The sequence below is a fragment of the Orcinus orca genome, chromosome X (genome assembly GCF_937001465.1).
Source record: "Orcinus orca chromosome X, mOrcOrc1.1, whole genome shotgun sequence".
NCBI classification, from domain to species: Eukaryota; Metazoa; Chordata; class Mammalia; order Artiodactyla; family Delphinidae; genus Orcinus; species Orcinus orca.
Window position 1 is genome coordinate 53918987 of NC_064580.1, and position 288358 is coordinate 54207344.

The 288358-nt window shown below is 39.9% G+C and overlaps 1 protein-coding gene across 7 annotated transcripts; it reads right to left on the reverse strand.

The window, feature by feature from the left end:
• Positions 1 to 1984: 1984 nt before the first annotated feature.
• ARHGEF9 (Cdc42 guanine nucleotide exchange factor 9) lies at positions 1985 to 230506 on the reverse strand. Of its 7 annotated transcripts, XR_007474746.1 has the most exons (11): positions 230100 to 230506; positions 176051 to 176230; positions 109667 to 109858; positions 94392 to 94571; positions 75534 to 75766; positions 70280 to 70409; positions 54509 to 54640; positions 36769 to 37012; positions 30359 to 30427; positions 29428 to 29533; positions 12562 to 12803 (listed from the first exon to the last, which is right to left on the reverse strand). XR_007474746.1 is itself a non-coding variant. In XM_049704605.1 (10 exons), the coding sequence occupies exons 1-10, from the start codon at positions 230127 to 230129 to the stop codon at positions 2734 to 2736; spliced, it is 1455 nt and encodes a 484-aa protein (XP_049560562.1). In that variant the 5' UTR covers positions 230130 to 230506; the 3' UTR covers positions 1985 to 2733. The 7 variants fall into 7 exon arrangements, 6 of the variants coding, with proteins under 6 accessions (XP_049560562.1, XP_033270659.1, XP_033270663.1 ...); XM_049704605.1 differs by lacking the exons at positions 12562 to 12803; positions 29428 to 29533 and adding an exon at positions 1985 to 2798; XM_033414768.2 differs by lacking the exon at positions 29428 to 29533 and having other exon boundaries at positions 9501 to 12803.
• Between the last annotated feature and the right edge of the window lie 57852 nt (positions 230507 to 288358).

The following is a 288358-nucleotide window of genomic DNA, read 5'->3' on the forward strand; positions in this document are numbered from 1 at the left end:
GATTTGTTCCAATAGAAAAAACAATGTGGCTAGTTCCCGTTCTGAGCCATTTTCAGGAAAACAACAACAACAACAACAAAAAAAACAAAAAACCTGAGAGCAGATACAAATGGAGAAGGTTATAGGAGAAAGCCACTTCCCTTCATAAAAATCAACTCAGAATCTTTAATTGCAGGACTTGGCAGGGAAATGGCTGCTTATGAAGTGGCCCAAATCTACCCACCCGTTTTACTTTACTTCCAGGGCATGTTTATTTCAATTTCCATTGTCATCACCATACCTGACCCCAGGGTGACATTGATTCTCCTTGGACACTCTGATCCAAGTGTAGACAAATTCCTATGCCTTGGTTTCCTCAGTAAGTAGTAGTATCAATAGCAATAACAGTAATTATAACAACAGTTTCTCTTCTTTACCTTTCTTATATGCCAGGTACTGTGCTAGGAACTTGAGATGAATTTTCTAATTACTTCCTCTTAGTTATCCTGGAAGGTGGCTAAGATTATTATCTCCATTTTGATGAAACTAAGGTACCATGAGGTTAAGTAGCCTACTCAGGTAGCAACTCGCACAGCCAGAGTTAGAACCCAGGTCTCTGTGAGCCCAGAGTCACAAACTTAATCATTTTGCTAAACTGAATATTAAAATATCCCAGCTCACCTGTATGTAAATATATTACCATTAGCTCCTGGATTCCCACTTGACGGGCTGACATCCTCCCCAGTGACTGAGGCCAGCCAAAGCCTCTACCTCCAGGAATAGAGGATCTGTGACTCTAAGAGAAATAGTGGAAAGACCCCATTTGCCAAATGGATTCAACTCAAATACTAGACATACCTGATAAAAATGTATCAGCCTAAAAAATATAGACATGATGTGGGACTTTGTGGATGACAATCCTCTATTTTACATTCAATCAGCAGATTTATATTCTTCATTATTCTTAAAAGTCCATCTTTTGCTTCCAAACAAGTAAAAAGCATATTAAAGAAACCCAAAGTTCACAGGTTACTAACTCAGCACTCAATCTGTTGTGTTCACTGTTTTGTAAATTAACCATGACACTAAAATCTCTCTATGCACTGGTTGAATCACTTTTAATTAATATGACAGCAGTAAGTTCTTCAGAAAAACAATACCTTCACTTATCAAAATGTGGTATTCTTCCAAAGGAAGTGAATATCATGTTCAAGGCATCTGTTCTCTTCACAAAACAAAACATTTTGAGGGAGCTGTTTTTCCCATAGTGACAACATGAAGATTTGAATAACTTCATCAGAGCAGGACTTCTCCTGATCAGCTAACCTAAAACCACTCAGAGAAGGCCGTGATGAATTTTCACAATGGATCCACTTTTCCAGATATTTGAGTTTGCTTTGTGTGAACAATCAGAGCCTCTGAGGTGAATGCATAGATCACATGAACCAGTAAACGGACTTTGCAACGTGAATGCTATTCCCACACTGAAAAACTTAGCAATTTTTGTTTTTGTTTTTTTCTTGTGGAGTTTTGGTAGGAAATGAGATGAAGTAACTATAATAGGAAAAAATTCATGATATATAACTGCCATATTTTTTGACAGAAATCTGCCCAATATTCTTTACCTTAAAAGGACACTATAAAATGCCATAATCATTTTTTAAATTGATTTAATTAGAAAAGACCAAATGTATATACAAAGGATAATGCATGGATCCATCAATTTGTTTTCTGATGCCTGCTGGCAAGGAAGACAACAGAGGGTTGATGGAGAGAAGGCTGGAAGCCAGGCAGAGGAAAGAGGAAGGTCACTGTCATTTATTTGAGAAAATTCTTTCATATAGGCATGGGGTTGGGGGCAGTGGAACAAGGGTTTCTCCTTGAGGCAAATTTGGAGAGCTGTGTTGTGGAATTCTTCAATAGCATAGGAGGAGGAAAGTGTTGCATTAAGGCCACCTTCTTTTTATCTGTAACAGCTTTATTGTGATATAATTCACATAACATAAATTTCAAACTTTAAAAAGTATACAATTCAGTGCTTTTAGTATATTCACAGAATTATGTAATCACTAACACAATCAATTTTAGATAATTTTTATTACCCCAAAGGAAATCCATTAGCAGTCACTCCCATCTACTTCCCAGCCCTTGGCAACCAGTAATTCACTTTCTGTCTCTATGGATTTGCTTATTTTTGATATTTCATATAAATGGAACCATAAAAAAGCCTTTTGAGTTTGGCTTCTTTCACATAGCATAATGTTTCATCCATTGTAGTATCAGTATCATATCAGTATTTCATTTCTTTTTATGGTTGAATAATATTCTGTTATAGAGATATAACACATTTTATCTATCCATCACTTGATGGACATTTGGTTATTTCCACCTTTGGCAATTATGAATAAAGCTTCTATGAACATTTATGTACAAGGTTTTGTGTAGACAAGTTTTCATTTCTTTTGGGTATATCGCTAGGAATGGAATTGATGTTGATATGGTAACTGCATGTCAAACTTTTTGAGAAACTGTAAGGCCCCACTTTTAACAATTTGAGTGTTTACTATGTCTTAGGCATTGTGGTATTTTCCATGTTAGCTGTAAACTGATTTACTCCTTATAACACTTGTGCAAAGTAATTACTAACTACTCTTATTCCCATATGACAGGTGAGGAAAATGAGGCTCAGAGAGGGGATGCCATCTGTTTATGATCCCACAGCTAGGAAGTGGATGATGGAGCTGGGATTCGAACTCAGGCAGTTTGGCTCCAGAGTTTTTGGAGGAGGACATGGCCAGACAGAAATAAAAATTCTTGCTCTGAAAAAAAATGATGATTTCAGATTAGCATATTTGTTTTATAGCAGAGGTTTGGAATTTGGCTTTCACTGACTAATCTTTTTAGTTTAACCAAGTGGTTAAAAGTGCAAACCCTACAGCCAGATGGCTTGGGCTTGAGTCCAAACTCTGTCACTCACTACTTGTATGACTTTGGACAATTTACTTAACCAATATGTGCCTCAGTTACCTCATATGCAAAATAGTTAAATAATGGTATTTTTCTTATAGGGCTACTGTGAGGATTAAATTGATTTAATACATGTAATGCACTTAGAATAGGGCTTGTGTATATGGTAAGTGCTCAGTAAATATTAATGAAATATGGACAAGCATTTCCAAACTTTTTTGATGCTGTACCCCATCAGTAAAACATTTCTGAGCACAACTTCCCAATATAGGTGTATTTATTATAAGCATGTGCTACTGACAGTCCATTTTAATTATTGGGACAGATTAAGTTCCTTCTGATTTTTTAAATAATAGAGAAGTTTTAATATTTTCTTCTGTATTCCTCATGGATGATCTTGTGTCCTTTACTCTGACCATGTACCCTGTCCCAGATGGAGTACCCAGGTCTGGAGTGAGAGAAGAACTGACTTATCCCAGGTTTTTAAATATTGCTATGATACAGGGTTTCTGGACCTGTGTCTCTACGTATGTGGGTAGGGGAAGGGATAGGAGCAAGCAAGATGAAGAAGGAACTTCTAAGGGTTACAAGAATGAGCTCTTTCTATTAGGGGTTTCCTCTGGGGGAAGGGGAGTGTCTGGTTACCTATAAAACAATGAGAGGTTTCCATTTTATAGACAAGTACACCCTACCAGGTAAACGGAATGACCTCAATCTCTCTCTGGGCAGGTATAAAATTCAGGTGAGTACTTGCTGTGTTGGGCTCCTTTTAGTCCTCAGAACTGAGGACAGCAGAAGAGGCCAGTAAAGACTCCCTGTCTCAGCTATGTTGGGCTTCTGGTCTCAGTGAGCACAGAGGACATGCTGAACCCAGAAAGAACAGAGTGAAACTTTCAAGATTCCTCTAGACCATTCTGCCTCTCCTTTCAGGGAAAAGGGAGCTGGACAGGGATTTAGCAGAATTTGAGTCACCCCCCTCCTTCAGTTTAGAGAAAAGGAAACTATGATCCTGGAAAACCTCCTTCACTCTTTCCCTTCTCTGAACCTCACAGTGATTTAGTGTAATAATAATAATAATAATAACAGCCTTCATTTTACTGAGCTACTACTGTTGTAGTTGCTTTACATGTATTAACTTATTTTATCATCATAACAAATTCCTATGAGCAACAGACATGCTTTTGGCCTCAAGTGAAATCAAACTTATCTAAGTGTAATCTAATTCAATTGGCGTTTCTTTTCTTCACATAATAATCCAGAGGTAGGTGGTTGCTGAATATTTCTGTAATTTACTAATGTCATCAGGGACCCAGTCTCTTATCTTTTTTTGCTACCATCCTTAGTATGTATAGATCTTTAGCCTCATGCTTGTTACTTCATGGTCACAGATGGCCACCCTATCTCAAGGTATCACATCTGCATTCAAAATAGGGAAAAGAAAAGAGGTGTTGGTGCCAGCTCTATTTCATCCCTTTATCAGGAGACAAAAGATTTATCAGAAACCAGCCCCCTATGAGCAGACTTTCGCTAACATTTCCTTAGTTAGGTGTTGGTCACATGGTTACCTTTTGCTGCAGGAGAGGCTGGAAAAATATTTAACTGAGCACATTGTTGCCTCAAAATTGGGGTTTGAGTTGCAAGTAAGAAAGGATAAATGGATACTAGAAAGGCAATCAACAATTTTCAGTAATATATAAGTACTATTAGAATCCCTATTTTACAGATAGGGAAACTAAGGCATGGAGTAGTTAAGTAACTACCCAAGGTCACACAGCCAATTAACAGTAGAGCTATGATTTGAACCCAGGCAGTCTGGCTCCATACCAGTGTTTCTGGAACATTCTTTGTGACAACCTACCTTTAATATTGACAAGCTACCTTTAATATTTAATACCTTTAATATTGCATCCCAGTATACATACCTTTCAAATTCAAAACACTACATACATTTTCTATCTACAATATTCTATTCTATTTTCTATTCTATTCTATTCTATTCTATTCTATTCTATTCTATTCTATTCCATTCTATTATTTCATTTTTTAAAATGCTGGTCATGTTCAACTAAACTGATTTCTTGACCTGCAATTTGAAAATAATTTTACTGCATTGCTCTTCCAAAACCACCATTTCCCTAATGGGATTTCTGGGGTACCAAGAAAAACTTCCTGGTGCTATGTCACTCTCTCAAGTCCTGCCTGAAATGCCACCATTTCTTTTTTCCCCTAGATATTTGCCTCTTATTGAGTCTGATCCAAGAAGGGGATGTTTTGAGGGTTCCTGTTTTATACAGCCAGACACAATTCCGAAATCATAAAATCACCAATGCTTCAGTGAGAATGGTAGCACTTCACATGATACACAGTGAGCACTAATTCATGTGTATTAGCTGAATCTCCCCAAGAAGCATATCCCCTGATACAAGGGGATTAGGGAAGTGATGCAGGGAGGTGAAAGCAGGAAATATGGGGTGTGTTATTAAACCAGCTGCTACAGTGGGCAACTGAAGCTTAATCCCTGGGGAAACTCTGGGGAAAAGTGTCAAATAAAATTTTCAATTATCATCCCTGAGGAGCAAGGGAACCAGGACATTTATACCCTTCCCCCATCAGTCATTGGTTAAGGGCTATTCCCAGGGCAGGGGAGACAGTAATTCCCAGGTACTTCTGGCCTGCTATATTCTGGACAAAGTGGGTTCTATCAGCCTGAGGGACGCCTTCCAACAAAGACACAGGTTCTGGATATTGAAAGTTAGGTTGGTGTGTTAAGGAAATGGTAAGGGAGATAGATGGAACAGCAACAGCATCTGCTACAACATGTTAGCTTGCATCCTTATCAATATTATCCTCAGTTCTCATATATATTCAACAGTTCTTGAGTGTTTGGTCTATTGCCATGTTGCTGCAGTAATGGATGACACAGTGTTGTAAGAACCTCAGGTGGGGCAAGTCTGAGTTTTAAGCCCAGCTCATGTGCTGTGACCCTGATCAGTAAAATAGGGAAAATATTTATACCTACCCCTTAGGATTATGGTGAGAACCTATCACAAAGCTTAGCATATTAGCAAGTGCTCCATAAGTGCTAGCTAGTATTTATTAATAATAAAAAGGATTTTCAGTTGATCATGTTGTTTAACCTATGAAATGGGGACAGTACATATACCTATAGGTATGGGGCTGGAAATAAATGTGGACTGCCTTAGCTAAGGCTGAACAGGAGACAGAGGGTATGGAATCTGGTGACCAGGAAGCTGGACAGCTAGGAGGTGTCTCGTTGAAGCTATACTTGTGGTTGGTTTGCTACCAGAGCTTGGAAGTTCCCATCTCTCTCCCCAGGAATACACACTTACAAAGGAATTTGTACTTATGATTTACCACTCCATAAGCACCATGCAGATAGGAATACTATCTAATTTGTTCACCTCAAGCATGCAAGTAAATATTTGTTGGATTAATAAACAAATGGGGCTTCCCTGGTGGCGCAGTGGTTGAGAGTCCGCCTGCCGATGCAGGGGACATGGGTTCGTGCCCTGGTCCGCGAAGATCCCACATGCCGCGGAGCGGCTGGGCCCGTGAGCCATGGCGGCTGAGCCTGCTCGTCCGGAGCCTGTGCTCCGCAACGGGAGAGGCCACAACCGTGAGAGGCCCACGTACCGCAAAATAAATAAATAAATTAAAAAATAAACAAATGAATACAAAGTCATATACAGAGACTCTGACCTTATCTACCAGGATTTTAGTTGTGCTATTCCCTCCACTTTGGCATACCCTCGATTCCTCTTCCCAGTCCCTGCCCCGTGCCTTTTCCACATGTGTGTAGTAAAAACTTTATCCTAGCCCAAAGACAGGTCTGACCTTTGCCCTCAGCTTCTGGGAAGTAATCTCTTAGCCCTTGAAATGTCATGTCTGATAGGAGTATTTTTGTTTGCCTGGGGGCCTTGGGTCAACTGATAGTCTAACAATGTTATTTAGGATGGGGTTTTGGGCCACATCAACAATGTGATTTAGGGTGGGGGCTCTGAGTTACCTGGTATCAGCTCATCTTCTGAGAAGACTGGAGATGGGGATCAGCCAGAGGGGCAGTGATGGAGCCCCAACAAAATCTTTAGAAGCTTGGTTGTGCTTTCCTGGTTGGCAATACTCCATGAATATTGTCACATATTTATGCTGAAAAGTAACATTGTCCTGACTCCACAGGGATAGGAAAACTGAAGCTCCCTGTTTGGTACTTTCTTATACTCTGCTCTGTGAGCCTTTCTGGTGGATTATCAAAGCTAAGGGTGTTATTTGGGACTCCTGGACTTTCAGTTGGTGTCAGAAGGGAGGGTTGTCTTGTGTGAACTGTTTCCCTTAACTTCACAGTTGCTCAAACGTTAACATGGTAGAAATTTCCCTGTCTTCTGAGACTTAGTTCAAACATTTCCTTCTTTGGTAGAGATTTCTAATGTTCATCCATATCTAGTTCTCCTGCCCTTCTGAGTTCATAGGACTTTTAGTTTTCTGTTCCCTTGAAGTTGGATGAAGCCATGTGATCAGTTCTGGCTAGAGAATTTACCTGTAAGTGAGAAACAATCTAGGGCTCTCTTTCCAGCTGTGATGATTATGGAAATATGTCTTGAGATGGAGTTGTAGTAAGGCAGAAGCAGCCCAGATTGTGTACTATCACATAGGTGATAGCTGCCCCAGAGAGTCACCTGGACTCACAGCAGGATTTGTATGAGCAAGAAATAAGTTCTTGTATGTTAAAGCCATTAAGATTTGGGGAAAAATCTGTTACTGCAGCACAACTAAACTTATCCTGATTGCAAAGATCTTCCTCAATCACAATTAACCACTCCATTTTTTGAGTGCTTCCAGGCCCACATCCATCCTTGTTATGGTCCATGCTTATATGTTCTCACTAAATTCTGAGTGACTGTAGATATTTTATTTTAGTCATCTTGGTATTTCTTGTGTACCTGGCCCAGATTACATATTCAGGATATGCAAGTTGAATCTAATTCAGCTGGTTGGCAGCATGGCTGTTGTGGAGATGGACATAAACCTGCCTAAACAATCTGCCTTAAATGATGTACTGGTGAGCTAAACAGAAGTAATAGAGGCTTCTGAAGAACACAGGAACACTCTATGGCCATGTACCATTCCTTTCTTCCTCTTCCCCAACTATATGAGAAAACAGTGTCCATGTGACACTCATGGCCTACTGGAGAAGGAAGTCACAGTTCAAGAGAGAAATGGGAGAGATGGAATCAGAATAGAGTGCTTCCAGGGAACATGAATTTTACCTCCCAACACCCCCTCTAACTGTGTTGCAAACCCAGATGGTCTAATCTACCTATGGTCAGGCTGAACCGTTGCCCTGCAGGTGGTTGGACTTGGTGGAATGCTGAGGTCTCATTTTGTTATCTTGGGCCTGGTAGGTAAAGGCCTGGGCAAGCAAGATTTACCTCACCAGTCCCGTATCCTATTCAGGACAGAAGTCTCTGGGAGCCAGGGGTAAGAAGGTCATCATAAATAAGGAAATCCCAAAAGGTCTAAAAGTTAAGTGGGTCAAGCAGCAGAGTGGTGGTCTCTGTGACTGAAACACTGAAGTAAGCCAAAGCCCACAGCAGAGACCTTAGGCCTCCTCCCCCTTGCTCTTGGTACTAGAGACAAAAGGACCTATGGCTGTAGTCACCTGTTGGAAGCCTAGGTTAGAAAACTTAAGATACAGGGCTCTCAAGGAGATTATAGAGAGTGATACATTCATGTGCTAGTATCAACCTATTCCATATTCTTGCTTCCAACCCCCCTCAACCCATGCTGCACCCAGGAACTCTCTGATAGAAGGCAACTCTGAGATCAATTTGAAGGGGGTTGGGAGATGGGTGAAGAATAAGTATTTTATTAAGGTCAGTGTTTATTTCTTCTGGAGAAAGGCAGGTTAAGTAGTATCAGAACATACAAACTATTGTGTCTCTAATGGGCAGCATAAGATACCACATGGGAGCCTTGTGGGCAGCAAGGAGCATGTATGTGCAGGAGACACCATGATGAAAGAAACAGTAAGGTCACTCCATCCACTTTGGGGGATGGATAAAGAATATGTCTACCTCTGAGGAGACAGGACTGGAAGCATTAGGAAAGAACTGGAGGTGGGGGATTCCTAAGTGATATGGATTCTGGTTAGGTCCCAAAAGCAGCTTTTAAGCTCATGTGAGAGTACACAGGGCAGGTGCTGGACTTACAGCTGCAAGGAAAAGGAGCAAGGTCAGGAATGGGCCTTCAAGTCTTGTGAAAGAGCCAAGTGACATGAAGGATAGTCCCACCCATGAAGACATTTGAAGCACCCCTGGTTACAGGATCAAACTTGATTCTTGTGGCCCACTCTTCCAGAAAAGACATGGAAGGCCACAGACAGACCATGGAAAGCCTGGCAATAGAACAGCAGGGCTTGCAGGCCAAGACTAGGCTGGTGTAAGCTGTCCCTGCCAGGCAAATTCCCTTTATTTCACAATTGGTAAAACACACACACAAACACACACACAAAATGGCATGAGAGCTATGCCTGGAGGTGTCTTTTTACTTCTTTTATTGAACTCCATAAATATTTTCATAAGGCTTTGTGTCATTACAACATCATATTTTTGTTAAACATTTTTTTTTAAACACACAACTTTGACACTTGTTTGACAGGGTCAAACAGTCAGATAGAAGAAATGAAATAATAAACTGGCAAGTGCAGAGCAGCAGGGGTAATCAAAATCACTGTTGCCCATCCATCCACCCCAGCCCACCCCATCCCCAAAACACTAAAAATCACTATTTGGCTTCACACTAGAATTGTTAGAACTCTCTTGTTGCTGTCCTTATAAATCCTTTAGAGATATACACATAGAAGGGACAAGAGGGAGAGAGAGAAAGAGGAGGTGGATTTCTGGGTTAGGACCATCCCACAAGAGGGCCCATAGAATATATTAGCAAAGCCTTTTTGAGCAAATCCAGGTCTCATTGAGTTGAGGAAAGGGGATCTCTGGGCCATGCAGAAACAGAGATTTACAGAGTTCTTGTGGATAGCATCGCTATGGGAACACAGAATAGGCTTGGATCCTAAGCCCAGGTAATGGGGTTCCCCTTGGGGCTGTTGGCCACCGGTCTGCTTTTCTGCCATAGACTGGGGGAATATTCCAAGCAATGGTGAACAGATTTCTTGTTGTTTTCATAAATTATTGGCATCTGATGAGGCCAGTGGGTTGGGTGGATGAGAGGTGGGTGGAAAGAGGTGATAATCCCTGATTCTGGAGCTCTGGGCACAGCCCCAGGGGAGCAGGAAGTGGGAGTGTGAGTGAGCTTGGCCAAGAGAAGTTGTAGGTCCAGGGACCTGTCCATGCATCCCCACTTGGTGTGCCCCCAGGCCCTGGAGAAACAAGTCAAGGCCAAGCCTAGTGAGAAGGAATTGAAAGTAGGAAAATAATGTACACTCAAGGGAGGCCTACACAGCCAGACATTCTGTTTGCCAGGGAAGCCACTTTAGCTTAGGCACTGGGTACCAGGCTCCTTGTCAAGTGGGCTTAAGTAGCTGGGTCAGGTGCTGAGCAGTTGTGGCCAGTCCCGAGCCCTGGCCTTCTGCCCAGCTCACACTTATCCTTGGCTAACTCCTCAAGTCTCATTTGGGTGTGGTGGAATGGGAGCTTAAACAGCTTGTAATTTGATTCCCATAGAAGAAAAATTCCCAGGCTGGGCAGGGCCTGGTCTGGGTCAGGAGGCGTAAGAGCAGCAATCAAGCCAGCTATGCTGTGTCCCATGCAGCCATGAGTCCTTTCATGATTAAGTCTTCTCCCACAGGGTCCAGGATAGACTCAAAATCTCCAGATTCCTCACTAGAATGGCTCTCCATAGTAGGGCCCATTCTTACTCCTTTGTACTCCATTCTCCTTGCTGTTCAAGGTCTATCTATCTGAGGGGCTATGTGGAGAGGAGGAATAGGGAGTACTCATAGGGAGTCTGTCTCTTTGTGTGGAAAGTTAGTTTTTCCTAAGTGTAAAGCCTACCAAAAATGAGCCTGAGGGTAGCATCTCTGCCTCAGATCCTTTCTCCACAGGGAAAAGTCCCCTAGGCTCCTCGCTTGCTTACTTCAAATGTTGTGGGATGGGAGAATGTTGGAAACAGGGCAGTCTTTGAGTGCTAGAAGTGCTTTAACTATGCCCATACCAGCAACCCTCCTGTGCAGGGGAGAGCAGGAGAAAGAAGGAAGACAGGAAGAGGGGAAGGAAGGAGCCATGGAAGATTATCCATGCAATCGGCTAACAATGGGGGAAGTTTCACATAAGTTAGGAACTGTAAGTACATATCTTGGGCTGAGGTTGTCTCTTTCATGCCCATCTTTGTTCTTTCTTATAAGAGGTTACTATCAGCCTTTGATTCTGTCCAGGTCAATAATTTGAATACAGTTGATGATCTTGGTGAGGTGGGCTCTGTCTTGACCTCTCACAGATTCCAGCAATGCTGCCTAAACAATCTGCCAATGGGGAGCAGGTACAACCAGGTCCCCGATTGCAGTGGGGAGTCCTACTCTAAACCTGCTTGGTACTGGAGGCAGTTGAATCCCTCCTCCAGGAGGCAGAGTCTCAGCCTCTTTACTTCTAGTTCAGATTTTTTAGTTTAGGGGAGGGACAAGCCTAGAAGAAACACCATAACCAAAGTGGCATGAAGAAGAGAAAAACTGACCCAAAAACCCCAGATACAAAACTGGCATGACCCAGCAGTGCTGCAACATGGGAATCCCCAGTGCTAGCAGAAGAAATAGCCCAAATGCAGAATGCTCCCTGAACAGAAGTCTTCTCCAGCATCATTACTCTGACATTCCCTTGCTTCTGTTTAGTTTCGATCCCTCTACAACACCTAAAACACAGTGAAAGCAATAGAAATATTGAGCACTTATGTCACAGGGCACAACAGAGCATGTCCAGACTGGCATGACTGAGGACAGAAGATGCAGGGAAAAGGCTATTTGGGGCAACTGCAGGGCTGCAGAAATAATTCGCAGATGATCAGTTGAGGGAGTGGAGGAAGGGGATCCTCCCTTTACCCAGTGAAAAGGAAAAGGAAAAAAAGAAATTCAAAACTCCCAAACTCCACCACATCAAATTAAATTCAAAAGTCATCAGCATCAGTATCATCAGGTAACTAAAAAACAATACAAACACATCTATGTTAATAATGACAAGTCAATGAATCACTCACAGGAGAGCAAAAAGATTACCTCAACAAGAAAAGGAACAAATAGAAATGTCATTTTCTGAAAGTAAAGGGGAGGGGGACAGGGTAAGAATGGAAAACATTTTAAGAAGGGATCATGTGTTTGGAATTCATTGGTACTTCTTCCTACCAACTACAGATTTTACTTCCCCAAAACAACAGAAAACATTTTTGGTCCTTCTGCGTGTGTGTGTGTGTGTGTGTGTGTGTGTGTATGTGTGTGTGTGTGTGTACACTCAAGGTCCTGTGTGCGTCTGTGTATGCGTGTGTGTGTATGTGTGTGTGTGTGTGTGTGTGTGTGTGTGTGTGTGTGTGTGTGTGTGTGTGTATATATATATATATATATATAAATTTCAACAGTGCTTCTCCGAAAAAAGGTCCATCTATAAATATAATTTTATTTACTTTATTTTAAAATTATCTGCCTCCCTGTTGGTATTATTTTTTGAAGGGGGTTAACCTGCTGAAGTTTTGCCAGAATGGTGACTGGCTGCGCTTGGGTTCGGTGAACTCAAAGACCTGCGACTGAGCGATGCCATCAGGGACCAGGTACTGGCCCTGGTTTAACGGGTCCTGCGGTGGTGGGTAGGAAGGAGGAACTGAGCGAGCAGAGGTGACACCTAGAGTAGACGGGAGATCAAAGGGAAATGGTATAAATTAGGTAGTAAGGGGATTCTCAAAGCACCTAGTGCCCACTTTTAATCCTTATCTCTATTCAGAACAGAATAGGCTGAGGAACACAGCATATGATTCAGAATGCAAGGGTGATCTCTCTGCTGCTCCCAAATACCTTTCTCATCTGCTGGTCAGTGTCTGAAATTTCAACATTATAGTTTCTCTGTTTGCCTTTGTTTGATGACTTGATCCCATTACCCTGGAAGTAGTATCATATTAAGCCATCATATAACATATTAAGACATTCACACTTCAGTGGGAAGGAACCACTTCTTTTCTAAAAGCCAGTATTTTGTTGTTTTGTTTTTGTTCTTGTTATTGTTTTCCAGCTTTATTGAGATGTAACTGACATACAATGTTGTGTAAGTTTAAGGTATGCAATGTGATAATTCATTATACATATATATTGTGAAATAATTACCACAATAAGGTTAGTTAGCACATCCATCACCTCACACAATTACCTTAAGTATACAATAGCGTATTGTTAACTACATTAACCATACTGTACATTATATCTCCAAAACTAATTCATCATATAACTAGAAGCTTGTGCCCTTTGACCAACATCACCCCACTTTCCCCAAACCCAACCCCTGGCAACCTACTTTCTGTTTCTATAATTTTGCCTTTTTCAGATTGCTTATATAAATGACATATTGTATTTGTATTTTTCTGTCTGACATTTCACACAGCATAACTCCCTAAAGATCATCCATATTTCCATAAATGGCAGGATTTCCTTCTTTTTATGGTTGAATAGTATTCCACAGTGTGTATGTGTGTGTGTGCGTGTGCGTGTGTCTTTTTTGGGTGTATGGTTTATAAAAAAGTTTCTCCCATTGCATAGGTAGCCTTTTCATTTTGTTGATTGTCTTTTGCTATGCAGAAGCTTTCTAGTTTGATGTAGTCCCACTTGCTCATTTTTGATTTAGGTGTCATATTCAAAAACTCATTGCCAAGATCAATGTTGAGGAGTACAGGGAAAACAGGGAAAACCCTGTTTTCTTCTAGGAATTTTATAGATGTGGGTCTTACACTTAAGTCTTTAATCAGTTTTGAGTTAATTTTTGTGAGTGGTGTTATATAGGAGTCCAATACAGTCCTTTGCATGTAAACATTCAATTTTCCCAATACCATTAATAAAAGAGACTATCTTTCCCCCACTAAATATTCTTGGCCTCCTGACAAATATTAGTTGACCATAAGTGTGGGTTTATAATTGGGCTCTTGATTCTGTTCCATTGATCTATATGCTGTTTTTTATGCTAGTACCATACTTTTTTGATTATTATAGCTTTGTAATATAGTTTGAAATTGGGATGCATGATTGCCCCAGCTTTGTTCTTCTTTAACAGAACTGCTTTGGTAAATTGGGGTCTTTTGTGGTTCCATATGAATTTTAGGAGTGTTTTGTCTCCTTCTATGAAAAATGCCATGGAATTTGAGATAAGGATTACAGCAAGTATACAGATGGCTTTATATAGTAAGGACATTTTCACAATATTAATTCTTATCATCCATGAATATGGAATATCTTTCCATTTATTTGTGTCTTCTTCAATTTCTTTCATAAATGTCTACTAGATTTCAATGTGCAGATCTTTAACCTTCTTGGTTAAACCTATTCCTAAGTACTTTACTATTTTGTGCTATTGCAAAGGGGATCATGTCCTTAATTTCTCCTTTGGATGTTTGTTGTTAGTGAAACACAACTGATTTCTGTACACTGATTTTGTATCCTGAAACATTACTGAATTCCTTTATTATTCTAATATTATTATTTCTTGGGATAGTCTTTAGAGTTTTCTATGTATGAAATCATATCATCTGTAAACAGAGACAATTTGACTTCTCACTTTCTGACTTTAATTGCTTTTTATTGCCTGACTGCTCTGGCTAGGACTTCAAGAGCTATGCTGAATAGGAGTGGTGAGGTTTGGAATCCTTGTCTTATTCCTGAACTTAGAGGAAAAGCTTTCAAACTTTCACCTCTGAGTATTGTTATTAGCGGTGAGCTTGTCATAAAAGGCATTGATTATATTGAGATATGTTCTTTGTATACCCAATTTATTGAGAATTTTTATCACGAAAGATGTTGAATTTTGTAAAATGCTTTTTCTGCATCTATTGAGGTGATCATGTGATTTTTATCTTTCATTCTATAAATGTGGTGTGTCACATTTATTGATTTGCATATGTAGACCATGCCTGCATCCTAGAGATGAATCCCACTTGATGATGATGCATGATCCTTTTATGTGCTGTTGAATTTGGTTTGCTAGTATTTTGTTGAGAATTTTTACATCTATATTCATCAAGGATATCTAGTAATATCTTTATCCAGCTTTGGTATTGGGGAAATGCTAGCTTCATAAAATGAGTTTGAGAGTGTTCCTTTTAGGTTTTTGACTAGTTTGAGAAGGACTGTTGTTAATTCTTTTTAAAATGTTTCATGTAATTCACCAGTGAAACCATCTATCTGTTCCTGGGCTTTCCTTTGTTGGGAGGTTTGACTACTGATTCAACCTTCTCACTTGTTATTTGTCTGCTCAGATTTTGTATTTTTCCCTAATTTGAGACAATAATAGACATATTACATTGTATAAGATTAAGGTGTACAACATAATGATTTGATATATGTATATACTGCAAAAAGATAAGCACATTAAGGTCACTTAACATCCATCACTTCACATAGTTACACGTTTTTTCTTTTGATGAGAACTTTTACAATCTACTCTCTTAGCAACTTTCAAATATACAATACAGTTTTGCTAACTTTAGTCTTCATGCCGTATGTTACTTCCTCAACCTCATTTATTTTATAACTGAAACTCTACCTTTTGACCACATTCACCTATTTCCCCAACCCAAAACCCCTTGCATGTGGCAAACATCAATCTCTTCTCTGTTTCTACAAATTCAGTTTTATTAGATTCCCCATATGAGTGATATCATACAGTATTTGTCTTTCTTTGTCTGAATTATTTCATTTAGCATAACACCTTCCAGGTTAGTCCACAATGTGGAAAAGACAAGATTTCCCTCTTTCTACAGCTGAATAATATTCCATTGTGTGTGTTTGTATATATTTATTTTATCTATTTATCTGTCAAAGGACACTTAGGTTGTTTCTATGTCTTGGCTATTATGAATAATGCAGTAACAAATATGGGGTACAGATAGCTCTTCAAGATAGTTATTTCTTTTCTTTAGATATATACCCAGAACTGGAATTGAATTATACGGTAGCTCTATTTTTAATTTTTTAATGAACCTCCATACTGTTTTCCATAGCAGCTGTACCAACTTACACTCCCACCAACAGTATAAAAGGGTCTCCTTTCTCTACATCCTTCCCAGCACTTGTCTTTTGATAACAGCCTTTCTGAAAGGTGTGAGGTAATATCTCATAGTGGTTTTGATTTGCATTTCCTGATGATGAATGATGCTGAGGTACTTTTCGTGTACCTGTTGGCTGTTGGAATATTTTCTTTGAAAAATGTCTACTTAGGTCTTTGGCTTATTTTTTTTTTTTTACATCTTTATTGGAGTATAATCGCTTTACAATGGTGTGTTAGTTTCTGCTTTAATAACAAAGTGAATCAGTTATACATACACATATGTTCCCATATCTCTTCCCTCTTGTGTCTCCCTCCCTCCCATCCTCCCTATCCCACCCCTCTAGGTGGTCACAAAGCACCAAGCTGATCTCCCTGTGCTATGCGGCTGCTTCCCACTAGCTATTTTACATTTGGTAGTGTATATATGTACATGCCACTCTCTCACTTTGTCACAGCTTACCCTTCCCCCTCCCCATATCCTCAAGTCCATTCTCTAGTAGGTCTGTGTCTTTATTCCTGTCTTACCCCTAGGTTCTTCACATTTTTTTTTCCTTAAATTCCATATATATGTGTTAGCATACGGTATTTGTCTTTCTCTTTCTGACTTACTTCACTTTTATTGGAATATAGTTGATTTACAATATTGTGTTAGTTTCTGTTGTATAGCAAAGTGAATCAGTTAGACATATACATATATCTGCTCTTTTTTAGATTCTTTTCCCATAAAGGTCATTACAGAGTATTGAGCAGAGTTCCCTGTACTATACAGTAGGTTCTTATTAGTTATTTATTTTATATATAGTAGTGTGTATATGTCAGTCCCAATCTCCCAATTTATCTCTCTCTCCCTTTCCACTTTGGTAACCATAAGTTTGTTTTCTATATCTGTGACTCTATTTTTGTTTTGTAAATAAGTTCATTTGTACCATTTTTTAGATTACACATATAATCAATACCATATGATATATGACTTACTCTGTCTGACTTACTTCACTCAGTATGACAATCACTAGGTCCATCCATGTAGCTTCAAATAGCATTATTTTGTTCTTTTTTATGGCTGAGTAATATCCCATTGTATATATGTACCACATCTTTATCCATTCATCCATTGATGAACATTTAGGTTCCTTCCATGTCCTGGCTATTGTAAATAGCACTGCGATGAACATTGGGGTGAATGTTTCTTTTTTATTTTTTTAACATATTTATTGGAGTATAATTACTTTACAATGGTGTGTTAATTTCAGCTTTATAACAAAGTGAATCAGCTATACGTAAACATATATTCCCATCTCTCCTCCCTCTTGCATCTCCCCCCCACCTCTCTACTAACAAATGTAAAATAGATAGCTAGTGGGAAGCAGCTGAATAGCACAGGGAGATCAGCTCGGTGCTTCATGTATCTTTTTGATTTATGGTTTTCTCTGGATATATGCCTAGGAGAAGGATTGCTGGATCATATGGTAGCTCTATTTTTAGTTTTTTAAAGAACTTCCATACTGTTCTCCATAGTGGCTGTACCAATTTACATTCCCACCAACAGTGTGGGAGGGTTCCCTTTACTCCACACCCTCTCCAGCATTTGTTTGCAGACTTTATGATGATGGCCATTCTGACCGGTCTGTGGTAATACCTCATTGTAGTTTTGATTTGCATTTCTCTAATAATTAGCAATGTTGAGCATCTTTTCATGTGATTTTGGCCATCTATATGTCTTCTTTGGAGGGATGTCTATTAGATCTTCTGCCCACTTTTTGATTGGGTTGTTTGTTTGTTTATTTTTTTTGATAGTGAGCTGCATGAGCTGTTTGTATATTTGGAGTTTATTCCCTTGTCAGTTGCTTCATTTGCAAATATTTTCTACCATTCTGTGGGTTGTCTTTTTTTTTTATGGTTTTCCTTGCTGTGCAAAAGCTTGTAAGTTTAATTAGGTCCCATTTGTTTATTTTTGTTTTTATTTTCAGTACTCTAGGAGGTGGATCCAAAAAGATATTGCTGAAACTTATGTCAAAGAATGTTGTGCCTATGTTTTCCTCAAAGAGTTTTATAGTATCTGGTCTTACATTTAGGTCATTAATCCACTTTGAGTTTATTTTTGTGTGTGGTGTTAGAGAATGTTCTAGTTTTATTCTTGTACATGTAGCTGTCCAGTTTCCCCAGCACCATTCATTGAAGAGACTGTCTTTTGTCCACTGTATTTCCTTGCCTCCTTTGTCGTAGATTAATTGACCATAGGTGCATGGGTTTATTTCTGGGCTTTCTATTCTGTTCCACTGATCTATATTTCTGTTTTTGTGCCACTACCATACATTTTTGGAAATGATTTTTTAAATTTTTGTTTTATATCGGAGTTGATTAACAATTTTGTGTTAGTTTCCGGTGTACAGCAGAGTGATTCAGTTATACACACAGATGTATCTATCCTTTTGCAGATTCATTTCCCATTTAGATTATTACAGAGTATTGATCAGATTTCCCTGAGCTATACAGTAGGTCTTTTTGATAACTTTAGTTTTGTAGTATAGTCTGAAGTCAGGGAGCCTGATACCTCCAGCTCCATTTTTCTTTCTCAGGATTACTTTGGCTATACAGAGCCTTTTGTTTCCATATAAATTAAAAAAAATTGTTCTAGTTCTGTGAAAAATGTTATTGGTAAATTAATAGGGATTGCATTGAATCTGTAGATTGCCTTGGGTAGTATAGTCATTTTGACAATATTGATTCTTCCAAACCAAGAACATGGTATATCTTTCCATCTGTGTCACCTTCAATTTCTTTCATCAGAGTCTTATAGTTTTCAGAGTACAGGTCTTTTGTCTCGTTAGGTAGGTTTATTCCTAGGTATTTTATTCTTTTTGATGAGATGGTAAATGGGATTGTTTCCTTATTTTCTTTCTGATTTTTGCTGTTAGTGTACACAAATACAAGTGATTTCTGAGTGTTAATTTTGTATCCTGCAACTTTATTAAATTCATTGATATGCTCTAGTAGTTTTCTGGTAATGTCTTCAGAATCATCAATGTATAGTACCACGTCATCTGAAAACAGTGACAGTTTTACTTCTTTTCCAGTTTAGATCCTGCTCATTTCTTTTTCTTCTCTGGTTGCTGTGGCTAGGACTCCCAGAACTTGAATAAAAGTGGTGAGAGTGGACATCCTTTTCTTGTTCCTGATCTTAGAGGAAATGCTTTCAGCTTTTACCATTGAGTGTGATGTTAGCTGTGGGTTTGTTGTATATGGCCTTTATTATGTTGAGGTAGGTTCCATTTATGACCACTTTCTGGACAGCTTTTATCATAAATGGGTGTTGGAATTGTAAAAAGCCTTTCTGCATCTATTGAGATAATCATATTTTTTTATACTTTTTAATTTGTTAATGTGGTATATCACAGTGACTAATTTGGGGATAACGAAAAATCCTTGTATCCCTGGGATAAATCCCACTTGATTGTAGTGGTTGATCCTTTTAACATATTGTTGGATTTGTTTTGCTAGTATTTTGTTGAGGATTTTTCCATCTATGTTCTTCAGTGATATTGGCCTATAATTTTATTTTTTTGTGGTATCTGCATCTGGTTTTGGTATTAGGGTGATGGTGGCCTCGTAGAATGAGTTAGGGAGTGTCCCCCCTTGCTATATTTTGGAAGAGTTTGAGAAGGATAGGTGTTAACTCTTCTCTAAATGTTTGACAGAATTTGCCTGTGAAGCCATCTGATGTTGGACTTTTGTGTGAAGTTTTTTTTTTTTTTTTCAGTACGCGGGCCTCTCACTGTTGTGGCCTCTCCTGTTGCAGCGCACAGGCTCCAGATGCACAGGCTCCAGACCCAGCCGCTCCGCAGCATGTGGGATCCTCCCGGACCAGGGCACGAACTCGTTTCCCTGCATTGGCAGGCGGACTCTCAACCACTGTGCCACCAGGGAAGCCCTGAATTTTTAAAAATAAGTTTCAATTTCAGTACTTGTGATTGCTCTATTCATATTTTCTATTTCTTCCTGGTTCAGTCTTGGGAGGTTTTACCTTTCTAAGGATTTGTCCATTTCTTCTAGGTTGTCCATTTTATTGGCATATAGTTGCCTGTAGTAGTCTCTTATGATCCTTTGTATTTCTGTGTTGTCCAAAGTAACTTCTTTTTCATATCTAATTTTAGTGATCTGAGCCCTATCCCTTTTTTTCTTGATGGGGCTGGCTTAAAGTTTATCAATGTTGTTTATCTTTTCAAAGAACCAGCTTTTAGTTTCACTGTCTTTTCTCTTGTTTTCATCATCTCTATTGCATTTGTTTCTGTTCTGATGTTTATGATTTCTTTCCTTGTACTAACTTTGGGTTTTGTTTGTTCTTATTTCTCTAGTTGCTTACGGTGTAAATTTTTGTTGTTTATTTGTGATTTTTCTTGGTTCCTAAGGTAAGACTGCATTGCTACAAACTTCACTCTTAGAACTGCTTTTGCTGCATCCCATACATTTTGGATCATCGTGTTTTCATTTTCGTCTGTCTCTAGGTAGTTTTGAATTTCCTCTTTGATTTCTTCAGTGATCCATTTGTTGTTCAGTAACATATAGTTAGCCTCCACATGTTTCTGCTTTTTGCAGTTTTTTTTTCATGTAGTTGATTCCTAATCTCAACATTGCAGTTGGAGTGCTGGCTTGATATAATTTCAATTTTCTTAAATATAATGAGGCTTACTGTATGGTACACCATGTTATCTGTCCTGGAAAATGTTCTATGTGCACTTGAGAAGAATGTGCATCTTCTCCTTTTAAATGGAATATTCTATAAATATCAATTAAGTCCATTTGTCTAATGTGTCATTTAAGCTTTTGTTTCCTTATTGATTTTCTGTCTGAATGATCTGTCCATTGATGAAAATGGGGTGTTAAATTGCCCCGATATTATTGTGTTACTGTCAATTTCTCATTTTATGGCTGTAAGAATTTGCCTTATATATTGAGGTGCTCCTATGTTGGGTGCATAAATATTTACAATTGTTATATCTTCTTCTTGGATTGATGCTTTGCTCATTATGTGGTATCCTTTTTGTCTCTTGTAACAGTCTTTATTTTAAAGTCTATTTTGTCTGATATGAGTATCACTACTCCAGCTTTCTTTTGATTTCCATTTGCATGGAATACCTTTTTCTATCCCCTCATTTTCAGTCTGTATGTGTCTCTAGATTTCATGTGGGTCTCTTGTAGACAGCATATATGTGTCTTTTTTTTTTTAATTTGGATATAGTTGTTTTACAATGTCATGTTAGTTTATACTGCACAGCGAAGTGGAGTTCCCTTTGTTATACAACAGGTTCTTGATAGTTTTCTATTTTATACATATTAGTGTATATATGTCAATCCCATTCTCCCAATTCATGCAACCCCCATTCCCCCTTGGTGTCCACACATTTGTTCTCTACATCTGTGTCTCTATTTCTGCCTTGCAAACTGGTTCATCTGTACTATTTTTCTAGATTCCACATATATGTGTTAATATATGATATTTGTTTTTCTCTTTCTGACATACTTCACTCTGTATGACAGTCTCTAGGTCCATCCATGTCTCTACAAATGACCCAATTTTGTTCCTTTTTACGGCTGAGTAATATTCCATTGCATATATATACCACGTCTTCTTTTTCTTTTTTAAATCAATTATGCCAGTCTATGGCTTTTTGTTTGAGGATTTAATCCATTTACATTTAAGATAATTACTGATCTGTATGTTCTTATTGCTATTTTGTTAATTGTTTTGGATTAGTTTCTGTAGTCCTTTTTTCTTCCCTTCCCTTTTTGTTCTCTTCTCTTGTGATTTGATGACTATGTTTATTGTTGTGTTTGGATTGCTTTTTCTTTTTTTGTGTGTTTGTATCTGTTCTAGATTTTTGCTTTCCGCTTACCATGAGGTTTTGATATAGCAGACTACATATATACAAGGTTTTTTAAAGTTGCTGGTCTCTTAATTTTAAATGGATTTCCAATATCCTGCATTTGTATGCTCCTCTTCTCACTATTGCTGTTTTTGTTATCATATTTTGTGTGGATGCTTGCCTACCTTTACTGTATGTTTGCCTTTACTGTTGCACTTTCCCATTCATAATTTTCTTGTTTCTAGTTGTGGTCTTTTCTTTTCCATCTAGAGAATTCCCCTTAGCATTTGTTGTACAGCTGGTTTGGTGGTGGTGAATTTTCTTAGCTTTTTTTTGTAAAGCATTTGTTTTACCATGGAATCTGTATGAGAGCTTTGCTTGGTAGAGTATTCTTTGTTGTGTTTTTTCCCTTTCATGGCTTTAGATATATCGTGCCACTCCCTTTGGGGCTGCAGAGCTATTGTTGAACAATCAGCTGATAACTTTACGGAAATTCCCTTGTGTGTTATTTGTTGCTTTTCCTTTGTTGCTTTTAATATTTTCTCTGCCTTTTTTGTCAATTTTATTAATATGTGCCTCAGTATGTCCCTCCTTTATCCTGTATGGGACTCTCTGCACTTCCTGGTCTTGAGTGGGTGTTTCCTTTCCCATGTAAGGGAAGTTTTTGGCTATTATCTCTTTAAATATTTTCTCAGGACCTTTCTCTCTCTCTTCTCCTTCTGGGACCCCTATAATGCAAATGTTTTTGCATTTAATGTTGTCCCAGATGTCTCTGAGTCTGTCCTCATTTCTTTTCATTCTTTTTTTCTTTATTCTGTTTTGCAGCAGCAATTTCCCCCAATCTGTCTTCCAGCTCACTTATTTGTTCTTCTGCCTCACTTTTTCTATTGATTCCTTCTAGTGCATTTTTCATTGCAGTTATTGTATTGTTTAATCTTTGTTCTTTTAAGCTTCTAGCGCTTTATTAAACATTTCTTGTATCCTATTGGTCTGTGCTCCATTTTTTTTTTCTGACATCTTGAATCATCTTTACTCTCATTACTCTGGATTCTTTTCCAGATAGGTTGCCTATCTCCACTTCACTTAGCTGTTCTTCTGGGGTTTTATCTTGTTCTTTCCTCTGGAACATATTTCTCTGCCATCTCATTTTGTTTAGATTTCTGTCTTTGTGGTCTCCGTTCCTCACACTGCAGGATTGTAGCTTTTCTTGCTTCTGGTGTCTGCACCTTGCTGGGTGAGGTGGGACCAGTGGCTTATACAGGCTTCCTGGTGGGAGAGACTGGTGTCTGCCCACTGGTGGGTGGAGCTAGATCTTGTCCCTCTGGGGGTAAGGCCATGGCAAATGGTGTGTTTATAGGTGGTTGTTGGCTCAGGACAACTTTAGGCAGCCTGTCTGCTGATGGGTGGGGCTGTGTTCTCACCATGTTCATTGTTTGGTCTGAGGCATTCAAGTGCTGGATCCTACAGGCTGTTGTCCAGGTCTTGGTGTCAATATGATGACCTCTGGGAGAGCTCATGATGATCAATATTCCTTGGAGACCCCACCACCAGTGTCCTTGTCCCCACAGTGACCCACAGCCGACCCCTGCCTCCCTAGGATACTCTCCAAGGCCCGCAGGTAGGTCTGACCCAGGATCCTATGGAGTCACTGCTTTGCCCTGGGTACCAGTGCATGTGAAACCTTGTGTGCTCCCTCCAAGGGTGTAGTCTGTTTCCACCAGTCCTGTGGAACTCCTAGACTCAAGCCCACTGGCCTTCAAAGCCAAATGTTTTGTGTGCTCCTCTTCCCATTGCCAGACCCCCAGGCTGGGGAGACTGATGTGGGGCTCAGAACTCTCACTCCTGTAGGAGAACCTCTGTGATATATTAATTTTCCAGTTTGTGGGTTGCCCAGTTGGTGGGTATAGGATTTGATTATATTGCAGAAGCACCCCTCCTACCATCTCGTTGTGGCTTCCTCTTTGTCTTTGGGTGTAGAGTGCATATTTTGGTAGGTTGGGGTCTTTTTTGTCGATGGTTATTCAGCAGTTAATTTTGATTTTGTTGTTTTTGTGAGAGGAGATAAGCTCAAGTCATTCTACTCTGCCATCTTGTCTCCTGCCCCTGTCATATTTTCTTCTTCACGTTTTCGTGTTACTAATTAGCATACTTTCATTTCAGCTTGAAGAACCTTCAGCATTTATTGTAAGACAAATCTAGTGGTGATTAACTCTTTCAGCTTTTTTTTTTTTTTTTTTTTTTTTGGTCTGGAAAATTCTTTTTCTCTCCTTTATTTCTGAAGACAACTTTTCTGGGTACAGCATTCTTGGTTGGGTGTTATTTTCTTTCAGTACTTTGAATATATCATTCCACTCTCTCCTTGCCTGCTAGGTTTCTGTTGAGAAATCTGCTGATAGCCTTATGCAGGTTCCCATGCATATGAGATTCGCTTTTTTCTCTTGCTGCTCTTAACCTTCTCTTTTTGTCTTTGATTTTAGACAGCTTTATTATAATGTATCTTAGAGAAGACCATTTTGGGTTGAATTGTTTGGAGACCAGTGAGCCACATGAACTTAGATATTCAAATATCTACCCAGAATTGGGAAGTCCTAGTCATTATTTATTTAAATGATCTTTCTTCCCCTTTCTCCCTCTCTTCTTCTGGGACTCCAATATTTTGTAGATTGTTAATCTTAATTTTATCCTATAAGTCACACAGGCATACTTCACTCTTTTAGATTCTTTTTTTTTTTCCTACTCTGACTAGTCAATTTCAAATGATCTTTCTTTGACTTCACAGATACTTTCTGCTGGCTCATCAGGTCTGCTATTGATGCTGTCTACTGTATTTTTCATTTCATACATTGTATTCTTCAGCTCTATAACTTGTTTGGTTCTTTTTATGATTTCTACTCTGTTAAATTTCTTATTTTGTTCATGATGTTTTCCTGATGTTGTTGAATTGTTTCTATTGTAGCTCATTGAGCTTCCTTAAAACAACGATTTTGAATTGTTTATCATGCAAATCACAGATCTCCTGGTCTTTGTGTGTCAGCTTCTGGAAATTATTGCATTCCATTGATGATGTCTTGTTTCCTTGATTTTTCATATTCCTTCTAGTCTTGTGTTGCTGTCACCTCCTCCAGTTTTTATTGACTGGCCTCATCTATACATCCAATCATAGATTATTTGGTCTGGAACTTCTCCACTGGACTCCCAGACTTTTACAAAAAAACTCTCATCTGTTGGTGAAAATCTGTGTTCTTTAGGGAGATGACAGTAGAAAACTATTTTGTCATTTTGAGGATGTTGTCAGTTTTCAAAGGTGGTAAGTGTCAAAAATACAAGTGTTCCAGAGGCCAAACAATTATATGTAGATATTAGGGAGGGAATTTGGGGAGTGCTCATTTTATTTTTTAAATTAAGCTTTTTATTTTGAGATCATTGTAGATTCACATGCAGTTGTAAGAGAAAATATAGAGATATACCTTGCACCCTTTACTCAATTTCTCCAATGATAGCATTTTGCAAAACTATATTACAATATTACAGCTAGGATATTAACATTGTTACAGGATACAGTCAAGAGTCATAACATTTCTATCATCACAAGGATTACTCGTGTTATTCTTTTATAACCACACTCACTTCTTTCCTTTCCCTACTCCCTCCTTAACCCCTGGCAAGCACTAATATGTTCCCTATTTCCAAATTATATCATCTGAAGAATGTTATATAAATGGAGTTATACCATATGTAACCTTTGGATGTTGGCTTTTCTCAATCAGCATGAATCCTTAGAAATTCTCCCAAGTTGGTTTATGTACCAATAGTTGGCTCCTTTTTATTGATGTGTTATATTCCATGGTATAGATGTACCAGAATCTGCTTAATTACACCCATTGAAAGACATCTACGTTGTTTCTAGTTTGGGCTATTATGAAAAAGCTGCTATGGGTATTTGTTTAGAAGTTTTTAAGTGACAATAAGTTTTTGTTTCTCTGGGATAAATGCCCAGATGTGTCATTGCTGGGTCATTTGGTAGTTGTATGTTTTATGTCTTAAGAAACTACCAAACTATTACATAAAATAGTGGCTGTACTGTTTTACATTCTCACAAGCAAGGTATGAATGATTCTGTTTCCATGCACCCTTGCCAACATTTGGTGTTTTCACAATTTTTTTCTATTTTAGCCTTTGTAATAGATATGTAATGACATCTCATTGTGGTTTTAATTTACATATTTCCAATGATTAATAATGTTGAACATTTTTTCAGTGAATTATCTGTCTTGCCCAGTTTCTAATTGAAGTGTGTAGTTTTGTTTGTTTGTTTTTACTATTGAGTTTTTAAAATTTTATTTATTTATTTATGGCTGTGTTGGGTCTTAGTTTCTGTGCAAGGGCTTTCTCTAGTTGCGGCGAGTGGGGGCCACTCTTCATCATGGTGCATGGGCCTCTCACTGTCGTGGCCTCTCTTGTGGAGCACAAGCTCCAGATGCACAGGATCAGTAGTTGTGGCTCATGGGCCTAGTTGCTCCGCGACATGTGGGATCTTCCCAGACCAGGGCTCAAACCCGTGTCCCTTGTATTGGCATGCAGATTCTCAACGACTGTGCCACCAGGGAAGCCCTTACTATTGAGGTTTGAGAGTTCTTTATATATTCTAGATACCAATGTTTTGTCAGATACGTGGTTCGCAAATATATTCCCTAGCCTGTAGCTTGTTTTTTCATCCTCTTTACATGGTCTTTCATGGGGCAAAATTTTCTATTTTGATGAGGTTAATTTTATCAATTTTTTATTTTATAGTTCAAGCTTTTGGTGTCAGTTCTAAGAACTTCTTTGCCTAGACCTAAATCCTGATGATCTTCTACTGTTTTCTAAAAGTTTTGTAGCTTTAAATTTAAGTTCATTATCTATTTTGAGTTAATTTTTATAGGGTGTGAAATTAGGTTGAGACTATTTTTACTTTCGGCCTGTGGAAGCCCAATTGCTTCAGTGCCATTTGTTTAAAAGGCATCCTTCCTCCACTGAATTGCTTTTGTACCTTTGTGAAAAATCAGTTGGGCATATTTGTGTAGGTCTGTTTTTGGTTTCTCTATTCTGTTCCATTGATCTAACATGTCTATCCCTCTACGAACACCAAACTGTCTTGGTTATTGTAGCTATATAATTAGTTTTCAAATCAGGGTAGACTTATTATTCAAACTTTATTCTATTTCAAGTTTATTTTAGTTATTCTGGGGTACTCATTTGACTTTGAGCTGGCCCTAAAGCCTCTGGAGATTGGGACTGTACTCATGGCCCTAGGGAGCTCCATGATGACAAACTGAAATGGGTTGATGAACCAGGAATTAGCAACCAACTCTCAAGAAGTTATATATCAATTCTTAAAAACAATGCAGTGTAAAAAGGCAAATGTAAAGTGAAAAGGCCTCCCTTGGAGCTAGGCTCTGTCCTCTCTGCTTTTCTTCCAGCCAGGCTTCCCCTTCTCTAGAAGAGTAGACTGAGTTAATAAGGTCCCATGGCATTACAGATTGTGTTGGAATCTGTATTAAATCTGAACTAGAGAAATCCTAACAACAATGCTCCCCATCACTTCCAGGAAGGAGTTATTGGCAGGATTAAGAAAGCTGGCTTTCTCAGGTATCTGAGAGAACTCCCTTCTTGCTCTTCCTATGTATATGATAAAACTATTGTACTACTAAGCTGTACAATCACTTCTACATGTGTAGTGCCCTTGAGTCTCAAAATATATCAGTTACCACAGCCCTGGACTAGGAGAGCCTTGAAAACTCGAAATAGAAATAAGGGAATCAATTTTTAGGAATTCTGTGAAGTTTGAGACTAGATAAGTTTCTTTGAAGACTTCAGGATTGCTATTAAACATGGAAAGCTGTTTAGGTGAACCATTGTTTAAATATTGGGAGACAAGAGAAGACATGCAAGGGATAGCCTTGAGACAAGGCAGAGAAGGAACCTGACACAAAGGTTTGGTATGAGCGAGTAGGATTGTTTTCTAGTTCGTTGCTTTGTGCATGTTCCTCTGCTTTATGGTTTCTCAGTGAAAAGATAAGCCAGTCTCAGATAGACTTGAGGGAACTTGGGCTGAAGTAAAGGAACACCATCCCATCATGAAGGTTAGTGTGGTAGAGACAGTGGAGGAATTCAGAGTGAGAGAAGCTCAGGAGGTGAGAGCCTCCAGGAGACAGAGGTGGGCCAGTAGGACAGTAACCACTTTGTAACCTGAGGACTGTCCAGGTGGCTGGGGCTCATATCTCTAAGGAAGAAGCACATTCTCTCAAAGGATTCTACTATTCATACAGATCATAGACTTACTGTTATGAACTCCAGATTACTTTCTAAATTATCATGTTTTCACGCCTAAGAAGTTAGAAGTGGTTGCCTTTAATTCCCTATCTAAAGTGAATCATATTTCCATGATGAGGGAAAGTGCCAGTGAGGGCCTCCCAAGAGTAAGAAGCAACAAACAGTTGGAAGGAAGGCCATGTCTAGCCAGAGGCCCAAGCCAGGTGCACTCCTCAACTGGAAATCAGATCTTCACAGGCACTCAGCCTCCTCAATGAAAAGGAACCTCATTAGGAATAATTAAGGGTGCTTTATGTGGCTGCTAGAATTTCAGGCAACTTGAATCTGATCATTTTATATGGTGACTCATTCTGAACCAAACAGCCCTTTAAAAGAGCACAAGGGAGGACCTAGGGAAAGTGAAGTCTCATTAAGAGTCATGTACCAAAATGTTCATTGCAGCTCTATTTACAATAGCCCAGAGATGGAAACAACCTAAGTGCCCATCACCAGATTAATGGATAAAGAAGATGTGGCACATATATACAATGGAATATTACTCAGCCATAAAAAGAAATGAAATTGAGCTATTTGTAATGAGGTGCATAGACCTAGAGTCTGTCATACAGAGTGAAGTAAGTCAGAAAGAGAAAGACAAATACCATATGCTAACACATATATATGGAATTTAAGAAAAAAAATGTCATGAAGAACCTAGGGGTAAGACAGGAATAAAGACACAGACTTACTGGAGAACGGACTTGAGGATATGGGGAGGGGGAAGGGTGAGCTGTGACAAAGCGAGAAAGAGGCATGGACATATATACACTACCAAACGTAAGGTAGATAGCTAGTGGGAAGCAGCCACATAGCACAGGGAGATCAGCTCGGTGCTTTGTGACCATCTGGAGGGATAGGGAGGGTGGGAGGGAGGGAGGTGCAAGAGGGAAGAGATATGGGAACATATGTATATGTATAACTGATTCACTTTGTTATAAAGCAGAAACTAACACACCATTGTAAAGCAATTATACCCCAATAAAGATGTTAAAAAAAAAAAGATTGCCTACCCTGGGGACAATGATAGTGGCTGTCAGTAATAGAAAGAGCTGTCAGTAATTGAGGCAAGACAAAAAAGTGAGCTGTGCTTTCCCATCATGGAGGATCATCAGAACCCTGAGATGGAGAGGAGAGATCAGAGGACTTGGAGTCAAGCTGACTTAAGTTCAGAGTCACTTTATCCCAAAGATCCTCAGTTTCTTCATCTGGAAAATGGGGCTAATAATGCCTGCCTTTTCAGGGGTACCATAAAAATGAAATGAAGGAACTTATATAGAATGACTGGTACTGAATAGGTTCTCGAAAAAAAGAAGGGATAGTTCCTAGCTTTTGTTTAATTAAGCATTTTAATTTTTTCTAGTTCAGGAAAATGAGAAAATAAAGCTTCATTTCATATTCAGATTGATCCCCAAGGTATTTTTCTTTTTTAAATACTTTATGGTTCAAAAAGAGAATAACTATCTGAATCTTCTGTCTAGGTTCAGTTTGAAGTTGTCCATTCTGATTTGGGGTTCCTGATTTCACAAATGCTCCCAAACCAATGAAATAATTGTTATGCACATAACCCTAATATATTTATACATATTAATAAATTCTACAAATTTACTATTGTCCAACTGTTTCAAAATTGTTAGTAAAGTTTAGTTTCTCTCTTTTATTTAAGTGAAAATAAAGGAAACAGAGGTTCTATTTTTACCTGTACCCAATGCACTATCTTTGGACATGACTGCCTTAAATTATTCACTCCTAAACCTTAAGTCTTTTAAGACCATTTGCCAACTGTCATCAGGGACACCTGGGTATCTGGTCATTTCCCACCACCCCAAGTGAACTTTAGCATGGAAACAAGCCTAGGAATATGCAAGCACATAGCCTATGGCTTCTCAGTCTCACAACGAGAGTGGGTGAAGTCAGGGAGTTTGTAGTTAAAGGCAGTTTTACCTTTTTGTTTCGGGACTTTTCTCACAGTCATTGCAGCCTGCCTCTTCTGATTTTCAGAAATTTCAAAGCCTATAACATAAAAAATACATGACTTTGTTATGAGAAACATAGACCTTTCTTAAATGTATAAATTAGTACAAATTTTCTGGAAGAGTAATTTTGCCAAGATATATCAAAAGTTTTGAAAAGCAAAAAAAGGAAAGTGGTCAGAAACTTGGACAAAGACTTACAACAATGCATTTCAATGTATAGAGGGGCAAAAAAGTGAGATCATGAGTTAAGAGGCTGTTAAATGGAGAATGGTTGAATAAAATATAGTATAAAGTGGAAAGATATTTCACAACCAAAAGCAAAAACACAAAGAAAAGAAAAAAAATGAGTCAAAGATAAGTGATTACAACAGAAAATGTATATAGACTTAACGAAACTTTCAGAAGAAAAAAAAATTGAATGGCAAAAAGTAAGTAATTAATGAAATAACCAAGATGTCTGTGCAAGTTCTTTGTGAATTTTTTAATTGAGTTACTTGGTTTTTGGCTAATTGAGTTGTAGGAGATCCTTATATATTTTGGAAATTATCAGATATATGGTTTGCAAATATTTTCTCCCATTTAATAGGTTGTCTTTTTGTTCTGTTGTTTCTTTCCTTTGCTGTGCATAAGCTTTTTCGTTGTATGTAGTCCCACTTGTCTATTTTTGCTTTGCTGTCCATGTTTTTGGTGTCATATTCAAGAAATCATTGCCAAAGAACAATGTCAAGAAGTATTTCTCCAATGTTTTCTTCTAGTATTTTTACAGTCTCCAATCATATGTTTAAGCCTTCAGTTCACTTTGAACTGATTTTCATGTATGGTATAAGGTAGGAGTTCAATTTCATTCTTTTGCATGTGGATATCCAGTTTTCACAACACCATTCATTGAAAAACTATCCTTTCCCAATTGTGTATTCTTGGGACCCTTGTTGAAGATATGTTGAATATATACATGTAGGTTTATTTCTGAGCTCCCTATCCTATTCCATTAGTCTATATGTCTGTCTTTATGCCAGCACCATACTGTTTTAATTACTGTAGCTTTGTAATATATTTAGAATCAGGAATTGTGATGCCTCCAGCTTTGTCCTTCTCTCTCATGGGTGTATTGTGGATCCTCGTGAATTTTAGGATTGTCCTTTTTTTCAATTTCTGTAAAAAATGTCATTGGAGTTTTAATAGGATCATATTGAGTCTACAGATGGCTTTCAGTAAAATGGATATTTTATCAACATTGTCTTCTGTTCCATGAACACAGAATGCCTATTTATTTGTGTCTTCTTTAATTTCTTTCAGCAATATTTTGTAGTTTTCCATGTACCAGTCTTTTACCTCCTTGGTTAAGTTTATTCCTAAGTATTATATTCTTTCTGATGCAACTGTAAATGGGATTGTTTGCTTAATTTCTTTTTCAGAGAGGTTGTTGTTAGTGTATAGAAACACAACTTCTTTTTTGTGTTGACTTTGTATCCTACTAATTTACTGAATTCATTTATTAGATGTAAGAGCTTTTGGTGGAGTCTTTAGGGTTTTCTATACATGAGATGATGTTATCTGGAAACAGGAATAATTTTACTTCTTCCTTCCTGATTTGGAGGCATTAATTAATTAATTAAGCCTAATTGCTCTAGCTAGGACTTCCACTACTATTTTGACTAGAAGTGTTGAAAGTGGGCATCCTTCTTGTACCTGATCTTAGAGAAAAAGCTTTCAGCTTCTCCCCATTAACTATGATGTTAGCTGTGAGCCTTCCATACATGGCCTTTATTATGTTGAGGTAATTTCCTTCTATACCTTGATAGTTTTTATCATAAAAGGGTGTTGAATTGTGTCAAATGATTTTTCTGCCTCTATAAAGATGATCGTGTGATTTTTTTCCTTCATTTTGTTAGTGTGGTGTATCACATTAATTGATTTATATATATTGAACAATCCTTGTATCCCAGGGATAAATCCCACTTGGTCATGGTGTATGATCCTTTTATTGTACTGTTGAATTTTGTTTACTAGTGTTTTATTGAGGATTTTCCCATGTATTTTGTTAGGGATATTGGTCTGCAGTTTACTTTTCTTGTAGTGGAAGGCTTAATGTTGTTAAATGCCCATTCACACCCAAAGTCATCTACAGATTCAATGCAATCCAATCAAAACCCCAATGGCATTTTTTAAAGAAACAAAAAAATCAATCCTAGAATTCATGTGGAAACACAAAAGACCCATAATAGCTAAAGCAATCTTGAGGGAGAAGAACAAAGCTGGAGGCATCACAATTCCTGTTTCAAAATATACTATGAAGCTACAGTAATTAAAACAGTATGGTGCTGGCATAAAGACAGACATATAGACCAATTGAACATGAGGGAGAGCCCAGAAGAAACCCACACATATACAGTCAACATATCTTTGACAAGGCTGCCAAGAGTACACAATGAGGAAAATATAGTTTACTCAACAAATGGTTCTGTGAAAAGTGGATATCCACATGAAAAGGAACGAAATTGAACTTCTACCTTACACCATACATGAAAATCAATGCAAAGTGCACTGAAGACTTAAATGTATGACTTGAAACTGTAAAACTCCTAGAAGAAAAGAGGGAAAAATCTTGACAATGATGTCTTGGATATGATACCAAAAGCATAGGCAACAAAGCAAAAGTAGAAAAATAGGACTACATCAAACTAAAATGTTTCAGCACAGCAAAGGAAAGAAACAACAGATTAAAAATGCAATCTATGCAATGGGAGAAAATATTTGCAAACTATATATCCGATAAGGGGTTAATTTCCAAAATATATAAGATACTTCTATACTCAATAGCAAAAAAACAAATAACTTGATTAAAAATAATGGGCAAAGGACTTGCATAGACATGTACTCAAATAAGTCATATAAATGGCCAACAGGTATATAAAAAAGGACATCACTAATCATCAGGGAAATGCAAATCTAAACCATAATAAAATATCACCTCACTCCTGTTTAGAGAGCTATTATCAAAGAAACAAAAGATAATAAGTATTGGCAGGAATGTGGAGAAACTGGAACCACAGTAAACTGTCGGGAATTAAAATGATTTAGTCATTATGGAAAACATTATGGAGGTTCCTCATAAAATTAAAAATAGAACTAACATATGATCCAGTAACCCACTTCTTGGTATATATCCAAAATAACTGAAATCAGGATCTTGAAGAGATATCAGTACTCTTAGCTTCATTGCAGCATTATTCCCAATAGCCATGATATGGAAACAATCTAAATGTCTGAGGATGGATAAAGGGATAAAGAAAATGTGGTATGTATTTTTGTACACACACACACACACACACACACACACACACACACACACATACAGGAATATTATTCAGCCCTAAAAAGGAAGGGAATTCTGCCATATGTGACAACATGGATGAATCTGGAGGACATTTGCTAATTAAAATAATGCCGTCACAGAAGGACAACTCCTGTATTTGTATGAATATGAAGCATCTAAACTAGTCAAACTCATAGATACAGAGAGCAGAATGGTGATTCTAGAGGCTGGAAGGAGGGGAAAATGGGAAGCTGCTTTTCTATAGCTATAAAGTTCCATTTACACAAGATATGAATAAGTCCTAGAGACTTGTTGTACAACAATGAGCCTATGGCTAACATTACTATATTGTGCCCTTAAAAATTTGTGAAAAGTATAGAGCTCATGGTAAGTGTTTTTGCCACTTAAAAAAAAAAAAAAACAAGAAAGGCTGAGGTCTCCCCCAAGAGAAGAAATTTTGCCACACAGCTTCAGACTTACAAGCCCTATAGATGACAGCTTTGGCCTATGCTCATGAGTTCAAGCCTGCCCATGATCTTTGACTCCTGACTGCCTGGAGTTGCTTAGCCAGGCTTCACAATCACATAAGGCAATTCCTTATAATAAATCTCTTAATAATAATATATCTCCTATTGGTTATGCTTCTCTTGTTGAACCCTGACTGATACAATGAGTTATATTAGATTCTGTATTCTTCAACTGGAGAGTTACTTATGATAAATTATGTTTGAAAAAGCAAGTTACAGAGTAATATGTATAAAGAAAAAGCAAGTTGAAAAAGCAAGTTAAAGAAAAAGCAAGTTACAGAGTAATATGTATAATATAATGTATAGTATAATATAATTTTTCTAAATAAAAATAAAGTCTTATGTGTATATATGTTTATATGAGCTTAAGATTAGTACAGAAAGAGGCACACCTAATTAATACTGATTATCTCACACAGCTTAGGAGCAACAGAGAAGGAAAAAGAGTGCTAAACTTTATTACATTTCCATATGTGTTTAAACATTTATTATGACCATGTATTTATTTTATAATTAAAAAATAAAAAACATAAAAAATTATGGTAAATCCATATGACAACCATAAAACATAATAATTAAAATAGTAAATGATTTAGAGAAATGATAATGATATAATTTTTAGTGAAAAATAAGGACATAAAATTATATCTATCCATCAAGAAGTGGCAGAAGTTGAAGGAGACAGATATAAAGATTCAGCCACCCTAGTTTTTTTTTGTTGTTGTTGTTTTTAGACACATAGAAAAAAAAAGATGGGAAGGAAATATATCAAAATGTTTACAAAAGTTATCTCTGGGTAGTATGTTCATGTGTGATTTTTAGTTTTTTTCTTGTATTTTTTGTGTTTCTTTCCCCAAAATTGCTTACAATGAAAATGATTTACTGTTATAATCAGACCAAAAACCTTAATATTTTTAAAAAGATGAACATAAGCTGTCAGGAAGTAATTTCTGGAAGCTTTTATATTGTGTGGGAACCAGAGGGAATGGTATGAATCTTCAAATTGATCTAGGGTTTGCAAAAAGCACACTAAGGCAATTCCTCTAATAGCACTAACAACCTAGACAGGGTCAGAAGTTGCTGGCGCCTGCTATTGGGAGAAGCAGCCAGTAGCATTTCTGTAATGATTCCACATTATGTCCCAAAGCAGTGCCCATAGACTGAAAGCAAATTGACTCCAATGGGACTTAAAGTGAATTATCAATATGCACTCTACCCTAAACCTGAGAAGACTAGGATAAGACTAAGCAGTGTCTTTCTGATTATCCTTCCTTGCCTCTGGACCATTTCAATCGTTAACACTTCAGATAGGAGAATACATTTGCACCAGGGCTCAAATGGTAGGCCCATTTTTCTAGAGGCAGTTTCTACCAACTTGAACATACAGGTGTTTTAAGGTATAATTCTCCTCCCTTATAAGTGAGTCAAAACCAGAAATTCTAGTGTCTTCTCATGAACTTTCAATGCCTGGCTGTTTGGTATTTTTATGCCAGAAAGGCAGGACCATGAGTAAGAGACCAGATAGTACTTTGTAAACCACAAAGCTAAAGCCTAAATCCCACAGTTGGAAAGCAGCATAAAAAGTATCTCTACCAGCTATATTCCCTTTGGAAAGGAAAACAACTTATTTCAAGCCAAAGAGTATAGTTTAGTATGATTCTAAATCGTGCAAGTGGTCATGGTTTTAGACCCTGTTATATTTTCTATAATTTACTTTAAAAGACTTTCATAAAGAGTGCATGATATACACATGCACATTAATTTTAATCTATACTCTAGGGGCATTTAGTTAACATCTAAAATGCCCTAATCTGGAATATACACTCAAGAGGAGCAGTTCAGTCACCTTAATGCAGGAGGCCTAATTAGCCTAATACATGTTAAAAATGAATTTTCACTGATAAAAAAAGAATGCTGTGCAAGATGTGCCCTGGCCACAAAAGTCTTACAGGCACTTTAGCCCTCACAAGAACTAGATATAAGAATTCAGTGAACCCTACAGCCTATACATACACTTCAGAAGGAAGCCTGAAGTTTAAGATTGAAAATGGGTACTATATTTTGGCCCTTGTCAGAGGATTTTGTCACTAGACTCTGACTAGGAACTTAGCTGAATCCTATATGTTACCAAATCTGCCTTGACTAACCTAACCTTTTTACAGAAGATGCTGTTTGTTATGTATCTAAGGACAGAGTTGGGACTTCACTGAAAATACAGAACAGGCTCTATGACTGCTTTTGTGTTTGTTTGCTAATAAATTTTTGTATGTTTGGGAGAATAGAGCCTGAGGTTTTATTTCAGTGTAATAATCTTATCTAGTAATGAGAATGTAGGGGAGACCAACCTCTATCACTTAACCTTGACTAATAGAAACTATTGGTATCTACCAAAAATAACCTAATAATAGGGGACCACCAAAGTGGATTAGGTTAGTTTGCAACAAAAATCTTCTCTGCCTCTGAAAAAATGAAAACTAATTTAACTCACTATGTTCTTCATAGCCATATTCTTCTTTCTCCTCTCAGGTCACTTACCGATTTTTTCATCTTCCTGCACCATTTTCCTCTCTTCTCTGAAAGCCCTGAGCCAGCGTATCTTCTCCTCCAACTTCTTGGCAAAGAATAGGTGAATCTCCTCAGTTTCCTTGTTATGAAGCTTGAAGGCATTTTTCATGCTGACATTGAAGTCATCATCTCTGCCATCTTCAATGTCAACTACCTCATATTTATCCATATCAATGCGGCCTTTGTAGTACAGGATGTCTCTCCGGATCAGGTCCTAGGTAGGAAGAAAGAGAAGGCTTTTTGTTGAAGGTATGTGGAGAGTGGGTACCAGGAGACTCGGCACATGGGTGTAGCAGGATGCTAACGTTGCCATTGTTCTGGAGTATCAATGAGGGGTGGTTTGGTCTAAATTTGGGCAGGTTAGCTTAGTGTATGACACTAATAGTTGGTTAACTAGATGCTCTTAGAGAAAGCCTCTGGCTTACATCCATAGGGTTTGTCTCAGACCTCAGCCTCAATCCATGTATGTGTTTGCAAGACTGCTGATGGGAAGTAGGAAGCAGTAAGTCACACAAGCACAGTTAGCAAGGGCTTTTCCTCTTTCACAATATTTGCAAGCCTTCCAGAAGTATGAAATGAATTGGTTGGTTGCGTGCAGTATACTCAGGAATCCAAGCAAGCCAATGAGACTTACATATCAGAGGGGAGATGAGTGATAATAGTAGCTAGGTGGCCACAGGCTGCTGGCCAGGAAAGATTACTTAGGGAAGGTTGAACGTTTAGCACTCTGGGGAGTTTTGGAGAAGGCCTAGTCTAGCAGGAGAAATGGGGGGAAAGTGAATATAAAGCTTCATATATTGGCATGGATGAATCTCACAAATCTTATTCTGTGAGAAAAATAAAAGTTGTAGTTGGATACAAATAGTATATTTCCTGTTATGATTTTTGTTTTGTTCTTGGGTACGCAGAAGTGAATCCCAATTCTCAGTCCATGAGACACTCATCATTACTCAATGCATAGTGCTCTGATTTCTCTATTTATTTACTTACTTACTTACTTTTAATGATGTATTAACTTTTGGTGAACCCACTGCTCATTCCAAAAGCTACGACGCCAAGGCAACCTCCATATTGAATCACATGCTCATCATTCCCCTGGTTTCTTTTCTATATAGCTTTATCTCATCTATATCTATTCCATTTATATAAGGTTTAAAAACATACAAAACAATGCCATCTAATGTTTAGGCATACATACATATGTACAATAATTATGTAAAAATATACAACAATGATACATGCCAAATTCAAGAGAGTGCAGAGAGGAGAATGGGGACAAGTGAGAAAGAAGGAAAAGGAAGGGAAGAAAAGAGGGAGAGGATAAAGACTGTATTTGTAATGATTTATTTCTTAAGTTGGATAGTAAGTGCTCATTATATTGTTTTTATATCTTTTTGAATATCAAGAATTTCATAAGTTAAAAAAAGAAAAACAGAGAGGTGGATGAAATGACCTGTGGGTCTGTGGAATGTAAGGTCTGATAAGTAACTGTCTCACAATGGTCTTTCAGCCCCTCCTCCTCTCAGCACTGCCCTCAGCTTCCCTTGAAAACACACCTACTGTTGCATGTGATGTGGCTGAGTCTGTCCAAGGAGGGCCCCAGTGAGCCCTGCTCTGACAGATGTCTTCTACTAGTAGCAGGGGCCCTTTCTGGCCAACTCTCCCTCCTCTCTGCTTATATTTGGCCTTCTAGACTATCTGATAGAGTCAGAAATGTTCATTAATTTTTATTACCATTACATGGTCTGGTTAAACTATTCCCATTTTACTGAATTGTCTGACATGCCTCACAGTCCGCAGCTGCAGGTTACCTGCAAAGAATTTGCCTTTGGCCACTCACATTCCCAGTCCTAACTCTTCACACTGCATGGTAAACTCCACTTTTCTGTAGGGCTGGGGAAGGCTGTCTTTAAGGATTCCCAGCATAGCTCTATCAATCTCAAAGCCCCAGGCTGGGAAATACAGGTGTTGATAAATTGCTTTGCAAAAAATAACAATCATGGTGTTCTTCTTCCTTTCATAGTGATTATGCATATAAATAGGCTTTTGAGTACAGATGGGTTCTGATCTGTTGGGTAACCTTGGCATCAAGTTTATAGGAGAGAGAGGTCTGCTGTATGGAGTGGGACAATGTAGCTCCAAGCTTGTTTCAGAGCCTGGATTCCTTTCACCATGCTCAAAGTGGACAAGCTCAGTCCTGCCAAAAGGATGTGGTGGCGCCCATGCGCTGACTTCCATAATCCCCAGGAACACTTTGTGAAACATATGCATAAAAAGTAGGCCCTGTCAGGCTAATATAACTACAAAAGCAGAACAAGCTGAGGAGAATGGATCAATGTAAACTACTTTGATCTTGTAAAGTCTTGAAACCTGCCTTACAATACATAATACAAATACACACAGACCTGGACCACACAGCTAATAGGTGGGTGTCCACCTGGCTAGAACATGGGCAGGCTCAACCTCCCTCTATTCCTAACTTCAGCCTGCAGCTTCCTTTCCCTCTGAGTTGGAACGTCATAATCATTGTTAGCCTTAAAAATCTTTACTAGTTTCCAAAAATGGAAAGAATGTATACGATCTTGGAGGTAAATTTAAAGCATCAACTGAACCTCCTATTGTTTCTTTAGGTATTTAACGATAATAAGGAAAGAGAAAGAATTCAATGTTTGTGGCACGGGAGCAGGGCTAGAGGGATGTGTCATTAAAATTCTCCCTTTGCCTGCCCTTTCTGGCTCCCCAGCGTTGAATGTGAGTTTTCAGGCATCAGATTAGTCATAAAGCCAAGTGTAGAAATGTGATAGGAATGATTAAGAATGATCCACTGTTCAGAAAATCCAACCAGAAAGGGTAGCTAAGGCCACCAAGCAGCATGGAATGGTGGAAATAACATGAGTTAGAGCCTGAAGTTCTGAGTTTGAATCCTAGCTGCTTAACCAACTAGCTGTGTTGTACTGGGCAAATGAATTAACCTCACTGAGCCTCGATTTCCTCAACTATAAAACTAGGAGAGTCATTCTCACCTTGTAAAATTGTAAAGCTCAAATCTAAACATTCAGTTTCCAGGTCATGAGGCCAGCCTTGTCTGATAAACATGGTGCTGAGCTTTCTTTCTTCTAGATCAGTGTTTCATAGCTCTTTAAAACTCCTTTTGATAAATCTAAAAATCCCACTGCCTCCTTTAATTCATTTAAACTTTCAAAATAAGTTAAATATTGTGACTGAAAAAAAAACAGCAAAAGTAATTCTGAATATTTTAAAATTTACATAGCTACCCCACTGTCTCTGGAAATTCCATATACCCTTTCAGTGTAGGGGTGGTGGTAGTGGTGGATGGCAAATACTGTTTGCCACTCACTCACCAAAATCACAGATCTATACTTAGGTTCACACTAACATCCCCTCTCTGCCCCCAAAGAAGCCTCCTATTTCAATCCTTCCAGCCTTCAAGATCAAAGTCATACATTCTTCTTCCTCAAAGCAGCCTTCCCTGATTGCACCATCCAGCTCAAGTTACTATGGTTTTCCTTTTTTGAATGCTAGTACTGACTATGAAGACCCTTATACAATTGGCACTCAGTTACCACACTAGTGAATTTGCATTAGTTCTGTTTTACAGCTTTTAATTTTGTCTGTCCATTCAGGCTGTGCCCAGCACTGAGCCTTCCTTGGTCTTTCCTCACTTAGGAGTTATCCAGGGAAGGACAGCTGATAAAGTTTCAGAGGTTTTTCTGCTCAGCTTCTACACATAACAAGGGGGCAAAGCCCTCCTGAGCCCTAGTTACCTGTGGTACTACTGGGACCAGAATGCCCAAATGCCAATTGTTAATTGTGGCCTGAGTGCTTTCAAAGGGACATGGTGAATAGGTGCTCACCACAGATGCTATTTGGGTCATCACAAGTTATCTGCCTAAATGGGATTGTTTCTAATAGGATGGCAGCCTTCCTCCATTTCCTTTCCACTCATCCAAGTTTGGAGGAGATTAAGGGAGCTAGTGCTTCTCTAGTAGGGCCCTGGCAGTCTGCAGCCAAAGCACTCTGGCCCTGGCCCTGGCCCTAGCCATAGCCCCAACAAGGAGCCCACCCCTGTCCCTCACATTACATGACTGAAACAGCTGGGAGCTGTTTGAATTTGGCCTCACTGGGTATTCATGGGGTTTAATAAAACACTGCAGGACATTTTATACAAATGACAGATGCTACAATCTGGAGAATGCAACTCTTCAGGACTGCAGACTGCCTCACTTGCTTGTCAGTAAGGTTCTCCCTAGCTCTTTAGAGGGGGCCCTGGCTACTCACCCCTAGCCTGACAACCTGGTTTTATCTCAGATACTAGGGAAGGCACATGGTGCTGGGACTGGATTTGTCTTTATCATTATTGTATTCCAGCATCTACAGTACATACTTAATAATAACAAAATAATAACAACAACAATGGCAACAGTGAACACTTAACCAACATATATTATGTGCCAGACATTATTCTAAATGCTTTGCATTTCCCCCCAGGTTTACTGAGGTATAATTGACAAAACTGTATATATTTAAGGAGTAATATGTGATGTTTTGATATATGTATGCATTATGAAATGATCACCACAATCAAGCTAATTAACATATCCATCATCTCACATAGTTACCTTTTTTTTTGTGATGAGAACACTTCAGATCTATTTTCTTAGCAAATTTCAATTATACAATACAGTGTTGCTAACTATAGTCACCATTTGTACATTAGCTCTCCAGAAGTTATTTGTCCTACATAACCGAAAGTTTTTACCCTTTTTACCCAACATATCCCCATTTCTGCCACCCCCATGAGTCCATGGCAACCACCATTCTACTCTCTACCTTTATGAGTTGGCCTGTTTCAGATTCCATATATAAGTGAGATAATACGGTATTTGTCTTTCTCTGTCTTATTTTATTTAGCATAGTGTCCTCCAGGTTCATCCATGTTGTTGGATATGGCAGACTTTCCTTAGTTTTTAATGCTGAATAATATTACATTGTGTGTGTGTGTGTGTGTGTGTGTGTGTGTGTGTGTATGACGTTTTCTTTATGTGTTCATCCACTGGCAGCTACACTTTGCATTTATTAACTTAAATCATTCTCACAACAATCCTACAAGTTAGGTTCTGGTATAACCCGATTTTATGCGGAACTGTGGACATAGAGCAGTTAAGAAACCTGCTGAGGAATAAAAGCTACCATTTATGGCACTGCTGGGCTTTGAGACTAGGCTATCTGGCTCTAAAAATCTGTGCTTGTTTTAACCATTGTGTATACTGCCTCCCGATAAAAATGTGCTGAATGAATGATTAGTAACACTGCATATACAGTAATCAATGGCTAATATTTATTAAGTTTACTGTGTGCCAGGCACTGCAACTGTACTGTCTCATTTACCCCTCACAACCTCCCTTCCATGTAGATACTATTATGGTTCCCATTTTGCAAATGAGGGGATAATAAAAGGCACAGAGAATTTGTCCAAGGTCACACAACTGATGGGAAAAAGGAAATTGGTGGCCTCTTGTCTGGCCCTAGAACCCATGCTCTTGACATTATACTTTACTACTTCCCAATACTTCAGGTGATTCTCCTCAAAGCCTCCTGAGATGAATTCTGTCATCAGCCTGATTTGACACTGATAAAAATAAGGAGTTAAAGAACTGGCCCAAAGTTAGACAAATTAGTAAGAGACAAAGTCTAGGACTCAGGTGTCCTGGTTTTACAACCCCTGGTTTTAAAGCAGAAATCTTCTTTCTGCTCTATTCCGTCACTGATGCTACTGTTGCATTCCTGAGTTGTCCTGAATGGCTCATTCTCCAAGTCTGGCCCTTTAGTGCACAAAGAAATGGTCCAAATGCAGAAAGTTCCATGAATAGAAGAAATCCTCTCTCCAGCATCTTTATACTCTGTTTAGTTCTGATTCTCCCAGTATATGGTGAAAGTGACATAAATACTGAGCAGCTATGACACAGGGGACAACAGAGCATGTCCAGACTGGCACAATTGATGATAAATGGGGAAAAGGCTGTTAGAGGTAACTGCAGTGTTGTAGGAATATTGGCGGATGATTGATTGAAGAGAGGTAAAAGGGGCTCTCCTCTCTTCCTCAGTAAAAAGTGAAAGGGAAGAAATGAAAAAAGAGATAAATTCCCCAAAGCAACAAAGTAATGTTCAATATAATCATCTCAGGAGGAAAATAACAAAATACATTATTAACCAAAATAGCAGGGCAATAAGATTCAGGGGAGCAGAGACATTAAGGACACCATAAAGGACAAGAAGAAAGAGAAAAAAGAGTCTTATCAGGTTTTACAAAAGAAAAGTGACAAACAAAGAGGGAAGCGGCAAAAATTAAAGAAAGGATCACATACTTAGAAGCCACTGGTGTCATTTCACACCTACTATAATGGTCACTTAAAAAGTATCTTCATATATATATTCACACACATACATGCACACTCTGAAACAAGCTACAATTTCTTCAAGCTGTTCTAAGTGGTACATGCAATCCCAACTTCCAATGTGCAAAATGGGGAAGTTTTGGCTTAATTTATTGGGAATTAAGAGAATCTTAAGACTGGATGAGAATTTAGTAACTGGGCCAAATGATCTCAGGGATCAGATGGGTCTATCAATCTCTCATACTATTTCTGGCAGGAAATCATCTAGCACATTTGGGGTTACATCTAGTGACAGAGACCTCACTATCTTACAAGGCTGCTTAGTTATTTATTGGGGTGGGAGAAGACTAAGATTAACAAGTACCCACTAGGTGTCAGGCCCTCTATCAGGCATTTTACATGCATTGACTTCATTTAATCTTCACAACAATCCTGTAGAGTAGTTATTATCTTCATTTTACAGATGATAAAGTGAAGGTGTAGAAAGTGAAGTCATTTGCTTGAAGTCATGTAGTTAGTGAGCACTGGAACTAATGAGCCCAAAATTGTCTGAACATAAATTTTATGCTTTTCTACCACTCCACATTGCTTCTATCTGCAAGGAAACTGAAGAAAATCTGAAGTGCCAGGGTGAAATCCTGATATCTTCTGTCTAGTGCAACCCTCTCATCAACTAGTCTAGTTACTGGCAAGATAGAAACTGGATTTTATGTGACATGACCTGCTCTTAGGAAACCAATGGAGAGTCCCTGTCACTGTACCTCCTTTTAAATGTTCACAACTCTTTAATAATCTATTATAGGAGGGACTGTAAAGATGGCAGAGGAGTAAGATGTGGAGATCACCTTCCTTCCCACAAATACATCAAAAATACATCTACATTGTGGAACAACTCCTACAGAACACCAACTGAATGCTGGCAAAAGACCTCAGACTTCCCAAAAGGCAAGGAACTCCCAAGGTACCTGGGTAGGGCAAAAGAAAAAGCAGATACAAAAGAATAGGGATGGGACCTGCACCTCTGTGAAGGAGCTTGAAGGAGGAACAGTTTCCACACACTAGGAAGTCCCTTCACTAGCTGAGATGGGAGGTGGGTGGGGGGGAAGCTTCAGAGCCATGGAGGAGAACACAGCAACAGGGGTGCGGAGGGCAAGGCAGAGAGAGTCCCACACAGAGGATCGGTGCCGACCAGCACTCACCAGCCTGAGAGGCTTGTCTGCTCACCAGCCAGGGTGGGTGGGGCTGGGAGCTGAGGCTTGGGCTTTGGACATCAGAACCCAGAGAGAGAACTGGGGTTGGCTGCGTGAACACAGCGTGAAGGGGGCTGGTGCTCCACAACTAGCCAGGAGGGTGTCTGGGAAAAAGTCTGGAACTGCCTAAGATGCAAGGGAACATTGTTTCAGGATGAGCAAGGAGAAGGGATTCAGAGCACCACCTAAACCAGCTCCAGAGATTGGCGCAAGCCACGGCTATCAGCTCGGACACCAGAGATGGGCATGAAATGCTAAGGCTGCTGCTGTAGCCACCAAGAAACCTATGTGCAAGCACAGGTCACTATCCACACTTCCCCTCAGGGAGCCTGGGCAGCCTGCCACTGCCAGGGTTCTGGGATCCAGAGAAAACTTCCCTGGGGGAACACACAGCATGCATCAGGCTGTTGCCATGTCCCACAAGCCTCTGATGCCACAGGCTTGTGCTGCATTCCGTACCCCTCCCTCCCTTGGCCTGAGTGAGCCAGAGCTCCCTAATAAGCTGCTACTTTAACCCCATCCTGGCTGGGTGGGGAACAGACACCCTCAGGTAACCTATGCGCAGAGGCGGGGCCAAATACAAAGCTGAACCGCAGGAGCTGTGCAAACAAAGAAGAGAAAGGGAAATCTCTCCCAGCAGCCTCAGGAGCAGCAGATTAAATCTCCACAATCACCCTCATGTACCCTGCATCTGTGGAACACCTGAATAGACAACAAATCATCCAAAAATTGAGGTGGTGGACTTTGGGAGCAACTGTAGACTTGGGGTTTGCTTTCTGCATCTAATTTGTTTCTGGTTTTATGTTTATTTTAGGTTAGTATTTAGAGCTAATTATCATTGGTAGATTTGTTTATTGATTTGGTTGTTCTCTTCATTTTTTTGCATATATATTTTTTCCTTTTTCTCTTTTTGTGACTATGTATGTGCATGCTTCATTGTGTGATTTTGTCTGTATAGACTTGCTTTTACCATTTGTCCTAGGGTTCTGTCTGTTGGGATATTTTCTTTTTTTGCATAAATTTTAGCACTTGTTATCATTGATGGATTTGTTTTTTGGTTTGCTTGTTCTCTTCTTTCTTTCTTCTTTTATATTACTTTTTTAAAATAATATTTTTTTATTTTAATAACAATATTTTTTTTTCTTTCTTCCTTTTTCTCCCTTTCCTTCTGAGCCAAGTGGCTGACAGGGTCTTGGTGCTCGGGCTGGGTGTCAGGCCTGAGCCTCTGAGGTGGGAGAGCTGAGTTCAGCACACTGGCCCACCAGAGAACTTCCAGCCCCACGTAATATAAAAAAGCGAAAGTTTTCACAGAGATCTCCATCTCAACACTAAGACCCAGATCCACTCAACAACCAGCAAGTTACAGTGCTGGACACTCTATGCCAAACAACTAGTAAGACAGGAACACAACCCCACTCACTAGCAGAGAGGCTGCCTAAAATCATAGTAAGGTCACAGACACCAAAAATCACACCATTGGACGTGGTCTTGCCCACCAGAAAGACAAGATACAGTCTCACCCACCACAAGACACACACCAGTCCCCTACACCAGGAATCCTACACAACCCACTCAAGCAAACTTACTCACTGAGGGCAGACACCAAAAACAACAGGAACTACGAAACTGCAGCATGCAAAAAAGAGACCCCAAACACACTAAGTTAAGCAAAATGAGAAGACAGAGAAATACACAGCAGATGAAGGAGCAAAGTAAAACCTCACCAGACCAAAAAATGAAGAGGAAATAGGCAGTCTACCTGAAAAAGAATTCAGAGTAATGATAGTAAAGATGATCCAAAAGCTTGAAAATAAAATGGAAAAAATACAAGAAATGTTTACCAAGGACCTAGAAGAACTAAAGAGCTAACAAACAATGATGAACAACACAATAAATGAAATTAAAAATCCTCTAGAAGGAATGAATAGCAGAATAATTGAGGTAGAAGAATGGATAAGTGACCTGGAAGATAAAATAGTGGAAATAACTACTGCAGAGCAGAATAAAGAAAAAAGAATGAAAAGAATTGAGGACAGGGAACATATGTATATGTATAGCTGATTCACTTTGTTATAAAGCTGAAACTAACACACCACCACTGTAAAGCAAATATACTCCAATAAAGATGTAAAAAAAAAAAGAATTGAGGACAGTCTCAGAGACCTCTGAGACAACATTATCACACCAACTTTTGTATTACAGGGGTCTCAGAAGAAGAGAAAAAGAACGGGACTGAGAAAATATGTGAAGAGATTATAGTTGAAAACTTCCCTAATATGGAAAAGGAAATAGTCAGTCAAGTCCAGGAAATGCATAGAGTCCCATACAGGGTAAATTCAAGAAGAAACACAGCAAGACACATATTAATCAAACTAATGAAAATTAAATACAAAGAAAATATATTAAGATCAGCAAGGGAAAAACAACAAATAACATACAAGGAAACCCCCATAACGTTAACAGCTGATCATTCAGCAGAAACTCTGCAAGCCAGAAGGGAGTTGCAGGACATATTTAATAAATTGATGAAAGAGAAAAACCTACAATCAAGATTACTCTACCCACCAAGGATCTCATTCAGATTCAATGGAGAAATTAAAAACTTTACAGAGAGGCAAAAGTGAAGAGAATTCTTCACTAAACCAGCTTTACAAAAATGCTAAAGGAACTTCTCTAGGCAGGAAACACAAAAGAAGGAAAACACCTACAATAACAAAGCCAAAACAATTAAGAAAATGGTAATAGGAGGATACATATAGATAACTACCTTAAATGTACAAGGATTAAATGCTCCAAGGAAAAGACATAGAGTGGATGAATGGATACAAAAACAAGACCTGTATATATGCTGGCTACAAGACACCCACTTCAGATGTAGGGACACATACACACTGAAAGTGAGGGGATGGAAAAAGATATTCCATGCAAATGCAAATCAAAACAAAGCTGAAGTAGCAATTCTCATATAAGACAAAATAGACTTTAAAATAAAGACTATTACAAGAAACAAGGACACTACATAATGATCAAGGTATTAATCCAAGAAGAAGATATAGCAATTGTAAATACATATGCAGCAAATATAGGAGCACCTCAATACATAAGGCAAATGCTAACAGCCTTAAAAATGGAAACCGACAGTAACACAGTTATAGTGGGGGACTTTAACACCCCACTTTCACCAATGGTCAGATCATGCAAAATGAAAATAAATAAGGAAACACAGCTTTAAATGATACATTAAACAAGATGGACTTAAATTATATTTATAGGACATTCCATCCAAAAACAACAAAACACACTTTCTTCTCAAGTGCTCGTAGAATATTCTCCAGGATAGATCATACCGTGGGTCACAAATCAAGCCTTGATAAATTTCAGAATATTGAAACCGTATCAAGTATCTTTTCCAACCACAATGCTATGAGACTAGATATTAATTACAGGAAAAAATCTGTAAAAAATATAAACACATGGAGGCTAAACAATACACTACTAAATAACCAAGAGATCACTGAAGAAATCAAAGAGGAAATCAAAAAATACTTAGAAAAAAATGACAATGAAAACATGATGACCCAAAACCTTTGGGATGCAGCAAAAGCAGTCTGAAGAGAGAAGTTTATAGCAATATAATCCTACCTCAAGAAACAAGAAAAAAATCCTCAACAAAACACAAGCAAACAGAATCCAAGAGCACATTAAAGGGACCATACACCATGATCAATGGGGTTCATCTCAGGAATGCAAGGATTCTTCAATATATGCAGATCAATCAATGTGATACACAATATTAAAGAACTGAAGGATAAAAACCATATGATCATCTCAATACATGCAGAAAAAGCTTTTCAGAAATTTCAACACCATTTATGATAAAAACACTCCAGAAAGTAGGCATAAAGGGAACTTACCTCAACATATAAAGGCCATATATGAAAAACCTACAGCCAGCATCGTTCTCAATGGTAAAAAACTGAAACCATTTCCACTAAGATCGGGAACAAGACAAGGTTGCCCACTCTCACCACTATTATGCAACACAGTATTGGAAGTTTTAGCCACAGCAATCAGTGAAAAAAAAGAAATAAAAGGAATCCAAATCGGAAAAAGAAGAACTAAAACTGTCACTGTTTGCACATGACATGATACTATACATAGAGAATCCTAAAGATGCTACCAGAAAACTACTAGAGCTAGTCAATGAATTTAGTAAAGTAGCAGGATACAATATATATGCACAGTAATCACTTGCATTCCTAGACACTAATGATGAAAAATCTGAAAGAGAAAATAAGGAAACACTCTCATTTCCCACTGCAACAAAACGAATAAAATACCTAGGAATAAGCCTAACTAAGGAGACAAAAGACATGTATGAAGAAAACTATAAGACACTGATGAAATAAATTAAAGATGATACAAACAGATGGAGAGATATACCGTGTTCTTGGATTGGAAGAATCAAAATTGTGAAAACGACTATACTACCCAAAGCAATCTACAGATTCAATGCAATCCCTATCAAACGACCTATGGCATTTTTCACAGAACTGGAACAAAAAATTTCTCAATTTGTATGGAAACACAAAAGACCCCGAATAGCCAAAGCAATCTTGAGAAAGAAAAACAGTGCTGGAAGAATCAGGCTCCCTGGCTTCAGACTATACTACAAAACTACAGTAATCAAGACAGTATGGTACTGGCACAAAAACAGAAAGATAGATCAATGAAACAGGATAGAAATCCCAGAGATAAACCCACGCACATATGGTCACCTCACATTTGATAAAGGAGGCAAGAATATACAATGGAGAAAAGACAGCCTCTTCAATAAGTCGTGCTGGGAAAACTGGACAGCTACATATAAAATAATGAAATTCGAACACTCCCTAACACCATGCACAAAAATAAACACTAAATGGATTAAAGACCTAAATGTAAGAGCAGACACTATAAAACACTTAGAGGAAAACATAGGCAGAACACTCTATGACATAAATCACAGCAACATCCTTTTTGACCCACCTCCTTGAGAAATAGAAATAAAAATAAACAAATGGGACCTAATGAATCTTAAAAGCTTTGCACAGCAAAGGAAACCATAAACAACATGAAAAGACAACCCTCAGAATGGGAGAAAATATTTGCAAATGAAGCAACTGACAAAGGATTAACCTCCAAAATATACAAGCTACTCATGCATCTCAATATCAAAAAACAACCCAATCCAAAAATGGGCAGAAGACCTAACTAGACATTTCTCCAAAGAAGATATACAGATTGCCAACAAACATATGAAAGGATGCTCAACATCACTAATCGTTAGAGAAATGCAAATCAAAAGTACAGTGAGATATCACCTCACACCCGTCAGAATGGCCATCATCAAAAAATCTACAAACAATAAATGCTAGAGAGGGTGTGGAGAAAAGGCAACCCTCTTGCACTGTTTGTGGCAATGTAAATTGATACAACCACTATGGAGAACAGTATGGAGGTTCCTTAAAAAACTGAAAATATTACTACCATATGACCCAGCTATCCCACTACTGGGCATATACTCTGAGAAAACCATAATTCAAAAAGGGTCATGTAGTACAATTCTCATTGCCGCACTATTTACAATAGCCCGGACATGGAAGCAACGTAAGTGTCCATCGACAGATGAATGGATAAAGAAGATGTGGCACATATATACAATGGCATATTACTCAGCAATAGAAAGAAACAAAATTGAGTTATTTGCGGTGAGGTGGATGGACTTAGAGACTGTCATACAGAGTGAAGTAAGTCAGAAAGAGGCAAACAAATACCGTAGGCTAACACATATATGTGGAATAAAAAAAAATTCGGTTCTGAAGAACTTAGGGGCAGGACAGGAATAAAGACGCAGACATAGAGAATGGAATTAAGGACATGGGGAGTGGGAAAGGTAAGTTGGGACGAAGTGAGGGAGTAGCATTGACATATATACATTACCAAATGTAAAATAGATAGCTAGTGGGAAGCAGCTGCATTGCACAGGGAGATCAGCTTGGTGTTTTGTGTCCCCCTAGAAGGGTGGGATAGGGAGGGTGGGAGGCAGACACAAGAGGGAGGGCATATGGGGATATATGTATACATATAGCTGATTCACTTTGTTATACAGCAGAAACTGACACACCATTGTAAAGCATTTATACTCCAATAAAGATGTTAAAAAGTATCTATTATAGAATTCTGACAAGCTCAATGACAATAATGACATAGAGGTTACTAATGAAGAATTTGGAGTCAGCTTGCCTGGATGCAATTCCTGGCTCCATTGCTCACTAGACATAATATCACCTTGGGCAAATTATATAACTTCTCTGTACCTCACTTTACATATATTTAAAATGGGAAAAATAATAGTACCTACGTCATGGGTTTGTTGTAAGGATTAAATTGAGTTAATGAATGTAAAGGCCTTAGAACAGAATCATAGAGGTGCACAGTAAATGTTGATTCATTATTATTTTATTGTCAATCTGTATTTCCTAGAATCTTTTATATTTTGAAAACTGGTACATTTTCCCATCTATAGTGTTGTCATAGATCTCCTGTAACTCATTACTCCGTTGAGTTTACCTACAGCAATTCTGCTGAGGACATCTGAGTATTATTTCATTGCCCAGTGATGTATGTATTTTTAAATTACATTACACTTAAATTCCATTAGTCTACAAGCTCTAAGAAGGCAGAGCTGACTGGCACAGAGCAGGGGTTCAATAATTATAGCATGAAAGAATGAATTCAGAGCACTGAAGTGCTTTCTTACAACCTCAGATACCTTAGGTTTAAATTCCCCCTCAACAGGTTTATGCTCTTTTTCCCTTGACAGAGGTTTTAAGTTCCTGTGTTAATAGTAAATTATTTGTCCCTAGAAGGGAGTTGCCAGACTACAGTCTCTTTTTCCCTTGACAGAGAGGTTTTAAGTTCCTGTGTTAATAGTAAATTATTTGTCCCTTGAAGAGAGTTGCCAGACTACAGACTATCACTTCTTTTTTCTTCTTTTTTTTGAAAAGATCTTTTTAAATCATTGATATTGTCTTAGAATCTTTAAAAACTAACTTTGACTCATTGTAAGATTCATGAAACTAATCTTTGTCACTCCTATTAAATATCCTATACATATAAAATATTACATATGAATATCCACTTGCTACAGGCCCATGTTTTGTCCTCCTTTTTATATATGAACTCATCAGAAAGCTTTATGCAGCCACATTTGATTACGTAGCTTTCTTGTCCCCTTTCTTCCCTGTAAAAAGGATTACTGTGCTTTGGAGCCTCCTTTTTAACTCTGTGCCTGAGGTGAGTGTCTTACTCGCCCAGCTCTAGTCCTGGCCCTTTTCCTCTGTAGATTTCCTTTGCCAAAGGATTCTTCATATCCAGGAAGATTTACCCATTTCTTCCAGCTCTACCTCAAGAGGAAAGGCTTTTATAGCAATGGCAAGAGGTCCCTCAACCATCCAGCAGACCAAAGACCTTGTCTCTTTCTATACCTTATTTTGGTGCCATGGTCATTTCTCAAACGTTTACTCCCAGGGCTTCCCTGGTGGTTGAGAGTCCACCTGTCGATGCAGGGGACACGGGTTCATGCCCCGGTCCAGGAAAATCCCACATGCCGCGGAGCGGCTAGGACCGTGAGCAATGGCCGCTGAGCCTGCGCGTCCAGAGCCTGTGCTCCGCAACGGGAGAGGTCACAACAGTGGGAGGCCCGCGTACCGAAAAAAAAAAAATTTACTCCCTATTGCTGAATAGAAAGGCCTATTGCAGGTACCAAATAGAAATCCTCAACCATAGCCTCAACACAAACATCAGATTTAGTTTTAATAGGCTTTGAAAAATCAAACTGTAGCTTCTCATGCTCTGAGAAACCAGAGTCAAGAAGGCCCAGGTATATGGATAGCTTTTTTCTGGAAGGGGAGGCCATGGTTCTTGCTAGAACAAGAAGGCTCCCATTGGAAGAAAGCTATGCTAGCTTCAAGGTTTCTCTTGTTTTTGTCATCCTTTTTGCCTGCTACACCCTGCCCGCTTGGCTGGCTTGGCTTCTGGTTTCTCCTTAATCACTGGCTTCTACTAGCTGGCCTGGAGCTGACTCTCATTCCATTTTAGTTTTCTGCTGTCCCCTGGCTCCTAAAATTAGCTCACTGTCCATGTTGTTTCTTCCCTTTATTTCTAGCCTTTGCCTCACTATTTTGTGTTCTGGCTCCTGGCCGTGTCTCCTATAGCTACTACTTTGCAGAGCTGAGTTTCACATTTTCCTTAAAGTAATCTCAGCCTTGGCTGACAGATGCTTAAATTAACAGGGTGTGAGTGGTGGGCAACGCTAAAATAAACCAGCTTCCTAATCTCTTTTCTGTGTCTCTCTACAACTGGTTGTTCTGAGTGTAAGCATGGCTCAGTGGGAAGAATGAGCACATGCCTATTGGTGACATAACTGATATGCTGAGAATTTCCTTGGCTACATAAGTTAACCCTCAAAAATCCTGCCTCCTGATTTGATGGACGTCTAAGGAAGAGTTGGGGGTAGATAATAAGAAGGCTGGGTGTTTGGCCAATTTCCAGATTCATAAAAGTTCTCACTTCCAGGGCCAGGGCCAGACCAAGGCAGTAATTTTCTCCATTAACTAGTGAGCTATCAGTTCTAGAGCTGGCACTTAAAGCTTATTCTCAAATATTGAGGCATTTTGACTTGAAACTCAATTTGTTCCCTCAATCCACTGTCAAAGGCAAATAGCCAGAGATTTAATGCAAGATGTGGTATACACAGAGAACAGGGGGCTTAAAAACAAATGTGTGGTTCCTGTTCCATGCTGGAAAAGATGACAGTGTTTAACCTGGTGCTTCATGATTTAGTATTCCCTTTCAGAGGTATTTGCTACTTGGTGAGGAAGAGAACAAAGGGAATGGCTTATGGAGAAAGAGCCAAGGGTAGGATGGTGAATTTAAAAAGTCACTTTAGGGCTTCCCTGGTGGCGCAGTGGTTGGGAGTCCGCCTGCAGATGCGGGGACGCGCATTCGTGCCCTGGTCCGGGAAGATCCCACATGCTGCGGAGCGGCTGGGCCTGTGATCCATGGCCGCTGAGCCTGCGCGTCCGGAGCCTGTGCTCCGCAACAGGAGAGGCCACGACAGTGAGAGGCCCGCATACCGCAAAATAAATAAATAAATAAAAAGTCACTTTAAGCATTCTTTGGTTTTCCCCTCCTCTTTTACTTTCCCTGGTCCCAAATTCTCCCCAGCCAGTCCCTGGAACTAAAAGTGATCTGAACTCCCTATCCTAAGGGAGGAGGTGGAGGAAACAGTATCCCATCAGGAGGAATCAGGCTGAGAACATATGCCATCCTCCTGCCTGCCAAGGAGAAGATACCAAGAAACAAACACTCATGCTGAGTTAATCACAAGAGCAAGACCTTTTCTCAAATGGATTACAGAGAAGGGAGGGTAAAGAAGAGCACAGCTGAGAGTTATAGGGATGTGACACAACTTGTATAGGAAATGGGTAGGGGAACAGGGAAAATTCCTGTATCACAAAGGTAAGGCACCTTACCTGTAAGAGTAAAGTAGGAGGTCCCTTGTTGGTTCCTAGGGCAGTAAGGGGCCAGATGGTCAAAGCCATTAGAGTAGAAATGAGGGGAGGTGCTCAGTGAAGCCACTTATTCACCAACTGGGATAGAAATATTTCAATATTTTTCACAACTGGTGCAAATCAGCAGGCTATCAGCTCTGGGTCGAAAAGAGTGAGAAAGATCGCCATGAAGGGCAGGAGGGAAAAGTGTATAAAAGATACCAACACAAACTTTACCAATTTCAGAATTTCACTGCCCATAAGCCAGCCCTGCTTGTGATATTCATGCCAGACCAGTGATCCTGATATGGAATTGCTGCCAATATATTGTCTTGTTTTTGCCCAGCAGGGTTAGCCCACTTTGTTGGGAACTGGGGATGATGGAGAAGAAGGGTGTGGTGCCCCCTGGGGTGCCCATATCCCTCAGGGAAGAAAGGGGTGGGGTTACCTTCTTGCAGAGGACCATCTGGTGGTCAAACAGGAAGAAAACCCGTTGCTGGTTGCGGCCGTAGGGCTGGTAGATCCACGCCATCTCCCCAGTGTAGATCAGCTCCGAGCTCCTGTCTAGGATGTCCTCGCCCTGGGAAGGACATGTGATAGTGAGAGGCAGCCAGGCAGGAGGGATGGCCCCTTCACTTGCCTGGAGGCACCTAGAGCTCGGCATAGGCTGGGACAGGAGGAGGACAGAAAGGGCCCGGTGAGGAAGAAAGGATGGAGGGAGGGACCTCTGGGAATCTCTGAAAGGCTCCATGAGCTATAAAGACCCATACTCTTGTTTACCCTGAGGCCAAATGAGCCCCACTACCCAGGACTGCTATAGTCCTTCTTTGCCAGTTGCTCTCTGGCCCTAGAGGCACCAGCTGCCATGAGGTGTCTGTCTATCTGTCTCTCTCTCTCTTATTCTCCCTCTCTCTTTTTCTCTAAATCTCTCTTTCTGCCCCAATCTTTCATCCTAGTTCTAGACTTTTAGTCTCTTTCTTGTACCTGAAGAGTAAAGCCTGAGCAGGTGCTAGAAGTCTCTCTGCTTCCCAGACAAGTAAAACAAGACAGGGAAGGACAAGAAGGAGATGATGTTTGAAGGAGAGAAAGAGAATCCATTCACCCTCTCAAAATTGTTTTTCCTTCCTTTCTCAGTTCATTAAAATCACTGATTAAACAGGAAATTTCATCACCTTGGTCTGTTATCCAGAAAGCCTGAATAACTTGCTTATATTTCTTGCTATGTAGAATCAGACACACACACCAAAAACACCGAACATCTAGCTAATTCTATTCTACAGAGTTTCCAAGGGCCTCTTATTTATGGGAACTCTGATATGTGGGGGTCTATGTCAGATGCCAAGCCAGACTTGGCCCTGTTATCGAGGAGCTTACATGTCAGCAAAGGAGTCTAATATAGGTATGCTCAGAACTCATGGAATGCAAGGCAAACCATGGGGACAAAAAGAAGTGGCCCCCTGACTCAGGAGAATTAATACTTATTGAGCACCTACAGGGATCAGACATTGTGCTACATACTTTCACTCTGTCTCTTCTGAGCATCACAGTAGCCCTGGGAGGTAGATAGTCTTGCTGTCATCTTTATAGTCTGAGGTACAAAGAAGTCAAGTGATCAGCCACAGTCACCCAGCTAGTTAGCCAAAGATCCACAATCCAACCACAAGTATGCAGCTCCAGAGAGTGTGCTCACTTTTGCCACTATGTTATACTGTCTCTAGGCCAAAAAGTCACTGGAGAGTCAGTCCCTTCCTCTCTCTGGGTCTCAGTTTTCCAGCTGTTAAATGAGGTATGTGAGGATGATCTCTAAGGTCTTAGCACTGATACTCTAATGCTAAGGTCTCAGCCTTGTACTGAAAAGCTTCAAGTCAACTTTAGAGATGGGGGTTCCCGCATCTCCCCAGAAACAATCAGAGGTAAACAGTCTAGGCAGGGCAATGGCCCAAAGAGAAGGGTATCAGGAAATTGTATTCTTGAGCATATCACTTTTTTTTCAGTCTAAGGGATGGAAAGAAAAAGGGGAGCTCAATGGAAATATTTTCTAATAATACAACCTCAAAAAGAAAGCTCAACTTGAGGACACAGGGAGGGGGAAGGGTAAGCTGGGATGAAGTGAGAGAGTGGCATGGACATATATACTCTACCAAATGTAAAATAGCTAGTGGGAAGCAGTCACATAGCACAGGGAGATCAGCTTGGTGCTTTATGACCACCTAGAGGGGTGGGATAGGGAGGGTGGGAGGGAGATGCAAGAGGGAGGAGATATGGGGACATATGTATATGTATAGCTGATTCACTTTGTTATAAAGCAGAAACTAACACACCACTGTAAAGCAATTATACTCCAATAAAGATGTTAAAAAAAAAAAAAAAGAAAGTTCAGAGATACTAGTGTGACTCCAGACTACACCTCAGGGGTTCCCTGGAACTTTGGTAAACACTCCTCCTTGAGGGGCCCACATACTAGCACAGAACTTCTGGAGGCCCAGTGCTAGGAGAAGAATCCCTCAGAGTGTGGGGGTCATGCAAGGTTTTCCTGTTGGAGGGATGGGAAGCTGAACATGGTACCAGTCGGCCATGCCCCACCTTGAGGCAGGCCAGGAAGATGTACTATAGTCCATTTTGAATATGTATGAAGTGAAAGAATGCTATAAAAGGGGCCAATGCTATACAAAGATGGCCAGTATGACTTTTAAAGGCACAACTTGCTAAGCTGAGAATGATCAGACCAGGAGGACTACTCAGTGGCATCTGGTCTACACACTGCACCAGCTAGGAGCAACCCAATTCTATCAATTCTGTTTTAAGTACTTGCCATAAAATGCCACTTGATGCCACTCTACCAAGAAAAAAAAAAAACTTGAAAAAATACACCTCTATGCTCACCAAGGTGATTGTTGTCAGTTAACTCATCTTCTCTGTTCCTCAGTTTCCTCATCTTTAAAATGATGATAACATTACCAACCTCATTTGGCTGTGGTAAGGATTATATAAGTTAACATATATAAAGTGTTTACAAAAGTACACATCACACTGTAAGCTCCATATAGTGATAGTTATTACCTTGATTATTACTGTGTACCCTAAATCCTGTGCCACATATTCCTATTAATACTCACAACCCAATAAGGGATGTAGTGCTATTTGTCCCCAAACCAGTGTCAGAGAAATTGGAAGTAATATGCCAAAAGTGGCAGAATCCAAGAGAGAGTCGCTCAAAAGTCCATGCTCTAAACCATCAAACCACAGCAAAATAATGATCCCTTAATGGAAAAAGCAGCTGCTTTGGAAATTTCTAAGGTAAGAACCTCAAAGACTTCAGTTCTGGGCCCAGTGCTGCCGTCAACTCATTTCCTTCAGAAGTAGCTTAATCACAATCTGTTTCCTCATTTAGACAATGGGGCTAATTCAAAGGTTCCTGTTTGACTCAAATCACATGGCTGCTTGAGAACATGAAATAAGCTCATGTAAGGTAGAGGGACCTCTCAGAGTTTAGAGCAATCAGACTTTGCCCTCTCTGCCCCACTGCACTACACAGTTCTTTGCCTTGACCCCTCAAGTGCAATCTCTTCCCACCTCCCACTCCTCCACATGCCTTCTGTTCTCTTCCATTCTTCCAGAATTTTGCTCACACTGTTTTCTCTGCCTGGAACATACTTGCCCTCACTGGATAGTCAAGGCTACATCTCATTCATTTCAATATCCCAATGCCCAGCACCTCATTCTAATTATAGGCTGATTATCTGATGTAGGGTTGTGCCCTGAGCACATCAAGGGAGAGGACAAAGGAAATGCTACCCTTCTCAGAGTTTATATTCAATTCTGCCTGCTAGGAGGAAAGCAGGGAAATAACAAATCTATCCCTCCACATTTGATCTCCTGGTCCAAAGAGTATGCCTCATCAAGCCATTTAGCTTTAAAAAGATGTTTTTGCTGCTGTCATCACGTTGGGCTTTTGTGTTTTCTCCAACTTCTTTGGATTTAAACGTCCAATGGTAAACTGGAACATGCTATTGAGTATTATACAACCAGGCTATGGGGGAAGGGTGCTATGAGGAGGAAATCACAACAACACACAATCAAGTTCTCAAATATGAGCTGCAAACTTGGGATCCTGGTAAAAATCTCCAGAAAAAAAAAGATATAAAAGAAGCTGTCAGGGTTACAGCTACATGTAAAAGAATGAAATTAGAACACTTCCTAACACCATACACAACAATAAACTCAAAATGGATTAAAGACCTAAATGTAAGGCCAGACACTATCAAACTCTTAGAGGAAAACATAGGCAAAACACTCTATGACATAAATCACAGCAAGATCCTTTTTGAACCACCTCCTACAGAAATGGAAATAAAAATAAACAAATGGGACCTAATGAAACTTAAAAGCTTTTGCACATCAAAGGATACCATAAACAAGAGGAAAAGACAACCCTCAGAATGGGAGAAAATATTTGCAAATGAAGCAACTGACAAAGGATCACTCTCCAAAACTTACAAGCAGCTCATGTAACTCAATAACAAAAAAACAAACAACCCAATTCAAAAATGGGCAGAAGACCTAAAGAGACATTTCTCCAAAGAAGATATACAGATTGCCAACAAACACATGAAAGAATACTCAACATCACTAATCATTACAGAAATGCAAATCAAAACTACAATAAGGTATCACCTCACACCAGTCAGAATGGCCATCATCAAAATATCTACAAACAATAAATGCTGGAGAGGGTGTGGAGAAAAGGGAACCCTCTTGCACTGTTGGTGGGAATGTAAATTGATATAGCCACTATGGAGAACAGTATGCTGGTTCCTTATAAAACTAAAAATAGAACTACCATATGACACAGCAATCCCCCTACTGGGCATATACCCTGAGAAAACCATAATTCCAAAAGAGTCATGTACCACAATGTTCATTGCAGCAATATTTACAATAGCCAAGAAATGGAAGCAACCTAAGTGTCCATCAACAGATGAAGAATGGATGAAGAAGATGTGGCACATATATACAATGCAATATTACTCAGCTATAAGAAGAAATGAAATTGAATTATTTGTAGTGAGGTGGATGGACCTAGAGTCTGTCATACAGAGTGAAGTAAGTCAGAAAGAGAAAAATAAATTCCATATGCTAACACATATATATGGAATCTAAAAAAACCCAAAATGGTTCTGATGAACCTACGGGCAGGACAGGAATACAGAAGCAGATGTAGAGAATGGACTTGAGGACATAGGGAGGGGGAAGAGTAAGCTGGGACAAAGTGAGACAGTAGCACTAACATATATACACTCCCAAATGTAAAATAGATAGCTAGTGGAAAGCAGCTGCATCGTACAGGGAGATCAGCTCGGTGCTTTGTGACCACCTTGAAGCGAGGGATAGAGAGGGCGGTAGGGAGGCAAAAGAGGGTGGGGATATGTGGATATACGTATTCATAGAGCTGATTCACTTTGTTATACACAGAAACTAACACACCATTGTAAAGCAATTATACTCCAATAAATTTGTTTTAAAAAATCTTGCAAAAATAAAAAATAAAGAACAATTAAAGAATGGAAAAAAACAAAATAAGCTGTCAGGGATATGTTCCTTCCCCTTACCTTCAAGTGGATCTAATGCATGTGAAGGGTAGCAATGTGAGAGCATAAACAAACATCAGCATCAGAGAAATTAGAAATTTCCTAGAAACTGCAATTCGTGAGAACATGTTCTTCTTCCTGATGCTCCCCTAAGCTGATTGAAGGTACTTATTATTATTTAGAGGTATAGGTGGTACTTTCACTCATCCACTGATTTTTTAGAAGCCCTAGGGGGTAGGGCAGAGCATGGGGGACTCCATGAACTCTAGTACACATAGGCTGGCAGGGAGCAAGGATGGAAACTGGAGGTGGGCAAATAAATCCAAAATGTTCATTGAATAAGCTGAGGGCCAGTAACGTGTGGTTACAGTACAAGGTCTCCTGCTCTCTAGCAAAATGCTCTGATTTACTGAGCAGGCACCAATTGCCGGTGTGGTACTAACTCTCCACCCTCTTTCGTAATTCCTTTTCAAGGGAGATTAAGTTGTGAAGGTTTCTTCTATGATTCTTGTTTTTTCTTTAAATTAATTTATGTTTTTAAACATCTTTATTGGAGTATAATTCCTTTACAATGGTGTGTTAGTTTCTGCTGTATAACAAAGTGAATTAGCAATACATATATATATATATATATATATATATATATATCCCCATATCTCCTCCCTCTTGCGTCTGGCTCCCACTCTCCCTATCCGACCCCTCTAGGTGGTCACAAAGCACCGAGCTGATCTCCCTGTGCCATGTGGCCACTTCCCACTAACAATCTACTTTATATTTGGTAGTGTACATATGTAAATGCCACTCTCTCACTTCGTCCCAGCTTACCCATCCCCCTTCCCGTGTCCTCAGTCCATTTTCTACATCTGCGTCTTTATTCCTGACCTGTCCCTAGGTTCGTCAGAACAACTTTTCTTCTTATTTTTGGTTTCCATACATATGTGCTAGCATACAGTATTTGTTTTTCTCTTTCTGAGTTACTTCACTCTGTATGACAGACTCTAGGTCCATCCACCTCACTACAAATAACTCAATTTCATTTCTTTTTATGGCTGAGTAATATTCCATTGTATATATGTACCACATCTTCTTTATCCATTCATCTGTTGATGGACACTTAGGTTGCTTCCATGTCCTGGCTATTGTAAATAGAGCTGCAATGAACATTGTGGTACATGACTCTTTTGGAATTATGGTTTTCTTAGGGTACATGCCCAGTAGTGGGATTGCTGTATCATAAGGCAGTTCTCTTCTTAGTTTTTTAAGGAACCTCCATACTGTTATCCATAGTGGCTGTATCAATTTACATTCCCACCAACAGTGCAAGAGGGTTCCCTTTTCTCCACACCCTCTCCAGCATTTATTGTTTGTAGATTTTTTGATGATGGCCATTCTGACTGGTGTGAGGTGATACCTCATTGTAGTTTTGATTTGCATTTCTGTAATGATTAGTGATGTTGAGCATTCTTTCATATGTTTGTTGGCAATCTGTATATCTTCTTTGCAGAAATGTCTATTTAGGTCTTCTGCCTATTCTTGGATAGGGTTGTTTGTTTTTTTGATGTTGAGCTGCATGTGCTGCTTGTAAATTTTGGAGGTTAATTCTTTGTCAGTTGCTTCATTTGCAAATATTTTCTCCCATTCTGAGGGTTGTCTTTTCCTCTTGTTTATGGTATCCTTTGATGTGCAAAAGCTTTTAAGTTTCACTAGGTCCCATTTGTTTATTTATTTTTTTATTTCCATTTCTGTAGGAGGTGGCTCAAAAAGGATCTTGCTGTGATTTATGTCATAGAGTGTTCTGCCTATGTTTTCCTCTAAGAATTTTATAGTGTCTGCTCTTATATTTAGGTCTTTAATCCATTTTGAGTTTATTTTTGTGTATGGTGTTAGGGAGTGCTGTAATTTCATTCTTTTACATGTAGCTGTCCAGTTTTCCCAGCACCACTATTGAAGAGGCTGTCTTTTCTCCATTGTATATTCCTGCCTCCTTTATCAAAAATAAGGTGACCATAGGTGCATGGGTTTACCTCTGGCTTTCTATCCTGTTCTATTGAACTATATTTCTGTTTCTGTGCCAGTATTGTGCTGTCTTGATTAGTGTACCTTTGTAGTATTGTCTGAAGTCAAGGAGCCTGATTCCTCCAGCTTCGTTTTTCTTTCTCAAGATTGCTTTGGCTATTCAGGGTCTTTTGTGTTTCCATACAAAGTGAGATTTTTTTTGTCCTACTTCTGTGAAAAGTGCCGCTGGTAGTTTCATAGGGATTGCATTGAATCTGTAGATTGCTTTGGGTAGTAGTCATTTTCACAGTATTGATTCTTCCAATCCAAGAACATTGTACATCTCTCCAACTGTTTGTATCATCTTTAATTTCTTTCATCAGTGTCTTATAGTTTTCTGCATACATGTCTTCTGTCTCCTTAGGTAGGTTTATTCCCAGGTATTTATTATTTTTGGTACTATGGTAAGTGGGAGTGTTTCCTCAATTTATATTTCAGATTTTTCATCATAGTGTATAGGAATGCAAGAGATTTCTGTGCATTAATTTTGTATCCTGCTACTTTACCAAGTTCATTGATTAGCTCTAGTAGTTTTCTGGTAGCATCTTTAGGATTCTCTATGTATAGTATCATGTCATCTGCAAACAGTGACAGTTTTACTTCTTCTTTTCCGATTTGAATTCCTTTTATTTGTTTTTCTTCTGATTGCTGTGGCTAAAACTTCCAAAACTATGTTGAATAACAGTGGTGAGAGTGGAAAACTTTCTCTTGTTCCTGATCTTACAGGAAATGGTTTCAGTGTTTCACCATTGAGAACTGTGGGTTTGTCATATATGGCCTTTATTATGTTGAGGTAACTTCCCTATATGCCTACTTTCTGGAAGGTTTTTTATCATAAATGGGTGTTGAATTTTGTGAAAAGCTTTTTCTGCATCTATTGAGATGATCATATGGTTTTTCTCCTTCAAATTGTTAATACAGTTTGTCACATTGATTGATTTGTGTATATTGAAGAATCCTTGCATTCCTGGGATAATGCCCACTTGATCATGGTGTATGAACTTTTTAATGTGCTGTTGGATTCTGCTTGCTAGTATTTTGTTGAGAATTTTTGCATATATATTCATCAGTGATATTGGCCTGAATTTTTATTCTTTGTGACATCTTTGTCTGGTTTTGGTATCAGGGTGACTTTGGGAGTGTTCCTCCATCTTCTATACTTTGGAAGAATTTGAAAAGGATAGGTTTTAGCTGTTCTCTAAATGTTTGATCAAATTTGCCTGTGAAGCCATCTGTTCCTGGGCTTTTGTTTGTTGGAAGATTTTTATTCACCATCTCAATTTTAGTGCTCGTGATTGGTCTGCTTATATTTTCAATTTCTTCCTGGTTCAGCCTCAGAAGGTTGCACTTGTCTAAGGAATTTTCCATATCTTCCTGGTTGTCCATTTTATTGGCATTTAGTGGCCTGCAGTAATCTCTTATGATCCTTTGCATTTCTGCAATGCCAGCTGTTACTTCTCCTTTTTCATTTGTAATTCTGTTGATTTGAGTCTTCTACCTTTTCTTCTTGATGAGTCTGGCTAATTGATTATCAATTTTGTTTATCTTCTGAAAGAACAAGCTTTTAGTTTTACTGATATTTGCTATCATTTCCTTCATTTCTTCTTCATTTATTTCTGACCTAATCTTTATGATTTCTTTACTTCTGCTATCTTTGGGTTATTTTTTTGTTTTTCTTTCTCTAATTGCTTTTTGTGTAAGGTTAGGTTGTTTATTTGAGATGATTCTTGTTTCTTGAGGTAGGATTGTATTGCTATAAACTTCCCTCTTAGAACTGCTTTTGCTGCATCCCAAGAGTTTTGGGTCATTGTGTTTTCATTGTCATCTGTTTCTAGGTATTTTTTGATATTGTCTTTGATTTCTTCAGTGATCTCTTGGTTATTTAGTAGTGTATTGTTTAGCCTCCATGTGTTTGTAGTTTTTATAGGTTTTTTTCCCTGTAATTGATATCTAATCTCATAGCATTGTGGTTGGAAAAGATACTTGATGCAATTTCAATTTTCTTAACTTATCAAGGGTTGATTTGTGACCCAAGATATGATCTATCCTGGAGAATGTTCCATGAGCTCTTGATAAGAAACTGTATTCTGTTGTTTTTCATTGGAATGTCCTATAAATATCAGTTAAGTCCGTCTTGTTTAGAATATCATTTAAAGTTTGTGTTTCCCTATTAATTTTCATTTTGGATGATATGTCCGTTGGTGAAAGTGGGGTGTTAAAGTCCCCTACTATGATTGTGTTACTGTCGATTTCCGGTTTTATGGCTGTTAGCATTTGCCTTATGTATTGAGGTGCTCTTATGTTCTTTTTGGAATGATCCAATGATCATTATGTAGTGTCCTTCTTTGTCTCTTGTAATAGTCTTTATTTTAAAGTCTATTTTGTCTGATATGAGAATTACTACTCCAGCTTTCTTTTGATTTCCATTTACATGGAATATTTTTTTCCATCCCCTCACTTATTGTCTGTATGAGTCCCTAGGTCTGATGTGGGTCTCTTGTAGACAGCGTATATACGGGTCTTATTTTTGTATCCATTCAGCCAGTCTATGTGTTGTGTTTGGAACATTTAATGCATTTACATTTAAGGTAGTTATCGATATGTATGTTCCTAATAACATTTTCCTAATTGTTTGGGGTTCGTTATTGTATATTTTTCCCTTCTCCTGTGTTTCCTGCATAGAGAATTTCCTTCAGCATTTGTTGTAAATCCAGTTTGCTGGTTCTGAATTCTCTTAAGTTTTGCTTGTCTGTAAAGTTTTTAATTTCTCCTTCAAATCTGAGTGATATCCTTGCTGTGTAATCTTGGTTGTAGGTTTTTCCCTTTCATCACTTTAAATATGTCCTGCCACTCCCTTCTGGCTTGCAGAGTTTCTGCTGAAAGATCAGCTGTTAACTTTATGGGGATTCCCTTGTATGTTATTTGTTGCTTTTGCCTTGCTGCTTTTAATATTTTTCCCTGTATTTAATTTTTGATAGTTTGATTAATATGTGTGTTGGCATGTTTTTCCTTGAATTTATCCTGTATTGGACTCTATGTGCTTCCTGGACTTGATTGACTATTTCCTTTCCCATATTAGGGAAGTTTTCAACTATAATCTCTTCAAAAATTTTCTTAGTCCTGTTCTTTTTCTCTTCTTCTTCTGTGACCCCTATAATTTGAATGTTGGTGCGGTAATGTTGTCCCAGAGGTCTCTGAGACTGTCCTCAGTTCTTTTCATTCTTTTTTCTTTATTCTGCTCTGCAGTAGTTATTTCCACTCTTTCACCTTCCACGTCATTTATCCATTCTTCTGCCTCAGTTATTCTGCTACTGATTCCTTCTAGAGAATATTTTTATTTCGTTTATTGTGTTTCTCATCATTGTTTGCTCTTCAGTTCTTCTAGGTTCTTGTTAAATGTTTCTTGTATTTTCTCCATTCCTTTTTCAAGATTTTGGATCATCTTTACTATCATTATGATGAATTCTTTTTCAGCTAGGTTGCCTATTTCCTCTTCATTTGTTTGGTGTGGTGGGTTTTTACCTTGCTCCTTTGTCTGCTGTGTTTTTCCCTGTGTTTTCATTTTGCTTAACTTACTGTGTTTGTGGTCTCCTTTTTGCAGGCTGGAGGTTCGTAGTTCCCACTGTTTTTGTTGTCTGTGCCCAGTGGTTAAGGTTGGTTCAGTGGGTTGTTTCGGCTTCCTGGTAAGGGTCTGGCCCCTGTGTTCTGGTGGATGAGACTGGATCTTGTCTTTTGGTGGGCGGGACCATGTCCAGTGGTGGGTTTTGCGGTGTTTTGACATTTGCATGATATTAGGCAGCCTCTTTGCTATTGGGTGGGGTTGTGTTCCTGTCTTGCTAGTTTTTTGGCATAGGTTGTCCAGCACTGTAGCTTGCTGGTCATTGAGTGGAGCTGGGTCTTAGCATTGAGGTGGAGATCTATGGGAGAGCTTTTGCTGTTTGATATTATGTGGAGCTAGGAGGTCTCTGGTGGACCAATGTCCTAAACTCAGCTCTCTCTACTCGGAGGTACAGGACTGACATGTGGCTGGAGTACCTAGACTCTTTCAGCCACACATCTAGAAGAAAAGGTAGAGAGGAAGAAAGAAAGAAAGAGAAAGAAAGAAAGAAAGAAAGAAAGAAAGAAAGAAAGAAAGAAAGAAAGAAAGAAAGAAAGAAAGAAAGAAAAGAAAGAAAGGAAGGAAGGAAGGAAGGAAGGAAGGAAGGAAAGAAGAAGGAAATAAAAAAGAAAAAAGGGAAAAATAAAATAAAGTTACTAAAATAAAAAATTTAAAAATTATAAAAATTTAAAAATTATTAAAATTAAAATAATATAAAAATTATTTAAAAAATGGAGAGACCAAATCCTGGGGAAAATGGTAAAAGCAAAGCTATACACACAAAATCACACAAAGAAGCATACACATACACACTCAGAAAAGGAGAAAAAGAAAAAAAATATAGATATTTATATATATATAAAAAGAAGAGAGAAACCAAATCAATAAATGAATCTACCACTGATAATAAACTTTTAATACTAAACTAAGATAAACGTAAAACCAGACACAAATTAGATGTAGAAAGTGAACCCCAAGTTTGCAGTTGCTCCCAAAGTCCGGCACTTCAATTTCGGGCTGATTCGTTGTCTATTCAGGTATTCCGTGTATGCAGGGTACATTAAGATGATTGTCGAGATTTAATCCACTGCTCCTGAGGCCGCTGGGAGAAAATTCTCTTTCTCTTCTTTGTTTGCACAGCTCCTGGGGTTCAGCTTTTAATTTGGCCCTGCCTCTGCGTGTATGTCGCCTGAGGGCATCTGTTCTTCGCTCAGACAGGAAGGGGCTAAAGTAGCAGTTGATTAGAAGGCTCTGGCTCACTCAGCCCAGCGGGAGAGGGAGGGGTATGAAATGCAGCGCGAGTCTGCAGCGGCAGAGGCTGGTGTGACATTGCAACAGCCTGAGGCATGCCATGTTTTCTCCCGTGGATGTTGTCCCTGGATCACGGGACCCTGGCAGTGGTGGGCTGCACAGTCTCCTGGGAGGGATTGTGTGGATAGTGACTGGTGCTTGCACACAGGCTTCTTGGTGGCTGCATCAGCAGCCTTAGCATTTCATGCTCATCTCTGGTGTCCATGCTGATAGGCGTGGCTCGCACGCAGCGCTGGAGTTTGTTTAGGCAGTGCTCTGAATCCTCTCTCCTCGTGCACCCTGAAACAATGGTCTCTAGCCTCTTAGGCAGTTCCAGACATTTTCCTGGACTCCCTCCTGGCTAGCTGTGCCGCACTAGCCCCCTTCAGGCTGTGTTCATGCAGCCAACACCAGTCCTCTCCCTGGGATCCGACCTCCGAATCCATAGCCTCAGCTCCCAGCCCCCACCCGCCCTGGCTGGTGAGCAGACAAGCCTCTCAGGCTGGTGCGTGCTGGTTGGCACTGATCCTCTGTGTGGGAATCTCTCCACTTTGCTCTCTGCACCCTTGCTGCTGTGCTCTCCTCCATGGCTCCAAAGCTTCCCCCGCCACACCCCGTCTCCACCAGTAAAGGAGTTTCCTAGTATGTGAAAACTTTTCCTCCTTCACTCCTCCCTCCCAGAGGTGTCGGTCCCATCCCTATTCTTTTGTCTCTGTTTTTTTCTGTTTTCTTCTGCCCTACCCAGGTACGTGGGGAATTTCTTCACTTTTGGGAAGTCTGAGGTCTTCTGCTAACATTCAGTAGGAGTTGTTTCACATGTAGATGTATTTCAAATGTATTTGTGGGGAGGAAGGTGATCTCCATGTCTTACTCCTCCGCCATCTTGAAGGTCTCCTGACTCTTCTTTTTCATTTGACAAATCAAACTGAAATTATTATTTAGATGCTTTTGATACCCACCCTGTTTATTCAAACATGTGGAGGAGGCAAGTGAGTGGCAGAGAGAGCAAAGCACTGCTTCATTTTCTTGATTTGCAAGGCTTGTCCACAGCTGCACCCACCAAGCTGGCAGGACTTCTTTCTGAATGTCCAACTGCTTGGGTAGGTGGAACATAGAAAAAACCTATACCAGGGAATCAGTGAGGTTGAGCCACCCAAGCCAATAGCCAACCAGCCATGGAATGGACATATCCTATTGCTTTCTGTGGGAGGCTCCCCAGCACTCATCTACCTTTAGCCTTACCGGGAGTTGGACTTCCCCCCAAGGCAGTCTTACTCTCTTGCTTAGATATGGACACTTTACTGCAGAAACAAGTCCCTGCAATATCATAAAGGGAAGCAACTGGGCTGTAGGAAGCAGAAGGCTGGAAGAGTATGTGGTGCAGCAGTGTAAAGAACACCCCCCAGGGAATCTGGAGACTAGATTCAAGTTTTAGTTTTGTCATTGACTTGCTGTTTGGCCTCAGTCAGGAATAAGCTTCTCAGACTTCCACCATCATTACAAGGTTTGCATGTGTGCACGTGTGTGTGCGCACACACATGTGCATAAACATGGCCAGAGATGTTCTTTGGGGAGTTCCCTAAAAGACCTACTGACTCTGACATTTTAGAAATATTTAAGACTAGATATGGCACACTTGATCGAAACTTTGGTCCTGGCCTCTGAAATGTACCCATCAGGCCTTGCTAAAGAAAATGCTTCATAGAGGGCAAACCTTCTGAAGCTGGTCAGTTGCACAGTGACCTCAGAGTCTGAAAAGTTAACCACAAGGAATTTTTCTTCTTACTAACTTAAATAAAGAAGGACTTTGTCAAGCAGGGTTGTGTGGGCTTGGATGAGATTAGAGGACCAGTCAATCATGCTAACAAAGGAGGCAGAAAGTAACTGCCTCCTATTCGAAAGACTTTCCTTTGTTTCCCAACCCCCAACTATAGACAAACACAAATAAAATTCCTTCTGAGATGCTGAGTCTTTAAATCATAGTTCAGTGCTTTCATGTTAGGTGTTAGTGAAGCTCCCTGAACAGGCCAAAGAATTTTAAGCTATTCTTGGTCTCCCATGGCCCCAGCTGCAGGGACTGGAGGCCAAGAGCCCATGGAGGAATTAGAAGGTCTTCCAGGTATTGGGAAGGGGAAAATTGTTTCAGGGAATAGAAAGACAACTGCTGCTGGGAACATCCTATTACAGAGAATCCCCACAGGGGTAGAGAAAAAGAGGCCTGCTAATCAGCCACAGTTTCAGAGTGCCTGAGAATTAGCGATCTTTCTAGAGGTCATTTGATCCAGCCCTCTTATCAGGAAACTATCCAAAGCAAACCAGACACAGGGGAAGGAGAATCCATGATTTCCTAATAAGTCTGTGCCAGTGCTGTTTTCTTCTTATGAGCAAGAAGATCTCTTTATATAGATTCCTTCCTCTCCTTGCATCTCAAAGAATCACTGCTGTTTTCTACTCTGTATGGGGACATTATCCTTCAAATAAGACTCAAAAATATGCCAGCTGCTCAGAACTGTAGACATTTCCAGCCATGTACATTAAAGAGGAACAGAAGTAGCAGAATAAAGGAAAGATGACTTTTTCTGGACATTGGTTAAGTAACTGTAAGGCTGTTTCATTCCCTTGGAATGTGCTAAACTATATGACAAGTTAGAGAGCTACTAGCTCTCAAATTACAAGAAATTATACCTGTGTGGAGGCCAGAGGAATGGGGAGCTGACTCAACTTCTACACTATGATCATGAAGCTTAAGATTGCCACCTCCTCCCTGGTAGCATGTCCTGCCTCTCCTATCTTGGTTATATTAGCTGTGGACTGTCAGATTTCATAACTTGGGTCTGAGAGATAAATGTGAAATGTCATTACTCCTGGTTCTCTTGATGGGCACAAGAGAGAAACAATAAATAGTGTACTTAACACACAGGTACCTGTGAGGCCTTAAAGTTCACAGCTCTTTTTTCTGTTTAACAGACACCTCAGGAACTTCAACAGAGCAGTGGCATAAGAGGCAAAAGCTCCATTTATTTGTTAGGCTGTGTATATCCTCTGAAAGTTAGCATCTCAGAAGACAATGCTTTAGTGAAGGCTTTCTGAGTTCAGAGAAGTCGTGGCCAATTCCAATAGAATGGAAGGCTCAGGGATTATTTTTATAAGCAGATAATTAAAAAATAGAATTTGGCCTGTCAGTTGGGCAGGGATGATGGTTGTGGCCTGAAGTGTGCAGGCTTGGATAGAACTAGTAGATATGTCAGGGTGAGGTGATCTCACCAAGAGGAAAAGAAGAAGTATGTTGGCTGGCCTGCATCAGAGAACCAACCTTGCACTCTGTGTCTGGGAGTGAATTAGTACCTATTACTCCTCATCCAAGTGTTCATCTGGTGGTGATAAAATTCCAGGACTTGAAAGAGCTTTGAAAGGCTACTGAGTCAACCCAATTATTTCTTAGAAACACCCAAATAGATGAATCTTTCCTTTCCTAATGAAATATTGCAACCGAGATTTCTCCAACCTTCTTAGAAAGCTATTCAAGTACACAACACCTCTTATTAGCAGGAAGTTTTGCCTTGGCTCTAATCTAAATCCTTTCTGATGCTCTTCAAATATAATTACTCTTTGCTCATCTTTGGCTAAGATGTGAGGTTCTGGCTAAGGTATTCAGACTCTCCAATGTCCCTGTTAGTAAGGGTCCTACCTCCCAGTCTAGGACAGAGGCCTGCCACTGGGCAATCTTGTCAATATTCTCCAAGCGCCGCTTGCGTTCATTGATCTGCTGAGTCACATTTCTCATGACAGCCAGAGCAGCTGCCACATACCTGTAGTCACTGTGAAGACACAAAATTACAAGTTGGATGAGTCAATGTGCCATTGAACCAATGTGCTGGGTGCCAACACTAACATCCATTCTCCTCTTCCTACTTAGCAAGAGAGCCCGGATTTTAGATAGAATCCATGCCACATGGTACAAAAGACTACATTTTCTATCCTTCTTTACAGTAAGAGGTGACTTATATGATCAAGTTCTGTCCAGTGATATGTAAATAGAAATGTTGGGTAGAACTTTTGAAAAACTACCTTTAAGGAAAACAGCATGCCCTTCTTTGGTCCTTACTTAAACCTGACGCTTAAGAATATTTAGATGTGATGGCTGAAGTTCTAGCAACCATCTTAGACCATAAGGACAAGGTCCATACTCCTAAGGATAGGATAAGAGAAAACTGGAAGGAGTCTCTGATAATCATGGAGCCAGCAAGGCAGCCATAAACTGCCTACCTGCAGGCGTTTTCTCTATGAAAGAGAAACAGACTCATCTTTGCTATGCCATTATTTTTGTACCTATCTGATACAACCAGCCAAGGATGAGGAAGGGAGCCTCACACATGGCATGGTCCAGAGAACTTTACCATCTGTTCTAGCACCTATTTCTAGGGAATTCTGCCCAAAGTCACTGTAAAATAACATCCAAACCTTTCCTCCTATACAATATAGAGATAGGATGTAGCATTGTGGTTAAGAACAGAGACTGGAGCCAGACTCCTTGAACACAAACCCTAGTTTAGTCACTGACTAGTGGTGTGGCCTTTGACAAGTCTCATTCTCCTTCTCAGTGACTCAGTTTCCTCATCTGTAAAATGGGGAGAATTACAGTAGAATTTGCTGAAGTTTTAATAATCCATGAAAACTGTTTTACTCTTGGCTCACAGCAAATGTCTGCAGTATTATTAATATAAAACAAACATTTCTCTAGTATAGACATTATATGGGTTGTCTCTCAAAACCTCTAACTCCAGAAGTACAATCCTAGGCCCCATTTTCCTGGGACTTTGGATGGCCCACTTGTTGAAGGTTATACCATCCTGCCCAGTTTTCTCTGTTTGTCTGATCTAATTTCCAGTCAAATGGCTCCTGTGAAAAGAAGATTGAAAGTTAGATCCCAGACATTTGGTGGAATAATTAGTTGAGAAGGCAGGAGGATGAGTTACAGTTCAGTCTTAACAAACTTTTCCTTAGAGAAGCTGAACATGCTTTGTGGTCACTAACATGCTCACTGTCCCTGCACCAATTTGAAAGAAGAGAAGAGAAAAAGAAGAGCAGGGCAACTGTCTTTTTCTTCCCTAATACATTGAGGTGTGGGGTGGTGGACCAATCATAGGAACAGAAGAAAGGGAGTTCTAACTGCTAGGGCAGATGAGACACAGCACCTCCTCTTAGCTGGCCTCCCTGGCTCCAGTCTGTTCTCTGCACACCTGCCAGACCATAGTCTTCAAACGTTACTACATTTTATCACCTACAGTGACAGGATACTCAGTACAAATCCTAACCAGTCTATTCTGTCTCAAGACAACTCTGTTAACACACACACACATACACACACACACACACACACACACACACACCAAAACCTCTTTGCCTGAGCCTTAATGAATGTTAGCTGTTACCAGTTTTTCTTGTGGATCTCACTTCTGACTCATACTGAACTTATGATCAACCAATACTTCTTAAATTTCTTTAAAATATGCTGTCTAGAAGCTGTATGTCTCTCAGTCTGTCCTTGAATTGTTGATTTCTTAGACCAAACTACAGAATATTACATTTGTTTCTGTTACATTTCATTCTTTTACAGTTACTTGCTCCAACCTGTGGGGGAGTTACTGTGCTCTGTAAAACTGTCAAAGTTTTTCCCTGGCAAGACTATCTGAGCTTGCCATTTAGAAGCAAGGTAGGGTAATGACAGAAGGGGTGGTTGCAGTGCAGAAGTTGCTGACGTAAATAAGCACCCCTGTTCTTTAGGTCCTTTTTCTGTCTCCCATGCTATTCCTCCCTGATTTGAGAGCATCAGGAAAATGCCTTAAGCCACCTTCTAGGAGGTAAAGCATAGAGTTACACTGTCAAATATGGTATCCACTAGCCACATTTAATTAGAATTAAATAAAAATTTAGTTCTTTAGTTGCATCAGCTACATTTCTCAGTACTCAATAGCCATATGTGGCCAGTGTCTACTATATTAAACCACAGAGATATGGAACATTTACATCACTGTACAAAGTCCTATTGGACAGTGCTGGCATGAGAATGCTTATTACCTCTGCCTGACCCCATGTACTACTTAGCCATGAATTTATCACTGCCACTGTGCCATACTGTCAGTCAACCTTTGCCATTTTTAGCTGGCTGCCTTTCTCATGATGGTTAGAGGGGGGTATGTCACCATCTCTAACCTTCCCCACTAGCTTTAGGAGTGGGTGAGAGAAAAAAGTAAATAGCTGTGGTCTAGCCTGAACCCTGCTCAGAGCCCTCAGGCTTCCAGATGAGGTCTGAGCCCAGCACCCTAGTGAGGAGACTGACTGAACCAAGATTGTCTTGTTCCAGGCAGGTCAGCTAACCTCCCTCTCGTAGTCTTTCTTCTTAGCAGCTTAAGCAAGGTTGGGTGGGGGGGTGGGGACATGTCACCCTTCTGTAAACAATGGTAGTATTATTCTCCATTTACCACTCTCTATCCACCTAATCTTCTCCCTCAGGGACTACTCTGCCTGCTTGCATTTCAGACCTACCTATCTGAACACCTATCAACCTAAGTCTTCAACCTGGCATTAGCCTCTAATTGCCTTCAAACCCAAGCTACTTTGGCATGCATCACAGGAGCTATCAGCTTGATAAAGCTTTCTGAGGCCTGCAAGAAGGAGTGGCCCATGGCCTGGGGATAGTGCTAGGCCCAATGGGTCACCCCAAATGAGGACAGGGATTGATGTAGCCTGCGACTGCCTGAGCCATTCTCTCAGCACCCCTGAGCCTAGGGGTGGAAGGAGAGGGGACCAGAGACCCAGAGGATAAGAAGGCCTTGATGCAGGGGTTCCACTCACAAGGTGAAGGTGCACAGGAATGGGAAATCCCAGGGAGATATGCTATCTTGTTGGCTCCCACTAAACCCAAAAGGCCCTGGGGTTGCTTTGGTCTAAAAGACAAACATAATTTTTGGTTGTGCTTTAAAATTGGTCCTTGGGGGGCTCTTAAAAACATTTATGTAAATACATAATTTACCTAGTTAATATCATCAGTCCACAAGTATAATTTTTAGAGCAGACACTCAGGAGTAGGTGGGAGATGAGCTGTGATATAAAAACATTTGAGAATCACTCTTTAAATATACTGGTTTTAAAACCACTGGTCTGAAAGCAGCTCCACTGAGATTTAGGTGCAATAGTGGCTGCTTCTGGTCACTTAGCACCTTGAAGTATTCCTGTGGAGGTCATTTAGATTCATTACAACATGGGATGGCAGAACTAGAAAAGGCCTTCCAGACTGGCTAGTACAATGGCTCACAAATCTTCCTTGGCATGAAAATCACCTGGAGCGCTCTTTAAAAAGTTAGGTTCCCAGACCACTGTCCATACTTTGTGTCCCTGCTTTGCCACAGACTTGCTCTTTGTCATTTTCCCTTTCTGGGACTCGGTCTGTCTAGCCATAGAATGAATAAGTCTGACTAGAAGACCTTCCTCTAAGGCCCTTTCCATTTTAGGTGCCATAAATGTTTTCCATTTTTATTTTTAAAATATTAAGATATTTTAGTTGGGGTTCTTTAACATCCTATTAGCTCTCACAAGTTTTCTCCTTAGAAAACTTGGGACTCAGTTTTGGCAATGGGCTGTATTAAATATTTTAAGTGAGATTTAGTCACCTCCAAATTTCATGTCTAATTAGTACTCCCACTATTCCCCAGCTAGTAAACAGACTCAGGGAGAAGGGAACAGAGTCCTCCTTTGCAAGGTCCTTCTACACCTGCCTCGCTCACAGCCAACAGAACAAGGAAGGCAGAGTTACCACTGGTGGTGTTACTCATACAAAGGGAGAGTCCACTGCTACTACATTTGGTTTCAAATCTGAAATCTGTCCAGGGCTTCAGACCACTGAAGCACATAACCCATGATATGCTAAAGAACAACATCAACTTAAAAATGAACCTAGGGATTGGCCTAGAAGCTTGACATAAAAAAAACCAACCGACGCATACCGATGGCCTTATGCAACTAGGTCTGGAAGTCAGATCCAAGGAAACCAGGCAGTGGAGCCAAATGAAAGTACGAAGCAGGCCTGATGAGAAGCAAGCAGAAACTAAGGGAAATTGAGCAAAGGCCTTCTTTATTCTTATAGTGATCAATCAGGAAGAGAGCTGAGAGCTGGGGCAATAAACCTAAGGTCACGGATTTAATACCAATTAAAAGCAGGCTATAAATAGGCTGGGGGCTCTAGGTTATGAAGCAAAGCACATGAAAAAATAGGGGATGGTTCACTGTAGACCATTCCCATTGTTGGAGATGACTCCCAGCATATACCTTACTAATAGAGGGTTAGGAGTGTCATTTCCATTCAGAGAAAGATAAGCTCCTTCATCCTTTTTGGGTTGGTTTTCTTGAAAATACTGAAAAACTTTGAGAAAACTTCAGGGGAAGTCTCAAGTCTATTTTCCCCCAGTCATGCTGTGTGTCTAAGGGGAAGGTACAGTTGGGATGAGGCAGAGGAGGGTGTAAAAGACTAAAGAAGACCAGGGGTGTAGCCTTTCAGAAGAAATCTAAGGTCAGTACAAGTAGGGCAGTCTGTTACCAGGATATTTGACTCTATTGAGCAGAGTAGAATAAACAGTTGATTCACTTGGCTGAACTCAGGACTAAGGACCAGGCTATAAGCTCCCTGAAGGTAGTGTCTAAGTGGTACAATAATGATGAACACTGATTTTGTGTATATATTGATTTATAAGTTTATAAGCAACTGATAAGCATTGTCTCACTTTATATACACAACAGTCTTCAGAGGTAAGCAAGAATATGTCATCATCCCATTGTGTATATAAGCTAACAGAAATTCAGAAAAGGCAAGAGGACATACATTCTCAATAAGGATTAACATGTAGAGGAGGCTCTCTCCTTCACTCCTGCCTCCCTCAATCCCTTACCTATGGTCCTGGGCGGTATACTTGAGGAGCTCAGCCAACTGTAAGGGATACTTGCAGATCTTCTGCACTGGCGTCAAAAGGAAACCATCAATAGCAATGTCAATCATCTGCTGCAAGAGGCGACAGGCCTCAAAAAAGTGCTGGTAGCGGCTGTCCTTCATCAGTTTGGAGAGCTCCATACAGGCGTCCAGGTGGTTGTTACAGTACTCAGAGTATATCCAGAATCCATCTTGCTGTGAGCAGAGGAAAGATAGAGAGAAAGGGAAAGGCTACTGAGAACTCCAAAAGAAGTTCTGGAGAAATGGGAAAACAGACCCTCTACTTATGTAGAAATATAAAAATGATAATGTCAATCTTTCCTACATTGATTCATAATTTAATAATAAAGAAATTATTTGGGAATTAGACAACCTGTAAAAATTCATATATAAAAATAAATAAAAGAGACCTTCAAGATGGTGGAGGAGTGAGACATGGAGATCACCTTCCTCCACACAAATACATCAAAAATACATCTACATGTGAAACAACTCCTACAGAACACCTACTGAATGCTGGCAGAAGAGCTCAGACTTCCCAAAATGCAAAAAATTCCCCATGTTCTTGGGCAGGGCAAAAGAAAAAAGAAAAAACAGAGACAAAAGAATAGGGATGGGACCTGCACCACTGGGAGGGAGCTGTGAATGAGGAAAAGTTTGCACACACTAGGAAGCCCCTTCACTGGTGGGAACAGGTGGGGGAAAAGCTTCAGAGCCATGGAGGAGAGTGCAGAAACAGGGGTGCAGAAGGGAAAGTGGAGAGATTCCCGCACAGAGGATCAGTGCCAACCAGCACTCACCAGCCTAAGATGCTTGTCTGCTCACTCATCGGGGTGGGTGGGAGCTGAGAGCTGAGGTTCAGGCTTCGGAGGTCAGACCTCAGGGAAAGGACTGGGGTTGGCTGTGTGAAGACAGCCTGAAGTGGACTAGTGTACCACAGCTAGCCAGGAAGGAGTCTGGGAAAATGTCTGGATCAGATGGAGAGGCAAGAGACCACTGTTTTGGGGTGTGCGAGGAGAGGGGATTCCTGCTCCTTGTGCCCACAGAGGGCAGAGCACCACCTAAATGAGCTCCAGAGACAGGAGTGAGCCATAGCTATCAGATTGGACCACAGAGATGGGCATGGACCGTTAACACTGCCACCACTGCCACCAAGAATCCTTTGTGTAAGTGCAGGTCACTACCCACACTTCCATGGATACCCATGCAGCAAACCATGGCCAGGGTCCCATGATCCAGGGACAACTTCCCTGGTAGAACACATGGTGCACCACAGGCTGTTGCAATGTCATGTCAGCCTCTGGTGCTGCAGGCTCACCCCCACATTCTAATTCTGACTACCATACTTTTCCCTCTCCCTGGCTAGAGCGAGCAACAGAGCCCTAATCAGCTGCTGCTTGAACTCACTCCTGTCTGGGTGGGGAACAGACACCTGAGGGTGGCCTACATGCAGAGGCAGGGCCAAAACCAAAGCTGAATCCCAGGAGCTGTGCGAACAAAGAAGAGAAAGGGAAATTTCTCCATGCATCCTCAGGAGCAGTGGATTATATCCCCACAATCAACTTGATAAAACCCTGCATCTGTGGAGTAGCTGAATAGACAACAAATGTTCCCAAAATTGAGGTGGTAGACTTTGGGAGAAACTGTAGACTTGGGGTTTGCTTTCTAAGTCTGATTTGTTTTTGGTTTTATGTTTCTCTTAGTTTAGTTTTAAGTGCTTGTTATCACTGGTGGATTTGTTTATTGGTTTGGTTGTTACCTTCCTTTATTTTAAATTTTTAAAATATTTTTATTTTTAATTTTTCCCCCTTTTTCTCTTTTTGTAAATGCATGTATGTATGTATCTTTGTATGATTTGGTCTCTTTAGGTTTGATATCATTTGTCCTAGGGTTCTGTCTGGTAGTTTTGTTTTGTTTTCTTTTTCTGCTCTTGTTGTTTTTGGTTGTTTGTCTGTTTTTTATGAGTGTGTGTGTGTGTGTGTGTGTGTGTGTGTGTGTGTGTGTTGCGTGCACACGTGGGTATGTTTCTTTGTCTGATTTTGTCTGTTTAGTTTTGTTTTTACCATTTGGTTTGGGGTTCTATCTGTTCGTTCTTTTTTTTCCTTCCTTTACTTCCAAGCTGTGTGGCTGGCACGATTTTGGTGCTCCAGCTGGATGACGGGCATGAGCCTCTGAGGTGGGAGAGCCAAGTCCAGGATATTGGACCACCAGAGACCTCCCAGCCCCATGTAATATCAATAAGCAAGAGCTCTCCCAGAGACTTCATCAACACTAAGACCCATTCCACCCAATGGCCAGCAAGCTCTGTTGCTGGATGCCCCACAGCAAACAACTTGCAAGACAGGAACAAAAACCCACCAATTAGCAGAGAGGCTGCCTAAAGTCATGCTAAGTTGACAGACACCACAAAACACCACACCGGATGTGGCCCTGCACACCAGAGAAACAAGATCCATCTCCACCAACCAGAAGAAATGCACCAGTCCCATCCACCAGGAAGCCTACATAAGCAAATAAACCAATCTCACCCACTGGGGGCAAAACAAAAATAATGGGAACTACAAAGCTGAGGAAAAGGAGAGCCAAAACACACTAAGTTAAACAAAATGAGAAGACAGAGAAATATGAAGCAGATGAAGCAGCAAGGCAAAAACCCAGCAGAACAAACAAATGAAGAGGAAATAGGCAGTCTACCTGAAAAACAATTAAGAGTAATGATAGTAAAGATGATCCAAAATCTCAGAAATAGAATAGAGAAAATACAAGAAGTGTTTAACAAGGACCTAGAAGAACTCAAGAGCAAACAAACAGTGATGAAGAACACAAACAAAGAAAGGAAAAATACTCTAGAAGGAATCAATAGCAGAATAACTGAGGCAGAAGAATGGATAGGTGAGCTGGAAGATAGAATACTGCAAATACCTGTGGCAGAGCAGAATAAAGAAAAAAGAATGAATAGACACTTCTGGGGCAACATTAAATGCAACAAAATTCAAATTATAGGGGTCCCAGAAGAAGAACACAAAAAGAAAGTGTCTGAGAAAATATCTGAAGAGACTATAGTCGAAAACTTCCCTAACATGGGAAAGGAAATAGTCAATCAAGTCCTGGAAGAGCAGAGAGTCCCATACAGGATAAATCCAAGAAACATGGCAAGACACATATTAAGGAAACAATCAAAAATTAAATACAAACCAAAAATATTAAAAGCAGCAAGGGAAAAGCAAAAAATAACATACAAGGGAATCCCCATAAGCTTAACAACTGATCTTTCAGCAGAAATTCTGCAAGCCAGAAGGGAGTGGCAGGACATATTAAAAGTGATGAAAGGGAAAAACCTACAAACAAGATTATTCTACCCAGTAAGGATCTCATTCAGATTTGATGGCAAAATTAAAACTTTTACAGACTAGCAAAACTTAAGAGAATTCAGCACAATCAAACCAGCTGTACAAAAAATGCTAAAGCAACTTCTCTAGGCAGGAAACACAAGAGAAGGAAAAGACTTACAAAAAAATAATTAAGAAAATGGTAATAGGAACATATATATCGATAATTACCTTAAATGTAAGTGGATTAAATTCTCCAACCAAAGGACACAAAATGGCTGAATGGATACAAGAACAAGACATGTGTAAATGCTGTCTACAAGCAACCCACTTCAGACCTAGGGACACATACAGACTGAAGGTGATGGGATGGAAAAAGATATTCCATGCAAATAGAAATCAAAGGAAATCTGGCATACCAATACTCATAACAGACAAAATAGACTTTAAAATAAAGACTATTACAAGAGACAAAAAAGGACACTACATAATGATCAAGAGATCAATCCAAGAGAAGATATAACAAGTGTAAATATTTATGCACCCAACATAGGAGCACCTCAATAAATAAGGCAAATGCTAACAGCCATAAAAGGGGAAACTGAAAGTAACACAATCATACTGGGGACTTTAACACCCCACTTTCACAAATGGACAGATAATCCAAACTGAAAATAAATAAGGAAACACAAGCTTTAAATGATACACTTAACAAGATGGAATTAATTGATATTTATAGAACATTCCACCCCAAAACAACAGAATACACTTTCTTTTCAAGTGCTCATGGAACATTCTCCAGGATAGATCATATCTTGGGACACAAATCAAGCCTTGGTAAATTTCAGAAAATTGAAATCGTATCAAGTATCTTTTCCAACCACAGTGCTATGAGACTAGATATCAATTACAGTGAAAACACTGTAAAAAATACAAACACAGGAAGGCTAAACAATACACTACTAAATAACCAAGAGATCACAGAAGAAATCAAAGAGGAAATCAAAAAATACCTAGAAACAAGTGACAATGAAAACACATTGACCCAAAACCTATGGGATGCCACAAAAGCAGTTTTTAAGAAGGAAGTTTACAGCAATACAATCTTAACTCAAGAAAAAAGAAAATAAACAACCTAACTTTACACCTAAAGCAATGAGAGAAAGAAGAACAACAAAAAAACGTTAGCAGAAGGAAAGAAATCATATAGATCACATGAGAAATAAATGAAAAGGAAATGAAGGAAACTACTGTTTCAATATATGCAAGTCAATCAACGTGATACACCATATTAACAAATTAAAGGATAAAAATCAAATATCAATAAAACTAAAAGCTGATTCTTTGAGAAGGTAAAATTGACATACCAGTAGCCAGACTCATCAAGAAAAAAAGAAAGGACAAGACTCAAAGCAACCAAATTAGAAATGAAAAAGAAGTAACAACTGACACTGTGGAAATAAAAGGGATCATGAGATACTACTACAAGCAACTATATGCAAATAAAATACACAGCCTGGAAGAAATGGTAAAATTCTTAGAAAAGTACAAGCTTCCAAGACTGAACTAGGAAGAAATAAAAAACATGAAGAGACAAATCACAAGCACTATAATTGAAATTGTGATTAAAAATCTTCCAACAAACAAAAGCATAGGGCCAAAAGGCTTCACAGGTGAATTCTATCAAATGCCTAGAGAAGAGTTAACACATATTCTTCTCAAACTCTCCCAAAATATAGCAGAGGGAGGAACACTCCCACACTCATTCAATAGGGCACCATCACTCTGACACCAAAAACAGACAAAGATGTCACAAAAAAAGAAAACTACAGGGCAATATCACTGAACAACATAGATGCAAAAATCCACCATAAAATACTAGCAAACAGAATCCAACAGCACATTGAAAGGATCATACACCATGATCAAGTAGGGTTTATCCCTGGAATGCATGGATTCTTCAATATATGCAAATGAATCAATGTTATGCACCATATTAACAAATTGAAGAATAAAAACCATGTAATAATCTCAGTAGATGTAGAAAAGGCTTTTGACAAATAGCAACACCCATTTATGATAAAAATTCTCCAGAAAGTAAGCATAGAGGGAACCTACCTCAACATAATAAAGCCATATATGACAAGCCCACAGCCAACATCGTTCTCAATGGTGAAAAACTGAAACCATTTCTTCTAAGATCTGGAAGAAGACAAGGTTGCCCACTCTCACCACTATTCAACATAGGTTTGGAAGTTTTATGCATGGCAATCAGAGAAGAGAAAGAAATAAAAGGAATCCAAAATGGAAAAGAAGTAAAACAGTCACTGTTTGCAGATGCCATGATACTATACATAGAGCATCCTAAAGATGCTACTAGAAAACTACTAGAGCTAATCAATGAATTTGGTAAAGTGGCATGATACAAAATTAATGCCCAGAAGTCTCTTGTATTCCTATACACTATGATGAAAAAATTGAAAGAGAAATTGAGGAAACACTCCCATTTACCATTGCATCAAAAAGAATAAAATACCTAGGAATAAACCTACCTAAGGAGACAAAATACCTGTATGCAGAAAACTATAAGACACTGATAAAAGAAATTAAAGATGATACAAACAGATGGAGAGATATACCGTGTTCTTGGATTGGAAGAATCCACATTGTGAAAATGACTGTACAACTCAAAGCAATCTACAGATTCAGTGCAATCCTTAAACTACCAATGGCATTTTTCACAGAAGTAGAACAAAAAAAATTCTCAATTTGAATGGAAACACAAAAGACCCTGAATAGCCAAAGGAATCTTGAGAAAGAAAAATGGAGCTGGAGGAATCAGGCTCTCCTACTTCAGACTATACTACAAAGCTATAGTAATCAAGACAGTATAGTACTGGCACAAAAACAGAAATATAGATCAAAGGAACAGGATAGAAATCCAGAGATAAACCCATGCATCTATGGTCACCTTATTTTTGATAAAGAAGGCAAGAATATACAGTGCAGAAAAGATAGCCTCTTCAGTAAGTGTTGCTGGGAAAACTGGACAGCTACATGTAAAAGAATGAAATTAGAGCACTCCCCAACACCAGACACAACAATAAACTCAAAATGTATTAAAGACCTATATGTAAGGCCAGACACTATAAAACTCTTAGAGGAAAACATAGGCAGAACACTCTATGACACAAATCACAGCAAGATCCTTTTTGACCCACCTCCTAGAGAAATGTAAATAACAACAAAAATAAAGAAATGGGGCCTAATGAAATTTAGAAGCATTTGCACAGCAAAGGAAAACATAAACAAGACGAAAAGACATCCCTAAGAATGGGAGAAAATATTTGCAAATGAAGCAACTGACAAAGGATTAATCTCCAGAATTTACAAGCAGCTCATGAAGCTCAATAGCAAAGAAACAAAAAACCCAATTCCAAAATGGGCAGAAGAGCTAAATAGACATTTCTCCAAAGAAGATATACAGATTGCCAACAAACACATGAAAGAATGCTCAACATCACTAATCATCACAGAAATGTAAATCAAAACTACAATGAGGTATCACCTCACACCAGTCAGAATGGCCATTATCAAAAAATCTACAAACAATAAATGCTGGAGAGGGTGTGGAGAAAAGAGAATCCTCTTGCACTGTTGGTGGGAGTGTGAATTGACACAGCCAGTATGGAGAACAGTATGGAGGTTCCTTAAGAAACTAAAAAGAGAACTACCATATGACCCAGCAATCCCACTACTGGGCATATACCCTGAGAAAACCATAATTCAAAAAGAGTCATGCAGCACAATGTTCATTGCAGCTCTATTTACAATAGCCTGGACATGGAAGCAACCTAAATGTCCATCAACAGATGGATGGATAAAGATGTGGCACAAATATACAATGGAACATTACTCAGCCATAAAAAGAAGCGAAATTGAGTTATTTGTAGGGAGGTGGATGGACCTAGAGTCTGTCATACAGAGTGAAGTAAGTCAGAAAGAGAAAAACAAATACCATATGCTAACACATATTTGGAATCTAAAAAAAAAAAAAGAGTCATGAAGAACATAGGGGCAGAACGGGAATAAAGATGCAGACCTACTAGAGAATGGACTTGAGGATACAGGTGGGGGACGGGTAAGCTGGGACAAAGTGAGGGAGTGGCATGGACATATATACACTACCAAATGTAAAACCAATAGGTAGTGGGACGCAGCCGCATAGCACAGGGAGATCTGCTCGGTGCTTTGTGATCACCTAGAGGGGTGGGATAGTGAGGGTGGGAGGGAGGGAGACACAAGAGGGAAGAGATATGGGGTTATATGTATTTGTATAGCTGATTCACTTTGTTATATAGCAGAAACTAACACACCATTGTAAAGCAATTATACACCAATAAAGATGTTTTTAAAAAAATTATATAAACCATAAATGCTGGAGAGGGTGTGGAGAAAAGGAAACCCTCTTGAACTATTGGTGGGAATGTAAATTTATACAGCTACTATGGAAAACAGTAAGGAGGTTCCTTAAGAAACTTAAAATAGAACTACCATATGACCCAGCAATCCTACTACTGGGCATATACCCTGAGAAAACCATAATTCAAAGACTCATGTACCACAATGTTGATTGCAGCTCTATTTACAATAGCCAGGACATGGAAGCAACCTAAGTGTCCATTGGGAGATGAATGAGTAAAGAAGATGTGGCACATATATACAATGGAATATTAATCAGCCATAAGAAGAAACAAAATTGAATTATTTGTAGTGAGGTAGATGGACCTATGGTCTGTCATACAGAGTGAAGTATGTCAGAAAGTGAAAAACAAATACTGTATTCTAACACATATATATGGAATCTAAAGAAAAAAAAAGGTTCTAATGAACCTAGGGGCAGGACAGGAATAAAGATGCAGACATATAGAGAATGGACTTGATGATACGTGGTGGGGAAGGTTCAGCTGGGACGAAGTGAGAGTGTAGCATTGACATATATACACTACCAAAAGCAAAATAGGTAGCTAGTGGGAAGCAGCTGCATAGCACAGGGAGATCAGCTCCGTGCTTTGTGACCACCTAGAGGGGTGGGATAGGGAGGGTGGCAGGGAGGCTCAAGAAGGAGGTGATATGGTGATATATGTATACATGTAGCTGATTCACTTTGTTATACAGCAGAAACTAACACACCATTGTAAAGCAATTATACTCCAATAAAGATGTTTAAAAAAATAAATATATAAGTAGGAAAAGCTGGTAAATTCTCTAAAGGAAGGGTAATGAGAGATGACTGGCCCTGAAAATAGTAAAACACAAGTGGCAAAAAATTATGGCACTGGATCATAAAAAGTGATAGTCAGAGGTTCTATTTCTGGTAGCGGCAGACTAAATAGTTTTAGAAAATCTTACCACTGAGAATAGTTAGAAAAGATTGAAAAATATAATAAATTTCTGTTTGAAAGAATCACATCATCCAGAGCCTCAAATTGTCTCCATAGAATGTTCCTTAGGAAATACACTTTGGACTATTCAGGGGTAAAGATTACTGATGTATGCAAGTTAAACACAAATGACTGAAGAAAAAACATATACGTGTATATATGTGTACGTGTGTTTGTTTGTGTGTGTGTGTGTATGTGTGTAAATGTAGAGAGAGGGGAGGAGGGGTTAGGAGAGGGTGAGCACATTCAAGTGATTCATCAAAATCAGTAGAATGCTTTTTTTTTTTAATTGGGATATAGTTGTTTCACAATGTTCTGTTAGTTTCTACTGCACAGTGAAGTGGAGTTTCCTGTGATATACAGCAAGTTCTCATTAGTTATCTATTTTATACATATTAGTGTATATATGTCAATCCCAATTTCCCAATTCATCCCACCACCATCTTCCCCCTGCTTTCTCCCCTTGGTGTCCATATGTTTGTTCTCTACATCTGTGTCTCTATTTCTGCCTTGCAAACCGGTTCATCTGTACCATTTTTCTAGATTCCACATATATGTGTTAATATACAGTATTTGTTTTTCCGTTTCTGACTAACTTCACTCCGTATGACAGTCTCTAGGTCCATCCACGTCTCTACAAATGACCCAATTTCCTTCCTTTTTATCGCGAGTAATATTCCGTTGTATATATGTACCATATCTTCTTTATCCATTCGTCTGTTGATGGGCATTTATGTTGCTTCCATGATCTGGTTATTGTAAATAGTGCTGCAAGGAACATTGGGGTGCATGTGTCTTTTTGAGTTATTTTCTCAGGGTATATGCCCAGTTGTGGGATTGCTGGGTCATATGGTATCAAAAAAACAAACAACCCAATCAAAAGATGGGCAGAAGACCTAAGTAGATATTACTCCAAAGAAGACATACAGATGGCCAAAAGGCACATGAAAAGATGCTCAACATCACTAATTATTAGAGAAATGCAAATCAAAATTACAATAAGGTATCACCTCACACCGTTTAGAATGGGCATCATCAGAAAATCTACAATAAATGCTGGAGAGTGTATGGAGAAAAGGGAACCCTCTTGCACTGTTGGTGGGAATGTAAATTGATACAGCCACTATGGAGAACAGTATGGAGGTTCCTTAGAAAACTAAAAAATAGAATGTTAATATTAGGTGAATCTGGGTAAATGGTATATAGGCATCCTTCATTTCATTGCACTTCACTTTACTGCACTTCACATTGTTTTTTACAAGTTGAAATTTGGGACAATCCTGGTTGAGCAAGTCTATTGGCGCCATTCTTCCAACAGCATTTGCTCACGTCATGTCTCTATGCCACATTTTGGCAATTCTTGGAATGTTTCAAGCTTTTTCACTATTACTATATTTGTTATGGTAATCTGTGATCAGTGATCTTTGATGTTAATGTTGTAATTGCTTGAGGGTGATACAAACCTCACCCAGGTAAGAAGGTGAATTCAGTGTATAAATGTTGTGTATTCTGACTGCTCCACTGTTCCTCCATCTCTCTCCCACTCCTTGGGGCTCACTATTACTTGAGACACAATATTGAAGTTAAGCCAATTAATAACATTACAATGGCCTCTAGTGTTCAAGTGAGAGGAAGCGACACATGTCTCGCACTTTAAATCAAAAGCTAGAATAATTAAACTTAGTGAGGAAGGTATGATAAAAGCCGAGATAGGCTAAAAGTTAGGCCTCTTGTGCCAAACAGCCAAGCTGTGAAGGCAAGGGAAAAGTTCTTGAAGGAAATTAAAAGTGCTACTCCAGTTAACACACAAATGATAAGAAATTGAAACAGCCTTATTGCTGATATGGAGAAAGTTTTAGTTGTCTGGATAGAAGATCAAACCAGCCACAATATTCCCCTAAGTCAAAGCCTAATCCAGAACAAGAATCTAACTCTCTTCAATTCTACAAAGGCTGAAAGAGGTGAGGAAGCTGCAGAGAAAAGAGTGAAGCTAGCAGAGGTTGGTTCATGAGGTCTAAGGAAAGAAGCCATCTCCATAACATAAAAGTGCAAGGTGAAGCAGCAAGTGCTAATGTAGAAGCTGCAGCAAGTTATCTAGAAGATCTAGCTAAGATAATAAAGGAAGGTGGCTACACTAAACAACAGATTTTCAGTGTAGGCAAAACAGCCTTCCATAAAAAGAAGATGCCCTCTAGGATGTTCACAGCTAGAGAGGAAGTCAGTGACTGGCTTCAAAGCTTAAAAGGGCAGGCTGGGGCTTCTCTGGTGGCGCAGTGGTTTAGAGTCCGCCTGCTGATGCAGGGGACACAGGTTTGTGCCCCAGTTCAGGAAGATCCCACATGCCGCGGAGCGGCTGGGCCCGTGAGCCGTGGCCGCTGAGCCTGTGCGTCCGGAGCCTGTGCTCCGCAACGGGAGAGGCCACAACAGTGAGAGGCCCGCGTACCACAAAAAAAAAAAAAAAAAAAAAAAAAAAAAAGGCAGGCTGACTATTTTGTTAGGAGCTAATGCAGCTGGTTGATTTTAAGTTGAAGCTAGTGCTCATTTACCATTCCGAAAATCCTGAGGCCTTTAAGAATTATGTTAAATCTACTCTGCCTGTGCTCTATAGATGGAACAACAAAGCCTGGATGACAGCAAATCTGTTTACAACAACATGATTTACTGAAAATTTTAGGTCCCCTGTTGAGACTTACTGCTTAGAAAAAAATTCTTTGCAAAATATTACTGCTCATTGACAATTCACCTGGTCACCCAAGAGCTCTGATGGAGATGTACAATGAGATTAATGTTGTTATCATGCCTGCTAACACAGCCCATGGATCAAAGAGTAATTTTGACTTTTAAGTCTTATGATTAAGGAATACATTTTTAAGGCTATAGCTCCCATAGACAGTGATTCCTCTGATGGATCTAGACAAAGCAAATTGAAAACCTTCTGGGAAGGATTCACCATTCTAGGTGCCATTAAGAACATTCGTGATTCATGGGAAGAGGTCAAAATACCAATGTTAACAGGAGTTCAGAAGAAGTTGATTCCAACCCTCATGGATGACTTTGAAAAGTTCAAGATTTCAGTGGAGGAAGTAATTGCAGATGTAGTGGAAATAGCAAGAGAAGTAGAATTAGGAGTGGAGACTGAAGATGTGACTGAATTGCTGCAATCTCATGGTAAAACTTTAATGGATGAGAAGTTGCTTATTACAGATGAGCAAAGAAAGAGGTTTCTGAAGATGGAATCAACTTCTGGTGAAGATGCTGTGAAGATAGTTGAAATGACAACAAAAGGTTTAGAATATTAAATAAACTCAGTTTCTAAAACAGTGGCAGAGTTTGAGAGAATTTCCATTTTGAAAGAAATTCTGCTGTGGGTAAAGTACTGTCAAACAGTGGTGCATGCTACAGAGAAATCATTCATGAAAGGAAAAATCAATTGACAGGAAACTTCATTGTTTTATTTTAAGAAATTGCCACAGTTACCCCAACCTTCAGCAACTAACACCCTGATCAGCAGCTATCAATGTCAAGGCAAGACCCTCCACCAGCAAAAAGATTATGACTTGCTGAAGGCTCAGATGGTGGTTAGCATTTTTCAGCAACAAAGTATTTTTAAGTAAGGCATATATATTGTTTTTGAGACATAATGCCTTGCACACTTAATAGACAACAGCATAATGTAAACATAACTTTTATATGCACTGGGAAACCAAAAAATTTGTGTGGTTCACTTTATTGTGGTGGTCTGGAACCAAACCTACATCTCTGAGGTATGCCTGTATGGGTACCCTTTATACTGTTCTTATTTTTTTAGCTTTTCTGTAAGTTTGAAATTATTTCCAAGTTTTACAAAAATCTCTACAATTTTTTATATACATTGTTCAGTACTCATTCAAAAATAACGTGGTGTGGGCTTCCCTGGTGGCGCAGCAGTTGAGAGTCCACCTGCCGATGCAGGGGACACAGGTTTGTGCCCTGGTCTGGGAAGATCCCGCGTGCCGTGGAGCGGCTGGGCCCATGAGCCATGGCCGCTGAGCCTGCGCGTCTGGAGCCTGTGCTCCACAACGGGAGAGGCCCACGTACCACAAAAAAAAAAAAATAACCTGGTGCATGAGAATATAAGACATGAGCAAAACCTAAGAGAAATAATAGAAAATAGAAATTGGTAGACCAAAAATATCAAGATGGAATTATTACACATGGACTTAAAAAAACTATTATTAAAGAAAACTAAATAGGCAAGCCATACATATCAAAAGAAATCAGAAAAACACATACCTAATAAAGAACCTGCATCAATGTATAAAAAAATACTAGAACTTAATAATAAAAAGACAAGTAACCTAATTTTAAAAATCAGGCAAAATAGTACAGTAAAAGGATGATACACCATGATTAGGAGGGACTTATCCCAATTCAATTCACCATGTTAACAGATTAAAGGAGAAAAAACATATGATTATTTCAATAATTTCAATAAGCATTTGATAAAATACATTTATGATAAAAGCCATCAGCAAACCAGGATTAGAAAGAAACTTCCCCAATGTGATAAAGGGTGATCGTGAAAAACTTAAAGTTAATATCATTCTTAATAGTAAATGCTGAATTTTTGTCCCTAAAAATCAGGTACAAAACAAAAGATGCCTGCTCTTACCACTTCTAGTTAACACTGTAGTGAAGGTCTTGGCTAGTCCAATAAGAGAAGCAAAGGAAATAGGAGTCATACAGATTGAAAAAGAATAAATAAAACTGCTTTATTTAGAAATGACGTGATTGTATATGTATACAATCCTAAGGAATCTAAAAAAAAAAAATAGACCCAATTATTGAATTCAATAATGTGCCAGGATTCGAAGTCAATACAGTTGGCCCTCCATATTGGCAGGTTCTGCATCTGTGGATTCAACCACTGCAGATGGAAAATATTCAGAAAATAAATCTAGAAAGTTCCAAAAAGCAAAACTTTGTTTTGCATGCCAGTAAAAATTTATATAGCATTTACATTTTATTTACAACCATTTACATAGTATTTACATTGTATTAAGTATAATAAGTAATCTAGAGATGATTTAAAGTATATGGGAGTATGTGCATAGGTTATATGCAAATATTATACCATTTTATATAAGGGTCTTGAGCATTTGTGGATTTTGGTATCTGCAGGGTGTCCTGGAACACATCTCCTGCAGATACTGAGGGACAGCTGTAAAAAAAAATGAGTTGCATTTCTATATCATAGCAACAAACTATAGGAAATTGAAATAAAAATACAATTTATAAAGCAGCAAAAAATTAATTACTTAGAAATCAATTTTAAAAAATAAGATCAAGACCTATACAAGTGAAAACTAGAAACAATGCTGGGAGATTTAATGTAATCCTAATCAAAATGCTGGAAGAATTCTTTTTTGTTGTTGTTATCCTTGCTTTTTGGTAGAACTAAGCAAGCTGATTCTTCCCACCACCCCCGCAGTTTTATCCAGAAATAATTCACAAACATCACTGTATAAGTTTAAGGTGTACAGCAAGATGGCTTGCTTTACATATATTGTGAAATGATTACCACAATGTTTATTTAACTTCCATCATCTCATATAGATAAAATAAAAAGAAGAGAACAAAATTCTCCTTGTGATAAGATAAATTTATATAGAAATAGAAATCACCTAAAATAGCCAAAATTGTTTTGAAAAAGTATGAATTTGAAGGACTTTACCTGCTTTCAAGACTTGCTATGAAGCTACATTATTCAAGACAGTGAGACAAAAAAATTGTAACTATGTATGGTAATAGATGTTAACTAGACTTACTGTGGTGATCATTTCACAATATATATAAATATTAAATTATTATGTTGTACACCTGAAACTGATATAATGCTATATGACAATTATATCTCAATTAAAACAAGAAGAAAACACAGTGTGGTATTACTATATAAATAGTCACATAGATCACTGGAACAGAATAGTGTTCCTAAGAATAGAACTACACATATATGATCAATTGATTTTTGACAAAGATGCCCAGGTAATTCAATGGAGAAATTAATAGTTTTTTCAACAAAGGTGCTGGAATGACTGAATATCCACATGGAAGCAAATTAACCTTGAACCTTATTTTGCACCATATATAAAAAGTACCTCAAAAATGATCATAGCCTAAATATAAGAAATAAAACTACATAATTTCTATAAGAAAACAGTAGAAAAGCTTTGTGACTTTGGGTTAGGCAAAGATTTCTTAAATAAGAAACAAAAAAACATGAATCATGAAAAAGTAATAAATTGAATTTCAACAAAATTAAAAGTTTATGCTTTTCAAAGACAATGTTAAGAAAAAATGAGAAGGGTGAGCTGTGACAGGGCGAGAGAGAGTCATGGGCATATACACACTAACAAACGCAGTAAGGTAGATAGCTAGTGGGAAGCAGCCGCATGGCACAGGGATATTGGCTCGGTGCTTTGTGACAGCCTGGAGGGGTGGGATAGGGAGGGTGGGAGGGAGGGAGACGCAACAGGGAAGACATATGGGAACATATGTTTATGTATGACTGATTCACTTTGTTATAAAGCAGAAACTAACACACCATTGTAAAGCAATTATACCCCAATAAAGATGTTAAAAAAAAAAAAAAAAAAAAGAATGCCATTTACAGCAACGTGGATGGACCTAGAGATTATCATACTAAGTGAAGTGAGCCAGACAGAGAAAGACAAATATCATATGATGTCACTTATATGTGGAATCTAAAATATGACACAAATGAACTTATTTACAAAACAGAAACAGGCTCACAGACATAGAAAACAAACTTCTGGTTACCAAAGGGGAAGAGCGGGGAGGGATAAATTAGTAGTTTGGGATTAGCAGATACACACTACTATCTATAAAATAAACAACGAGGCCCTACTGTATAGCACAGGAAACTATATTCAATATCCTGTCATAAACCATAATGAAAAAGAATATGAAAAATAATATATATATGTATATAACTGAATCGCTTTGCTGTACAGCTGAAACTAACACAACATTGTAAATCAACCATACTTCAATAAAAACAACTAAATAAAAAAAAAAAAAAAAGAAAGAAAAAATGAAAGACTAAGCCACGACTGAGAAAACCTTTGAAAATCACATATATGACCAAGGACTTGCAAACAGAATACAGAAATAACGCTTGGAACTAAATAGTAAGAAAACAGACAACCCACATGGGCAAAAGACAAGGACACTTCACCAAAGGTTTTATACAGATGGCAAATAAGCACATGAAAAAAATGCTCAATACCATTAGCCATTAGGGAAATGCAAACTAAACCCACAATGAAATGCCACTATGCACCTATTAGAATGCCTAAAATTAAAAATACTGATAATACCAAGTGCTGACAACCATGTGGAACAACTGCAACCCTTATATATTAGAAGTGAGAATGCAAAATGATACAGTAACTTTGGAAAACAGTTTGGCAGTATCTTATAAAATTAAACAAATACCTACAATGCAACCCAGTAATCCCACAGATGGAAACAACCTAGTAAACAACCCAGATGTCCTGGAATGAACTGGTGAATGAGTGGTATATCCACACAATGGAATTATCGCTAAGCAATAAAAAGAAAAATAACCAACTACTAATACATGCAAAAATATGGATGGATATCAAAGAAATTAAGTGAAAGAAGCTAAACAAAATATCACTATTGCATTATTCCATTTATATGACATTCTAAAAAAACAAAATTATGGTGACAGAATGCAGATCAGTGTTTGCCAAGGGCAAGGGTGAGAGCAAAGACTGACAACAAGGGGAGAACATTAGAACTTGATGAAGTGATAGAGATGTTCCATATCTTGATTACGGTGGTAGTTACACAACTATATGCACCTGTCAAAGTAGACATCGAAGTAGACATTTGGTGAATTTTATTGTTTGTAAATTATACCTAAACCAAGATGATAAAGAATGAAATCCTAAAAAAAAATAAATCCTAGAACTGAATTAAAAGAGGGTAAACAATCTAATATTTTTTAAAAAGCAAACTAATACATAAAGAAGGATAATACACCATGATTAGGTGGGGTTTATCCCAGCAATACAATGTTCATTTAACATATGAAAATTATTCAAAACAAATTCACCACATTAACAGATTACAGTGTAAAAGTATATGATCATTTTAATAGATTAGTGGTTCTTTTTTGTCCCTCGGTAAAGTTGACAATGTCTGGAGACATTTTGGGTTGTCACAACTAGGAGGTTGCTACTGGCCTCCAGTAGATAGAGACCAGGAATGCTGTTAAACACCCTACAATGCACAGGGTAGACTCCAATTGAGAATCACTATTCCATATTCTACTTTCCCAGCTCAAGACTATATTTATATTTACACACATTGCTATTGGGTACATACAACTAGTCTCTTGTTCCTTGCTATATAATACCTTACAGTAAGCATCCCCCATTATGTTTCTCATCCATACCCTGGTGATAAATACCTAAGTTGTTTCTAACTGCACTCCACCACACACAACACTGCCATGCAATCAACAGCCTTGTAAATGTTCCCTCGTGGACCTCTATGAGAATTTCTCTGTGATATATATTCATGAATGGAACCCAAGATCATACACATGCTTAACTTTGATAAATACTACCCAGGTGCTTTCTGGAATGGCTGAACCAGTTTAATACTGTGCAAAAAAGAGTTAACATATCAGGCCTGCGACTGCTATCCCTAAAAAGGCCTGCTTGAAAGGTTGGCCCTTGGCTGGCATCTTGGAACTTGGATCTCAAGAGATTTTTCACCATTCCCTGACGAGAGTGGCTCACTGTGCCTAAACTATTTGTATGAACAATGTGGTTTATGCAGAATACTTGCTTTCCTTCTGGGAGTCTGGAATTTTGGTACATGCTAGGCAGAGGGTGCCTACATGACCAGCCACCCATAGAAATCTTGGGCACTGAGTCCCTAATAATTTTCCCTGGTGGACAACATTTCAAAAGTGTTGTCACAACTCATTGCAAGGGGAATTAAGTGCATCCTGTATGACTCCACTGGGAGAGGACTCTTGGAAACTTACACTTGGTTTCCTTCACACTTTGCCCCATGTGCCTTTTCCTTTTGCTGATTTTGCTTTGTATCCTTTAGTTGTATTAAATCACAACCATGAGTATGACTATATGCTGAGTCCCGGGACTTGTAGCAAATCACTGAACATATGGGTGGCCTTAGGGTTATCCCCCCACTACACATTCCCATAGTAAAAGCAGGAGAATTTGCAAGAAAACTTACTCTTAGTTGCACACTTTCATGTGTCATTTGAATTTTATACCATGTGCATGTATTATCTCTTTAAAAATAAATACTTTATAAAACGGGGGAGAAGAGTTGTCAAAACAACTAGGTCACCTGTGAATAAGACACAAAAGATATTAGAGAACCACAGAGGTATAAAGTGAAACCTTCTTAAATCCATGTGAGGAAGCCCAAAGACGGTAAGGAACTTACCCAAAGTTACCCAGACAATCATTATAGACAGGACTCACATCCTCACTTCCCTGTTTCCTAGTGTTCCTTCCTCTAAATCATGTAGCCCCTTTTCCTACACTTGTCACTTCCCCTACCCTAGTGTTCTCCCTTAAATGCCTTGCAGGGGTCTAGTTTCATGCTGACCATGGTCTCTCCTTTCTCAGATTCCTGGAATATATGAACATGTTCAGAGTCCCTCCCAAAGCACTGGGTCCCATGGAAACTGAGCCCCATAGGAGCAGAGAAGAGAAGTTGAAGAAAAATCCTACTGATAATTATCTGGAAGGAGAAAAAAAAGGCATGGAGAACAGTAAAGAAGAAGAGTCCTTGGACAAATCACAGTACATTCCTAAGTCCTCATACTCTAGCAAGGGGATGAACAACAGGGTCAGAGAGGAATCCATCCCCTACCATGGGGCAAAGCAACTGAGCAGAACCAAATAGCTCAGAGACTCCTTCCATGGCTTCCAAACGTCTCTCAAAACCCTCCCCAAAGGGGAAGATGCTTACGTGCTCCAGGAAGCAGGGTCCTATCTCGCTGAGGTGGGGGTCATCATTGTTGTACTGTTTCTCCAGGTCTCTTACGAAGCCCATCTGAAACCTGTAGATGTCTTCAATGTTCCCAAAGATCACCTTCAGTTGCTCATCACTGAACATGTCCCTTCTCTTCCGGCATTGCTTCAGGTAGCCCTGTAGACAAAGCAAAAGCCCAGGTTGAGGATGCCCTTCACTCCCTGGGGGCTTTACCACTTCCTGAGCATTTGGGAGCCTTATTTCAGTATCATGAAGTAGACAGGGAATAACCATTTACACTTTTCATACAAGAAGATTGGGGTTTAAAGAAGGAAGTCACTCCACCAGTGAATAATTAGGAAAGATGGATCTCAAGCAAAGGTCTTCAGACTGCAGACTCCAGAGCATAGAGCCTTTTATGACAAGGACCCCCAAAAGTCATAGGACCCTTTATCAGAATCTGGTTAAACACAAACATTTTCACTTGCTTTAGTAGTGAGTTACTGGTTTAGCTGGATTGATTCACAACTCTAATGTTCTATTTCTTATAGGACCAATCCAAAAGGTCAGGTAGGAAAACTTCCCAAAAGGGAACAGGAATTGACAAAACCAAACCATTCTTTAAAGTGGGTGTCTTAGCCATCTAAGGTAGCTGGCTAGGAGAGAGAGTTTGGATGAGCTTAGCCAGCAAGTTCACAAGTGGCCAGGCATGGTGTTTTTAACAGGGTAAGTATTTAGGACACATTTGTGAATAAATGGATGAATTAATACAGCTAGCCACTGATGAAGGAAGAATCAATGAAAGAGATTCTTGGTCTGATAAGAGAGCACCGAGATAACACAATCAGACTCAGGACACATTGTAAGTCAGGGCAAAAGAAACCAAACACAGTGTTCCGTTCTAAAACTACTGGTGTAGATTTTTAACTAATGGCCACTGTCCTCATTAGAAATCATTAGCATGTGAAAATGTTCTGGTGAGAATGAATTATGGTCAATTGCTTTCATCCAAAAGCTAAATGTGATTATTATAACACTTGTTGGGCCCCTAATGAGGAGCATTTATGGTGAATGACTTATCACTTCTGGTCCTAACTCCATTTTGTCTCCTCTAACACAGCTTGCAATGAAGTCATTTAGGCATACTCCAGGAAGATCCTCATCCCTGGCTTCAATGCCCTTTACCAACCCCTACCAAAATCTCACTTACCTTAGCTCTTCTTACCCTCCAATTCAGCCATCAATGAGTGTCTTTAAAACAGTTTGCAAATTAATAATTTGTGCCAATAATGTGTTGACATTTATTTATACTACTATTTATTGTTGTTTTGATTCGCATTTCTCTAATGATTAGTGATGTTGAGCATTCATTCATGGGTTTGTTGGCAATCTGTACATCTTCTTTTGAGAAATGTCTATTTAGGACTTCTGCCCATTTTTGGATTTTTTTTTTTTTGATATTGAGTTGCATGAGCTGCCTATAAATTTTGGAGGTTAATCCATTGTCAGTTGCTTCATTTGCAAATATCTTCTCCCATTCTGAGGGTTGTCTTTTCATCTTGTTTCTGGTTTCCTTTGTTGTGCAAATCTTTTAAGTTTCATTAGGTCCCATTTGTTTATTTTTGTTTTTATTTCCGTTTCTCTAGCAGGTGGGTCAAAAAGGTTCTTTCTGTGATTTATGTCATAAAGTGTTCCGCCTATGCTTTGCTCTAAGAGTTTTATACTGTCTGGCCTTACATTTAAGTCTTTAATACATTTTGAGTTTATTTTTCTGTATGGTGTTAGGGACTGTTCTAATTTCATTCTGTTACATGTAGCTGTCCAGTTTTCTAAGCACCAATTACTGAAGAGGCTGTCTTTTCTCCACTGTATATTCTTGAATCCTTTATCAAAAATAAGGTGACCATAGGTGCGTGGGTTAATCTCTGGGCTTTCTATCCTGTTCTACTGATCTATATAGCTGTTTTACTGCCAGCACCATACTGTCTTGTTTACTGTAGCTTTGTAGTATTGTCTGAAGTCAGGGAGCCTGATTCCTCCAGGTATGTTTTTCGTTCTCAAGATTGCTTTGGCTATGTGGAGTTTTTGTGTTTCCACATAAATTGTGAAATTTTTTGTTCTAGTTTTGTGAAAAATGCCATTGGTACTTTGATAGAGATTGCACTGAATCTGTAGATTGCTTTGGGTAGTATAGTCATTTTCACAATGTTGATTCTTCCAATCCAAGAACATGGTATATCTCTCCATCTGTTGGTATCATCTTTAATTTCTTTCATCAGTGTCTTATATTTTTCTGCATACAGGTCTTTTGTCTCCTTAGGTAGGTTCATTCCTAGCTATTTTTTAATTTTCATTGCAATGATATATGGGATTGTTTCCTTAACTTCTCTTTCAGATTTTTCATCATTAGTGTAAAGGAATGCAAGAGATTTCTGTGCATTAATTTTGTATCCTGCTACATTACCAAATTCATTGATTAACTCTAGTAGTTTTCTGGTAGCATCTTTAGGATTCTCTCTATATAGTATCATGTCATCTGCAAAGAGTGACAGCTTTACTTCTTCTTTTCTGATTTGGATTCCTTTTATTTCTTTTTCTTCTCTAACTGCTGTGGGTAAGACTTCCAAAGCTATGTTGAATAATAGTGGTGAGAGTGGAAAACCTTGTCTTCTTCCTCATCTTAATGGAAATGGTTTCAGTTTTCACCATTGAGAATGAAGTTGGCTGTGGGTTTGTCATATACAGCCTTTATTAGGTTGAGATAAGTTACCTCTATGCCTACTTTCTGGAGAATTTTTATCATAAATGGGTGTTGAAGTTTGTTGAAATCGTTTCCTGCATCTATTAAGATAACCACATGGTTTTTCTCCTTCAGTTTTTTAATATGGTTTGTCACACTGATTGATTTGCGTATATTGAAGAATCTTTCCATGCCTGGGATAAACCCCACTTGATTATGGTGTATGATCCTTTTAATATGCTGTTAGATTCTGTTTGCTAGTATTTTGTTGTGGATTTTTGCATCTATGTTCATCAGTGGTATTGGCCTGTAGTTTTCTTTCCTTGTGACATCTTTCTCTGGTTTCAATATCAGGGTGATGCTGGCCTCATAGCTTGGGAGTGTTCCTCTCTCTGTTATACTTTGGAAGAGTTTGAGAAGGATACGTATTAGCTCTTCTCTAAATGTTTGAATAGATTCTGCCTGTGAAGCCATCTGGTCCTGGGCTTTTGTTTTTCGGAAGATTTTAAATCACAGTCTCCATTTCAGTGCTTGTGATATGTGTTTATATTTTCTATTTCTTCCAGGTTCAGTCTTAGAAGGTTGTGCTTTTCTAAGAAATTGTCCATTTCTTCCAGGCTGTCCATTTTATTGGCATATAGTTGCTTGTAGTAGTCTCTCATAATCCTTTGTATTTCCACAGTGTCAGTTGTTACTTCTCCGTTTTCATTTCTAATTCTATTGCTTTGCATCTTTTCCCTTTTTCCCTTGATGACTCTGGCTAATGGTTTATCAATTTTGCTTATCTTCTCAAAGAACCAGCTTTGGGTTTTATTGATCTTTGCTACTGTTTCCTTCATTTCTTTTTCATTTATTTCTGATCTGATCTTTATGATTTCTTTCCTTCTGCTAACTTTGGGGGTTTTTGTTCTTCTTTCTCTGATTGCTTTAGGTATAAGGGTAGCTTGTTTATTTGAGATGTTTCTTGTTTCTTGAGGTAGGATTGTATGGCTATAAACTCCCCTTTTAGAACTTCTTTTGCTGCATCCCATAGGTTTTGGGTTGTCATGTTTTCATTGTCATTTGTTTCTAGGTATTTTTTGATTTCCTCTTTGATTTCTTCACTGATCTCTTGGTTATTTAGTAGTGTATTGTTTAGCCTCCATGTATTAACAAACTTTTTTCCTGTAATTGATATCTAGTCTCATAGCATTGTGGTCAGAAAAGATACTTGATACAATTTCAATTTTTGTAAATGTACCAATGCTTGATTTGTGACCCAAGATATGCTCTATCCTGCAGACTGTTCCATGAGCACATGAGAAGAAAGTTTATTCTGTTGTTGTTGGATGGAATGTCCTATAAATATCAATTAAGTCCATCTTGTTTAATGTATCATTTAAAGTTTGTGTTTCCTTATTTGTTTTCATTTTGGATGATCTGTCCATTGGTGTAAGTGTGGTGTTACAGTCCCCTACTATGATTGCATTACTGTTGATTTCCCCTTTTATGGCTGTTAGCATTTGCCTTACGTATTGATGTGCTCCTATGTTGGGTTCATCAATATTTACAGTTGTTATATCTTCCTCTTGGATTGATCCCTTGATAATTATGTAGTGTTCTTCTTAGTCTCTTGTAATAGTATTTATTTTAAAGCCTATTTTGTCTGACATGAGAATTGCTATACCAGCTTTCTTTTGATTTGCATTTGCATGGAATATCTTTTTCCATCCCCTCACTTTCAGTATGTGTGTGTCCCTAGGTCTGAAGTGGCTCTCTTGTAGACAGTATATATATGGCTCTTGTTTTTGTATCCATTCAGCCAGTCTATGCCTTTTGGTTGGATAATTTAATCCATTTACATTTAAGGTAGCTGTTGGTATGTATGTTCCTATTACCATTTTCTTAATTGCTTTGGGTTTGTTATTGTAGGCCTTTTCTTTCTCTTGTGTTTCCTGCCTAGAGAAGTTCCTTTAGCATTTGTTGTAAACTGGTTTGGTGGTGTTGAATTCTCTTAGCTTTTGCTTGTCTTTAAAGGTTTTAATTTTTTTGTCGAATCTGAATGAGATCCTTGGTGGGTAGAGTAATCTTGGTTGTAGGTCTTTCCATTTCATCATTTTAAATATGTCCTGCCACTCCCTTCTGGCTTACAGAGTTTCTGCTGAAAGGTCAGCTGTTAACCTTATGGGGATTCCCTTGTATGTTATTTGCTGTTTTTCCCTTTTAATGTTTTTTCTTTGTATTTAATTTTTGACAGTTTGACTAATATGTTTTTTGGCATGTTGCTCCTTGGATTTATCCTGTATGGGACTCTCTGTGCTTCCGGGACTTGACTGACTATTTCCTTTCCCATATTAGGGAAGTTTTCAACTATAATCTTTTCATATATTTTCTCAGTCCCTTTCTTTTTCTCTTCTGTGACCCCTGTAATTTGAATGTTGTTGCATTTAAAGTTGTCCCGGAGGTCTCTGTGACTGTCTTCAATTCATTTCATTCTTTTTTCTTTATTCTGCTCTGCAGTAGTTATTTCCACTATTTTATCTTCCATGTCACTTATCCGTTCTTCTGCCTCAGTTATTCTGCTATTGCTTCCTTCTAGAGAATTTTTAATTTCATTTATTGTGTTGTTCACCATTGTTTGTTTGCTGTTTAGTTCTTCTAGGTCCTTGTTAAACATTCCTTGTATTTTTTCTATTCTATTTCCAAGATTTTGGATATCTTTACTGTCACTATCCTGAATTCTTTTTCAGGCATACTGTCTATTTCCTCTTCATTTGTTTGGTCTGATGTGTTTTTACCTTGCTCCTTCATCTGCTGTGTGTTTCTCTGTCTTCTCATTTTGCTTATCTTACTGTGTTTGGTGTCTCCTTTTCACAGGCTGCAGGTTTGTAGTTCCTGTTGTTTTTGGTGTCTGCCCCCAGTGGCTATGGTTGGTTCAGTGGGTAGTGTAGGCTTACTGGTGGAGGGGCCTAGTGCCTGTGTTGTGGTGGATGAGGCTGGATCTTGTCTTTCTGGTGGGCAGATCCACTTCTGGTGGTGTGTTTTGGGGTATCTGTCACCTTTTATGATTTTAGGCAGCCTCTCTGCTAATGGGTGGGGTTGTGTTCCTGTCTTGCTAGTTGTGTGGTATAGGGTGCCCAGCAATGTAGCTTGCTGGTCATTGCATGGAGCTGTGTCTTAGCATTGAGATGGATATCTCTGGGAGAACTTTCGCCATTTGATATTACATGGAGCTAGGAGGTCTCTGGTGGACCAATGTCCTGAGCTCAGCTCTCCCACCTCAGAGGTACAGGCCTGACACCCAGCCAGAGCACTAAGACCCTGTCAACCACACAGCTCAGAAGAAAAGGGAGAAAAGAGAAAGAAAGGAAAAAAATAAAATAAAATGAAATAAAGTTATCACAATAAAAATAAAAAGTAATTAAAAAAAGAAGGAAGAGAGCAACCAAACCAAAAATCACATCCACCAATGATAACAAGTGCTAAAAACTATACTAAAAAAAAAAGCAGACAGGCAGAACCCTAGGACAAAGGTTAAAAGCAAAGCTATACAGACAAAATCACATAAAGAAGCATATACATACACACTCACAAAAAGTGAAAAAGGAACAAATTATATATGTGTATATATATATATATATATATATATATATATATATATATATATATAAAAGGTGGAAGAGAACAACCAAATCAATAAAGAAATCTATCAATGATAATAAACTCTAAATACTAAACTAAGATAAACCTAAAGTCAGGAACAAATTAGATGCAGAAAGCAAACCCCAAGTCTACAGTCGCTCCCAAAGTCCACCGCCTCACTTTTGGGATTATTCATTGTCTATTCAGGTATTCCAGAGATGCAGGGTACATCAAGTTGACTGTGGAGATTTAAAGCACTGGTCCTGAGGCTGCTGGGAGAAATAACCCTTTCTCTTCTTTGTTCACACAGCTCCTGGGGTGCAGCTTTGGATTTGGCTCCGCCTCTGCATGTAGGTCGCCTGAGGATATCTGTTCTTTGCTCAGACTGGATGGGGTTAAAGTAGTAGCTTATTAGGGGGCTCTGGCTCACTCAAGCTGGGGGGAGGGAGGGGTACGTAATGCGGGGCTAGCCTGCAGCAGCAGAGGCCTGTGTGACGTTGCACCAGCCTGAGGTGTGCCGTGTGTTCTCCCTGGGAAGTCGTCCCTGGATCATGGGACCCTGGCAGCAGTGGGCTGCAAAGGTTCCTGGGAGAGGAGTTGTGGATAGTGACCTTTGCTTGCACACAGGCTTCTTGGTGGCTGCAGTAGCAGGCTTAGAATTTCATGCCCATCTCTGGTGTCTGCACTGATAGCCGTGGCTTGCGCCCGTCTCTGGAGCTCATTTAGGCGGTGCTCTGAATCCCCTCTCCTCGTGCTCCCCGAAACAATGTTCTCTTGCCTCTCAGGCAGTTCCAGACTTTTTCCTGTACTCCAATCAGTCTAGCTGTGGTGCACTAGCCCCCTTCAGGCTGTGTTCATGCAGCCAACCCCAGTCCTCTCCCTGGGATCTGACCTCCGAAGCCCGAGCCTCAGCTCCCAGCCCCCACCAGCTCCAGCGGGTGAGCAGACAAGCCTCTTGGGCTGGTGAGTGCTGGTCAGCACCCATCCTCTTTTCTGGAATCTCTCCACTTGGCCCTCTGCACCCCTGTTGCTGCACTCTCCTCTGTGGCTCCGAAACTTACCCCCCGGCACACCCTGTCCCCATCAGTGAAGGTGCTTCCTAGTGTGTGGAAACTGTTCCTCCTTCACAGCTCCCTCCAACAGGTGCAGGTCCTGTCCCTATTCTTTTGTCTCTGTTTTTTCTTTTTTCTTTTGCTCTACCCAGGTACGTGGGGAGTTTCTTGCCTTTTGGGAAGTCTGATGTCTTCTGCCAGCGTTCAGTAGGTGTTCTGTAGGAGTTGTTCCACATGTAGATGTATTTCTGATGTATTTGTGGGGAGGAAGGTGATCTCCATGTGTTACTCCTCCACCATCTGAAGGTCTCCCCCCAAGGGCATATAAGTTAAGATGAGTTGGCAGTGGAATATGACTGCCAAAAAAAAAAAAAAACTAATGTCATTTTCAGTTAGGGATGAAGAAGAAACAGATTGAGAGGGTGGAATGAGAAGTCATAGGAAGGTAATCACACCCCTGCAGGGGAGCAGCATTCAATTCTGAGCCCTATTTTCAGAGGAACATGGAGTAAAGGATACAGAGACAGTGGGAAGTCAGCAGGGTAGAGAGATCCCTGAAAAGCAACACCATGAAGAATGGTAGAAGGAACCAGGGCTGTTTGTCCTGGAGAAGAGAAGACTCAGAAGACCTCTGAAGGCCTATTACAGGGCATAGGGAGCAGAAGGGGTCTATAGATATTACTGTTAAGCATGCTTCAAATGCCCTCTAACTCCATCTGCACGGTAAAAGAGAATAGGGTGATATGGCAGTGGGTGTGAACTGATTGAACAGAGGTAGTTTTTGAGAGCCTCACCTGTCCTAGGAGTAAAGTGGGCATGAGTATGAAGGCATTACAGTAGGCGTTATCAAATCAATCACAAAAGGCATGAATTAGCCCTGGGACTGCCATGGTAATAGGCAAGGAAGGTTGACTATTTATTTCACTCTGTTTCAAAACCCACGAGGGTTGATTTAAGTCTAGATCTAATGCATTGAGCTATTGGATTGGCCAAAATGTGCCTTCGGTTTTTAAGTAAAAATAAAAGACACATTTTTCATTTTCCCCAAGAAATTGAACAATGTATTCACCTTTTTGTTCCACTACCACCTGCCATTTTTCAGACAACTTCGTAATTCTATCTTCCCAAATCTTTTTATCTTTTTGAGCAAAGAACTGTTCCAGGTGCCTCTTACAGTCTTCCAGGGAATTGAAATTTTATCCATTAAGAGAATTTTGTAAAGACAAAAACAAATGAAAATCCAAAGGTGTAATGTCTGGTGAATTTGGCAGATGAATCAGAACTTCCCAGCCAAGCTGTAACAGGTTTTGCCTGGTCATCAAAGAAACAAGAGGTCTTGCATTATCCTGATAGACGATTATGCATTTTCTGTTGACTAATTCTGGATGCTTTTTTGTCGAGCGCTGCTTTCAGTTGGTCTAACTAGGAGCAGTACTTGGAATTAATCGTTTGGCTTTCTGGAAGGAGCTCATAATAGAGGACTCCCTTTTAATCCCACCATATACACAACGTCACCTTCTTTGGATGAAGACCAGCCTTTGGTGTGGTTGGTGGTGTTTCATTTCACTTGCCCCACGATCTCTTCCATTCCACATTATTGTACAGTATCCACTTTTCATTGCCTGTCACAATTTGTTTTAAAAATGGAACATTTTCATTATGTTTAAGTAGAGAATCACAAGCAGAAATATGGTCAAGGTTTTTTTCACTTAACTTATGTGGAACCCAAACATCAAAGCGATTATAACATAACCAAGCTGGTGCAAATGATTTTCAATGCTTGATTTGTATATTTTGAGTATGTCGGCTATCTCCCACGTGGTATAATGTTGATTATTCTCAATTAATGTCTCGATTTGATCGCTATTAACTTCAACTGGTCCACCTGACCATGGAGCTTCATCCAGCAAGAAATCACCAGCACAAAATTTCACAAACCATTTTTGACACGTTCAATCAGTCACAGCAACTTTTCCATACACTGCAAAAATCTTTGCGTGTTTCAGTTGCGTTTTTACCTTTCTTGGAATAATAAAGCATAATATGCCAAAAATGTTGCTTTTTTTCTTCCATCTTCAATATTAAAATGGCCACACAAAAATTCACCAATTTTGATGTCTTTTTTAAAATGTACACTGATATGACAGCTATCACATACATTCTAACAAAATTGTTTCAAATTATGTTAAAGACAACTAAGTGCTACTAGAGCCATCTTATGGATAAAACGAACGAACCTTTTGCCCAAACCAATAGAATTAGTGCCTTGATATGGGATACAAATTGACCCCATGACCTCCAGGGAAGATTCCAAAGATCGCAGGGAAATAAGGTGGATCAAAGAACCTCTGGATCACCTAGGGTTTGAAAAACCCTTTAGGGAAAGGCTCTTGCAAGTCTGGACTTCAGTGTCCCCATCTCTAAAATGCATATATCAGAAAAGATTTCCAGGGCCCCATTCAGCTCTTGACTCTCTAGAGATATCATGTACTGTTTTGCCTGGAAGCCTAAGACCTGACAGGGGACCTGATAAACGTCTTGAAAATAATTTTAATAAACTAGGGAATGATGACCATGGTTGTTCTGTTCACAGCTGTATCTCTAGAGTTTAATATAGTACCTGGCATATAGTTGCTGCTCAATAGATATATGTTGAATAACTGCAAAATGACTAGCTCTTCTCATGTTAATGATGACAAAAGGTAAGTTAGCAGCAGAATTCTTAAATTGTTAGTTTTCTTTTCTTCTTTTATTCAGGATGTCTTTTTTTCAAATTAAACAAAACCATTAAAAAATAAGAGGATGACAGGAAGAAGACTATTTGCAACTTGGAAAACTGACAAGGGATTAATATCTGGAATATACAAGGAACTCCTATAAATCAGCAAGAAAAATATGAGAAACAATGGGAAAATGGGCAAAGGATGGGAACAGGGCCTTGAATGTCCAGGTGGTATAGATAGGTAGGGCCTAGAGCAGCCAGAAATCCCTGGGCTGGTCACTTCAGGCCAATGAGCTGCCTCATCCTTTTACTTTAGTATGCTATACAAATATTACTGTTTTATACAATGTATTATTTTCGATGTATACACCAAGATGTAAAGACCATTGGAAATCATCAGAATAGGCAATTAACAGAAAGAAAAAAAAACAGTAAGTTTGAAAACTCCAGGCTTAAACATATCAAATGCAAATGTCTTGAAGCTATAGTATGATAAACTCTATTAGACCTAGGAAGAATTTCTTGATGGTGAAGGGTATAAGACAGTAATACGAATGACTGAGGAAAGCTAGTTCCAGCTTTTCTGGACGCATTTGAGGACAGAATTTATTTCATAGATATCAGATGACTGAGATGATCTTCCTCAGAGAGGCAGATGAGGCAACTTTATAAGGCATATTTAACTTTGCTTGCCCTGTGTCTCAGTCTCCCTGATCATAATATTATTTCTAAGATTACAAGAGGTAATATCACCAATCATTGGTCAAGGTGACCTAGAATTAAGCCAGTACTCTTTTATCCCACTGTCTGGATTTAGAAAGAAGAATGTCATCTTTTCAGAGAACTCATTAAAAAATATATTTTCTTTTACTGGCTTCACTGAATAACTTTGATAAAAATAACTCTATTTCCTACTTCCTCATTTGTAAAATGAAGGTATTGTAACTTAAATGTTTGTGAGGCATTTTCTGTTCCCAGGAGTAATTAATAAATGAATGAATGAATGAATAAATAAATTAATAAATATTTTCTAATAGATAGTGACTTTTTCCTATACTGAATGCAGTATTAAGTGATCTCCCTTAACCTACAGAAAGAGTAGATTATGCCTTGTTAACACATTCATGCCTGAGTAAGACATGCCTCCATGGGTATCAAGGAGGAAATGGCAAAACATGCAGAATCATGGATCACTACCACAGCGTTCTTTAGTGAAAGCATACCTAGATCTCACAGAATCAGAGAAAGTAAGAGTCAGACAACACTTAAAGAGCAACTCTACCAACCTGCTAATTTTAGAGTTGGGGAACAAGGTCCAGGATGGAAAAGATTCACCTGACATTCCTCAGTCAGTTTGTGACTAAGGTGGGACCTGAACCTGGAACTCCCAATTCTGGTTTTGATATTCTTCTTATAAATCATATTGTTCCTCATAGCTTTTGGTTTAGGTAACACAACCCTGAGCTAAAATACTGCCTTCTGGCCCATCAAGACACAGCTTTCTCTACCCTTCTTTTGCTCTAGCTAAACGTTCCTTTGACATCTGTGGTTGAAGGATGGGACAAAGAGATACTTCCCATTCCCATTTAAACTCTTAGCTTCAGCATCAAGAATAATAAAGAGATATGAAACTTGCAGAACACCAACAAAAGCTTTGCTTAGGTTGGCTGGATTAGGCAATTCCTCAAAACAGGGTCATAGCACTCTCTCTTTTGGAAGGATAAATACTTGCATTGCTGTTCTGAGCCCATGCCCTGTAGGAAGAGGCCAAGATGTTTGGTAGTTGGGAACAAAATCCTTCTAAGACTAAGACTCCCACTGGGTCAGTGCCTGAGAACTCTGGGAAAGTAATTTTGCCTATTAGAGACTCAGACTGTTGATCTAGAAAATAGGAATAACAATAACAACCTATTTCCTGTCTGAAAATCAAATGGCATAAGATGTGAATGTACTTTGCCAAAATAGTACATGCATGTGAGCACTTATATTTAATTCCAACTTCCAAAAGTAGTTATTGAGCATCTACCATCTGCCAAGCACTGTGCTAGATGTTGAGGATGTATCAGTAAATCAATAAAAAAAAACCCTTTCCCTCATGGAATTTACTTTCTAGTAGGGGAGAAAGGCAATAAACAAAACATAAAAGCAAAATATATAATAAGTCAGAAAGCAGTAAGTGCAATGGAGAAAAATAAAACAAGATAGTACATGGTTACAATTTTAGATAGAATAGTCAGGGAAGGTCTCAAGGCGATGATATTTGAGTGAAGCCTTGAAGGAGGTGAGAAATGGAGCCACATAGACATTTGAGGGAATAGTGATTTAGGCAGAAGGGAAAGCCAGTGGAAAGGCTATGAGGGGGGAGTGTGTCAGGCCTTTTTAAGGAACAGCAATTAGGCCATGTGGCTAAAGTAGTGAGAGCATGTGGGAAAAGAGCAAGAGATGAAGTCACAGAGGTAAGGAAGGGTTGATCACACAGGGCTTTGTAAGTAATAATGGGAATTTTGGCTTTTACTCAGGAAGGAAAGGTGAGCCATTGGAAAGTTTTAAGCAGAGGAGTGATATGAAGGACTTAGGTATTGATACCATCCCTTGGCTGCTGGGTAAAGACCAGACTGTACTAACTTGTATTATAGACCTTATGACATTATAAGATAGCTATCATTTAAAAAAGTTTTTTATTGAGGTATAGTTGATTTACAATGTTGTGTTAGTTTCAGGTGTACAGCAAAGTGAATCTGTTATACATATACATATATCCACTCTTTTTCAGCTTCTTTTCCCATATAGGCCATTACAGAATATTGAGTAGAGTTCCCTGTGCTATACAGTAGGTCCTTATTAGTTATCTATTCTATTAGTAGTGTGTATGTGTCAATCCCAATCTTCCAATTTATCCATCCCCTGCCTTACCCTGCAGTAACCATAAATGTATTTTGTACACCTGTAACTCTATTTCTGTTTTGTAGATAAGTTCATTTGTAGCCTTTTTTAAGATTCTACATACAAGTGATATCATATGTTGTTTCTCTTTCTCTGTCTGACTTACTTCACTCAGTATGACAATCTCTAGGTCCATCCATGTTGCTGTGAATGGCATTATTTCTTTTCTATGGCTGAGTAATATTCCATTTATATATGTACCACATCTTCTTTATCCATTCCTCTGTTGATGGACATTTAGGTTGCTTCCATGTCCTGCTATTATAAATAGTGTAAGATAGCTATCATTTTACAGCAGTGCTCCTCAAACTTTAATATGTATTGTAAGTCAAATGTGAACCTTGTTAAAATGTAGATTTGAATTCAGGTCTGGAGTGGAATTAAAGATTCTGCATTTCTAACCAGCTCCCAGGTGATTCAGATGCTATTGGTCTAAGGCAGAACAGTTTGAGTGTAGGAGCTATGTCCAAGGCCTAGCATGGAGCAGAACTCCACTAAATGTTTGTGGAATGAATGACATATCAGCGGTTTGATGCCCAATGCCACGTAACATATTCGAGAGGGTAATTAAAAAATATATCAACCATTTGTATGGAGGTAGGAGGAACAGAAAAAGATAAAAGAGAGACAGTGATGGATAGGTGAATAGATGAAAAGGGAAGGAAGAAAAGGAAAACTACCTTTTCCCAAATACTTACAATATTAGATTTACTTCATTTCCTCAATAAAGTTAAGAGGTTGGTAAAATGAAGCCTACTGGACAAGTCATAAAATCAAAGGTTAGAGGAGTTAAGAGGCACCTTCAAGGCCACAGGGTTAATTAGTGACTAAGTTAAGATGTGAAAGCCAGCACTCCATGTCCACAGAGCCCTTGTTCTTTCTACCCTACCTTACTGCCTTGGGGAAGGGGGAGGAGATAACCTTTAACCTGTCTGGAAGGGGTGAAAAAATGAATTTAGGTGAAGAAAGTTAAGGCCCAAAGTCCATGGTCTTGATCTTTTCAGAGCTGCACTGTCCGATGTGGTTGCTATTAGTCACGTGTGGCTATTTAAATTAAAATGAAATAAAATTTAAAATTCCATTTCTCAGTCATACTAGCCACATCTCAAGTGCTCAACAGCCACAGATATCTGATCAGTGGCTACTGTAATGGAGACTGCAGATACAGAACATTTTCATCACTGCAGGAAGCACTGCTTCCTATTAGGCAGCACTGCTCTAAAGAAACAAGAACTTTGAAAAATGTCAGAGCTATACCATTGATTACAGAGTGGGTCCTGGACCTAATCAGTAGGGCTGGAGGACAGAAAGTAGGACCTGATCTCTTATCTGGAATAAAGGGGATGAAAATATTCAAGGTAGAGTTTTTCACTGGGTCAAGCATAACGCTATAGTGTGTGTGTGTGAGAGAGAGGGAGGGGGGAGAGAAATCCTTCTAAAAACATTATTTTCTCTATCTCTCATTGGTTTTCTCATACCGTTTAGTAAAAGGTCCTTTGAAAATGCCAACTTGTCTCTGCTGGACTCAAGGCAGTGTGAGAAAAAAAAGGTTCTCATCCTCACTCAGGTCAGAAAGATGGAAGGGATGGAGTTAGACAATGTGGAGCCACAGTCCCTGGAGGGCAGAGTGGCATAGTGGAAGACAAGTATTACCAGGGATACTTGCAAAACATAGAGATTTCCGTGTTTTATCCCAGGCTGAGAATTCACAACTTTGCGTGGGGGGTGGGGTCAAAGAGGGCTGGAATCTGCATGCTTAACAAGCTAGCCCAGGGACTTTGGTGCACACTCACGTTTGTAAACCACTGGCTTGGCAGGAAATGTGTTTTGCTGTAATGAAGTCAGGCCCTTACATGGGGTGGCAACAACTGGATCAGAAAACAAGAGGATAGGGATAGAGTTTCCGGCAGGGGGGACAGAGGGAGGCAGAGAGAGAGGGTGGGGAGAGGGAATATGAATATGAAAGTTAGACAGACAGGTAGATAGCAAAAAGGGGAGAAATAAACAGAGAGACTGAGAAACCCCAAGGGAGGAGTCTCACCCACAGAACAGAATCTACGAGGTTAGTCAAGCTGTGTTTCCTAATATCTTGGGATTTTCACAGGTACGGCCCAGGAAGCTTGTCATTTCTTCATGGAAGTGCCCTCTACCCCACCCTGAGTGCCCTCACATGCACCATCATAGCTGGGCCTACCTCACAAATGTCCTTTAGGTGCTTGATGTAATGACGCTCGGTGCTCATGATCTCATTGATTACGTTGGCTCGCATCTGGTCCCGGTTTTGGAGTGGCCGGCCCAGACAAAGGCAGTCTGAGTTGGGGTCCAGGTGCCCATTCTGAACGTCACTGGGCCCTTCCTCCACCCCATCCTCCTGGTTCACCCAGAGCTGTAGAGGCAGGCAGAAGAAGAATAACAGGTCAGCTTCCTTCTTTGAGAAGTTTTCAGCCAAGAAGAAAAAGGACAAACTAAATTATTCAGGTATTCAGAAAATCTTCAATCAGAGCCCTATTAAACTGAATGCCTGGCCTGGCTCTAGGGTGACTTGCTGGTCCTAGGCATGAGTCTATTCCTCTCTAGGCCTATGGTGACCTATCCATAAAATGGAGGGTGGAGAAGAGTAGGACTAAACCATCTATAAGTGTCTTCCTGGCTAGAAAGGTTTCAGAGGAGAAAAGAGTTATGGCAAGCAGAACTCATTCATGCTGGAGCATATCTAGGCAACACAGCTGTGTCAAAAAATATGTATTAAATTACACATGTTGGGAGGAGAGGTGTCCAAGATAGTGACATAGGAATACCCTTAGCTCACCTCCTACCATAGACACACCAAATCTACACCTATATAGAGAGCAATTCTTGAGGGCTGATTGAACAGCCATTGCACATAAAATGACCAGGTAGAAATGAGAGGTAAAGGTGGAGACATGGTATATGTGGGAACCACACCTCTGTAGTAGCAATTTGCAGTAGGGATAGGTATTGCTGGGGGGCATAGGCACAGACTCACCTACCTTGGGAAACAGGAAAAACATAAAACCCAGCAGGTTAAAGAGCAGACTCACAGACTTAGAAAACAAACTTATGGTTACTGGGGGGAAGCGTTGGGGAGAGGGATAGATTGGGAGTTTGGGATTGACATGTACACAATGCTGTATTTAAAATAGATAACCAACAAGGACCTACTGTATAGCACAGGGAACTCTGCTCAATATTCTGTAATAACTTAAATGGGAAAAGAATTTGGAAAAGAATAGATACATGTTTATGTATAACTCAATCACCTTGCTATATACCTGAAACTAATGCAACACTGTTAATCAAATATACTCCAACATAAAATAAAAATTAAAAAAATAAAAATAAAATAAAGAGCACCTAGACTGTATAGTAATGAAAATTCATTTACTAACACTAGAACTTCTGCCAAATGGGCAAATAACTGCTGGAACCCCCAGAGACAGTGCAACTAAGGAACACAAACAGAAATCTTTCTGTGCAGCTGCACAAGCCGCAGATTAAATCCCCGAGATCAGCTTGGTAAATCCTGTGTCTGTGGAATACCTGAATGGACGAGTGGTCCCACAACAGAGACTGGTCTAGGCTTCCTAGGAGTGGACTATGGGGGGTAAGTAAACGTGGGAGTCGGGCCAGGTCAGAGTGTGAGCTGGCCCCACAGTGCCCACAGCAGGTCCAGAGACCCACCTATAGGTATTGGAGGGCTTCCAGGGGAGGTGGAGATTGGCTCTGGCTCACTGTGGGAGCAAGGACGCTAACAGAGGAGGCCCCAGGAAAATATGATTATTACTATTATTCATTTTTGTTTGTTTCATTTTATTCAGTTGTTGGTGGTGTTGCATTTATTATTTTTTCTTTTATTTTTAATTAAAAAGTTTTAAAGATATATGTTAATTTTTCTATTTTTAATTTACTTTTTTGTTGTGTTAGAGTTTTTTTCTTGTGTTCTTTGTTTTTTATTTATTTTTATTTTTTTGATTGTTTTATGTGTATATTTTATGTTTTTTTGCATTGTTTGCTCTATATTTTTATTTTTAATTTTTTGTTTATGTTAGTCTAGTCCTAACTGTTCTCATTTTTAAATTCTTTTGTTTCTTTGTTCTATTGGTATTTTTATTTATTTTTTTCTTTATTTGTGTGTGTGTGTTGTATTGTTGTTGCTCTGCTGTAGGTTCGAGGTAGTTTTTGCTATTATTTTTAACATCTTTATTGGAGTATAATTGCCTTACAATGTTGTATTAGTTTCTACTGTATAACAAAGGGAATCAGCTATATGCATACATATATCCCCATATCCCCTCCCTCTTGCGTCTCCCTCTGTCACTCCCTATCCCACCACTGTAGGTGGTCACAAATCACAGAGCAGATCTCCCTGTGCTATGCGGTGGCTTCCCAATAACTATCAATTTTACATTTGGTAGCATATATATGTCAATGCTACCCTCTCACTTCGTCCCAGCTTACCTTTCCCACTCCCTGTGTCCTCAAGTCCTGTGTCTGCATCTTTATTCCTGTCCTGCCCCTAGGTTCATCAGAATTGTTTTTTTTAAATCCATATATACGTGTTAGCATACGGTACTTGTTTTTCTCTTTCTGACTTACTTCACTCTGTATGACAGACTCTAGGTCCACCCACCTCACTGCAAATAACTCAATTTCATTTCCTTTTATGGCTGAGTAATATTCTATTGTATATATGTGCCACATCTTCTTTATCCATTCATCTGTTGATGGACATTTAGGTTGCTTCCATGTCCTGGCTATTGTAAATAGAGCTGCAATGAACATTGTGGTACATGACTCTTTTGGAATTATGGTATTCTCACAGTGTATGCCCAGTAGTGGGATTGCTGGGTCATATGGTAGTTCTATTTTTAGTTTTTTAAGGAACCCCATACTGTTCTCCATAGTCATGTATCAATTTACATTCCCACCAACAGTGCAAGAGGCTTCTCTTTTCTCCACACCCTCTCCAGCATTTATTGTTTGTGGATTTTTTGATGATGGCCATTCTGATTGGTGTGAGGTGATACCTCATTGTAGTTTTGATTTGTATTTCTGTAATGATTAGTGATGTTGAGCATTCTTTCATATGTTTGTTGGTAATCTGTATATCTTCTTTGGAGAAACGTCTATTAAGGTCTTCTGCCCATTTTTGGATGGGGTTGTTTTATTGATATTGAGTGGGATGAGCTGCTTGTATATTTCAGAGATTAACCCTTTGTCAGTTGTTTGGTTTGCAACAATTTTCTCCCATTCTAAGGGTTGTCTTTTTGTCTTGTTCATGGTTTCCTCTGCTGTGCAAAAGCTTTTAAGTTTCATTAGGTCCAATTTGTTTATTTTTGTTTCAATTTCCATTTCTCTAGGAGGTGGGGTGGGTCAAAGAGTCTCTTGCTGTGATTTATGTCATAGAGTGTTCTGCCTATGTTTTCCTTAAGAGTTTGAGAGTGTCTGGCATTACATTTAGGTCTTTAATCCATTTTGAGTTTATTTTTGTGTATGGTGTTAGGAAGTGTTCTAATTTCATTCTTTTACATGTAGTTCTCGAGTTTTCCCAGGGCCACTTAAGGAAGAGGCTGTCTTTTTTACATTGTATATTCTTGCCTCCTTTATCAAAGATAAGGTGACCATATGTGTGTGGGTTTATCTCTGGGCTTTCTATACTGTTCCATTTAACTATATTTCTATTTTTTGTGCCAGTACCATACTGTCTTGATTACCATAGCTTTGTAGGATAGTCTGAAGTCAGAGAGCCTGATTCCTCCAGCTCCATTTTTCTTTCTCAAGATTGCTTTGGCTATTCAGGGTCTTTTTGTTTCCATACAAGTTGTAAAATTTTCCATCCTAGTTCTGTGAAAAATGTTATTTGTATTTTGATAGGGATTGCATTGGATCTGTAGATTGCTTTAGGTAGTACAGTCATTTTCACAAAGTTGATTCTTCCAGTGCAAGAATATGGTATATCTCTCCATCTGTTTGTATTATCTTTAATTTCTTTCATCAGTTTCTTACAGTTTCTTTGTATAGGTCATTTGTCTCCTTAGGTAGGTTTATTCCTAGGTATTTTATTCTTTTTGTTGCAGTGGTAAATTGGAGTGTTTTCTTAATTTCTCTTTCAGATTTTTTGTCATTACTGTATAGGAATGCAAGAGACTTCTGTGCATTAATTTCATATTCTTCTACTATACCAAATTCATTGATTAGTTCTAGTAGTTTTCTGGTAGCATCCTTAATATTCTCTAGGTATAGTATCATGTCATCTGCAAACAGTGACGGTTTTACTTCTTTTACGATTTGGAATCCTTTTATTCCTTTTTCTTCTCTGATGGCGGTGCCTAAAACTTCATAAACTATGGTGAATAATAGTGGTGAGAATGGGCAACCTTGTCTTGTTCCTGATCTCAGGGGAAATTGTTTCAGTTTTTCACCATTGAGAAAGCTGTTTGCTGTGTGTTTGTCATATATAGCCTTTATTATGTTGAGGAGGTTCCCTCTATGCCCACATTCTGGAGAGTTTTTATCATAAGTGGGTGTTGAATATTGTCGAAAGCTATTTCTACATTTATTGAGATTATCACATGGATTTATCTTTCAATGTGTTAATATGCTAAATCACAATGATTGATTTGCTTATATTGAAGAATCCTTGCATTCCTGGTATAAATGTCACTTGATCCTGCTGTGTGATCCTTCTAATGTGCTGTTGGATTCTGTTTGCTAGTATTGTGTTGAGGATTTCTGAATCTATGTTCATCAGTGATATTGGCCTATAGTTTTCTTTTTTTGTGACATCTTTGTCTGGTTTTGGTATCAGGGTGATGGTGGTCTCATAGAATGAATTTGGGAGGGTTCCTCCCTCTGCTATATTTTACAAGAGTTTGAGAAGGATACGTGTTAGCTCTTCTCTAAATATTCGATAGAATTCACCTGTGAAGCCATCTGGCCTTGGGCTTTTGTTTGTTGGAAGATTTTTGCTCACAGTTTCGATTTCAGCGCTTGTGATCGGTGTGTTCATATTTTCTATTTTTCCTGGTTCAGTCTCGGAAGGTATTACTTTTCTAAGAATTTTTCCATTTCTGCCAGGTTTTTCATTTTATTGGCATATAGTTGCTTGTAGTAATCTCATGATCCTTTATATTTCTGCAGTGTCAGTTGTTCCTTCATTTTCATTTCTAATTCTGTTGATTTGAGTCTTCTTTTCTGTGTGTGATGAGTCTGGCTATACGTTTATGAATTCTTTTTTTCCCAAAGAATCAGCTTTATGTTTACTGATTTTTGCTATTTTTCCCTTCATTTCTTTTCATTTCTGATCTGATCTTTATGATTTCTTTCCTTCTGCAAACTTTGTTTTTTTTTAATTTTTGTTCTTCTTTCTCTAATTGCTTTAGGTGTAAGGTTAGGCTGTTTATTTGAGATTTTTCTTGTTTCTTGAGCTGAGATTTTATTGCTATAAACTTCCCTATAGAACTCTTTTGCTACATCCCGCAGGTTTTGGGTCATCGTGCTTCACTGTTATTTGTTTCTGGGTATTTGTTGATTTCCTCTTTGATTTCTTCAGTGATCTCTTGGTTATTTAGTAGTGTATTTTTAGCCTCCATGTGTTTGTAATTTTTACAGTTTTTTTCTTGCAGTTAATATCTAGTCTCATAGTGTCGTGGGCTGTAAGCATACTTGATACAAATTCAAATTTTCTTAAATTAACCAAGGCTTGATTTGTGATCCAAGATATGATCTATTCTGGACAATATTCCATGACCACTTGACAAGAAAGTGTATTCTGTAATTTTTGTATGGAATGTCTTATAAATATCAATTAAGTCCATCTGGTCTAATGTGTCATTTAAAGCTTGTGTTTCCTTATTTATTTTCATTTTGGATGATCTGTCCACTGTTGAAAGTGGGGTTAAAGTAACACACTATTTTTGTGTTACTGTTGATTTCCCCTTTTTGACTGTTAGCATTTGCCTATGTATTGAAGTACTCCTATGTTGAGTGCATAAATATTTACAATGGTTATAACTTCTTCTTGGATTGATCCCTTGATCATTATGTAGTGTCCTTCTTTGTCTATTTAATAGTCTTTATTTTAAAGTCTATTTTGTCTGATATGAGAATTGCTACTCCAGCTTTCTTTTGATTTCCATTTGCATGGAATATCTTTTTCTATCCCCTCGCCGAGTGGTATTACATGGGGCCAGGAGATTAGTGGTGGTCCAATGACCTGGACTCGGCTCCCCACCTCGCAGGTTCAGGCCCAACACCCAGCTAGAGCACCAAGACCCTGCCAGCCACATGGCTCAGAAGAAAAGGAAGAAAAACAAACAAACAGATATAACCCCAAACTACATAGTAATAGCAATACTAAACAGACAAAATCACACAAAGAAACATACACACATGGAATAGCTTCAAGATGGTGGAAGACTAAGACGTGGAAATCACCTTCCTCCCCACAAATACATCAGAAATAAATCTCCATGTGGAATAACTCCTACAGAACACCTACTGAACACTGGCAGAAGTCCTCAGACTTTTCAAAATGCAAGAAACTCCTCACATACCTGGGTAGGGGAAAAGAAAAATGAAAAAAAACAGAGACAAAATAATACGGACAGGACCAGCACCTCTGGGAAGGAGGTTGAAGGAGGAAAAGTTTCCACACACTAGGAAGTTCCTTCACTGACTGAGAATGGGGCTGGGTGGGGGGAGGGGAACTTTGGAGCCAGGGAGGAGAGCTCAGCAACAGGGGTGAAGAGGACAAATTGGAGAGATTCCTGCGCAAATGATCCCTGGTGACCTGCACTCACAAGCCTAAGAGGCTTTTCTGCTCACCCGCCAGGGTAGGTGGGGGCTGGGAGCTGAGGCTCAGGCTTTGGAGGTAGGACCCCAGGGAGAGGACTGGGGTTGGCTGCATGAATACAGCCGGAAGGGGGCTGGTGCTCCACAGTAGGCCAGGAGGGAGTCCGGGGAAAAGTATGGAACTGCCAAAGAGGCAAGGGATCATTGTTTTGCCAGGCGCGAGGAGAGAGGATTCAGAGCACCACCTAAACCAGCTACAGAGTCAGGCACATGTCATGGCTATCAGTGTGGACACCAGAGATTGGCATGAAATGATAAGGCTGCTGCTGCAGCCACCAAGAAGCCTGTGTGCAAGCACTGGTCACTATCCATAGTTCCCCTTCCAGGAGCCTGTGCAGCCCACCACTGCCAGAGTCCCGTGATCCAGAGATGATTTCCCCAGAAAAGCACAGAGTGTGAATTGTCATGCTAGCCTCTGATGCCACAGACTTACACCCAATTTCGTACCCCTCCCTCCCATGGCCTGAGTGAGCCAGACCCCCTAATCAGCTACTATTTTAACCCCGTCCTATCTGTGTGGGGAACAGATGCCTCAGGCGACCTGCATGCAGAGGCAGGACCAAATCCAAAGCTGAACCCCAGGAGCTGTGCTAACAAAGAAGAAAAAGGGAAACCTACCCCAGTAACCTTTGGAGCAGTGGATTAAAACTCCACAATCACCTTGATGTACCCTGCATCTGTGAAATAACTGAACAGATGATGAATCATCCCAAAATTGAGGCGGTGGACATTGGAAGCAACTGTAGACCTGGAGTTTGCTTTCTCCATCTAATTTGTTTCTGGCTTTATGTTTATTTTAGTTTAGTATTTAGAGTTTATTATCATTGATAGACTGGTTTATTGATCTGGTTGCTCTCTTCCTTTTTAAAAATATATATATTTTTTCTTTTTTCTATTTTTGGGAGTGTGTAGGTGCATGCTTCTTCATGTGATTTTGTCTGTATAGCTTTGCTTTTACAATTTGTCCTAGTTTCTGTCTGAAGTGTGTTTTCTTTCTTTTTTTGCTGTACGTGGGCCTCTCACTGCTGTGGCCTCTCCCATTGCAGAGCACAGGCCCCGGACGCACAGGCTCACCGGCCATGGCTCACAGGCCCAGCTGCTCCGCGGCATGTGGGATCCTCCTGGACCGGGGCACAAACCCACTTCCCCTGCATCGGCAGGTGGACTCTCAACCACTGCGCCACCAGGGAAGCCCCTTTCTTTTTTTTAAAAAAATATTTTAGCACTTGTTATCATTGGTGGATTTGTTTTATCGTTTGGTTGTTTTCTTCTTTCTTTTTTTAATATTTTTTATTTTAATAATTTTATTTTACTTCTTTCTTTCTTTCTTTTCTTTTCTTTCTTTCCTTTTATCTCACTTTACTTCTGAGCCATGTGGCTGACAGGGTATTGGTGGTCTGGCCGGGTATCAGGCCTGTGCCTCTGAGGTGGGACAGCCGAGTTCAGGACATTGGTCCACCAGAGACCTCCCATCACCACATAATATCAAACAGCGAAAGCTCTCCCAGAGATATCCACCTCAACGCTAAGACCCCACTCCACTCAATAACCAGCAAGCTACAGGGTTGGACACCCTATGCCAAACAACTAGGAAGCAGGAACACAACCCCACCCATTAGCAGAGAAGCTACCTAAAATCATAATAAGATCAGAGACACCAACACACAAAACCGGATGTGGTCCTACCCACGAGAAAGACAAGATCCAGCCTCATCCACCAGAACACAGGCACCAGGCCCCTCCAATAGGAAGCCTACATAACACACTGAAGCAACATTAGCCACTGGGGGCAGACACCAAAAACAACAATGATTATGAACCTGAAGCCTGAAAAAAGGAGACCACAAACACAGTAAGTTAAGGAAAATAGAAGCCAGAGGAACACACAGCAGATGAAGAACCAAGGTAAAATCCCACCAGACCAAACAAATGAAGGGAAAGTAGTCAGTCTACCTGAAAAAGAATTCATGGTAATCATAGTAAAAATGGTTCAAAATCTTGGAAATAGAATGGTGAAAATATAAGAAATGTTTAACGAGAATCTAGAAAAAATAAGGACCAAACAAACAAGGATGAACAACACAATAAAAGAAATTAAAAATCCACTAGAAGGAATCAATAGCAGAATAACTGTGGCAGAAGAATGGATAAGTGACATTGAAGATAAAATAGTAGAAATATATACTGCAGAACAGAATAAAGAAAAAAGAATTGAGGACAGTCTCAGTGACCCCTGGGACAACACGAAATGCACCAACTAGCGAATTATAGGGGTGCCAGAGGAAAAGAAAGGGACTAAGAAAATATTGGAAGAGATTATAGTTGAAAACTTCCCTAATATGGGAAGGAAACAATTAATCATGTCCAGGAAGCACAAAGAGTCCCATACAGGATAAATTCAAGAAGAAACACGCCAAGACACATAATACTCAAAGTATCAAAAATTAAATACGAAGAAAAAATATGAAAAGCAGCAAGGGAAAAACAATAATAACATACAACGGAATCCCCATAAGGTTAACAGCTGATCTTTCAGCAAAAGCTCTGCAAGCCAGAAGGGAGTGGCAGGACATATTTAAAGTGATGAAATGGAAAAACCTACAACCAAGATTACTCTGCCCACCAAGGATCTCATTCAGATTCAATGGAGAAATTAAAATATTTACAAAGAAGCAAAGCTAAGAGAATTCAGCACCACCAAACCAGCTTTACAACAAATACTAAAGGAACTTCTGTAGGCAGGAAATGCAAGAAAAGGAAAAGACCTACAATAACAAACCCAAAACAATTAAGAAAATGGTAATAGGAACATTCATATTGATAACTACCCTTAAATGTAAATAGATGAAATGCTCCAACAAAAAGACATAGACTGGCTGAATGGATACAAGAACAACACCTGTATATATACTGTCTATAAGAGACACACTTCCGACCTAGGGACACATACATACTGAAACTGAGGGGATGGAAAAAGATATTCCATACAAAGGGAAATCAAAAGAAAGCAGGTGTAGCAATTCTCACATCAGACAAAATAGACTTTAAAATAAAGTCTACTTCAAGAGACAAAGAAGGACAGTACATAATGATCAAGGGATCAATCCAAGAAGAAGATACACCAATTGTAAATACACATGCACCCAATATAGGAGCACCTGAATACATAAGGCAAATGCTAACAACCAAAAGGGGGAAATGAACAGTAACACAATAATTGTAGGGGACTTTAACACCCCACTTTCACTAATGAACAGATCATCCATAATGAAAATAAATAAGGAAATACAAGCTTTAAATGTTACATTAAACATGCTGAAATTAAGTGATATTTATAGGACATTCCATCCAAAAACAACTGAATACACTTTCTCCTCAAGTGCTCATGGAACATTCTGCAGGATAGATCATATCTTGGGTCACAAAACAAGCCTAGGTAAATTTTAAAAATACTGAAATCTTATCCTGTATCTTTTCTGACCACAGCACTATGAGACTCGATATCAATTACAGGAAAAAAAATTGTAAAAAATACAAATACATGGAGGCTAAACAATACACTACTTAATACACAAGAGATCACAAGAAATCAAAGAGGAAATCAAAAAATACCTAGAAACAAATGACAATGAAAACACAATGACCCAAAACTGATGGGACGAAGCAAAAGAAGTTCTAAGAGGGATGTTTATAGAAATACAATCCTACCTCAGAAAACAAGAAACATCTCAAATGAACAACCTAAACTTCACCTCACGCAATTAGAGAAAGTAGAACAAGAAAAACCCAAAGTTAGCAGAAGGAAAGAAATCATAAAGATCAGATGAGAAATAAATGAGAAAGAAATGAAGGAAACAATAGCTAAGATCAATAAAACAAAAAGCTTGTTCTTTGAGAAGATAAACAAACTTAATAAAATATTACCCAGACTCATCAAGAAAAAAGGTAGAAGACTCAAATCAACAGATTTACAAATGAAAAAGGAGAAGTAACAACGAACACTGCAGAAATACAAAGGATCATGAGAGTTTACAACAAGCAACTATATGCCAATAAAATGGAAAAGCTGGAAGAAATGGACAATTTCTTAGAAAAGCACAAACTTCTGAGACTGAATCAGGAAGAAATAGAAAATATAAACAGACCAATCACAAGCACTGCAATTGAGACTTTGATTAAAAATCTTGCAGCAAACAAAAGCCCATGACCAGACGGCTTCACAAGTGAATTCTATCAAACATTTAGAGAAGAGCTAACACCTATACTTCTCAAAATCTTCCAAAATATAGCAGAGGGAGGAAAACTCCCAAACACATTCTACGAGGCTACAATCACCCTGATGCCAAAACCAGACAAAGATGTCACAAAGAAAGAAAACTACAGACCAGTATCACTGATGAACATAGATGCAAAAATTGTCAACAAAACCGTAGCAAACAGCATCCAACAGCACATTAAAAGTATCATACACCATGATCAAGTGGGGTTTATCCCAGGAATAAAAGGAGTCTTCAGTATACACAACTCAATCGATGTTATAAGGCACTTTAAACAAATTGAAGGACAAAAACCATATGATCATCCCAATAGATATAGAAAAAGCTTTCGACAAAATTCAACACCCATTTATGATAAAAATCCTCCATAAAGTAGGCATAGTGGGAACTTACCTCAATATAATAAAGACCATGTATGCCAAACCCACAGCCAGCATCATTCTCAATGGTGTAAAAGTGAAACCATTTCCACTAAGATCAGGAATAAGACAAGGTTACCTATTCTTACTACTATTATTCAGCATAGTTTGGGAAGTTTTAGCCACAGCCATCAGAGAAGAAAAAGAAATAAAAGAATCCAAATTGCAAAAGAAGAAGTAAATCTATCACTATTTGCAGATGACATGATATTATAAATAGAGAGTCCTAAAGATGCTACCAGAAAACCAGTAGAGCTACTCAATGATTTTGGTAAAGTATCAGGATACAAAATTAATACACAGAAATCTCTTGCATTCCTATACACTAATGATGAAAAATATTAAAGAGAAATTAAAGAAACACTCCCATTTACCATCTCAACAAAAAGAATAAAATACCTAGGAATAAACCTACCTATGAATACAACAGATCTTTATACAGAAAACTATAAGACACTGATGAATGAAATTAAATATGATACAAACAGATGGAGAGATATACCATGTTCTTGCATTGGAAAAATCAACATTGTGAAAATGACCATACTACCCAAAACACTCTACAGATTCAATGCAATCCATATCAAATTACCAATGACAGTTTTCACAGAACTAGAACAAAAATTTTCACAATTGCTATGGAAACACCGAAGACACAGAATAGCTGAAGCAATCTTGTGAAAGAAATATGGAGCTGGAAGAATCAGGCTCCCTGACTTCAGACTATACTACAAATCTACAGTAATCAATACAGTATGGTTCTGACACAAAAGCAGATATATAGAGCAATGGAACAGAATAGAAATCCCAGAGATAAACCCATGTACATACGGTCACTTATCTTTGATAAAAGAGGGAAGAATATACAACAGAGAAAAGACAGCCTCTTCAATAATGTGCTTGGACTATGGATAGCTACATGTAAAAGAATGAAAATAGTACACTCCCTAACACCATACAGAAAAATAAAGTCAAGGTGCATTAAAGACATAAATGTAAGGTGAGAAACTATAAAACTCTTAGAGGAAAACATAGGCAGGACACTCTATGACACAAATCACAGCAAGATCCTTTTTGATCCACCTCCTAGAGAAGTGGAAATAAAAACAAAGATAAACAAATTGGACCTAATGAAACTTAAAAGCTTCTGCACAGCAAAGGAAACCATAAAGAAGATGAAAGGACAGCCCTCTGAATGGGAGAAAATATTTGCAAATGAAGCAACTGACAAAGGATTAATCTCCAAATTTTACAAGCAGCTCATGCAGCTCAATATGAAAAAAACAAACAACCCAATCCAAAATGGGCAGAAGACCCAAATAGACATTTCTCCAAAGAAGACGTACAGATTGCCAACAAACACATGAAAGGATGCTCAACATCCCTAATCATTAGAGAAATGCAGATCAAAATTATAATGAGCTATCACCTCACACTAGTCAGAATGGCCATCATCAATAAATCTACAAACAATAAATGCTGGAGAGGGTGTGGAGAAAAGGGAACCCTCTTGCACTGTTGGTGGGAATGTAAATTGATACAGCCACTATGGAGAACAGTAGGGAGGTTCCTTAAAAAACTAAAAATAGAACTACCATACGACCCAGCAATTCAACTACTGAGCATATACACCGAGAAAATCATAATTCAAAAGAGTCACGTACCACAATGTTCATTGCAGCTCTATTTACAATAACCAGGATATGGAAGCAACCTATGTGGCCATTGACAGATGAATGGAAAAACAAGATGTGGCACATATATACAATGGAATATTTCTCAGCCATAAAAATAAATGAAATTGAGTTATTTGCAGTGAGGTGTATGGACCTAGACTCTGTCATACAGAGTGAAGTAAGTCAGAAACAGAAAGACAAATACCATATGCTAACACATATATATGGAGTTTAAAAAACAAAAAAAAAATGTGGTTTTGAAGAACCTAGGAGCAGGACAGGAATAAAGACGCAGACGTAGAGAATGAACTTGATTACATAAGGAGGGGGAAGTGTAAGATGGACGAAGTGAGAGAGTGGCATGGACTTATATATACTACCAAATGTAAAATAGATAGCTAGTGGGAAGCAGCTGCATAGCACAGGGAGATCAGCTCAGTGCTTTGTGACCCCCTAGAAGGATGGGATAGGGAGGGTGGGTTGGAGATGCAAGAGGGAGGAAATATGGGGATATATGTTTATGTATAGCTGATTCACTTTGTTATAAAGAAGAAACTAACACACCATTGTTAAGCAATTATACTCCAATAAAGATTTTAAAAAAGAAATATACACACACTCATAAAGCTAAAAAAAACAAACAACTAAAAATTAAAAAATAACTAACAGACAGAACCCTAGGATAAATGGTAAAAGCAAACCTAAACAGAGAAGATCACACAAAGAGACATAAACATACACACTCACAAAAAGAGAATAAAGGTAAAAAATAAAAATATATTTAAAAGATAATAAATTTAAAAAGTAAAATTAAATTTAAAAAAAGGAAGAGAGCAACCAAACCAATAAATAAATCCACAAATTATAACAAGCACTAAAATCTAAACTGTGATAAATGTAAAACCATAAACCAATCAGACGCAGAAAGCAAACCCAAAGGCTAAAGTTGCTCCCAAAGTCAACCGCCTCAATTTTGGGAACATTCTTTGTCCATTCAGGTATTGTTCAAATGCAGCATTTTTCAAGTTGATTGTGGGGATTTAATCTGCTTGTCCTCAGGCTGCACGAAGTAATTCCCCTTTCTTTTCTTTGCACAGCTCCTGGGTTTCAGCTTTCGTTTTGGCCCTGCCTCTGCATTTAGGCTGCCCTCAGGCATCTATTCCCCTCACAGACTGGAGGGATTAAAGCAGCAGCTGATTAGGGCTCTATTGCTCACTCAGGCTGTATTGAGGGAGGGGTACGGTAGTTATAATTAGAATGCAGGGAGAACCTGTGGTGGGAGAAGCCAGCATAACTTCGTCACAGCCTGAGGCACGCAGTGTGTTCTCCAAGGGGAAGTTTCCCTGGATCACGGGACCCTGGCAGTGGCATGCTGCACAGGTTACCAGGGTGATGTGGGTAGTGACCTGTGCTTTCACACAGGATTCTTGGTGGCAGCAGCGGTGGTGTTAGCCATCCATGCTCATCTTTGCAGTCCGAGATGTTAGCCACATCTTGCACCCATCTCTGGAGCTTGCTTAGGTGGTACTCTGCCTTCTGTGGGCACACAGTGGGAATACTCTCTCCTTGCTCACCGCTAAACAATGGTCTCTTGCCCCTCCAGCAGGTCCAGACTTTTTCCCGGACTCCCTGCTGGCTAGCTGTAGCACACTAGCCCCCTTCAGGCCATCTTCATGCAGCTAACCCTAGTCCTCTCCCTGGGGTTTGACCTGCAAAACTTGAACCTCAGGTCCCAGCCTCCACCTGTGGTGGTTGGTCAGAGATAATCATCTCAGGTTTGTGAGTGCTAGTTAGCACCGATCCTCTGTGAGGGAATCTCTCTGCTTTGCCCTCTGCACCCCTGTTGCTGCACCCTCCTCCATGGCTCCAAAGCTTCCCCCCTGGCCACTCTTCATCCCCGCCACTGAAGGGGCTCCCTAGTGTGTGGAAACTTCTCCTCTTTCACAGCTCCTTCCCAGATGTTCAGGTCCCATCCCTGTTCTTTTTTCTCTGTTTATTTCTTTTTTCTTTTGCCCTGCCCAGGTATGTGGGGATTTTCCTCTTTTTGGAAGTCTAAGATCTTCTGCCAGCTTTCAGTAGGTGTTCTGTAGGAGTTGTTCCACATGTAGATGTATTTGTGGAGAGGAAGATGATCTCCATGTCTTAACCCTCCACCATCTTGAAGGTCCTCTCTGTTTTTGCTATTTGTCTTGGGTTTCATTTGTTTGTTTTCATTTTTTTAATTTCATTTTTTTTCTTTTTTCTCTGGCCACACTGTGCAGCTTATGGGCTCTTGGTTGTAGAGCCTGGGATCAGGCCTGAGCCTCCATGGTGGGAGCACTGAATCCAGGACAGTGGACCACCAAAGAATTCATGGGCACAGAGAATATTAATCAGTGTGCATGCTCCCAGAGGTATCCATATCATCACCAAGACCTGTCCCCACACAGCTGCTTGCAGGTTCCAGTGTTGGACACCTAATGCCAAACAACCAGCAAGACAGGAACACAGACCCATGCATCAGCAGACAGGCTGCATGAAGTGGTATTAAGCTCACAGACACCCCAAAACAGTTCACCTGATGTGGCCCTGGCCTTCAGAGGGAAAAGACTCAGCACCACCCACCAGAGCACAGGTAACAATCCCTCCCACCAAGAAGCCTAAACAAGCCCCTGGACCAACCTCACCCACAAAGGGGCAGATACCAGAAGCAAGAAGAGCTATGACCCTGCAGCCTGATGAAAGGAGACAATAAACACAGTAGCTTAGACAAGATTAGATAACAAAGAAATATGTTGAAAATGAAGGGGCAAGGTAAAATCCCACAAGACCAAATAAATAAAGAAGAAACAGGCAATCTACCTGAAAAAGAATTCAGGGTAATGATAGGAAAGATGATCCAAGATCTCAGAAATAGAATGGAGGTTCGGGTTGAGAAGATACAAGAAATGTTTAACAAGTGCCTAGAAGAACTAAAGGACAAACAATCAGTGGTGAATAGCACAATAACTGAAATGAAAAATAAAATAGAAGGAATCAATAGCAGAAAAACTGAGGTAGAAGAATGGATAAGTGTGTTAGAAGATAGAATGGTGGAAATCACTCCCACAGAACAAAGAAAAAAGAATGAAAAGAATTGGGGACAGTCTCAGAGACCTCTGGGACAACATTAAATGCACCAACATTCGAATTATCGGGGTCCCAGAAGAAGAAGAGAAAAACAGGATCTGAGAAAATATTTGAATAGATTATAGTCGAAAACTTCCCTAACATGGGAAAGGAAATAATCAAGTCCAGAGAGAACAGAGAGTCCCATACAGGATAAACTTAAGGAGAAACATACCAAGACACATATTAATCAAACTAACAAAAAATTAAATACAAAGAAAAAACATAAAAAGCAGCAAGGGAAAAGCAACAAATGACATACATACAAGGGAATCCCCATAAGGTTATCAGCACATTTTTCAGCAGAACCTTTGTAGGGCAGAAGAAAGTTACATAATATACTTAAACTGATGAAAGGGAAAAACCTACAACCAAGATTAATCTACCCAGCAAGGATTTAATTCAGATTTGACAGAGAAATCACACGATATACAGAAAAGCAAAAGCTAAGAGAATTCAGCACCATCATACCAGCTTTACAACAACTGTTAAAGGAAATTCCTTTAGCTCTCCAAGAGCCAAAGGAACTTCTCCAGGAGGGAAACACAAAAGAATAAAAAGATCTACAAAAATGAAGCCACAATTAAGAAAATGACAATAGGAACATACAAATCAATAAGTACCATAAATATAATTGGATTAAATGCTCAAACCAAAAGATACAGACTGGATGAATGGATACAAAAAAAAGACCCATATATATGCTATCTACAAGAAACCCACTTCAGACCTAGGGACACATACAGACTGAGAGTAAGGGGATGGAAAAAGATATTCCATGCAAATGGGAATCAAAAGAAAGTTGGAGGAGCAATACACATATCAGACAAGATAGACTTTAAAATAAAGACTATTAAAAGAGACAAGGAAGGACACTACATAATGATCATGGGATCAAGCCAAGAAGAAGATATAACCATTGTAAATATTTATGCACCCAAACTAGGAGCACCTCTATAAATGAAGCAAATGCTAACACTTATAAAGGGGAAATCAACAGTAACACAATAATAGTGGGGGGCATTAACACCCCACTTACACCGATGGACAGATCGTCAAGACAGAAAATGAATAAGGAAACCCAAGCTTTAAATGACACAAGAGACCAAATAGACGTAATTTATATTTATGGGACATTCAAACCAAAAGTGGCAGAACACACTTTATTCTCAAGTGCTCACAGACCATTCTCCAGGATAGATCACATCCTGGGTCACAAATCAAGCCTCAGTAAATTTAAGAAAATTGAAATTGTATAAATCATCTTTTCCTACCACAATCCTATGAGATTATAAATCAATTACAGGAAAAAAAGAACTGTTAAAAATACAAACATATGGAGGCTAAACAATATGCTATGAAATAACCAAGAGATCACTGATGAAATCAAAGAGGAAATGAAAACATACATAGAGACAAATGACAATGAATACATGATGACCTAAAATGTACAGGATGCAGCAAAAGCAGTTCTAATAGGGAAGTTTACAGCAATACAATCCTACCTCAAGAAACAAGAAAAATCTCAAATAAACAACCTAACCTTACACCTAAAGCAATGAGAGAAAGAAGAACAAACAAAACCCAAAGTTAGTAGAAGGAAAGAAATCATTAATATTAGAGCAGAAACAAATGAAATAGAAATGAAGAAAACAATAGCAAAGATCAATGAAACTAAAAGCTGGTTTTTTGAGATGATAAATGAAACTGATAAACATTTAGCCAGACAGACTCATCAGGAAAAAAAAATGGAGAGGACTCAAATCAATAAAATTAGAAATGCAAAAGGAGAAGCTACAATTGACACCACAGAAATGCAAAGGATCATAAGAGACTACTACAAGAAATTATATGGCAGTAAAATGGACAACCTGGAAGAAATGGACAGTCTTAGAAAAGTACAACCTTCCAAGGCTGAGCCAGGAAGAAATAGAATATATGAAGAGACCAATCACAAATAATGAAATTGAAACTGTGATTAAAAATCTTCAAACAAACAAAAGTCCAGGCCCAGATGGCTTCACAGGAGAATTCTATCAAACATTTAGATAAGAGCTAACACAGAGCCTTTTCAAACTATTTCAAAAATCTGCAGTGGACAGAACACCCCCAATTCATTCTATGAGTCCACCATCACCCTGATACCAAAACCAGACAAGGATATAACAAAAAGAGAAAATTACAGGCCAATATCACTGATGAACATAGATGGAAAAATCCTTAACAAAACACTACCAAACCAAATCCAACAACATATTATAAGGGTCATACACCATGACCAAGTGGGATTTATCCCAGGAATGCAAGAATTCTTCAATATATGCAAATCAATCAATGTGATACACCATATTAACAAATTGACAAATAAAAACCATATGATCACCTCAATAGATGGAGAGAAAGATTTTGATAAAATTCAATACACATTTATGATAAAAACTCTCCAGAAAGTGAGCCCAGAGGACATATCATTCCTATAGGTGAAAAACTGAAAGCACTTCCTCTAAGATCAGGAAAAAGACAAGGGTGTCCATTCTCACCACTATTATTCAACATAGTTTTGGAAGTTCTATCCATGGCAATCAGAAAAGGAAAAGAAATAAAAGGAATCCAAATTGGAAAAAACGAAGTAAAACTGTCACTGTTTGCAGATGACATGATACTATACATAGAGAATCCTAAAGATGCCACCAGAAAACTACTAGAGTTAATCAATGAATTTGGTAAAGTAGCAGGATACAAAATTAATGCACAGAAATATGTGACATTCCTATATACTAATGATGAAAAATCTGAAAGTGAAATCAAGAAAACACTCCCATTTACCATTGCAACAAAAATTGTAAAATATCAAGGAATAAACCCACGTAAGGAGGCAAAAGACTTGTATGCAGAAAACTATAAGATACTGATGAAAGAAATGAAAGACAGTACAAACAGATGGAGAGATATACCATGTTCTTGAACTGGAAGAATCGATACTGTGAAAATGACTATACTACCCAAAGCAGTCTACAGATTCAATGCAAACCCTATGAAATTACCAATGGAATTTTTCACAGAACTAGAGCAAAGAAAAATTACATTTTGTATGGTAACACACAACAACCCGAATAGACAAAGGATTCTTGAGAAAAGTGGAGCTGGAGGAACTAGGCTATGTGCCTTCAGACTATATTACATAGCCAAAGTAATCAAGACAGTATGGTGCTAGCACAAAAACAGAAATATAGATCAATGGAACAGGATAGAAAGCCCCCAGATAAATATACACACCTACTAATCTTTGACAAAGGAGTCAAGAATATACAATGGAGAACAGACAGTCTCTTTAATAAGTGGTGCTGGGAACTCTGGACAGTTACATGTAAAAGAATGAAATTAGAACACTCCATAACGTGATACAAAAAAATGAAAAAAAAATGGGTTAAAGACCTATATGTAACACCTGACAGTATTAAACTCTTAGAGGAAAACATTGGCAGAACACTTTATGACATAAATTGCAGCAAGATCTTTTTGACCTACTTCCTAGAGTAATGAAAATAAAAATAATAAATAAACAAATGCAACCGAATTCAACTTAAAAGCTTTTGCACAGCAAAGAAAACCATAAACAAGATGAAAAGACAAGCCTCAGAATGGGAGAAAACAGTTGCAAATGAAGCAACTAACAAAGGATTAATCTCCAAAATATACCAGAGGCTCATGCAGTTCAATATCAAAAAAACAAATACAACCCTATCAAAAAATGGGCAGGGGCTTCCCTGGTGACACAGTGGTTGACAGTCTGCCTGCCGATGGAGGGGACACGGGTTTGTGCCCCAGTCAGGGAAGATCCCACATGCCACAGAGTGGCTGGGCCTGTGAGCCATGGCCACTGAGCCTGCACGTCCAGAGCCTGTGCTCCGCAATGGGAGAGGCCACAACAGTGAGATGCCCGTGTACGGCAAAAAAAAAGAAAAAAGAAAAAAGAAAAAAAACACAACATGCAGATGGCCATAAAACACATGAAAATATGCTCAACATCACTCATTATTATAGAAATGCAAATCAAAACTACAATGAGGTGCCACCTCCCACTGGTCAGAACAGCCATTACCAAAAAATCTACAAACAATAAATGTTGGAGAGGGTATGGAGAAATGGGAACGCTCATGCACTATTGATGGGAATGTAGACTGAGAGAGCCACAGTGGAAAACAGTATGGAGGTTCCAAAAAAAAACTAAAAATAGAACTACCATATGACCCAGCAATCCCACTACTGGGAATACACACTGCGAAAACCACAATTCAAAAAGACACATGCATGCCAAAGTTCACTGCAACTCTATTTACAATAACCAGGACATGGAAGCAATCTAAATGTCCATCAACAGAGGAATCAATAAAGAAGATGTGGTACATCTATACAATGGAATATTACTCAGCCATAAAAAGGAACAAAATTTGGTCATTTGTAGAGACATGGATGGACCTAGAGAGGGTCATACAGAGTGAAGTAATTCAGAAAGAGAAAAACAAATATTGTATATTAATGCATATATGTGGAATCTAGAAAAATGGCATAGATGACCCTCTTTGCAAAGTAGAAACAGAGACACAGAGGTAGAGAGCAAATGTATGGACACCGAGGTGGAAAGGGGGATGGGAGGAATTGAGAAATTGAGATTGACACATATACACTATTGATATTATGTGTAGAATTGATAATTACAGCCAATATCGTCCTCAATGGTGAAAAACTGAAAGCATTTCCACTAAGATCAGGAACAAGACAAGGTTGCCCACTCTCACCACTCTTATTCAACATAGTTTTGGAAGTTTCAGCCACAGCAATCAGAAAAGAAAAGGAAATAAAAGGAATTCAAATCAGAAAAGAAGAAGTAAAGCTGTCACTGTTTGCAGATGACATGATACTATACATAGAGAATCCTAAAGATGCTACCAGAAAACTACTAGAGCTAATCAATGAATTTGGTAAAGTAGCAGGATACAAAATTAATGCACAGAAATCTCTGGCATTCCTATACACTAATGATGAAAAATCTGAAAGTGAAATCAAGAAAACACTCCCATTTACCACTGCAACAAAAAGAATAAAATATCTAGGAATAAACCAACCTAAGGAGACAAAAGACCTGCATGCAGAAAATTATAAGACATGGATGAAAGAAATTAAAGATGATACAAATAGATGGAGAGATATACCAGGTTCCTGGATTGGAAGAATCAACATTGTGAAAGTGACTATACTACCCGAAGCAGTCTACAGATTCAATGCAATCCCTATCAAACTACCACTGGCATTTTTCACAGAACTAGAACAAAAAATTTCACAATTTGTATGGAAACACAAAAGACCCCGAATAGCCAAAGCAATCTGGAGAACGAAAAGTGGAGCTGGAGGAATCAGGCTCCCTGACTTCAGACTATACTACAAAGCTACAGTAATCAAGACAGTATGGTAGTGGCACAAAAACAGAAAGATAGATCAATGGAACAGGATAGAAAGCCCAGAGATAAACCCACGCACATATGGTCACCTTATCTTTGATAAAGGAAGCAGCAATGTACAGTGGAGAAAGGACAGCCTCTTCAATAAGTGGTGCTGGGAAAACTGGACAGGTACAAGTAAAAGTATGAGATTAGATCACTCCATAACACCATACACAAAAATAAGCTCAAAATGGATTAAAGACCTAAATGTAAGGCCAGAAACTATCAAACTCTTAGAGGAAAACATAGGCAGAACACTCTATGACATAAATCACAGCAAGATCCTTTTTGACTCACTTCCTAGAGAAATGGAAATAAAAACAAAAATAAACAAATTGGACCTAATGAAACTTCAAAGCTTTTGCACAGCAAAGGAAACCATAAACAAGACCAAAAGACAACCCTCAGAATGGGAGAAAATATTTGCAAATGAAGCAACTGACAAAGGGTTAACCTCCAAAATTTACAAGCAGCTCATGCAGCTCAATAACAAAAAAACAAACAATCCAATCCAAAAATGGGCAAAAGACTTAAATAGACATTTCTCCAAAGAAGATATACAGACTGCCAACAAACACATGAAAGAATGCTCAACATCATTAGTCGTTAGAGAAATGCAACTCAAAACTACAATGAGATATCATCTCACACCAGTCAGAATGGCCATCATCAAAAAATCTAGAAACAATAAATACTGGAAAGGGTGTGGACAAAAGGGAACACTCTTGCACTACTGGTGGGAAGGTGAATTGGTACAGCCACTATGGAGAACAGTATGGAGTTTCCTTAAAAAACTACAAATAGAACTACCATATGACCCAGCAATCCCACTACTGGTCATATACCCTGAGAAAACCATACTTCAAAAAGAGTCATGTACCAAAATGTTCATTGCAGCTCTATTTACAATAGCCTGGAGATGGAAACAACCTAAGTGTCCCTCATTGGATGAATGGATAAAGAAGATGGGGCACATATATACAATGGAATATTACTCAGCCATAAAAAGAAATGAAATTGAGCTATTTGTAATGAGGTGCATAGACCTAGAGTCTGTCATTCAGAGTGAAGTAAGTCAGAAAGAGAAAGACAAATTCTGTATGCTAACACATATATATGGAATTTAAGAAAAAAAAAAGGCATGAAGAACCTAGGGGTAAGACAGGAATAATGACACAGACCTACTAGAGAATGGACTTGAGGATATGTGGAGCGGGAAGGGTGAGCTATGACAAAGTGAGAGAGAGGCATGGATATATATACACTACCAAACATAAAGTAGTTAGCTAGTGGGAAGCAGTCACATAGCACAGGGAGATCAGCTCAGTGCTTTGTGACCGTCTGGAGGGATAGGGAGGGTGGGAGGGAGGGAGATGCAAGAGGGAAGAGATATGGGAACATATGTATATGTATAACTGATTCACTTTGTTATAAAGCAGAAACTAACACACCATTGTAAAGCAATTATACTCCAATAAAGATGTAAAAAAAATAATTGATAACTAGTGAGAACATACTGTATGGAACAGAGAACTCTATTTTATGTACAGTGGTGACATAAATGGAAAGGGAATCCAAAAAAGAGCAGCTATATGTATATGTATAGCTGATTCATTTTTCTGTACAGTAGAAACTAACTCAACATTTTAAAGCAACCATACTCCAATAAAAATTAATTAAGAAAAAAGAACCAATGGGCCAATGTAAAAATCAAAGATGAAAATTTAAAAATACCTTGAGGGCTTCCCTGGTGGCACAGTGGTTGAGAGTCTGCCTGCCGATGCAGGGGACATGGTTTTGTGCCCGGGTCTGGGACGATCCCACATGCTGCAGAGCAGCTAGGCCTGTGAGCCATGGCCACTGAGCCTGCGCGTCTGGAGCCTGTGCTCCACAATGGGAGAGGCCACAACAATGAGAGGCCCGTGTACCACAAGAAAAATAATACAATAAGAAAATTATAAAAATACCTTGAAACAAATAAAAATGGAAACACAACTGTACAAAATATATGGGATGAAGCAAAAACGTGTTCTAAGAGTGAAGTTCATACTGATCCAAGCAATAAATTCTCAAATAAACAACCTAACCTACCAGCTAAAGGAATTAGAAAAATAAGAACAAATCCCAAAGTCAGCAGATGGAAGAAAATAATAAAGATCAAGCAGAAATAAATGAAATAGAGATTTAAAAAATAGAAAACATCAATGGAACTAAAAGCTGTTTTTTTGAAAAAATAAACAAAATAGACAAACCTTTAGCCAGAGTGATCAAGAAAAAAAAAGAAGGCACAAATAAATAAAATCATAAAAGAAGAGAAAATACAACTGACATCACAGAAATGCAAAGAATCATATGAGAATACTATGATCAATTATATACCAACAAATTAGACAACCTAGAAGAAATGGATAAATTTCTAGAAACGTATTACCTTTCAAGACAGAATCATAAAGAAATAGAGAATCTGAATAGACTGATTACTAGTAACAAAATTGATTCAGTAATTTTCAAAACTCCCAAAAAGCAACTCCAAATCCAGATGGCTTCACAGGTGATTTCTACAAAACATTTAAGGAAGAGTTAATCACTATCCTTCTCAAATTATTCCAAAAAATTAAAGAGGAAGGATCACATCCAAACTCATTTTATGCGGCCAGCTTTACCCTGATAGTAAAACCAGACAAAGATACCACACAGACACACGTGTGTATGTGAGCACCCACATCCACACACAAATTACTTGCCCCAATCCCTGGTGAACGTAGATGTAAAAATCCTCTACAAAATATTACAAACTGAATTCAACTTTACATTAGAAGGATTATACACCATGATTAAGTGGAATTCATTCCAGGGATGCAAAAAGGTTTTGAAATTTGTAAATCAATGTGATACATCATATAAACAAAAAGAAAAAGAAAAATTATATGATCATTTCAGTGGATGCAGAAAATCATTTGGGGTACACCTGAAACTACTACAACATTGTTAATCCACTATACTTCAACATAAAATAAAAATGACAAAAAAATTTGGTTTTGATGTTGACAAAATTCATTATCATTTTAATATAAAAACTCTCAACAATGTGGGTATAGAGGGAACATACCTCAACATAATAAAGGCAATATATGACAAACCTACAGCTCACAAAATATTCAATGGTTAAAAGCTGAAAACTTTCCCTCTAAGATCAGGAACACAACCAAAAAAAGCAACACTTGATGTTTTACTCAACATAGTATTGGAAGTCCTAGCTACAGCAGTTAAGCAAGAGAAAGAAATGAAAAGTATCCAAACTGGAAACAAAGAAGTAAAAATATCATTATTTGCAGATGACATGATACTATATATAGAAAACCCCAAAGACTTCAGTAAAAATCTCTTAGAATTAATAAATGAATTCAGTAAAGTTGCAAGATACAAAATTAACACACAGAAATCTGTTGCATTTCTATAAACTAATAACAAATTTTAAGAAAGTGAAATGAAGGAAACAATCCCATTAACAATTCCATCTAAAAGAATAAAATACCTAGGAATAAATTTATCAAAGGAGATGAAAGACCGCCTGTACTCTAAACACTATAAGCCATTGAGGAAACTGAAGACAACACAAATAACTGGAAATATATACTATGCTCATGCATTGAAAGAATCATTATCATTAAAATGCCATACTATCCTAAGCAATCTACAGATTCAATGCAATCCTTATCACATACCAATGACATTTTTCACAGAACTAGAACAAATAATCCTAAATATTGTATGTAACCACAAAAGACCCCAAATAGCCAAAGCAATCTTGAGAAAGAAGAACCAAGCTCAATGTGTCAAGCTCCCAGACTTGAAACTATACTACAAAGCTATAGTAAACAAAACACTATGATACAGGCATGAAAACAGACACAAAAATCAATAGAACAGAAGTGAGAGTCCAGAAATAAACCCATGCTCATATGGTCCACTAATCTATGACACAAAGTCAAGAATATATAATAAGGAAAAGACAATCTTTTCAATAAATGGTGTTTGGTAAACTGGATGGCTTCATGCAAAAGAATGAAACTGGACCACCTTCTTATAGCATATACAAAAATAAACTCAAAATGGATTAAAGCCTTAAACATTAGAGCTAAACCCATAAAACTTCTAGAAGAAAATAGGCAGTACATTCCTTGCATTGGACTTAGAAAGATTTTTTTGGATATGTCTCCTCAGGCAAGGGAAACAAAACCAAAAATAAACAAATCAGACTACATCAAACTATAAAGCTTTTTCACAGCAAAGGACTCTACCAAAAAAATGAAAAAGGAGAAGATATCTGCAAACAGTACACCTGATAAAGGGCCAATTTCCAAAATATAAAAAGAACTCATATAAATAAGCAGAATTCAAAGATGGCTGCCCTTCAAGGTTTCCCACATCCATGGTGTACATGCCCTGAATAATCCGTGTGACTCTGAATAGAACAGATTTTGTCACCATGATTAGGTTATGTTATATTACATGGTTGGCTCTAAGAAAGTAAGATTATCCAGTTGGGCCTGACATAATCATATGAGTCTTTAATGGAAGACAGTTTTCCAGCATGAAGTTTCCTCAAACAATTAAAACTAGAACTACCATACAATTCAGCAACTGTGCTTCTGGGTATTTACTGGAAGAAAACAAAAACACTAGTTCAAAAAGATATATGCATCCCTATGTTCACTGCAGCATTATTTACAATAGCCAAGATTTGGAAGCAACCTAAATGGCTGGGTAAACCAGCCTCTGCAGAACATCTGAATGGACAATTAATGTTCCCACAACTGAGACCACTCTAGTTTTAGCAACTGTGGACTTTGGGGTCACGTACATGTGGGAGTTAAGTCAGGTCAGAGTCTCAGGTACTCCACAGTGCTCACTGAGTCCAGCGACCTAACAAGAGGTCTTGGAGGGCCTCCTAGGGAGGCTGGGGATGGCTGTGTCTCAATGTATGGGCAAGGATGCTGATAGCGGAGGCCTCAGGGAAGTTTTGTTTTTTAATTTATTTTTTAAGTTTTAAATATAATTTTTATTCTTTAATTTTTATTTTATTTTGTATTGTTATTTTTGTTTTTGTTGTTTTTTAGCTTTTTAAATTTTTTTCTATTTTGTTTTCCTCTTTTTTATGTTTTGTGTCATTTTTGTGTGTTTGCTTTCCATTTTCATTGCTTCTTTTAGTTTGTTTTTGTTTTATTTTTTGCCTTTTGTTTTAGTTAGTTTTGTTTTTACTGTTTGTTTTGGTTTTTGGATTTTTTGTTTGATTGTTTTCTTGATTTTGGGTTTTCATTTTTTCTTTGATTGTCTTTGTTTTTATTATTTGTCTTTGTTTTTCTGCTTGTTTGTTTTGTTTTCTTTTCTTTATTGGCCATGTCACACAGCTTGCAGGGTCTTGGTTCCCCAGCTGGGGGTCAAGCCTGGGTCCCCGTCGTGGGAGCACCAAGTCCAGGCTGCTGGACCACCAGAGAATTCCCACTCCAGGGAATATTAATCTGCATGAGCTCTCCTGGAGGTACCCATCTTGGCACCAAGACCCGGCTCCACCCACAGCCTGCAAGCTCCAGTGCTGGATGCCTCGGCCCAAACAACCAGCAAGATAGAAACACAACCCCACCCATCAGCAGACAGGTTGTCTAAAGTTGTACTAAGCTTACAGACACCCAAAACACACTCCGTGACATGGCCCTGACTGCTGGAGGGACAAGACCCAGCTCCACCCACCAGAGCACAGGCACCAATCCCTCCCACCAGGAAGCCTACATAAGCCCCTGGACCAACCTCACCCACCAAGGGGCAGACACCAGAAGCAAGAGGAACTACGACCATGCAGCCTGCAGAAAGGAGACCATAAACAGTAAGTTAGACAAAATGGGACAACAGATAAATATGTTGCAGATGAAGGAGCAAGGTAAAAACCTATAAGACCAAATAAATAAAGAGGATATAGGCAACCTACCTGAAAAAGAGTTCAGAATAATGATAGTAAAGATGATCTAAGATCTTAGAAATAGAATGGAGGCATGGATCAAGAAGATACAAGAAATGCTTAATAAGGACCTAGAAGAACTAAAGAAAAAACAAAGTGATGAATAATAAAATAACTGAAATGAAAAACACACTAGAAGGAATCAATAGCAGAATAATTGAGGCAGAAGAACAGATAAGTGATGTGGAAATCACTACTACAGAACAGAAAAAAAGAATGAAAAGAAATGAGGACAGTATCAGAGACTTCTAGGACATTAAAGCATCAACATTCGAATTATAGGGGTCCCCAAAGAAGAAGAGAAAGAGAAAGGGTCTGAGAAAATATCTGAAGAGATTACAGTTGAAAACTTCCCTAATGTAGAAAAGGAAATAGTCACCCAAGTCCAGGAAGTGCAGAGTCCCATACAGGATAAACCCAAGGAGAAACACACCAACATACATATTAATCAAACTACCAAAAATTACATACAAAGAAAAAATATTAAAAGCAAAAAGGGAAAAGCAACAAATAACATATAAGGGAATCCCCATAAGTTAACAGCTGATTTATCAGCAGAAACTGCATATCAGAAGGGAGTGGCATGAAATATTTAAAGTGATGAATGGGAGAAACCGACAACAAAGAATACTCTCCCCAACAAGGTTCTCATTCAGATTCGATAGAGAAATCAAAAGCTTTACAGGCAGGTAAAGCCAAGAGAATTCAGCAACACCAAATCAGCTTTGCAACAAATGCTAAGGGAACTTGTCTAGGTGGGAAATACAAGAGAAGAAAAAGAGCTACAGAAAGAAACCCAAAACAATTAAGAAAATGGCAGTAGGAACATATATATCAATAATTACCTTAAATGTAAATGGATTAAATGCTCCAACCAAAAGACACAGACTGGCCAAATGGATACAAAAACATGACCTGTATATATACGGTCTACAAAAGACCCACTTCAGACCTAGGGACACATACAGACTGAAGGTGAAGGGATGGAAAAATTTATTCCATGCAAATAGAAATCAAAAGAAAGGGCTTCCCTGGTGGCGCAGTGGTTGGGAGTCCACCTGCCAATGCAGGGGACATGGGTTTGTGCCCTGGTCCAGGAAGATCCCACATGCCATGGAGCGGCCGGGCCTGTGAGCCATGGCTGCTGAGCCTGCGCATCCGGAGCCTGTTCTCTGCAATGGGAGAGGCCACAACAGTGAGAGGCCCGCATACCGCAAAAAAAAAAAAAAAAAAAAAAGCTGGAGTAGCAATATCAGACAAAAATAGACTTTAAAATAAAGACTGTTACAAGAGACAAGGAAGGACACTACATAATGATCAAGTGATCAATCCAAGAAGAAGACATAACAATTGTAAATATATATTCACCCAAAATAGGTGCACCTCGATATATAAAGCAAATGCTAACAGCCATAAAAGGGAAAATTGACAGTAACACAACAATAGTGGGGGACGTTAATGTCCTACTTACACCAATGGATAGATCATCCAGAGAGAAAATTAATAAGGAAACACAAGCCTTAAATGACACATTAGACCACACAGACTTAACTGATATTTATAGGAAATTCCATCCGAAAGCAGCAGAATGCACTTTCTTCTCAAGTGCACACAAAATATTCACCAGGATAAATCATATCTTGGGTCACAAATTAAGCCTTGGTAAATTTAAGAAAATTAAAATCATATCAAGGGCTTCCCTGGTGGTATAGTGGTTGAGAGTCCACCTGCCATAGCAGGGGACACGGGTTCGTGCCCCGGTCCGGGAAGACCCCTCATGCCATGAAGCGGCTAGGCCTGTGAGCCATGGCTGCTGAGCCTGTGCGTACAGAGCCTGTGCTCCACAATGGGAGAGGCCACAACAGTGAGAGGCCCGCACACTGCAAAAAAAAAAAAAAAAAAAAAAGAAAGAAAAAGAAAAAAACATCATATCAAGCATCTTTTCTGACCAGAACACTATGAGATTATAGGAAAAAAAAATGTAACAAACACATGGAGGCTGCACAATATGTTACAAAATAATCAATGGATCACTGAAGAAATCAAAAAGGAAAAAAACACCTAGAGAAAGAGAAAAACAAATATTGTATATTAATGCATATATGTGGAATCTAGAAAAATGGTACAGATGAACCAGTTTGCAAGGCAGAAAGCGAGACAGATGTAGAGAACAAATGTATGGACACCAAGGGGGGAAAAGGGGGCCTGGAAGTTTTGGGAGATTGGGATTGACATATATACACTAATACACATAAAATCGATAACTAAAGAGTATCTGCTGTATATCACAGGGAACTTTATTTCACTTCGCTGTACAGTAGAAACTAACACAACATTATAAAACAACTATAACCCAATAAAAATAAATAAAATCTCAAATAAACAACCTATCCTTACACCTAAAGAAACTAGAGAAAGAAGAACAAGCAAACCCCAGAGTTAGAAGAAGGAAAGAAATCATAAAGATTAGAGCAGAAATAAATGAAATAGAGATGAAGAAAACAATAGCAAACATCAATGAAACTAAAAGCTCGTTCTTTGAGAAGATAAACAAAATTGATAAAACTTTAGCCAGAGTCATCAAGAAAAAAAGGGAGAGGATTCAAATCAATAAAATTAGAACTGAAAAAGTAGAAGTTACAATGGACACCACAGAAATACAAAGGATCATAAAAGATTACTACAAGCAACTATATGCTAATAATTGGACAACCTGGAAGAAATGGACAAATTCTTAGAAAAGTACAACCTTCCAAGACTGAACTAGGAAGGAATAGAAAATATGAACAGACCAACCACGAGTACTGAAATTGAACCTGTGATTTAAAAACTCCCAACAAACAAAAGCCCAGGACCAGATGGGTTCACAGGAGAATTCTATCAAACATTTTAGAGAAGAGTTAACACCCACCCTTCTGAAACTCTTCCAAAAATTGCAGAGGAAGGAACACTCCTAAGCTCGTTCTATGAGGCCACCATCACCCTGATACCAAAACCAGAAAAAGATATTACAAAAATGCAAAATTACAGGCCAATATCACTGATGAACATATATGGAAAAATCCTCAACAAAATACTAGCAAACAAAATTGAACAACACATTGAAAGGATCATACACCCTTATCAAGTGGGATTTATCCCAGGGATGGAAGGATTCTTCAATATTCATAAATCATTCAATGTGATACACCACATTATCAAATTGAAAAATTCAAACCATATGATCATCTCAGTAGATGCAGAAAAAGCTTCTGACAAAGTTCAACACCCAGTTCTAATAAAAACCTCTCCAGAAAGTGGGCATAGAGGGAACATATCTCAACATAATAAAGGCCATATATAACAAAACCACAGGTAACATCATACTCAACTGTGAAAAGCTGAAACCATTCCTTCTAAGATCAGGAACAAGAGAAGGATGTCTAGTTTCACCACTTTTAGTCAATGTAGTTTTGGAAGTCCTAGCCATGGCAATCAGAGAAGAAAAGAAATAAAACAAATTGGAAAAGAAGCAAAACTGTCACTGCTTTCAGATGACATGGTACTATTCAGAGAAAATCCTAAAGGTGCCACCAGAAAACTACTAGAGCACATCAATGAATTCAGTAAAGTTGTAGTATACAAAATTAATACACAGAAATCTCTTGCATTCCTATACACTAACAATGAAAGATCAGAAAGAGAAATTAATGAAACAATCCCATTTACCATCCTATCAAAAAAAAAATATATACCTCAGAATAAACTTACCTAAGGAAGCAAAATACCTGTACTCTGAAAACTATAAGACACTGGTGAAAGAAATCAAAGATAACACAAACAGATGGAAAGATATACCATGTTCTTGTATTGGAAGAATCAATATTGTCAAAATTACCCTACTACCCAAGGCAATATATAGATGCAATGTCATCCCTCTCAAATTATCAAAGACATTTTTCACAGAACTGGAACAAAATATTTTAAAATTTGTATGGAATCACAGAAGACCCTGAATAGCCAAAGCAATCTTGAGAAAGAAGAACAGAGTAGGAGTAATGAGGCTTCCTTACTTTGGACTATAGTAGAAAACTACAGTCATCAAAACAGTCTGGTACTGGCACAAAGATAGGCTTATAGATCAATGGAACAGGATAGAAACAAACCCATGCTCCTATGGTCAATTTATCTATGACAAAGGGGACAAATATATATGATGGAGAAAAGACAATATCTTCAATAAGTGGTGATGGGAAAACTGGACAGCTCCCTGTAAAGGAATGAAATTAGCACATTCTCTAACACCATACACAAAATAAACTCAAAATGGATTAAAGACTGGAAACCATAAATCTCTTAGAGGAAATCCTAGGCAGAACAGTCTCTGACATAAATCACAGCAAGATCATTTTTGATCCAGCTCCTACAGTAATGAAAATAAAAACAAAAATAAACAAAAGGGACATAAGTAAACTTAAAACCTTCCTCACAGAAAAGAAAATCATAAACAAAATGAAAAAACAACTCTCAGAATGGGAAAAAATATTTGCAAATGAATCAACTGGACAAGGGATTAATCTCCAAAATATACAAACAGCTCATGCAGCTCAATATCAAAAAAACAAACAAGCCAATCCCAAAATGGGCAGAAGACCTAAATAAACATTTCTCCAAAGAAGATATACAGATTGCCAACAAACACATGAAAGGATGCTCAACATCATTAATCATTAGAGAAATGCAAATCAAAACTACAATGAGTATCACCTCACACTGGTCAGAATGGCCATCATCAAAGAACCTACAAACAATAAATGCTGGAGAGGGTGTGGAGAAAAGGGAACCCTCCTACTCTATTGGTGGGAATGCAAACTGGTGCAGCCACTGTGGAGAACAGTATGAAGATTTCTTCAAAAACTGAAAATATGGGCTTCCCTGGTGGCACAGTGGTTGAGAGTCCGCCTGCCGATGCAGGAGTCGCGGGTTTGTGCCCTGGTCCTGGAAGATCCCACATGCCGCGGAGCGGCTGGGCCCGTGAGCCATGGCCGCTGAGCCTGCGCGTCCGGAGCCTGTGCTCCGCAACGGGAGAGGCCACAACAGTGAGTGGCCCACGTACCGCAAAAAAAAAAAAAAAAAAAAAAACCCTGAAAATAGAGCTACCATATGATCCACCAATCCCACTCCTGGGCATATATCTGAAGGAAACCATAATTCAAAAAGATACATGCACCTCAATGCTCATTGCAGCACTTTTTACAATAGCCAGGACATGGAAGCATCCTAAATGTCCAATAACAGAAGAATGGATAAAGAAGATGTTGTACATATATACAATGGAATATTACTCAGCCATAAAAAAGAGCAAAATAATGCCATTTGTAGTCACATGCATGGACCTAGAGATTCTCATACTGAGTGAAGTAAGTCAGACAGAGAAAGACAAATATCATATGATATCACTTATATGTGGAATATAAAAATGGGGTACAAATGAAGTTATCTGCAAAACAGAAATAGAGTTACTGATGTAAAAAGTAAACTTATGGTTACTGGGGGGTAAGTGGGGGAGGGATAAATTGGAAGATTGGGATTGACATATATACACTACTATATATAGAATAGATAACTAATAAAGACCTACTGTATAGCACAGGGAACTCTACTCAATACTCTGTAATGGCCTATATGGGAAAAGCAGCTGAAAAAGAGTGGATATATGTATATGTATAACGGATTCACTTAACTGTACACCTGAAACTAACACAAGGTTTTAAATCAATTATACCCCAATAAAAACTTTTTTTCAAGTCTTGCCATTTGCAACAACATTGATGAACCTAGAAGTTATTATGCTATGTGAAATAAGTCAGACAGAGATAAACAAATACTATATGATTTTACTTATATGTGGAATCTAAAAAACAAATGAACAGACAAAACAAAACAGAAATTGACTAATAAATACAGAGAACATATTGGTGGTTGGCAGAGGGGAGATAGGTGGGGGGGACAGACAAAATTAATAAATAGTATTAAGAAGTACAAACTTCCAACTATAAAGTAAATAAGTCATGGGGATATAATGTACACATAGGGAATATAGTCAATAATAATGTAACAACTTTGTATGGTGATGGACTGTAACTGGTCTTAATGCAGGGATCATTTCATAATGTATAAAAATATAGAATCACTATACTGTACACCTGAAACTTAATAATGTATACTAATTTTAATTCAATTTTTGAAAAGCTATACATCTTGGGTTCCACATCTGGATTATTGTCAAACACACCTACATGCTTGGAGACCAAAGTTAGATACTAGAGTGGGCATCTCAATACAGGGCCTTCAGTGTAGATTTCCATCAAATGTAAAAATAATCTTTACATTTTGACCGTAAAACTCCTTGGTTATGTAACGATCTTTACTTCCTGAAAGTTGCAGTGGAGATGGCAGAATGTTCCCACACTACATAATAGCAACAGCTTTTTTGTGTGTGTGTGGTACGCGGGCCTATCACTGTTGTGGCCTCTCCCGTTGTGGAGCACAGGCTCCGGATGCGCAGGCTCAGCGGCCATGGCTCACGGGCCCAGCCGCTCCACGGCATGTGGGTTCTTCCCGGACTGGGGCACAAACCCGTGTCCCCTGCATCGGCAGGCGGACTCTCAACCATTGCACCACCAGGGAAGCCCTAGCAACAGCTTTTGACTGAGCACTTACTATATATCAGTCACTATGCTAAGAGCTTTCAATGAACTATATGATTTAGTCCTGCAGGCAGGTACGTTAGTACCACCATTTCACAGAAGAGGAGACTGAGGCTCAGAAAAGTGACAGAATTTGTCCCAAGCCACACAGTTAGGAAGCAGAGGACCTGGAATAGGGGCCAGGCAGTCTGACTCCAGAGCCTGTATTCTTAACCACTGTGCTAGTGCCTTTGTACTTCTGGTTCTAAGGGAGAGAGAATTCGGCCCAAAGTAACTGAGAATTGTTAGAATTACCAGAAATGGGTATAGTTGATAGAGATTGAGACTGTTCATTCCAAATCATGAAGGTAAAGGGATGCAGGAAAAATCTTTGGCAAGGGTGGTTGAGATTTCTCTGGGTTTATGATGATGACTTCGCTTAAATATGGGAGATGGCTCATTTCATCCCAGGCTTAGGAAGGAGGAAAACCAGATGCAGGGAGAAAAGGAAGGGTGGGACCCTAGGAAGAATGGTTAAAATCTGCCAGGGGAATTAGCCAAAGAGCTTGTCAGTTGTGTCAATATCCTTAATCAACAATCCATCTATCCCCTCCATACCCCCCCAGCTTTTCCCACACTCCTGCCTCAAGAAGCTGAGATTAAGCAATTTAGATGCATCCCTATTTCTGCCACTAGAAAAGCCTGTTGGTGGGTGGTCTTAGGGGACAGAGGCATTGGATGAAGCTAGAGGGACAGCAGTTACTTCCCTACTCTGTGTATTCTCCCCTCTCCCTCTGCCTCAGAGTAGGGAGCATGGTTACCACCTAGTAACCTAGGGATGTCACTAGCATATAGTCTACTTATTTTCCACAGGCCACAGCAAGTAGGGCTCACTCAACTTTAAAATACATTTTGCATACACAGCTAAGTGTTCAAAACTGTATCTACACCCAGAACCTATCAACTTCTGCAAATGCTCTATTGAAAATCTTTCCAGCTTCCAAAGGTCAGTTTTATATCTTTGAGATGCTAATAGCTTCCATTTAATAAAATCAATAGTCAGTAATGTGGGAGGATTACTTAAGGAACAGGTCTGTTCAAAAGTGATCCTTTTTTGGCATTGAAACAAACACATTATATACATCATGCTACCTACTTATGACAATAAAAGCCTCATCCTCTAATAATCCATTAGCTTTTCCCAGCTTCTCACAAAGCAAGCTAAGTCGTGCTATGAAAAGGGCACCATGGGTAGGCCTTTAAGAGATAAGAATCATTTCTTTTCTTCTCAGAAGTTTAAGAAAAGTCACATAAAAATGTTGGCTTTTGGATGGTTTGAATGAAGTGACTCTTTGGAACAGTTCAAGTGGGAAGGAGCAGAGGATATTAGCAGGGGAGGGCATGAGGGGAAGTCAAGGCAAGATAAAAATCATATTTAGCTTCAAGCCATACTCCAAATAACAATGAGAGGGCAGGAAGGCAACTGCAACCCAGTAGATGCAGATTCCTCACACAGAACTTGGTGGAGGAATCCATTCTGGCTAGATCATTCATAACAATCTTCTCAGAAGACAAAACCTTTATTTACTACATTGCAACAACCCCAGAAGCCCAATACTTGGGTTAAGTTGCTGCCTTAATCTAAAAGGACAACTGGCAGATTCATTCATTCATTAAATCTGTTAAGTGCTTACTGTGTACCAGATACTGGAGATACAGCAGCAACAGAAAAACATCTCTGCCTTTTATGGAGCTGACATTCGAGGGTAGATGTTTCTTAGCCTGGAAAAATGTGTCAGGTAAGACCCAATTATTGTGCCCCCTACCAGGACCAGGGTCTCATCAAAGATCCCCTGAGTGGGAGGCTATGGCTTTCTGGTCTAACCTCTAAGTCCTCTGCTCTTGAAAGCATCCCTGTTCTATGTAGATAAAGGCCCTTTTCTGCTTGCACATCAAAGTCCATTGATGAAGGTCAGCCCATGAGCTCATCTTCTCTGGGTGTGATGAGTACCCAGAGTATCATATCAATTCGCTGCTCAACAACTTGTGCAGGGTGTTCACAAGTGTGACATCAATACACTATTCATCGACACTGCAATGAGCACACATGGGCTCCTGGGTGACAACTAAGAAGATAGTAAGTAAGTAAGAAGATAGACAATGCCCTGAACCTGGTAAATTGGAAGGCTTTCTTGGAAGTCCTTTCAGAGTACTTGAAGCCTGTTTCCTTCAGCCTTCATTGAACTCTAAGCAAGCCTGTGTGAATGTAATTCAATTTAACAAATATCTATTTTGAACTTATTCTGTGCCTAACCACTATGAGTGACATAGGGTAAGAAAGATAACTGACTCTTCCCTCTTCCCTCAGTTCTAGAGAGTGTTTTCCAAATCAGAAAAGATCTCTGATCCTCATCGCTTCCTTTTCCATTTCCACTGATTTGGCCCTCACTTCCTGGGTGATTTCCCTGGGTGATCACCTAGCTCTAATCCCTCCCCACACACCACTATCAGGCCAGATTCCTTGACCAACACTTTGATTGGCTACTCTCACACCCCCAAATTCTCAATAGCTCCCAATTGCCAAGTCCAAATCTCTCACCCTGGAATTCAAACATTACAATAATCTGGCTTCAGTCTACATTTCCGTCCTTACCTTCTACTATGCCCCTTCAGAACTACTGGGCTCTTCTCAAACTGTTCTTTCTGTCCAGAAATATTCCCAACTATGATTTTAATCCCATACTTGAACATGGAAATAATATAGTCCAGAGGCTTTCAACTGCTTCAGCAACTATAGACCAACATCTCAACTTCTTAATAAAGAAACTGGAGCCCATAGAGAAGAAATGACTACCAGGGAGTTAGCAAGATACCTAGATTGCCATTTTTATATGTCTTTTTATTTTTTATGTATCTTCCATTTTTTCTGGTTTTTTAAGTTATACAGTTGGTAGAGGAATACATTTGTTTTGTAAAAAGTTAAAATAGAAAAAGGGGAGAAGACTCCAATTATTAAAATCAGGAATAAAAGAGGAAATATTAATACCAACCTAGCAGAAATAAAAAATATTCAAGGAAATACTATGAACATACCAACAAATTAGATAACCTGATAAAATGGACAAATTCCTAGAAAGACACAAACGACACAAACTACAGAAACTGACTCAAGAAGAAATAGAAAATCTGAATAGACCTACGACAAGTGAAGAGGTTGCATTAGTAATCAAAAACTTCCCACATGGGAAAAACTCAGGACCAGATGGCATCACTAGTGAATTTTACCAGACATTTATAGAAGAATTAACATCAAACTTTCACAAGCCCTTCCAAAAAATAGAAATGTAGAAATTTTCAAGAAAATACTTTGCAAATCAAATCCATTAGCACTTGAAAAAAATCCTTCACCTTACCAGATGGGATTGATCCCAGAAATGCAAGGTTGGTTCAACATAAAAATCAGTCACTATACTATAACATATTAATGAAATAAATGTTAAAAAAAAACACATGATCATCTCAATAGACATAGAAAAAGGATTTGGCAAAATCCAACACACTTTCATGGTAAAAAAACACACAAAACACTCAACAAATTAGGAATAGAAAAGAACTTCCTCAAACTGATGATGGATATGTATAAAAAAAACATAGTTAATATACTTAATGGTGAAAGACTGAATGCTTTCATCTTACAATCAAGAACGAACATCACTTCTATGTAACATTTGTACTGAAGATTCTGACTAGAGTAATTGGGAAAAAAGAAACAAAAAGGCATTCAGATTAGAAAGCAAAATAAAACTATTCACACATGACATGTTGGTATATAAAAATTCTTAAGGAATCCACACACAAAACAACCCCTTTTATAACTAATAAATGAGTTCAGCAGTGTTACAGGATACAAGATCAATATACAAAAGTCAATTGTATTTCTATACACTGGTGATAAACCATCTGAAAATGAAATTAAGAAAACAATCACATTTAAGTAGCATCAGAAAGAACAAAATACTCAGGAATACATTTAACAAAAGAACAGCAGGACTTGTACACTGAAAACTGCAAAACATTGTTGAAAGAAAGTAAAGGAGACCTAACTAAATAGAAAGATACTTCATATTCATGGATTGAGAGATTTCACATTGTTAAGGTGGTAATACTCTGCAAAATGATTTAGATTCAATACAATCCCTATCAAAAGTCTCAGCTTGCTTCTTTGCAGAAATTGACAAGCTGATTCCAAATTTCATATGGAAATTCAGGAGATCCAAAGTAACCAAAACATTTTGAAAAAGAAGAACAAAGTTGGAAGACTCATACTTCCTGGTTTCAAAATTTACCACAAACCCTTAATAACCAAAGAGTGTGGTACTGTCACAAGAATAGACATAAAGATTAATGGAATAGATGAAAGTTCAGAAATATACCATACATTTATACTGAATTAAGATTTTTTCAAAGTTGTCAAGACAATTCAAGGGGGAGAGTATAATCTTTTCAACAAATGGTGCTGGGAAAATGGTATAGCTACATGCAAAACAATAAATTTGTACTTATACCTCACACTATATATAAAAATTAATGCAAAATGGATCAAAGAACTAAATATCAGAGGTAAAATTATAAAACACTTCAAAGGAAACTCAGAAGCAAATTTTCATGACCTTGGATTAGACTAGTTTCTTATACGTGACACTTAAAGCACAAGTAACCAAAGGGAAAAAATATAAATTAGGCTTCATCAAAATTAAAAACTTTTGTATTATAAATAAGAACATCAAGAAAGTGAAACAGGTGCTTCCCTGGTGGCACAGTGGTTAAGAACCTGCCTGTCAACACAGGGGACACAGGTTCGAGCCCTGGTCCGGGAAGATCCCACATGCTGCGGAGCAACTAAGCCCATGTGCCACAACTACTGAGCCTGCACTCTAGAGCCTGTGAGCTACAACTACTGAGCCCATGTGCCACAACTACTGAAGCCCGTGTGCCCAGAGCCCATGCTCCACAACAAGAGAAGCCACTGCAATGAGAAGCCTGCGCACCACAAGGAAAAGTAGCCCCCACTCGCCACAACTCGAGAAAGCTTGCGTGCAGCAATGAGGACCCAATGCAGCCAAGAATAAATAAATAAAATTTTTTTTAAAAAAGAGAGAAAGTTAAACAACCCACAGAATAGGAGAAAATATTTGCATATCTTATATCTGATAAGGATCTAGTAACCAGAATATCTAGAACTCAACAATAAAAAGGCAAATAACCCACTTAAAATGGGCAAAGCATCTGAATAGACATTTCTCCAACGAAGATATATAAATGGCAATAAACACATAAAAAGATACTCAACACCATTAGCCATCAGGGAAATACAAATCAAAATCTCAATGAGATACCAATTCACACCCACTCGGATGGCTGTAATAAAAAAGAAAGGACAATAATATGTATTGATGGGAATGTGGAAAAACTGGAACCCTCATATACTGCTGGTAGGAATATAAAATGGTATAGCCACTGTGGAAAACATTTTGGCAGTTCCTCAAAAAGTTAAACACATAGTTACCATATAATCTAGCAATTCTATTTCTAGGTACATACTCAAGAGAACTGCAGACATATGTTCACACAAAAACTTATATGCAAATGTTCATAATAGCATTATTCATAATAGCCAAAAAGTGAAAACAATCTAAATGTTCATTAACTGATAAATGGATAAGCCAAAACATGGTGTACATATATATATATATATATACATATATATACATATTTATGTGTATATATATTAAATTGTACACTTTAAAATGCTAACTTTTTGCATGTACATTACATCTTTATAAAATAAATAAAAAGTTAAGACAGTCTAGATAAGGTGAAATTTCCCCTTTGACTACTCTCCATCCTAGTTATTTTCCACCTTTCCTGAGGAAACCATGGTTATGGTTTTTGGGTGTAATCCTTGCTGATCTTTTTTAATGCCTTTATATAAATATATACACGCTACAGTGGATTCATCACTGTTCCATATGTTAAACTGATGTTCACTCATCCCTTGGTACACATTCTTCAGCATTTTTAGTAGCCCTTCCCTCAAAATTGATTAGAAGTTCTTAAAGAAGAAGTGCTATCACATCCATTCCATAGTTCTCTCAGTTCCTGTCATGATGTCTTAGCACCTGTGAATAGTTCTATAAAGGCTCGAGCAGTGTCATAGGAAGCCAGCCTACCCCTGGATCTAGCAGTATGATATTTCTGAGAAGAAAATGGGTAAGCGATATTGTCTAAATGTCACTTCAATATTTCCAAAGTCCAAATCTAGCCAGCTAGAGAGGAATGAAAAGTGAGCCATCCTCTGAGAAAGTGAAGGGTTACTGCCAGTCACATTAAATAATAGAATCTCAGAGCAGTTGAATCAGAGGAGTTACAAAGGAAGTGGAAGGTTGGCCAGTCCATACCACCACCTGACCCCTAATCAATACATAAACTCCCTTGACAACATCTGCTGCCGGCAATTTCCCAGCCCATCTGCTTACACACAACCAGTGATGAGGAGATCACTATCTCCCAAGGCAGCCCTTTCCTTTTCCAGATAACTAATCATGAGCAGAACCCTCTAATCTGCCCCTGTTTTATGAAGGCATCAGTCAAATAGCCCAGCAAACACTGCAAAAAAGGCAAAACATAGACAAGGGAATTAGATTGGAGGAAATAAAGTCTCCTATAATAACAAAGTCCTCCTATAATAACAAAACGTCCTTCTCTACCACTATAGTTAAGCAACAGCAATGTGTGGTTGCAAAGGTGGATGTAGAGATCTAAAAGAAACCTGGTTTGCTGCAGGCACAGCTCCCACTTTTTGCACACACATTCCCATTTCTGTTCTTAATTCTCAGACCCAGCTTCCAGGAAAATCAAGTATGCTTAGAAGATTCCTGAACATGCATGCCAAGAAGCATTTAGCACTCCTACCTGGCACAAAGCCAGTCAGCATGGCGGGTACAGTCAAGCACAGAAAGCATTCCTTTGCCTCTCAGGGGAAAGAGATTTAATAACTGTCACTAATTACATGAAAGATCATTATAAGAAGGCTGCTAACACATTGTTTTCCTTTCCCAGCATAGACACATTGAGCAATAATGAGCTTAAACCAAAGCAATGAAGATTTTGGCTACACATCAGACAAAAAGAAGGAAGGAGGAGGAGGGGGAGAGAAGGAGAAAGGAAAGGAAAAGATATGAGACAAGACCTGTGTAGATATCCTGTATCAGCATTCAAGGCCAACTATCAGCATGTTAGAATGGGCCTGGCCCTCTGAGTTCCATTCCTCCCCAACACAGAACCATCATATCAGTCAGGCCACTCTTTCCAGTCATTCCAACACATCCTACTTATTCTCACCTCTACCTCTGTATCCTTCTAATGGCTGCCCTCTACCATCTGTACAAGAAGCCTTCCCCTACTCTTTTCTATCATTCCTCTCTTGTCCCTGGCTTCCCTGAAAGAACAGTGCCTTCCCACAAACTCTCTTATTTAGGCTTCAAAACAGCCCTGTAAGGCAGACAAAGCAGCCTTTATTATTCCCACACTGTACTTCAGAAATCCAAGGCCATACTGTATAACACAGGGAACTCTACTCAATACTCTGTAATAACCTATATGGGAAAAGATTCTGAAAAAGGAATCGATATATATATCCATATATATATATATATATATATATATATATATATATATATATATATGCTTGACTTTGGTGTACACCTGAAACTAATACAACACTGTAAATCTACTATACTCCAATAAAAATTAAAAGGAAAAAAAAGAAATGCAAGGCCAGAGAAGGTGATGCCTCACAGTGAACAGGTGGCAGTCAGGACTGAAGCAAGGTCTCAAGACTCTTAGGCCAAAGTTAGGAGAGACAATCTATGACAGTACTGAAGGGTACAGATGTGGGAATCTGGGTTGAAGTTCTGGCTCTACAACTGCCTTGATGAGTAATTGTAGAATAAATTACTTAAACCTCTCTGATCCTCTGTTTCCTCATCTATAAAATACAGAGAATAATATCAATCTACCTCATGGGGGCTGTTGTGAAGATTAAATAAGGTAATGCACGTAAAACCCTTAGAACAGCTCCTGGCAAGGTGTCAAATATTAGATGTTATTATTATTATCCTCTAAGTTGGTACCATTTTCTCCTAGAAACACGAGGCAACACGGCATCTGAGAAAAATTTTTCTCTCTAGTAAGGAAAGGGATATCAGAGGTGCTTTTGTAATTACCCTCATAAATTCCACAAGTCTCTCACATTCCAAATGCCAGTTCCTTGACAGCCAGACACTAAACAGTCCTCACCAAAGGGAGATTAAATCTGGGTTGAAAATGTTGATGTCCCTTGCTTCCTAAGGTGAGAGCTCAAGCCAGAATGGGGGTGGGGTAGGGTGGAGGGAAGCCCTTTATAGATGACATAGTTTCCCTGCCAGTCAAGAAAACCAGATGCCTTTGGCAAAGTTGGTAGATGCCAAATCAATATATAAAAGTTAACTGCATTTCTGTAAATTAGCAAATATCATATAGGAAGAAAAGATGATTTTACAAAAATATCATTTATAATCTTAAACAACATATAATTCCTAAAAGTAAATCTAAGAAAATATACATAGGCCCTTTATGATGAAGACTATTAAGCTTTTTTGAAAGATATTACAGCTGAAATAGAGAGTAAAACCATGTTTTTAGATAGTCTCAATATTGTAAAAATGTCAATTCCCCTTATCTTGACCTAGTGACTAAATTTATCCATACAAAAATCTCAATAGGGATTTTGGAACACTAAGAAGCTCATTATAAAATGTATAAATAAATAAAGGAAGAAGAATAGCTAATACACACCTGAAAAAATCAAGGTGAGATGAATTACAAACATATAATAAAACTATAGTAATATAGATAAGCTAACTAGAAAGTACCAAAAGCTCAAATATATATGAGAACATGACTCATGAAAGATCTGGCTTTTTGAATTATTGAGAAAATAAAGATATGTCCAACAAAAGGAATAAAATAAAATCAGATCTTTTCTTCACACCATATATAATAAATTCCCATGGGATTAAATATTTATAATTAAAAACAAAACTATAAAAACTTTCAGAAAACAATTTAGAGGAATGGCTTTATAGACTTGGAGTAGAAAAAATTTCTTAAATAAGAAAAAAAACATAAACAAGAAAGAAATTAATTAATTTGACCACTTTTAGTAAGAACTTCTCTCCAAAAGTTTATCATAAATAAAGTGAAAAGACAAGCTATAAACTGGGAGATGTTTACACAAATGATTATTCTCCAAAATGTGCAAAAAAGGCCTTTAAAAATAATTAAAGAAAGACCAACAACCCAAAAGAAAAAAGTAGAAAAATCTTAACACACATGTCACTAATGAGGAATTATGAATGGCTCACAAACCGATGAAAATATGCTCCATCTGTTTAGAAATAGGAAAAATGAGATATGAGATGATATTTTACAGCCATCAGATTTGCATTCATTAAAAATTTGACAATAAGAGTGTGAAAGATGTGGGGGAGGAAAAGAAAACTAGATGTCTATGACAGAAATCTTATTTAAATAAATAGCTGAAAACTTTCCAAATCTGGGGAAAGGTATGGACATCCAGGCACATGAAAGCTCAAAGGTCCCCAAACAGGTTGAACCAAAGGAAGACTTCACTGAGACACATAATAAAAATGTCAAAAATCAAAGACAAAGAAATAATCTTGAAAGTGCAAAAGAAGCCCATCACATACAAAAAAAAAGAAAAACAATAAGTTTAAGGATAAGTGGATTTCTCAGCAGAAACTTTGCAGATGAGGAAGGTAAGATGATGTTCTCAAAACACTGAAAGAAAAATATTGCCAACCAAGAATACTTTACCTGGCAAAGCTATCAAAAACATTTGAAGGAGAGATAAAGACATTCCCAGACAAACAAAAGTGGAAGGAGTTCATCACCACACCTGTCTTATAAGAAATGCTAAAGGGAGTTATTCAAGGCAAAAAGAGAGAATGCTGACTAGTAACACGAAATCATGTGAAAGTATAAAACTCACAGGTAAAGGTAAATATATAGTTAAACTAAGTATTCAAATATTGTAATATAGTGCTGTGTAAATCATTTAACTTTAGTATAAAGGCTAAACAACAAAATAATTATAAGTACCTATAGTTACAATATTTTGTTAATGGATTCACAGTATAAGAAGATGTAAAGCATGATATCAAAAACATAAAAGGTATATGTTAAGCTATTGTATGTGGACAAATTTAAGTTGATATCAGCTTAAAATAGACTGTTATAACAATAAGATGTTTTGTTTAAGTCTTATGATAAACACAAAGCAACACCTATAGTAGATATACAAAATATAAAGAGAAAGGAATCTAAGCGTATCAGTATAGAAAATCATCAAACCATTAAGGAAGAGAGCAAGAGAGGAAGAAAGGGAAAAAATCTATAAAACATGAAGAAAACAATTAACAAGTTGCCAATAGTAAGTACTATCAATAACTACTTTAAATGAAAATGGACTAAAATCTCAAATTGAAAGGCATAGAGTGGCTGCATGAATACAATACAATACCTGACTGTATGCTGCCTACAAGAGGTTCACTTCAGCTTTAAGGATATACAAAAGCCGAAAGTGAAGATATGGAAAAAGATATTCCATGCAAATGGAAATCAAAGAGAGAAGGAGTAGATATACCTATATCAAACAAATTGATATTAAGTCAAACTGTAATAAGAGATAAAGAAGGTCATCATATAATCATAAAGGGGTTAATTCATGAAGAGGAATAACAATGGTAAATATATATGCACCCACATCAGAGCACCTAAATATATGAAGCAAACATTAACAAATCTGAAGGAAGCAATAGCAATACAATAATAGTTAGGGACTTTAATATCCAAGTTTCAACAATTTATAGATCATCTGGGCACAAAACCAATAAGAAAACATTGGACCTGAATGACACTTTGGACCAAATGTATCTAACAGACATATACAGAACATTCTATCCAACAGCAGCAGAAAACACATACTTCTCAAGTGCTCATGGAACATTCTCCAGGATAGACCATATGTTAGGCCACAAAAGAAGTCTTAACCAATTTAAGTAGACTGAAGTCATATAAACTATCTTTTCCAACCACAATGGTAAGAAACTAGAAATCAGTAGCAGGGAAACCTGGAAAATTCACAAGTATGTGAAGAGTGAACATCATGCTACTGAATAATCAATGGAGCAAAGAAGAAGTCAAAAGAAAAATAATTTTTTAAAAACTTGAAACAAACAAAAATTGGCATACAACATACTAAAACATATGGGATGCAGCAAAAGCAGTTCCAAGAAAGAAGTTTATAGAAATAAATGTCTACATTAAGAAAAAAGAAAGATCTCAAATTAATAATCTTACTTACACCACAAGGAACTAGGAAAAGAAGAACAATCTCAGCCCAAAGTTAGTAGAAGGAAGAAAATAACAAAAATCAGAGTAGAAATAAGTGAAATAGAAACTAGAAAGAAAAAAGAAAAGATCAATAAAACTAAGAATTGGTTTCCTAAAAGATAAATAAAATTGACAAACCTTTAGCTCTAGCTAAAGAAAAAAAGAGAAAACTCATATAAATAAAATCAGAAATGAAACAGGGGACATTACAACAGATACCACAGAAACACAAAGGATCACTGAGTACACTGTGGACAATTATGAACCAACAAACTGGACAACCTAGAGAAAATGGATAAATTCCTAGAAACATAAAATCTACCAAGACTGAATCATGGAGAAATAGAATATTTCTCAAAGAACAAAGAAAAGAAAAGAACAAAGAAAAATCAAGGACGAGATAGCTTCTCTGGTGAATTCTACCAAACATTTAAAGAATAAATACCAACTCTTCTGAAAATCTTCCCAAAAAAATGAAGAAGAGGGAACACTTCCAAACACATTTTACAAAGCCAGCATTACTCTGCTACCAAAATCAGACAAGGACACTATAACAAATGAAACTTACAGGCCAATATCCACAATGAACACAGATGGAAAAATCCTCAACAAAATACTAAAAAAAAAAAAAAAAAAAAAAAAAAGAATTCCACGGTACATTAAAAGGATTATACACCATGAAAAAGTCATATTTACCCCTGAGATGCAAGGGTGATTCAATATACCCAAATCAATACATGTGATTTACTACATTAACAAAATGAAGGATAAAAAATAAATCATTTCAACAGATGCAGAAACAAGCATTTGACAAATAAAAGTTATACATGGCAAATCCATAGCTAACCTAATACTCAGTGGTGAAAAACTGAAAGCTTTTATTCTGTGATCAGAAAGAAGATAAAGGTGTCCACTCTAACCATTTTTATTCAGTATAGTACTGGAAGCTCTAGCCAGGGCAATTAGGCAAGAAAATGAAATTAAAGGCATCCAAATTGGAAAGGAAGAAGTAAACCTAGAGGGGTGGGATAGGGAGGGTGGGAGGGAGGGAAATGCAAGAGGGAAGAGATATGGGGACATATGTATATGTATAACTGATTCACTTTGTTATAAAGCAGAAACTGACACACCAGTGTAAAGCAATTATACTCTAATAAAAATGTTAAAAAAAGAAGTAAACCAGTCTCTGTTTGCAGATGACATGATCTTATATATAGAAAACCCTAAAGACACTATCAAAAATACTGTTAAAACTAATAAAGGAATTCAGTAAAGATGGAGGATACAAAATCAACAAACAAAAATTATATGTACTTCTATACACTAACAGTAACCTAGCTAAAAAAGACATTAAGAAAACAATTCCATTTACAATAGCATCAGTAAGAATAAAATACTCAGGAAAAAATGTAACTGAAGTTAAAGATCTGTACACTGAAAACTATAAAACATGGATGAAAGAAATCAAAGAAGACACAAATAAATGGTAAGATACCTCATGCTCCCTCATGGGTTACAGGAATTAATATTGTTAAAATGTCCAGTTTACCCAAAGCAATCTACAGATTCAATGAAATTCCTATAAAAATTCTAATGACTTTTTTTACAGAAGTAGAAAAACAATCCTAAAATTTGCATATGACCACAAAAGACCCCACATAGCTAAAGTAATCTTGAGTAGGAAAAATAATGCTGGAGGCATCACACTCCCTGACTTTGAACTATAATACAAAGCTATATTAATCAAAACAGTATAGTGTTGGCAAAAAAGAACAGACACATGGATTAATGGAACAGGAAGGTTCAGAGATCAACCATGCATATATTGTCAACTAATTTTCAACAAAGGTACCAAGAATACACAACAGGGAAAGGATAGTCTCTTAAATAAAAGGTGCTGGGAAAACTGAATACGCAATGTGAAAGAAAGAAACTGGACTCTTATCTTACATTGTATACAAAAATCATCTCAAAATAGATTAAAGAATTAAACATAAGACCTAAACCATGAAACTCCTAGGTGAAAACATAGGGGAACATCTCCTTGACCCTGGTCTTGGCAATGATATTTTGGAATATTTTTTCTAATTATTTTATTTTATTATTTTTTAAACATCTTTATTGGAGTATAATTGTTTTACAGTGGTGTGTTAGTTTCTGCTTTATAACAAAGTGAATCAGCTATACATATACATATATCCCCAATATCTCCTCCCTCTTGCTTCTCCCTCCCACCCTCCCTATCCCACCCCTCCAGGTGGTCACAAAGCAACTGTGTTTTTAGTGTCAGGTGCTTTGAGCTGATCTCCCTGTGCTATGTGGCTGCTTCCCACTAGCTATCTATTTTACATTTGGTAGTGTATATATGTCCATGCCACTCTCTCACTTCATCCCAGCTTGGAATTGACACTAAAACCACAGGTAACAAAAGCAAAAATAAACAAGTGGGACTACATCAAACTAAAAACTTTCTATACAACAAAGGAAACAATCAATAAAATAAAAGGTAACCTATGTAATGGGAGAAAATATATCTCATAATGGGTTAATATCCAACATATATAAGTAACTCAATACAACTCAAAGGCAAAACCACAAATAGCCTGATTTTAAAATGGGCATAGAACGTGAATAGATATTTTTCCAAAGAAAACATACAAATGGTCAACAGGTATAAGAAAAGATGCTCAACATCACTAATCATCAGGTCAGGGAAGTGAAAATCAATACCACGACAAGATATCACCTCACACATGTTAGGAAAGCTATTACCAAAAAGTCAAAAGATAACAAGTGTTGGTAAGGATGTGGAGAAAAGGGAGCCCTTTTGGTGGGAATGTAAATTGGCACAGTCATTATGGAAAACGGATTCGCAGTAACTCAGAAAACTAAGAATGTAACTTCTGGGTATATTTCCAAGGGATACAAAATCCCTGTCTCAAAGAGAAATCTGCAGTTTCATGTTCAATACAGCTTTAGTCAAAGTAACCAAGATATGGAAACAATATAAATGTCAGTCGATAGACGAATGGATAAAGAAAATGTGATATATATATACTCTCACAGATTTGCTGAGAGTAGATCTCAAGTGTTCTTACCAGAAAAAAAAGAGTTAACTATATGTAATAGTCACTTCACAATGTCTACATATATCAGTACATCATGTTGTACACATTAAATATATGCAATTTTTATTTGTCAAAAATAATTTTTAAAAGAATGTTTAAAATTTTTCAAGTCAAATTAAGTATTCTTAAATGTTTTAAATAATTTAAATAGTATAATATTCAATATGTATATATTCAAATCTGTATTTAATAGTATAACTGTTACCAGAAAAACCTAGATACCTCTGACACCAACTATACTTCCACTCTACCCCTAAGTCTTCTCCTTGTGTTTATTTTCATGGGCTCATCACCTGCTTAGACCTTGATAGAATTTAGGTTTGTATTAGTCAAATAGCCACAAAAGGAATACTTGGATCAGTTAAACCAAACCACCCAGAATTTACTTCTAAACTATTGTGTGCAGGGCCCTGTGCCCTGGGGATGGGGAGGGAGGCAGATGAATAACCAACAAGTAATGTGTAGATGTATAGATATTAACTGACTCTGCCAGAACCTTTAGAAGTTCACTTTTCTCTGAAATCTACTCATCTCCCCAGAAAGGTCACAATATTTGATAGACATTCAGAAAAGCTATTTCAGGGTGGTGACCTGGCAAAATACTAGCTTTGGAGTCAGACGTGTTATGTTGTCTAGGCTATACCACTTGCTACTCTACCGGTAGGGTCTCACTCACTATCTGATCCTGTAAAACTGTACCAGTGCCCCAAATCTGGCCTGCTCCTTGTTTAGGGTTCTCCTGCAATATCTGCCTTGTATTTCTAACCTCTTCTAGTTCCTATCCAGGCTGAAGTATTCTCCTGTGGCTACTCATATGCCTCTTCCTTTCTACTACTGAACTACTGAACCACATCCCTTCCTTAACAATCCTCTGCCTATTACCGGCTGACCTGCGTACAAATGTTATAGAGTCCAGGGGCTGTGGCAAGGGAGAAATGGGGAATGACTGCTAATGAGTATGGGTTTCTTTTGGGGGTGATGAAAAATTTCTGGAACTAGATAGTGGTGATGGTTTTACAGCATCCTAAATGTACTGAGCTGTACACTTTAAAATGGTATTTTATATACACTTTAAAATGGTTATGTGTATTTTACGTCAATATTTAAAAGTATAGAGTATTGATTAAAGGGTTCTTGGAGTTTATTTAATCTAACCTCTCCATCTTCTAAGGGAGAAAACTGAGACCTGGGAAAGAGAAAGGACTTGACTAAGGTCACAGAACTTAAGCAAGTCATTTTCCTCCTGTATAAGTTTTCATATCTACTATCACACTCTTGTAGGTTGGGCTCCAGGTCTAAAGTACTTCTGTACCTCCTCAGTACCACTTGATGATCATCTGTTGGAGGAGTTAATTTATAACTAAGCACTTCATTCTACAGATGAGAAAACCATTATTAGTTCATTGCACACTGCCTGCCTCTGGATTCCCAGTCACCTTATTGGAGCACAGCCAACAACTCTATGCTGGACCCACTAATACCAACCACTTGCCATGGCAACAAGGCCACCCTCTGTCTGCAGCCTACTGACACTGCACTCTCCCTACTGGGCTGTACTTTCCCCCAGTGTGTACAGTTGGAAGGGTCCTCACTCATCTCACACCCTCAGCCAATCCCAACACACATGGGAAGGTGAACTTCTAGGACCTGGCCTCAGTTTAAGTTTACCTGACTGTACTGCAACTTCAGGGGTACTGCTGGCCCTGTCTCATGTGTAACACCATTATTAACTGTGCTCATAACAGTAAGCTATGCTTACCTAATATGTAACTGAATATGGGCATGATTCTACTTCACACATGGGCCTCAGGCCCAAGCTCCACTACCTTAATAAGCTTATCAAAACAACTAAAGAGCTGGACTAATGGGCAGAATTTACAGGTCTAATATTATGGTTCTTTTCTGTAATACATCGTACAAAAGATGAATAGCAAAGTGTTCCACTATTTATTCTCTAATAAATGAGGACTAACTGCTGATGTACAGCCCCAGTAACATTATTATGCCTATTGGTAGAAGCCAGAGCAGCCAAGAATGTATAGTTACATATTTGGAAGGCTCATTAGTTAGCTTTGAGAGTCTGGCAATATCAGCATGTCCAGGCTTCCATGTGGCCCATGTCCTCACACAAGTGGCTGAATGGGGTGGAACAGAGTCTTGAGTGCCCAAATGGTCTCTGCATAGCTAGATACACTTAGGAGTAGCAGGAAGCTGATGCAGGGGACAGGACAAAAGCCCAGAGGCCTGGAGAACAATAGAGGCTTAGCAGACCTCATCTCACGCTTCAGAACTCTGAAAGGCCGCAGATAGGTAGAGGGTCAGTGTATTCCCAGGGGATGGGGGCGTATAAAAAGGACACTACTTCTACTATTAATTCTGAAAGTTTGCTACTAATATCATGAATATTATTATTGAGTACTTCCTAATGTGTCAGAACCTATTATCAGTACTTTTCTTGCATAATTCTGTTTAGTTCTCACAACAACTTAATGAGGTAGGTACTATTATATCATCAAATTACAGATGAGGTCACTGAAACACAGAAAGTACATGTGACTTGCCCATAACTACATTATTGTTAATAAATGGGAAGGCTATGATTTTAATCCAGAAAGATTATCTGCAGAGCTAGTGCTCTTAGCCACTTATACCTTCTCATGAGTAGGAGTTCTAGCAAGACAGATTTCAGTTCAACCTAAGGACAAACTCTCTCAGAACTGTCCTGAACTACAACCAGTGGTCTGAAGATGTAGGAAGCCACCTAACAGTGGAGGTATAAAAGCAGAGACTGAATGACCACTTGGGAAGCAGGGATATTTTAGGCGCATTCAAACATCAGCAAGGAGGCTGAACTAGATGACTTTTAAAATCTCCCCAAGACCTAAAATTTCCTGGCTATGTGAGTCAACAACAACTGCTCACAGGCCATTTTAAGAAGAATCAACAAATCCAGGCCTTTTGGCTGGATCCAATCCAACAAAGTCCAATCAAACACAAACTTAAGCCAGAATGACCTTCCTCATGCAGGGCCCAGGGCCCATGGACCAAGGGTCACAGAGAATGACTCTTAGAGCCTTAATAAGAACAATACACTGATAACATACTGATGCTGAAGGCTTTTCATTGATGATCCATGTTAGCAAATAAAAGGCTCATAAGACATATTATTAGTACAAGTGAGATTCAGGGAGAATATTTATGCTGTTTAAAAGAAAATCCTGTTTACAAGCATCTTCAAACAGAGCAAAAACTCCTAGTAGGCAATGTGGTGTCACAGAAACAACATTGAGCTAACAACCTGAAGGGCTAATTTACAGATCTGGTTCTGCTCTGCAACTTTAACTTGCTACAGAACCTTAGATAGGTCATGTCCCATCTTGGAGCCTCAGTTCCCTCATCTCCTGTCTGCAATGCGGATGAGAAGGGCTAATGATGAGAGGCTTTTGTGAGACAGGATATGTCAAGTGATTTCATAAAGGTTTAAAGAAAGTCCTTAACTAATGAAAGGAATTATCATAAAAAACAGGTTTCTTCATTATGACATCTGTTTAGCTAGTAAAAGTAATGAGAGGATGTGATTCCAGGCTGGGGAAGTATTCTTTTTAATTGAGCTTTGCTAGAACTGTGGAGAGTCTGGTAGTAAGGAGGGGCTCAAAAAACACTCGGTTGTAATAGCAGTAATGCTGAGAGTGATGAAAATACTTCCAGACTTTCTTTCCCTCTTTCCCTTTCCATCCCTTCCCTCTCCTTCCCTCCTCTTCCCTCCCCCGTGGGCTCACTCTACTCCTTCATCCCCCACCCTCTGTCCCTGTCATGATTCAGTTCCTATCTTGTATTTAGCAAAGCCAAGAAAGCTGATGAAGTTATTTTACTGTTCAGAGGCAATTTCATCTTCTAGGTCTTCTGCTCCTGGGCGGGGGGCAGTGGGTGGGTGGTGGGATGGGTGGTTGTGAAGTGGTGATGGTGGAAGGAAAGGAGAGGTAGGAAAGTTAGTTACCCCAAATGTCTTCTTCAACTATTATTAACAAAGAACTCCAGGCCCCCACCACCTCAAATGGATTTCTCCTTGTATAATTGCGTCTTCTACCAGCAAAGAGGGGAAAAAAGCAAAGTGAAACAAGAAAACTGGTCATTTATGAAGTAGAAAAGGCCTTCCTTTCACCTTTAAGGAAGTCACCTGAAATTATGATAGGCTTTGGTTTTGCCTTCTCCAGCACCATCCCTACAGAAGGATCAAGGGGAAAGCACCTTAGATGTGCCACTTTAGATGTTCTGTTATATAAAAAATCCTACCTTCAGCTTTCCTCTCAATGCCTTAATACCTCATCCAAAGACAGCCATGTCAGTCCAATGTCTTATGTGAGGAAACAGAAATTAATCTAAGTGAATATGCCTGTCAGCTCTAGTTGTTTCTATTCCAAAGCTGGCGGGTTGTATTTGTGGATGGGGTAGGGGAATGAGGCAGGGAATAGTCTCCAATCTGCCCCAATCAAGAAAGAGAAATGGAGGCTAGAAGTAAAGCTCTTGGAAAAATAATAAAGTCCAAAGGGAAGAGAATGGTTTGGTCAGTTGTCCCTATGTTATATAACTCCATTGGATGGCATCTCATGACTATTGAGTGTTCTGAGTTCAGTCAGTCAATGCAAGAACCTAAGGGAGGCAGCCCCATCTTGAACCAGTAAGTGCTGCCCAGGGGTTCGAATTCTAGCTCTTTGAGGCTGGCAGAGATTCAGTACTCATCCTAGTCCTGGCATATTGTGGTCCCAACCCAGCCTGCACCTGAGTTTGGTACTTACTTGGGACAGCAGCTCACCTGACCAGATGCACTGCTCTGGAGAACAAGTTGTTTCAATAACTGAAGATTGGTAAGACCAAGTAAGAGAAGGGAAGATAAGAGAGAAACACGTACACTCTAAAGCCAAACTTCGTATACTTGGAGATTTCACAGCTACTCTAAGATGTTTCCAGATCACTCTGAGGAGGTCAAGTAAGGGAAAGGCTGGCCCTTGCAGAGTCATAAAGAGGTCTGGAGACTAGCAGCCTAGATAATATTGCCAACAAACCTGGTTCTTAGCCGGGGGTACTTTGGCCCTAGGCTAGTCCGGAAACTTGCCATCAGTAAGTAGGATCTAAGAATCCTTTCATCTTGGAACTGGAACTGGAGGACAAATAAGAGCCAAAAGAGAACTGCCAGGGCCAAGCTATCATGAGCAGGTGGCCTTGACAGTACCAGGGACATTCCTTTGCTCGGTAGCTTCCTTCTTCACTGATCTGACCCTCTGCCTTACTTGTGGTCTCTCCCCTTCAAGAAAGCCAACCCAATCTTCAAGCTTCCCTCAGGGTAAAAGCAAATCTAATCTCTCATGGGGGCATAGACTTCAGAGTTGCTAAAGTCCTTTCACATGAACCTTTGAGCCCCACAATGGTCATGGGGAATGCAGAAGGCACTGGATTGTGAGCCCCCAAGAAGCTTAGGCTTTAGGTACTACTCTGAGTGGCCTGGGTCTCTGAAGAAAATAGTCTCTCTTTGCTCTGGTTTTCAGCTATAACCTCTGCCTTGCTCTACTAGCCTTAGAACTCTCTATATGAGAGAGGGCAAATTGTGCCATATCAAACTGTAGCATGCTATTCAAATATTAGGGTCTGATATTTAAGGAATATCAGGGCTCACTGCCCCGTTTTACAGGTGAGAAAAATAAAACGTTTGAAGATATGAAGAAATTATTTTAAAGATCACACTGCTCACAAGTATTTGAATATAAGATGTGAAGTCAGTTCTATCTGATTCTCAGGCCAGTGCCCCAGAATTCAAAATAGTTCCTAAGGGGCATGAAGTCCCTGTGGAGGACCAGCTAGCTCCAAGCAAATGGAGGTGCTAAGTACGTATGTTTGCAGCTCTCCCTTTCCATGGTATTTTTTGTTTCTTTCCACCTTTTTCCCTCATCTGCCGTTTTTTTTTGTTTGTTTGTTTGTTTTTGGGTTTTGGTTTCGCTTACTTCATTTCCTTGCTTCCTTCATGGTCCCTTCTCTCCTCCAAATCATTCTCAGGCAAAAGTTTGATATCAATAATTAACACTTCAGTATGAATAGGCTGAAGCCTTCTCCTCTCTTCTCTGGAGTCTGGATCCTAAAGCAAAGTTGTAATTATAAAATGAAAGGCGATTAATTGGGTTATTTGTTTTTTGATATTGGATTAATCTCCAAAATATGCAAACAGCTCATGCAGCTCAATATCAAAAAACAAATAACCCAGTCAAAAAATGGGGGGTGGGCTTCCCTGGGGGCGCAGTGGTTGAGAGTCCGCTTGCCGACGCAGGGGACACGGGTTTGTGACCCGGTCCGGGAGGATCTCACGTGCCGTGGAGCGGCTGGGCCCATGAGCCACGGCCGCTGGGCCTGCACGTCCGGAGCCTGTGCTCCACAACTGGAGAGGCCGCGGCAGTGAGAGGCCCGTGTACAGCAAAAAAAAAAAAAAAAAAAAAAAAAAAAAAAAATGGGTGGAAGATCCAAATAGACATTTCTCTAAAGAAGACATACAGATGGCCAAAAAGCATATGAAAAGATGCTCACGCTAATTATTAGAGAAATGCAAATCAAAACTACAATGGGGTACTACCTCACACCAGTAAGAATGGCCATCATCCAAAAATCTACAAACAAAAAATGCTGGAGAGGGTATGGAGAAAAGGGAACCTTCTTGCACTGTTGGTGGGAATGTAAATTAATACAGCCACTATGGAGAACAGTATGGAGGTTCCTTAAAAAACTAAAAATAGAACTACCATATGACCCAGAAATCCCACTCCTGGGCATATACCATAATTCAAAAAGATTCATGCACCCCAGTGTTCATTGCAGCACTATTTACACTAGACAAGATATGGAAACAACCTAAATGTCCATCAACAGACGAATGGATAAAGAAGATGTGGTACATATATACAGTGCAATACTGCTCAGCCATAAAAAAAGAACAAAATAATGCCATTGGCAGCCACATGGAATGACCTAGAGATTCTCATACTGAGTGAAGTCAAACAGAAAAAGACAAATGTATGATATTGCTTATATGTAGAATCTAAAAAAAGGGGTACAAATGAACTTATTTACAAAACAGTAGAGTCATAGATGTAGAAAACTTATGGTTACCAGGGGATGAGGGGAGAGGGATAAATTGGGAGATTGGGATTGACATATACTCACTACTATATATAAAATAGAAGGACCTGCTGTATAGCACAGGGAACTCTATTCAATACTCTGTAATGGCCTATATGGGAAAAGAATCTAAACAAAAAGAGTAAATATATGTATAACTGATTCATTTTGCTGTACACCTGAAACTAACACAACATCATAAATCAACTATACTCCAATAAAATTTTAAAAATTTAAAAAAACTAAAATAAAATGAAAGGCTCTGATTCCTAATAAAGAGCATCCTGGCTTTAGAGAAATAGTGGGAGAGATATATTTAAGGAGATGAGCCTGGGGCCTGGATATTTACACCTCAGGAATCTCCCTACTCAATTGACACAGGTAGCTCTGTAGAGATCAAAAACAAACTGTCTCTTAATTTAGAGTGTAGCTGCTCAAAGGACAGGAGGACACAGCTTCTGAGCTGAACTGCTTCTTTACACAACCTTGTGTCATCTTCCTCGTGGTACCCACTGGCTGGTGCCTCACAGAAACAGCCTTACCACCTGGGGATGGGGTGTTACCACCCTCTACTCAATAGCTGTAGTGCAAAGCCAAATCCTTTCTTCTCCACTGGAAAGCTCCATCAAACCAATCTGATATACTATTCTAACTGGATGCAGGCACTTAACAGATGATCTTGGTTATACAATCATGGAAGAAGCTCAAACTGGTGCAGACAGGGCCTTTAGAAACCACCTGGTCCAATTCTCTGAACTGTTAGTTGAGACTGAGGCCCAGAAAAGAAAGGTCCCTGCCTGACATCCCCGAGAGAATAAGCAGCAGAGCTGGCCCTTAAACTCAGATCTCTGACTTCCCAGCCCAATGCTCCTGCTACCTTCACTGCGTTCTTCTTGTGTGGAAATCTCTAAAGTGTTTCCTCTCTCTATCCCCAAGGAGCTTTATCATTCCCTATTCCTCCACAGAGAAGTCCTCCTGTTCAACACACACAAACTGATCTTTGATACACCTACATAGCACATTTCCAATAGAGAAGGGCCACCCAATCTTAAAAGGCTAGAAAAATTTCTGGCCAAAGCTCCCTATTCATATGCCTCTCCTGCCCTCTTAGCATCATTCACCTACTCTTTCACTCCTCTAAGGCAAAAGCCTCAACAAAGGTCACCTTGCAACTCAGATCTCACTGGATCTGAGTTCTAATCCTAGTCAAGGCAAGGGAAGGATAGTTTTAGGTCCCTTAACCTAAGTACTGACATGCTCAACTGATCAGTCCAGTCCACCATACTCAGAGAATACCATTCTCAGTGAGGGAGTCTGGTTTCTTGCTTAAGGCCCTGGCCTACTTTGCTTTGTCCCTGTCCTATTGTAGAAGAGAAAATGTCTCTGAAAGGCAATGGTACCTATTTGTATTTAGGCCAGGAGGTATCAGACTCCATTGCTGGCTGGATCTCTAACAGGAATGGTACACACAAGGCCTGAGCCCTCAGACCCTTTGCCTGTGGCTCATATCCTAGAGATTGGCAACCAGTCTTCATGTCCTCCAGAAATGATCACCCTGAGTTAATCTAAGGGATCAAACCCATTCTGGGAACAGAATTAAAGAAAAAAATGTCAATTCTCTCATTCAGCACTAAGGCATTCCCAAATCAAGTTATTCAGAGAAGACTCACTTCTGAAAACCAAAAAAGAAACCCATGGGCATCTGAGTATGGTTTTTATGGTGACTCTCTAATAAGCAGGACAAGGTTCCTGGGAGGAGGCCTCTCAAGATGCCAGACATCCTCAGCCCTTGTCTACCTGGCTCAAGGTTGTAGCTTTGCTAAGTGCTGGACAGTCACTTTTGTTCAAAGATTAGTAAATACTGGTAAGGAGATAGTAACAGCAGTAGTAATAATAAGAAGAAAAAGATAAGAGGTTTACCCTGACTCATAATTACATCAATAATGACAGAAAATGAAATATATGCATATACAAATATATATATACACAATTATCATGATTTTCCAAAATGTCATACTTCCCAAAGAGCCTCAGAAACAGACCTTATCTCCAAGCACTCAATCAGTCATGGTCTTTCTCTCCTCAAGTCATCAAGATCACCAAGATAGTGTAGACATGGTAACAGGGAGGCCTAAACTGATCCCTAAATGAACCTAGGGGTTAGCTACACAGAGAAAAACAGACCCTAGGCCTCAGATCATAGTCTTAAACTCAGGCAGCCAACCAAATTTCCAATTCATGTTATGGATCAAGAGCAAGGCCTTGGAAGGAAAGCTCCATCATGAAGGGAACAATTCAGAGTGACTTCTACTGGTGCCAGCTCTTAAATATCATCTGCCTAGTGCAAAAAGCCACATGCTTAAAGAAATTGGCTTAGACTACAACATAAGGGCTAACAGCCTTAATCAAGGAAGTAGTTTAGGCTTTGCTGACAGATGCCCGCCAGGTTCGCCAAAGTCCAGGATAATTTAATTATAATCCTGCCTGGAGGCTGGGGGATAGACTGTATGACCCTCATGGTTGTTTTCAATTTGGAGATTCTGAGAGAGACCTACAGGGTGACCTACTTGAATATGGAGGAAATCACCTGGGTCAGGCACCAGCCATATTTAAGGTTATCTCTGAGCTGGGTGACTCCATATTAAAAAAAAAAAAGAAAATTCCCCACCAATTAGATAAAGGATGTACTGGATAATGTCATCCAAAGTGTGTACATAGTGAGAAGCCATTAAGATGGATCATGTGAATGCAAATGAGTGCTAATAATACCGTTTGAAACTCTAGTATGAAGGAGAGAAATTTCTGTAATCCAGGGAGAAATGTCCTCCCTGCTAATGTCATCCTCAATTCACAGATCCTGTAATGAGTCAACTCTAGCATCACAAATAAGACTTTCTGCATAGATGGTTAAGGCTAGAGGTCTTTGTCCACCTGAAGCTTGAATGGATAAAACAAGGGCTGGCATGTCTGAACTCATCTCAAGAAATCAAAACACAGTTGCCATTAGCCTGAAATGGGAGGTAGGTCCTCAAGTGTTAACAGTCTTGTTAGCAGCCCATGCATACCTTTTCCTGACTGTTCTGTAGCCCAGAAAGCACAGGATTAAGATTCAAGAGGGGGTAACATCACTAAAAGTGGCAGATTAGGATGCACAAAGAATCAGGCCCTCTACTGAAACAACCTTTAGCTGGCAAAGACTGACAGACCAACTTTTTCAGAATTCTGGAATCTAATTCGAAACTTACAGGAACCAAGGAACCCTTTTATAAAAAAAATTTATTGGAGTATAGTTGATTTACAATGTTGTGTTAGTTTCAGGTGTACAGCAAAGTTCATCAGTTATACATATACATGCATCCACTTTGTTTTAGATTCTTTTCCCATATAGGTCAATACAGAGTATTGAGTAGAGTTCCCTGTGCTATATAGTAGGTCCTTACTAGTTACCTATTTTATATATAGCAGTGTTTATATGTCAATCCCAATCTTCCAATTTATCCCTCTTGATGCAGAAAAGAATGGCTAAAATTTGGTAAGAGAATTTTGAAGCATTTTTGCTAATTTGTCTACCGTTCCTGATTCCCCAGCAGCTAAGAGAAAGGTGGCCCACATTCCTCCTGCAGGTTGCTGATGCCAAGGGACTAAAGACCTTGTTTTTAAAATGTTGTGGCTGTGTGTTTTGATCTGTTTGGTCCTTGAGGGCTAGGCACAGAGACTGGCCTTTGTCTTGTACCCCCCACCCCCTAAGGCTAAATTGGCTTTAGAGGTTGTGACTGCCTCTGTTGAAAGACTTAAAGACATACACTGCCCATGTCCACCCAGGGCAAGGGATAGTAGAAGGGGCAAGCAGCAAATGAATCCAATACCACAGGAAGGAAGAGACTGAGGAAAAAGTTTCTTGGGAGAATAAAGACTTAGAAGGGCCACTGTGCATACGGAGGAAGTCAGAGTGAAACACACATGCCCCGGACCAGACGCATGCTCAGAAAAAGGCTGAGCAGATTGTAGGCTTGCACTTCTGGAGAATCTGCAGGTTCCATGAAATCAGGAGAGTAAGAGAAGAAGACTAAGGCAGAGCTGTGGGCAGTCTGGATTAGTGTTGAAGGAATGCCCCAGCTCTGAGCCAAGTTGCAAAGACCAGGATAGTAGTTTGTTTGTTTTGGCTCCAAGTATCTAAAAGCAATCCCTGTCAGGTCACTGGCTGACCAATGACATAATGGAATAGAGATTTCCATTACCACACATGACAAAGAAGGCAGTCTTTGCAAAAAAAAAAAACAAAAGATTTGGAAAAGTCACTAAACAAATGGACAACTGTATCCCTCAACAAACAACAGCAAAAAACTCTGGGGAAGGAGGAGAATCTTATTTCCAGAGTTATCACACTATAATATTCAAAATGCCCAGTTTTCAACACAAAATTACAAGGCATACAAAGAAACAGGACATTATGGCCCATTCATAGGAAAACAGTAAACTGACAGAAACCATACCTGAAGAAGTCTAGACATTGTACTTACTAGACAAAGACTTTAAATCACCTGTCTAAAGTAAGATTCAGGAGGCCTGGGTTCAAGTACTAGCTTTGTCACTAATTCCCTACATGAGTGAGAAAGTCAATTGCATTCTCTGAGCCCATGTTTCCTCAGGATTTATAAAATGAAGAAATTAGGATGAGCAGTGGTCACAAGCTGGGGTTACAATTTAGCCTGCTGATATGTTCAGTTTATTCTTCACAGTGTTTCTTTTAAAAATGTGAATTACTGGTCAACATTTCAAAAATATGAATAAAATCCAATTCCTGGCTTTTCTTGAAAAATCTGGAAGATCTGAGTTCACTGGACTTCCCTACTTCCTATAACCCATCCCACCAATGAGAACCATCCAAGTCACTTTTGCTCCCTTTATATAGGGCATAGATTTCCCAGCTGGATACAGGCTCCCACTTAACCCTGGTACCAGACTGCTTTACTCATGTAAGTTACCTGCCTGGCCCTGTAAACATCTAAGTCAGCTACTCCTGGCCAAGATGGGTCTTTCCAGCTGTAAATCTATTGTGAGTAGGGTTTCATACAGGTGAAAAACTTTCCCCAAGTGCAAACAAAAATAGACACTATATAATTAAAAGCCAAGTAACACTCTGGAGCAGTGGGTTTCTCTATGAACAGTAGAGGTTTAATTTCTGTTACATCTAATCTGTACAACTGTAAGGAATGATGGTAATGACCTGATTAGCTCATCCTTTCATCTCCTGCATCCATGTAGTCCAGAAACCAGGGAAATCTAGAATTTGAAGAAACAAGGACAATATGTTCTGATGGCATCTGAGTAGGCTCTTTATTTTCTGAACAAACCCATATCTTGTCCCTCAGGCCTCACCTACCACTGACAATAGCAGGTTGTCATGTATTCTGTACAGAGCCTGCCCTCAAGTGGGTAGTAAGCTGTCCCCAGGCCATGGCCCAAAGTCAGAGCAAAGGCCAATTTTTACATGGTGATAAAAGAAATGGACCTGGGGCTTCCCTGGTGGTGCAGTGGTTGAGAGTCCGCCTGCCGATGCAGGGGACACAGGTTCGTGCCCCAGTCTGGGAAGATCCTACATGCAGTGGAGCGGCTGGGCCCGTGAGCCATGGCCACTGAGCCTGCTTGTCCGGAGCCTGTGCTCCACAGCGGGAGAGGCCACAACAGTGAGAGGCCCGCATACCGCAAAAAAAAAAAGAAATGGACCTGAATGATTTGGAGTTAGGGCCAGCATGCGAAAGGAGGGCCACCACAGGGATGGGATTTTCTACTTAGAGACACAATCATATCCGAGCAGTCTGCTCTCAGCTCCCAAAGGGGAAACTGGCCCAGGAAAGCAGCTGAAGATGTCAACAGTTAGATGTGAGGACTAATATTCAGCAAGCTGTAATTCACTTAACCTGACCATTTGCTGGGAAGGTAAATCAACTCCTGTATTGCTCCTGTGAAGTCATATTCCCAGTACAGAAGAAAGAGACTTTCAGAACACACACAGTACATGTATATACATACAGAATGAAATTCTGAACAACAGGAGAGGCAGATATTTGACTGAATAGAAGATACATAAACCCAGCAATTTCTTGTACAGTAACCAAAGTGGTATCACACTTCCTATTTACAGGTATCCAGCATACCTCAGGTTACAAAGGATTTTTAAAAGACTTAATTATCCCCATTTTACAAGGAGGAAAACTGGGCTTCAAAGATGTACAGGAAGCTGCTCAAGCTGCATACTCAGCAGACTGAGGCAAGAATCTGGGTTTCTCAGATTCCACATTGGTTTTAAACCTGATTAACAACAGGTATGGCTAGCTTGGATAGAACAGCATTAAGCACCCTGGATTATCCATCCTAGGGCTGGGATGTTCACACAGCAATGAGTCTTCCAGATAGGAAATGGAGATGCTCCACTATGTCAGCGACCAATTTGGTCCAGTGATCCACAAAGGTGTCCGGTTGGTATAGAGTTAGGAGGAAAGTCTTTTCTTTGCCATTATACTTTCATGTTATATGTCAAATAACCTAAGGATGATATTCTCAAGGAGCTACTGAATCTTAGCTCAGGATGAGTCTGGATAAACAAGGGAACTATACAACATATAGGTACAGCCTCTCAGGAAACCACCTATCTACCTACCAATAACATCAGTACTAATGAAGATTCAACAGTTCAGTGTGACTCATCGCTATGTCTTACCTAGACATTGTCAGAGCTTGAATAGATTCTAGAGAATGCTTCAGAGGTGAAGGAGAAACTAAAAGCAAATTATCATATGTCAAATGTTTTAGAGAGCCAAATTAGAACTCAGGTCTCTCATTTTCTAATATATCTAGCACTGCCTGCACAATACCATTCTATCCTCAACCAAAATCAGTGTAGAAGAATGGAAATAGCAATTCTACTTTTAAATATCTACTAGAAAAGCCTACATAACTTCCATCATTCAGTTCCTTGAGGAACACACAATCTTACCAGAAATGTAAACCTACACATAAATGCTCATTCATGAGAATTGAAAGGTCTAACTTGGAGTCAATTTTCACATCATTCATGCAACAGTTTAACCCCATTTCTTTTTACTGGTGACACCACAACAGCTGGCCACTAAGGTTGCATGGTACTCTCCTTTAGAGATCTGAAGACCACTCAACTATTACTTAAAAAAAAAAAAGGTTTGCAATGATCAAATGCTCGTTCTGAATACAATCTGAGGCAACATGGAATGCTATCTTAGTTCCTCAAAGAATAAACACTGGTAAAATAGAATAGAATAGAATAGAATATTGGAGCTGGTATAATAGAATATTGGAGCTCTAACTTATGATTTAGGTTCTGTCATTAATGCTCCTGGTCTACTGTCACAGTCCTCAGTCTCGATATGTGTTATCTGATAGAGCAACTAGCCACATATGGCTAATGAACACTTGAAATGTGACCAGTATGAATTGAGATGTGTATAGAAACACATCAGATTTCAAAGACTTAGTAAAATATATTATTAAAAAATTTATAGTGATAATATATTATATTTTATCATAATATTTTAGATATATTAGGTTAAGTAAAATACATTAAATTAATTTCACTGTATCTTTTTAACTTTTTTTAGTGTGGCTACTAGAAATTTTTAAATTATATTTGAGATTTGCATTTGTAGCTCACATTATATTTCTTTTTTAAAAAATATTTATTTATTTATTTATTTTATTTGGCTGTGTGGATCTTAGTTGCGGCATGCAGGATCTTCATTGTGGCATGTGGGATCTTTAGTTGCAGCATGAGGGCTCTTAGCTGCAGCAAGTGGGATCTAATTCCATGACCAGAGATCGAACCCAGGCCCCTGAATTGGTAGCACAGAGTCTTAACCACTGGACCACCAGGGAAGTCCCTCACATTATATTTCTATTGGACTGTACTGGCCTAGGCCAAATCGTTCTCAACATCAAAGACTGTGATTTAACTAGCCTAGAGCCTGGGTTTTAGTGTTTGTTGTTTTTTGTTTTTTTTTTAAGATTCCAAGTGAATTATTTCATTGTGAAGCCAGGATTGAGAACCACTAGGCTAGACTCTATACTATGCATGCCTGGCCCAGCCAGTGGTCTTCTCAAAGGTCAGCTTCAGCCCATCCAACAGGCTGCTTGGGCTGTGTGCTTGGAAAAACACTCCTCCTGGACTTGGATGTAGGAAAATCAATGCCAGTTCATTGATATTCTGAAGCTTGATTCTGTCATTCACCTCCTGGGGTCATTCTGCCTTGCTCAATATTTTGTCCCACCCCTTGAATTACAGTTTATTATAAAAATGACATTTCACTATAGGTGAAATACATGCAGATGTGGGTGATTTTGTCACTGGGTGCAGTTTAATCCTTCTTTTAAAGGGAGGGCCGTCAGCCTAAGACACACAAGCTGTCTGTGTACGGGGCCTCTTGTTAGTTCCAAAGGCCCATGGTTATTGATGTGTTCTTTCTAACTACCCCTGGGACCAGTTCATCAACCAACAAAGCTGAGCTTGGACACACAGCATGTGGAAACTCTGATGGAAGACTCCATATAGGTAGAGGAGAAAGGACTGGATATTTCATTAAGAAATTCTCAGGATAGAGGGGATGAGAGGCTATTTTGTCTACTTCCTTGCTTCTGAGCAGTGCCCTCACCTAAATTGCTCTAACTGGATAACAGTGCTTCCTACATTTGCAGCCCTCCAAGGAAGGAGGCCTCTTTCAACCACTATGACCAGCCTTCATACATAGACCTTATTGGAGTTAATAAGGTGGAGGTGGTGGTGGTGATGATGAGGATAATGATAATGATAAAGCAAGTTACCATTTGCTAAGCACCCACTATGTGCCAAGCACTGTGTCGGATTCTTTACTCACATAGTGATCTCATTTAATCCTCATAAAAAGTCTCCTATTCCTATTTTTCAGATGAGGAAATAAGGCTCAGGAAAGATAAAAGTCTTGCCAAAAGCCACAGAGCTAGGAGGTAGTAAAGCTGAAACTGCATCTGCATCTCAGATTATCTGATTCCAAATGCCCTGCTCCTTCCTTCATGTCACACTTCTATCCTTCTTATCCTGAGACCCTTCTCCAAGGGCCCAAGGGCCCAAGCCACTCTGATCTTTTGTTTGGGGTCAGGACTTCAGTCTTATATTACAAAAGAAACTAACAAAAGATGATAGGCTGTGGTAAGGATGGTCATAAGACATCCTGATGTGGCTTTGGTACTTGTATTGCCACAAATCTGTTTTAATGTACATTATTTAATTCACTGTGATATCCCCTGTCATGAAAGAATTGCCAACACCATTTTGCATATGGGGAAAATCAGAGCTCACAATTGCCAAACAACTGATTCTAGCTCATAACTCCAAGGATGGCCAAGAGCTGGAACACCAGGCCAATGTTCTTTCCCCATTAGCATCCTGCTAATGGGTGACCCAGAGGAAGTGGAAACTGCTAAGGAGCCCCTTCCCAAGAGCCCCTTCTTTTAACGGCCAGGTTTTTCATGGTACAATGTCAAAGGGGCCAAGGCCTTGCCAGCACTATCAAGCTGCCTGCTTCCCACCCTGGACACATCTTAGTTCCCAGCCACCTTGCAAAAAGTAAGATTTGCAATGAGTAAACTCCAACCCCTGGGAGGGTAGAGAGCCCAGACGCTTACATTCACAGCTGTAGACAATCATAAGACAACACGCAGGGGTGTTCACACTTCCCTAAATGAGAGAAAGGAGGCAAAGGAAGCAGAGAGGAGTGGGGAGGGGAGAAAGAGGGTGGGAAGAGATCTATAAAAAGAAAGGATAAAAAAAGAGGAGGCAAGGAAAAGAAAGAAAACAGAAAAGAGAGAGAAGAAAGGTAAAATTTCACAGCAATATAGAGTTAAAAGCATCTTCAAAACCATCAAGGCAAAAAGGGAAGTGATTTGTGCAAAGTCACAGTGGGTAGAAGGTGGGAGGCAGGAGGTGGGGATTGTTAAAATAAACAAGATAAAAAAGTCTCAAAACTAGAAGGGCAAAGATTAAAGGAAGCCCGGGCCCTGGGTAGGTGACCAAACACATGGGGAAAAATGTGAGGAGTGACAAGAAGGGGAAGGAGGAGAACAAGGGCTGGTGAAGGGGAGGCCAGGGGCAAGTAGCCAAGGAGACAGGAGAGGAGAGTGAAGGCTGACACTCACCCTCACAAAGCTGGCAGGAAACCATCCCTCCTCATCGTCGATCTGGCCCCACCACCAATCCTTGTTGGAAGCATCCAAGACTTTGATGACGTCGCCAGCCTTAAATGCCAACTCCCGGTTGGCCATGGTGACGTGATCCCATACTGCCTCAGCACTAACGATGGAATCTCCAGTGATCAGCTTAGGAGACAAAATAAGAATGTGTTCAGTCCACACATCTAGCTACCTTACTTGCCCCCCTCCCCAAATCTCTACTACTTATGGAAAAACTCACATATTAGTGATGAAGGGTAGGGTGATGGAGATGACATTGGGAGAGCAAGCTCCACTGGACTACAAGACAAATAATACTATCAACTCTCCATTAGCCAGTGGGTAGAATGACCCAGAATGTGTATATGGACTACACAGACCTCATGATTTTATCCCTACTCAAGATCTCCTTCCCTAGAGAAGAAAAAGCTCCAATCCATTCTCCTTGGTACTTCGAGGCAGCCCTGGAGCTGGAATGGGCAGAGAGTCTGAAACCAATGGCTAAAATGAGGCTCGAGCATATTTGCTATAAATTCTCTGTGCTCCTCCCCCTTTCTTCTTCTTCTTTGGAACTGTCCAATTGAGAGTTGGTGATACATTATTTAATCCTACTGTACCCCACCCTCAGGAGTTACAGACCACAGCATTCCTCACATATAATGGACCCCAGTCCTGCAGCCTCCTGTTCTCACCCACACATGATGCTATCCAGAGAGGTCATGTGTTCATAGGTATGAAAGAATATGGCGTTCTGTGATGCCTTGCTCCCAAGAAACTCGACATTGTCACAGATTCACTCAGTGATTTAAACAACCACCCTGTAAGATACACAGGGAATCTAGGTTGACTTCTACATCTGATAGATGGCAAAACTGAACCATAAGCAAGTTAAGGGGTAAGCTCAGTTTCAGTCAGCAAGGCAGGGGCTATGCACAGAGCCTAACCTTGGTCCTTAGAATTTGTGGCCAGCAGGACTTGGCTCCACATAGCGCCAGGCAGACATCTATGCCACTGCCACATAAACATACACACACATATGTTCATGACACTTGTCTATGCACAGTGATGAGGATGGGTGTTGGGGAATAGTTAGTTTCTCTCTGGCTACCATCCTGACCACTGTGTTATGTATTCTTCTTTTTCCCCTAACTGGTTCCAGCCTGTATGGGTCATCAATCTTTCTGGCATTTGGAGGAACAATTTCCAGAATAGAGAACATATGTCCTGTCAGGCAAAGGACTCAAACATTCCCTCCCCAGAACTGAATTGCTGCACATGTCCTCTAGAAGTCATCTTTTCCATTAGCCTACTTTGAGGAAGGACCCCAAGGCAATTATGGTTCCACAAGACTGAAGTCAAAACAATTTAAAGATAACAGAGACAGAATATGGAACATGCATCCTCTCACACAGGTCTGCCTTCCAACATACCAGCCAGAGAATACCCCTATGGTCATGATATTAATGCATAACACATCACACACAGGAGAAAACACACACACTGATCTTTTGACTTAGTTAGGGCATTCTGTTGGTTAGCTTCTGCATGAGGCATCCTTCATTGCTCAGGGGTCTAGCCATTGTGCCTTCTATAGAAGGCATAGAGGGAGCTCCTCAGCTTGGATGTAAAAGAGATTTCAAATAGGACCTTTTGTAATAACACATTTAAAGTACCTCATGCTTTACTGTTCACAAAGTGTTTTCACATCTACTGCATCACTTGAACCTTACTGAATGAGCTGGATCTATTACCCATATTTTAAAGATAAGGAAACTGAGGCTCAGAGTGGTGGCCTGGTCCTTTGGCCAATCACACATGTAATAAATTATGGAGCTCAGTCTTCTGACTGTATATGCACTAATACCTATCATGCCATACTACCAATGTTTACTAATAAGCTAAAATGAACACACAGAACTCCATTCATAATATCATAAACAAGATGGCTCCATTCTTCAACCCCAAAGAAAGAGACTTGGACAGCCACCTTCAGTTACTGGTGCCCCTGACTAAGAGGAGATTTATTTATATGTTGAATTTGCTTTCTTCCAATTACACTAAAAGTCAATATCTTCTTGTTCTGGCCTCAGTGGAGAAGAAGAATTGCTGGTCACTGACCTCAATAAAATAAGTATTTACAGAGAAGTCTCCCCTGTCCTGCCAAAGATGGGTACCAACAGGGTGCTGCTAGAGCTCGATAAGCACATACAGGCCCAACTCAGAGCACCATGAGGGCTTATAGTCTAAAGATATATCATTGACTTTTTATCAAGGGTCAAAGAGTGATCTTGGCATCACTTACCAATGCTCTGCTCAGGACTCTATCTGTGATGCTGTTTGAATTACCCTAGTCCCAGTTCTGGCTGATTCCACTGCCTGTATTTTTTCTACAGTGCAGTCTTCTTTTGAGAGACTCCATGCTTGGATTCTCCCAGCAGCACTTGGCTCATTCTTGTCCCCATTTAGTCCAGTTGACATGCCTGGGCACTCAGGTCACAAAGTCCAGCTATGCCCTGGACAAGGCCAATCCCTGGATAGGACCCAGTGGCCACAAACCAACTGGCAAGCCTGTTGTCACTGCCTACTTGGAATCAACGACAGAACTAGGCAGCACTTCAAAGATCATCACCCTTAATCCCTCATTTTATAGATCAGGTATAATATAGCAGGAGTGACTTGCCTAAGGTCACAAGATGGCCAGCCTAGTGAACCATTTTTTCCCCAACATAACACCATAGATAGAGAAGGTGGAAAAAGAACACTTGGATTTAAGACCTTGCTAAAGAAGGGATGATAAAGATGATAATATTAGCTAATATAGAGCACTAAATATATGTAAGGCACTATTCTAAGCACTTTACACACATCAACTCATTTAATCCTCACAGCAACCCTTTGAGGAAATACTATTATTATCCCTATCCTACAGACGAGGGAACTGAAGCTCTGAGAGATTAAATAATTTGCCCAAATTCAAACAGCCAATAAGTACTTAAGTCATAATTCAAATGCAGGCACAGTCTGGCTCTTATAGAGCCTCTGCTCTTATAAACTATGCTGCCTCTGAGTCTCACTTTCTTCATCTGTTAAGTGAGGATAATTCTACACTCCCACCTGATTCACAAGCTGTAAGACACTGAACCAAGAGTTGACAGATGTGTGTGCAGATAATGAGAGAAGGGCAATCCAGAAGTGGCTCGTAGCTGTATAGGGCTCCTGTGTTCTCTAGTCACAAATGCAAGCAGGAATAAGGGAATGTTCTTCCCTATCTTCTGAGATGTTTTAAGTTTGGGCTGCTGGAAATTGGTTTTAAATCTCCCCTTTGTATACAGGATTGACTTTTAACTTGCTACAATTTTTCATAAATATGACTTTGCTCATCCATTTTCCACCCAACACTCATTGAGTGCATTCCCACTGTGTGCAGGGATCTGCTTACTGTGATTCAGCCACAGTCCTTACCTGAAGATCAAGGGCCCTTTGGGTACCAACAGTGAATGCCCTTCAAGCAGTATGCAAAGGTGGTTAAGGGCAAGCAAATCTAGCTTCCATTCTGGGCTTTGCTACTTTAGAAAGTAACAGTGACAATGGGAGGTGAAGAGTACAAGAGGAGCCACATAAATAAACCAAAATGGAACTGTCAGCATGTAAGGAGTACAATATCACAAAAGCCATGGATGAGACTTTCAAGCTATACAACCCTTGGTTTCAGTTTCTTCATGTGCAAAATGGGGATATTAATACCTGCCTCACAGGCAGAATTGTAGAGAAGGTGAACTGAGTTCTGGATGTATAGTGCCTCATACAGTGCCTGGTATACTCTGGCCTAGTACAAGACTTCAGAGGAAGGATCATGTGTGGCTATTGGACTCTAAAACAGTTTTATGGGGCACTGAAATAGGCCTTAAAGAAGAGATATGGGAACATATATATATGTATAACTGATTCACTTTGTTATAAAGCAGAAACTAACATACCATTGTAAAGCAGTTATACCCCAATAAAGATGATAAAAAAAAAAAGAATGGGTAGGATTGTTACAGAGTAGGGAACAAGAAAGGCATGTGAGGCAGAGTAAAGTGTCCAAGGTGAAGGCTATGGGAAATTTGATGGTAAATATGTAGTGGAGTTGGAAAGGGCTGGGAAGAGTGGGATTGAACGGCAGCTAGAAAGATGGATTGGAGACCTGTTTGAAGGTATTTAGATCTCCTTTGAGTAAAAGGAGGAGGCCAAAGTTGATTTGGCAGAGGGAGTGCAATCCTAAGTGTGATCATTAAGGCATGAGGGTAAGTTATGAGGAAATGTTGGTTTTGGAAGGGGAGAAGAGATGATAAGTTTTCTCTTTGATATGCTGAATGTTGGGGGCCAGCAGGACATGCAGGTAGATTTGAAGTTCAAGAGAGATCAAGGGAGATAGTTATACAGGTTTGGGGGTCAATGGCCCAGAAGAAATTGTAGAAACCAAGGAAGTTTGCCCTGGAAGAAAGTGCTAAGAAAGAAGGCCAGAAACGTAGGAAAACAATAATGGGAAGCAAGGAAGAGAAGAGGAGCCAGAGAAACAAACCAAAATGGAGCTGTCAGAACATAGTTAGGATACCAAGGGGTGCAATCTCATAAAAATCAAGGACAAGAGTTTCGAGTAGCAGGAGCTGATCAAATTATCAAATCGTACAGAGCTACCTATAAGAGGAAGAAAGCCAAGAAAAGTCCATTTGGGAGTGGCTATATCAAGACTTAAGTTCTTTATTTCTTGTTTATAACTGGTTTATTCACCCCCCCCCAAATTCCTAATTTCCCAACTATCCCAACTTCTTCATCTTGCAAGCCCAACAAAAAGCCAGAAGGTGGTACTGGGTTACTCCAGCAACGTACCCAAATAGCTCTTGGCCTTGGGACAGTGCTGATGTGACTTCTAAAATAATTCCCAATCCTCAGGGCATTTCGAGTACAGGACTAAATATAGGTTGGTTCTTGCTCAGACTTACCAGTGAGTGGGACATACAGTGTTCTGCATCCCCAAACCAAAGACACTTTTGGACATGAATAAGAAGATAAAGGGGGGAAGAGTCATAATATTGATATAATTCTTAAAGAAGGAATGATATCGGGCTTCCCTGGTGGTGCAGTGGTTGAGAGTCTGCCTGCCAATGCAGGGGACACGGGTTCGTGCCCCAGTCCGGGAAGATCCCACATGCCGCGGAGCAGCTAGGCCCGTGAGCCATGGCCGCTGAGCCTGTGCGTCTGGAGCCTGTGCTCCGCAACGGGAGAGACCACAACAGTTGAGAGGCCCGTGTACCGCAAAAAAAAAAAAAAAAAAAAAAAAAAAAAAAAAAAAGAAGAAGGAATGATATCCAATTCGTTTTTATCTATATTTCCCAGGAATTCTAATTTCAAATATTCTATCCCATTGTCCTACCCATGTGCCCTGACTTTTAACCTGGAAATATGATCACTGTACCCTGTAGGCATTGGGAGTTTGATCTCTTAGGCTGGTCTCTGATAAACAATGAGGAATGTGCCTACAGCTAACTTGGAGTGTCCAGTGGGCCCTTTCAGGAGGAAGGAAAGAAGGCAAGGAAGAAGGGAGGAAGAAAGTAAAACAGGGAGAAAGAAAGGGAAGGAGGGAGAAAGAGAAACTTACACTTGTTGCAAACATATGCCAGGCATTGGGTAAGAGACTTTCTTTTGTGATCTTAGTCTCTATGGCTCTCCAAGGTAAGCATTAACATCCCCATTTTTACTGAAGATAACCTGTGATATTACCAAGTAGCCCACAGTTACCCAGTTAGTAGGTGGTAGAGCAGATTTGAATCTCTAGCTGAGCTTATTGTATAGCTTTGCTTTTGCCCATCCCCAACGCTACCTGCCAAGATAGCAGGGAGAGAGGTCTCCCAGCTGGTTTCTCTCTCCAGGGAGACCAGCCCACCCTGTAAATGACCTAAAGCAGTAGTTCTCAATCCTCTAGAAAGCTTGTTAAAACACAGATTGCTAGGCCCCATGAGTCTCTTATTCAGTAGGTCTGAAATGGGGCTTGAGAACTTGCACTTCAGACAAGTTCCCAGGGGATGCCTACGATGCTGGTTCAGGAATCACACTTGGTGAACCACTGCCCTAGAGAATCTTTCTAGCCTAGGCTTTAGCCATGCCTCTCCTGATGCCTCATTCTCCCAAGGATCCCCATGCCACCCCCACAGGTTGGGCTCCCTGCCTGTCTAGGAGGCATTCCTCAGTGGTTAGTATGTCTGAGAATGGGTATTTTGGGTCATGTAAGGAGGATTCCCAACGCCAGGCCTTGCCAACACAGAAATAAAGCCCTCACCAGTTTTCCAGAGCTGTACCACTTGCCTTCCCCTCCATATTCTTGCCCTCTAGCTGAGCAATACCACCCCCAAAATAGTTGTTTAATTAGCCTGGGTGGCTGCCAGAAATACTAGAATTTTAATGGCAAGAAATAGAAGAGGGAAAGGTTAAAAAAAGTGTTGTTCAGAATAGCATATGTTCCAGTTGCCATGAAAGTAGCTGAGCCAGGCCTGCATTTTGAGAAGCTTCACAAGGGGACAAGGAGGAGTATGAAGGAGTTTTGCCTTTCTGTAAGGTTTTCTCAGTTGGTACCTGCCCCCATCCTCTCAGAAGGTCCCCTCCCTCAACAGCTAGGCATGGACAAGAGCAAGATTCCTTCCTTTGTTCCCTTTAAGCACATCTAAAATAGGCTGGGATTTTATTCTCTCTCCTGAATAAACTAGATGTCCTTTTCATATGGCCTTGTAAACAGACTCTGGTTATCTTGCCCAAAGTGTTCAAGGACAACAATCTCACCCACTTCTGGAAAGATGTAAAGCAGACTGTTCCAACAACAGCGGGGAGGTACCAAAAGACTGGCTACTGGAGGAAGTTCTGCCAGTAACTCATTGAATCATCTTGGATAGGTCCATTTACCTGTCTCAGTTTCTTTATCCATCAAGCTACAGACTTGAATCAAATAGATGACTTCTGAAGTCCTTTCCAGCCCTGGCTTTCTATTGAGGGTAACACTTGAGCTTTGCAGAGGACAGGAATTTCATTATTGCAGCTTATTTCTTCTCACCCATCTTTGTGCTTACCAGTATGCTTTCTTTGCTCTCCACTCAGGAAAATGAGAACTTGGCACTGACTAGTCCCTTCTTGAATATAACTCACTCAGGCATTGTTAGTGACACATTAAAGCACAGGCCAGTCAGACTGGCTGGGAAAACTGAGGAATGAGTTTCCCACTTTAGCCCTTGACTGCCCTATTCAAAAGTCAATGGGGACATTTACTCTTTGTTCTCTCCATGTAGCTCCTCAGATAAATCATCTTTCTCATGACATTGGCTCTTAGTACCTCCAGTTCCATATTTCCCACTACCTGTTCCACATTTCCCTGGGGGCCTGCTACTGCCTCCAATAAAACATATGTAAAACTCATAATAAGGCCTCATTCCCCTCCTTCCTCATTTTTCCCATTTCTGATAACTTTTCTGGGTGTGCTGTTTCTTTCTTCTACATGTATCTCTCTCAGATAAAACCCTTTATCTTCTATTTCAATGCCTTATCCTAGGTCTGGCCCTTATCACCTCAAGTTGCCTCCCAACTGGCCTTCCTGCTACTCACAGGTCTCTTTCCTCCTCAAGCTACTCAATAATTGTACTTCACAAAACTTCTTTGCTGGTGCCACTATCCATGCTCAAGAAGCCTCAAGAACTCTCTACTGTCAATCTCTCAAAATTCTCCTTAATTTAGCCCCATCTATGGATCCAATCCTTGTCTTGAACCTGGCAGGGACCTTCCACTCTAGTCAAACTGAGTCTCTTGCAGGCAGATAACTCCTACCTCTGTGCCTCTGATTCAGCCATTCCCTTGGCCATGGTTAAGTGTAGGGACACTGGAGCTATGCTGCCTCTTCCTTGCCGTAGGATCTTGGCCCACCTGCTCCTTAATCCTGTCTCTGATGACTCCAGCCTGTATATTCTCTCCCTTGACTCTTTCACTAATTTCTACCTAGGATAAGAAGAAGATATTAGACAATGTGGAGTTATTCAAGTTATCAACCAGGGTGTTATTCTCCAGACTGTACACTTGTGAACAGTAAATCTAAAACATCTGCTTAATCTTTAATGAACAACATTGTTTTTAGCCTCTAAAGTTCTATGACCAGAGCCCTAAAACCAGGCAAGCTCAGAGGAAGAACACAGCAACAGAGTGAGCATTTCTGTTCAGGTTGCAGAATATTCTATGGGGCCAAAGAAATTGTTTGCATAACATGTACCAGGTGGCCTATAGGCCAATCCATTGCCGGTAGGATTTATGACCAGGCGGCTTCTGGGGTGGGCTGGTTTTTGCTGAAGATCTTCGCAGATGCTCAGTGGTCATCAGGGAAAGAAGAAGAGATGTCAGGTAAGAAAAAACAACATGAATTTAAAAAAAAATCATAAGGATTGCTTTTTTTTTCCCTGTGACTTAATAGTTCACACTTAGCTAGTTTCAGCTTTAATCAGGGTATTGCTATCACCCATAACTAAATAATTTCATTTCTGAGCAGAATAGTTAATGCATTTAAGTGATGATGGCTCTAAATGCACTAAAAGGAAATATGCAAATACTGTCACTTTTCATGATATGATCATCTTCTTCCTAGTTTGGGCATGTGATTTGTGAGTCATTAGGCGTTGGCTTTCTTCAATATCTCATTGTACCATCCATTTTTCATTTTAATAAAATGAAGGTTGGCTTTAGCCACACCTGGGAAACATGAACCCCAGCTAGGCTGGCTTGATTTGAAAGGTGATCGTAGATGCAGGTCGCTCAGCAAGAGCAAGACAGACCACCTCATCCAGACGCCAATATGTCACAAGCCAACTCACACCTGTCAGCCACTAAAAGCTTGGGAAACCCAGGCAAGCATCTTAAGATATGAAGCCATCCAGGACATTTTGTCATTCATCACAGACTAATAACAAAGGATAACACCTCTTTCTAAACCTCTTCCAAGAGAAGTTACAAAGTGATCTCAGCTATAACGGTGACCAAACATATGAGGTAAGGGAAGTTGCTTGTTTGGTGTAGACCTTAGCAATGGACTTTTCTGGTATGAAACTTCAGCCACTAGCTCAACCTAATGGGCCCAGGAGTTTCTGAAGTAAGACCCAGCTGCTGCCCCAAAGTTCATGACGTTAAGAGTTTGGTCTTGTTGAAGGAATAAGTCCTTTAGAGAAAATGCAGCCAACTGGGCCAAGTATTGCACAGATCAGAGAGAAGAAATGTTTCCAGACCACCAACCATGATACTGTTGGCTGGAGAAGTCTCCCATACCAGAATAGTTCCCAACCTGATAAGCATCAGCTTGCACCTTCAAAGCATCTTGGGAATAAAAGTTAGTCAAGCTGTTTTGGATTATTTTGGCACTATTCAGGTGTCTCTGATTCATTACACCAGTTTGATTTGTGGTCCCCAGACCCTCTGCTCAGAATCACCCCAGCATTTTTAACAAGGAGCCCAAGTAATTCTAAATCATATATCATACTGAGACCAAGAGTCTTTTAAACTTTCTAGAGCCAGAGTTTGAAGTACAAGAATTTCCTGTTACTGCACTGGCCCATTCAGAAGAAACCAGAATCTCTGAAACTCTGTCTCCTGGCTTCTCCTTCTTGTGTCAGCTTCCAGGCAGGCTAAGGAATTATAACAGTTTGTCTAGGAGGATTTTCCCTGTCTGCTTCAAGAGACTATCTGCACCTGCACACCCACTCCCACCCCCATCCTGACCTTCAACACTGAGGCCCCCAATGGCCCTAATGGAAAATACTTGCAGCATCTCTCTACACTACAATCTAGAAACAATTTCTTAGAGCTGTGTTCAATCTACCCAAGTCAGCTCCCAATATTTTAAGAGACAAATTATTAGCAAAAAAATTGACTCAGCAATGTACTCTCCATGAGTTGAGTCAGAAGCAATTCATCCCAAGCTGGAGGTTACTCTGACCCCAGTCTGTCTCTGCCTTGAGCCAGATTAGGCCATATCTCCAAAATATTCCTGCTCTGGGCATCATGCCCTTCTTGGACTTGCTGTGGGTACTAAGTTCCAGCCACCCATTTGGGTCTCTTGTTGCCTTCATACCTTGAAAGATGGCCAGGGCAAGCCTAGGGGATAGGAAGAGGGCTCAAAAAGCCCCAAATGCCTGAGGTGACCTAGACCCATCTTGGGCCCTGCACCTGGGTTCTTGAATTTCTTTATGTGATTCAACGGGGACCAGCCCTGGGAGCCTTAAATTTCTTTGGACTGTGACTTGAAGGCCAGCCTTGGCGTTCCTCCAAGGGGTGGGGGTGGGGCTCCTCTAGGTTTACAGAAGGGTAGGAGGAGGGGGCTAGAACTACATGAAGAATCTGTCCTCCGTGCCTCCCACATGTATAGTTCTATACTCATCAACACCACAGCCAGAGGGTGGGTGGGCAAGGCAGAGAGAAGAAGGGAAAGTAATTTTTTATCCATTTGACAGATGTCGTGTTAAAATCTTGTAGGGGAAGGAGGACTGTAGGTGGGGGGAGGAGCAGTGGAGGAGATAGGTTGGAACTAATAGTTCTAATGTTGTATTAAATGTGGCCATCTGGTCTAAGGTGATGAGAACAGGAACAGCATTTAGTAAGGCGCACTGTGACATGCTCCTATATCTGGAGAAGAGAGAGGAAAAATAAACATATTTCAATCAACTTAAACCACCTTGAAGTCTACTGAGCATGCCCACCCAGGACACAGGCTTGCAAAGGCTCTAGCCTTGGCAGGCATTCCAAGGAGAATGTAATTGTCTCCTGGGGAGTCCTTATGGCCCAAAAGAGAAATCTGCATTTAAACAGTCCATCAGAAAGTGAAAGATGGTTTCCAGTAGCTTATTGATTTCCCTCTTCTCCTTTGCTCCCTGAAAGAGAAAAGACATTGGCCAAGGCATTTAGCAGTGTTTCTGGTCCTTATCAGGAGCATTTCCTGTTCAGGGGTGGGTCATGTTTCTCCTGACAAAGTCTAGCATATTCCTGGGTTCCCAGCAGACATGAAAAATGGTGGATGAGCAGGAGTGGTCAGTGAGCATTCACTAGATCAGGCCACAGGGGACTCAAATTAGCTGAGCTGGCTCCCCTTCACACTGTGTCCTTAAAGACTACGGAAAGAGGGATGCAACATCTAAACCTAGGCTGCCAAAGAGGACACATGAGAAGCACAATCAGACCCACCCTCAGGGCCCAGGAAGGATAGCATCCGGTTTGTGTCTGCAGGAAAAGTGATTGTGCTTATAACAAAAGAACTTCAAGTAGGTCAGGCAGGCTTATATAAGAGATCCTCTGCTTGTCTGGGCTAGGTGGAGGAGGTGGGGGTGAAGAAGGGAAGGGACCCAGGGAAGCTGACTGAGGGATAAAGCATCCAGTAAGATGCTAGGGCTTGAACCAACTCTTCTTGACTCTGTCTCGGGCTCAAAAGCCTGAAAGAGTAGATTATTATACTCAGAAAAGGCCAGGATTGGAGACTCCCAAGAGCTAGCACACCTAGTTCAGTCCAACATTTTACAGATAAGAAAACTGAGGCTCTAGTAAGAGGAAGTTACCTAATGTGTCAAGTTAGTCAGCAGCAGAGCCAAGATTAGAAAATAAGCCTACAGTCTTTTAGAAGGACAGTTGTCAATTGTTTTGATTAAAAATTGTCAATTGGTTAAAAAAATAAACACCTACCCCAGTATCTAAGTGCTACTAAAGTAGTATGTGTTTTACAAAAAATCTCCACAAAAAATAGAAATTAAATGATGAGATTAACTATTTAATATATAAAGAACTTCTAATATTTTCTCCATGAGCTTCATTTTGGAAATCAGTTTTAGACATTTTCTGGTGCTCTTTCCTCCCTCTGCTCTACAGATGTCACCCCTTGAATACTACATCCAGCACCTGCCTCACCCTCCTCTCAGGGCCCCAAACAAATCTGACCCTCCCTGGAAATGAAGGGGTAAGAACACCTCAGTATGAAGGCTAGGTGGAGACACTTCCAGTATCTCCTTTATCACCAAATGTCTTTGCTAAGGAATCTGAATTTCAAATTTATACTAAAATGAAATGCTAGTGAAAAAAGTGGGATGGGAAGAATGGGCTCCAGGCTTGGCTTGATTGCTGACTTGCAGTATTGAACTTAAGCAGATATAACTCCTCCCTGAGCTAGTTGGGCTAGGTTATCTCAAATGGAAAGTTAGGGTTGTCTTTGACAGATGCTGCTGCCTTGCTTCTAAAAGCAGGTTTTGTCAAGAGACAGAAGGGAGTTGAAGGAGACATGGAAACAAGGAAGGCAGAAGAGGGAGGGGGTGGGATAAGAAAGGTCAGAAGACAAAACTTGACTATTTCAAATTTTTGTCATTGGCTACCTCTACCCAGAATAGAACTCTAGTACAGTAATGGCCTTTGGGTTCCACTGCCAGAAGGAAGAATACTGCTTTCTCCACACAGTTCAGGCCACTGGGTTCAAGCCACCTAAAGCAGCTTCCAGAAAAGAGTAAGCAGCACCCCTACCATGTGCTAAACACATTATAGTTCTAGGTTGTTTTCATATTCAATTCACATTCATAAGCTCACTAGATCCTCCCAGCAACTCTGGGAGGTAAGAAGAGTAGGGATGAGACCTCGTTTTAAAGATGAAGAAACAGGATTGGACAAAGGAAGTCCCTCAGGTAACGCAGGAGCAGAGGCCAGAAGAGAACCCAAATCTTCCGACTCACAGTCCAATATTTTTCTAATAATAAAAAATGGCTATAATTTACTGAGTGCTTAGTGTGTATCAGAGACAAATCTAAGTTTTTACATATACTAACTTGTTTGATCCCCATTTTAAAAATGAGAAAACCATAGTTCAGAAAGATGAAGTGATTGCTGAAGGTCATACAGGGCCAGAAGCAAAACCCAAGTAGTTTTGCTCTAGAACCAGGGCTCTTAACCTCTGTTCTCCACAGCATATCCTCATGCTCCTACAGGATCACAGAACCTTCAAGGTATAGCAAGGTATAGAACAGTGTGTATATTACCATAAAAAAGAGAAAAAAGAATATATTCATATATGTTTATATATCCATAGAACATTTCTCTGGAAGGACTCACTGATGGCCTCTGCAGAAGAAGCCAAGTGGCTGGAGGGCAGGGCTAGAGTGAGACTTTTCACTGTGTACCCTCTTGTACCTTTTGAACCATATGAATGTATTTCCTTTTCAAAAATAAAGTCATTTTTAAATGAGGTATCTAGGGTCAAGAGAGCTGAAGAAACTGTGTGGCTCCTTCTTGGCAGGGCTTTGGCGACTAACCGTTCCCTATTCACCTCTCTGGCTTCTCAAACTTGAAGAACAGAAGGTGTCTCTCTCCTTTCTTCTTCCAGTTTCCTCACCCTTGACATTGCTTGTCCAATCCCCCAGAAAGGCCAATACTGTAGTCATTATACAGATTTTAGCAGCACAAGTGAAAATAGCAACAGTTTGGGTTAGGCTCCCACAGCCAATCTGTGAATTACAGGAAAATAATGTATTAGCGGCAGGACAGATGATAAAAGACACAAAAGGCCTTCTTCCCCAAGGCCTGAGCTCCACATACTCTTCCATCTCCTTCCTCTCACCACTGTGTCTCATTGTACCTACCCACCCTTCTCCCGGGCTGAGAAAGCAAAAATAAACAAGCTAGAAAGGCTCTAGGAAATATGGCCTAGCTTGTGAGTCTGTGGTGTACAAGGAAGAGCACACTAAGGGAGAAAAAGTCAGCCTAGCTGGGTTTAAATGTCCACATCAAGGCCAGGTGAGAGTCAGCCCAGATGGTCTCAAAGGACCCTCCCAGCTTTGGTTTTTGGATTTCCACTATCATCCCTCAAGAGTTGGCAAAATACTCCACAGATCAAGGCCCTTAAACATTATTTCTTCAGATACCTTTAGGCCCAACCCCTTAGGCAGGTCAGTCACACAGGGCTTCTGTACCCAGGAAGCTGTGAGGAGGTGGGGGTGGCCAAGGTAGATCAAGTGCCTTCAGGGATCCTCCTGAAGTGAATTAAATGGGCAGCACAATTCCCTCTCACAACAGCTTAGCATCTTCTCCAACGCTTCACTGCTTCCAATATGCAAGAGACAAGTAGGACATGAGCTGCTGTGGAAGGGATGACAGGTCAGTCAGTGTGCCTCTCGTGGGCAAGCAGGACACTTCTGGGCAAGGCTGGGTCCCAGAGAGCCCCCATTCCTTGCTACGTGTCAGAGACAAAGCTAAATTTTTAACATATGTTAAGTTGCCACCAGCAGCTTCCTTTTAGCACTATAATTCATTGGGTGGTAGCTTGGGGCCATAGAAAGAACACTGAATATAATCTGAAGGCATGGCTTCTAGACCTGAATCCACCACTACCTAATCCTGTATCTTCAGGCTGGTCCCTCCTTCTCTGAGACTCAGTATCCCCATCTGCAAAATGGAGACAATACTACTTTAAAAAGGGTAGGGGTAAGGAGTTGAGAAATAGACTGAAGATAAGCTCCTAGATTACCTCCAAAGTACCTGTAATCACACCCTGGTTGAACTCTTAATAATAGTAAAACATGTTCAACATTTTACAAGGCACTTTTCACATACTTTGTCACCATGAATTCTTGCACCCCACAATCCTGAAACTTAACAGTTAAGCCCATTTTACAGACCAGAAAACAGACTCAGAAGAAATTTGCCCACAATTTATGGGATGAGGAGAAATCTGAACTTGTGCTACATAGTCTAGTTCCCGACCCACCCCCTTCAACAAAGCAGGTGAAATGGCCCTGGGCACAGAACTTAGAATAAGACACTTTATCAGAGCCAGTACTGGCACTCGAGGCTACTTCCTCTGGCAGGTGGCAGGTACAGGCCATCTGAGATTGCCTTTTCTAGTTTAGGAAGGAGACCCTATTTCTGATGCTCCCCACTTTCCCTACATAGAGTTCCTGAGGAGCCAAAGCTATATGACCACCTAAATGTTGCAAACCTGTGTTCTGGGAAAGGATTGACCTGGCACTGAAAAGCATCTGTATGAGTGAGGGTGATCCAAGAATGACTCTGACCAACCTGACATCATGAGGTTGCCTCTCCCTGGCCCCCTTTTTGGCCTTTTTTCTACTGCTACTCTGTAAGTCAGGCTCAGTAGCTGGCATGCATCGAGACCAGCTTAGGGATAGGGTAAGTACAGATCTGTTGGTGAAGAACAAATACATCTGCAAAGCATTTTCTCAATTCTGAGCCTTGCCAGCGTCTGAGAGACAATACTGACGATTTTACCTATAGAACAAATAAGACTCAGACAGAGGAAGGAAACCTGACTGAGACATACCCTAAGTGGCAGAATAGCAACTGAAATTTGTTTTTCTTGATCTCAAGTCCAAAGTTCAAAAACAGGTATGAGGCTGTCACAGTCAACAGTAATCCACTGGGGCTCTGAGGTTGCTGCTCCAGGGCAGACCTGGCATATTCTAGCCACCTGTCTCACTGCTTCCCACCCTTCACCCAGATCCAGTCTAGGGCCCCCTCTTCCAGCTCCAGCCTTTGGTACTAAGGGCCAGAAAGGCCTACCCAGGACACCCCGACCTGGTTTCTAGCTTGAGAAACTCTAAAAATAGCCCTCATTAGTGGGGCCAGATGGCCTAAGCTGGTATGCCTAGGGGCAGGGCTGTGGTCATTAAGCATGTGGCTATTCTCTCCTACCACCACTGGCCAAGGAGAGGCTGAGCCTCTGCCCCCCTTTATGCATCCTACTACTTCCCCTCACACCCTCCCACCCACAATTTAGATATACTTACTCTGGTCCAAGTTGTTACTTCATTCCCAAGAAAAACAAACTTTAATATTCAGTTACTTTAGGTTTTCTAGGATATTACTTCACAATCATATCATTCCCTAATGGTCTGTAACTACATTGGGGGATAGAGGAGCAGGCTCAAGCTTTCTGCATTGATCAGTGTCAATTTATCTTCTCCATCTGCCTGTTAACATCTCAGGGCTCAGTTCTAAGTTTTGTTTGACTGGTGGAGCCTGCTATAACACATGCTACCTTGAGTATCCATTTTATTCCTGAGCTCACTGCCCTCTGAAGCCTGATTTCAGGGATAAAGGTGCAGAGCAAAGTGATAGAGGCCCACCAGATGGGGCCAGTGCCCTGTTTTGCCCACTTGGAAGACTGAGACAGCTGGCCTTAGAATGTGTTCTGCATCAGAGAGTGTCCCATAGGGATGTGTGGGGCATGTGAGTATGTCCCATAGGTGTGTTCAACTGTGTCTCAAGGTGGGAGAGTTGTTTGTCCATGTAAGTCGTTAGGAGTGTGTGCTTGGGGGTAGAAGTATATCTGAGTATGCATCTCAGTGTGCCCTACATGTGAGTGTACAGTTATGTTTTATATGTATCCATGTGTGTCCACAAACAAATTTGCATAAGCATGCCTCACATGTGTCTGTATATATGTACCCTACCTGTGCCAAGTGTGTGCAAGTGAGTGTGCCCTATGGTTAACTGAATGTGTGTGCTCCAAGTGTGTCAATGTGAAAGCATACCCCACATGTGTATCCCATGTGTATCCCAAATATACTGGACATATGTCTGAGTGTGTGCATCACATGTGACCTATAGTGTGTGTGTGTACATGTGGGTATGGGTAGAGGGCATGGATAGACAGCAAGACTGAACTAATTTTCCTCCTGCACAATTTGTTTCTAACAGGTGTCCTCTAAGACACTTGGATTAATCTGCTCCTAAGCAGGTCAGAGGACATGGGTTTGAATTTCATCTGTCACTTTCTGAATATGGTGTTCATAGGTGCTTTCCCCAAGAGGGTTAGCCACCACTCCATTTATCCAAGAGGCCTCAAAAATATGAGGTCTAGCAGCCAAGAGTTGAACAGAGAGACAAGACAAGGATCAAGGACCAACTATGAGACTTTGGGCAAGTCCTTGACTCTCCCCAGACAGCAGGTTCCCAAGCAGAACTGTAAGGGAGTGGGCTTATGGGTTCTTCCTCATTCTCATCCAGTGACTTTCTTAGTTTAAGCATCATGGACTAACATTGGTCCCTCCCACCACCACTACCACCACTACAAAAAGACAGTGCACAGATACGTGCATATGGATTAGCACCTACAGCTGTCTCGTTCTAGCTAGGTCCCCTCTAGCTCTGGACAAGCTACTGGTTGGCTCCCTACATTTGTCATTCCACACTCATTTTTCCAGTGTCCTGAGCCACCTGGAGTAAAAGGGATAAAGTCCTAAAGGCATAGAATCTTCACTAAAGCTCAGGCAAAATGAGATGGGGTTTACCCAAAGCATTCCTTCCCCATCCTTTGGGATGACTGTGGGAACTACTGATGGTACTAAGCCAGCTTTTAGGCTCAAGGCACGACCAGATAAATCTACAAAGAGAAAACCTCCAAACAGGGCACGAAGGGCCACAGGATCTAGGGCCACTCTTCTGCATTTGGCAAGGCCTTTCATGCATCCCTGGATGATATGTGGGTGGACTTATCATAGGTCAAATAGATGTACCTGAGCTGCCTATTAGTGGTTCAGTGCCAACCTAGCCAGAGCTATATAGTGACATCTGCCTAGTTTTCTCTGCTATCTTGATTAACTTTTATAATAAGACATAGATAGAAACAAAGTGCAGAAGGCATCTTTAGAATGAACTCCTTGCCCAAGGCCATTTGGTATGGGTGGGTTGATAACAGCTAACTATATATGCTATGCTCTTTCTAGTACACCACTGCTTTTAAGAGGAAACACTGATAGTTTCAATTTACTTAGCCATAAAATGGGAAGAATCCTGGCCTTGCTCACCTCATAGAATTGTGAGAAAAGACAAATGTGGCAGGAATAAAAAACTATACAGTAGTCTTTATCTTCTTGCCCTGTCCCCGGGGCAATGAGAATTTCCCAAACAAAATGATACAGATAAAGGTGAAAAGTGCAGATTTGTTCTAATTAGGTCATTTGTCCACAGCCTTCAATTTCTAACATAACTCTTAATCATATCATGAAATCCAGTAATGCTCATCACAAATTCTAGCTAAGGACCTGGGAGCAAAGAATTGTTTTTTAATTTCCAAGTGCCTAGGTGATTCTGGCTTGATGGACTTGAAAAGGCACTAAATAAAAACACAATTAACTTTGGCTTTCTTCCACATTCCTCTTTTATCTTTTCAGGAGATAGGGAGAGAGAAAGCTAGTCTGGTATTCATAGCGCCATGTGTGGCCAGGTTGCGAGGTGGGTGGAGCTGGGGGTAAATAAAAGAAAGCTTCTTATAAAGAAAAAAAATCCCAGCTTCCCACCAATGACCCACGACATGGGCTGGGACGTAGGGATTCTATCCTTCCAAGGGAGGAAAGTAAAAGAGGCCTCCAAGTTGTAACAGAGAGAAATGAGGCACAAAGACAATGTGATTTGTTCAAGGTCACCCAGCAACTAAGTTCATATTTGCGGTTCCTCTTTATTCATGTGTAAGCCTTTCACTAACAAATCCTTTCCAGAGAGCCTACCAAGTGTCAGGCCCCTCCACTACAGCAGTCACCCAGAGATTTCAGCCTCAGAAAGTTCTCAGGGATTATCAGCCTCAATTAACAGAAAAGAAAACCAACTCATAGAGGCTAAGTGACTTGCCCAAGGTCACAGAGCTAAACAACGACAGACAACTAGTTCAGTGATCCTTTGCTTTCTATCACACCATATAGATTTCCCTTACCATCCCTGAAAGACAAGAGCAGCTTGCAAGTCTCATGGGTCCAGGAACTCACATCCTTGCAAGGCAATGCTCTAGCTCCAGTACTGCTTCAAACATACTGTGTTTCCTTGGGTGAGCCCTTTCTCATTCTGAGCCTAGTTACCTAGCCTCCAAAATGAGGGAATTGGACTCAAGACAGCTGTAACACCCCTTTTCTAGAAGATACAGCTGTCTGGAATGATTTTAAATGGCACTGTAACTTCCAGAGCTTGAGCCCAGATCAGGCAATATATGACGATACATCCCTGAGCCTCATTTTTCTCATCTGTAAAATGCAGGTAATCCCAGTTTTACCTACTTCACAGGGCCACAGAGAAGATCAAGTGAGACAATGTGAAAAACCCACTGAAAAGTTTAAGTTTAAGACAATGTGAGAGAGAGAGAGAGAGAGAGAGAGAGAGTCAAGAATCAAGCGAACATCCACTAGCCCCAGTTGCTTTTCTCTAAATCCAAGTAGAGAAAGTGTCTATGCATGTTTTATCCAATAAATCTTCCTGAGCCCTCCTATGCAGTTCAATCTGGATTCTCAAGACAAGCACCTCAGGTGGTTGCAAGGTCCAAAGGAAATTAATAAATCCCTCCGCTCCCTTTAGTCCCTAAACACGAAGGAGTCTAATCATTTTGCCTGTTCTGAGACTTCCCACCATGCCAGCTCTATCAAAGCCTCTCCTAGGGATGCCTGGCTCCACCATGCCTCTTTCCCAGTGCCAAAGCACCCACTGCCCAGCCCTCCTGCCAACCAGCATGGTTCACAGAGGGAGGAGGAAGGAAGAGAGTGGGCAGAGGAGAGGCTGTGGGAGGTACAGCTAAAAGTAGATGCTGCCTTTAGGCACCACACTCTGAGGGGGTGGGGGTGGGCTCAGCACATCCTTCCTGCAGCCAGCTGGGCACGGAGGTGCATCCTTTCTCTCCTCTAATGAAGGCAGGCAGACAAAGAGATCAGAGCTGCCAGAACTATTCCCAGAGCTGACTATGGACGCACAGTGCTAGCCTCCTCTGGGCCCCGAGGGTGGATGGCTGAGCAACACTGTGCTGCTTCCAGGGCTCCCTGCCTCAGAAGAACTGATGTAGTCTGCAGGAGATTCGGTGCTCCCCCCACCCCATCTGACTGCCTGGCACCCTAAGGGCTCTGACAGGCCTGTTCCCCTTTAGGAGGTTACATAATACTCTTGTTCTCTCAGCCTCTCTGTCAGCTCTCTCTCTCCAACCGAACCTGAGAGAGCATTCAGGTCTCTGAGACAGCCAAGAGAGCATAGAGCCAGAACACTATAGCAGAGGTAGCAGGTTATAGGGGGCAAGGGCCTGATTTGATGACTCAGGAACACAGACCCATCACTGCAACCTTGGATAAGTCCCTTTTCCCTTCAGTGCCTTAATTTTCTCACTTGTAAAACAGGAAGGGGAAAAAAAAAAAACAGGAAGGGGAGAGGCATGCAGATCTCCAAGGTACTCTAATCTCTGCCCCTATGTGATTCTCTATGTGAATCCTGGCCACATAAATGAAAGACAACACCCCAACCCGCCTCTTACATCCAAGGTTGTCCTATCTTCCAAGTAATCTGGCTGAGCTGGGCAGATCCTTCCCCACTCTTCTAATTCTAATTCCCCTAATGAATAAGGTCTGCACTTGCAAGTCGAACTCTAGACTCTGTCTGCCACTTCTGTCCCAGGCCCATTTCAACCAGACAAGTTCTGCTTTTTCAGGTTTTATAGAGAAGCTACTGGCTCCAATTTCATTTGAGAACATGATTCTTCTACTAAATCTACTCCTCATTTTAGTGACATGGAAACTGAGGCCTAGTGGAGAAGGGTTTTGATCAAGTTCTGGGAGCAAGGTAGGTACAGAGCCACAGCTTGCTCTTAGGGGGCCCAAGGCCATTTTTTTCTCCTACTAAAGAACTGCCTTCCATATGCTGTCTCTCTGTCATGCATGCATAATTTCCTCTCTTCACTACTACTAACTCTCAACCTTGATGCTCAAAGACCAAATGCCCAGTTCTTGTCAGGGGCCTGAAACTAGCACAGAAGACTGATAAGAACAAGAAAGAACTGGCCTCAGACAAATCCCTCCCTTAATGTCTCCTTTTCCACCAGGTTGTCCCTTTGTTCCTTTCTTCAAAGTTTCCTCTTGAGTTCTGCTCTATGTCAGTGGTGGCTTTTCAATTCTCAGAGTCATGACCATATTCTGACCACAGAGTCCACTATGCAGCCTACACTGGAAGAACTGCAAAGATCTGCTGTCAAGAGGCCTGGGTTCTAGGCCAGAAATTACCACTTTCTGAATGTGTGACCTTGAGTAAGTCACTTAATCTTACTGTGAATCAGTTTCCTCAACTACTTCCAGATTTGAGGAAAAAGCCAATGAAATAACTAGGAAACTTTATTCATTTAAATTCTTATTAACAGTAGTAGTAGTATTAATTAAATGAATGGCTACTTAAAATTCTGCAGGAAGGGGTTCTGGGGTGTCAAAGCAGCCTGCCCCTTGCCTCCTAGGCTTTCCCAGAACTATGAGGCTGGTATTTTATCTATAAGAGGCAATTCTCAATTATCCATGCAACATGTATCTTTAACAACAAATACTAAATCCCATAGTAGCATCCCCCTGACACTCAGTTCACTGTAGGGCTCCCTTCCTTGTGGGCAATCAGTGTGTGCTCAATGAATACAACCTCCAGTTCAGTTGTCCTAGAAGAAACCTAAGCTAAATATAATTAGGAAGGCAAGTCTATTACCCCCTAAAATCACCCTGTGCACTCCAAACCTGCTATAAGAGATCTTTGGATTACCTACTGGTTTTGAATAATATGCTTAATCTTTTTTTTTTTTCGCTGTATGCAGGCCTCTCACTGTTGTGGCCTCTCCCGTTGCGGAGCACAGGCTCCGGACGCGCAGGCCCAGCGGCCATGGCTCACTGGCCCAGCCGCTCCGTGGCACGTGGGATCCTCCTGAACCGGGGCACGAACCTGTGTCCCCTGCATCGGCAGGCGGACTCTCAACCACTGCGCCACCAGGGAAACCCTGTTTAATCATTTTGATCATTAGTATTAATCACAAAGTAAGCACAGATCATTAAAGCTGGAAGAAATCTTTGAAGCTATCTAATCCACCTGACTTTATTTTACAGATGAGGAAACCAAATTTCAGAGGGGAGAGGTAATTTGACCAAGGTCACCCAGAAAATGAACAGAATCTTCTGCACTACTATAGAAAATGCATAGGGACTATTTTCCTGAAAGGTTCAAACCATCTCACAGCTGATAATTTAAAATCCAAATAGGTCCTCAGACTACTCACTCTCTAGGGTTGAGTCCTCCTTTTTAAGGTGGACACAAGCCCCTAGAATTCATCAAGGCCCCCACAATCCTAGAATAAAATCTCACCATCTGTGAAGCCTGCCTATTCACGTGTGTGATAAGCCAGATTCAGGCTGAGCTGACATTTCCTTTGAACATAGCAGTCATTCTCATCCCTGGCTGAACATTCCTGTCACCTCAGGGAGCTTTTAAAAAAATATTGATGCCACGGCCTCACCATGACCAACTCAATCAGATCTCCCCCAGAGATTTTAGGAATTGTTGTTAGTCTTGTTAACTCCCCAGGTGATTCCAATGTGCAACCAAGGCTGAGAACCACAGTGTAAATGGAAACAATTCAGCCAACCAAGAGAAACACACACAAAGAGTTTCCTAAACTGTTTGAAAACCAAATATATTCTTTTTTTTAAACATCTTTATTGGAGTATAATTGCTTTACAGTGATGTGTTAGTTTCTGCTTTATAAAAAAGTGAATCAGCTATACATATAACCAAATATTTTCTTTTAAAGCTAAATCTATGATGCCCCGCTTTTCCAAAGAGGGGAAAAGAAAGTGATACACAAAACCTACAGTTGTGGCACTGACCCTCAGGCAAATTCTGGACTCAATTAGGAAACATATGGTTTGGGGGTACTGAAAAACTTAGGGAACCCTGGAGCCTGCAACAGGATTTACCAGGGGTAAGATGCCAAGTGACTCATATTCCTTTTTTTGATAGGGTCATTGCCTTGGTAGATGATCGCTATGAAACTAGCATACATCCTGATGTCCACAAAACATACAACAAATCCATCATGCCGCATTATCCTCATGAACATGTTGACAGGATAGATGATGTTAGCACCCAGTGGATTCTGCACTGGCTGACCAGATATACACAAAACGTAACCAGCTCCAACTCCAAGAGGCAGCTCTGATGAGTTGCCAGAGGAGCTAGCATTAACCCTATTATATTAAACATTTCTTTGAATCAACAACTTGGATGATACTTATTCAGTTTTCAAATAATGCAATGCTAGAAGAGACTGCTAATCTGTTTCATGGCATTAAGGGGAAAGAAATTTAAAATGCCAAACGCTAGAATAGACCAACCAAAAAAATAAGCTTAACTGATGCAATGCTAGAAGGAACTGCTAAGTTTTGGCACAATGAAGCAAAATTTTAAAAAAACCATAAAAGGCTAGAGTAATGGATCAACCAAACAAAATTCAATGAGTTTGGTTCAAAAAAGCCTGAAGTTTGGTTCAAAAGGCCAACTTCACAACAGCACAGAAGACTGGACTAGACAGCAAAGGCTTTGTGCCTACAGCCCAAAAGGCTCTTAACCCTGGCTGTATGTTTGAATCATCTTGGGAGCCTTAAATATAATTTTTAAAAAAAAGCTGCCTGGGACCAATCCCGTGATAATTAAATCAGAATCTCCCAGAGTGGAGACTTGGCATGGGTACTTAAAAACTCTCCAGCTGATCTGTATGTTCACTGAGGATTGAGAACCAGTAGAAGACTGCAATATTAAATATTTCACAGACAGATCAAAGTCCTTTTGTACTTGATCCTGATCAGGTGGCACCTGGAGTAGCATGATCAGTTCTGGGCAGCACATTTAAAATATATATATAGAAAAATTAGAGTTCTTTAAAAGGAAGGACAATTGTATGAAAACTGTAGTTCCTTCAAAACATTCTGTATTTTAGACTTCACCAATTCACACTGCCTTTCTCCTTGAAGATCCCAAATAGTGAGTTTTCATAAGACTAAAGGGAACTATTTGATGTATATTCAAGATTAAAAGGCAACATTTTATTGAATAAAGAATTCTGTGCAAAATTGCTATATAAATGAAAGGTATGAAAGAGCACTAAAAATGAAAGCAAGTAGCTGAGGAAGCTAGTATGACTTCAGGGGTGACTCACACTCTTCCCCTTCCACCTGACTCCATTCAGCTTCACACTAGCTGGGAACGATCAACTCTGACTCTCTCCCACTCTCCATTTGAAAGGCAGACCCACTGTCCCATCCCACCAATCTCTCTTTTACTTCTCTCATCTGTAAAACCAGGAATAACAAGTATCCCTATCCACTTCACAAGGCTGATGTGATGCTCAAAATTAGAAAAGATATGGAATTTCTCTGTAAACCCTATAGGCCCATGCACTGACAAGGGATTATTAGTATTGTCATTACTGGACTGTTTCCTGAGTCTTCTCTCTCCACTAGACCCTTCCCCCTTCTAGTTTTTCCATTCAGTACTTTGGTGCCAGGGCAAAGCACCATACCAAATACTCTTGAGTATCTATACCCACCTAATGACAGGAAATACTCTGGGTAGACATGAGAAGAGCTAAGCTTTGATCAAGGATTCCAGGAAAGCCAGAGACTCAGTTGGCCTAAACAAGTTGCAGAGCTAGAAATAAGAGCTCAAGAGTCTAAGATTCCCCACCTCCATCCCACTTCTTGGGGCAAAGCCACTGGGACTGAAGCCAGATGGTCTGTGGGAGGTCTTCTGAGGAGGCAGTTATTTTTGGAGAACAGGCTCAATTCCCAATCATGTCTCTGTCCAGAGCAAGTACTCCACAGGCCAAGGAGAGCAGAGGCCAAGATGGCAAACAGAGGCAAAAAGAAGGACATGCTTTAGCAGCATCCCTGCAACTGCCAGAGTGTTTCCTCTGATCACAGCCAAGCACTCTCAGTCTGGGCCTCACCATAGGGCAGAAGAGCACCTCACCCAAAGGCTCACTGGGATCCCTCAGGTCCCTAGCAACTTAATCACACACTCACATACACACTCACACACACACACACACACACACACACACACAAACATACAAGTGGATGAGAAAATCTGAGTCAGGGCCCAAGCCCTGTTCACCAAACCAATAATCAAACTGGCCTCTCCAATTTGCCCAGCCATCTCAGCTGGAAACTATTCAGAGACCAGCAACATAGAAACAACAACAACAAAAATAAAACAACAAAAAAAAGCAAATTCCACACTGCAGCTGGGCTGGGCAGGGTTCTCTAGCCACAAACAAAACTGGGGCACAGTGCAGAGGCAGATGTTACAGGTTCTGACAGATAGAGCCTGTCTCAGTGGGGGGTAAAGCACTGCTCAGTTTGTTCCCACCACGCTATCCCTTCACCGCCTCCCTGTGTCAGCCAAAAGGCATGGTTAGACAAAAATATTTTTCAGGGCCTGCAGACCTCCTTGCACTAAAGCTAGGCTGTGAAATGGCTCATTTAATCTTAAGGAGAAGGCGGTGACTACAGAGGGATTTGAACCCAGGAGCCTTCCAATAAACAGTCCCATGGCTGGGATGCAGCTAAGCTCTGTAGGCCTTCTGTGGATATGTTTTCTAGGTCTTTGCAGGCAATGAGGATCTTGCTCTCTATTTGTCCCCTCCCCAAAAGCACCTCTTCAAGTCCTGCTTGCCAGCTTCCCCCTTGCTCCAGAGGCGTTGGTGCCTGGACATTTAAAGTGTGGGCTCTGGAGCTCAGCAGGAGCTGAGTGATGCAGGAGTTGCTAGGATACTGGTTGAGGACATTTTCTTGAATCCCCTAGTGGGGAGCTGGGAGCCAAAATTCTTGAGCTGGTAGCAAAAAGTTATCCTCTACAAAGGAGTCAGAGAGGAGGAAAGGGAACAAGGAACTTTGTCAGGAATAGTTGGGTCACATCAGAGAGGAAAAGCCCTCTTCCTTCTAACCCACTTACAGTAGGGATGGTCGGGGAGAGAGAGGAGGCTATATCAAGGGAGGTAGCAATGTCTTAGAAGGGGGAAGATGAAGAGGCAGGAAAGGAAAAAAAAAGTCAAAATGCAGAGTGTTCCACTCCTCTCAGCTGCATTTTTCATTTTCTCCCACTCTTTTCTCTTTTTGCATACCCTCACAAGTCTGAAGTAGAAATGCCAAACCTTTAGGATTCACACAAGTAAAACATCACCCTGCTCTCTACTCCCTAAACTCCCTTTTAGCTGCTCTAGGGTGGCCTGCCATCTGGCTAGCAGCATCCCCTTATTTGCCTAGAAATAAGTTAATTTGAAAAATATTTACCCATTTCACAAACTAAATTACTGATGAAAGGGCTCTTTCAAGCCACCCCTTTACTCTGAAGCTGTGTGTGGTAGGGGGAAAGCTGGTATGGGGGACACTCATCCATCCTGGCACCAGTCAAATCCTTATAGGCCATAGCACAAGGAGGCCTTTCAGAACTGTGAAACTGCTGTTTTTCCTCATTCCTAGCACAACCAACCCCCATCCACATTCAGGAGTGTGCACCCCTCCCCCCCCACATACACACACAGAGTAGGGTGTGCACACACACACACCACGTACATACTGTCACACAACCTACACACATACCTTCCCAAAGGCTTTCTGCCAAGGGTCTGTCAGGCACCCAGAGGTGAAGGCTGTGGCATTTCATGACACATAATTTGTCAAAAACCTGGCTCAAAGACCAGCCTTGGAGAACCCTTTCCCCCTTGGGGGAAAAAATCAAAAAGCATTCTATTGTCGTAGTCCAGTTTTCTTCCCACGTAACTAGGTAAAAAATCTCTTAGATAAAACTTAAGTTTCTCCAGATACCAGCAAACAGATATTTCCTCCCTCCCCACTCCCATCACCCCTTAATTAACATTTCATTTGCCTTTCACTTGTCTTTCCAGTTCACCAGCCTCTGATTTCAACTGCCTATGGACACCCAAAATCACAGAAGGCAAGAACATAGTCCAACCATCCCCAAATGCCAGTGTTATAGGGAATCCCAAACTTACTGAGGAGGAAAAAATTGCTCAATGTCAAACAGTCACTGAACAGAGAGGACCAAGGTCTGCAGCTGCCCATCCTAGAGCCTTTCCTCACTCTCCAACACTGTCTCAAAACAAAGTGCCCAGCTAAAATATCAGTTTACTTTAGACAATACTGTTAGAGCAAATGCAGGGAGGGATGGGGAAAGGGACTCACTAGATTCTCTTTGCAAAAAACAAGTTCTTAGTTCAACCCAGGGGCTCCCACAAAGGGACTAAAGAGTAAATAATAAGAGTGAATGCCAGCAGACTTCCCAGATCATGCTTACACCATGATACCAACTGAATTAAAAAATCAGTTGCTCACCCACACAGAACCATTGAGAGCACACCCTGAGGCTCAAAACCTCTTCTAAAGCCATAAAACAATACTCTTTGGGTCCTGAGGTCAGGACAATTTCAAGAGCCCCCTTCACAGCCTTCAAAGTCATTTCCAAAGAGTCTGAACAACAGTACATGGAACTTGAGAGCACAATGCCAGCAGATTTGCACATCACTCATGAACACCGCCCACATGGGTGTAGAGGGAACATGTGTGTGGATGTGTATGTGCCCTGATTCATTGCTACATGAGACATAATTGGCACTCTTTCAAGTCAGGTAAGAAACAGAATGAAGAAGACCTGCCTACATCAGTGGGTGGGGGGTGAGGGGTATTATGCACGCTGGCATCAGAGACAGTTTTTTTCCTGGCTTTGCCAAGAGCTTTCTTAGGGGAAACAGAAATATACAAATAATAACAGTAGCAATATTAACAGCAACCACCACCACTACCACCAGATACAGACATGCAAATAAGTGTCAAATTGGAATGCTGCTTTTAGCTCATGTTTTCCAGAGCTTTCATCCCATTCCATCCAGACTTTTTTTGGGGGGGGTGCTCAAAACTCTCAATTTAGCATGATACATACTTTCATTTTGTCATGGAAACCTTCTAATTAGAAAGACTTCTGATTTTAAAGAACAAACAAGGAAGCAAACAAAACCACTTTCTCATTAGCACTAGCAAGTTCTATTTAAAATGTAGTTCAAGAACATCTTTGCAAATGAGATTACCCCAAAGAGGCATATCTAAATACATTATTCCCAAGGTAGGTAGAGAGCTGGCTTTTGTTGTTTTTTGGAGGACATACAGAGAAAATCCCCAAACTCAAATTCACAGGTACAATCTTTGGGAAAAAGAACCAAACAGTTACTGTCAATGTCTTCTCTTGCTAATTCATAAAGATCAGAGAACGTTTTTATACCCCATTCCATGATTCCAAAGAAATTGACATTTAATGATTTAAAAAATGTTTTAAAGGTGGCTTCTTTCCAAATTGGAAATTGTAAACCCTGTACAGCAAATTAAGATTCAGAGAACACAGTCACCAACTGCCAGCACAACGCACCCCACCACATCACTTCCCAAATTCTCGCTTCTCATTAGAGACTGAAGAATCATTCTCCCTAAATTCATTCCTTGCATCAATTTTTCCCTCTAAACATCTAGTGCAATACTGTTTTCCCTAAGATGCCAGAAATTCATCATACTCTTCCCACAACCCCCCTTGCCCCAAACAAACCCAAATGCGCTTCTGATGGCAAGAGAGAAATTTTGACTGAAATTCTGTGATGGAATTTAAAGGTAGTTTTAAAGAAAACGAATTGACAAGACACCACAATCAGCAAAGCCATTGTGTAAGGACACAGAGCTTGCTTCATGAACGTCACATAGGTGGAGAATGCACACACACACATGCACACATAAATAGAAAGCATTTCTTTATCAACAGTTTTACTCAAGCAATAAGCAACTACACTCACAGGCATACTTAAAAGACAAGACATAACAAAAGATTTAGGGAGAGATAATATACCAACGTCATACATATCACAGCGAGGCCATGTTGAAGCTCAAAACGCTTTCCCCCCTGAGTAAGAAAGCTTGCTCTTTCTCTCCCTCTCTTTCCCTGTCTCTGTCTCTGTCTCTGTCTCTGTCTTTTTTTTTTTTTTTTCCCTTGGAGGTTCTCGGGATGAAATCAAAACGAGAGTTCGAAACAGCTCAGGTGGCTGGACTCCATTCAGCGCGTTCCCAGGAAAAACATGAGTATGACATTTACAAGCAGGAGGACTACAATCACGGCAAAAACGACTACAGTTTGCACATCCAGGGTCATGGTGCAATGCAGAACACTGTAGTGTTCCAGATGGGGGGCCGGCAGATTGGGAGATGTCAGTCTCTGTTCTGTCAGACTGTCCATACAGCCACCATGCTAGAAAGGAGAGGAGGAAGTCGGGTGGTTGGGGAAGGGCTGGGTTTGGCGCCCGAGTTTGATATGGGAGGGGGGGAAGGGGGAATGGGGACAGGGGTGCTTGCTTCCCCCCTTCTCAGAACTGAGCTGATCCTTCTTCCCTAGCTGAGAAATCTTAGCTTGCGCTGAAGTCGGCAGAGTCCAGCATTCTCTCTCGGGCGCCACGGAAAAGGCAAAATCCTGGCTTTCAAAGGGAAAGGCGGGGGGAACCAGAGCGAGGTTCTCCGGCGCCTGCTCAGTCTGTCTGTCCGGGGGTGCGTCCGTCCACCTGCCTGGCGGGCTACCGGTCAGTCTCGGTCTCCCCTACTCCTAATTCGCTCGCTTTCCTACGCTCTCTCTGCTCGCGGAGCTCCCAGCTGCCAGCCACTCTTTCGATCCCTGCCTCGCTGGCTCTCTTCCTCTCCTCTCCCCACCCCCCAAGGCGAAGACTACGTTTTTATTCTCCGAGCGACTGCCGGCGCCTGCGTGAGGCACAACCCAGGCTGCTGACAGGCCCGCCGGCCAATAGCAGGTGCCGCAGAGGCGCGTTTACTCGCCGGGGGGCGGTACTTGAGCTGGCGTGCTACCCGCGGCAGCCAATCGGAGAACCCACGGTTCCCCCAGCAGGCCCGCTTCATCCAGCCCAGCTGGAGGCCCTGGCTGCCAGTTCTAGCGTGGGGGTGGGGAGCATGTTGTGGATGGGTTGATGCAGATGAGGGGAGAGAGGAGGGAAAGAGGGAGGGATCGGACATAAGGGGCCAAAGGGGAGAGGGCATGGCAGGGAGGGAGGAGGGAATGAGGAGAAGACCATGAGAAGCAGGAGGAAGAGAAAAGGAAAGATGGGAAGGAGAAAGAAGAAATAGGGGGATACGACGATGAAGAAAGAGAACGGTGGAGGAAAGGAAGGAAAAAGGGTGGGGAGGAGGGAAAAGGAACGGGGGAAAAAGGAATCCTTTGCAGCCACTTTGGAGCCTGGGCCAAGGAGGAAGCAACGATGCCTTTAGGCCACTGTCTAAGTATTTATAGGCTACTCACAATTAGCTATATAAGTTCAGCAAATCAGTGCTGTGTACAGAACCACAAGGACACTCAACAAATTATCCAAAATCCAATTATGTTTGTCTTTCTCTGATATCTCTGCACTTGCAGGTCAGATTTCCTTTCCTACTTATGGTTTCTTTACACTATTACAGCTTGCACTCTTCCAGCATACTGGGTACTAGGAAGAGAAGACAGCTTTGCAGTGGAAAACCCTCTACAAAACTTGCAGTCTGCTTGAAATCACTTCCCTGTTCTGTGTTGGTGACCTGGTGTCCGAAACTTGGGGAAAAGCCCTGGACTAGAGAAAGGAAGTTTTCAGATTTACTCCTAGCCCTACCTCAAGCTTGCTGTATGACTTTCGGGCAACTCCATTCCCCTCTATGGGCCTCCATCTCCCTTCTGCCACATGAGGACTTAGACCTATCTGAGAATTCAGTGAAATCTCTGAACCCTCACCTCAGAAAAAGAAAGAAAATACAGCAGGCTCCTTGGCCCTCAAAAATCCAGGACTAACTTATACAGAAGATCTCTAAGGGCCCTTCTTACTCTTACATTCTAGGACTGTAAACATGAACACATAGATATTGGTGGAGAGGGGCAAGAAACTAGATTATCCAGGGATAGAACAAATTAATTTCTGGAATTTCTAGCATACTATAGACTCGAAGAGGAATGAGAATTGCTCTCTATTCTCTAGAAATCTTTGAGTCTAGGACAGTCACCCATTTTAACTACGTGACTGGAAATTCTGAGTGAATGCAGGTCATAAGCAAAATGGCCCCTAGCCTTACAAGATAGAATAAAACCTAAAGAAACGTTCACTTTAAAATTTTGACTCATCACATCACCTACGAATGATTTGTGCCAAAACAACAAAAAATCCTGAATCAGATCAAGCTTCTAGATCCAGCTATCAATTTATAGGCCACACAGGAGACAGAAAAACATGTTAAATTGGAATACGGGGATACAGACTGTAAAAAACTACAGGAGGTTTTTTAGCAAGTAAATAGGGAGAAAAAAGTGTGATTGATTCAGGTGAAACTTGTGTATGCGTGCATACACACACATATTTGTGACATTTATGAGATAAATGGGAATTTGAACCACCTGATAATATTAAGGAATCACTATTAATTGTAAATGATATTGTGGCTAAGTTTAACAAAAGGGGGAGAATGGGGTATATCTTTGTGACCTTGGATTTGGTAATGGTTTCTTAGATATGACATGAAAAGCACAAGCAACAAAAGAAAAAAAAATAGATAAATTGGACTTGATCAACATTAAAAAACTTCTGTGCTTTGAAGGACAATATCAAGAGTATGAAAAGAGAATCCACAGAATGGAAGAAAATACTTGCAAATTATATATCTGATAAGGGGGCTTGTATCTAGAATACATAAAGAGCTCTTACAACTCAATTATATAAAGAAAAATAACTCAATTTAAAAATTGGCAAAGGATCTGAATAGCATTTCTCCAGAGAAACAGTCAATAAGCACATGGAAAGATGCTCAATATATTAGTCATCAGGAAAATGCAAATCAAATGCAAGAAATGCAAATGAAGGATATTTACTATAGCGTATTTGTAATGGGACACCACTTTACACATGCTAGGATGGCTATAATCAAAAAGCTAGATAAGAAGTGTTGGGAAGGATGTGGAAAAATTGGAACCTTCATAACACTGCTGTGGGAATGTAAAATGATGAAGCCACTTTGGCTAGCAGTTCCTCAAAAACTTAAACATGGAGTTACCATTTGACCCAACAATTCCACCCTTAGGTATATACCTAAGGGAAATGAAAACATGCCCACACAAAAACTTGTACATGAACATGAATAACAGCATTGTTCACAATAGCCAAAAGATAGAAAGAACTCAAATGTCCATCACCTGGTGAATGGATAAACAAAATATGGTATATGCACACAATGGAATATTATTCAGCCATAAAAAACCCGAAGTACTGTTATATGCTAAAACATAGGTGAACTTTAAAAATATGCTAAGTGAAAGAAGCTAGACACAAAAGGCTTTTATATGATTTCATTTATATGAAATACCCATATAGTTAGGATAAATACTGTTTATTGAAGCTTTTGTTTTATTTACATATAAATATAAATGTTCTAGGTTGTGATGTAAAATATATTTCTTACAGCAGGCAATGGTCAACATAGTTTGAAAGCCACTCTTCTAGATTATGTTGAGACAGATACTGGTAATCAGGACAGTACCATAATGTAAACAATTAGAATCTTTCTCCTTGCCTTTGAAAGTGCAATCTTAGCCTTTCTCCACATCACCATCTATTGACCCTTCAACCCACTGCAGCCTGACTTTCACTCCCATCATCCCATAAGAAACTGCAACTTCTTGTGAATATAAACAAATGACCAACTTGTTGCTATAGCTCATGGCCAATTTTCCATCTTTATCTTCCCTGAATTTTCTCCCTCTTGACTCCATTGATGCCTTCCTCCTTCCTGAAATGCTCCATTTGCCTTGGGGACACCATCCACATGACCTGTCTGGTTATATTGTCTTTACTTCCTGCTTGGGTTCTTCATTTAGTCATTAAGGGCATGATTTCTCAAGGTTCTTCTAATCTCAGCCCCCTTTTTTTCTCATTCCATAGTTGCACTGAATGATGGACCTATCCATTCCCAAGGCTTTAACTACCTACCACCTACATTACACACTGATATACCTCCTTTCAACAAAGTTACAGGACACCAGTGGGGGAATAAAACAGATATAAGTCCTTGCCTGCAGGGAGCTTACAACTCTCTGCTGATAACTCCTAGGTAGCTCTCTTGAACTCCAGAGATGAATCTCCAGCTGCCTTCTGGACATCTCCTCCTGAATATCTCACAAGAATCTCAGACTTGATAAGTCCAAAAGTGAAGTCATCTTCTCCCACCCCTGCCAGCTTCCTCCTTCCCCTGAGATCCCTGTCCCTTAGGAATGTCACACACAGAACTAACCTAAAACCAAGGAGATATTCATAGGTCTTGCTTCTCCCTCACCTTGCTACTAGCCAACCAGTCTCTAAGTCTTGATGATTCTCTTTCTCCTTAAGGAATGTATCCTCGCTCTCTCTCCCTGCTGCCAGCACTGTGGTCTCTTGCGCAGCTCTCTCTCCCCAATTCAGCTTCTACTCTCCTGAACAAATTATCTATTTCAAAAGCAGTTCTGCTCTTATCAATTCTATGGTGGATACTATATATTGGTTGCTGTGGATCCATGCACCCCCCTTCTAGCCTGCCTCCCTATATTGCTGAAAAGCTAAAAACCAAAAACTACAACAACAACAACAACCTGTCATTTCTCAGACTCCTTTGCATCCAGTGCTCTGGATGTTATTTATTTCTGCCAATCATATGCATATGCACAATATTTGGAAGAAAAGTGATGATGCAGAAACCATACTTCTGCTGTTTCTGATGGCAGATAGAGTGGTGGGGGTTTAGGGTTTTCTGCAGCCGTGCTACATTTCCATAGGTCCCAGTATCTGGACACTGGCTTTGTGTCTTTGTACAAGCAGGGAATGAGACTTTTAAAATTATTTATTTATTTTGCCACTGAGGATTTGGAAGGCATAATGTTACTCTAGTCAATAGTTAAGGCAGCACAGCAAAGGAAACCATAAACAAGACCAAAAGACAATCCTCAGAATGGGAGAAAATATTTGCAAATGAAGCAACTGACAAAGGATTAATTTCCAAAATTTACAAGCAGCTCATGCAGCTCAATAACAAAAAAACAAACAAACCAACCCAAAAAATGGGCAGAAGACCTAAATAGACATTTCTCCAAAGAAGATATACAGACTGCCAACAAACACATGAAAGAATGCTCAACATCATTAAGCATTAGAGAAATGCAAATCAAAACTACAATGAGATATCATCTCACACCAGTCAGAATGGCCATCATCAAAAAATCTACAAACAAGAAATGCTGGAGAGGGTGTGGACAAAAGGGAATACTCTTGCACTGCTGGTGGGAATGTGAATTGGTACAGCCACTATGGAGAACAGTATGGAGGTTCCCTAAAAAACTACAAATAGAACTACCATATGACCCAGCAATCCCACTACTGGGCATATACCCTGAGAAAACCATAATTCAAAAAGAGTCATGTACAAAAATGTTCATTGCAGCTCTATTTACAATAGCCCAGAGATGGAAACAACCTAACTGCCCATCTTCAGATGAATGCATAAAGAAGATGTGGCACATATATATGATGGAATATTACTCAGCCATAAAAAGAAATGAAATCGAGGTATTTGTAATGAGGTGGATAGACCTAGAGTCTGTCATACAGAGTGAAGTAAGTCAGAAAGAGAAAGACAAATACCGTATGCTAACACATATATATGGAATTTAAGGGAAAAAAATGTCATGAAGAACCTAGGGGTAAGACAGGAATAAAGCCACAGACCTACTAGAGAACAGACTTGAGGATATGGGGAGGGGGAAGGGTGAGCTGTGACAAAGCGAGAGAGAGGCATGGACATATATACACTACCAAACGTAAGGTAGATAGCTAGTGGGAAGCAGCCACATAGCACAGGGAGATCAGCTCAGTGCTTTGTGACAGCCTGGAGGGGTGGGATAGGGAGGGGGGAGGGAGGGAGATGCAAGAGGGAAGAGATATGGGAACATATGTATATGTATAACTGATTCACTTTGTTATAAAGCAGAAACTAACACACCATTGTAAAGCAATTATACCCCAATAAAGATGTTTAAAAAAAGTAGTTAAGGCAGTGGCAGATTCCTAATTCCTAGATTTCAAATCAGGTGGAGTGTTCCCAAAACTCCTGATGCCTCACCTTCCTGCTCGTGGCAGAAAAAACAGCTCCTGTGGTGTTGTTCTGGGAGTCATTCCTGGAGGCCCAGTCTAAACCTTGCCCTTCAGCCCTTCAACAAATTTTGTAAGCACCCAACTTTCTATATTAAAACTCTGCTGAAAAAACTAGACCAATTTAATTTCTGCAGCTGAACCCTGGGTTATACAGCTCCTCTGCTCAAAGGCCTTCCATGGCTCCCCACTGCCTTTAAGGGAAATTCTGCAGCATGGTATACAATGCTTTGTCAATCTGGTGTCCTTTGCCTGACACTTAGCAGGTGCTTCATAAACATCTGTTGAATGCACGAACGTCTCCTTCATCCACTTGTTTCTTCTCAGAGAATTATATCTTCCAACCACAGAAGGCAAGACATGATGAGACCTCAGAGAAAATGTACTCTAAACCCTCATGTTCTAGGTTAGGAAACTGAAGCCCAGAGAATGAAAGTAAGCTACACAAGATTACACAACTACTTGCTGGCAGAGCAGAAACCAAAACTCTTATTTCTTGAATCTCAAAAGTACTTCTGAGAGATTTTAGACTTTGGAACATGACATTTGATCCCAGCCTATTTGCAGTTAGCTTTCTGCATAAGGTGACCATTCAACTCTGTTCACAATTTCAAAAAATTAGATGAGGCTCCCACATTTCAAGAAGCACTGCCCCACCAACAGGTGTATCCACAGAGAGCTGACCATATGAACACAAAGCAAGAAGGCGGCCATCTGCAAGCCATGGAGAGAGGCCTCGAAAGAAACCAACCCTGCCAACACCTTGAACTCAGGCTCAGAACTGTGAGAATATACCTTTCTGTTGTTTAATCACCCAGTCTGCAGTACTTTATTGTGGCTGCCTTAGCAAACTAATGTAGAAAAGCTATCAACATCTTAGTGATCAGTTTGGCATATACTGGAATAACATTAATAGTCACTTTAATAGTTTTATTAAAATTTATTCTGGATGTCTAAAAAAAAAGGATAACCAACAAGGATCTACCGTATAGCACAGGGAACTCTGCTCAATATTCTGTAATAACCTAATTGGGAAAATAATTTGAAAAAGAATAGATACACGTATATGTATGACTGAATCACTTTGCTGTACGCGTGAAACTAACACAACATTGTTAATCAACTATACTTCAATATAAAATAAAAAGTTAAAAAATAAAAAAGCACTGCCCCAACCTAAAAGGCAGCCCTTCTGCTTGCTAAGTATCAAGGAATCACAGAATCTCTTGGTATAGCAAAACCCCAATTCCATCCTTCAATCTTTTCTGCAACATCCTCATCCAGTTTTAGGTCCAACACACACAACAATGGTGAGGTTCCTCTCTCCTAAGACAACCTGTTAGTCTTTGGGACAATCTGTTGGTGGAAAGTTCTTTCATCTCTTTGAGCCAGATGCTATCACTATTTCTATCACAGCCACTGCTGAGGAGCTAATCACTCCATGAGATAGTCTGGAATATAAATGTTCCCAAATTCACATTGAAATTACTATAAGCATCCAGTATATTTCTCAGGATCCAAAGGGCCCTCATTAGATAATAATAATAATAGTTAACACTTATAGAGTGCTTACTCTGAGCACTGTTCTAAGCCCTTTACATATATTAATTATTTTAATTCTCACAACAACCCTATGAGGAAGATACTATTATCTTCCTTATTTTACAGGTGAGGGGACTGAGGCATAGTGTTTAAATAACTTGCCCAAGGTCACATGGCTAGTCAGTGGTAGCGCCCAGATGCAAACCCAACCCAGTCTGGCTCTAGAGCCTATGTTTTTCAACACTATGCTGTATAAATGCCACTAGGTGACACATGTTCCACCTTCCAATAGCATCTGACATGATGTCTCCTGGGTCACAGGAATAAACTGTTTCAATGTCCTGACTGGAGTCCCAGTGGCCTGCCACCCAGGTATAAGATATCTAGGTCTTAAATATTTGCCTTCTCTCAGGGAAAAGCCAATACCTGGTTGTTCTTTGCCCCTCATGGTTCAAACAGCTCCCAAAGCCCCACTTCTATCAGGAAGCACACCCAAGGAATGCTCCACATTTTGTCCTGACCCCTACTGCTACTCGCTTATTTGCCATCCAACTCCCATCTCAGCCACCTGATAATCCCTGATATTTGCCACAGGCAGCCTGAAGATATTGAATCCTGTCTGTTCATGTTCTTGGTTACCTATATGACTAGATGCTCTTGCACATTCATGAATGTCAGCTCTGTTTAGGAGAATCAGTTCCTTGAGGACAGGAACTCTTGGATAGTTCAGTTATTCAGCACAGAGATCACCACACCCCCCAAATCAGTTAAATTCAATAAGCAGTTATTTTGACAGCTAAGGGGTACAGAGAGGCTCTCGGGAAACTTACAGTCTAGTAGGGAAAAGAGTCACAAACACACAATTTCAATGTCATACAGTAAAATATCCTAAGCACAATCAGATAATGAATAAAGTTGTTGCTGATGATTATAGAACAAATCATAGAATTTCATACTTGAAATGGGGAAAAAAAGGTTATTTCCTTCCAACCTCCCTTTGTAGGAATTCTCTCTACAGTATATGTGATGGGGTAGGGGGAGTGGAGGGGGAGGAGGAACCATCTACTTTGGGCGAGCATGGTGCTAGGTTTTTCAACATGTCATTTTATTTAATTCTTCCCAGAAGCCCGAAAAGAAGTAATTGTTATTGTTATTTTAAAGAGTAGAAAACTAAGGTTAAGAATGTTTACATCATTTGCTCATAGACATACAAGTAGGATGTAGCAATTGCAAGGTTTAAACTGAGATCTATTTCCAAAGCCCACCTTTTTTTCTCCACTCTCTCTGATGAGTTTTGTTCAGCAGCCACTGGAATATTTTCAGTAACAAAAAAGAACTCACCCTGAAGCTTCCAAAGCCATTATTCATTTTGAGCTAAAATTCACTATACTATGGTTTCTGTCCATTTGTTAGAGTGCTATCCTCTGGGCAATGCAAAAAAGGTCTATCCTTCTAAGCAATAGTCTTCTTAAGTGTTTGAAGACATCTATCATGGGTTCAAACTCTTATTCCTCCTGAATGCCCACCTTACACACACACACACACACACACACACACACACACACACACATTTGTTTTCCAAGATAAACATGACCATTTCTTTAAGCTGTTCCACTTATGGCATGGTTTACAGTCCCCTCCCCAGGCTGGTTGCTTGTCAGTTTGTCCACACATCCCTAAGAACACATATCCAGGCGGGAGTGACAATGGGGAGTATGGTGAAACTGTCACCTCCCTTATTCTAAACACTGGACCTTAGGAAGAGCTACCTGTGAACTCATGTTCACCTAAAATGGCTGATACTTGCATGTGCTGCTGTGCCCCCACAATGCCTTGAGAAGCTCATGGCAAAGTGAAATAAGCAGTGGAAGAAAAGCTAAAACTTTTGGATGTAAATCCAGCCTCTGCTTCTTGGTAATCGTATGACCTCAAACAAGTCCTTAAACTTCCTTAAAACTCAAAAGTCTATGACTTGTTTTCAGTTGTAACTTAAAATAAAGCATTGGTTGTTTTAAAATTTCAACAGCCTTGCCCAAGTTGTGGCAGGCCTGGAGTTGGTCCCAAGTGGGGTACTCTGAGGAAAGGGTGATGAATGATTAGCTTAAGTTAAAGAATAAAGTTGCATATAACTGTGTGGTTGTGGGGGTGGCATTTTATTGGGAAAATAAGACATAGGACTAAGAATTTGACTCTGCCTGAGGACTTTTCTCCTAGCTATCTAGAAATTTAGCTCTAATTACATCTCTTCAAAAGGAGTCCATCCCTGACCACCCTCTCTAAAACTGAACCACACCATCACTCTCTATTCCATTATCCTGCTTTTCTTTCTAGCCCTGAAATTTTATATAATTATTGGTTTATTTGTTTATTTTCTCCCTTTATAAAGTGTAAGCTTCATGACGGTAGAGACTGTTTTGTTCATTGCTGTATCTCTAGCACCTAGAACAGTGCTTGGAATTCAATAAATATTTTTTAAATGATTAAATAACTAAATGCTAAATGAATGAATGAAGACCAAAGCACAGTCCTGCTGATTCACAATGTAGGACATAGAGGAAATGTATCATGGAATTATTCTCTGCTGTGGCCTGTGAATACCAACCTTTGCACTGCCTCCCCTCCCCCAAGGGCCTTTGTTAGTCAGAACTTCTCCAAAAGGGACTGAAAGTTCCAGATTACAGGCTGAGAATTTCAGGACCTCTTTGGTTTTCTGTTCCTTGTTGGCAGAAGCCATTCTAGACCGCCACTAAGAAGGAAGCCCTTCCCTCAAGAAAAATTGCCTATACCACCCTCCTGTGTCCAAAGACTGAATACATCTCTGAATAAATAACCAGGAACAGCAATTTCCTCCAGTTCCTTTGCATGCATCTATTTCAGACCTATTTCTTTCTCTCTTTTTGGGGTGGTGGGGGAGGTGCTTATTGCAGTTCTATTTCAAGCAAACTAGTGGGTCAAACAACCTGCCTCTACTCAGGTTAGAAAAGACTGGTTGGAAAAGAGCAGCGAGTCTAAAAGCCCCTTCAGAGGAAGTACAATGCTTTCATATCAGGCTCGGTATCTTTCTGGGAAAGCCAAACCCAATAATACATCAATTCAAGGTTGGGATGGGCAGTGAATGCTTCCCTGAGGACTAGTGTTTAGTTTTGGAGCCTAATCTCCTGGACAGTTCCATTTTGGGGCCTCATGACTCATTCAACCAGCTACCCTTCTGACTCCTATGTCCAAGTTTATTTATTTACAGGCTTCATTTAAACTGAAAACTGCTGAGCAGTAAGGACACTAAGCATTCATCATCAAATTAAACATGGAGTTTTGCTCAGATTAGATGCCTGACAAGCATTACATAGATAAGCAGGTAGATTGGTAGGTAGGTAGGTAGGTAGGTAGATGATAGGAATAAGTTGAAACTGCAGTAGGAGAGGAGGGGGTTAGTTCAACTAGGGAGTTTGTAAGATGCTAGATTATGTGTCAGAGGGAGTCTAAGGATTTGACTTAGGAACTGTATTTTCTGTAGAAGTCCAAGGTAGTCTAGAAGTGAGGCTCTGAGTGAAGATGTAAAGAGAGTTGGACACTACCAAAGATTGGTAAAGAAAAGATGTGTGCAGAATACACAGATGGATAGAGGCTTGTAGAGATTTGTGAGGGCCAAGATGAGACTTCTGAAGCTCTCTGTGGACTGATATGGAGAGATCTCAAAGATACATTATGTGCAAAAAAGAAATATGCAGAATTAATATTGTTACTATTATCCAAGGCAATCTACAGATTCAATTCAATCCCTATCAAAATACCAATGGCTAGGGCTTCCCTGATGGCGCAGTGGTTGAGAGTCCGTCTGCCGATGCAGGGGACACAGGTTCGTGCCCCGGTCCGGGAAGATCCCACGTGCCGTGGAGCAGCTGGGCCCGTGACCATAGCTGCTGAGCCTGTGCGTCCAGAGCCTGTGCTCCGCAACGGGCAAGGCCACCACAGTGAGAGGCCCGTGTACCACAAAAACAAACAAACAAACAAACAAAAAAACCAATGGCATTTTTCACAGAACTAGAACAAATAATTCTAAAATTTGTATGGAAACACAAAAGACTCTAAATACCCAAAACAATCTTGAGAGAAAAAGAGCAAAGCTGGAGGTATCACACTCCCTGACTTAAAACTATGCTACAAAGCTACAGTCATCAAAACAGTATGGTGCTGGCATAAAAACACATACATCAATGGAATATATTGAAGAGCCCAGAAATAAGCCGACGTTTATATAGTTAATTCACCTACAACAAAGGAAGTAAGAATATACAATGGGGAAAACAACAGCCTCTTCAAAATGTTTCTGGGAAAACTAGACATTTACATGTAAAAGAATCAAACTGGACTACTTTCTCACACCATATACCAAAATAAACTCAAAATGGATTAAAGACTTGAATGTAAGACCTAAAACCATAAAAATTTTAGAAGAAAACATAGGTGGTATGCTCTTTGGCATCAGTCTCAGCTATATTTTCTTGGAGATGTCTCCTCAGGCAAGGGAAACAAATGCAAAAATAAACAAATGAGGCTACATGAAACTGAAAAGCTTTTGTGCAGTGAAGGAACTATCAACAAAAAGAAAAGGCAGCCTACTGAATGGGAGAAGATATTTGTAAATTATATATCTGATAAGGGGTTAATATAAAAATATACAAAGTACTCACAAGACTCAATATCAAAAAAAAAAACCAACTTGATTGAAAAATGGGCAGAGGACCTAAATGGACATTTTTCCAAAGAACACATACAGATGGTTCACAGATACATGAAAAGATGCTCAACATCACTAATCATCAGGGAAATGCAAATCAAAACCACAGTGAGATATCACCTCACAGTTGTCAGAATGACTGTAGTCAAAAAGACAACAACTGACACTGTTGGCAAGGATGTGGAGAAGAGGGAATCCTTGTGCACTGTTGGTGGGAATGTAAATTGGTAAAGCCACTATAGGAAAAAGTTCCTCAAAAAATTAAAAATAGAACTTCTATGTGGCCCAGCAATTTCACTTCTGGGTATACACCCAAAGAAAAAAAAGCACTGATTTGAAGAGATATATGCACCCCTATATTCATTGCAGCATTATTTAGAAGAGCCAAGATATGGAATCAACCTAAAGTGTCCATCAATAGATGGACTGATAAAGAAAATGGGGAATATTACTCAGCCATGAAAAAATGGAATCTTGCCATTTGTGACAACATGGTTGGACCTAGAGGGTATTATGCTAAGTGAAATAAGTCAGACAGAGAAAGAAAAATACTGTATGATTTCACTTATATGTGGAATCTAAAAAACAAACAAATGAGCAAACATAACAAAACAGAAACAGACTCATAGATACAGAGAAAAAAACTGGTGATTGTCGGAGGGTGGAGAGGGGAGGGGGGAGGGGATGAGTGAAATAGGTGAGGGAGATTAAGAGGCACAAACTTTCAGTTATAAAATAAATGTCATGGTGATGTAATGTACAGCATAGTGAATATAGTCAATAATATTGTAACATTATTAAATTGTATGGTGGCAGATGGTAACTAGACTTACTGTTGTGATCACTTTGTAAAGTATAAGAATATTGGATCACTATGCTGTACACCTGAAACTAACAAAATGTTGTAAGTTGATTATACTTCAATAAAGGAAGTAAAAAGAAATATGCTGAATAGTATATAAAATGTGTGATTTTGGGGGTGAAAAAGAAAGAAAATAAGAAAATATTTTTGTATCTGCTTATATCTGCATAAAGAAATTCTGGTGAACTCTAATGGGGGAACCTGGGTGGATAGGGGTCATCCATTGTATACATATTAATAGTTTGATTTTTTTAAACCATATGACTGTTCTATTCATTAAAAATTAAATTTTAAAAATGTTAAATATGCTTTGTGATCTTAATAAGCTCCCTCCCCCTTTCGCTTTCTCTCTGCTTCAATTAACCCGATTACAAAGAGCCCTACACTTAGAAGGAAGCAGTATAGCTTGAGAGTTCAGAACACAGGGATTAGAGTCAGCTTGCTGAGTTTCAACCTTAGTTCTGACAATTGCTGGTTGTATGACCTTGAGCACGTTACTTAATGTTTTTGAGTCTCACTTTTCTCATCTTTAAAATGGGGAGAATGGTATAATGCCCTGGTACTCATTCTGCCCTTCACTTTAAGCAAGCCTCAGACTCTCAGTACTGCAGTTTTCTCACATGAAAAACAGGGAGATTCTTATGGTTCTTGGTGAGGATTTAATGAGTGAATACATGTAAAGTGCTTAGAACAATGCCTGGCACATAGTAATGCTCAGTAAATGATAACAATTACTATTATTCGAGAGTTTGAATATTATCTTTGCCCCCACCTTTAGGCAAAAACTATATTTTCTGAGCCTCAGTTTCCTCATCTATAAATAGAAGAAACAAATAATGCCTACCAAAAAGATGATGAAATCATGAATTTGAAAGTGCTCTATGAATTAAAACATTTGGTTAAGAAAAGAAGAATTGTTATAGTAGAAAAAGGTGAGGGGGATACTAAATGAAGATTCTACTTATTCAATGCTCCCCACCTCACCTCCAGCATTCTGAATGAGGTCATATCTAAGCAGCAAGTGGAGGTCTTTAAAAGTCATGAGTCACTTCTGTATTAAATGTCAGAAGATTAGTCCTGGTTCCCACTTCTCTAAAGCAGAGTGGCGAAAAGGGGCTGCACACCAGTGGTTGCCACTCCATCATGAGATGCTAAATGTTTCTGTATAAGTGTTCTTATTTCTAGGAGGTGCTGAGGTTCATTGATTCCTCTGCTATCCTTAGCAGCTTCTGTGAAAGGAAAGAAAGTTGCACTCAGTCCTGAAGGCTCACTCTCCCCCCTTCATACATATAACCAGTTTATGAAGTACAAAATAAGTCACTTAAGCAGGAGTACCCATTCTCCAGATCACAGCAAACGGCACTTACAGCCTCATTTTATGATATTATCTGGTTTGCACCTCACAACAGCCCCAGAAGGCTGGCAAGGAGTGAGGGGTAATAGTTCCCACTTTACATAAGGGGAATACTCTACTTCTCAGAAGGAAAGTGACTTAGCTCTCATCACTTCGTGGGAGAATGGAAAGAACAAATAATTTAAAGCCAGAAAACCCAGTTCTTGGAAAAGTACTTTAGAATCTTTAATGTTCTATATATTTGGGATTTTTAATAAACTGTCAGGCCAGGGCCAGGACTATAACCCGAGTTTCTTGTCCTCTAGACCAGAACTCTTACTGAACTGATGATGGAAAAGAGAACAGCAAATAAGGATCAAGAAAAATTATCCCCCAAGAATAACTGCAGCTTACATTTAAATAGAACTTCACAGCTTCTTAAATAGGCCTTTTATCACATTTCAACCTCATTGCAACCTTGTGAGGGAAGTGCAGCTAGAAATAGGAAACTAAAACTTTAACCCCCCCCTACACATACTTCTTATCCCTCTTCCCTGCTGTATTTTTTCTCCATAGCACTTAGAACATAGTATATGCTTTATGGAATCATTTGCTTAGCATGTATCTGCCCTAGTAGAAAATCCATTCCACAAGGACAGAATTTTTGTCCGTTTTGTTCACCATTCAGTGTCTAGGACAGTGCCTGGTACATAGCAGATGCTCAATAAATATTCTTAAGTAAGTGAATGAAATATCTATGTGGCTGTGTGCATGTGTGTGGGGGAGAGAGAGAGAGGGAGGAAGGGAGGGAGGGAGCGAGAGACGGAGGGAGGGAGCGAGAGAGGGAGAGGGGGAGAGAGAGAGAGAGAGAAAGAGAGAGAGAGAGAGAGAGAGAGAGAGAGAGAAGGGCCCCATTTTGCATATTAGTAACCTGATATCCGGATTAGTTAAGCAATTGTCCCAGGAAGGACTTCTGAAGCTTCCCATTTCAGCCTGTTCCCTTCACCTAACTGCCTGGCTGGTTCAGGGACATCTTACCTCTGCAAAAAGGAACATTTACTGCAAATGCCTCTGCCTTTTCTATGACCAGCTTCAGGCATGGTTGGCTACAGGCAGCCTGAGGTTCTTCTCCTTCATCGGTTCACTCATCCATTCCACAAATATTCACAGGAGTGCCTGCTATGTACACAAAAGGCATTCTGCCAGGCTTCATTGACCTTTACACACCCAAATACATTTGTCTCACAAACACTCAAATGGCTTCCCTGAGTTTTCACAATCTCTGGTATTTATAATGGTGAGGGAGGAAGGGGCAAAAGTCATTTGAGTTCTCAGCATGTGGCCTGAGGGTCCTGCTCTCTTCCACAACCTACCTGGCAGTTTCATGCCTACCTCATAGGATTGTTGGGAAGATTAAACTAGATACACATGCAAAAGACTTAGAGCAGTGCAGTGCTTGGCACAAGGTGAACGCTGGCTTGGTAAATGTTAGCTATTATCCTTAAGCCCTACTGCATTCGTGATCTTATTGCTGATACCCCTTACCTCTGGAATGAAGGAAACCAAGCAAAAATCCACTCCTGGCAAGCGGGGAGAGTAACGCTCAAGGAACTACTGTAGAATTACAGATCTATTTCTCATCCTGGCTCTGTTTGAAGATAGATGTGTGGAAAAGATACTTCATCTCTCCCAGTCTTAGTTTCCCCAACTTTTAAGTATAAAGAGTGTTGTGATGCCCACATAAATTCACATATGTGAAGGTGCTTTGAAAATGCAAAATACCAAAAAAAGTGAGGGATTATTATTGTATTAAAATAATAAAGATGATTATTAATTGAACCCTTGTTATGTGAAATACACTGTACCAAGTCCTTTACATAGATTAGTTTAATATTTACAATAGTACCAATGACCAGGTACTACTATTGTTTCAGTTTCACTGATAAGTTGTGATAGTTAATTGTATGTGTCAATTTGTCTGGGCCACAATGCCCAGATATTTGGTCAACATTATTCTGGATATTTCTGTGAAGGTATTATTTTGGGTGACATCAACATTTAAATCAGTGGACTGTGGGTAAAGCAGATTATACTTCACAATGTGGGTGGGCCTCTTCTAATCAGTTGAAGACCTTAATAAAACAGAGACTGACCTCCCTCTAGCAAGAAGGAATTCTGCCAGCAAACTGCCTTTGGACTCAGACTGCAACTCTTCCCAGCTTGCTGGCCTACCTTACAGATTTGGGATTTGCATCTCCACAATCACGTGAGCCAATTATTTAAAATAAATCTCTCTCCCTCTCCCTGTCTCTCTGTCACCCTCTGTGTGTGTGTGTGTGTGTGTGTGTGTGTGTTTATTTATTTATAAAGTTGACTCTTGAACAATGCAGGAGTTAAGGGCGCTGAGCAACAGCACAATTGAAAATCCACCTATAACTTTACAGACAGCCCTCCTCTGTATCTACAGTTCCACATCCATGGATCATATAGTACTGCAGTCCATATTTTTGGGAGAAAAAAAAATTCACATATAAGTGGACACACACATTTCAAATCTGTATTGTTCAAGGGTCAACTGTGTGTGTACACACACACACACACACACACACACACACACACACACACACATATCCTGCTGATACTGTTTCTCTGGAGAACCTTGACTAATATATAAGGAAACTAAAGCTTAGAATGGTTAAATTCCTTGCCCCAAATCACACAGCTAGTCAGTGGCAGAGCCAGAAACCTAGGGGCCATCTTCCATATTTCCTCCCTGTTCTATACCTCTCTCACTCAATCCAGCATCAATTTCCATTGATTCTATCTCCAAAATTGTTGTCCAATCTGCCCTCCTCTCCTCAGCTCCAGTGACTTCATTTCTGCAGTAGTATCTCAACTGGGCTTGCCATCTCCATTTTCACCCTCCTCAATCCATTCTCTATAGCCTGCAAAAGTCAACTTCTCAGATCATAAAGCAGATCGCACCATTCTACTGCTACAAATGCTTCCTATTGTACTTAGAATAAATAGCACTTGTCAGTGCCCAGCACTATCACACACACTGCGAGCATAAATCAGTCTTCACAATAACACTATGGATAGTACCATTATTATCCCCATTTTTCAGAGGGCATAACTGAGGTACAGAAAGGTTAGGTAACATGTCCAAGGTCACTAAACTAATAAGTGGAAGAGTCAGAATTTGAATCTAGGCAGTCTGGTTGAGAGTGTGCTATTAAACACAGAGCTATACTGTCTTTGAGTATAGCTGATACACACCTTCCCTGGGCCTGCAAGCTCCCTGGGCCTACAAGGTCCCATGTGAGCTGGTCCCTGTCTGACTTTCTGCCTTCCTATCATGCCACTTGCCTCCTTTTCTGCCTGTGCTCCAGCCATACAGGCCTTCTTTCTATCCCTCAAGCATACCAAACTATCTCAACCTTAAGGACTTTGCACATGCAATTCCTGTTGCCTCTCTCAAACTCCCCACGAACTTCACTATCTCATCCTTTATTTTTTATTATAATCCAAATTTGTTAGGATTTTTCCCCTACATAGCTGACTCAACTTCAATGTCACTACCCTGGTATGTCACTACCCTGGTATGTCACACGGGCCCTTTGACAAAATGTTTCCTCATGGCAATAGGACTTCTTAGAGCTAGCTGAATGCATTTATTTCCCCCCACTGCCTGGTTTCCATTACTGAACAGTTTAATCACTTGCAGAACTAGTCATATTCTAACACACACACACATAAAACGCCCCCCCACACCAAAAACAGCACAATGAGCAAACTTCTCAAAACAACGGGCTAAGAAGAAGCTCCTCTCATCATGTCATGGGGCTGTTTGGGGGCCTTTTTCAGTCCCTCCTCAAGCAGAGAATTCAGGAAGCCTTGGGCTGGGGTGGGAGTGATATTTCCTTGTGAATGAAATTCCTGTTGGATCTCTTGGCACTCAGAGAAGAGTAAAGTTGGGTCTCATCTTCTGAGGGCTGAATTCAGGGCAGTAGAAAAGATCATATTCTACCCACCCAAGGGTATATCCCCTCTGTACTGTTAGGAATAATAATTCTTCCCCATATGGGTAGAGAACAACAAAGTTCACACAGCCCCTTTCTGTCTACACTCACACATATGATTCTCACAGCAAACTGGGAAGATAAGTGAGACTATGTGATGGTTAATTTTATGTATCAACTTGACTGGGCCACAGGGTGCCCATACATTTGGTCAAAAATTATTCTGGGTGTTTCTTTTCTTTTTTATTTTTAATTGAAGTATAGTTGGATATGGGGATTCTTTTCCCAGTTATACTCGCTTTGTGGTCTTGGGTAAAGCACCCTCCCTATCTGAGACTCAGTTTTCACAATCTATAAAATGAGTGGTATTAAAACATTTTGTGTGGGAGGTAGGGAGAACACAGAGAAAGTAAAACCCTTTTCCAAAGTCGTAAGCAACAACCTAACATATGAAGCCAAAACCCAGGTGCTCTGGATAAATTAAAAGTGGGAGACCCAAATTTCTGCCTGCCCCTGCCCCCCTCCCTTGAGGCACTGCCATGGTAACCCTAGGGCTCTGAGGCAGGGGACCTGCAAACCTTTTGTGTAAAGGGCTAAATAATAAGTATTTTAGGCTTTGCAGGTCATATGGTCTCTGTCACAGCTACTCAAATCTGCCTTTGTATCATGAAGGCATAATGAGCATGGCTGTGTTCTAATAAAACTTTATTTATGGACACTGAAACTTGAATTTCATATAAATTTCCATGTAATTTCATATACGTGTATCACAAAATATTGTCCTTCTTTGAATTTTTCCCAACTATTTAGAAATGTAAAAACCATTCTTAGTTTGTGGGCTGGATTTGGCCATCAGGCTATAGTTTGCTGACCCCTGATCTAAGGAGTTAGGCTAAATTATACCCAACGTCATCCAGCTTGAACATTAAGCTGAGGCAGCCCAGAAGCAACATGAGCACTGTAGAAAGTAAAGCCTGAAATTATACTGTTGCCATGGAAATTCCAGAAAGTAGATAACAGAGTGGACTGGGTCTGCTCAAGGGTAGAAGACTACCATAAAAAGGAGAAGGCTCAAATTCTGATCTAACAGATCTAAACCCCTCACTTCCCCAGGCTGATGTGTATTTTAAACTACTTGGTGGTTCATCTACAGTCAGAACTTCAACTGTGACCCGTGCCTCCCAATCTTCCTCTGAGCTCAATATGTAGATCACCAACTGGCCTATTGGATATCTCCTATTTGAAGCTGTTCAAACATCTCAGACTCAACTTGGCTCAGACTATACTTGTCATTTCCCCTCTATAAATGCTCCTCCTCATTTTACATTCCCCATCTCTGTGAAGGATATCACCATCCACTTGGTCTCACAAGAAGACTGTCACTGGGGGGAAGTTAAGGGAGACTAGGGCACATCAAGTTTTGATTAATACTTCACCAGATTGATGACAGTATTTTTACTATTGGCCACATCTGTCAGGCTGTGGCTCATAGTCCAAAGCTGAGTTCAAGCCCTAAGTTTCTGCATTTCTACACTGGCACACATACATGTGGATTAACTGTAACAATAACTGCAGGTTGTCTTCCAATGGCCCCTTCTTCCTTTGAATCAGAAACCTTGCCCCTGATTGTTAGCTGTGCACATAACCAGCCAGTTTACATAACTACATTTCCAAGTTTCCCTTGCAGCTGGGAGCATCCATGTAACTCAGTTCCTACCAATTAGATGTAAGGAGAAGTATTAAATAGGACTTCCTGGAAGGCTTCTTTCAAAAGGAGGGTTAAGCCCTTTTCCTCCTCTTTTACCCTCCCTTCATGCTACCTAGAATGTGGATGTTAATGTTCTGGAGCTTCAACACCCATCTTGGATCATGGAGCAGCCTCAAGAATAAAAGCCAAATGCTAAGGATGGTGGAGCAGAGAAGTCCCTAAAGACTTTCTGAAGGTACCATATTGGCTCCGATATGCCTATATTCTGACTTATTTTATGTGAAAGAATAAAACCTGTGTGTTTTAAGCCAGTGTGAATAGATTTCTGTCATTTATACCAGAATTAAATCAACCATTAAACTTACCAGTTGTCATTGTATCTTACTTATGCAGAGATTTCCACCAACTCAAATGCTGTGGCTTTTATATAGGTAACATGAAATTTGGCATGGAAGTAGTTCAAGATTCCATATTCTCCAAAGCGGTGCCATACCAAGGGTGGAGCAATAGGAGTAGGAAACCCTTAGTGCAGGCAATGAAATAGTGTACTAGCTATAGAAGTTTTTTTAAGACTAAAAGTCAAAGTGTACTTTTATTATCACTATGTGCCAGCAATTTTAAATAATGCCAGTAACAAAATACTCCTCCTTGAAAAAAATCTTTTGTTGGTCAAAGCTCTAAACAATTGTTGTTATTACTGAGTTTTAGTAATATATTCAATACATAAAGTTTCAAATTATTACATTTGATTACTTATCCTTTAATAATATTGTATTCTACATGGAAGTTGATTCAGAGTCGATTCAGCTGATTCCAGTTATACATTTGCCACCCTCCCACATACACACAGATTTTACATGTGTTCCCTCAGTTCATTTTACTTTGGAAAGGTTTAAGACCATTCAAGGTAGCTTTGGGTGCATTTCATGTCTGCAAATCCTTCTGGCACTATATGTTCCAGAATTTAAATAGTAGATTTGAAGTAAACAATGATAGCACTACAATTGTAAAGTCAAAGAGACAATGTAATTTATTTCAATTCTGTCATCTATGTGACCAATTGGAGTTTTTATTTGTGCTTAAAATATAAAACAGAGAAGATAATATGAACTGTAAAGTGTAGTATTTTTGTTCAATAAGTACACATTTTAGATCATATATGAGACGTTACTGAATTTGAATATCTTTAAAATTGAAGTTTATTCTTCTTTTTCATTGTTAATTATTTGAAAATTTAAAAAACAAATCAATAAAATAATTATTAGTACTGATTAGTACATGATTATTACTGAAAATAATTTTGTCACATAGAGGAGAGAGTATTAAAAATGAGCCATTCCAGATGTCACATATGTTAAGTGTATCATATCTTCAAAGTATTAATAATATACTTAATATTCTCCAGAATCCCAGAAAGCAAGAGATTGCTTCATTGGTAATCCACACAGAATCAACCCTCAATTAGCCTCACTAGAGGCCAGGAGCCCAAAGCAGATCATTGGATCATTGACATAGACACAAAATTCCCTTGTACGCATCCACCCACTCTGTGTTCATTCTAGCTCCACACTCAGTCATTCAAGATTTGGATGGGTGGTCAGAAAGGAGAAAGACACAGACCATCTACAATGCTGACTACAGCCCTTTCATACAGATTATCATCACCCTGGTCTAAGCCACCATCGCCTCTAGCCTGGACTATTCTAAGACCCTCCTCACAGGTCTTTCCTTTGCCCCACTACAATCTATTATCCTCTTAAAATTTAAGTCAGATTATTTCCCTATCTGTTCAAAACTACCCATCTCACTCAGATTAAATGTCCCCAGGACATTGGCCTCCTTGTGTTTCTTAAACAAACCAGCTGTGCTCTCTCTCTCTCTGCTGTTTCTTATGGCTAGCACTCTCCTCACCTAAACATCCCCACAGACCTTGTTCCTTCACTTCACATCTCTGCTCAAATGTTCCTTAGTCAGAGAGGCTCTGACTGATTTATCTAATATATCATCCCAGCCCTATCTCTCCCTATTCTCTTACCAGATTTTCTTTTTCTTCTTAGAGCTTAGCATCTCCTGACATATTGTGTAGTCATTTGTATAATTGTTTAGTGAGCTCCCTTGACCCTCAGAATGTAAGATCCATGAGAGCAGAGAATTTCTTTTTGTTCACTGCTGCCCCCAGCACCTAGATCAGTGTCAATTCATAGTAGACTCTAGGTTTTTGTTGAATTAATTAATAAGCTCAATAGATCCTATGAGATAAGTTACCTTGTCCCCATTTTATGGGTGAGAATACTGAGAATGGAAGAGGTTTGACAATTGTCAAGTGTTTCAGAGCTGAGAAGTGTAAAAGCCAGGCCCCTCAATGTCAGACTTGTGATTCTGAAACCAGCTTGCTTTCCACTCTAGGCATACTGCCTAACCCAGCACAAACTGCCATTGCAGACACAAGCTATGAATAAATACACTGAACAATTTACCATCAAAAGTGAACTCACAGTATTTTTTAACACTGTCTACTGAGATGGAGTTTATTCTGTAAAACGCCAACTGATGTTTTACTGTTCAAGGACCTTTGTGTAACATGTGACACTTGCAATCAGTTACAATAGTCAAATGTTCAACAAAAAAAACTCACTGTTATGAAGAGCTCAATCTGGATTTCAAGGGCTTTGCAAATGAAAGAACAAGGAGCAATGACCTTTTGACTAGCCATATTATAAAATTGTGGCTAAATATATACTCCTATTTTTTCCTAACAAACCACTAAATTTTACCCAACATTTACTTCTAGGACACTGAGAATCTCAGACCTGGAAGGAATTTTGGTAATCATTAATAGCCCCATTTAATAGGTGAGAAAACTGAGGCTCAAAGCACTCCTGTTAAACATCAGTGCCAAGGTTAGAAGTTTCCTGCCTTCCAGGCTATAATAGAATTTACTACTCCTATCTCTTGAATTCTGGCAAATAGTTAAATAAATGCTTTCATCATATAATATTCACTACTTCAGTCTCCTAAAAATATTATGAGATTTCTCCATCAATCTCTTTAATTAGATAGTCTCCACAAGTTTTCTGTTACTCTCTCCTTTCTCACACACAATTGGCAAAACTTCAGATTTCTCCATTAACTTAATCTGTTGTCAATGGGTGGCTCTGGACCCCTATACTACAATATATTTAGGAGAGGAAGGAGGTCTCACCTAGACCCTGCTGCTAGAAATACTAGGACTGTCATGGGTTTTATTCAGGCAAAATTCATGGCATTAGTTCATCATGAAGGAAGTCCTTTACCAAGATCATGACTCTTTGTTCCTTTCTGCCTTTATCAGCACTATTTGATGATTCTGTGTAGCAGTGGAGAGGGACAATGACAGAGAGTCAGGAGACTCCTTTGCTGGACTCAGTTTTGCCTTCATGGAGCTGTGTGGCCCTGGGCAAGTCTCTCCCACTCTCTGGGTCTCAACTTTCCTGGGTGGACAACAAGGATTTAAAGGTCTTTTCCTGCTCTATGGTTTTCTGGTTCTACAAACATTTGAAATAGCTTTATGGGACTCCAGGGAAAGAGGGAGATATGAGAAGAGTCTCTTGAAGTCCTGGCAAATACAAACTAAATGACTTCAAGAAACACTGAAAGAGAGGTCTAAGGAAACTGCAAGGAAGGGAAGAGGACAGCTCCTCTGAATACAGTCATAGCCCACACCAGATTCCCTGCTCCTTTCCAGAATGGGAGCAAAAAAAGGAGTTAAAGATCAATTTTTGCCCAACAGCTTCAGGCTACTTTCCTTCAGCTGTAAGTTATGGGTGGCAGTTCAGAAGTGTGGGCTGGCATTGCCATCAGTGCCTGATGACCCAACCCAACTGCCCTCCAAGACCCTCTTGCCCATGCCTCCCAGCTGAGGACAAAGGCATTGTGGCCTCCCATGCCCCAGAGTCCCTGATCAGACTTGAGCTACCCCTGGCTGAGTCAGAGAGGCATCAAGATGCAGCCACCACTTCCTCTCTGCAAAGGAAGTCATTCCAAGGTCTCCAGGTGGAGAACGGAGCATCATGGCATACAATGAACTGTTGGAGGATGATACTAAACACACACACAAGCACACACTCCTTGGATGGGGGGGGGGAGCTCCCCTAACTGAATGGGGCCCAGATCCATTTCCAGGATGGCAGTTTCTGTAGCTGTCTCTCCTTGACAAAGCCCGAAGTGTGGACAGGGTGACCCCAGCCCAGGCAAGGAAGGGCTTCAGGACTCCCCCAAGCAGCTTCCCTGAGAATGGCTCTCTGGCTCGTCCCAGGAAGGGGATACACGCAGCTCTCCCATACTGCCCCCTCCACAATCCCAGGCTTTGTGACTACCCCTCCCTCCCAACCCCGTGCCATACCCCCCAATCCCCCCACCCTCCTGCGAGACTAACTGCTCCCAGAGAGCCCCTCTACCAGCCGCCTTGCCTCTCTGGTCTTCCAGGTGACCCCCCCCCCACTCGGGGGTGGTAAGAACGGGGACGGAGAAGGGAGGGGGCTTTCCTCGCAGGCAGGCAAGCAAGGGCTCCTAAAATGGCCACAGCAAGCTTGCTGGTATCTCAAGGACAGCGGAGAGGGCGGTGGGCAGAGACTAGGGGGCTCACTGCCTGGCGGCTGGTGAAGGAGCTGGGGGTGGGGCTAGGGGACTGAAGCTCAAGCTGGGGAAGCTGCGGTTATGTGCACTCACCATTCCCGATCCACCCCTTATCCACTGCATGGTGCTAATGAAGTCCGGCTTCTCCAAGGCCCCGGTGGCTGGCGCGGGTTGTCTCGGGCTGGCTGGGCTGGCAGGGCTGGAGCAAGCGAAAGCCCCAGCGCCCCCTCCCCCTCGCCTCCTTCACAGCCTTACAGCCCAATCCCCTTCGCTGCGGACCTCGCCTTCATTCACGTTGTTCCATCCCTGCAGGCAGGCTCTGCCTTTCTGCCCCGCAGCTCCCGAGGTGCTTGGCCTGGGGAAACGTGGGAGGGGGGCTCCCCACCGACTGCCTTTGTCCCCTGCTGAGGCTTGAGATCTGGGAGGTGGGGTGCACGGAGAGGATGTGGGTGAATAACCTCCGCCCAGGAGAAGGCAGCTGCCACCTCTGCTTGCCTCCGGCTGCGCTGGAGTTAGATGCTGTTTATTGTGGGGCTCCCCAATTGTGTCGAGTCAGCAAAAAGTCCTTTCCAAAGTTGCCAGAGGTGTTGGGCCAGCCTTTTAAATAATAAGATCCTGCCCGAATGGAGCTATGCCAGCACTCTCCCGCTTCCCTACCTCCAGGACTCTCTCTACGTAGTCCCCTGGGGTCTTCTCTCCTAGTGCTACTCTCTTGGGGATTTCATCCTCATTATCACTTTCACTTCTCAGAGCAACCTTGTGGAGGCAGGCATTAGTATCTCCATCTTACAGATAAATAAATAAATAAATGATGGAGGAGACCTATCTAAGGTCACATAAAAAAGGTAAAGTCTCAACTTTACCCTCTGCTGCTTTCCAGGATTCTTTTTGCTATCATTCATACACACGCACGCACACACACACACACACACACACACACACTCTCAGGATTCTTCCTCACACCCTCAGGAATATAAAAGGTAGCTTGTTGATGAATGAATTTTCCATTTGCTTATTTTGCTGAGAATGAGTCAAACGAACATCAGCAAAACAGGCAAACGGAGAAACCACCCACCTCATCATGATGCCTCTAACTCTGGGCAATTCAACCCAGGCTGGCCTCTTTGCGTCTGCTGGGAGTTGATGCTGTTGGTCACATTCACACCCATTATCATTGCATATAGTCTTAAAATAACCTTGTGAGGAAGACATGACAGGGAGTGTTAATTAATTAGTCCCCTATTACAGACATGAACACTGAAGCCCTGAGATTGAAAAATATTTGCCCATGGTAGCACAACCAAACAGGACAAGAATCCAATGCTCCGGGCCCACAGGGAAGTTCAGGAAAGAAAGGGATTACAGAAAGAGGTTGCAGCTACAGCAAGAAGGAATTAAAATATGACATCAGAAAGAGGTGCCTGAAGGTGAATGGTATGAAGACATCACTGGCCCCACACACCACCTTATTGTCCTCTACTTCCTAACAAACTCTCCCCTCTTCATCCAAGCCATTGTTTTGGCCAAACAGCTGGCCAAATATCGAAGCAGCTGCCTTAATGAGCACCCTGTCCTGGGAGGGGTATACGCAGAAGCTGAATTGTCCTTTGGCAAGGGATTCCTGAATCAAATGGGAGCTTAGCCTGGGTGACCTTTCAACTTCCTCCCAAGTCTGGTGGTTCAGTAATCAGAAATTCTGCAATGTCTCCTCACTTTCTCACCTTGGGGCCTTCATTCACGCTGAGCCTCTTGGATGCACCGCCCCTGCCAACCAGCCCATTCAAGCTGTCATGACTCTTTAAGATCTCTTTAAGACCTGGCACTAAGCACACAGCCTCTAGAAAGCTTTCCCGGAATACCCTAAAACCTGATTTTATCATCTTTCATCTAACTTCTGTAGCACCACCATTTAGCTTTCTCAACTGAAAATGATCTTTTACTTGTTATAGGCTGAATTGTGCCCCCTCCCAAATTTGTATGTTGAAGTCCAAACCCCAATGCCTCAGAATGTGACTATATTTGGAGACATGGTCTTTAAAGGGGTAATTAAGTAAAAATAAGGTCATTAAGGTAGGCTCTAATCCAATATGTCTTGTGTCCTTATATGAAGAGAAAATTTGGACACAGGTTGGTATAGAGGGAAGACCATGTGAAGACAAAGGAGAAGACAGCCATTTACAAGACAAGGAAAGAGGCCTCGGAAGAGACCACCTTGATCTTGAACTTTCTAGCCTTCAGAGTTGTGAGAAAATAAATTTATGTTGTTTAAGCCACTCAGTCTGTGGTACTTTGTTATGGCAGCCCTGACAAATTAACACACTGGTCATGTATATACTTTTCTTTTTATTGTCACTTAAGTGGAAATATAAGTTGTTTTTTTTTAAACTGAGGGCAATGAATTACTAACCTTGCTATCTCCTACAACAGTGACTGGCACATAGGTGATATCCAATAAAACCTGGATTGTCTTTTAATAGATACATTCATTCAACAATATTATTGAGCTCCTATGTGCCAGGCATTGGGATAGCTACTCAAGATACAAGACAAAGTTTCTCACGGACTTTAAAATGTACTTAAATTGGAAAAGAGATAAACAAAAAATAAGTATACAAACAAGATAATTAAAGGTTGTGACATATGCTCTGAAGCATATAAACCAATTTATGTGGTAGTGAGAAGCACTGGGATTATAGAAGTTGTCTATATCAATCATGATCCAGTCAAGAAAACAGAAGCCACTCTAGGTCTTTTTTTTTTTTCTTGGGACGTGGGCCTCCCGGACCGGGGCACGAACCCGTGTCCCCTGCATCGGCAGGTGGACTCTCAACCACTGCGCCACCAGGGAAGCCCCCACTCTAGATCTTTTAGAGAGAACATTTAATACAGGGAACATATCACACTGCCAAAACAAAGAAACCAAATAGGGGATGGTGAGGCAAGCCAGCATTTAGCAACCACAGAAAACTGCTACCACTCCTAGAGATAGATGGTTTATGGGAAAAGGTAATGTTGCCAGAACCCAGAAACTGGTGCTAAATTGAAGCTAAAAGCATGGAGTGGGTGGTCTGATGGTGCAGATGCCATGATTGGAGGAATTGTCCAACAGAAGCTAGAGTCATTGACGAGAAATAGCCACTTCCAGAATATACCTCTCTGAAGCCGGAGGTGAAGGAAACACCCTGGCTTCTTCCCTCCTCCTGGCCACTAATCTCCCACAGGTGTCTCCCATTGGACAAAATAAGTGAGACAACAAGGGAGCATAAGAAATTCAGTTTGCAGGAGAAGAATGGAGAATGGATCTGAGGGCAAACATTCCAGTGTTAATGTATATGCCTAGAGACTCTTATAGAAGAACAGATGTTGATCCCATAGGCATAGACACTATTGAATCCATTATGTCTGGAGTACCTATTTGCCTAAAACATATGAGCAGTTAGAGGTGTTATAATGTAGAAGGTAAGAGTATAAGATCTGGGGCCAGAACTGCTTGAATTTTATTGACTTTGGTACTTACTCAGGCAGGTATTTAATGTCCTGCATCCTGATAGTTTTCTTATCTGTGAAATAGGGGTAGTAATATTGTTCTACTTCACAAGATTGTTTTGAAGATTTGATAAATTTGTCTATGGAAAGAAAGCACTTAGCACAAGGCCTAGCAACCAGTAAGCGTTCAGAACAGGTTAATAGAAATATGGAAAAAGGGTTTCCACAATCTCTGTGCCCCAGACCTCTCCCTTGAAGGCTTGTGATCTCTCAGAAGCCTAACTGGTATTTAGCCTGGCATCAGCTCTCAGTGGACAAGTGCCAAATGCTGTCCTTTTTTCAGCCATGAGCAGCATGAGGAGAGAGACACTCTTAGGTATGTCTCCAGCCTAGTACATTCTCTTTATTTGAGTCCATTGTGATTCAAGGAGCCCAGAAGCAGGCTTCTGAGGGCAGAGGCACCAGCCCAAGCTGGTCTCCATCTGCTGTGGCTGTGGCTTTGGGCAGAGTTGAGTAAAAACTGAATTCACTACAGTTGGGTAACCTGGGGCAAGGGCCCAGCTTCTCTGTATCTCAGGTTTCCCAATTATTCAATGAATACACTAATTGTCATTTACCTAATAGTGTTAAACAATCACTTATCAATGGATATCAAAGTTGGCAAAGATCTTCAAGATTATCTCCTCCAACATTCTCATTTTGTAGACAAAACATAACATATAGCCCCCAGGAGTAAATGGGATTCCCAAAGTCACAGAGTAATTTAGCGGCTAAGCTGGAATGAGGCTCAGACCTTTGATTCTCAAGAGTGAGTGGAATGCAGCAGTGAAAAAGGATAAAAATTAAAAGTATACAACTACTATAATGCTAGTATTGACAGCCTAATGCTAATATCCAGATTATAACCTGTGTTGTCTTGACAAAATGATATTAGGTACATATATCACTACCTATTCTTATTTACTCATTTGTAAATTCAATAAACATGTGTGTGTACTATGTGCCAGGCATAGTGTGTTAAGCACTGATTATATAATAACGAACAAGACAGATACCATCCATGCCTTCACTTCTATCCAATAAACAAGTAAATGAGGTAAATAAATATGCTAATACAGATGGTGATAAATTCTATGAAAGAAAGTGAAAGAATAGAGAGTAACTGTGGGGGAAGGGAGAATTTAGATAAAGAAGACCTCTTCAAGAAGACATTTAAGTTGAGGCCTATAGGCTTAAAGTGAGCCAACCATGTAAAGAGGTAGGGGGGAAGTATTCCAGGCACAGAAAACAGAAAGTCCAAAAGTCCGAAGGATTGAATAGGCTTAGAGTATCCCAGGAATTGGAAGCCCAGTGAGGCTGAAATGGTAGAGAGAAGGTAGAAGAGTTGTAGGAGATATATTTGGTAGAAACATGTCATATAAAGCCTTGAAAATTATAGTAGAGTGTTTGTATTTTATTTTGAGAACAACAGGGAGAGAGTGGAGGGAGTTGAGGGGTTTTAAGCAGGAGAATGAGTTGGTCTGATTTACATTTGTAAAAGAGCACTCAGGTTGTTATATGATAAACAAATTGAAAGAGGGACAAGAGGTTGAAGCTGTTGTAGTCATCCAGGAGAGAAATGATATAACTTGGGATGGAAAGGCCGTGAAGATGATGAACAGAGGTAAAAATATTTGAGATATATTTTAGAGGTAGAAACAACAGAACTTGGTGATGGGTTGTATGTAGAGTGTGAGGGAAAGAAAGGAGGAATTAAGGATGAGTCTAGTTTTTTGGCTTGGAACAACTGGGTAGATGGTAGTACCATTTGCTGATGTGAGAAGACTGGAAGAAACACAGATTTGAGGAGGGAAGGAAATCAAGACTTCTATTCTGGATGTAGTAAGTGTGAGCTGTAGTTTAGTCATATTATTAGAGGAGATGTCAGAAAGACAAGTGGATACACAAGCCTAGAGCTCAGGAGTGAAGATCTGCCAGGAGATATACATTTTGGAGTCATCCTCATGTAGATGGGATGAGATTATCTAGAGAGAGAGTGTAGGTAGAAAAGTGTCCTGGACCGAGTCTTGAGGCTTTCCGACAATTAGACTAAAGTTGAGTAGAGAGGGAGGAGTCAAAAATGGAGACTGAGAAGTAGTGGTCAGTAAGGTAGAAAGAAAACCAGAAGAAATCTCATTCAGGTGAAAAAAGTTTTGAGAAATGACACTAAATTGAATGGATGATGATAGAGATATGACCATTGTATTGGTAACACAGTCATTGGCCTTGACAAGAGTAGTTTCATTAACACGAGGGTAACAGAAGTCATACTGGAGTGAGTTGAGGAGTGAACGAAGGAAAAAAAGAGTTAATGAAGGTAAAGAAGTGGAAAAGAGTATAGATAACTCTTTGAAAAATTTTGCTCTGAAGGGAATAAGAAATAGGGTAACATTTGGACAGGTATATGAAGTCAAGGAAGTTGTCCTTGTTTTTCAGTTTAAACAAGAGTTTAAGAGCATGCTTATATTATGATGGGAATGAGAAGGAAAGGCTGATAATATAGGACCTTGCTACTTGAAGCATGGTCCACAGACCAACAGCATTATCATCATCTGGACACATTACAAACACAGAACCTCAGGCCCCATCTCAGAGCTACTGAATCATAATCTGTATTTAACTAGATCCCCAGGTGATTTGCATGTACATTAAAGTCTGAGAAGCACAGGTGCAGCAGAAGGGTTACTTGCAGGAGTAAAGTCTTCAAGAAGATGATAGGGAAGGATCCAGAGCATAAGAGATGATACTTGCTCTTGATAGGAACAGAGCCACTTCCTGTACTCTAGCAAGAAGGAAGACAAAGAAAATGGGCGAGGGCGCAGGCGCTGCTGGGCCTGTATATTTGGTGAATGAAGAGAAGATATGAAGCTGAGAGAGGGATATGGAAGGAGGAATCATTGGAAGTTATAGGAGACAAGAGCAACTATGAAATAGTCCTCTAAGAGCAATGGTTCTCAACATTGGCTACACACTGGAATCACAAGGGGAGCTTTAAAAAACACTGCTATCTAGATCTCACCTTCAGGGATTATGACTTAATTGAAATGAGGTATATCCTGGGCATCAGTATTTTTATAAGATCCCTAGATGATTCTAATATGCGACTAAAGTTGAAAGCCACTCTCTCTAAGACAAGAAAGTGAAAAAGCAAACATATTAGGGATATGTATTAGTGTTTTCTGGAAGTGTTGAGTGCCCAATTGAGTCTTGTGGTAAAGAAAAGTCAATCAGCTCAACTGTGGGACTTTTCCTCAGTCTCTTTTGCTGCTCAAGCACAGGTATAGAAAAGATAGCTGGTTGGGTGAAATCTGGGGTAGATTTTCCAGGAACACACAATGGGAAAAGAAATGGGAAATAACGTTGAAAGTATTTTCAAGGGAGTGGTCACAATAATGGACCAGGGAATCTAAGCTGGACAGAAGGGGAAAAGAGGACATGAGAAGGGGTGATGAGTATTGGGTTAGCTTAATGGGATGGTGGGGTCAGTGAATTGGAGATCTTGATCATGGGGAAGAATTGCTGGAGTAGAGGCCCCAGAGTAAGTGAGCTGGAATAACAGGACAGTGATCAGAGGGGAGATGCCTGAAATTGAGATTCTGGAGGCAATTCATTTAGTTACTTGCTATAACAAGATGCAGGATGTTATCACAGGAGTTTTCTGACTGAGGTAGGGTGAAAGTGAGGCCAGGATTGAATAGGCCATCTACAGGAATGTTGAGGTTAGACAGACCAGAGAACGATGAAGACAAGTGATGTTTCAGGAGCTAAAGTCTTCAATGAGTAAGGAGGAATGTCCAGAAAGACACTCTGTCAGCCAAGAATTATGCTTAAAGCACATACTATGTGGCAAGTTCTGTTCTAGATACTGGGGATGCAGCAGTTAACAACACAGACTGGGTCTCTATTCTCAAGAAGTTTATATTATAATGGAGATATTTAGACATTGAACCCCCAAAACAATAAAGTAATATTAGGTACTGAATAGTTATTATGAAAGTAATAAACAGGGTGATATAATAGAAGATAACTGAGGAAGGAGGACACTGTTTTAGCTAGGTGGCCAAGAAAGGCCTTTCTGAGGAGGTGACATCTGAGTTGACACCAGAATGATGAGAAGAAACCAGCCATGCAAAGATCTGGGGGAAGAGCATTCTAAACAGGAAGGGACAACAAAAGCAAAGGCCCAGAATTGGAAATGAGACTGATATATGTGAGGGGCAGAAAAAGGTCAGCATGGCAGACTGTAGTGAAGCATAAGACAGTGGTGAGAGATGATGTCAGAGAAGCAGGCAGGGCCAGAATATCAAGAGATGAAAGTAAAAAAGAAGGGACAGTCAGTAGCAGAGGCAGATGGCTTGTGCTTCCAAGGAGCTGAGAGTTGTGAAGTCAGGAGAGGAAGAAATGATAAACATGATAGATGTCATGCCAAATAAGCTAACACAGGGTAGAATTTAAAGCAAGATGTTAGTGCAATAGGAAAGGTGTATATAGGTATATACCTAAATATAATCTGGCCTAGACTTTGAGAAGAAAAATCCAACTGGATAAATTTTTAACCTCGTCTATACCCTTGATACTACTCAAAGTGTGGACCTCAGACCAGTGGCATCAACATCACCTAGGAGCTTATTAGAAATGCAGGATCCCATGTCTACCTCAGACCTACTGACTTAGCACCAGCATTTTTACAAAATTCTTAGTGATTCACATGCACATTAAAGTGTGGAAAGACCACTCTAGACCAAACTCCTGTCACTATGTTGGAGTCATTGAGGTAATTTTCCTTGCTAAAAAAGGATAGGAAACATTTTCATCTATATTTGGATGCATAATTAATAGTCAGAAATGTTGAGAACAGGTAGGGTTCCTGATTTGGGGAAGGTTTGCTGAACATGTGGACTCCCATTTCTTCTGTGGGAACATCATATAAGATAGACATTTGCCTAGGAATGTAATTCCTCATCCTTAAGTTCCCCAAAGCAGCTCCCTGACCTTGCAGACCTGAGCCAGAGAAGAGACCCAGTGGATCCCAGAGACACTTGAAGTAAGCTCTTAAAGTAGCTTCAAGCAGCCCAGGGAAGAGCAGGAAGGAAGTGGCCACACTTGCCTTTCTTCAGGTCTCAAGAGGCAGAGCCCAGGGACAGGGTTCAATGAGCTGCTACAAAAAGCACCACCCTGGAATGTAAGAGTACTTGGCCCAACTGCCTTTCCCCAAGGCCACTTTAGCTTGATAACAGGGGCTAGCCAGATGAAAAGCCTGTTCCTTCCTCTGTGGTAAAGACCCATTAGTTACTCTCCTCCTCTAAGCTCTCCATGAGCTCTTTACTCTCAAACTTGGAAAATGAAGTGACTTCAAGTTCATCTCAGCCATCCCCTTTTCCTAGCACTCACCTCTTTCCTCTTTGTCTCCCTCTTCTCTTTTTCCCATGCCATGCCTTTCAGCCTCAAACAACTTCTTATTTATCTAAGGAATTTGCTTTCCAGTCCAATATTCAATTTTAGTACAAAGGCAGGAACTGAAATAACCGCATGAGGAGTTACAATTGGATGAGTAGAATTAATCCCCATCTGAACAGAGGTATTTCTTAAACAACTTGGGTGGATTCAGGACCTTGCAAAGCTCATGAACAATATGTATCTGCTCAAAGATTCTCTGGCAAGCCAAACTCACATGTTAATGTCCAAACTTATGAAGTGATGAACTTCCAGTGATTGAAGGCATACAAATAGAGTCTGGAAGAGTACCTGCCAGAAATGCTGTAGAATGACTCTTCCATCCGTGGAAGGCTGTGTTAGAGAACAATGCAAAGAAGTCAGTGAGCCAAGATGAAAAAAGCACTGGACTGGGAGTTGGATGAGTGCTGAGTTACTGTGTGACCTCTGGCAAGCCACTTGGTCTTTTCATCTGTCAAATAGTGTTGTTAGAGTTTCTTAATGCTTTTTGACCTGCGCTTTTATAGAGTGTAGAGAGGATCCTTCAGAGGCCTGCCCTCTAGAGCTCTCTGACCTTTAGCTTCTCTACCACTCCATAGTTCCAGACAAATTCATATTGGTATGCTGTAGGAATGGCTGTGTCTGTGGAGGGATGTAGTCCATGCAGAGCAGTGCTTTTCAAATTTTAATATTCATGGATGGTCTAAATGAATATTCTGTTTTAGTTAGGTCTGGGGTGTGACATGAGGTTCTGCATTTCTAACAGACTACTAGGTGATACAGATACTGCTGGCCCATGGACCACACTTATAGAAGTTAGAGGCCAATAGAAAGAGCAAAGAAGCAAGAGCCATGGCCTCCAGCCCCAGTTCCCACTGAGAGCTTCTTTGAGGAAACTACTAAACGTTCTCTTCAACAGGCCTGCTAAACCATTCTCCACGGGGGTGATAAAAGGGCAAGAAGAGACTCTTCCAGCCAGAGGAGTGCTTCACCAGGAAAAGCATTACAAAGAAAGCCAGCAAGGTGTCCATTTAATGGAAGGTAAGGTTTCTTTCAATAGAACCTGCTCCCCCACCCCCATCAACCTGGATGACTTGAGTCACCTCTCAGGTTCCAAGTTCTGACTCCTGAACTCCAAGGGAAACTTGTTTTGTTAGTGAAGGTGCTGAGGAGGGTCAGAGGGAGAAGAAACGGATGGAGAAGTAGGGGGAGAAAAAGAAGAGGAGGAAGATGAAGAGGATAAGTAGGAAAGGAAGAGAATGAAGAGGAGAGGTAAAAGGAGGAAGTGATGGAGGGAGAACAAGAAGGGTAAAGAAGGAAGAGGAGGAAGCAGTAGTGGATGAGGAGGAAGGAGAAAAGGGGAAGAAGAAGAGGGAGGAGGAGGGGGAGAAAGAAAATGAGGAGGAAGGGAAAAGAGGTGAGCTTAAAAGATCAAGGTTAAAACTTTTCCTAAAGTCTCCTTCCTTGCTAGACTCCATCCTCATCTGGCTCCTCCTCACAGCAGGACAGCCTCACAGCAGGATCCTAAGGTCCCTTTCTGGCTCTAAAATTCTATGATCTTCTGAAATGCTATGGCAACACGATGAGGTGACTCCATCCAGCCTGGCCTCCTGGCTTGCCTATGATGATCTGTCTCTTTTCCTCACCTGTTGCCCAGCAGGAGCCACCCACCCATACCCATGCTTCCTCTTTCTGGTACAGGTGGATTCACAGAGTTCATCAGGCTTCTGTGGAAGCCCTGGGGTGAAGGGCAATTCAGGAAAGAAGATAGAAGGCCTCACCTCTACATACATACATATAATTAGTTGCCAAGTCCTGTTGCCTCTACCCTTACGGCACTTCCTCTGTATCCCCTCCTTCCCATACTTATAACAGCTGCTTCAGGTCAGGCCTTCATTTATTTCTCTCCTGACCATCATATCAGCTGCCTAAGTGCCAACATATCTCCATTTTTGCTGCCCTCCAAACCATTCTCACACTGCTGCCAGAGTTAGAACCCTAAAGCATTACTTGATCCTCCTCTGATGAAACATTTTTAAGATGAAGTTCAAACTATTTAGCAAGATATTAACAATTCTCTATAACTTGGCCCTAAATCTTCTTCTAAATACTCTTTAGTCTCTCTACATATCTACATTTTCCAGCTCACATACTTTTGAAAAAATGTATCATCTGAGAAATCTTTCCCCTACTTCTGCTTGTCTAAGTCTTAGCCATCTTTCCAGGCCTGGTCCAAAAGCCATCTCTTCTATGAAGCTTAAACCCAAGTTGAAATCCATCTCTCTTTCTCTGCATGCTCACGACATTTTACTGGCACCCTTTTTCTGTCACTTGCTACTGCTTGTTTTACGTAGTTAGATGTTTATTAGCTTGTCTCCTCCACATAATTTTGCTTCCCCACAGCCTCTGGCAGAGCACTTTGTGTTGAGGGCTCAGAAAATGTTTGCTGAATGAATTGATGTTCAGATATGGGATAAAAAATGTGCATGGGTTCAGAGAAAGGCAGATTCTGAACCCATGTGGGGTCCAACTTTCACTGGGCACTCTAAGGCATACTAGGGGTGTCTCCATATCCCACTGACAAATGCTTCTCTTGATTCTTCACACTCCATGAATAGAATGACACCCCTTTGGAACTGGAGACATTTTGGAGGTCTCTGAGAAATGCAAATAGCCTTGAAAGGGGACACCCACCCTAAAGCACTGATTTTCAAAGGGTAGATTGCAAGGCTTTAATGAACTAAAGTGGATGATTTGGGTAATAAAATCAATTAGGAGTGTCCCAAATAGCCTTTTTTTTTTTTAACTGAAGAGAAAAGTCAGACTACAGGGCAAATAATAAGGGTATTATTCTATGAAAAGTTTGTTTCAATTTTGTATGTTAGTTGTGATGTTGAATATATATATTTTTAATGTGGGTCCCAGTCAGAACAGTTTGAAATATGTTTTCCTAAACCAACATTGGCTGGAAGCAAGATACACACTTGAGCTAGTTACTTTATCTATTTGGATCTCAGTTTCCTCATCTGGAGAACAAGAATACTAATAGTACCTATATCAGAAAGTAGCTGTGAGGAGTAAACTAGTGATTACACATGAAGTCTTTAGCACAGATCCTGGCACATGTTAGCTCTGAAGATGGTGATTAACTGTGGGGTGCAAGTAGAGGGTAGGGTTGAAAAGATTGTAGTAAGGATCTCTAAGGATGGTGAAAGACCTCGACAGATCCATTGTAGACCACATGAACTGACACTCATACATAGTGGGGACAGATATGATGCAGACTATATATAGTCAGACACATACAAATACACACACACACACACACACACACACACACACACACATACACACCCACAATTGTACACTGAATAGCCCCACACAAACTTTAGTCTCTACCAATAGCCAGGTGTGCCTGTCACTTTGCTCCTGTGAGGAATCTGAGCCTGTCACAAAGCAAGGTGTTTGGGGTCTAATATCCAGGATGGACAGGAGGAAAAGGGGGCCTAGGATGGGGGGAAAGTTGTGTTAGGAGCAATGAAAATATCCTAGTCCCCAAAGCCCAGAGCATACATTGAAAGAGCCTCATGAAACCTTGGCAGCCAGACAAATGAAATACAGGTAGGCATAAGACCACTTGCTTATTTTCCATCACTCTTTCTCTCCTTTTGGGGTGTGATTCTTCTGTGAGTCTGCTGCTTTGTCTTCTCAGGATGTGTAGGTCTGGATTATATTCTTGGGGAGAGGGAAAGAAATATAAGGATGCAGTGGGGGAGAGGAATTCTTATCACTTATTTATTCAAAGAATATTTATTTGGTACCTTCTATGTGCTAGGCACTTCCTGTTCCTGGCATTGGGGATATTTTGGTCAATGAAGCAGTCAAAAATCCTTGCTTTCATGGAATTTATATTCTAGCAGGAGAGACAGATAACAAGGATAAATAAATAAATAAAATTTATGGTATGTCAGATGGTTAAAACTGCTGTTGGGGTAAAAAAGCAAAGAGGAGGATGGGAGTAGCAAGTATGTACTTTTTAAAGGATATCCAGTGACAATCTCACTAAGAAGACATATGAACCAGACCTGATTGGAGTGAGAAAGCAATGCAGACATCTGAGGTCAGAGTGTTCCAGGTGAAAGGAACATCAAGCAAGGCCTAAGACTGGAGTATGCCTGGTGGTTCTGAATAAGAGAGGAAAGGGCAGTGTAACTGGAGTGGAGAAAGCAATGGGAGCCTATGGTGGGAAATGAAGTCATGGGGGTAATGGGGGCCTGATCATGTACGGTCTAATAGATTATTGTGAGAATTAGGCTTTTACTCTAAGTGAGATGGGAGACAAATGAAGAATGTTGAGCAGAGGAGTGACATGTGACATGATTTGACTTAAGTTTTAACAAGCTCACACTGGCTGCTGTGTAGAGAATTGACTGTAGGTGGTTAAGGGAGGAAACAGAGAGAACAGTAAGAAGAATAATGTAGTAATAGTGAGAGACGATGGTGGTTTAGACTAGCATGGTAACATGGGAAATAGGGAGAAGTAATCGATTCTACATGAATTTTGAAGGTAGAACTAACAGGATTTCCTGACAAATTGGATGTGGGATGTGAGAGAAAATGAGTCATCAAGGATTTTGGTCTGAGCATCTAGAAGAAAGTAGTTGGGAGTTACTATTAACTGTGGTGGAGAAGAGTACAAGAGAAGCAGATATGGGGTTTTATATCAAGAGATCAATTTGGGACATATTAAGTTTGAAATGCCTATTAGATATCCAAGTGGAAATGTTGAATAGGCAGTTAGATACGTCCAGGGAGGCCAGGATGGACATATAAAATTGGAGTTATTAATGTACAAATGTTATTTAAATCCATGAGCCTGGATGAGGAATTCACCAAAGAAGGGAATACAAATGGAGAAGAGAAGAGGTCAAAGGACTGAGCCTTCCAAAATTTAGAGCCTGGGGAAATGAGGAGTAAAGAGCAGAGAAGTCTGAGAAGGAGCAGTCAGTGAGGTAGGAGTGAAACCAGAAGAGGGTGGTGTCCTGGAAATCAAGAAAGACAGAGTTTCCATGATAAAAAATAGTCAACTTTGTCAAGTGCTGCTGAGAGGGGTTCTTTTAGGGGTTAATAAGGAGGCTAGCCCCATGGCAAGCTGATGTAATGGTGGTACATGTTTTTAGGGAAGGGGAAAGGTTTGCTCCCCAGTTAACAGCTCCCTGAGTGATCTATGTAGACACAGTGTGACATTAGGTTTCTGGTCCAACAGGCACATGGAACTGCGTTGGATTGGCCAGCAATCCTGTGTGTTTTGTGTGTTATATGAGACATTTAATACAGAGGGCAGAGCAGCTCTAGTAGTTAGCCATGTAGCTTACCAACCAAGCTCCTATAGGCACCTGTGATTTACTTCTCCCTTCTTAAACCTCACTGCATTCTCCCAAACAAGTGATAGAAGCTCCCTTCCCAGGGTTCCCAGAAGGAAGATGGGCTGAGGAGGCAGAGCCATGGACTACTGTAACAGGCTTGTTTTTCACTCTTAACAGTTGTGGTATAGAGACAAGTTACCTACCAAAAACCCATTTTCCCTTATTTTTGAGTATGAATTTGTCTAGCTTCTTTTGCTAAGATTTGTCAAATAAGAGGACAGTGGAAGCTCTTGGATGGGAGCTTCCAGGAAAGCTCCTTAAAAAACTGGCAGGGGGGAGACCTTCAAAATGGCAGAGGAGTAAGACGTGAAGACCACCTTCCTCCCCACAAATACATCAGAAATACATCTACATGTGGAACAACTCCTACAGAATGCGTACTGAATGCTGGCATAAGACCTCAGACTTCCGAAAAGGTAAGAAACTCCCCACATACCTGGGTATGGCAAAAGAAAAGAGAAACACCAGAGACAAAAGAATAGGGATGAGACCTGCACCTCTGGGAGGGAGCTGTGAAGGAGGAAAAGTTTCCACACACTAGGAAGCCCCTTCACTGGCTGAGATGGGGAGTGGTGGGGGGAAGCTTCAGAGTCACAAAGGAGAGAGCAACAACAGGGGTGCAGAAGGCAAAGCAGAGAGATTCCCGCACAGAGAATTAGTGCCGACCAGCACTCACCAGCCTGAGAGGCTTGTCTGCTCACCTGACCAAGGTCAGGTGGGGCCTGGGAGGTGAGGCTCCAGCTTTGGAGGTCAGATCCCAGGGAGAGGACTGGGGTTGGCTGTGTGAACACAGCCTGAAGGGGGCTAGTACGTCACAGATAGCCAAGAGGGAGTTTGGGAAAAAGTCTGCAACTGCCTAAGAGGCAAGAGACCATTGTTTCAGAGTGCACGAGGAGAGAGGATCCAGAACACCACCTAAACAAGTGCCAGAGATGGGTGTGAGCTGCTGCAATCAGCGTGAAAACCAGAGGCAGGCATGAAATGCTAAGGCTACTGCTGCAGCTACCAAGAAGCCTGTGTGCAAACACAGGTCACTATACACACCTCCCCTCCCAGTAGTATGTGTAGCCTGTCACTGCCAGGGTCCCGTGATCCAGGGACAACTTCCCCCAGAGAAAACACGTTGCACCTCAGGCTGTTGCAACATCATGTCAGCCTCTGCCAGCTGAGGCTCGCCCCACATTATATACTCCTCCCTCCTCCCGGCCTGAGTGAGCCAGAGCCCCCTAATCAGCTGCTACTTTAACCCCGTCCTGTCTGAGCAAAGAAAAAATGCCCTCAGGTGACCTACACACAGAGGTGGGGTGAAATCCAAAGCTAAACCCCAGGAGCTGTAAGAACAGAGAAGAGAAAGGGAAATTTCTCCCAGCAGCCTCAGGAGCAATGGATTAAATCTCCACAATCAACTTGATGTACCCTGCATCTGTGGAATACCTGAATAGACAATGAATCATCCCAAAATTGAAGCCGTGGATTTTAGTAGCAACTACAGACTTGGGGTTTGCTTTCTGTATCTAATTTGTTTCTGGCTTTATGTTTATCTTAGTTTAGTATTTAGAGTTTCTTATCATTGGTAGATTTCCTTATTGATTTGGTTGCTCTCTTCCTGTTTTTACATATATATATATATATATATATATATATATATATATATATATATATATATATCTCCTTTTTCTCTTTATGTGAGTGTGTATGTGTATGCTTCTTTGTGTGACTTTGTCTGTATAGCTTTGCTTTTACCATTTTTCTTAGGGTTGTGTCTGTCTATTTTTTTGTTTTTCACTTTTTTTAGTATAGTTTGTAGTGCTTGCTATCATTGGTGGATTTCTTTTCTGGTTTGGTTGCTCTCTTCTTTCTTTCACTTTTTTCAACTTTTCTTTAATACTTTTAAATTTTTTTATTTTTAATAATTTTTTATTCTTTATTTTAATAAATTTATTTTATTTTATTCTTTCTTTTCTCCCATTTATTCTGAGCCATGTGGCTGAAAGTGTCTTGAACTCCAGGCAGGTGTCAGGTCTGTGCCTCTGAGGTGAGAGAGCCACGTTCAAGACTTTGATCCATCAGAGACCTCCTGGATCCACGTAATATCAAATGGTGAAAGCTCTCCCAGAGATCTCCATCTGAAAGCTAAGATCCAGTTCCACTCAACGACCAGCAAGCTACAGTGTTGGACACCCTATGCCAAACAACTAGCAAGACAGTAAAACAACCCCACCCATTAGAGGAGAGGCTGCCTAAATCATAGTAAGGTCACAGACACCTCAAAACACACCACCGGACATGGTCATGGACAACAGAAAGACAGGATCCAGACTCATGCACCAGTACACAGGCACCAGTACCCTCCACCAGGTAGCCTACGGAACACCACTGGGGGCAGACACCAAAAACAATGGGAAAAAAGAACCTACAGGCTGCAAAAAGGAGACCCCAAACACAGTAAGATAAGTAAAATGAGAAGACAGAGAAACACACAGCAGATGAAGGAGCAAGATGAAAACCCACCAGACCTAACAAATGAAGAGGAAACAGGCAGTCTACCTAAAAAGAATTCAGAGTAATGATAGTAAAGATGATCCAAAATCTTGGAAATAGAATGGAGAAAATAAAAGAAAAATTTAACAACCACCTAGAAGAACTAAAGAGGAAACAATGATGAACAACACAGAAAATGAAATTAAAAATTCTCTAGAAGGAATCAATAGCAGAATAACTGAGGCAGAAGAACAGTTAAGTGACCTGGAGTATACTATAGTGGAAATAACTAATGCAGAGCAGAATAAAGAAAAAAGAATGAAAAGAATTGAGGACAGTCTCAGAGACTTCTGGGACAATATTAAATGCACCAACATTTGGATTACAGGGGTCCCAGAAAAAGAAGAGAAAAAGAAAGGGACTGAGAAAATATTTGAAGAGATTCTAGTTAAAAACTTCCCTAATATGGGAAAGGAAATAGTCAACCAAGTCTAGGAAGTACAGAGAGTCCCATACAGGATAAATCCAAGGAGAAACATGCCAACACATATTAATCAAACTGTCAAAAATTAAATACAATGAAAAAATATTAAAAGCAGCCAGGGAAAACCAACAAATAATCATCAAAGGAATCCCCATAAGGTTAACAGCTGATCTTTCAGCAGAAACTCTGCAAGCCAGAAGAGAGTGGCAGAACATATTTAAAGTGATGAAAGGGAAAAATCTACAACTAAGATTACCCAGCAAGAATCTCATTCAGACTTGATGGAGAAATTAAAAACTTTACAGATAAACAAAAGTTAAGAGAATTCAGTACAACCAAACCAACTTTACAACAAATGCTAAAGGAACTTCTCTAGGCAGGAAAGACAAGAGAAGGAAAAGATCTATGAAAACAGACCAAAAACAATTAAGAAAATGGTAAAAGGAACATACATATCGATAATAACCTCAAATGTAAATGGAGTAAATGCTCCAACCAAAACACACAGACTGGCTGAATGGATACAAAACCAAGACCCACATATATGCTGTCTACAAGAGACCCACTTCAGACATAGGGAAATGTACAGATGGAAAGTGACGGGATGGAAAAAGCTATTCCATGCAAATGGAAAACAAAATAAAGCTGGAGTACCAGTACTCATATAAGACAAAACAGACTTGAAAATAAAGACTATTACAATAGACAAAGAAGGACACTACATAATGATCAAGGGATCAATCCAAGAAGTAGATAAAACAACTGTAAACATTTATGCACCAACATAGGAGCACCTCAATACATAAGGCAAATGCTAACAGCCATAAAAGGGGAAATCAACAGTAACACAATAATAGTGGGGGAATTTACCACCCACTTTTACCAATGGACAGATCATCCAAAATGAAAATTGAAAAGGAAACACAAGCTTTAAATGACACATTAGACCAGATGTACTTAATTGATATTTATAGGATATTCCATCCAAAACCAACAGAATACACTTTCTTCTCAAGTGCTCATGGAACATTCTCCAGGATAGATCATACCTTGTGTCACAAATCAAGGCTTGGTAAATTTAAGAAAATTGAAATCATATCAACTATCTTTTCTGACCACAAGGCTATGAGACTAGATATTAATTACAAGAAAAAACCTGAAAAAATACAAACACATGGAGGCTAAACAATACACTACTAAATAACCAAGAGATCACTGAAGAAATCAAAGCAGAAATCAAAAAGTACCTAGAAATAAATGGCAATGAAAACATGACGACCTAAAACCTGTGGGATGCAGCAAAAGAAGTTCTAAGAGGGAAGTTTATAGCAATAGAATCCTACCTCTCTAAACAAGAAAAATCTCAAACAACCTAACCTTACAAGCAAAGCAATTAGAGAAAGAAGAACAACAACAAAACCCACAAAATTAGCAGAAGGTAGTAAATCATAAAGATCAGATCAGAAATAAATGGAAAAAATGAAGGAAATAATAGCAAAGAACAATAAATCTAAAAGCTGGTTCTTTGACAAGATAAACAAACTTGATAAACCATTACCCAGACTCAAAAGAAAAAAAAGGAGAAGACTCAAATCAACAGAATTAGAAATGAAAAAGGAGAAGTAACCACTGACACTGCAGAAATACAAAGCATCATGAGAGATTACTACAAGCAACTATATGCCAATAAAATGGACAACCTGGAAGAAATGGACAAGTTCTTAGAAAAGCACAACCTTCTGAGGCTGAACCAGGAAGAAATAGAAAATATAAACAGACCAATCACAAGCACTGAAATTTGAACTGTGATTAAAAATCTCCCAACAAGAAAAGCACAGGACAAGATGGCATCACAGGCAAATTCTATCAAACATTTAGAGACGAGCTAACACCTATCCTTCTCACACTCTTCCAAAATATAGCAGAGGGAGGAACACTCCCAAACTCATTCTACAAGGCCACCATCACCCTGATACCAAAACCAGACAAAGATGTGACAACACAAGAAAACTACAGGCCAATATCACTGATGAACATAGATGCAGAAATCCTCAACAAAATACTAGCAAACTGAATCCAACAATACATTAAAAGGATCAGACACCATGATCAATCAGACTTAACTCATGATTTTTCAATATATGCTAATCAATCACTGTTATACACCATATTAACAAATTGAAGGATAAAAACCATATGATAATCTCAATAGACAGAAAAAGCTTTTGACAAAATTCAACACCCATTTATGATAAAACTCTCCAGAACGTGGGCAACCTACCTCAACATAATAAAGGCCATATATGACAAACCCACAGCCAGCATCATTTGCAATGGTGAAAAACAGAAAGCATTTCCTCCAAGATCAGGAACAAGACATGGGGTTCCCAGTCTCACCACTATTATTCAATGTAGTTTTGTAAGTTTTAGCCATGGCCATTAGAGAAGAAAAAGAAATAAAAGGAATCCAGATCAGAATAGAATAAGTAAAACTGTCACTGTTTGCAGATGACATGATACCATACATAGAGAATCCTAAACATGCTACTAGAAAACTACTAGGGCTAATCAATGAATTTGGTGAAGTAGCAGGATACAAAATTAATGCACACAAATCTTGCCTTCCTGTACACTAACAATGAAAAATCTGAAAGAGAAATTATGGAAACACTCCCATTTACCATTGCAACAAAAAGAATAAAATATCTAGGAATAAACATACCTAATGCGGTAAAAGACCTGTATGCAGAAAACTATAAGACACTGATGAAATAAATCAAAGATGACACAAACAGATAGAGAAATATACTATGTTCTTGGGTTGGAAGAATCAATATTGTGAAATGTGACTATTTACCCAAAGCAATCTACATTGTGAAATGTGACTATTTACCATTGTGACTATACTACCCAAAGCAATCTACAGATTCATTGCAATCCCCATCAAACTGCCAAGGGCATTTTTCACAGAACTAGAATAAAAATTTTTACAATTTGAATGGAAACAGAAAGACCTTAATAGCCAAAGCAATCTTGGGAAAGAAAAACAGAGCTGGAGCATCCAGGCTCCCTGACTTCAGACTATACTACAAAGCTACAGTAATCAAGACAGTATGGTAGTGGCAGAAAAACAGAAATATAGATCACTGGAACAGGTTAGAAAGCCCAGAGATAAACCCACGCACATATGGTCACCTTATGTTTGACAAAGGAGGCAAGAATATACATTGGAGAAAAGATAGCCTCTTCAATAAGTGGTTCTGTGGACTTCCCTTGTGGTGCAGTGGTTAAGAATCCACCTGCCAATTCAGGGGACATGGATTCGAACCCTGGTCTGGGAGGATCCCACATGCTGTGGAGCAACTATGCCCATGTGCCACAACTACTGAGCTTGAGATCTAGAGACCGTGAGCTACAGTTACTGAGCCCACAAGCCACAACTACTGAAGCCTGCTTACCTAGAGCCCATGCTCCACAGCAAGAGAAGCCTCCACAATGAGAAGGTCATGCACCACAATGAAAAGTAACCCCAACTCGCTACAACTGGAGAAAGCCCATGGGCAGCAACGAAGACCCAATGCAGCCAAAAATAAATAAAATAAAATAATGAAAAAAAATGTGGTACTGGGAATACTGGACAGGTACATGTAAAAGAGTGAAATTAGAACACTTCCTGGGCTTCCTTGGTGGTGCAGTGGTTGAGAGTCCACCTGCTGATGCAGGGGAAATGGGTTGGTGCCCCAGTCTGGGAAGATCCCACATGCCGCGGAGCGGCTGGGCCCATGAGCCATGGCCACTGAGGCTGTGCATCCAGAGCCTGTGCTCTACAACAGGAGAGGCCACAACGGTGAGAGGCCCGCATACTGCAAAAAAAAAAAAAAAAAAAAAAAAAGAACACTTCCTAACACCATACACAAAAATAAACTCAAAATGGTTAAAGACCTAAATGTAAGGCCAGACACTATAAAGCTCTTAGAGGAAGACATATAACATAGATCACAGCAAGATTCTTTTTGATCTACCACCTAGAGTAATGGAAATAAAAACAAAATTAAACAAATGGGTCCTAATGAAACTTAAAATCTTTTACACAACAAAGGAAAGCATAAACAAGGCAAAACAACAACCTTCAGAATGGGAGAAAATATTTGCAAATGAAGCAACTGACAAAAGATTAACCTCCAAAATATACAAGCAACTCATGCAGCTCATTTTCAAAAAAAACCAAACAGAAGACCTAAATAGACATTTGTCCAAAGAAGATAAACAGATTGCCAACAACACATGAAACGATGCTCAACATCACTAATCATTAGAGAAATGCAAATCAAAACCACAGTGAGGTATTACCTCACACCCGTCAGAATGTCTATCATCAAAAAATCTACAAACCATAAATGCTGGAGGGGGTGTGGAGAAAAGGGAACCCTCTTGCACCGTTGCTGGGAATGTAAATTGATACAACCACTATGGAGAGCAGTATGGAGGTTCCTTAGAAATCTAAAAGTAGAACTACCATCTGACCCAGCAACCCCACTTCTGGGAGTATACCCTGAGAAAACAGACATCTACCACAATGCTCATTGCAGCACTATTTACGATAGCCAGAACATGGAAGTAACCTAAGTGTCCATTGACAGAGGAATGGATAAAGAAGATGTGGCACATATACAATGGAATATTACTCAGCCACAAGAAAATATGAAACTGAGTTATTTGTAGTGAGGTGGATGTACCTAGAGTCTATCATACAGAGTGAAGTAAGTCAGAAAGAGAAAACCAAATACCATATGATAGCACATATATATGGAATCTAGACTTCCCTGGTGGTCCAGTGGTTAAGACTTTGCCTTCCAATGCAGAGGGTGCAGGTTTGATCCTGGTGGGGGAGCTAAGATCCTACTTGCCTCCCGGCCAAAAAACCAAAACATAAAACAGAAGCAGTATTGTAACATATATATGGAGTCTAAAAAAGAAATTTCTGAAGAACCTAGGTCAGGACAGGAATAAAGATGCAGATGTAGAGAATGGACTTGAGGACACAGGGAGAGGGAAGTGTAAGCTGGGACGAAGTTAAAGAGTGGCATGGATATATATATTCACTACCATATGTAAAATAGGTAGCTAGTGGGAAGCAGCTGCATGGCACAGGGAGATCAGCTCGGTGTTTTGTGTTCAGCTAGAGGGGTGGGATAGGGAGGGTGGGAGGGAAATGCAAGAGGGAAGAGAAATGGGGATGTATGTATATGTATAGTTTATTCACTTTGTTATACAGCAGAAACTAACACACCATTGTAAAGCAATTATATTCCAATAAAGATGTTAAAGAAAAAAGAGAGAACCAAGTGAGGAAGATTAAATTCTCTGTGAAGGAAAAAGTTTCAGATATCCTATCATTAATATTCATCACAAGAAGATTGGGGAAGCATTGCAGAACCTTGGAAGCATCAATGATTTTGTAGCCATAGTTCAAGATCTACCCAAAGTATCAATCTTTCATGTGGCCAAAATAATATTTGTATATGAAAGGACTTACAAAGTTTAATACCCACAGACTCCTGTGATTGATTTTTATCAGAAAACAAAAACTAGAGTGTTAAATATCAATTAAATGCATTAATATGTAAAGTATTTTATCTAGCATTTGTAGAATGTGCCCTGAGATGTGAGTATTGTACATTCTGATAGCAATAAAATACAATTTTGCTAAAAGAAATAAAATGATGCAGACATAGAGAATGGACTTGAGGATGGGGGTGGGGGAAAGGGGAAGTTGGTACGAAGTGAGAGAGTAGCATGGATATATATACACTACCAAATGTAAAATAGATAGCTAGTGGGAAGCAGCCGCATAGCACAGGGAGATCAGCTCAGTGCTTTGTGACCACCTAGAGGGGTGGGATAGGGAGGGTGGGAGGGAGGCTCAAGGGGGAGGGGATATGGGGATATATGTATACGTATAGCTGATTCACTTTGTTATACAGCAGAAACTAACACAACATTGTAAAGCAAGTAAACTCCAATAAAGATGTAAAAAAAAATTAAAGAATTCTAATGGATACCCTGATGTCTTCATAAAACTGTTAACAACACATCAACAGTGAGTTAACTGGTGAATATCTTCATAATTGGTATCATTTCTGTCTGAAATATTGCTGGCTTTTATTTATTTTTTTTAGTTTTGAAACTTTATCTTATATATTGAACAGTTGTAGAATTACAAGGATAAACTAACAGAGACAATATATTAGAGATCTTTAATGACTTCTCTTGACTTCCTGGTCAAATAAGTAAAATATAAGTAAGTATGTAAGAAAATAGGAAAAATATAGTTTATTTATAGATTTACATACCAAACAATTGAACTTGCAAACAGAAAATACTCATTCTTTCCCAGTGCCCACTGAGGATTTACAACTAAGCACACATTTGACTACAAAGAAACTCTCAAATTATTCCAAAAAGCAGGAAAAGCAACTAAGTACACTGCAATTAAACTAGAAATTAATAAGTATAAATAAACAAGAATCTAACCATTTGAGTAAACAAGCTTTTAAAATTCTATTGTTTACTTCCCCAGTGTTTCGCATGAATATGTGCCTCTCAGGTTCCCTACTCTAAAGAGCATATTATGGCCAAGGACCCTGACTGCTGTGCTCAAAACCCATCACCATCCGTTTCCCACAAAATCATCAAGCCCAGACACTTTCAGAAGTAAAGCTACCAAATCCTTAATGAACAGATAGTTATAATGCTCTTTAAACTGATTCAGAGCATAGAAAAAGCAATTTCCAAATTATTTTAATCAAGTCTGTACAACATTGACTACAAAATCTGAAAAAGATCGCACAAAAAAAAGGATTCCAAAGTCTGAAAAAGATTGTCCCTGGAGACTAATCTCATTTATAAACATTGAGAAATATTGATGGCTTTTAATCTACGTTTTCCAGATATAAGGAAATACTTCCCTTCAAGCTAATTATGACTTACAGAAATTTTGTAAATTATACACTGGTAAGCAGAATTGAAACATTTATCTATTGTCTCTACCTGATCCCTCCAGCGACTGGAAACTCTTAGGTTCCCAGCAGGCTTATCAGGTGAATAAAGAAGACCATATCCTGACAGGCACAGGAATCTCAAGATATTTGGGGAATCTGAAGAAGAGAGGAATTCACCCAAATCTATAGACATTGCATGTGGAATCTGATGGCAAGCCCTTGGTGTGTCTTTCCTGGCTTTGAGAACTCTTCTAAAGATTCAATCTGAGATTCCTTATAAAAAGTTCCAGCAAAGCCAATTTTAAAAAACCTTGTATGGGGCTTCCCTGGTGGCGCAGTGGTTGAGAGTCCACCTGCCGATGCAGGGGACATGAGTTCATGCCCCGGTCTGGGAAGATACCGCATGCCATGGAGCAGCTGGGCCCGTGAACCATGGCTGCTGAGCCTGCGTGTCCAGAGCCTGTGCTCTGCAACGGGAGAGGCCACAACAGTGAGAGGTCCACATACCACTAAAAAAAAAAAAAAAATTGTATGATCAACAATATGAATGTAAATAATCAGGCCAAGTTTACTGAAACCAGACATATTTTGCAAACAAAGTAGTCTTTTTTTTTTTTACATCTTTATTGGAGTATAATTGCTTTACAATGGTGTGCCAGTTTCTGCTTCACAACAAAGTGAATCACTTATATGTATACATATGTTCCCATATCTCTACCCTCTTGCGTCTCCCTCCCCCCTACCCCGCCATCCCACACCTCTAGGTGGTCACAAAGCACTGACCTGATCTCCCTGTGCTATGCAGCTGCTTCCCACTAGCTATCCATTCCACGCTTTGTAGTGTATATATGTCCATGCCACCCTCCCGCCCTGTCACAGCTTAGCCCTCCCCCTCCCCATATCCCCAAGTCCATTCCCCAGCAGGCCCACGTCTCCATTCCCGTCCTACACCCAGGTTTTTCATGACATTTTTTCTTTTTTTTTCTTAAATTCCATATATATGTGTTAGCATATGGTATTTTTCTTTCTCTTTCTGATTTACTTCACTCTGTATGACAGACTCTAGGTCCATCCATCTCACTACAAATAACTCCATTTCATTTCTTTTTATGGCTGAGTAATATTCCATTGTATATATGTGCCACATCTTCTTTATCCATTCACCCGATGATGGACACATAGGTTGCTTCCATCTCCTGGCTATTGTAAACAGAGCTGCAATGAACATTTTGGTACATGACTCTTTTAGAATTATGGTTTTCTCAGGGTATATGCCCAGTACTGGGATTGGTGGGTCATATGGTAGTTCTCTTTGTAGTTTTTTAAGGAACCACCATAATGTTCTCCATAGTGGCTGTAACAATTCACATTCCCACCAGGAGTGCAAGAGTGTTCCCTTTTCTCCACACTCTCTCCAGCATTTATTGTATCTAGAATTTTGATGATGGCCATTCTGACCGGTGTGAGATGATATCTCATTGGAGTTTTGATTTGCATTTCTCTAATGATTAATGATGCTGAGCGTTCTTTCATGTGTTTGTTGGCAATCTGTACATATTCTTTGGAGAAATGTCTATTTAGGTCTTCTGCCCATTTTTGGATTGGGTTGTTTCTCTTTTTGTCATTGAGCTGCATGAGCTGCTTGTAAATTTTGGATATTAATCCTTCGTCAGTTGCTTCATTTGCAAATATTTTCTCCCATTCTGAGGGTTGTCTTTTGGTCTTGTTTATGGTTTCCTTTGCTGTGCAAAAGTTTGTACATTTCATTAGGTCCCATTTGTTTATTTTTGTTTTTATTTCCATTTCTCTAGGAGGTGGGTCAAAAAGGATCTTGCTGTGATTTATGGCATAGAGTGTTCTGCCTATGTTTTCCTCTAATAGTTTCATAGTTTCTGGCCTTACATTTAGATCTTTAATCCATTTTGAGTTTATTTTTGTGTATGGTGTTAGGGAGTGTTCTAATCTCATATTTTTACATGTACTGGTCCAGTTTTCCCAGCACCACTTATTGAAGAAGCTGTCCTTTCTCCAATGTACATTCCTGCCTCCTTTATCAAAGATAAGGTCTCCATATGTGCGTGGGCTTTCTATACTGTTCCACTGATCTATCGTTCTGTTTTTGTGCCAGTACCATACTGTCTTGATTACTGTAGCTTTGTAGTATAGTCTGAAGTCAGGGAGCCTGATTCCTCCAGCTCCATTTTTCGTTCTCAACATTGCTTTGGCTATTCGGGGTCTTTTGTGTTTCCATACAAATTATGAAATTTTTTGTTCTACCTCTGTGAAAAATGCCAGTGGTAGTTTGATAGGGATTGCATTGAAACTGTAGATTGCCTTGGGTAGTAGAGTCATTTTCACAATGTTGATTCTTCCAATCCAGGAACATGGTATATCTCTCCATCTATTTGTATCATCTTTAATTTATTTCAACAGTGTCTTATAATTTTCTGCATACAGGTCTTTTGCCTCCTTAGGTAGCTTTATTCCTAGATATTTTATTCTTTTTGTTGCAATGGTAAATGGGAGTGTTTTATTTATTTCACTTTCAAATTTTTCATCATTCGTGTATAGGAATGCAAGTGATTTCTTTGCATTAATTTTGTATCCTGCTACTTTACCAAATTCATTGATTAGCTCTGGTAGTTTTCTTGTAGCATCTGTAGGATTTTCTAGTATCATGTCATCTGCAAACAGTAATAACTTTACTTCTTTTCTGATTTGGATTCCTTTTATTTCCTTTTCTTCTCTACTTGCTGTGGGTAAAACTTCCAGTACTATGTTGAATAAGAGTGGTGAGAGTGGGCAACTTTGTCTTGTTCCTGATCTTAGTGGAAATGGTTTCAGTTTTACCATTGAGGATGATGTTGGCTGTGGGTATGTCATATATGGCCTTTATTATGTTGAGGAAAGTTCCCTCTGTGCCTACTTTCTGCAGGGTTATTATAATAAATGGGTGTTGAATTCTGTCGAAAACTTTCCCTGCATCTATTGAGATGATCATATGGTTTTTCTCCTTCAATTTTTTAATATGGTTTATCATATTGATAGATTTGTGTATATTGAAGAATCCTTGCATTCCTGGAATAAGCCCCACTTGATCATGGTGTATGATCCTTTTAATGTGCTGTTGGATTCCGTTTGCTAGTATTTTGTTGAGACTTTTTGCATCTATGTTCATCAGTGATATTGGCTTCTAGCTTTCTTTCTTTGTGACGTCCTTGTCTGGTTTTGGTATCAAGGTGATGGTGGCCTCGTAGAAGGAATTTGGGAGTGTTCCTCCCTCTGCTATATTTTGGAAGAGTTTGAGAAGGATAGGTGTTAGCTCTTCTCTAAATGTTTGATAGAATTCGTCTATGAAGCCATTTGGTCCTGGGCTTTTGTTTGTTGGAAGATGTTTAATCACAGTTTCAATTTCAGTACTTGTGATTGGTCTGTTCATATTTTCTATTTCTTCCTGATTCAGTCTTGGCAGGTTGTGCATTTCTAAGAATTTGTCCATTTCTTCCAGATTGTCCATTTTATTGGCATAGAGTTGCTTGTAGTAATCTCTCATGATCTTTTGTATTTCTGCAGTGTCAGTTGTTACTTTTTCATTTCTAATTCTATAGATTTGAGTCTTCTTCCTTTTTTTCTTGATGAGTCTGGCTAATGGTTTATCAATTGTATTTATCTTCTCAAAGAACCAGCTTTTAGTTTTATTGATCTTTGCTATCATTTCCTTCATTTCTTTTCCATTTTTTTCTGATCTGATCTTTATGATTTCTTTCCTTCTGCTAACTTTGGGTTTTTTTGTTCTTCTTTCTCTAATTGCTTTAGGTGCAAGTTTAGGTTGTTTATTCGAGATGTTTCCTCTTTCTTAAGGTAGGATTGTATTGCTATAAACTTTACTCTTCGAACTGCTTTTGCTGCATCCCATAGGTTTTGGGTCATTGTGTCTTCATTGTCATTTGTTTCTAGGTAGTTTTTGATTTCCTCTTTGATTTCTTCAGTGATCAGTTTGTTATTAAATAGTGTATTGTTTAGCCTCCATGTGTTTGTATTTTTTACAGATCTTTTCTTGTAATTGATATCTAGTCTCATAGCATCGTGGTCGGAAAAGATACTTGATAAAATTTCAATTTTCTTAAATTTACCAAGGCTTGATTTGTGACCCAAGATATGATCTATCCTGGAGAATGTTCCATAAACAATTGAGAAAAATGTGTATTCTGTTGTTTTCAGATGGAATGTCCTATAAATATCAATTAAGTCCATCTTGTTTAAAGTATCATTTAAAGCTTGTGTTTCCTAATTTATTTTCATTTTGGATGATCTGTCCTTTTGAGAAACTGGGGTGTTAAATTCCCCTACTACAAATGTTTTACTGTTGATTTCCCCTTTTATGGCTGTTAGTGTTTGCCTTACGTATTGAGGTGCTCCTATGCTGGGTGCATAAATATTTACAATTTTTATATCTTCTTCTTGGATCGATCCCTTGATCATTATGTAGTGTCCTTCTTTGTCTCTTCTAATAATCTTTATTTTAAAGTCTATTTTTTCTGATATGAGAATTGCTACTCCAGCTTTCTTTTGGTTTCCATTTGCATGGAATATCTTTTTCCATCCCCTTACTTTCAGTCTGTATGTGTCCCTAGGTCTGAAGTGGGTTTCTTTTAGGCAGCGTGTATGTAGGTCTTGTTTTTGTATCTGCTCAGCCAGTCTGTGTCTTTCGGTGGGAGCATTTAATCCAGGTACGGTTAAGGTAATTATCGATGTGTATGTTCCTTTTCCCAATTTCTTAATCGTTTTTGGTTTGTTATCGTAGGTCTTTTCCTTCTCTTGTGTTTGTTGCCTAGATAATTTCCTTTGGCATTTGTTGTAAAGCTGGTTTGGTGGAGCTGAACTCTCTCAGCTTTTGCTTCTCTGTAAAGGTTTCAATTTTTCCGTCAAATCTGAATGAGAACCTTACTGGGTAGAGTAATCTTGGCTGTAGGTTTTTCTTCTTCATCACTTTAAATATGTCATGCCACTCCCTTCTGTCTTGCAAAGTTTCTGCTGAAAGATCAGCTGTTAAACTTATGGGGATTCCCTTTGTGTTATTTGTTGTTTTTCTCTTGCTGCTTTTAATATATTTTCTTTGTATTTAATTTTTGACAGTTTGAATAACATTTATCTTGGCATGTTTCTCCTTGGATTTATGCTGTATGGGACTCTCTATGCTTCCTGGACTTGATTAACTATTTCCTTTCCCATATTAGGGAAATTTTCAACTGTAATCTCTTCAAATATTTTCTCAGTCCCTTTCTTTTTCTCTTCTTTTTCTGGGACCCGTATAATTCGTATGTTGGTGCTTTTAGTGTTGTCCCCGAAGTCTCTGAGACTGTCCTCAGTTCTTTTAATTCTTTTTTCTTTATTCTGCTCTGCAGTAGTTATGTCCACTATTTTGTATTCCAGGTCACTTATCCGTTCTTCTGCCTCAGTTATTCTGCTATTTTTTCCTTCTAGAGTATTTTTCATTTCATTTATTATGTTGTTCATCATTGCTTGTTTCTTCTTTAGTTCTTCTAGGTCCTTGTTAAATGTTTCTTGAATTTACTCTATTCTATTTCCAGTGTTTTGGATCATCTTTACTATCATTATTCTGAATTCTTTTTCAGGTAGACTGCCTATTTCTTCTTCATTCCTTAGGTCTTGTGGATTTTTATCTTGCTCCTTCACCTGCTGTATGTTTTTCTGTCTTCTCATTTTGCTTATCTTACTGTGTTTGCGTTCTCCTTTTTGTAAGTTGCAGGTTCGTAGTTCCCGTTGTTTTTGGTGTCTGTCCCCAGTGGCTAAAGTTGGGTCAGTGGGTTGTGTAGGTTTCCTGGTGGAGGGGACTAGTGCCTGTGTTCTGGTGGATGAGGCTTGATCTTCTCTTTCTGGTGGGCAGGTCCACATCTGGTGGTGTGTTTTGGGGTGTCTGTGGCCTTATTATGATTTTAGGCAGCCTCTCTGCTAATGGGTGGCGTTTTGTTCCTCTCTTGCTAGTTGTTTGGCATAGGGTGTCCAGCACTGTAGCTTGCTGGTCGAGTGAAGCTGGGTGTTGGTGTTGAGATGGAGATCTCTGGGAGATTTTCGTCGTTTGATATTACATGGAGCTGGGAGTTCTCTTGTGGACCAGTGTCCTGAAGTTGGCTCTCCCACCTTAGAAGCACAGCACTGACTCCTGGCTGCAGCCCCTAGAGCCTTTCATCCACATGGCTCAGAATAAAAGGGAGAAAAAGTAGAAAGAAATAAAGAAAGAAAGAGGATAAAATAAAATAAAGTAAGATAAAATAAAATAAAGTTATTAAAATAAAAAATAATTATTAAGAAAAAAAAATTTTTTTTAAGTAAGCAATAAAACCCAAAAAACGGACAGACAGAACCCTAGGACAAATGGTGAAAGCAAAGCTATACAGACAAAATCTCACACAGAAGCATACACATACACACTCACAAAAAGAGTAAAAGGGGAAAACATAATAAATCTTGCTCTCAAAGTCCACCTCCTCAATTTGGGATGATTCGTTGTCTATTCAGGTATTCCACTGATGCAGTGTACATCAAGTTGATTGTAGAGATTTAATCCACTGCTCCTGAAGCTGCTGGGAGAAGGTTTCCCTTTCTCTTCTTTGTTGGCACAGCTCCCGGGGTTCAGCTTTGGATTTGGCCCCGCCTCTGCATTTAGGTGGCCTCTTGGTGTCTGTTCCCTCCAAGAGAGGACGGGGTTAAAGAAGCAGCTGATTATGCGGCTCTGGCTCACTCAGGCCAGGGCGAGGGAGTGGCATGGAGTGTGGGGCAAGCCTGCAGCGGCAGAGGCCAGCAGGACATTGCACCAGCCTGAGGCGCGCCATGCATTCTCCTGTGGAAGTTGTCCCTGGATCACGGGACCCTGGCAGTGGCGGACTGCACAGGCTTCTGGGAGAGGATGTGTGGATAGTGACCTGTGCTTGCACACAGGCTTCTTGGTGGCAGCAGCAGCAGCCTTAGCTTCTCATGCCCATCTCTGGGGTCTGCGCTATTAGCCACGGCTCGCGGCCGTCTCTGGAGCCCATTTAAGCAGCGCTCTTAATCCCCTCTCCTCGCGCACCAAGAAACGAAGAGGGAAGAAAAAGTCTCTTGCCTGTTCAGCAGATTCAGACTTTTCCCCGGACTCCCTCCCAGCTAGCCATTGTGCACTAACCCCTTCAGGCTGTGTTCACGCCACCAGTCCTCTCCCTGCAATCCAGTGAAGCCTGAGCCTCAGCTCCCGGCCCTGCCCACCCTGGCGGGTGAGCAGACAAGCCTCTCGGGCTGGTGAGTGCCGGTCGGCACTGATCCTCTGTGCGGGAATCTCTCCGCTTTGCCCTCTGCACCCCTGTTGCTGTGCTCTCCTCCGCGCTCTGAAGCTTCCCCCCTCCGCCACCTGCAGTCTCCGCCCATGAAGGGGCTTCTAGTATGTGGAAACATTTCCTCCTTCACAGCTCCCTCCCACTGGAGCAGGTCCCATCCCTATTCTTTTGTCTTTGTTTATTCTTTTTTCTTTTGCCCTACCCAGGTGCATGGGGAGTTTCTTGCCTTTCGGGAGGTCTGAGGTCTTCTGCCAGCATTCAGTGGGTGTTCTGTAGGATTTGTTCCACGTGTAGATATATTTCTGTTGTATCTGTGGGGAGGAAGGTGATCTCCGTGTCTTACTCTTCCGCCATCTTCCCCCTCTCCTTATGCAGAGATTTTATATCAACCAATTCTTGGGTTTATGGTTAGTTACTTGTATCCAGTATTTCTGGGTTACCTTAGTGGACTTCTCCAAGGCCATAATTGGATGGCCCTTAGGAAATTTATTCTAGAAGAAATGAGTTATCACTCTATTTGGGCCATAACTGTTATTACTAGAATGGACTCCCTCAGTTGGCCAATCAATCATACTTGCTCTGACCACGGTGACAAATATGAATTTTCTTTTAAAGTTACTCAAGCTCAATCACAGCAATGAGCAAAATTCCTGTCAAAGAATATACCCTCCCTCTGTTATGAGGTGGATTTATATGGCTAATATCAGGCTATTATTGTTTAAGTTTAAGGATCCCCCTTATGATGGGAACAATTAAACCATTATAAGGATAAGCAGACTAATAACACTATGAAATTTGGCTGGGTGCTCTAGGAACAATACCAAAATATCATTTCCCTTAAAGATAAGGATTGATATGGAACAGACTAAGTCAGATGACCTGGGGATATACTGGGTCATGGGTAATGGCAGTTCTTGGCTTAAATTCTTACTTATGACTTTACTAATGCAACTAGCTATATTACTTGTATTCTGCCTATGCCTTCTTTTTTGCATTACCAAATGTGTGACTGAGCCTCTGATAAAATGATGACTAGATGACCTGAAATGATTTACCAAATATATAGTTGTATATAAGATCAATAACTGTCATAGTGTAACTCTAAATATGGAAGAAGCTACAAGAGGGAATCATTTCCTGGACCATAACAGACTACTAAGACAGGGTGGTGCAGAGACTTCTGGCTACTATTAATAGGGTCTAGTCCAGTATTATCACATTGAGTGGCCTGTCAACAAAATCCTAGCCTGATCTAGGAATAAGCATTCCTAGCACAGTAGGACAAAATGGTCATGACATGCCTCCCAAACTAACCATTTATGACTATGAGGGGGCACTGACAACAAAAATATGTCACTTGCCATCTAGTTGTACAAGAAATAAGTCACTAGCCACTGAAGTTGCTAACCTTTAACACACCCTTGAAGGAGTCCGTGGTGGATTTCAGAATGAGGCACTCTGTGCTCTGGGGAAACTGGCAAAATAGGCCTTCATATAGTTAGGTATTTTCAGGAGAAAAAATTTCATGATCCCAAAGTCTTACATCTTCCCATACTTAGAAAAGCACTAACACCATTAATATCTTATGACTAGAAACAAACTTCTACTGAGCTGTGTGCTTGGTTGCAAATACCCCCTTCACCAAAATCACATAGATACTGATCTCCCCACTTACCTCTTCTGAGCTGTTCCTCAGAGCTATCTGAAAGGCTGTCTCCTGTGCTATAGTCTCCAAATAAAACTGAAACTCACAACTTTCAGGTTGTGTGCTTTTTTTTTTAGTTGACACTTATCAGTGACTTTAAAATATGGAGATTATCCTGGATTATCCTTAAATGTGAAAGATGGATGCACAAGAGCAGGTGTCAGAGTTATGTGATGTGAAAAAGACTTGACCAGCCATTGCTGGCTTTGAAGGTGGACTGTAGCCTTGAGCTAAGGAATGCCAGCAGTCTCTGGAAGATGGAAAAAGCAGGAAATGTATTCTCCCCTAAGTCCTCCAGAAAGAAATACAGTATCACTGACACCATTATTTCCACAGCTTTTAAGAAAATTAATGTTTGTTGTGTTAAGCCATCAAGTTTGTGGTAATTTGTCCAGCAGCAATAGGAAATGAATACACATGGTAAGTGCTCTATAAGTGATAAATACAAAACTAAATAACTCTTAATCCAAGTTTTTATTTGCTAAAAAAGCAAAGACATTTTTCATTTGATCCATGCAATCTACCCCTATTTTACAGTTGGGAAACTGAGTGAAAAATACGTGACCAGTGAGTTAGTGGCAAGGTGCTTTCCCCTTATTTGCTACTGGCAGCTGCTGAGTGAGTAGTTTGTGACTTGTCTAGCCAGCTCCAGCAGTGGCAGTTTTGCAGACAGACTCCCACATCTGCTGTAACTAAAGTGTGGAAATTAGCTGCTAAGCCATGCAATTGGTTGCTAAGCTTCCTTCCCCCTCTCAGGCCACAACACACTTCAGCAACTGGAACTTAATAATCTGCCAGCAAATTAAATTTGGTGAAAAGGTCAGACATCATGTTAATTGGGAACCAGGTGATCCAAGCTCATCTTGGAGGACTGTGTGACCTTCTACCAAGTACACCCCTGTGTGAGTTGCTTCTTCCCCACCAGATGCATGAACTCCTGGACTTCTGTGAATCTAAAGGAGGCCATAAGCATTTCTTTGAACTGCTAATGAACATCTTCAGGCTTTTGTCCGAGTGCTTTTCTCTGCCTCAAATGCCCTAAGTTCATGTTTCCCAGAGAGTTGTAGTTAAGGGGTGATTATGCATGGTGGAGGCCTTATTGCATAGGGCAGATGTTCTCACCCCCGGCTATATATGAGAATTGTCCAGGAGCTTTCCAAAGACATGGTGCTGAAGCCCCATTCCAGAGATTCTGATTGAATTGGTCCAGGTGGGGTCTAAATGTATTTAGAAAAAATACCTCCCCATGTGATTCTCATAGCTAGCCAAGGGTGAGAACCAATAGGGTAGTGGTTCAGAATATGGACTTGGAGCTCAAAGCCCAGCTCTGTATTCATTATTTGTGTAGCTCTGGGCAAGTTTCCTAATGTCTCTGTGCTATGGCTTCCGCATCTGTGAAACAGGGAAGACAGTACCCTTATAGCATAAAAATGTCGCAAGTGTTAAGTGAGTTAGTACATGTAAAGCAATTAGAACGGGATTTATAAGCAATTAGTGTTAGAGCAAACCAGAAGTATTGATTTGCATCACTTAGAATTGCTTCTAGCATGTAGTAAGTACTCAACAAATGCTAGTTATTATTACACCAACAAGATCTTTAATAGATGCTTATTTTAAATGTGTATTTAGGAAGAGATAACTAAAATCAATTTAAAGCACCAGTATAAAGCTCTTTTTTTTAGTATCAAACTTCCCAAAAATGGGTCACTTTAAGGTAAAATAGTAAGTAAAATTGTGACTGTAAAAGGCAAAAATTCTGAAGTTTAAGAAACACTGCCCTAACCTCTTCCCAGGGCCTCTCCCTCCACTAACTCGATAGACCCAATCCTACCTCTTCTTCCAAGCCCAGCATAACATATATGCCACCTTTGTCAGAAAGTCTCCCCTGATCTCCTCATCTGAAAATGTTTTTCTCCTGTTCTGAATTCCCACAGCTTCTTTCTTTTATATGCATTTCAAACATAGCCAGCAAAAAATACTCAATTTTCATTGATTCCCTTCCCCTGCCCCCATTTTACCCATTTCGTTAACCAGCAGTGCCACCAATCACCTAGTTGATGGGGCCAAAAAATTAGCAGTGATATTTGTTCACTTTACCTCACACCCCTATCCAGTCCGTCAGCAAAGTCTGTCAGTTTTACCTTCTAAATATATCCAGACTCTTACCACTTGGCCAAAACCAACACCCTCTCCCGCCTGGATATTGCAGCAGTCTGCTCACTGGGCTCCCAGCTCCCATGGGCCCTGGAAACTATTCTCCTTCTAGAAACTATTCTCCTTCTAGAAATCAGAGAGCCATGATTAATTAAATCATGGTTCATTGCCCAGCTCAAACCCTTCCAGTGGCTTCTGACAAAACAAAATCCAAACTCCTTAACATGGCCTCCAAGGTCCTACAGGAGTTATTACCACCCTCTCAGAAGCCATTCACCTACCACTCTTCCCTCCCCCCAGATGTAGCCACTTGGGCCTCCTAGAGGGGCTTTATCCAAAAACCAAAGGGGAGCAATTAAAGGAATTTGCTTGAATTTACATTGCAAAAAATTTACTCTGGTTGTAGTGCAGCGAGCAGATCTAGAGGGACTATGAAGGTGTACACATTGAGAAGGTATTGTTGCGATAGGCTTGGGTAGGGGAAAGACAGGAGTTCAAATGCCAACTCCAGTACTTACTAGCTTTATGACTTTGGGTCACTACTCTTGACACTCCTTATGGGCCAGGCAGAGTTCTAAGGGTTTTGTCTGTATAGTAACTCATATAATCCTTTCTAATTGTTTCCTTTTGTCAAATGGAGATTAAAAAATAGTCCCCATTTTTAAATTAGATTTAAAAAATTAGATTAAAAATAGATTCTCAGGATTATTGTGAAGATTAAATAAATTAAATAAATTTGTTTGTAATTGGTCTTGTCACAGTGCTTGACACAGAATCGGCACTCAATAAATGTTAATTAGTATACTTAACAACCCAGGATTTAGCCTCAGAAAAGAATATAAGTGAATGTATGTAGGGAGCAATGTATGAGGGATGAGTGCAAAGGATTCTGGAGCTAGACTACCTGGGTTGTAAATCCTTGCTCTACCATTTATTAGCCTTAGAACCGTGGACATAATATGTAACCTCCTTATGCCTCAATTTATGTCATGTGTAAAATGGGGATGATAAAGATTATATCTACCTCATAGGGTAGTTGTGAGGATTAAATGAGTTAATATGTATAAATTATCTAGAAGAGTCCTTGGTCCACAGTAAATGATCTAATAAATTCAATAAACATTAAACTCAATAAATGTTAGCTATTATCACTATTGTTGCTGTCTGAGGCATATATGCCCAATTCTACTGAGTCAGTGATTTTATTTGCTCTTGTTTAGCATGCTCATAGATTAAAGACTCTTATGGACTCAACTCATTTCATTTAGCCATCATGCTTTGTTTATGTGTATATGTTTTTGCTTTTTTTTTTTTTTAATTTGTCACTACTTGGCAAGTGGGAGAGCTTTTCAAGCTGGATTAACTGTCATTAAAAAACAATACTACCCGGGCTTCCCTGGTGGTGCAGTGGTTGAGGGTCCGCCTGCCGATGCAAGGGACACGGCTTCGTGCTCTGGTCCTGGGAGATCCCACATGCCGTGGAGCAGCTGGACCCATGAGCCATGGCCGCTGAGCCTGCACGTCCGGAGCCTGTGCTCTGCAATGGGAGAGGCCACCACAGTGAGAGGCCCGTGTACTGCAAAAAACAAAAAACAATACTACCCAATGTAACTCTGAAAAGACTCTAAAGGCATGTAGTATAGAGGTTATAAGCATATATTCCACAAACAAACTACCTGGGTTCAAATCCCAGATCTGCCACTTATCAGCTATGTGGCCTAGAACAAATGATTTCACCGATTTGTACATCAGTGTCATCCCTATACCACAAGGATGGTGATGATGATGCCAGTAATTACTCACAAGGGCTGTTGTGGAAATTAATTCACGTAAATTTTGTAAAATAGCAACTGGCATGGAGTAACACTACAATTAGTATTGTCTAACATTATTTTCTGTTTGTTTTTGGTTTTAGTTTTAACACATTTATTAAATCTAATAACTTTCATAAAGAGCCCGGCACACCTTAGGAAATCATGAGCTTATTAAATATTAGCTAACTTCATTTTATAACCAAATCTCTCTTTTCCTGTTGTGCTAATATTTATTTTATCAATTGTTATTATCTTTAACTTTTCTAAACATCTTTATTGGATTATAATTGCTTTAAAATGGTGTGCTACTTTCTGCTTTATAACAAAGTGAATCAGCTGTCCATAAACATATATCCTAATATCTCCTCACTCTTGAGTCTCCCTCCAACCCTCCGATTCCAAACCCTCTAGGGGGACACAAAGCACTGAGCTGATCTCCCTGTGCTATGCAGCTGCTTCCCACTAGCTATCTATTTTACATTTGGTAGTGTATATATGTCCATGCCACTCTCACTTCGTCCCAGCTTACCCTTTCCACTGCCCGTTTCCTCAAGTCCATTCTCTATGTCTGCATCTTTATTCCTGTCCTGCCCCTAGATTCTTCAGAACCATATTTTTCTTTTTTAGATTCTGTATATATGTGTTAGCATACAGTATTTGTTTTCCCTTTCTGACTTACTACACTCTGTATGACAGTCTCTAGGTCCATCCACCTCACTACAAATAACTCAAGTTCATTTATTTTACGGTTGAGTAATATTCCATTGTATATATGTGCCACAGCTTCTTTATCTATTCATTTGTCGATGGACACTTAGGTTGCTTCCATGTCCTGGCTATTGTAAATAGAGCTGCAATGAACATTGTGGTTCATGACTCTTTTTTTTTTTTTAACTTCTTTATTGGGGTATAATTGCTTTACAATGGTGTGTTAGTTTCTGCTTTATAACAAAGTGAATCAGTCATACATAAACATATGTTCCCATATGTCTTCCCTCTTGCGTCTCCCTCCCTCCCACCCTCCCTATCCCACCCCTCCAGGCTGTCACAAAGCACCGAGCCAATATCCCCATGACTCTTTGAATTATGGTTTTCTCAGGGTATATGCCCAGTACTGGGATGGCTGGCTCATATGGTAGTTCTATTTGTAGTTTTTTAAGGAACCTCCATATGGTTCTCCATAGTGGCTTTATCAATTTACATTCCCACCAACAGTGCAAGAGGGTTCCTTTTTCTCCACAACCTATCCAGCACTTATTGATTCTAGATTTTTTGATGATGTCCATGCTGATCGGGGTGAGTTGACACCAAATTGTAGTTTTGATTTGCATTTCTCTAATGATTAGTGATGTTGAGCATCCTTTCATGTATTTGTTGGCAATCTGTATATCTTCTTAGGAGAAATCCCTATTTAAGTCTTCTGCCCATTTTTGGATTGGGTTGTTTGTTTTTTTTGATATTGAGCTGCATGAGCTGCTTGTAAATTTTGGAGATTAATCCTTTGCCAGTTGCTCCATTTGCAAATATTTTCTCCCATTCTTAGGGTTGTCTTTTCGTCTTGTTTATGGTTTCCTTTGCTGTGCAAAAGCTCTGAAGTTTCATTAGGTCCCATTTGTTTATTTTTGTTTTTATTTCCATTTCTCTAGGAGGTGGGTCAAAAAGGATCTTGCTGTGATTTATGTCATAGAGTGTTCTGCCTGTGTTTTCCTCTAAGAGATTTAAAGTGTCTCACCTTACATTTAGGTCACTAATACATTTGGAGTTTATTTTTGTGTATGGTGTTAGGAAATGTTCCAATTTCATTCTTTTACATGTAGCTGTCCAGTTGTCCAAGCACCACTTATTGAAGAGGCTGTCTTTTCTCCACTGTATATTCTTGCCTCCTTTATCAAATAGAAGGAGACCATATGTTCATGGGTTTATCTCTGGGTTTCTATCCTGTTCCATTGATCTATATTTCTGTTTCTGTGCCAGTACCATACTGTCTTGATTACTGTAGCTTTGTAGTATAGTCTGAGGTCAGGGAGCCTGATTACTCAAGCTCCATTTTTCCTTCTCAAGATTGCTTTGGCTCTTCGGGTCTTTTGTGTTTCCATACAAATTGTGCAATATTTTGTTCTAGTTCTGTGAAAAATGCCATTGTTAGGTTGATAGGGATTGCAATGAAACTGTAGATTGCTTTGGGTAGTATAGTCATTTTCACAATGTTGATTCTTCCAATCCAAGACATAGTATATCTCTCAATCTATTTGTATAATTTTTAATTTCTTTCATCAGTGTCTTATAGTTTTCTGTATACAGGTCTTTGGTCTCTTTAGGTAGGTTTATTACTAGGTATTTTATTGTTTTGTTGCAATGGTAATTGGGAGTGTTTCCTTAATTTCGCTTTCAGATTTTTCATGATTAGTGTATGGGAATGTAAGAGATTTGTGTGTATTTATTTTGTATCCTGCTACTTTACCAAAGTCACTGATTAGCTCTCATAGTTTTCTGGTAGCATCTTTAGGATTCTTTATGTATAGTATCATGTCGTCTGCAAAGAGTGATGGTTTTACTTCTTTTCCAATGTGGATTCCTTTTATTTCTTGTCCTTCTCTGATTGCTGTGGCTAAAACTTCCAAAACTATGTTGAATAATATTGGTGAGAGTGGGCAACCTTGTTTTCTCCTGATCATAGTGAAATGATTTCAGTTTTTCACCTTTGAGAATGATGTTGGCTGTGGGTCTGTCATATATGGCCTTTATTATGTTGCAGTAAATTCCCTCTATGCTTACTTTCTGGAGGCTTTTTATCATAAATGGGTGTTGAATTTTGTCAAAAAGCTTTTTCTGCATCTATTGAGATGATAAGGTTTTATCCTTCAATTTGTTAATATGGTGTATCAAACTGATTGACTTGTGTATACTGAAGAATCCTTGCATTCCTGGGATAAACCCCACTTGATCATGGTGTATGATCCTTTTAATATGCTGTTGGATTCTGTTTGCTAGTATCTTGTTGAGGATTTTTGCATCTATGTTCATCAGTGATACTGGCCTGTAGTTTTCTTTCTTTGTGTCATCTTTGTCTGGTTTTGGTATCAGGGTGATGGTAGCCTCTTAGAATCAGTTTGGGCGTGTCCTCCGTCTGCTATATTTTGGAAGAGTTTGAGAAGGATAGGTGTTATCTCTTTTCTAAATGTTTGACAGAATTCTCCTGTGAAGCCATCTGGTCCTGGGCTTTTTTTGCTGTAAGATTTTAAATCACAGTTTCAATTTCAGTGCTTGTGATTGGTCTGTTTATATTTTCTATTTCTTCCTGTTTCAGTCTCAGAAGGTTGTGCTTTTCTAAGAATTTGTCCATTTCTTCCAGGTTGTCCATTTTATTGGCATATAATTGCTTGTAGTAATCTCTCATGATCCTTTGTACTTCTGGAGTTTCAGTTCTTACTTCTCCTTTTTCATTTCTAATTCTATTGCTTTGAGACTTTTCCCTTGTTTCTTGATGAGTCTGGCTAATGGTATATCAATTTTATCTTCTCAAAGAACCATTTTTTAGTTTTATTGATCTTTGCTATCATTTCTTTCACTACTTTTTCATTTATTTCTCATCTGATTTTTATGATTCCTTCCGCTAACTTTGAGTGTTCTTTTTTCTTCTTTCTCTGTTGCTTTAGGTGTAAGATTAGGTTCTTTATTCGAGATGTTTCTTGTTTCTTGAGGTAGAATTTTATTGCTAAAAACTTCTGTCTTTGAACTGCTTTTGCTGCATCCCATAGGTTTTGGGTCGTAGTGTTTCCATTGTCATTTGTTTCTAGGTATTTTCTGTTTTCCTCTTTGATTTCTTCAGTGATCTCTTGGTTATTTAGTAGTGTATTATTTAGACTCCATGTGTTTGTATTTTTTACACTTTTTTTTTCCTGACATTGAATCTAGTCTCATAGCATGGTCAGAAAACATACTTGATACAAATTCAACTTTTCAAAATTAACCAAGGCTTAATTTGTGACCCAACATATTATCTATCCTGGAGAATGTTCCATGAGCACTTGAGACGAAAGTGCATTCTGTTGTTTTTGGATGGAATGTCCTATAAATATCAATTAAATCCATCTCGTTTAATGTATCATTTATAGCTTGTGTTTCCTTACTAATTTTCATTTTGGATGATCTATCCATTGGTGAAAGTGTGGTGTTAAAGTCCGCTACTATGATTGTATTACTGTTGATTTCCTCTTTTATGGCTGTTAGCATTTGCCTTATGTATTGAGGTGCTCCTATGTTGGGTGCATACATCTTTACAATTGTTATATCTTCTTCTAGGTCTGATCCCTTTATCATTTTGTAGTGTCCTTCTTTGTTTCTTGTAATAGTCTTTATTTTAAAATCTGTTGTCTTTTATGAGAATTGCTACTCCAGCTTTCTTTTGATTTCCATTTGCCTGGAATATCTTTTTCCATCCCCTCACTTTCAGTGAGTACGTATTCCTAGGTCTGAAGTGGGTCTCTTTTAGACAGCATGTATATAGATCTTGTTTTTGTATTCAGTAAAACAGTCTATGTGTAATATTTAAGGTAGATATAGATATGTATGTTCCCAGTGCCATTTTCCTAATTGCTTTGGGTTTGTTATTGAAGTTCTTTTCCTTCTCTTGTCTTTCCTGCCTACAGAAGTTCCATTACCATTTGTTGTAATGGGTTTGGTGGTGCTGAATTCTCTTAGCTTTTGCTGGTCTGTAAAGATTTTAATTTCTCCATCAAATCTGAATGATATCCTTGCTGGGTAGAGTGATCTTGGTTGTAGATTTTACCCCTTCATCACTTTAAATACGTCCTGCCACTCCCTTCTGGTTTGCAGGGTTTCTGCTGAAAGATCAGCTGTTAACCTTATAGGGATACACTTGTATATTATTTGCTGCTTTTCCCTTGATGCTCTTCATATATTTTCTTTCTTTGTAATTTTTTTAACATCTTTACTGGAGTATAATTGCTTTACAATGGCGTGTTCGTTTCTGCTTTATAACAAAGTGAATCACATATATATATATATATATATATATATATATATATATATATATCCCCATATCTCTCCCCTCTTGCATCTCCCTCCCTCCCACTCTCCCTGTCCTACCCCTCTAGGTGGTCACAAAGCACGGAGCTGATCTACCTGTGCTATGCAGCTGCTTCCCACTAGCTATCTATTTTATGCTTGGTAGACTATATATGTCTATGCCACTGTCTCACTTTGTCCCAGCTTACATTTTCCCCTCCGCATATCCTCAAGTCCATTCCCTAGTAGTTCTGTGTCGTTATTCCCGTCTTGCCCCTAGGTTTTTCATTACCAGTTTTTTTTATTTTTTTAGGTTCCATATATATGTGTTAACATACTGTATTTGTTTTTCTCTTTCTGACTTACTTCACTGTGTATGACAGACTCTAGGTCCATCCACCTCACTGCAAATAACTCAATTTTGTTTCCTTTTATGGCTGAGTAATATTCCATTGTATATATGTGCCACATCTTCTTTATCCATTCATGTGTTGATGGACACTTAGGTTGCTTCCATGTCCTGGCTATTGTAAATAGTGCTGTAATGAACATTTTAGTACATGACAATTTTGAATTATGGTTTTCTCAGGACATATGCCCAGTAGTAGGATTGCTGGGTGGTATGGTAGTTCTCTTTTTAGCTTTCTAAGAAACCTCCATATTGTTCTCCATAGTGGCTGTATCAATGTACATTCCCACCAACAGTGCAAGAGTGTTCTCTTTTCTCCACACCCTCTCCAGCACTTAGTGTTTCTAGATTTTTTTTAAATGGCCATTCTGACCGGTGTGAGATGATATCTCATTGTAGTTTTAATTTGCATTTCTGTAATGATTAATGATGTTTAGCATTCTTTTTTTTTTTTTTTAAACGGTACACAGGCTTCTCACTGTTTTGGCCTCTCCTGTTGCGGAGCACAGGCTCCGGACGTGCAGGCTCAGTGGCCATGGCTCAAGGGCCTAGATGCTCTGTGGCCTGTGGGATCTTCCTGGACAGGGGCATGAACCCGTGTCCCCTGAATTGGCAGGTGGACTCTCAACCACTGTACCACCAGGGAAGCCCATGTTGAGCATTCTTTCATGTGTTTGTTGGCAATCTGTATATCTTCTTTGGAGAAATGTCTGTTTAGGTCTTCTGCCCATTTTTGGATTGTGTTGTTTGTTTTTTTTGTTATTGAGCTGCATGAGCAGCTTGTAAATTTTGGAGATTAATCCTTTGTCAGTTGCCTCATTTGCAAATATTTTCTCCCATTCTGAAGGTTGTCTTTTTTTTTTTTTTTGTGGTAAGCGGGCCTCTAACTGTTGTGGCCTCTCCCGTTGCGGAGCACAGGCTCCGGACGTGCAGGCTCAGTGGCCATGGCTCACGGGCCCAGCCGCTACGCGGCATATGGTATCTTCCTAGACTGGGGCCCGAACCTCTGTCCCTTGCATCAGCAGGTGGACTCTCAACCACTGCCCCTCCACGGAAGCCCATGCGGGTTGTCTTTTGATCTTGGTTATGGTTTCCTTTGTTGTGCAAATCTTTAAATTTTCATTAGGTCCCATTTGTTTATTTTTGTTTTTATTTCCATTTCTCTAGAAGGTGGGTCAAAAAGGATCTTGCTGTGATTTATGTCATAGAGTGTTTTGCCTGTTTTCCTTAAAGAGTTTGATAGTGTCAGGCCTTACATATAGCTCTTTCATCCATTTTGAGTTTATTATTCTGTAAGGTGTTAGGGAGTGTTCTAATTTCATACTTTCACATGTACCTGTCCAGTTTTCCCAGCATCACTTATTGAAGAGGCTGTCTTTTTTCCACTGTATATTCTTGCCTCCTTTATCAAAGATAAGGTGACCATATGTGTGTGGGTTTATCTCTGGGCTTTCTATCCTGTTCCATTGATCTATTTTTCTGTTTTTGTGCCAGTACCATATTGTCTTGATTACTGTAGCTTTGTAGTATAGTCTGAAGTCAGGGAGCCTGATTCCTCCAGCTCCATTTTTCGTTCTCAAGATTGCTTTAGTTATTTAGGGTCTTTTGTGTTAACATACAAATTGTGAAATATTTTGTTCTAGTTCTGTGAAAAATGCCATTGGTAGCTTAATAGGGATTGCATTGAATCTGTAGATTGCTTTGGGTAGTAGAGTCATTTTCACAATGTTGATTCTTCCAATCCAAGAACATGGTATTTCTGTCCATCTATTTGTATCATCTTTAATTTCTTTCATCAGTGTCTTATAATTTTTGCATACAGTTCTTTTGTCTCTTTAGGTAGGTTTGTTCCTAGATATTTTATTCTTTTTGTTGCAATGGTAAATGGTAGTGTTTCCTTAATTGTTCTTTCAGATTTTTCATCATTAGTGTATAGAAATGCAAGCGATTTCTGTGCATTAATTTTGTATCCTGCTACTTTCCCCAATTCATTGAATAGCTCTAGTAGTTTTCTTCTAGCATCTTCACGATTCTCTATGTATAGTATCATGTCATCTGCAAACAGTGACAGCTTTACTTCATCTTTTTCATTTGGATTCCTTTTATTTGTTTTCCTTCTCTGATTGCTGTCACTATAACTCCCAAATCTATGTTGAATAATAATGGTGAGAGTCAGCAACCTTTCTTGTTCCTGATCTTAGTGGAAATGGTTTCTATTTTTCACTATTGGTATGATGTTGGCTGTGGGTTTTTCATATATGGCCTTTTTTATGTTGAGGTAAGTTCCATCGATGCCTACTTTCTGGAGGGTTTTTATCATAAATGGGTGTTGAATTTTGTCAAAAGCTTTCTGTGCATCTATTGAGATGATCATATGGTTTTTCTCCTTCAATTTTTTAATATGGTGTGTCACATTGATTGATTTGCATATATTGAAGAATCCTTGCATTCCTGGGATAAACCCCACTTGATCATGTTTTGTGATCCTTTCAATGTGCTGTTGGATTCTGTTTGTTAGTATTTGGTTGAGGATATTTGCATCTATGTTCATGAGTGATATTGGCCTTTAGTTTTCTTTCTTTGTGACATCTTTGTCTGGTTTTGGTATCAGGGTGATGCTGGCCTTGTAGAATGGGTTTGGGAGTTTTCCTCCCTCAGTTATATTTTGGAAGAGTTTGAGAGGGATAGGTCTTAGCTCTTCTCTAGATATTTGATAGAATTCGCTGGTGAAGCCATCTGGTTCTCGGCTTTTGTTTGTTGGAAGATTTTTAATCACAGTTTCAATTTCAGTGCTTGTGATTGGTCTGTTTATATTTTCTATTTCTTCCTGGTTGAGCCTTGGAAGGTTGTGCATTTCTAAGACTTTGTCTGTTTCTTCCACGTTGTCCATTTTATTGGCATATAGTTGCTTGTAGTAATCTCTCATGATCCTTTGTATTTCTGCAGTGTTTGTTGTACCTTCTCCTTTTTCATTTCTTATTCTACTGATTTGAGTTTTCTCCCTTTTTTTCTTGATGAGTCTGGCTAATGGTTTATCAATTTTGTTTATCTTCTCAGAAAACCAGCTTTTAGTTTTATTGATCTTTGCTATCATTTCCTTCATTTCTTTTTCATTACTTTCTGATCTGATCTTTATGATTTCTTTCCTTCTGTTAGCTTTGGGGGTATTTTGTTCTTCTTTCTCTAATTGTTGTAGGTGTACGTTTAGGTTGTTTATTTGAGATGTTTCTTGTTTCTTGAGGTAGGATTGTATTGCTATAATGTTCCCTCTTAGAACTTCTTTCGTTGCGTCCCATAGGTTTTGGGTCATCGTGTTTTTATTGTCATTTGTTTCTAGGTATTTTTTGATTTCCTCTTTGATTTCTTCAATGATCTCTTGCTTACTAAGTAATGTATTGTTTAGCCTCCATGTGTTTTTTTTTTTTTTTACAGATTTTTTCCTGTAATTGATATCTAGTCTCAGTGTTGTTGTTGGAAAAGGTACTTGATGCAATTTCAATTTTCTTAAATTAACCAAGTCTTGATTTGTGACCCAAGATATGATCTATCCTGGGGAATGTTCCATGAGCACTTGAGAAGAAAGTGTATTCTGTTGTTTTTGGATCGAATGTCCTATAAATATCAATTAAGTCCATCTTGTTTAATGTATCATTTAAAGCTTGTGTTTTCTTATTTATTTTCATTTTAAATGATCTGTCCAATTGGTGAAAGTGTGGTGTTAAAGTCCCCTACTATGGTTGTGTTACTGTTGATTTCCCGTTTTATGGCTGTTTGTATTTGCCTTATGTATTGTGGTGCTGCTATGTTGAGTGCATAAATATTTACAATTGTTATATCTTCTTCTTGGTTTGATCCCTTGCTCATTATGTAGTGTTCTTCTTTGTCTCTTGTAATACTCTTTGTTTTTAAGTTTATTTTGTCTGATATGAGAATTGCTATTCCAGCTTTCTTCTTATTTCCATTTGCATGGAATATATTTTTCCATCCCCTCACTTTTAGTCTGTATGTGTCCCTGGGGCTGAAGTGGGTCTCTTGTCGACAGCATATCTGCAGGTCTTGTTTCTGTTTCCACTCAGCCATTCTATGTCTTTTGGTTGGAGCATTTAAGCCATTTACATTTAAGGTAATAATCAATATGTATGTTCCTATTACCATTTTCTTAATTGTTTTGTGTTTGTTATTGTAGGTCTTTTCCTTCTCTTGTTTTTCCTGCCTAGAAGAGTTCCTTTAGCGTTTGTTGTAAAGCTGGTTTGGTGGTGCTGAATTCTCTCAGCTTTTGCTGGTCTGTAAAGTTTTTAATTTCTCCATTAAATGTGAATGAGATCCTTGCTGGGTAGAGTAATCTTAGTTGTAGGTTTTTCCCCTTCATCACTTTAAAAAATCACTTTAACCTTATGGGGATTACCTTTTGTGGTATTTGTTGTTTTTGCCCTGCTACTTTTAATAATTTTTCTTTGTTTTTAATTTTTGATAGTTTGATTAATATATGTCTTGGCCTGTTGTTCTTCTTGGATTTATCCTTTTATGGACTCTCTGGTCTTCCTGGACTTGATTATTTCCTTTCCCATATTAGGGTAGTTCTCAACTATAATCTCATCAAATATTTTCTCAGTCCCTTTCTGTTTCTCTTCTTCTTCTGGGATCCCTATAATTCGAATGTTGGTGCATTTAAAGTTGTCCCAGAGGTCTTTGAGACTGTCCTCAATTCTTTTTATTCTTTTTTCTTTATTCTGTTCTGTGGAAGTTTATTTCCACTATTTTATCTTCCAGGTCACTTATCTGTTCTGCCTCAGTTATTCTCCTATTGATTCCTTTTAGAGAAATTTTAATTTCATTTATTGTGCTGTTCATCATTGTTTCTTTGCTCTTTAGTTTCTTTTTGGTGTCTGCCCCCAGTGGGTAAGGTTTCTACAGTGGGTTGTGTAGGCTTTCTGGTGGTTGGGACTGTTGCCTGTTTTCTGGTTGATGAGGCTTGATCTTATCTTTCTTGTGGGTGGGACCGTGTCTGGTGGTGTGTTTTGGTGTGTTTGTGAACTTAGTATGTTTAGGCAGCCTCTCTGCTAATCATTTGGCTTGTGTTCCTGTCTAGCTACGTGTTTGGCCTAGGTTGTCCATCACTGTAGCTTGCTCATTGTTGAGTGGAGCTGGGTCTTATTTTGAGATGGAGGTCTCTGGGAGATCTCTTGCCATTTGATGTTACATGGAGCCAGGAGGTCTCTCGTGGACCAGTGGCCTGAAGTCAGCTCTCCCATCTTAGAGGCTCAGGCCTGACTCCCAGCCAGAGCACCAAGACCCTGTCAGCAACACAGCACAGAAGGAAAGGGAGAAAAAAGAAAGAAAGAAGGAAAGAAAGATACATAGAAAGAAAACAGTAAAATGAAGTAAATAAAATTATTAAAATAAAACATTAAAATATTATTAAAAATAAAAAATTTAAAAGTAATAAAAAATAAGGAAGAAGAGAGCAGCTAAACATACAAACAAATCCACCATTGATAACAAACCCTAAAATCTATTAAAAACAAAAATGGGCAGACTGAACCCTAGGACAAATGGTAAAAGTGAAGCTATACAGACAAATCAGACAAAGAAGCATACACATACACAATTACAAAAAGTGAAAAAGGAAAAAATATATATATACATATATATATACATATATATATATACATATATATATACATATATATATACATATATATATAAAGGAAGAGAACAACCAAATCAATAAACAAATCTATCACTGACAATAAACTCTAAACAATAAACTAAAATAAACATAAAACCAGAAACGAATTACATGCAGAAAGCAAACCCCAAGCCTACAGTTGTTTCCAAAGTCCACCACCTCAATTTTGGGATGATTCGTTGTCTCTTCAGGTATTCCACAGGTGCAGGGTACATCAAGATTTTTGTGGAGATTTAATCCGCTGCTCCTGAGGCTGCTGGGAGAAACTGTCCTTTCTATTCTGTGTTCACACAGCTCATGCAGTTCGGCTTTGGATTTTGTCCCACCTCTGCATGTAGGTCACCTGAGGGTGTCTCTTCCTCCCCAAGACAAGATGGGGTTAAAGTAGCAGCTGATTAGGGTGCTCTGGCTCACTCAGGCCAGGGGGAGGGAGGGATACTGAATGTGAGCCAAGCCTGCAGTGGCAGAGCTCAGAGTGATGTTGCAACAGTCTGAGGTGCACCGTGTGTTCTCCCGGGAAAGTTGTCCCTGGATCACAAGACCCTGGCAGTGGTGGGCTGCATAGACTCTTGGGAGGGGAGGTGTGGATAGTGACCTGTGTTTGCACACAGGCCTTGATAAGGCTGCAGCAGTAGCCTTAGCATTTCGTGCCCATCTCTGGTGCCCGTGCTGATAGCCGTGGCTCGCACCCATCTCTGGTGCTCGTTTAGGCGGTGCTCTGTATCCCCTCTCTTTGCACACCCCGAGGCAATGGTCTCTTGCCTCATAGGCAGTTCCAGGCTTTTCCCAGGCTCCCTCCTGGCTAGCTGTGGCACACTAGCCCCCTTCAGGATGTTTTCACACAGCGAACCCCAGTCTTCTCCCTGGAATCTGACCTCTGAAGCCTGAGCCTCAGCTCCCGGCCCTCACCTGTCCTGGCAGGTGAGCAGACAAGCCTCTCAGATTGGTGAGTGCTGGTAGGCACCGATTCTCTGTGCTGGAATCTCTCCACTTTGCCCTCTGAACCCCTGTTGCCGTGCTCTCCTCCGAGGTCTGAAGCTACCCCCTCCCATGGCCACCCCCAGTCCCTGCCAGTGAAGGGGTTTCCTAGTGTGTGGAAACTTTTCCTCTTTCACAGCTCCCTCCAAGAGGTGTAAGTCCCATCCCTATTCTTTTGTCTCTTTTTTCTTTTGCTCTACACAGATACGTGGGGAGTTTCTTACCTTTTGGGAAGTCTGAGGTCTTCTGCCAGCATTCAGTAGATGTTCTGTAGGAGTTGTTCCACATGTAGATGTATTTCTGATGTATTTGTGGAGAGGAAGGTGATCTCCATGTCTTACTCCTCTGCCATCTTGAAGGTCCCCGACCCCCCGTCCATTTTTATTAAAAGCACCTAGCCGAAGGTAGATACTCAATAGATGATCATTACCGTTAATATTACTGTTTTTATAACTCACATGTATATATTACTTTATAATTTTTACTCTCTGACATTCATTATCACATTTGAGTTATACCATTGTCCTGCCAGCCAACTAGGGAAGGGATTATCAATTCCAGGTTTCAGATGAGGAAATTGACCTGACTGGGCTCTATTCACATTCCTGATATTTTACATGGCCATTTTTTGATTTTGCATGGAAATCCCAAAACTCTAACATAAGATTAAAGATTAACTATCACAATATTATTTTTTTAATCAGTAAATTATGTATCATTCCTTTAATAAGACTGACTGAATTAAATTATCTCTGATGTTCTTAAATATTAGGTATAATCTAACTAAGTATAAGTGCTAAGTTGTAATAGTCAAAAGTAACATGGAACTATGAAATATTTCACTGTCTAGGAAATTAAAGGTGTGTGTATGAGAGAGACCACCTAACGTCAATCAGAATACAGGTTGGTGTCACCCTCCAGAAATAATCTCAGCTATCTAAGTTACTACATGAAGGTCACAATCATATCCACACATTAATTTCCACAATTTGCATTACAGTTACAGCCAGAACTCTGTTGAAACATACCCCAGATAATATACCCTCTTGCCAGTACACTGCATCCTGTATTACTTCTCTTAGTAAAATGCTTTCTCATCCATTTTGTCCATGACTTCAGGATCTATACAGGGCAAGCATTATTGTATTGCACACATGAGGAAACAGAGCCTCCCCCAAGGGTCAATGACTACAGCAAGATATTAGCTTATAACTTAAATAACACTTCCTATGAGCTAGGCAAAATTCTAGTAGCTTTACCTGAAGGAAGTTATTGAATCCTCACAGCAAACCTGTGAGGTAAGTATTATCATCCCCAATTTACAAAAAGGGATACTGAGGATCAGAGAAATTAACTATATTGCCCAAGATCACACTGCTTGGAAGTAACAGAAACAGGCTTCAAACAAAAGCAGTTTGATTCCAGATCCCACACACTTTACTGTTATGTTTCACAGCAGGGTGAAAACCAGCAATCTTGTCACAGAAAGAAAAAAAGTCAGTCTTATATGGGGTCCATATCAATACTATAGCAAATGATAAGTCCAGGCTTAGGGTACCAAATGTACTGTCCTTTAACTACCCTCCACAGAGGGGCAAAAGATCTGGAAATCATGCCTGATTCTATTCCACTGAAATAAGGGCTGGAGAACCTGGCGCAGTCAGGGCTCTTGCTGGCTTTCAGGGGGGAAGAAGGTGCTACAAGTCCAGAGGGAATGGAGTTGAGGGATAGTGGACTTGAACTCAAGTTACTGAATCACCTTAGCCAGCATCGCTCTTGGACAGCATTGTCCTTGGTCCAGTTGCCCTTCCAGTTGCCTGGAGCTCCTCTGCCTCTATATTTTGTTGGCTTGACTGCAGCCTCAGTAGGCCTCTGTAAACTCCACCTCAGAACAATAACACCTTTCGTGTAATTTGCCAAGATTAACACTGTATTTTTCCCCTCAAAGGGACTTGCTGAAATTCTGGTTAATTTGTACACACACATGCAAATGCACACAGACCACCACCATATCATAGAACTGAAGCTCTGTCACCCATCTCCAATTTCAGAGAGCTAAAGATAAAGACCTCTTACCCTTCACCCAGTCAAAGTTTCCCTAGCCTGTGGTCATTTTTACTCCTAAACTGTCAGTGTCTCCACACTTTTACCAAAGTCCAAAGACCTTGGCCTGGCCTGTGATGGCCTTTACACCTCTTTATTCTCCCACTCATTTTAAAGGTCAATTTAAATACCACCTCCTCTACCTTCCTCTGATCTTGGATGTCTGTCAGGACAGTATTCCATTCTGAATAGGGCTGGAGCTAAGTGGAGGGGCAGTCAGGCAGGTAGGCAACATTTGTATTACTCTAATACATCTAATCTCTCCATTTTGCCAAGACATAGTTTAACTTGAGACATTCGTTAGGTATAAGCTCTGTGCCTAGCATTTTTTGTGCCTTCTCTTATTTACCCCTCCCTGCAACCCTAGGAAGTGAGGACTACCATTTGTAACTATCCCCCTAACTAGAATGTCAACTCCACAAGGTCAGGGATTTCTATCTGTTGTATTCATTGCTGTATCCCAAGCACCTAAAACAGTGCCTGACTAGTATATGTTCAATAAACATTTGTGAATAATGGATGCCATTTTCTAAGTGAGGAAACTAAAGAAACTAAGGTTTAAGTTTTCTGGCTTGGAGAACTTAAGTGATTTGCCCATGGTCAGAAGGTTAATATGTAGTAAAATCAAGTGGTAGAATCAAGATTTGAATGAAAGCAAGTTGGCCTGGCGTCCACACTCTTACCCATTACCTAAGAAGTGAAGAACTATTGCAGTTCTTATAATCACATCATTCATTTATTCAACAAAATACTTCTGTCTCTGTGTCCCTAAGACTACTTAACAACATGTATTTGGTCATTTGTTTGTGTCATGCATACTCCAGGGCCCATGCTTTTAAGCTGTGGGCAATTCCTTTCCCTTGGCATTTGCTGCAATGGTACTCTTAGGTTGTCTAGGCCTCAGATTCTGCTTATGGGCACCTGCCCCCTCTAGTCCTTTGGAGAGCTCATTTCCAGTGGTGCATCGCCCCATCCTTGGACTCTTGCAAGGAGAAAAAATGGCAAAGACAGCTTCTGATTTTAAGCCTGGGCTGCTCCTTGCCACATGACCTTGTGTAAGCCAGTTCTCATTTCTGATGTCTTCAGCTCTACTGCTGGGAAGTGGGCAGAAGAAAAGTCTTTGTGTACAGGTTTAGCAACATAGGATGTAAAAATGATTACTTTTGTATACCAAGTAACAGCTTAGAGCATATATATATATATATATATATATATATTTCATTTCAAAGGAACATCAAATGAAGATTCAAGATTAACACTGGAGAGCCTCTGGGCTCTTTGCCACTGTAGGTTTCAGATGATAAGCCTCCTTGCCATTAAGGTCACCACACATTATTTTTCCTGTATAAATCAGGTTTTGACCTGTATATTTGGCCTTGTTGCTCTCTGAGTCTCCCCCAACCTACTGCTGAGCAGCTGCTGCTAGGTGGGTGGAGCCCCTCCAATCCCTCTTTGTCCCTGCTTCCCTATCAGCTCACTGGAAGGTGCTTGCTGCAGAGGTTGGTTGGTAAGCTCTAAGCAGCTGATATTCCTAGTCTATAAACTGACCCAGTTTAGGTTTTTTCTTAACCTGAGAGGGCTGGGTTTTATGCTGCAATATACAGCAGTGCACAAAGAGACAAGGGCAGCAAGCTTCAAGGTTTTTCAAATCACTCAACCAATTATGCACCTGCTGTGAGCCAGACATGTAGAATACCATGATGAGGAAGACTCATATCTTGCCTTAACACAATTACATTGTACTAGTGTATGGGGGGAGAGTAATAATGGAGATAATACACTAACTATATAGCTCTGAGACAGGGTAGGGTAGAATATGTTAAGTGCTTGTGGAGAATTAAGAGCCCAAGGGAAAGGGGTCACATGTGATGCCTTTGTGGAAAGTGTGTGGCCTTTCAGGCAAAAGTCTAAATAGGCGAATGTAAGGGAAGGGCATTTCATGGAGAAGGTTCAGTAGAGGAAAGGCTCAGAAATGGGAAAGCATCTGCTGATGATAAATGGAGCCACTGGAAGAACTGTGCTTAAAGACAGTGACTCGTATGCCAGAGAGAATGGACCAGAGGGAGGTGAGATGGGAGGCAGGGAGAACAGCTGGGAGGCTGTCCAAGTGAAAAGAAATACTAGCTTTCAAATAGGACAAAGAAGAAGCAGGGCAAGACATAATTAAGATATTATAAAACTAGAATCAAGACCTGGCAAATGATTACAGAGGGAGGGGAAGAAAGAGGGAGGAGTCAGAGAAGACTGAGATTTTACAGCTACACGACTGGGAGGATGGTAGAGCTAAAAGCAGAAATCACTCAGGAGGAGAGCCAAGTTCAGGTGAGATCCTAGTGGTGGTAGCAGGGAAAGCGTCATGATTGAGTTGGAGATGCCCAAGGGACATGTAGATGGACTAGTACATCAGGCAGCTGATATACAGATCTGAATATCAGTAGACACAGTTGTACTGATGGTCTTTGGAGGAACTCATCAGATGATGGGTGTCATGGGTTGAATTGTGCCCCCCCAAAATTGATATATCAAAGTCCTAAACCACAATGCCTAAGAATATACACTTATTTGGAAACAGGGTCACTGTACATTTAATTAATTAACATTAGGTCATACTGGAGTAGGATAGGCCCCTACACCAATATGACTGGTGTCCTTATATTAAAGGGAAAATTTGGACTTACACACACACAGGGAGAATGCCATATATAGATGAAGGCTAAGATTGGGGTAATGTAGCAAAACCCAAGGAATGCCAAATATTTATAGCAAACAACTAAAAGCTAGGAAAACAGCATGAAACAGATTTTCCCTATAGCTCTCAGAAGGAACCAACCCTGTTGACACCTTGATTTCGGACTTCTAGGTTCCAGAAAAGTGAGACAAATTTCTGTTGTTTAAGCTACCAAATCATGATGCTTTTTTATGGAAGCCCTAGAAAACTAGGCAACTAGGAGTTAAATTCCTAGGAGTGGCTGAGAATGACCAAAGAGAGCACTTGGTCTGAGAAGCCAACCCTGGATGGAAGCCTTAAGAACCCCTATAGGTAATGGCTAGACAAAGTGAGAAGAGTCAGCAAAGGAACCTATGATAGAGCACTCCAAGAGGTAGGAGGAAAGCAGGAGAGTGGCTCTCAATGAAGTGATTTTTGGTTCCAATTAAATCTCTTGAAGCCTTTATTAGGTTCCAAGGAAACAAAATAGTAAGCTAGGAAATTCTGAGGAAAGAACAAATTGGACATGAGGAGTGTGGATGCCCAGCGTCAAGGGAAACAAGATCTCCTTGCCAAGGTCTGACTAGAAAAATGCTAAGATCAGTAAGGTTTTTCTTTGAGGGATCTGCATCTCCTTTTTGGGACATTTGCTCCACTAGCTGCTGAGAAGTCCTCAAGTGCCCCTGCCATCTTTTAAATAGAAGCCCAAAAGACAGACATGTTAATTGTAAGATTCTGGAACTCAGTGATAACAGGTATTGGACATCCACTATGTGCCAAGTGTTTTATCACTGTGAATTTTCATGACCATCCTAATTTCCCTATTTCACAGATAAGGAAACTGAGGCTCTGAGAAGAGAAATGACCTGCCAAAGGCTACAGAGCTTATAAGTGGCAGAAGTGGAAGGAGAACACAGGCCTTTATGATTCTAAAGCCTTACCCTTTCCCTCACTTTGAGGATATCAAATGGGTTTCTTGTCTGATACAGTCTCTGATCAGTTGGATGATAGCTGCCTGGAGAACTTGCTGAGGAAGACTGCATTAAGGCTCATTGGGAAAGAGGGGCCATAACTGATTACTGCTGTCTGGTTTGGGCATAGACTGAGCATGGGTGGCATATTTACCAACCCTGTACTCCACCATACAATCACCGTTGGGTAAGGGAGATAGGAAAAGGGAGTCCTGTTCCTTGTATTATATATAGATGGGCATTGTCATTCTTGGTATGGTCACTTCGCTTCGGAGAAAATTAGATACAGGAAATTAGTACATAACATTCCATGCTTTAGGAACTTGCCATGGGTGGACACTCACCAACACACGCTCATGGCACGCAACTTGAAATTGGTTTTCAAGTAGAAAGCCATCACCTCCCGTCTCTCTACACCATGTGGAGGCCTGATGGATCTTAATAACTATCCAGAAAGAAGGCCAATGGTTGAGAAATTCACATACAAAGGATGAAAGGATGGCAATGTATATATGTGTATGTGTGTGTGTGATGCAGGTGTTCAAATCAGTCAGGCCTTGGGAATTAAAAGGAACTAGGCTAAAATCAAAAATAATCAAATTGATAATCACCACCCTGTATTCAGTTGAAGCTGGCCATGTACAGAGCTGGAGCAGAGAGCATCCTACAAGGGGTGATAGATGAAACTGATTCTCCTAAATTTCACCCGCACCACCACCAACAACTTGTTATGGTGTCCAAAATTCCACTATTAGAATCTCTCCGAAGGATGGTTACTCTCTCAAACTGATCCCAGGGAATGAAAGTATATGCCCGGGTATAGAAAAGCCTGATGCTTGGGATATGGCTCCTTAGAAAAAATGTGAAAAATGTCTCTGTCATTCTCCCTATTCTGCTGGTACATTTAAGGGGTGATCTCTCTGAGGGATCATTTACATTTTCTTAGGGTAGTAAAGACCTAAAAAGTGCCTTCAAGGCACCCCAAAGGAAACTATAATGGTTGATTCTAAGATCAAGTGAAATGGAGGGGGTTGGAGGGCTCTTTGAGTCTAGTGGTTTAACAAAAAAGGAACGGAATTGAGAAGCAGGAAATGGGAGTTCTAGTCCCCGCTGAGCAACAAACTCACTTTATGACTTCACAGAAGTCACTTAACCCCACAGTGCCTGTAAAGTGGCTAAGAATACTTACCCTTTCCATCTTATTGAGGCTTCTTGGTGAACTTGGAAGAAAAGAAATTGGATGGTGGTAAGGGTCATCTTCATCAAGCTTTGGTACAGTTAAGTTTCTGTTCATACTGTGAGAAGAATCAAGCATTCCAAGATTGCTGTATCAATCCCCTTCCCAGGACTACTTTTGTCTTTTGCCCCTCCCCCACCCCTCCCCTCCCATCCCCTCTTTCCCTGGCCTCACCTCTCCTCTTCACTCTCTCATTTCTCCTATGCATTTGCCCTACTAACCTGGGATGATAACATACGCTCTTTGCTGTACACAGAGAGCATATGCTCTTCCTGTGCCCTGACTTCCACTTTATCTCCAGTTCCAACATCTCTTGACCATTTCCTCTTTTCCTTTTTCATTCCCCATCTATAGTTTGAGTCTTGTGTGGATATAGGCAAGTTATTTCAACTTGCAATGACTTCCTAGCTTATACTCACAATTTTTTCCAGGTACTAGAGGGCCCACAGCCCCTCCAGTCTAGATCTCCTTCAAAGAAGACTCTGCTGAAGTAAGGCCTGGCTGACTTTTTGACAGAAATCTCCAATGTGCGGGACATTGTCAAATATCCTTGTTTTCCTTATCAATATATTATAGTTCCATCATTTAAGCATTAGATCAATCTATCTTTCTTCCTTCCTTTCTTTCCCTCTCTCTCTTTCTTTCCTTCTTATAAAGAGCACTGGCTTGGGAGCCAGAAGACTGCTAATACCTGCCTCCCTGCCTTTCTTTAAAATGTCTGCCTCAGCATCCCTCACATATGACAACCTACCCTAACTCCTCCTTTCTTTCTTGTCACATGAGTGATTGGAACATTTCATTCTTCATGTTTCCCAATGCAAGGTAATGATCCATACCAATGCTTAGAGTACTCAGGAGAATAAAACACAAACTATGACCTTGAGGATATGCTTCTGTCCTTGAAGAAATATTTATGACCTTAAAGACACAGTTCCTGACCATGAGGAGCAACCAATATGGTCTGAAGGACACAGAACTGGACTTTGAGTTAGAAAATTTGTCTGCACTTCTCCACTCTGCCACTTAAGGTCTCTGCGTCCTTTGACTACTCATTTTAACTTCTTTGAGCCTCAGTTTATTCATTTAGAAAACAGCATTAACAATGGTCTAGGGGGACCTTCAAGATGGCAGAAGAGTAAGACGTGGAGATCACCTTCCTCTCCACAAATACATCAGAAATACATCTACATGTGGAACAACTCTTACAGAACATCTATTGAACGCTGACAGAAGACCTCAGACTTCCCAAAAGGCAAGAAACTCCCCAAATACCTGGGTAGGGCAAAAGAAAAAAGAAAAGTCAGAGACAAAAGAATAGGGATGGGACCTGCACCTCTGGGAAGGAGCAGTGAAGGAGGAAAAGTTTCCACACACTAGGATGCCCCTTCACTGGTGGAGACAGGGGCTGGGTTGGGGGGAAGCTTCGGATCCACGGAAGAGAGCACAGCAACAGGGGTGCAGAGGGCAAAGTGGAGAGATTCCTGTACAGAAGATCGGTGTCAACCAGCACTCACAAGCCTGAGAGACTTGTCTGCTCACCTGCTGGGGGTGTGGCAGCTGGGACCTGAGGCTCAGGTTTCAGAGGTCACATCCAGGGAGAGGACTGGGGTTGGCTGCATGAACACAGCCTGAAGGGGGCTACTGCATCACAACTAGCCAGGAGGGAGTTTGGGGAAAAGTCTGGACCTGCCTAAGAGGCAAGAGACCATTGTTTCAGGGTGCACGAGGAGAAGGGATTCCTTCCCTGTCTGCACACAGAAGGCAGAGCACCACTTAAACAAGCTGCAGAGACAGGCATGAGCTGCAGCTATCAGCTTGGACCCCAGGGATGGGCATGAAATGCTAAAGCTGCTGCAGCAGCCACCAGGAACCTGGT

What these genes read in the sequence shown, in the direction of transcription:
- ARHGEF9 (XM_033414768.2), bottom strand. Translation starts at nt 230,129, where the DNA reads ATGCAGTGGATAAGGGGTGGATCGGGAATG. An exon ending in TATACCGCCCAGGACCATAG is followed by an intron (nt 70,410 to 75,533) that starts GTAAGGGATTGA and finishes GTGTCTTCACAG; the next exon opens with TGACTACAGGTATGTGGCAG. An exon ending in GCAGGAAGATGAAAAAATCG is followed by an intron (nt 30,428 to 36,768) that starts GTAAGTGACCTG and finishes TTTATGTTATAG; the next exon opens with GCTTTGAAATTTCTGAAAAT.